Source organism: Ranitomeya variabilis, chromosome 6 (assembly GCF_051348905.1).
Source record: "Ranitomeya variabilis isolate aRanVar5 chromosome 6, aRanVar5.hap1, whole genome shotgun sequence".
Lineage (NCBI taxonomy): Eukaryota > Metazoa > Chordata > Amphibia > Anura > Dendrobatidae > Ranitomeya > Ranitomeya variabilis.
This window is the reverse complement of record NC_135237.1, coordinates 551,023,533-551,311,890: the sequence shown is the minus strand read 5'-3', so window position 1 is coordinate 551,311,890 and position 288,358 is coordinate 551,023,533.

The following is a 288,358-nucleotide window of genomic DNA, read 5'->3' as shown; positions in this document are numbered from 1 at the left end:
CATAGCAAAACCCATACAATCAACAGGCAGCCCTGGGTGACTAGCCTGAACAAAGAACTGAGATGGGCTTCCAGGGTCACCGAGCGGAGATGGAAGAGATCTCGTTCTGCTGAACACTTCACAAGCAGTCCCTCGCCAGCTTCAAGTCCATGCTCACTGCCGCAAAACAAACCTACTTCTCATCTCTCATATTCTCCCTAACTCACAACCCTAAACAGCTCTTCAACACTTTTAATTCTCTACTCCGTCCCCCAGCACATCCTCCCTCTCCTCTCATTTCTGCTGAAGACTTTGCCTCTTTCTTTAAGCAGAAGATCGATAACATCAGACAAAGCTTTGGCCCACAGCCCCCAATGCTCCTCCTCTTGACTTCTCAGCCCTGTTCCAAAGCCAGCTTCCCCACCATGAATGATGATCAGCTCTCCATCCTTCTGTCTAGATCACATCTTACCACTTGCACGCTTGACCCGCTCCCGTCCCACCTCATCCCTAACCTCGCAAAAGTCTTCATCCCAACCCTAACACAACTCTATTGCCCAATATCCCATCTCCCCTATGCCTCAAAACTACTGGAACAGCATGTCCATCTTGAACTGTCCTCCCACCTCTCCTCCTGCTCCCTCTTTGACCGGTTACAATCTGGGTTACAACGAATTTCTGGAATATGTATCTTCAATAAAACTTCTTTTGATTAAGCATAAATATTTTGAGTGCCAGGACATTTTTTCCTATTTACAATCTGGTTTCCAATCACATCACTCAACTGAAACTGCCCTAACTAAAGTCACCAATGATCTACTAACTGAGAGAGCAAGCAACACTACTCTGTCCTCCTCCTCCTGGACTTGTCTTCTGCCTTCGACACTGTGGACCACTCCCTCCTGTTACAGATTCTCTCATCTCTTGGCTTCACAGACTTGGCCCTATCCTGGATCTCATCATATCTAACAGACCGGACATTCAGTGTCTCCCTCTCCCACACCACCTCCTCATCTCACCCTCTGTCTGTCGGTGTTCCCCAAGGTGTAGTTCTAGGACCCCTACTCTTCTCCATCTACACCTTTGGCCTGGGACAGCTCATAGAATCACACAGTCTACAATATCATCTCTATGCTGATGACACACAGATCTACCTATCTGGACCTGACCTCTTTACCATTCTGACCAAAATCCCACAATGTCTGTCTTCCATTTCATCTTTTCTGCTCGCTTTCTAAAACTGAACATGGATAAAACAGAATTCATCATCTTTACCACACCTCACTCTACCCCTCCACCTGACCTATCCATCAATGTCAATGGCTGCTCACTTTCCCTGGTCCCGCACGCTCGCTGCCTCAGGGTGATCCTTGACTTTACCCTCTCTTTCAAGCCACATATCCAAGCCCTTGCCTCCTCTTGCTGATTCCAACTCAAAAACATTTCCCGGATCCGTGCATTCCTTAACCATGAAACCACAAAACCCCTAGTACATGCCCTTAGCATCTCCCGCCTAGACTACTGCAACCTCCTACTCTCTGGCCTCCCCTCTAGCACTCTGGCACCACTCCAATCCATCCTAAACTCTGCTGCCCGACTAATCCACCTGTCTCCCCATTATTCCCCAGCGTCTCCTCTCTGCCAGGCCCTTCATTGGCTTCCTATTGCCCAGAGGCTACAGTTCAAAACACTAACAATGACATACAAAGCCATTCACAACCTGACTCCTACATACATCTGTGACATGGTCTCCTGGTACCTACCTACACGCAAACTTCGAGCGTCTCATAATCTCCTTCTCTACTCCTCTCTTCCTCCCACAACCGCATCCAAGACTTCTCCCGTGCTTCCCCTATTCTCTGGAACTCTCTACCCCAACACATCAGGCTCTCGCCTACCACAGAAACCTTCAAAAGGAACCTGAAGACTCACCTCTTCCGACAAACCTACAACCTGCAGTGATCCTCAGTCTACTGAACCTCCACATGACCAGCTCTACCCTCTCCTAGTGTATCCTCACCCATCCCCTGTAGACTGTGAGCCCTCGCAGGCAGGGTCCTCTCTCGTCCTGGACTTCTGTGTGCCTGTTTTACTCATGTTTATTGTACTTGTCTAAATTTGCCCCGTTCACATGTAAAGCGCTATGGAATAAATGACGCTATAAAAATGTACAATAATAATAATAAATAGCCCAGGATGAGGGACATTACTATATGAATGTAGGAGGGAGGGGCAACACGTGTTAGTCTTTATAAGAATTAGAACCCCAAAAGGACCCATACGTCTGAACAGCGTGTAGGTGGGGTCCCAGTTCCAAATTTTGCACTGAGACCCATCACAATCTAGTTGCTCCAATGGCTGCATTGTCAGATAGTGTACTGTAACTCAAGAGCAGCAATCATATTCTGATCCATTGATGGTATGTGGGAGGTCTTTTGAGACTACCACTTGTTGGAAGGATAAGATCCCCAAATCCAGGGGTGAAAAACTTGTTGCATCATTCCCAAGAAGACTCATGGCTGTACTAGCTCACAAGGGGCTTCTACTCAATACTGAGCAAAGGGTCCGAATACTTATGAGTCATAAGTTATGACCATGTGATATTTCAGTTTTTTTTAAATAAATTAGCAAAAAATTCTACATTTCTGTTTTTTTCAGTCAAGATGGGGTGCAGAGTGTACATTAATGAGAAAAAAAATGTTTTTTTTTTAATTTACCAAATGGCTGCAATGAAACAAAGAGTGAAAAATTTTAAATGGGTCTGAATACTTTCCGTACCCACTGTGTATATATACAGTATATATATATAGCTCTGTACATAGTATACAGTAAACGTCGGCCCCTAGTCGCTGGCTTTCCCTTCCTGGTGCAGAAAATTACGTGGGAGCCCACGTCATTTAAAATTTTTTTTTTTTTAATCAAATTAAGCAGATATCGCATTTAAGGCCGGGGTCACACTTGCGAGAAACTCAGATGAGTCTCGCACCTCAATACCCGGTACTGCTGCCAGCAGTCAGACCAGAGCGTTCAGCTGCATAGAAATACTTACATGCAGCCGCACACTCCGGTCCCGAGTGCTGGCGGCAGTGCCGGGTATTGAGGTGCGAGACTCGTCCGATTTTCTCGCATGTGTGATCCTGGCCTAACTCTTTATGTACCATTTTATTATGTTTATTATTAAACATCGGGCTTGGTATTATCTATAGATATATCTATCTATTATCTATTGATCTACCTATTATCTTATCTATCTATCTATAGCTATATCTATCTATCTATTATCTATCTATATACAGTATTTATCTATTATTATCTATCTATAATCTATCTATCTATTATCTATCTATAGATGTATCTATCTATCTGTGTGTGTAAACATTGTTCTTCAATGGAGTATGTAAAAGAAGAGATTGGACAAGAAATGACATCACAATTCTTTTTTGTGTATATCTTTATTTAGCTTACAAAAACACACACAAATCTGCATGAAAAAACGCATGAAAAACACAAAAAAACGCATCAAAACGCATCAGAAAATGCAGGTGATCTGACAGTGACCTCAGATGCAGATTTGGTGCATATTTTACCTGCGTCAAATCCTGAGCAAATAATGAGCCTTTCCTGACCGGGAAAACATACCCTTAGTCTGTTTCTGCAGGCTCCACAATCATGGGGAAGACTGCTGACCTGACAGATGTCCAGAAGGCAGTCATTGACACACTCCACAAGAAGGGTAAGCCACAAAAGGATGTTGCTAAAGAAGCCGGCTGTTAACAGAGTGCTGTATCCAAGCATATTAAAGGAAAGTTAAGTGGAAAGAAAAAGTGTGGTGGAAAAAGGTGCACAAGCAACCGGGATAACCGCAGCCTTGAAAGGATTGTTAAAAAAAGACCATTTGGGAGAGATTCACAAGGAGTGGACTGCTGCTGGATACATTGCCTCAAGAGCCACCACACACAGACGTATCCAGGACATGGGCTACAAGTGTCGCATTCCTTGTGTCAAGCCACTCATGACCAATAGACAACGCCAGAAGCGTCTTACCTGGGCCAAGGAGAAAAAGAACTGGACTGTTGTCAGTGATCCAAGGTGTTGTGTTCAGATGAAAGTAAATTTTGCAATTCATTTGGAAATCAAGGTCCCAGAGTCTGGAGGAAGAGTGGAGAGGCCACAATCCAAGCTGCTGGAGGTCTAGTGTGAAGTCTCCACAATCAGTGATGGTTTGGGGAGCCATGTCATCTGCAAGTGTAGGTCCACTGTGTTTTATCAAGACCATAGTCAGCACAGCCGTCTACCAGGAGACTTTAGAGTACTTCATGCTTCCCTCTGCCGGCAAGCTTTTTAGAGATGGAAATTTCACTCTCCAGCAGGACTTGGCCCCTGTCCACACAGCACACACACAGTTTGGTGGTGTGGGATTCCGGGGCCGTAAAGGACGATGATGGGAGGAGTGTAGTATTACAATGAGGAGAGGAGGCAGGGATTTATTCCAGGCACCATAATCCCCGAAGCCTGGAAGAAATCATTGGCGTACAAACAGAATATGACATTTCTCAGCAACAAGACCATTAATATGAGGCATACAGGTAGGACCAGTGTAACATTTCTATTACCTGTATGCCCATATTAGCAGGTCAGATACATCTCAGGATTGTGACAAATTCCCTTTAACTTTTCAAGATTATTTAATCTTCAACTTTCTTAATTGTTCGCATTAACAGTAATTTTGACCAGCGGTGTTTAAACTTTTACATGCCAATGTAGTTGCAGCCATCATCACGGAGATCTTTTTCTAAAACAATTAATTTTTGGAAATGGAAAGCATCACATTAATGCACAGCTAAATCTCCACTTCACATCTTTCTCTTTGGAGTGCCAAGAAAATGAGGATCCCCCAAAATTAAAAATGCCAAAGATGGCTGGAGGCCACAGAGAGCATCATCAAAAAATGCAAATTGTAGATCTCCAACGTAACCAATGACTTCCAACTTGTAGTTGTGCAAAAACTAGAAAGTCATGTTAGAAGCCACATGAAGGAGAATAAAACTTTCTTTAAAAAAAACTTGTTGTAATACATGTATTTTTTAGACAGTAAAATCCACACAAAACCAAACCCCATTTGAAAAGACAGGCTGGCAAAATTAACGAAGCATCAAACAGCTGAACTAAAATGTGTAAAAACCAAATATGCCTCGGAAAATACAGTACATGGAATTCTGACTTGGATTTTTAAACCACATTGAACTTTTCCACCTCTTTTCCTTTTGTCCACATGGATTTTTTTTTTTTTTCGATCAGATGCTCTCCAATATCTTCCTCGAAAAATGTTTAGAAAACACTTGGTAACATCTTCCTATTCATTTCTACAGAAAATACACTTTTTTGTTCATAGAAGGAGCTTTTTTTTTTTCCGAGTATTTGTGTTTTCCAGAAAAGGTTTTCAAAAACTCCTGGTGGGGAAAAAATAACTCCATGTTACTTCTTTAAAATGGATCCTCATGGAATCTATTCCAAACCAGGTCCTGTTCAATCAAAAGGTTACAATAAAATGTTTCTGGAAGAAGTAAAAAATCTCTTCCAAACTTTTTGAGGGAAAGAAAAACTTCAAAAACTATCCTGAAAGTTTCTGCTTGGAAAATGTATTGTTTTTGAACCCTTCTTGAGCTCCTTGTTCTGCCTTCATGGAGGTCCCAGGGTTAGGGATAGGAGGTCTCCTCTGACTTATGGATATCTGGCAGGCAGATTTATAGTGGCCATCCATTGGTATGGGCGACACATAATGCTACAGATTGCAAATGCATGAGCCGATGCAAATGTTTTATTTATCCACTATTTTTCCTATTTCTACACTTTGCGATATATTCTCAGATTTTTCTTTTTTCCTCTTCCACTCAATAATACTTTTTTAAATTGAAGCGCTAGAAGTTTCCTCATGTGTAAATATGAGCCGTGTCAGCTGAGTTTTGTTCCCTGCATTTTGACGGAGGGGAGAATGATAACTCTATGACAGGTCTGACAGCCGGAGAGCTCCGATAATGAATACAAATCATCACTCAGTAATACAACACCTATGTGCCAAGAGTCAGGAAAATCCTACATCTTACAGGCTACACTTTCCTTATATTAACCCCTTACTGACATAGAACGTATTAGTATGCCGATGTCAGTATCCCCCCTTTGATGTAGGCTCCGGCGGTGAGCCCACATCTTTCCAGGGACATGTCAGCTTTTTGAACAGCTGACATGTGCCCGCAAAAGCTGCGGGTGGAATCGCAATCCACCCGCGGCTATTAACTAGGTAAATGCCAATGTCAAACTCTGACAGCAGCGCTTCCGGCCATCGGTCCAGAAATACGCGCACCGGTGACCCCGTCACGTGATCGGGGGTCATTGGTTCATCGGCATGACAACCAGAGGTCTCCTCGAGACCTCTATAGTTGTCAGTACCAGATTACTGTGAGCTCCACCCAGTGGTCGGAGCTCATAGCAACTCAGCAGTTCTACTACATAGAGGCGATCTGACCATCGCCCCTATGTAGCAGAGGCAATCAAGTTGTGCCAGTTTCGAGCCTCCTATGGAGACTATTGAAGCATGCCAAAAGTAAAAAAAAGTGTTTAAAAATATAAAAAAAAATAATAAAAAATAAAAGTTCAAATCACCCCCCTTTTTGCCCCATTCAAAATAAAACAATAAAAAAATCTCAAACCTACACGTTTGGTATCGCCGTATTCAGAATCGCCCGATCTATCAATAAAAAAATGGATTAACCTGATTGCTAAATGGTGTAGCAATAAAAAAAAGTCAAAATGCCAGAATTAAGTTTTTTTGGTCGCAGCCACATTGCATTAAAATGCAATAACGGGCGATCAAAAGAAGATACTACGGGTATCGGAAAATTGCGCAATTTTTTTTTTATTTAATCAAAGTATGGAATTTTTTTTCACCACTTAGATAAAAAAGAACCTAGACATGTTTGGCGTCTATGAACTCGAAATAACCTGGGGAATTATAGTCGCAGGTCGGTTTTAGCATTTAGTGAACCTAGCAAAAAATCCAAACAAAAAACAAGCGTGGGATTGCACTTTTTTTTGCAATTTCACTTCACTTGGAATTTTTTTCCTGTTTTCTAGCACATGGTAAAACCAATGGTGTCGTTCAACAGTACAACTCTTCCTGTAAAAAATAAGTCCTCGCATGGCCATATTGATGGAAAAATAAAAAAGTTATGGCTCTGGGAAGGAGGGGAGCGAATAACGAAAACGCAAAACCGAAAAAAGCTCCGGTCATAAAGGGGTTAAAGGGAAACAGCATAGAAAACACAGTACTCCAGGATACTTAGCCCAATGATTTATGTCCGTAAAATTTAGAAACACCCAATAATAGTTATTAAGGTTGAAGGAAGACTGTAAGTCCATCTAGTTCAACCCATAGCCTAACCTAACATGCCCTAACATGTTGATCCAGAGGAAGGCAAAAAAACCCCATGTGGCAAAGAGTAACTCCACCATGGGGAAAAAAATTCCTTCCCGACTCCACATACGGCAATCAGACTAGTTCCCTGGATCAACGCCTTATCAAGGAATCTAATATATATACCCTGTAATATTATACTTTTCCAGAAAGGTATCCAGTCCCCTCTTAAATTTAATTAATGAATCACTCATTACAACATCATACGGCAGAGAGTTCCATAGTCTCACTGCTCTTACAGTAAAGAATCCGCGTCTGTTATTATGCTTAAACCTTCTTTCCTCCAGACGTAGAGGATGCCCCCTTGTCCCTGTCTCAGGTCTATGATTAAAAAGATCATCAGAAAGGTCTTTGTACTGTCCCCTCATGTATTTATACATTAACATAAGATCACCCCTTAGTCTTCGTTTTTCCAAACTAAATAGCCCCAAGTATAATAACCTATCTTGGTATTGCAGACCCCCCAGTCCTCTAATAACCTTGGTCGCTCTTCTCTGCACCCGCTCTAGTTCAGCTATGTCTTTCTTATACACCGGAGACCAGAACTGTGCACAGTATTCTAAGTGTGGTCGAACTAGTGACTTGTATAGAGGTAAAATTATGTTCTCCTCATGAGCATCTATGCCTCTTTTAATTCATCCCATTATTTTATTTGCCTTTGTAGCAGCTGCCTGACACTGGCCACTGAATATGAGTTTGTCATCCACCCATACACCCAGGTCTTTTTCATTGACGGTTTTGCCCAGAGTTTTAGAATTAAGCACATAGTTATACATCTTATTACTTCTACCCAAGTGCATGACCTTACATTTATCCCCATTAAAGCTCATTTGCCATTTATCAGCCCAAGCTTCTAGTTTACATAAATCATCCTGTAATATAAAATTGTCCTCCCCTGTATTGATTACCCTGCAGAGTTTAGTGTCATCTGCAAATATTGAAATTCTACTCTGAATGCCCCCTACAAGGTCATTAATAAATATGTTAAAAAGAAGAGGGCCCAATACTGACCCCTGTGGTACCCCACTGCTAACCGTGACCCAGTCCGAGTGTGCTCCATTAATAACCACCCTTTGTTTCCTATCCGTGAGCCAGCTCTCAACCCACTTACACATATTTTCCCCTATCCCCATTATTCTCATTTTATGTAACAACCTTTTGTGTGGCACCGTATCAAAAGCTTTGGAAAAGTCCATATATACTATGTCCACTGGGTTCCCTTGGTCCAGTCCTGAACTTACCTCTTCATAGAAGCTGATCAAATTAGTCTGACATGAACGGTCCCTAGTAAACCCGTGCTGATACTGGGTCATGAGGTTATTCCTCTTCAGATACTCCAGCATAGCATCCCTTAGAATGCCCTCCATTCCATAATCAGTTGCTATTTCCCGTAGAAGGGGTTTGTGGCTACATTGGCTGACTGACCTTATATCACTGACTGGGACTACCAGAGCAAGAGTTGCTGTATGGTTCTGTGATCTGAATATTAGATGGTGTTCCCAACTGAGGATCCTCCACCCCAATCAATCATAGATAGAAACAGATGTGTGGTTTTCTAACTTTGGTTTTTGGTGCCCTTGAAGAAGCCACAAACAGGCGAAACCCAAGTCAGTGTTCTACTTGTGCTCAACTTTCCAACATTTGCACCTCTTAGATTCTGGACAGCTCTTTGAAATGGTTATTGCAAAAATAACAAGGTATCCCTTAACGAGATGATAGAGGATAACATGCTGATCGCTGGTGGTCTAACCACTGGGACTTGCCATAATCAACAAGTTATTTCCTATTGCATAGATAGGTGACAATTTGTAATTTTGGGAATAATCCTTTAGAAAGGTTGTCCAAAAATACTTTAAAGAGTAGCCATCATTTTATTAAGCATTTGGATTTTGTAAATCAATGGAACACATGAAAACAAGTAAGTTTGTGACATATGTTATTAGAGAATTCTGTTTCTTTGTCCACTAGGACTGTTCTTTCCTTCTCGAAATTCTCAATTAACAGGTACAAACTGTATTCATTGAAGACAGATTTATACATTAATGAGATAGAAGATGACAGTTGGTGCTTATATAGTTCTATGTAGAAGGGAAGAGGAGGGAGGAGCTCTGTCTCTAACTCCTCCTCCCTTCTACATAGAATCTTATCAAGAGTATCGGTCACCTCCTATCTCAATAATGTAACAATCTGTTTTTACTTGGGAATGGAGAATTTTGAAAGGGAAGATCAGTCCTGAAGGAGAAAGGAACAAATTTCTCTGATAAGATATACAGTCATGGCCAAAAGTGTTGGCACCCTTGAAATTGTTCCAGAAAATGAAGTATTTCTCCCATAAAATTATTGTAATTACACATGTTTTGTTGGACTGGTAACCTTGAGATTGTTGATATTTTTCAATAATTTTGGTTCTTAAGTCCTCAGACCGTTCTCTTCTCCTCTTTCTGTTCTCCATGCTTAGTGAGGCACGCACAGATACACAATGCAAAGATTGAGTCAACTTTTCCCCTTTTTATCTGTTTTCAGTTGTGATTTTCATATCGCACACACCAGTTACTTGCCACAGGTGAGTTTGATCGAGCATCACATGCTTAAAATACAGTTATCCACAATTTTGGAAAGGTGTCTATAATTTTGACATTTTGTGTGAAATTATGTCCAATTTGTTTTTTTTTCTCTGTTTTTTTTGTGTTGCTCCAACACATGTAAAGGAAATAAGAATGTGTATAATAAAACATGCATAATTCCAATGATTTTCTGGGAGAAATACTTAATTTTCAGGAACAATTTCATGGGTGTAAACATTTTTGACCATGACTGTTTTACAAAGTTTCTTATTTGCATGTGTACTATTGATTTCTAAAATAAAAACTAAAATGACGGTTACTCTTTAAAACAGAGTCAAATGGCATAAAAAAATAAATAAAAATGATGATAACTTCACAGGTTGCCGGCTACTACTGCTCCCATTCTGATTGTGCCCAGGTCCCCTCTGATCTTTACTTCCTGGTCCTTCTCGATACACAGGAAATCACTGCTCAGCCAATGACGGGCCTCAGTAATGATCTTCTTCAGCCAGTGATTGGCTGAGAGGTCATTTCCTGTGTATCGCGAGAACCAAGGAAGTGGAGATCATCTGGGATTGGTGATTCATAGGAATGGCGGGAAGGGGATTAGTGTGTTTCACTTCTTTTATAAAAAGAATTCAGTGATAAATTCTGAAAAATCTGTATTCAGTGAACACAAACCTTCCCAATACTGAGATAGGAGATGACGGTTGGTGCTTGTGATATTCTATGGAGATGGGAGGAGCTAGTGGTAGGCACAAACATGTGACCAGACGGGTTTTTTTAACCCCTTCATGACAGTGCTATTTTACGTTTTTGAATTTTTGATTTTTTCCTCCTCCTCTTCCAAGAGCAAGAACTTTGTTACTTTTCTGTCGACATAGCCATATGTGGGCTTGTTATTTGCAGGACGAGTTGTACTTTTTATTAACACCATTGATTTTACCATATAGTGTACTGGGAAGTGGGAAATAGAGTCCTAGTGTGGCAAAATTGTGAAAAAGTGAAATTTCACAAATTGTTTTGGGTTTTTTTTATTTACCATTTTCACTATACAGCAAAAATGACCTGCCATTATGATTCTCCAGGTCAGTACGAGTATGCAGATACAAAACTTGTATCATTTTTGTTTATTAAAGTGGTGAAAAAAAATCAGAAATGTCCTTGTCTCACCATTTTTTGAGACCCCTAATAATTTCAATTTTTGGTTGATGTGGCTATGGACAAAGATTATATTTTTGTGAAAATAGTTTTTATTGTGGGGATTTTTAACATGCACCAAGGGCAAAAGGGAAGACATAATAAACATATATAATGAGAAGTATAAATTAACATTAATAACATTGTAAATTGTCACCCTAGCTATCTAAGGGGGAAGGGGAAAACAAGGAAAAAAGTCAACATTAAAGAGGGAGGAAAAAAATGAGAGAAAGAAAAATGGGAAAGGGGAAAGGAAAGAACAGGGAAAAGTAGGGATTAATAAAAATAAACTGGAGAAGAGGGAGGTGGAAAAATAAATTTGCGCCTTGAGCTGACATTGGTTTTAAACCAGTTTGAGAAGATTTTTTGATCTCCTCTTGTTGAATTTTATTGCATTTTTGCAGTGGCTGAAAACTGTAATTCTGGTGTTTTGATTTTTTGTTTCTCATTATACCGTTTACAGATCGGGTAAATTTTATGTTTTGATAGATTGGACTTTTACAAACATAATGATATCACATATGTGTATTTTTAATTTATTTTTAATAAAAAATCATCTGCTCATTTGATCTCTTGTGCTATGTACAGCAATACCAAAGTATTCCTGTATATAGCAAAAAACACGGTCTCCTATGAACCTCTGCCAGAAACACATTCACAGGAGAAGCATATTGACAGGCATGGGGATCTTCAGTAGATCCCTGGCCATCATGGCCACTCATCGGCGCCCCTTTATTGAGCATGAAATGATCTGCCCCTCTGTTGGCGTACTGGAAATGCTGCTGTCAGAGATTCATAGGTTAACAGCCATGGGTGGAACTCTGTAGCAAATGATGCCTGATTATCAGTCATCATCTGCAGTGAAAGATGTAGGTTCAGGTTCTAAGCCTGCATCAAAGTTAAGGAGTTGGTATATGATGTAACTATACGTCATATGTTTTCTAAGGCCCAGATTAAACAGATTTCCCAAAGTTGACCACTAGATATGAGCGACTCTGATAAAATTAGAATTTGCTAGATTCGTTCGAATTCTGACTTGAAATTCTATTTGGGAAAGAAAATAGTTGTGAGTTGAATCTGACCGTAAGGGGTAAAAAAAATCCTCTAACCTCTCAAATTTATCTCCCATCTCTTCTGGTCCTCAGATCGGTCTTCTGTCTTCTACCTTCTTCACACTCTGGGCCTCCAGTGCTGCCGTCCTTCACTATGTCTCATGCCATCATGTGGGGAACGTTGCAACATCTTTGATGTCAATGACACGCGTTGCGTCTCATGTGACTGCGTGTATGGCTCCCAATGGGAACTGGTGGAGAGCGGCAGCGCTTCGGAGCCAGAGATAGAAGAAGACCGAAGAGAATGCAGAGAAGCTGATCTGAGGAGTTTTATGGGGAAGGCTGGTGAAAAAAAAGGATAACACTATTTTAATTTTTATTTACCCTTTTTTGTGCCTCAGAATCCAGCAAAACGGCAACAGTCAAATCCAATCTTTTCTGCGTGGAAATTTGTAAGGAATTTGATTAGTCACAAGTTGAATCGCTCATCTCTGTAGACAACTCCTTCAACTCTACAACGCATCACAACTGAGGGGCAAATGGCCAAAGCCAATTTTTGGATGGGAAAATTTATTCGGTTTGTCTGGAAACGGAGGTGACCATTTTAGCATCGCATTACTGGCGGCCACTCTCCTCGTCTGCTTTCACACCACATTAGAGAATAATTTCAGCTGTGATTGAATTTGTGATTTTCCCATCGGGTGCAACATGATTTAATATAAACCCAGGCATATGACAATGATGTGAAGGCATTTATCCATAATGGAGAGAATCGCAGGAGAAAAAAAAAATGACTTGTCTCTAAGGACAGCGGATAAATGAGAAAATCAGGGATCGATTCAGCGGATACTCAAGAGCCGGCAAAGCTCAATTGGACACTCGGCTAATGAGGTTTTCATTGTACTAGATAGAGAAGGTTTCATGTTCTCACAATAATTGTCTCTTTTTTTGCTATATTTCACATGGTGTCACACTCTTCTCTTCGATGAGCTGCAATGTCGGACTCTGCTGTTGGGCAAGAGAGGTCCATAGGAAAGTGACCCTCCCAATCTTTAACCCCACCTTATTTGGAGATTGAGGAACTCTGTAATCCTTGATTTATTATGCAAAATGGATTACAACTCAAAGTCTAGCTCAGATAGATGTGAGCAGCAGAAGTGATCAACCGGCTCCCACCTTCTACTACACCCTTCCTGGGCCACTAATAGTCGTATAGGGAGAGATAAAGGAGATCGTTAAACATTCCCCATCAATTAGACATTTATAACATACCCTAGGTGACATTACAAACAGCAATATTTAGTTTATTTATATAGCGCCATTAATTCCGTAGCATTTACAGACATCATCACTGTCCCCATTGAGACTGACAATCTAAATTCCCTATTAGTACCGTATATCTTTTCGGAGGAAACCCAAACAAACATGGGGAGGACATGCAAATGTTTTGCGAATGGTGGGATTTGAACCTAGGACCCCAGTGCTGCAAGGCTACAGTGCCAGCCACTGAGCCATCGTGCTGCCCAATAGTCCAAATGCCCCTTAATGTGGGTCCAATCTTTTTTTTTTCGGGAACCTCTGGATGGGATAAATGTACAGAGATTAGGCAGTGCCATAAGGAGCAAGATAGTGATGAGGATAATGGTGGTGCTCACCTAGAAGGGTTGCAAGTCTAATGTGCCGTAGCTGCAAACCCGTAGCTGGAGTGGAGTATCGTCCAAATAACAGTTTGGCAAAGTGGAGATTAACAAGATGTGCAGGCTGTGCTCATGGAAAGGATGAGATCAGGAGAGTATAAGCAAAGTTTTTTATTCACACCAATGCATTTTAAGTTTGGCGATATTGTCTTTTTTTAACCTTAAGAAAGATTGCGGCGCCGAAATGCATTGGTATGAATAAAAAAAGCTGGCGTATACTCCCAGAGCTCATCGTTTAGTGCACATATTGTGATAATCTACACTTTGCCAATCCTTTTTTTCAACTCATCTTCAACTCAACCAAAACATCACAGTACTCTTAAATCGTCATGTATTGAACGTTTTCCTTCAATGTTCATCCGTTTGTGCTTTAACCTCTTCTTCTTTCCAATTTACTAACAGACTGTTATCATTACCTGTCTAAATCCCCCCATAGACATTATAATGGTCACCCCAACTCCGCCATACAGAGAAACATTCGGCTGAGCGTTCCCGTGTTCTTTATGAAAGAGCCGCTATCCACTCCTCTGAAAACAACTTACCTCTTAGAGAACTAAAGGATCTGCTGTTGGAAATCCAATAGACTGGATCCTTTTCTCCCTCAACATCATCTGTCTGGGAGAGTCGGTGGGCTCTATATACACTTTAGAATGTCGGGTGGTTTGGATGCCTTTAGTCTAATGTACATAGGGGACTTCAAAGAATCAATGGAGCTATAACTTGGTCACTGGTCAATGTTTCTACCACTTCTCAGATAACATTGATCTTACCACTCTTCCCACCTCCTCACTTGTGCCATATCGCATACAAGACTGCTTACCTGAAACAGTGCTGTAATCACAGGACTTTATTAATTAACAAGCCAAACCCACAGCCACACAGACAGCTATTATTCCATATATTATACATTATTTTCATTATATTTTTTTAGCAGGGAGGAAGTAAAGGGCTGCAGAAATTAAAACATCATCTTACTCTTCTTGACACTGAAATAAGTGGAATATGTTGCCTGTAAGAGAATGAATCCAATAAACAACATAACAAATACAGATTTTGATTATTGATTTTAGAAACCAAAAAATCTTGTGTCATATCCTGGCAATTAACATCGGGACAAATGGTCTCACTTGAAGATGTAGTTTTGCTACAACTGAAGTGACACGGGTTGAAACTGATGTCCTAGAGGTCTGCGAGTGTCAGGACATGCTGAGAATTGATGAGGAGCCACGGTTTGGTAGATGATTGCAGATGTTAGGGCCTGGTGGGAGTAGTAATATACAAAGGTAGGAGTTCCAGCTCCTTAAAATTCTTTATTATACGAAAGTTAAAACATTCTATTCGGCAAAATCCTCAATAAATGTGGATGTGCACATCGGGCACTGACGGTCTAGAGATGCGTTTCAATCTTAGAGCAGATCTTTGTCACAGCTCTCGCGTCACTAGACCGTCAGTGCCCGATGTGCACATCCACATTAATTGTGGATTTTGCCAAATACTATGTTTTAACTTTTGTATAATAAAGAATTCGTTTTAAGGAGCTGGAACGCCTACCTTTGTATTTTGCTGATCCACATCAAGTCTAGACGGAGATCCGAGCACCTGTGGCTGTCGGTGAGCTGGTAGGGCATATAGCCCAATCTTTTGTTCTTTATGGGAGTAGTAATGTCAGTGTTCGGGAGTCACAGATTGGAAACCAAGCGTCGAAGAGAATCACTGGACTGAAGACGTCTGAGTGCATCTATCGTCCCCTTTGCTCCTATTACAGTGATGAAATGATGAATATTCGAGTCACTTCCACTTAGCTTCTGTACTCCAGCTTGACACTATATGATATAATCAATGGTGAGAGTTCATGCTGGGCAGTTGCTAATTTTTATACATCACAAGGTAATTGCCTGAGCAGTAGAAAAAAAAAGCAACAAGCTGTCAGCCGCCAAACGTAATGACTTCATGTAGAACATGACGGCCAAAGTCATGGATGTCAATGGAATCATTAACATTCCTGCTGCCTCGTGTGGCCACGTAACCATCAAATAAAGCCTAGAAAAAATGACTAAGAAACTAACGACGCAGCAGGAAATCAACATTTACATTTTATACATTAAAACTTGTTTGCTTGCCTTTCACAGGCTCAACAGTTTGTAACTCCTTAAAGGTTCTCCTCCAAATGGCGTTGACTGCCTCCGGACCCTCGTTTCAAAAACTCGTCCAAGTAACAGAACTTTTGGAAGGTCCCCGTACAGCTTCCCTGTAATACGAGAACACATGATAGTTTATTAATTGATGTTTTCCAAGAGGCTGAAAAAACCCCACATAAAACAACATAAATTTTGTGTTGTCGACACTTTCTACCATCATTTGTTGAGGCAACGACTCCCTGAAGTCCAACATTTTTTTACAGCAGAAAGATTGTAATTTAATTAATTACCTTGCAAGAAGGGAAAGTTTCCCACTCCACTTGTAAAATACCGGATATGGGATGTCGTCGGAGTGGATTCTTTTACATCAAATGTATTTTTAATATTCTATGTGACATTAAATCTGGTGAATTATTTTGGTGCTTTATTAGGCATAAACCAAGATGCACTGAAAGAAAAAACAATAAAAATTGGGACCTGCAGAAGTGTGGTTAGAAGCGAAACATCTAAAAAAAGATATTTTCATGAATGATGAATGACATTTTTTTCTAGTTTTTGAATGCATTAAGATATACTGCCTCTGTCTTCATGTTTGTGATGAGAATGTGTTCTCTAGTAGATGGCTCATTGAAGCTCGGAATTTACCAAAGTTCTTCAGATTCAATTAGGTCCAAATGAATTCAGTTCTGAATCAAATTTATCTCCATAGTTTTGAGGGAATAAAGGGATTAAGAAATTAAAAACAAAACTTTAAACTCACCTATTCTTATGCACCACACCTGCTGCCACAACTTATCAGTCTTCCGTTCTTCCATCACTTGGAATGGAGCAAAGGAAGAGCAGAAGAACGGGGGCATGAGCAGAGGCAGGGGACCAGCAAAATATCAGGTGAGTAAAAGTATGTATAAAGTTTTTTTTAATAAATTATTTTGACCTCTTTCATGCCCCCAATAGAATCCAGCAAAATTACAGTTGACCATGCACTCCGTTTCTTGCTGTGAGCATAAGTAATGAGTCAGCAAAGAGAGCACACTGTCAGTGCACATTGTCAGGTCACACGACTTTGTACAGGAAAAGCAAAGACCAGTCACTTATGTAGGCAGCATTGATCTCTGTATTCCTGCATGATTCTGAGTGACCTTACAACTTGCACTGACAATGTGCTCATTACTTCTTTTCAAGGCTGACAAGGGAGCGCACTGTCACTGTGCATATTGCTCAATAGCAAAATCTATTGAGAATCTAAATCAAAGGAGAACTTTCACAATTGCAAATTGATTGCAGACAGCTGAGGTGACAGTATTAGAGAGTTAGTGACAGAATCTACTGACAAGATCCTACTGAGAATATGTCAGAGTTAACAAAATAAACATGCTCAGTAGAGTAGGGACTAGCTCATCCCCTGAAATGGAGGTCACTGATGATGACGCTTCATTTCAGGTAGGGGGCAGAGGGTGCGCCAGTAACCGCAGCCTATACCCCCTGATTATGCTTTGCTTGACCAACTAATCCTGCACTGGGATTCTCAAACAAAGCACCATCAGAGGAAGTAGTAATAAAAAAAACAAGAAGAGCAAAGCAGTTAGCGAGGGAACGATGGGGAATTTTTATTGCATTAAATAGATGAAGTAGGCATTTAGGATTAAAATGAGTTTTACTTTCGGATAAAATTAGTCCATTCAGGCAGTAAGTGGCCCGAATTTAGCCAAATGATGCACGACATATACGGTAATGATTCTGGCTCAACAAAGTGTTTTTGTCATCTCTAGGCCTTGACACTTTCCATTACTATTTTGCACAAAAAAGAGGTAAATCCTGGTAAGAAATCTGGCACATTGCATCACTCCTCCTCAGCACACTGTTTATTCCAGATGCTTTTAAAACCTCTAAGAAGGTGCAAAGGTGTCAGCACGACTATGTTCTTCTGTTGAGTGCCCCATCATTTTATGTGTCTTGGCAGCAGCTTCCTGGCACTGGGTGCTAAAGTTAAATTTACTGTCCATGAATACTCTCCAGTCTTTTTCAGTGAATAAAACAGGAATAAAAGACCACCATGCAAACGGCATCAATCTGAACCACACGGGTCTCGTTCCTACCGTGATATGAATTGCGGATCATTCTGTTTGCAAACCACATATTGTCCCTGACAGTGAATTTCCGAGAGCTGTAGAGAAACCAAGTTTTTTTTCATTCTGAAGAACAGTTAAAGTAATTGTGTTTCAAAAACTGTTATAACAGTCCGAAAAAGCCCGGAAGGATTAGACTATGTTCACATGTTGCATTTGTTTTTTGCTGCATTTTCATGCAAATTAAAAGCTGCTTTTTACAGCACTAAAAAAGCTATGAGATTTCAGAAATCTCCTGCACTTAATTGTTTTTTTTTTCTTATCTGAAACTGTTGCATTTTTTAAATCTGCAGCGTCAATTCTTTCCGCGTTTATTCAGGGCTTTTTTTTACCATAGAAAGCAATAAAAAAGGGGCAAAAATGCAAATTTATGTTTTTGATGCCTTTTGGATGAATTAAACTAATTTTGATGAGTGAGTGTGCTTTGATAAGTGTGATTGAAGCGTGACTTCGACATGGTCGAATATTATTTTTGAGTCCCTGCGGCTCCATGTCTCACCTCTGTTCGACAACAGCAACACATGCAGGGATTGCCTAACAAACAGGCTGTCGAACAGCCATGACACATGCAGCCGCCGGGACTCAAGCATAATATTCGAGCACGCCAAAGACACTCAGATGGCACAAGAGCATGCTCATCAGCAAAACCAGGAATCAGCTTCTTTACTACCAAGAGAACAGGTTTTGCCTGCGGAAAAAGACCCTGCAAAAACAGAACGTGTGAACATAGCCTTAGTAGTAAAATAAAGTTGCCATTCAGTGCCCTAATTATACACGGTGGCCCAAAAGTAGTTATAAAGTGGAATCAATGAAGTTGATCACAACAGAACACATGGGTAAACATGCTCACTAATGAGTCGCCCGCCTGGGCAGTGGGGTACTCGACACCGGGTCCGGCTGCACTTAAAGGGGATATCATGGTGGCTGCGCCCCGGTCCGTGGCCCTGGGTGCTCAAGCTGATGGGGAAAGGTCTTTAAAGGGTTTGTAAAGTTTATGTACGTTCGTCATGCCACCTGTGGTTTTCAGTCAGTAGGGACCAACGCTGCTTAAAGGGGTCCTCTGGGGTGATGTTGCAGCAAGATGATGACGCTCCCCACAGTTGAAGCAGGGTCCCCAGGGCACCCAAGGTGTATGGGCAAGGATGATGTATGACGGCAAATAAGTGGAGGACACAGAGTTGTAAAGTCTTTACCTGGTTTACTAGCAGTAGCAGTCCACAATCCAGGGTACCAGGAACGGGTGGTGATACGGTCCGGCCGGCTGGAGGCAATAGGGGATCCCTCTCCGAGGTGAGGTCTGTAAACCTTTCCTACTTGCGCTAGCTGTTGAGGTCCCTGCTGCTTGTAGCTTGCTGGCAAAGTCATCTCTCTCCTGTCCTGAGACAGATGTCTGCATGGTGGGCAGTGTGAGCCATTTTATAGGGTCTCTATCATGACCCAGGCTCTCAGGTTACTGCTTTACCTCAGACTTGGTTTGGCAATTAACGTACAGTCCTATGCCTTCCGGTTCTGCCGTGCATCCTGGAGAACAACACAACCTCGGGCTCCCGGTGCCCGGTTTCTGCGCTCCCGGTGCCCGGTTTCTGCGCTCCGGCTCTGAGGGTGTCCGGTCGCCGTTCCCTTCTGAGCCCCTTTCCTTCTCCACTCTGCTTCTTTCCTCAGTAGCTCCACCACTTTCAACCCCTCGGGTTCTTCCTCTCTCCTGGAGCTGCAGCTCAATCCTGGCTGCCAGTTCCACTGTCTCCTCTCTCATCACTGTCTGCTCCAGACTCATCTAACTCCTCCTCCTGACCAGAACACTTAAAGCTGGGGAAGCTCCCCTGAATCCGGGTCCTGAGCTCCCCCTTCTGGCCTGGATTCGGAATGTGTTGAATGTGGGTGTGTTACCTCGTAAAGAGAATCCTCCTTGCCTCCAAGCATGATATTACCCTCCCCAAAGGGAAGGCAACATCACTGAAACAACCGGTTAGGCCTCTTTCACACTTCCGTTTTTACAATCTGCACAGGATCCGTCAAAATGTTGAAAAGACGGATCCTGTGCAGATTGTAAAAAACGGGTGCACTGGGTTTTCCGCTGCGAAAACATATACACAACACAACCCATGTAAAAATAATAAAAACAATTAAAAATCATGTTATTTTTACCTTCCAGCATCCCTCGCAGCCTTCCCGATGCTCGTGACGCTTGCAATGCTCCCGTTCCCAGTAATGCCTTGCGAAATGACCCGATGATATGGCGGTCTCGCGAGACTGCTACCTCATCTGGGGTCATTGCCGCGATGCATTACTGAGAACGGGAGCATCGCGAGCGTCACGAGCATCGGGAAGGCTGTGAGGGTGAGAATATTGCGATTTTTTTATTTTTTAAATTATTTTTAACATTATATCTTTTTACTATTGATGCTGCATAGGCAGCATCAATAGTAAAAAGAGAGAGAGAGTGAGAGAGAGAGAATTTCCCTGACTGGAAATTCTTCCACGCATGCTCAGTTTCAAAAGACGGAACCCGTCGCTGGATTCTTGCTTTTGACAGTCAGCAACAGATCCTGTATCCATAAGCTTCCATTATAGCCAACGACAGGCAGCGCAGGATCCGTTGATGAGCAATTTCTCCGACGTGCACACAAAACGTTCCTCTGTGCGTTGTCCTTGCCCAATGGACAGCGATTTTCCGACAGATCCAGTGCACGACGGATGAAACAGAAGGCCATCCGTCACAATCCGTCGCTAATACAAGTCTATGAGAAAAAAACGGATTCAGCTGAAAAATTTGCTGGATCCGTTTTTTTTCACAAAACGACACATTGTGATGGAAAAAGAAAGACGGAAGTGTGAAAGAGGCCTAACCTGGGGTGCTACACTAACACGCAACAAAAAAAATGTATTATCATTTTATTAAATTGTTTGCTGATTATGATACATTTACATTTGTTTAACGCTGTTTCATCTCGTAAAATTACTTTTTAATTCAAATATGAAAGTAGTAGAACTCTATGCCAAAATGAAAATGAAGTCCTAAGCATAAAGAGTTGATTGAAAATTTTTTGATGTCCTCTTCTTTCTTCTTTTTATTTTCGGAATTTACCGGTTGCTGTCTATATTTGTTATTGCCTAAAGGAAAATTAATTTCTATACAATTTAAGATGTTTCAGAAAACTCTCGTCATCTGTGTCAATTGGATGAGTTTCCATAATGGAACCGTGGAACTGGGAGCTGCATTTTATATAGGGGTGAGCCGATACCAAAATATTCTGGTCTATATGGAAATAAGTGTATAATACAGAAGATTGCGTAAATCTTCCGTAAAATAAGGATGATGGGAATCCCTGGAGACTTCCATAACCCTAAGACCTCTGTTCTATTCTAGCTTCACGCTAATTTTAGAACTTTTTCTATCTTTTCAGCCGAGTGCTACATATATTAATATTAAGAAAATGGCCATTTTTCATCCCAAGGCAAAATTCAATTTGACAAGTGAACTTGCACTTTGGATCCGTTTCCAGACCCGAGGCCGCTGATCAATCGATATCTCAGAAATGAGTTGCTTATTGTGCAGCACATGAGGAATTCCCCATAGCAATAAAACGTGGCTCTTTTCATTGTTCTATTGATTAATGCCACTTTACAATCTTGTATGTGATTCCAAGAGGTGACATTGAAAACCCAAAATGGAAAAAATATATATGAAGTGCTTCTTGGCATACTAGAGTAAGATCTGTGGCAACATGGAGATATGATATTCAGAATTAAATCGGTGAGAAAGAATATGAGAAGATCATGTTATCAGAGCTGTAACGGAACCGAAGAAGGTACGACATGTCGTTAGCGATCTGCAGAGGGAATCCGACGGTTTCCAGGACAGGTCCTTTCTACCTTCAAATAGATAAGGCAGCACACTGCGGCGCTAAAACATGCAAACATGAAAATTGAACTACATTACTGCACTAGAAATATGAAAAAATGATGAGAGCGTTTAGCGCATAAATTGGCCAATTCATGTGTACCTGGTAGCCACATTAAGGCATCTCTTGTATACCAGGTCCTAAACTTTCCTTTCCTCGCTGAGAATAAACGTCTTCATCTGAATGGGAACCTGTGAATCCTCTTCTTAGACTAAATTTCTCTCTCTCCGTGGAGGGGTAATGGACCTGCTGCGATTAAAACATCTGTGGCTAAGAGGCGGAGTGCTCAGTCAGAAGGCCAATGAATACAAATTTCAAAAAACTGACCGTCACATCCAAACATAGACTAAGTGTGAACAGATGCTGAACCTAGAGTCACCAACTCATATACAGTCAAATAAATAAGGCAGCAAACTGCGAAGCTAAAACATGCAAACATGAAGCATGAAAATGTGCAGCAATGCAGTTCAATTTTCATGTTTCATGTTTGCATGTATCAGCGCGGCAGTGTGCTGCCTTATTTATTTGACTGTATACGAGATGGTGACTCTAGGTTCAGCATCTGTTCACACTTAGGCTATGTTTGGATGTGACGGTCAGTTTTTTGAAATTTGTATTCAGGTCCTTTCTACCTGACATTAATATGGCTTCAGTAATAATAGGAGGAACTCCTAATCCCTTCCCATAGTGACCAATTTACTCTTTTTTCTCACTTTCATTTTTTCCTTTCTAGGGCCATAACTTTTGTGGTCGAGCTACCTGGAAACTTTATTTTGTTGGTTATTACCATTGTGATTTTGTGCCTTTATTGGTACCTTTATGGGGCACATACAACTTTTTTTTTTTTTCAGTACATATATTTATTGAAATTTTAAACAGGAAAAACAGTAAAAAGAATCATTACAATGTCCAGAGCTATACATTACGTCTCTGAGAACACAGCACAAGTGTAGTTGAACAAGAACTCTGGCACGTAAAGGGTACATGGTTCTCATCTTGAGAATCACCTCGGGACATAGACCTTATATACAAAATACAGAACCTGTAAGAAAAGCAATTGTAGAAATAGGAGAAAGGAAAGAAAGAGAAAAAGAGAAAAAAAAGAAAAAAAAAAGGGGGGGAATGGGGGAAAAGGGGAGAAAGGAGGGAGGGGGAGGGAGGGGGGTTAAGGGAGACCCAGCAATGTACACGCCCACGTATTGAGAATTATGAGTATGTGCGCAGCCAAGTCAGGAACCCTGTGCTCTCCTTGAAGGATTGCCAGAGGAACCAGGTGCACCCCCGGACATATGCAGCATCACCATCACCCGCCACCAGCGACTCCAGACGATGTAATCTATCCATTTCAGCTATCCATTCCTCCGTGGAGGGGACCTCAGTAGACCTCCAATGCCGGGGAATAACTGCCCTGGCAGCTATTAGGCAAAATCTCAGGATCCCCTTTTTAACGGAAGCTATCGAACTGGGTATCAGGGACAGTAGGGCCATTTGGGCGGAGGGCTCGTGACAGACCCCAGTCATCAAGTGAAAGGCATAGAAAACTGAGTTCCAGAAGGGTTGCAGGGGACCACAGGACCACCAAACATGAAGCATAGAGCCCGTGGCGGAGCCACATCTCCAGCAGGCGTCCGAGATCTCCGGGTTAATCCTGTGGAGAAAGGTGGGACACCTATACCAGCATGTCAGTAATTTATAATTCCTCTCCTGCGCCTGACTGGACATCGTCATCTTATGTGCAAGAGTGAAAATTTTCAGACTATCCGCCTCAGAAAAGGTGATCCCCAGGTCCCTATCCCAATCCTCCATAAATCCAAGCATAGTAGGGGGAAGTGAATTCAAGACCAGGCCATAGAGTACCGAAACCACGCGGGAGGGACCCTCGGTAGGGAGCATCAGGGACTCAAATGGCGTCAGCGCCCCCATCAGCACACTGGAAAGAAAGCTCTGCAATTGCAGAAACTCTAGCCAGGACAGCGTCGTAAGCCAGTACAAAGAAGAGGGCGATAAAAGTTTCTCCAGAAGCACCCACTGTTTATGAGCATCACTGATCCTCCAGTCAACAATCCTAGAGAGCAAGACTGCCTGGTAATAACATTTAAAATCAGGAAGGCCTACCCCCCCTTTAGTCTTGGGTCTCACTAACACTGAGAATCGAGTCCGCGGCTTCTTAGTTCCCCAAATAAAGCTATTGATGGCCGACTGCAGGCGCCTGAAAAAGCAATCCGGAACCTGCACTGGAGCAGTCTGAAAGAGATAGAGGAATCGGGGTAAAATATCCATTTTGACCACTCCCACCCGTCCGAACCAAGACAGCTGAGGTCTGCCATACCGTTTAAGGTCCAAGATAGTTTTCTGCAAGAGCGGGACGTAGTTCAGAGCATATGTTGCGCTAATGTCAGCAGGTATTAAGACTCCTAAATATTTTAAGGCGTCGGTCTTCCACTTAAAAGAGAAGGACGCCTGAAGCTGAGAGACTAGATTATCAGGCAGGGAGATATTGAGCGCCTCCGTCTTGGAGTAGTTGACTTTAAAGTTTGAAACCTCCCCGAACCTACAGAACTCTCGGAGAAGTACAGGAAAAGCCACGGTCAGATTGGTAATGTACAGCAATAAATCATCCGCATACAGGGATATCTTAAACTCATGTTGGCCAATCCGCAGACCCTCAATATCAGGTGTCTTCCGTAATGCCACTGCCAGATGCTCTATCGCAAGGATATAAAGTAAGGGGGAAAGGGGGCAACCCTGACGGGTCCCGTTTCTTATGTCAATGGGCGGGGAAAGGGTGCCGTTCACTCTATGATACAGAGCAAAAATCCTCTCCAACATGTTAGGTCCCGCTCCCAGTTGTTTCAGGGAGGCACGTAGAAAGGTCCAGCCTAGGCGATCAAATGCCTTCTCAGTGTCAATAGATAATAAGCATGCTGGTACCTTTCCTATGCGCATGTACGAGGTCAGAAGCAACGTCTTCACCGTGTTATCCTTGGCCTCCCTGTGCGGCACAAAGCCCACCTGATCACTATGGATGGACCCAGGGAGAATAGGGTTCAGTCTACCAGCTAACACTTTCGCGAACACCTTCACATCCACATTAATGAGGGATATGGGCCTATAGCTTGCACATAATAGGGGATCTTTTCCCGGTTTAGGAATCACGGTGATTGTGGCCATCAGCATTTGGGGGGCAAAGGGGCAGCTGGCCAAGATGGAGTTAAACAGTTTGGTCATGAAGGGGACCAGGGAATTCGCATATAACTTATAGAAAGCGGAGGAGAATCCATCAGGACCAGGGCTTTTACCATTAGCCAAAGATTTTATCGTGTCTAAAACCTCCTGTTCCGAGAGAGGACTCTCCAGGGCCTCAGACTCCTCCACCAACATAGGCGGGAGCTCAGTTTCCCGGATGTAGTCATCCACCCGTGCTTGAAACTCGGAAGGGGACATATCAGACAACGGGCCGCTTAAATTGTAAAGAGAGTCATAATATGCTCTGAATGAGTCCACAATCTCCTCAAGAAAATGGACCAGTTCACCCATAGCAGACCTCATGGTATGGATATAAGTGGTGGGAGCACGGGGGTGCAAAAACCTCGCTAGAGCTCTCCCAGGTTTATCAGAGTACTTGTACAGAAATTTATGAAAGCGGTCACTCTGTCGTGCTAACATCGTGTCCAACAAGGCACTCAACTCACAGCGTGCCAGGAGGAGATCAGCCAGCACCAAAGCATCTCTAGTCCATCTATGATCCAACTCCAGAGTTTGGATACGAGTCAACAAACCCACCATGTTAGTCTCCCTCTCTCTCTTCAGTCGGGCCCCCTGTTGTATAAATACTCCCCGTATAACTCCTTTCAAAGCCTCCCATTGGTATGGGATGGCCGTGGGGTCATGCTTGTGAAAATCTAGAAAGTCCGAGATTGCTGTTCGCACGGCCGCCTGACACGTTAGATCTCCGAGGAGACCAGGGTTTAAGGACCAGGTCCATTCTCTCGGAGAAAGGCTCGGCAGCCGGAGGGAGAGCAAAACCGGGGCATGGTCTGACCACAACATCGTGTCAATGTCAGACTTTGGGTCAAGAGTAGTGTTGAGCATTCCGATACCGCAAGTATCGGGTATCGGCCGATATTTGCTGTATCAGAATTCCGATACCGAGATCCGATACTTTTGTGGTATCGGGTATCGGTATCGAAACAACATTAATGTGTAAAATAAAGAATTAAAATAAAAAATATTGCTATACTCACCTCTCCGACGCAGCCTGCACCTTACCGAGGGAACCGGCAGCGTTGTTTGCTTAAAATTCGCGCTTTAACTTCCTTACGCGAAGTCCCGGCTTGTGATTGGTCGCGCGCCGCCCATGTGGCCGGGACGCAACCAATCACAGCAAGCCGTGACGTAATTTCAGGTCCTTCAGGATTTTAAAATTATGTTCCGGCGTTGTGATTGGTTGCGTCGCAGTCACATGGGCGACGCGACCAATCACAACCCGTGACGTCACGGGAGGCAGGAGACGCGCGCATTTTAAAATGCGCGCGTGTCCAGCCTCCCGTGATGTCACGGCTTGTGATTGGTCGCATCGCCCATGTGACCGCGACGCAACCAATCACAACGCCGGAACGTAATTTTAAAATCCTGAAGGACCTGAAATTACGTCACGGCTTGCTGTGATTGGTTGCGTCCCGGCCACATGGGCGGCGCGCGACCAATCACAAGCCGGGACTTCGCGTAAGGAAGTTAAAGCGCGAATTTTAAGCAAACAACGCTGCCGGTTCCCTCGGTAAGGTGCAGGCTGCGTCGGAGAGGTGAGTATAGCAATATTTTTTATTTTAATTCTTTATTTTACACATTAATATGGTTCCCAGGGCCTGAAGGAGAGTTTCCTCTCCTTCAGACCCTGGGAACCATCAGGAATACCGTCCGATACATGAGTCCCATTGACTTGTATTGGTATCGGGTATCGGTATCGGATTGGATCCGATACTTTGCCGGTATCGGCCGATACTTTCCGATACCGATACTTTCAAGTATCGGACGGTATCGCTCAACACTAGTCAAGAGACAGGAGCCCGTGGCTGATCAAAAAATAATCCAATCTACTATAGGAATTATGTACTGTGGAGAAGTAGGTATAATCTCGGGTAGTGGGGTGCAGTAACCTCCATACATCCACCAACCTTGAGTCCGTCAGGGCCCGCCGTAGTCTCTCCAGCTGAGAGAGGGACACCGCCGACCTGCCCGAAGAGGAATCCACAGCAGGGTCCAACACCATATTGAAGTCCCCTCCCATAATCACATAGCCTTCCGCAAAGGCCGAGAGTTTCCGTAGGTACTTTCTGCACACTCGGACCTGGTCTTGATTGGGGAGATAAATGTTAGCTATGGTGAACAAATCATGGGCAATTTTAAGCTTAAAAAACACATATCGACCATTAGAATCCGCTTTAGAGGCAACTACCTGAGCCTGTAAAGACTTGTGCAATGCAATGCTGACTCCTTTAGACTTGGAGTCAGAGTTACTGCCATGGAACCACTGGGTGTAGTATTTATGGTTAAGTGTTATGATCCTAGTGGCAAGGATCGCAAGTAGGACTAGCTAAGTAACTAAACCGACTACAAACTCTGGGGAAGTGGTAACTGAATTGACCGCAACCTGATCCTATCCGCAAACAACTATAGGCAGCCGTGGAACGTGACCTGAAAATCCTAGACGTCTCTTCACGGCCTGAGAAACTGACTATTCCTAGAGGGAACGAAAGTCCTCACTTGCCTCAGTGAAATGACCCCAAAGATATAGAATAGCCCCCCACAAATATTAACGGTGAGTTAAGGGGAAAGCACAAACGCAGAGATGAAACTAGATTTAGCAAATGAGGCCCGCTAACACTAGAAAGCAGAAAATAGAAAGGGAACTGTGCGGTCAATTAAAAACCCTATTCAAAATATCCACGCAGAGATTGCTCGAGCCCCCGTACCAACTAACGGTGCGGGGGAAGCAACTCTGTACCCCAGAGCAAACCAGCAGAAGAAATCACATATTAGCAAGCTGGACTAAACTCATCATACACAGAAATCATATTGCAGACTGATGAGCAAAAAATAGTTAAACAGAACTTAGCTTCTACTGAAGAGACTGAAACCGAAGATAATCAGGAGTTATCAGAATAGCACTGAGTACATTGACAGCCGGCAACAAGTGGAAGTGAAACAGAGCTAAATAGGAAACTCCCAAGTGCATAACGAGGCAGCTGATCAGCCACAGACCCGCAGGATAACAAACAAAGCCACCAGGGGGAGCCCAAAACAAAAGTCACACAATACCACCTGTGACCACAAGAGGGAGCCTGAAAACAGAGTTCACAACTAGGGTTGAGCGAAACGGGTCGGCAATTTTCAGAAGTCGCCGACTTTTGGCAAAGACGGGTTTCATGAAACCCGACCCGACCCCTGTGTGGGGTCGACCATGAAGTCGGCGATCTTCTGAATCTGGAATCGGAATTCCGATACCGATTCCCGATATGTTTAAGATATCGGGAATTGGTATCGGAATTCAGATTTAAGTGTAAAATAAAGAATTAAAATAAAAAATATCGCTATACTTACACTCTGACGGGCCCTGGTACTAACCGGGAACCTTCCTTCCTTAGAATCAGCCTTCAAGGACCTAGCGGTGACGTCGCGGTGACGTCGCGGCTTGTGATTGGTGCGCGGCCGCCCATGTGACCGCTCGCGCGACCAATCACAAGACGCAACGTCACCATGACGTCACCGGAGGTCCTGGAAGGGCTGATTCTTAGGAAGGAAGGCTGCCGGAACGAAGCCGAGGGTGAGTATATTCCTATTAGGTATATACTCACTCTCGGACACGCCCTGCTTCTTTCCGGCAGCCTTCCTTCCTAAGAATCAGCCCTTCCAGGACCTCCGGTGACGTCACGGTGACGTCGCGGCTTGTGATTGGTCGCGCGAGCGGTCACATGGGCGGCCGCGCACCAATCACAAGCCGCGACGTCACCGCGACGTCACCGCGAGGTCCTGGAAGGCTGATTCTAAGGAAGGAAGGTTCCCGGTTAGTACCAGGGCCCGTCAGAGGGTAAGTATAGCGATATTTTTTATTTTAATTCTTTATTTTACACTTAAATATGGATCCCAGGGCCTGAAGGAGAGTTTCTGCTCCTTCAGACCCTGGGAACCATTGGAAACCCAATGCACTGCATTGGGTTTCGAGTTTCGGCCGACCCCGACCCCGACTTTTTTATAGGATCGGCCGATTTCACTCGACCCGACTTTTGAAAAAATCGGGTTTCGTGAAACCCGACCCGATCCTATAAAAGTAAAGGTCGCTCAACCCTATTCACAACAGTACCCCCCCCTTGAGGAGGGGTCACCGAATCCTCATCAAAACCCCCAGGGCGATCAGGGTGAGCCACATGGAAGGCACGAACCAAATCGGCCGCATGAACATCAGAGGCGACAACCCAGGAATTATCCTCCTGACCATAGCCCTTCCATTTAACCAAATACTGAAGCCTCCATCTAGAAATATGAGAATCCAAGATCTTCTCCACCACGTATTCCAATTCTCCCTCAACCAGCACAGGGGCAGGAGGCTCAACTGGAGGACCCACAGGCACCACATACCTCCGCAACAACGACCAATGAAACACATTATGAATAGCAAACGATGCTGGGAGGTCCAAACGAAATGACACAGGGTTAAGGACTTCCAAAATCTTATAAGGACCGATAAACCGAGGCTTGAACTTAGGAGAGGAGACCTTCATAGGAACAAAGCGAGAAGACAACCACACCAAGTCCCCAACGCGAAGTCAGGAACCCACACAGCGACGGCGGTTGGCAAAGCGCTGAGCCTTCTCTTGTGACAGCTTCAAATTGTCCACAACATGATTCCAAATCTGATGCAACCTATCCACCACAACATCCACTCCAGGACAGTCAGAAGGCTCCACCTGACCCGAGGAAAAACGAGGATGAAACCCCGAATTACAAAAAAAAGGAGAAACCAAAGTAGCAGAACTAGCCCGATTATTAAGGGCAAACTTGGCCAATGGCAAAAAAGTCACCCAGTCGTCCTGATCGGCAGAAACAAAACATCTCAAATAGGTTTCCAAGGTCTGATTAGTTCGTTCGGTTTGGCCATTCGTCTGAGGATGGAAGGCCGACGAAAAAGACAAATCAATGCCCATCTTAGCGCAAAAGGTCCGCCAAAATCTAGACACAAACTGGCATCCTCTGTCGGAAACAATATTTTCAGGGATCCCATGCAAATGAACCACATTTTGAAAAAACAGCGGAACCAACTCGGAGGAGGAAGGCAACTTAGGCAAGGGCACCAAATGGACCATCTTAGAAAAACGATCACACACCACCCAGATGACAGACATTCTCTGAGAGACAGGGAGATCCGAAATAAATCCATGGAAATGTGCGTCCAAGGCCTCTTCGGGACAGGCAAAGGTAACAGCAAACCACTGGCACGAGAACAGCAAGGCTTAGCCCGAGCACAAATTCCACAAGACTGCACAAAGGAACGCACATCCCGCGACAAGGAAGGCCACCAAAAGGACCTGGCCACCAAATCTCTGGTACCAAATATTCCAGGATGGCCCGCCAACACCGAAGAATGAACCTCGGAAATAACTCTGCTGGTCCATCTATCCGGGACAAACAGTCTCTCCGGTGGACAACGGTCAGGTCTATCCGCCTGAAACTCCTGCAGCACTCGTCGCAAATCTGGGGAGATGGCAGACAAAATCACCCCTTCTCTGAGAATACCAGCCGGCTCTGAATCTCCAGGAGAGTCAGGCACAAAACTCCTAGAAAGAGCATCAGTCTTTACAGTCTTCGAACCAGGCAGGTACGAGACCACGAAATCAAAACGAGAGAAAAACAACGACCAACGAGCCTGTCTAGGATTCAGCCGCTTGGCCGACTCGAGATAAATCAGATTCTTGTGATCAGTCAAGACCACCACACGATGCTTAGCTCCCTCGAGCCAATGTCGCCACTCCTCAAATGCCCACTTCATAGCCAACAACTCCCGATTACCGACATCATAATTCCGCTCGGCAGGCGAAAACTTTCTTGAAAAGAAAGCACATGGCTTCATCACAGAGCCATCGGCGCTTCTCTGCGACAAAACAGCCCCCGCTCCAATCTCGGAAGCATCAACCTCGACCTGGAAAGGAAGAGAGACATCTGGCTGACATAAGACCGGAGCCGAAGAAAACCGGCGCTTCAGCTCCCGAAAGGCCTCCTGTTATGGTTCTCAATGGCAAGAGAACATAGCCCAGCAAACATAAGAACTAGCTCTTGGAAGGATGGAAACTAAACTGACCATGAACTAAACCTGCCGCACAACTAACAGTAGCCGGGTAGCGTAGCCTGCGTTTATCCCTAGACGCCCAGCGCCGGCCGGAGGACTAACTAATCCTGGCAGAGGAAAATATAGTCCTGGCTCACCTCTAGAGAAATTTCCCCGAAAGGCAGACAGAGGCCCCCACAAATATTGGCGGTGATTTTAGATGAAATGACAAACGTAGTATGAAAATAGGTTTAGCAAAATTGAGGTCCGCTTACTAGATAGCAGGAAGACAGAAAGGGCACTTTCATGGTCAGCTGAAAACCCTATCAAAACACCATCCTGAAATTACTTTAAGACTCTAGTATTAACTCATAACATCAGAGTGGCAATTTCAGATCACAAGAGCTTTCCAGACACAGAAACGAAACTACAGCTGTGAACTGGAACAAAATGCAAAAACAAACAAGGACTAAAGTCCAACTTAGCTGGGAGTTGTCTAGCAGCAGGAACATGCACAGAAAGGCTTCTGATTACACTGTTGACCGGCATGGAAGTGACAGAGGAGCAAGGCTAAATAGCGACTCCCACATCCTGATGGAAACAGGTGAACAGAGAGGATGATGCACACCAGTTCAATTCCACCAGTGGCCACCGGGGGAGCCCAAAATCCAATTTCACAACAGTACCCCCCCCCTCAAGGAGGGGGCACCGAACCCTCACCAGAACCACCAGGGCGATCAGGATGAGCCCTATGAAAGGCACGGACCAAATCGGAGGCATGAACATCAGAGGCAGTCACCCAAGAATTATCCTCCTGACCGTATCCCTTCCATTTGACCAGATACTGGAGTTTCCGTCTGGAAACACGGGAGTCCAAGATTTTTTCCACAACGTACTCCAACTCGCCCTCAACCAACACCGGAGCAGGAGGCTCAACGGAAGGCACAACCGGTACCTCATACCTGCGCAATAATGACCGATGAAAAACATTATGAATAGAAAAAGATGCAGGGAGGTCCAAACGGAAGGACACAGGGTTAAGAATCTCCAATATCTTGTACGGGCCGATGAACCGAGGCTTAAACTTGGGAGAAGAAACCCTCATAGGGACAAAACGAGAAGACAACCACACCAAGTCCCCAACACAAAGCCGAGGACCAACCCGACGCCGGCGGTTGGCAAAAAGCTGAGTCTTCTCCTGGGACAACTTCAAATTGTCCACTACCTGCCCCCAAATCTGATGCAACCTCTCCACCACAGCATCCACTCCAGGACAATCCGAAGATTCCACCTGACCAGAAGAAAATCGAGGATGAAACCCCGAATTACAGAAAAAGGGAGACACCAAGGTGGCAGAGCTGGCCCGATTATTGAGGGCAAACTCCGCTAAAGGCAAAAAAGCAACCCAATCATCCTGATCTGCAGACACAAAACACCTCAAATATGTCTCCAAGGTCTGATTCGTCCGCTCGGTCTGGCCATTAGTCTGAGGATGGAAAGCAGACAAGAAAGACAAATCTATGCCCATCCTAGCACAGAATGCTCGCCAAAATCTAGACACGAATTGGGTACCTCTGTCAGAAACGATATTCTCCGGAATACCATGCAAACGGACCACATTTTGAAAAAACAGAGGAACCAACTCGGAAGAAGAAGGCAACTTAGGCAGGGGAACCAAATGGACCATCTTAGAGAAACGATCACACACCACCCAGATGACAGACATCTTCTGAGAAACAGGAAGATCCGAAATAAAATCCATCGAGATGTGCGTCCAGGGCCTCTTCGGGATAGGCAAGGGCAACAACAATCCACTAGCCCGAGAACAACAAGGCTTGGCCCGAGCACAAACGTCACAAGACTGCACGAAGCCTCGCACATCTCGAGACAGGGAAGGCCACCAGAAGGACCTTGCCACCAAATCCCTGGTACCAAAGATTCCAGGATGACCTGCCAACGCAGAAGAATGAACCTCAGAAATGACTTTACTGGTCCAATCATCAGGAACAAACAGTCTACCAGGTGGGCAACGATCAGGTCTATCCGCCTGAAACTCCTGCAAGGCCCGCCGCAGGTCTGGAGAAACGGCAGACAATATCACTCCATCCTTAAGGATACCTGTAGGTTCGGAATTACCAGGGGAGTCAGGCTCAAAACTCCTAGAAAGGGCATCCGCCTTAACATTCTTAGAACCCGGCAGGTAGGACACCACAAAATTAAACCGAGAGAAAAACAACGACCAGCGCGCCTGTCTAGGATTCAGGCGTCTGGCGGACTCAAGATAAATTAGATTTTTGTGGTCAGTCAATACCACCACCTGATGTCTAGCCCCCTCAAGCCAATGACGCCACTCCTCAAAAGCCCACTTCATGGCCAAAAGCTCCCGATTCCCAACATCATAATTCCGCTCGGCGGGCGAAAATTTACGCGAGAAAAAAGCACAAGGTCTCATCACGGAGCAATCGGAACTTCTCTGCGACAAAACCGCCCCAGCTCCGATTTCAGAAGCGTCGACCTCAACCTGAAAAGGAAGAGCAACATCAGGCTGACGCAACACAGGGGCGGAAGAAAAGCGGCGCTTAAGCTCCCGAAAGGCCTCCACAGCATCAGGGGACCAATCAGCAACATCAGCACCCTTCTTAGTCAAATCAGTCAATGGTTTAACAACATCAGAAAAACCAGCAATAAATCGACGATAAAAGTTAGCAAAGCCCAAAAATTTCTGAAGACTCTTAAGAGAAGAGGGTTGCGTCCAATCACAAATAGCCTGAACCTTGACAGGATCCATCTCGATGGAAGAGGGGGAAAAAATATATCCCAAAAAGGAAATCTTTTGAACCCCAAAAACGCACTTAGAACCCTTCACACACAAGGAATTAGACCGCAAAACCTGAAAAACCCTCCTGACCTGCTGGACATGAGAGTCCCAGTCATCCGAAAAAATCAAAATATCATCCAGATACACAATCATAAATTTATCCAAATAATCACGGAAAATGTCATGCATAAAGGACTGAAAGACTGAAGGGGCATTTGAAAGACCAAAAGGCATCACCAAATACTCAAAGTGGCCCTCGGGCGTATTAAATGCGGTTTTCCACTCATCCCCCTGCTTAATTCGCACCAAATTATACGCCCCACGGAGATCTATCTTAGAGAACCACTTGGCCCCCTTTATGCGAGCAAACAAATCAGTCAGCAGTGGCAACGGATATTGATATTTAACAGTGATTTTATTCAAAAGCCGATAATCAATGCACGGCCTCAAAGAGCCATCTTTCTTAGCCTCAAAGAAAAAACCGGCTCCTAAGGGAGATGACGAAGGATGAATATGTCCCTTTTCCAAGGACTCCTTTATATATTCTCGCATAGCAGCATGTTCAGGCACAGACAGATTAAATAAACGACCCTTAGGGTATTTACTACCTGGAATCAAATCTATGGCACAATCGCACTCCCGGTGCGGAGGTAATGAACCAAGCTTAGGTTCTTCAAAAACGTCACGATATTCAGTCAAGAATTCAGGAATCTCAGAGGGAATAGATGATGAAATGGAAACCACAGGTACGTCCCCATGCGTCCCCTTACATCCCCAGCTTAACACAGACATAGCTTTCCAGTCAAGGACTGGGTTATGAGATTGCAGCCATGGCAATCCAAGCACCAACACATCATGTAGGTTATACAGCACAAGAAAGCGAATAATCTCCTGGTGGTCCGGATTAATCCGCATAGTTACTTGTGTCCAGTATTGTGGTTTATTGCTAGCCAATGGGGTGGAGTCAATCCCCTTCAGGGGTATAGGAGTTTCAAGAGGCTCCAAATCATACCCACAGCGTTTGGCAAAGGACCAATCCATAAGACTCAAAGCGGCGCCAGAGTCGACATAGGCATCCGCGGTAATAGATGATAAAGAACAAATCAGGGTCACAGATAGAATAAACTTAGACTGTAAAGTGCCAATTGAAACAGACTTATCAAGCTTCTTAGTACGCTTAGAGCATGCTGATATAACATGAGTTGAATCACCGCAATAGAAGCACAACCCATTTTTTCGTCTAAAATTCTGCCGTTCACTTCTGGACAGAATTCTATCACATTGCATATTCTCTGGCGTCTTCTCAGTAGACACCGCCAAATGGTGCACAGGTTTGCGCTCCCGCAGACGCCTATCGATCTGGATAGCCATTGTCATGGACTCATTCAGACCCGCAGGCACAGGGAACCCCACCATAACATCCTTAATGGCATCAGAGAGACCCTCTCTGAAATTCGCCGCCAGGGCGCACTCATTCCACTGAGTAAGCACAGCCCATTTACGGAATTTCTGGCAGTATATTTCAGCTTCGTCTTGCCCCTGAGATAGGGACATCAAGGCCTTTTCCGCCTGAAGTTCTAACTGAGGTTCCTCATAAAGCAACCCCAAGGCCAGAAAAAACGCATCCACATTGAGCAACGCAGGATCCCCTGGAGCCAATGCAAAAGCCCAATCCTGAGGGTCGCCCCGGAGCAAGGAAATCACAATCCTGACCTGCTGAGCAGGATCTCCAGCAGAGCGAGATTTCAGGGACAAAAACAACTTGCAATTATTTTTGAAATTTTGAAAGCAAGATCTATTCCCCGAGAAAAATTCAGGCAAAGGAATTCTAGGTTCAGATATAGGAACATGAACAACAAAATCTTGTAAATTTTGAACTTTCGTGGTGAGATTATTCAAACCTGCAGCTAAACTCTGAATATCCATTTTAAACAGGTGAACACAGAGCCATTCCAGGATTAGAAGGAGAGAGAGAGAGAAAGGCTGCAATATAGGCAGACTTGCAAGAGATTCAATTACAAGCACACTCAGAACTGGAAAAAAAAAAAAAAAAAAAAATCTTCAGCAGACTTCTCTTTTCTCTCCTTTCTCTGTCAATTAATTTAACCCTTTTTGGCCGGTCAAACTGTTATGGTTCTCAATGGCAAGAGAACATAGCCCAGCAAACATAAGAACTAGCTCTTGGAAGGATGGAAACTAATCTGACCATGAACTAAACCTGCCGCACAACTAACAGTAGCCGGGTAGCGTAGCCTGCGTTTATCCCTAGACGCCCAGCGCCGGCCGGAGGACTAACTAATCCTGGCAGAGGAAAATATAGTCCTGGCTCACCTCTAGAGAAATTTCCCCGAAAGGCAGACAGAGGCCCCCACAAATATTGGCGGTGATTTTAGATGAAATGACAAACGTAGTATGAAAATAGGTTTAGCAAAATTGAGGTCCGCTTACTAGATAGCAGGAAGACAGAAAGGGCACTTTCATGGTCAGCTGAAAACCCTATCAAAACACCATCCTGAAATTACTTTAAGACTCTAGTATTAACTCATAACATCAGAGTGGCAATTTCAGATCACAAGAGCTTTCCAGACACAGAAACGAAACTACAGCTGTGAACTGGAACAAAATGCAAAAACAAACAAGGACTAAAGTCCAACTTAGCTGGGAGTTGTCTAGCAGCAGGAACATGCACAGAAAGGCTTCTGATTACAATGTTGACCGGCATGGAAGTGACAGAGGAGCAAGGCTAAATAGCGACTCCCACATCCTGATGGAAACAGGTGAACAGAGAGGATGATGCACACCAGTTCAATTCCACCAGTGGCCACCGGGGGAGCCCAAAATCCAATTTCACAACAGCCTCCACAGCCGCAGGAGACCAGTTAGTAACATCAGAACCTTTCTTGGTCAAATCCGTCAAAGGCTTAACAACACCAGAAAAATTAGCGATGAAGCGACGGTAAAAATTAGCAAAACCCAAGAACTTCTGAAGACTCTTAACAGACGTAGGCTGCGTCCAGTCATGAATAGCCTGAACCTTGACTGGGTCCATCTCAATAGTAGAAGGAGAAAAAATGAAACCCAAAAAAGAAACCTTCTGGACTCCAAAAAGACATTTTGAGTCCTTCACAAATAAAGCATTGGCACGCAGGACCTGAAACACCATCCTGACCTGCTTAACATGGGACTCCCAATCATCAGAAAAAAACAGAATATCATCCAGATACACAATCATAAATTTATCCAGATATTCGCGGAAGATGTCGTGCATAAAAGACTGAAAGACAGAAGGAGCGTTAGAAAGTCCAAAAGGCATCACCAAGTACTCAAAATGGCCTTCGGGCGTATTAAATGCAGTTTTCCATTCATCACCCTGCTTAATACGCACAAGGTTATACGCACCACGAAGATCTATCTTGGTGAACCAACTAGACCCCTTAATGCGAGCAAACAGATCAGATAACAATGGCAAAGGATACTGAAATTTGACCGTGATTTTATTTAGAAGGCGATAATCAATACAAGGTCTCAGAGAACCATCCTTCTTAGCCACAAAAAAGAACCCCGCACCAAGAGGGGAGGAGGAGGGGCGAATAAGTCCTTTCTCCAAGGACTCCTTTATATAACTCCGCATGGCAGCATGCTCCGGCACTGACAAATTGAAAAGTCGTCCCTTAGGAAACTTACTACCAGGAATAAAATTTATAGCACAATCACAATCCCTATGAGGAGGTAGAGAACTGAGTTTGGGCTCATCAAATACATCCTGGTAGTCTGACAAAAACGCAGGGACTTCAGAAGGAGTGGATGAAGCAATTGACACCACAGGAGCGTCGCCATGAATTCCCTGACAACCCCAACTTGACACAGACATTGCTTTCCAATCCAGGACTGGATTATGAGTCTGCAACCATGGCAGACCCAACACGACAACATCATGCAAATTATGCAGCACAAGAAAGCGAATCACCTCCTGATGCACAGGAGTCATGCACATGGTCACTTGAGTCCAATATTGAGGCTTATTCTCAGCCAATGGTGTAGCATCAATTCCCCTTAATGGAATAGGGAATTTTAAAGGCTCCAAAACAAAACCACAGCGCCTGGCAAATGACAAGTCCATCAGACTCAGGGCAGCACCTGAATCTACAAAAGCCATAACCGGGTAAGATGACAAGGAACAAATCAGGGTAACAGACAAAATGAACTTAGGCTGTAAAGTACCAATGGTGACTAGTGTTGAGCAATACCGTCCGATACTTGAAAGCATCGGTATCGGAAAGTATCGGCCGATACCGGCAAAGCATCGGATCTAATCCGATACCGATACCCAATACCAATACAAGTCAATGGGACTCAAGTATCAGACGGTATCCCTGATGGTTCCCAGGGTCTGAAGGAGAGGAAACTCTCCTTCAGGCCCTGGGATCCATATCAATGTGTAAAAGAAAGAATTAAAATAAAAAATAGGGATATACTCACCCTCCGACGCAGCCTGGACTTTACCGCCATAACCGGGAGCCGTTGTACCTAAGAATGCGCGCTTGAAGGGCCTTAGATGAGGTCACTGCGCTCTGATTGGTCCGTAGCGGTCGCGTGACCGCTACGCGACCAATCACAAAGCAGTGACGTCACCTAAGGTCTTTCAAGCGCTTGAAATACCTTAGAAGACGTCCGCAGCTTCTGATTGGTCGCGTAGCGGTCGTGTGACCGCTACGCAACCAATCACAATGCAGTGACGTCTTCTAAGGTATTTCAAGCGCTTGAAAGACCTTAGGTGACGTCACTGCTTTGTGATTGGTCGCGTAGCGGTCACGCGACCGCTACGGACCAATCAGAGTGCAGTGACCTCATCTAAGGCCCTGCAAGCGCGCATTCTTAGGTACAACGGCTCCCGGTTACGGCGGTAAAGTCCAGGAGCCGCCGGAGAGGTGAGTATATCCCTATTTTTTATTTTAATTCTTTATTTTACACATTGATATTAATCCCGATACCGATTCCCGATACCACAAAAGTATCGGATCTCGGTATCGGAATTCCGATACCCACAAGTATCGGCCGATACCCGATACTTGCGGTATCGGAATGCTCAACACTAATGGTGACAGATTTATCAACCTTTTTTTTGCGCGTAGAGCATGCTGAGATAACATAAGCTGAGTCACCACAGTAAAAGCACAACCCATTTTGCCATCTATAATTTTGCCGTTCACTTCTGGTCAGAATTCTATCACATTGCATAGACTCAGGTGTCTGTTCAGAAGACACCGCCAAATAGTGCGCAGGTTTGCGCTCCCGCAAACGCCGATCAATCTGAATGGCCAGAGTCATAGACTCATTCAGACCTGCAGGCGTAGGGAACCCCACCATGACATTCTTAATGGCCTCAGAAAGACCTTTTCTGAAATTTGCAGCCAGGGCATACTCATTCCACTGAGTAAGCACTGACCATTTCTAAAATTTCTGGCAGTACACCTCTGCTTCATCTTGCCCCTGAGAGAGGGCCAACAATGCTTTTTCAGCCTGGTTCTCAAGATTAGGTTCCTCATAGAGCAATCCAAGGGCCAGAAAAAACGCATCAACACTGAGCAATGCCGGATCCCCTGGCGCCAATGCGAAGGCCCAATCTTGAGGGTCACCACGCAAGAAAGAAATTATAATTTTAACTTGCTGAATGGAATCACCAGAGGAACGAGGTTTCAAAGAAAGAAACAATTTACAATTGTTCTTAAAATTCAGGAACCTAGATCTATCTCCAGAAAACAACTCCGGAATAGGTATTCTAGGCTCTGACATAGGACTGTGAACAACAAAATCCTGAATACTTTGTACCCTTGCAGCAAGATGATCTACACTGGAGGCCAAACTCTGAATATCCATATCAGCAGCTGAGTTCAGAGCCACACCAAGATTAAGAGGAGGAGAGAAGCTAGACACACAGCAGCTAGACACACGGCAAAAAAAAAAAAAAAAATCTCAAGGCTTCTTTTCTCCTGCTTCTGCCATGCAATTAACACTTTACAGGCCGGCTGTACTGTTCTGATCCTAGTGGCAAGGATCGCAAGTAGGACTAGCTAAGTAACTAAACCGACTACAAACTCTGGGGAAGTGGTAACTGAATTGACCGCAACCTGATCCTATCCGCAAACAACTATAGGCAGCCGTGGAACGTGACCTGAAAATCCTAGACATCTCTTCACGGCCTGAGAAACTGACTATTCCTAGAGGGAATGAAAGTCCTCACTTGCCTCAGTGAAATGACCCCAAAGATATAGAATAGCCCCCCACAAATATTAACGGTGAGTTAAGGGGAAAGCACAAACGCAGAGATGAAACTAGATTTAGCAAATGAGGCCCGCTAACACTAGAAAGCAGAAAATAGAAAGGGAACTGTGCGGTCAATTAAAAACCCTATTCAAAATATCCACGCAGAGATTGCTCGAGCCCCCGCACCAACTACCGGTGCGGGGGAAGCAACTCTGTACCCCAGAGCAAACCAGCAGAAGAAATCACATATTAGCAAGCTGGACTAAACTCATCATACACAGAAATCATATTGCAGACTGATGAGCAAAAAATAATTAAACAGAACTTAGCTTCTACTGAAGAGACTGAAACCGAAGATAATCAGGAGTAATCAGAATAGCACTGAGTACATTGACAGCCGGCAACAAGTGGAAGTGAAACAGAGCTAAATAGGAAACTCCCAAGTGCATAACGAGGCAGCTGATCAGCCACAGACCTGCAGGATAACAAACAAAGCCACCAGGGGGAGCCCAAAACAAAAGTCACACAATACCACCTGTGACCACAAGAGGGAGCCTGAAAACAGAGTTCACAACAGTTAAGCTTAGGGATTCTGTCTGATCGGAAATGTGTCTCCTGCAACAGAAGTATGTCAACCCGTTTCTTATGCATACCGTATAAAACCTTCGATCGCTTTTCAGGGACATTAAACCCCCTGACATTAAGCGAGCAGAGTTGTAGTTATGCCATAGGAACTATCGGGCCTGCGGGTGGTACAATCGGGTCGGAAAGGAGTAGAAGGGGTGGAAAGTGGGGAAAAATAGGAACAGAGAAAGTAAAGCACCAAGGAAAGATAGTAGTTCAGCCGGAAGACAGGGTTCCGACCAAAAAGAAAGAGAAAAACCAAGAAGCCACTAGGCCTCAAGGGTACAGAACAATATCAGAGAAAACTCTGAGAAGTAGTGTCAGAGACACACCCTAGTGGAGAGGTGATTGAGCAGAGAGCAACCAACCGAGCCCCTGCAGCAAAAAAGAAAATAAAAAATCCAACTGTACCCAAAAGGCCCATGACCCTGGTAACATAAACATTGTTAACGAACATAACAGCAGATCGTGGGCCAAGTACATTTGTCAAATTGAGCAGAGTCATAACAAGCCCCCGAAGGGGTATCATCAAAAATCATATTTCAGGAGAAAGAGCAGCGTTAGCCAACATGGAATAACATTAGCACAGAGTCCCTTTAATATTTTTGGAAGTTGGAGTGGGGTGTTTTTAGATTTTACTATCTTAGGAGGATATCTGTTTGTACAGGTAACTATTATTGTGCAGAATTATTAGGCAACTTAATAAAAACCAAATATATTCCCATCTCACTTGTTTATTTTCACCAGGTAAACCAATATAACTGCACAAAATTTAGAAATAAACATTTGTGACATGCAAAAACAAAACCCCAAAAAATTAGTGACCAACATAGCCACCTTTCTTTATGATGACACTCAGCAGCCTTCTATCCATAGATTCTGTCAGTTGCTTAATCTGTTTATGATCAACATTGCGTGCAGCAGCCACCACAGCCTCCCAGACATTGCTCTGAGAGGTGGACTGTTTTCCCTCCCTGTAGATCTCACATTTTATGAGGGACTACAGGTTCTCTATGGGGTTCAGATCAGGTGAACAAGGGGGCCATGTCATTATTTTTTCTTCTTTGAGACCTTTACTGGCCAGCCACGCTGTGGAGTAGTTGGAGGCATGTGATGGAGCATTGTCCTGCATGAAAATCATGTTTTTCTTGAACGATACCGACTTCTTCCTGTACCACTGCTTGAAGAAGTCTTCCAGAAACTGGCAGTAGGTCTGGGAGTTGAGCTTCACTCCATCCTCAACCCAAAAAGGTCTCACAAGTTCATCTTTGATGATACCAGCCCACACCAGTACCCCACCTCCACCTTGCTGGCGTCTGAGTCAGAGTGGAGCTCTCTGCCCTTTACTGATCCAGCCTCTGGCCCATCCTTCTGGCCCATCAAAGAGTCACTCTCATTTCATCAGTCCATAAAACCTTTGAAAAGTCAGTCTTAAGATATTTCTTGGCCCAGTCTTGATGATTTATCTTATCTTTCTTGTTCAAAGGTGGTCGCTTTTCAGCCTTCCTTACCTTGGCCATGTCTCTGAGTATCGCACAGTTGGGCATTTATTTTGCATCTGTTTTGCCCAACACGCTTCTTGCGACCCTGTTGGCTATTTGCCATGAAACGCTTGATTGTTCGGTGATCACGCTTCAAAAGTTTGGCAGTTTCAAGACTGCTACATCCGTCTGCAAGACATCCCACAATTTTGGACTTTTCAGAGCCTGTCAAATCTCTCTTCTGACCCATTTTGCCAATGGAAAGGAAGTTGCCTAATACCGTATATACTTGAGTATAAGCCGAGATTTTCAGCCCATTTTTTGGGGCTGAATGTCCCCCTCTCGACTTATACTCGAGTCATACCCAGGGGTTGGCAGGGGAGTGGGAGTGGGGGATGTCTAATTATACTCATCTGCTCCTGGCGTGGTCCCTGCAGGTCCCTGGTTCTCCCGACACCTCAGCTTCTTCCTGTACTGAGCGGTCACATGATACCGCTCATTACAGTAATGAATATGCGGCTCCACCTCCCATAGGAGTGGAGCCGCATATTCATTACTGTAATGAGCGGTACCATGGGACCGCTCAATACAGGAAGAAGCTGCAGCGCCGGGGAACCAGGGACTGCACTGCGCCATGAGCAGGTGAGTATAATGGGGTGGGGGAGCGCTGCGTGATATTCACCTCTCCTCGTTCCAGCCGCCGCTCCATCTTCAGCATCTTCTGCAATGACGCTCAGGTCAGAGGGCACGGTGACGTGGTTCGTTCATGCCCTCTGCCTGAAAGTCAGTGCAGAAGACGCTGAAGACGGAGCAGCAGCTGGAAAGAGGAAAAGTGAATATTTAAAGTGGGGCCTGAGCGACGGAGAGGTGAGTATGTGATTTTTTTTTTATCGCAGCAACAGCAAATGGGACAAGTGTCTGTATGGAGCATCTTATGGGGCCATAATCAAGGTTTGTGCAGGATTATATGGGGCAAATATCCTTATGGAACATCTTATGGGGTCATAATTAACATTTGTGCAGCACTATATGGAGCAAATATCTTTATGGAGCATCTTATGGGGCCATAATTAATGTTTGTGCAGCATTATATGGGACAAATATCTTTATGGAGCATCTTATGGGGCCATAATTAACCTTTATGCAGGATTATATGGGGCATATTTTAATATGGAGCATCTTATGGGGCCCATCATGAACCTTATGGAGCATTATATGGGGCTCCTGATTCAATATAGATATTCAAAAACACTTAACCTACTGATGTTCCAATTAATTTTACTTTTATTGGTATCTATTTTTACTTTTGAAATTTACCTGCAACTGTTGCATTTCCCACCCTAGGCTTATACTCGAGTCATTAGGTTTTCCCAGTTTTTTGTGGCAAAATTAGGGGGTCGGCTTATACTCGGGTTGGCTTATACTCGAGTATATACGGTAATTAAGCACACCTTATATAGGGTTTTGATGTCATTAGACAACACCCCTCCTCATTACAGAGATGCACATCACCTGATTTACTTAATTGGTAGTTGGCTCTCAAGCCTGAACAGCTTGGAGTAGGACAACATATATAAAAAGTATCAGGGGATCAAAATACAACTTGTATAATAATTCTGCACACAGTGTATCGTAAACTTGTCCATCTTATATGCAGCTTTCAAGTACATACATGACAGATACTGAAGCTTGGCAACAGAAACTAAGGGGTTAACAGCAGTGATTGATTGCAGCCATAGTCGGAGGCACCAGCTGTGTACAGCCTGGGATCGAAATTTCCCACTTACTCTCTACAGCAAACACTAGGATGTCAGATACACAGCTTTAACATCTTTTCTGGGTGAAGGAATAAAATGCGGGTGTGCCATTGTCACTTGCATCGTCATTACCCGCTGCAGCATCTAAACCTTTCAATGAAGTGCCATCTGTCTTCCAGAGTTGCTGTAGAATAATGAAGCTGATGACCCTTAAACGACATCTGGCAGGGTGCATTCGCCGAAGAAAATTGCTTTCACTGGCCTGTATGAGCATAAACCAAATTGTACATGCGCTGATTCTATGTTGTGAGGTGCAGGTAAGAGATTTTGAGTCCTGACTGGATGATTTAAGGGACACTATCCTCTTCAATGGAAGGAACATGGGCAAATACAATAGATAGTCTTCCCTTTTTGGACACGCCAGGAGGACTTTTTGTGGGTTGATTAGTATACAGAAGTCTGAGGAGGGGTGACTGCCACTGTATTTTATGCTTGACTAAACCAACCATACCCCCAGAATTGGCAAATAACTATTTATTTATCGGCTTTCGGCTCGATGTCGAGCCATGGCGACTTAGTATTATAGAATCATCATAGAATGTTAGAGTTGGAAAGGATCTCAAGGGTCATCGTGCCCAACCCCCTGCTCAATGCAGGATTCACTAAACCATCTCAGATAGATGTCTGTCCAGCCTCCATTTGAAGACTTCCATTGAGGGGGAACTCACCTTCTCTCGTGGCAGCCTGTTCCACTCATTGATCACCCTCACTGTCAAAAAGTTTTTTCTAATATCTAATCTGTATATTCTCCTTTTCAGTTTCATCCCATTGCTTCTTGTGTTTCCATGTGCAAATGAGAATAATGATGATCCCTCTTCACTGTGACAGCCCTTCAGATATTTGTAGACAGTTATTAAGACTCATCTTAGCCTTCTTTTTTGCAAGATAAACATTCCCAGATCCTTTAATCTTTCCTTGTAGGACATGCTATGCAGTCCGCTCACCATCCTCATAGCTCTTCTCTGAACTTGCACCAGTTTTTCCATGTCTTTTTTAAAATATGATGCCCTGAACTGGTCACAGTATTCCAGATGAGACCTGACCAAGGAGGAGCTAGACTCTTTGGTTCTCTTAACAATCCTAGAACTATGTTTGGCTTTTTTGCTGCTGCATCACACTGTTGACTCATGTGCAGTCTGTGATCTATTAGTATATCCAAGTCTTTTTCACAAGTGCTGTTGCTTAGTTCTATTACTCCCATTCTGTAGATGTACGTTTTGTTTTTCTTGCCCAGATGTAGAATTTTGCATTTCTACCTGTTAAATACCATTCTATTAGTTCCTGCCCATTGTTCAAGTTTATCTAGATCCTTCTGAATCTTTTCTCTGCCTTCTCTAGTGTTAGCTATCCCTCCTAGCTTTGTATCACCTGCAAATTTGATTATCTTTAGTTCCCTTACATAGATCATTTATAAAAATATTGAACAACACTGGAGCCAGGACAGATCCTTGTTACACCCCAGTTGAAACACTCTTCCAATTGGATGTGCAAGCATTTATTACCACTCTTTGAGCATGATCACTGAGCCAGTTACGAATCCATCTAACCATACAATCCCATACTTGGTAATTTCTTCAATAAGGATAGTATGAGATACTTTATCAAATATTTTGCTGAAGTCAAGACATACTATATCTGCTGCATTTCCCTGATCCACCCAGTCAGTGATTCAATTATAGAAGCAAATTAGATTAGTCTGGCTCTTGTTAATTACTGTATTCATATCCAGGTACTTACATACATGCTGTTTATTAATTTGTTGAGAGGTCTTTCCTGGTATAGAAGTAAGGTTCACTGGCTCCATGTTCTTTCCTTTTTTGAAGATAAGGACAACAATTGCCCTTCTCCAAACTTCTGGGATTTTTCCTTTTCTACAGGAATTTTCAAAGATGCTGGCTGGGTGGTTCTATAATTTCCTCTGCTATTTCTTTCAGTTCACTAGGATGTAATACACTTGGACCAGGAAATTTATATGAATTTAAATTAGCTAAGTGTAGTGTTCCCTCACCACCTCTTTGCTTATACATAGTGTGGATTTTTTATTCCTTCTATCACACCGTGAAGAACAGTTGATATTACAATTGCTTCCTTAGGGAACACATGCAAAATAGGAATTTAAAAGTTCATCCTTCTCAACCTCATTTTTGATCACTTCACCCTTTTCATCTTGTAAAAATCCTATGGCATCTTTGATTTTTTTTCTTTTGCTATAACCTCCAAATCTTTTTCTATTCCTTTTAGTCTCCATTGCAAGCCTCACTTCATGACAGGCTTTAGCTCTTCTAAGCATTGCCATGTATTTCCAGTTCTGAGTTCATCCATCTGGATGACAGCGGCATTTAACCGGCGCTTCCGGCCATCGGGCCGGAAATGAGCGCATCGCCGACCCCGTCACATGACCGGGGGTCAGCGATGCGTCGGCATAGCAACTAGAGGTCTCCTTGAGACCCACCCTGTGGTCGGCGCTCATAGCAAGCCTGTAATTCAGCTACATAGGATCAATCTGATGATCGCTGCTATGTAGCAGAGCTGATCGCTATGCCAGCTTCTAGCCTCCCATAGAGGCTATTGAAGCATGGCAAAAGTAAAAAAAAGTTTAAAAAAACATGACAAAAATAAAAACATATCAAAGTTTAAATCACCCCTCTTTCGCCCCATTCAAAATAAATCAATAGGAAAAAAATCAAACCTACACATATTTGGTATCGCGGCGTTCAGAATCACCTGATCTATCAAAAAAAAAAAAAAAAGCATTAACCTGATCGCTAAACAGCGTAGCGAGAAAAAAATTCAAAACACCAGAATTACGTTTTTTTGGTCGCCGCAACATTGCATTAAAATGCAATAACGGGCGATCAAAAGAACGTATCTGCACCAAAATGCTATCATTAAAAACGTCAGCTCGGCACGCAAAAAAATAAGCCCTCACCTGACCCCAGATCACGACAAATGGAGACGCTATGGGTAATGGAAAATTGCGCCTTTTTTAAAAAAAATTTAGCAAAGTTTGGAATTTTTTTTTACCACTTAGATAAAACGTAACCTAGACATGTTTGGTGTCTATGAACTCATAATGACCTGGAGAATCAAAATAGAATTTAGTGAACCTAGCAAAAAAGCCAAACAAAAAACAAGTGTGGGATTGCACTTTTTTTTGCAATTTCACCACATTTGAAATTTTTTCCCGTTTTCTAGTACATGACATGCTACAACCAATGATGAAGTTCAAAAGTGCATCTTGTCCCACAAAAAACAAGCCCTTGCATGGCCATATTGACAGAAAAATAAAAAAGTTATGGCTCTGGGAAGGAGGGGAGCGAAAAACGAGAACCCAAAAACGGAAAAGGGCAAGGTCTTGAAGGGGTTAAGGGCTTTATACTTGCTGTGTGTTTAATACAACTATAGGATTAGTAATGGATAAGTGTCTTATAGGCGCCTCTCCATTACTAAGCCGTAGGCTTGATATTACCGGACAATACAAAGGTGACATCCACCCCACGAATATGAACCCCACTTGCCACCGCTACAGGGCAAGTATGAAGAGTTGGGTAAACCACCAGAATTGACGCATCTAATAGATGCGCCTTTTATTGGCGGCTGCAGGCTGCTATTTTTCGGTTTGAGTGGGCAATATCCATGGTTCTTTACTAGCCTGAGAATACCAGCCCCCAGCTGTCTGCTTTAGCTTGGCTGGTTGTCAAGAATGGGGGGTAAGAGACGTCATTCGCCATTAAAATTATTTATTTAAATAATTAAAAAATACAGGGTTTTGACCCCTCTATTCTTGATAATCAGCCTTGCTGAAGCCGACAGCTAAGTGTTGCAGCTCCCAGCTGTCAGTTTTACCTGGCTGGTTATCAAAAATACAGAGGAACCCCATGTCATTTTTTCAAAATATTTATTTACAGCGCAGGTGACAGCTGATGAATACTCCCATCAGCTCTTGCTGTTAACAGTTGGATACAACTCTCAACATTGTCACCTGCTAAAGCTAATTACAGCGCAAGCAGGGGACAGTGATGTGTGCTGTCTCCTTCAACAACCGGCGCCAGGGAACAGCTCGAACAGTACCGATTCCCAGGTGCTGGTACGTGTCACACTGATGATACAGGGATGTCATCCTTGTGTAATCAGTGTGCACGTTTGCGAGATGTTTTGTGACCCATGCTGCTACTGGAAACACTGACATTTGAAAGAGCTCTTAGTGAACCCGGTCATTTACCGAACTTTGGCTGAATTTCGCTGATTTTTAGGAAAAAAGTTTGGGAATCCGAACACAGTATGTGCGCTAAGTTGGATCATGGCCTTAAGCTAAGCTCCCACTGAGTATTTGGCACACTTTTGTTGCTGCATCTTCATGGTTATAAAAGACAAAGTATTACAGTTCCAGCAAAGTATATGGAATGATAAAACTCATGCGCACTGTGCATTTTTTTAACATTGCAGATGTTGACCTGTGGTGCGGTTTTTAGGTCCACAGCATGTCAATTTCTTTTTCGGCTAATATGCATTTTATTTGCGGATTTTCTCCACTGACTTGAATGTCACGTATAAAATCGAATGATTGAGAAACGTGCATTTTTTGTGAGTTTCCACAGCGACAAAAGGAGTAAAAACACATGAAAATCCCCACATAACTTTATCAATAAAATAGTATCATCATCATCTGTAACATCAAAAATTTACCAGATTCTCATCACGGGAACAGAGCCGCAGGGTAGATTTCCATATGGTGGTCTGCTTGGCCATTAGCTGGTTACCCTCCCACCACCTTGCGGGACCCTACTCTGAAGATTAACCAGAGTCCATTCTCCACCCTGCAATTGATAATTGTCCCTATGTGAGTCCCGTATGAATCGTCAAATTTCATTTCTGCTTTTACACTTTCTTATGAGAAGGTAATACAATTTGTATTCCTATCTGCATCTTAAATATGATAATGGGAATGTAACCACCTACCCTGAAACGGCTGATAAGCAGCATTTTATGTGTTTGGCGGGAGATAATTGCTTCCTTTATAAGTTTTTCTTTTCTTTCTTTTTTTTTAGCTTTTGTCAATTTTTTTCTGTGTATGAAATATACATTTTCTCAGAGGAACCATATCAAACAATCTACAACAATGTAACTATTATAAGTACTATTGTGTAGGCTCCCAGAGGTGTAACAATGAGAAAACGGTAACAAGACCCCCATCTGCAAGTTACTTTTGTTTAACCCCATCCATTCTCATGACTTATTAGTATTTAACTGCTTACAATGATAGCAGCATCCCGCTGTAGCCCAATATCGCCGAAGTCAATACTGACGGAGTGTCATGGCACCCAAAAGGCCTAATAATTCCATGCAGCCTGCAATGTGTATTTGTCTATTCAGAAATAGTTGAATTAAAAGGGTTATCCACTTGTTCAATATTTTTCATCAATATCTGATGTGGAGATCTGACATCCAGCAGCCCCACTATTCAGCTTTTATTAGCTTCAGCAGCAGTGTATGGAGACTGAATAGCACAGGTACATACACTGTTAAGTGGCAGCTCTGGGTTTCTGCAGCTCAGCTCCTCTTTACTTCAATAAGAGATGAGCTGCAGTTACAGGGAATGGCCACTAAATACTGTATTTTTCGTACTATAAGACGCACCAGACCATAAGACGCACCTAGGTTTTAAAGGAGAAAATAAAAAAATTGAAGCAAAAAATTTAGTCAATTCTATACTTAATTTCCCCCATCCTGGTATGCATGGCTCCCTTATCCCTATCCTGGTATGCATGGCCTCCATCTCTGTCCTGGTATACAAGGACCCAACCTTATCCTGGTATGATTGACCCCCATCTTCATCCTGGTAATCATCCCCTCATCTTTATCCTGGTATGATTGGCCCCAATCCCTATCCTGTATGCAGGGATCCCATCTCCATCCTTGTATGCATGTCCCCATCCTTATCCTAGTATACATTGCCCCCTGATCAGTATCCTGGTATGTATGGCCCCACCCTTATCCTGGAATGCCTGGCCCCATCCTTATCCTGGTATGCTCACTGTTCTCCTCGTGGAGAGCAGTATCTATTGCTCTTTATTTGCACAGTGTCAGCTGTAGCTTCTGGGTTCCTGCAGCTAACGGGCTTTCACATGTGCCGCTACTAAAGGGAAAGAACATTCATTGCGTTCCATGCCTATGGGAGTGGAATGTAGTGAAGAAGCCGGCTGCTGAGGCTAACACTGTACTCGCTATTAAAGAGAAATGAATATTCACTCCATTCCACACCCATGGGCAGGGTGCCGCTCCACCACCTCCCCACCACAGCCAGATTAAGGACATCCACATTTGTAATAGTGAAGGAGGGGTATCTTCCCCTTGCATCCATAGCACATAAGTGTCCACAGCACATGCAGGATACTGCAATATTCTCACAATTTTGCAGTGGGAGGGTCCGCTGCATGCAGTGGATGTTTAGTTAATTAGTTCTTAGCCTACTTTGAAAACTTGTCAGTGCAATAGCCTTAAGCTCAGGACCTATTGCATGGAAAACCGAAACAGTAACAGCCACAAGCTGCACTAGCATATATGAGAAAAGTTTCTCAACTTAAACAGTTCAATAGTATTTTTATTCTGTAACTAAAAACTGCAAACAGTGCAGTAGTTCATAAGGGTGAACAGTGTGACAGTTATAGTTCATAAGGGCCAATTGTGTAGAGGCAATATTTTATAGTGGAGGACAGCGTGAAGACAATGTACCATGAGAGGGACAATGTGGGGGTCATATTTTGTCCAGGGAGCACAGTGAGGGTCATTTATTCAGGGGCACAGGATAGTGCAGATGTTTTTAGTTAGGGATACTATAACAACACTACTATTTTTTAAGGGTACAGAGTTGGGGTGTGCTGCAGAATATTGGAGAAAATGGAAGTCTGCAGAAGTGATGGAAGTGATGGAGAAGAAAAGAAAGAGAATGACTCCAATCAGAAAACATGTCACCTATAAGGTACCTGGATGTAATTATTTGTGATACTGACTATGTCTTATCAGTACTCTGGATCTTGTATGGTCAGCAGTCTGATGATGGCTGGTACCTCCAACTCCTAGTATTTCCATTGTTAAGTACATACTGGAAAATGAAGCTTTATACTATGGAAATGTATATGGGACTTACATTACAATTGATTACTGTACTAAGCTTGGTGATGTATTCATGTACTGATAGTCTTTAATGTGATATTCTCATCATCTCATGTATTGATGTTCTTTCTGGTGATGTATTCATGTACTGGTGCTGTATTCATGTACTGATGTGGGTACTGGTGCGGTAGTCATGTACTGATGGTGATTCTTTTGGATTATTTATGTACTGATGATGGTTTTGGTGCTGTAATCATGTATTGGTGTTGGTTTTGGTTTTGTAGTCATGTCCTGATTGTGATTACTCTTCTGTAGTCATGTACGCTTGGCGGTTCTGGCGCTGTATTCATGAACCGATGCTGTTCTGATGATGTATTTGCATACTGATGATGTTTATGGTACAGTATCTATGTATTTGATGGTATTTCTGAAGTAAAATTGTTGGTAGTTTCAAAGCGAATTTAATTTGCTTTAAATTAATCACTCATCAATATGCCATAAATTTCCCAGATGATGCAACATTCCTGAATGGGTGGACCCCTTATATGTAACTAACTAAGGCTTGGAACCCCTCTTTTTAGGGTCCAAAAGGAGCTACTTGACCCCTAACTATGGAAGATTTAATAGGATGCACATTTGTGTATATTAAGTGTGTTGTATGAGTGATGATGCATGTGATTAATGGTCTATAGTTTAAGAAAGTTTCCAAGTTACATATTACTGCTTTCTAACAAGGAATGTGAATTGGATTGATATTAAGACACTGTGGACAAAGGTTCATCCCTTCCCGGGAGATTTAAGCATTATCCAAGACGCCTTTTCTTCGAAGCACAAATCCACTTTCATCAAGCCTTTGTGATACATCTTGAGTCATTTTCAGTTGGTTATCAGGACAACGTGGTCTCTAGAGGGCGAAGACCTATAAGAAAGACTCTAATGTCGTAAATACCAACCAGAGACGAATCGATAGATTTCTCAAACAAATACGTGACTTCAGAGACAAATTACCAGGAATCTTGAGAAAAGCGCTAAAAGTTGACAAAGATTCAATGTCTAGGGAGACACAGGCGTGATTCTTACTCCTGAGATTTCTATCAGCAAACATTAATCTAGCATCCATCAGCCGGCAGCTTCTTATTACTTGAGATGTGAGACCTTATAAAAGCATTAGCTGCAGTCATGTATTAAATAAGGAGCAGGTTTATAGTGATTTACAAATAGGAAAAACTTTTCTGCTAGACAGTTTATATCTCTTTGGATTGGTACCAGACATGAAACTGGGAGGGGTATCCAAGCTGTCTGGACAGACTACCCTTGGTCAGCACTCAGCACTCATTTATGACCACTCACATAGGCTAAGAAAAACATATGGGGCAGTACAATTGGAAATGCCATTATTTTGTCAACATACAGCATGCATATTGTCGGCAGCACTTCCCATGTGTACACGGGGTAATGTACTGACTTCAACGTGGATTTAATGGTCTGCATCAACGATCCAATCAGCTGTTTTAATCTTTCATGATTTTATTGCGAGCATATCTACAAAGGCTTACAAACGTTCATTTGCCAATTCATGGCTGGAGAAAAGGTTTTTCCCAAAGTTAAAGTACTTGATGGAAGAGATGATCGTAACTTTGAAAATTCGAAATCACCACGAAATGCAAAACTACAATGCCTCTAATTGTTCTACAAAAATGAGTGTAACACTCGGAGGTCTTCTAGGATTGTAACCAACCGCTTTCAAATGCAAACACAGCCTTAATAATGTAAAAAGTGACTTCCCCATATAAACGAATGGTAGTAACTAACAGCCCATTTAATAACACGGAGCACTGACAAACTTTTCACGTTTTTAAAAATGAAAATTAAAAAACAGTCTAAAAATTATTTCTCTTAGTAATTTGTGATTAGACAGACCATTCTATGCAGAACACTGCCTCAATCTGACAGTGTCACTGTCAGAGGTAACAACATTCTAACTAACTTTGTAAGGTTGATAGCCGCAGCTAAATGTCTGGATATTGAGGAATTTTATTTTGAAATTAAAAAAAAAACCACTTACTCCCCCTTTAACAAACAACATTGCCAAACAAATGTAAAAACGTAGTACTGTCCATAGTCTTTGGCTGACACTAATTTTTTTTGTGTAAAACAATATGGTGATGTCTGGCTGCTGCTTACTAGAGTATTAAGACAGAAGAAAAAAATGTGTAATTGTAATTACAGCTACATCATATAACTGATCAATCACACAGAGTATGGCACTGCTGCTGGCACCTCCCTTGTCTCTCTCTTCTCCTATTAATTGAATCTCTGTATTATTCGCAGACAACTGCTGTGATGACACAGCATCAATCTGGTCACTGGTGCCGGTTTGAATTATTCTTAATTATTCCAGCCGTACAGTTACTTTGTTCAGTAGGTCAAGGGACATGTTTCATGTGAGACTGTCCATTGACCTTTGATAATTTGTGGAAAGCCTGCTGTTACGTATTGCATCAGCTCCCTGTAGTGTACTAGTCTGCACAACTTGGAGGAAAAATATGCAGTCTACTTGAACAATCGAACAATGATGAATTGCTTCCTCCCACATTCCCCCAGTCCTGTTGGACAATGCCCAGAAATGAGGGGTGTGGGATATAAAAGAGATCTGCCCCTGTCACCCATGATTCTACAGGACGTCAGCCCATGAACCATGCTTTCAGCTGTTGGAATACAGATCTGCCCATTACTGAGCCCACGGAGTTGTTTGGAGAACCCAGGTTGGGATAATCAGGTCCCCTGGACACATACCTTGCTGCGCTTGGTCAGCTCCCTAAGCTTATTGCCTCCTCTTGTTTGTGGGTGCCCGCCAAAATCAGGGTGCTACTGGTTGGGCAGTTAGCTCTGGATGCCCTAAAGTCACAGAGGTTCTAATCTTCAGCCAGTGGTTGATACTTTGTCATTTTCAACATCTTGTGTCCTTGCTGGGAATGTCTTACCAGAGTATGGTACCCTTACCTTGTGTTGTCTGAGTAGTGTTCTGCCCATGGGGAAGGAGTACAGGTGTTCAGTGGGATGAAGCCTGCTGTTACTGATAAAATCTTCTGAAATGTGAAAAAGTTGTTAGGCACTTTTTAGGCGATTTGGGCTAAGCAAATTGCAGTTTGTTTGAACTTGCCAGGACCTGTGAATTTCATAAAATGTGACTTGAATTTGATTCACGTAGAATCGATTCACTCATCTGTAGTAGTCTGGGTAAATGGTTGTTGATAATTTCACGTTTGGATTTTGTAAAAATAACAAAATAGATTATACTCACTGTCCTGAATCCAGCAAAAGCTGCTCCATAGTCTGCCCCGTATCTAGAAGCGATGACTATACCATTCAACATAGCTCAGGCTTGTGTCCGTGGTCAGGTAACTTGAACAATGTGTCACTGGATGCTTTAAGGTCTGTTCTACATTCATTTAGGGGTCTGGAATGAAGTCTTAATTAATGTTGGGATCTTGATGAATATTATATTACAGAAGCCATTTGGAAACAATATACAGTAACGACTTCCTACAATTGGTTGGTTTGGAGTATGGACCGCCAAGGTGTTGGGGTCAAATTGTGATTCCTTAAATCCAAATAACTGCTATACCAAGGAAAATATTTACCTTTCAAGCTAATAAATGCAAATGTCCAATCTGGCTAATTCAGTATACAAACAATAAAAAAGTCATTAAACTGGATATTTTAATAATTTATGACAACCTGTAAATTAGCTGCTTGGTCACAATTAGTATCGGAACACTGTGGCCGTCATGTTTCACTACATCCATTGTCTGGAGAGACAGTAAACATGACATATTTATCTGGTGAGAAGGTCACCATTCATGAAGATGGATGTGTTTCCCATTAGTGGAATGATTGCAGTTTAATCTTCATTCTAACAGATGGACAAATGCGGCCAAGACAAAATGAAATTAGTGAAAATATCAAACTAATTGACACTAGAGAAGGGGAAGGAGGATCGGCTCATGTCATTACCATGACTTTCAGAATGGCCTGTCGATTAAAAGAAGGACATCATTTAATGTTTTCATTAGGTGAATGTTAATTTAAGAATAGTATATGGTTTCATTGCAATTCTCCATGACATAACTTGTCCTTTTCCAATGGCTGTAGTTAAAGCTAAGTACACAACAGGAGGTAGATGCTGCTCTGTTGTGTGAAGCCCTTGATAAACTCTAGCTAAGATGAACATAAATCCTTAGCTACAAAGTTCCAATGAACAGAAATTTATAATAATATAATAATAATTGTATTTATATAGCGCCAACATATTCCGCAGCGCTTTACATTATAGATGGGAATTGTACAGACAATAGACATTACAGCATAACAATAAACACAGATCAAAACAGATACCAAGAGGAATGAGGGCCCTGCTCGCAAGCTTACAAACTATGAGGAAAAGGGGAGACACGAGAGGTGGATGGTAACAATTGCTTTCGTTGTTCGGACCAGCCATAGTGTAAGGCTCGGGTGTTCATGTAAAGCTGCATGAACCAGTTACCTGCCTAAGTATGTAGCAGTACAGACACAGAGGCTATTAACTGCATAAAGTGTATGAGAACATGATGAGAGGAAAACCTGATTATGGTTTACGTTTTTTGAATGGGCCACACAGGGATAGTTAGGTTAATGCACTGAGGTGGTAGGCCAATCTGAACAAATGAGTTTTTAGGGCACGCTTAAAACTGTGGGGATTGGGGATTAATTGTATTAACCTAGGTAGTGCATTCCAAAGAATCGGAGCAGCACGTGTAAAGTCTTGGAGATGGGAGTGGGAGGTTCTGATTATTGAGGATGCTAACCTGAGGTCATTAGTGGAGCAGAGGGCACGGGTAGGGTGGTAGACTGAGACCAGGGAGGAGATGTACGGTGGTGCTGAGCCATGGAGTGCTTTGTGAATGAGGGTAGTAGTTTTGTACTGGATTCTGGAGTAGACGGGTAACCAGTGTAATGACTGGCACAAGGTAGAGGCATCGGTATAGTGATTGGTGAGGAATATGATCCTGGCAGCAGCATTCAGAACAGATTGGAGAGGGGAGAGTTTGGTAAGAGGGAGGCCGATTAGTAGAGAGTTACTATAGTCCAGACGAGAATGAATAAGAGAAACAGTAAGAGTTTTTGCAGAGTCGAAAGTAAGAAAAGGGCAAATTCTAGAAATGTTTTTGAGATGCAGATAAGAAGAGCGAGCCAGTGATCGGATGTGGGGGGTGAATGAAAGCTCAGAATCAAGGATGACCCCAAGGCAGCGGGCATGTTGCTTTGGAGTAATGGTGGAACCGCACACGGAGATGGCAATGTCAGGCAAAGGTAGGTTAGTAGAGGGAGAGAACACGAGGAGTTCAGTTTTTGACAGGTTCAGTTTCAGATAGAGGGAGGACATGATGTTAGAGACAGCGGTAAGACAATCACTGGTGTTTTCCAAAAAGGCAGGCGTGATATCAGAAGTGTATAATTGGGTGTCATTAGCATAGAGATGGTACTGGAAACCAAATCTACTGATTGTTTGTCCAATAGGGGCAGTCTACAAAGAGAAGAGGAGGGGGCCTAGGACTGATCCTTGAGGAACCCCAACAGTAAGGGGAAGGTGAGAGGAGGAGGAACTAGCAAAACATACAGTGAAGGATCGGTCAGAGAGATAGGAGGAGAACCAGGAGAGAACGGTGTCCTTGAGGCCGATGGAGCGGAGCATAGTGAGGAGGAGCTGATGATCCACAGTGTCGAATGCTGCGGAGAGATCCAAGAGAATTAGCATGGAGTAGTGACCATTAGATTTAGCTGTTAGTAAATCATCAGAGACTTTAGTGAGGGCAGTTTCATTTCATTTCATTTGTTGTGGCTTTCCTTCTTCAAGTAGATACACAACTTGAAGGCCGCCCACTCTATGGCATATACCGTCTTCAGGATTTCTTTGGTCCACTTGTCTCAGTGGTCACCAGACTTTCACCAATTTTATGTCTCATTGGGTACATACCACAGGCTCAGGGCAGCTCTCTTGAACCTTTTAGTGAACCTCTAGCAAATACTTTTTAACTAGTCTCTAGCAAACACTTTTTTGCTATGAATTCACAGCTTGCTCACTTACTGCAATAAAGGGGTTGTCCGATCCAAATCAATAAGTCTGGAGTCATTCTCTGTGACTGCAGACTTATGAATGCCCCAACCTCCAGAGCACACACTGTGCGCTACAGAGATTCGCTGGTTTCTGAACCATGCCAGAGGTTATATATGAGCATACTCCCGGCCACAGCCCATCTAGTGATGCCACTGTACAAAGGGCCTGGCTGACTAGAGGGCACGTCCTCACTACATACAAGTGTATGGAAGCAAGTCCGCACTCACTCGTCGGGAGTATGCATAACTCATACACACCCTCCGGTCTCGACACAGAAACCGGTGAATCCCTGCAGCGCACAATGCGCTGGGGGGATTCATAAGTCTGCAGTCACACAAAGTGACTGCAGACTTATCGATTTGGACTGGACAACCCCTTTAAGGTTTACAACCTGATAAAGAGGACATAAAAGTTCATTGAATGTGCTGATTTTCACGGGAATGGCCAACTCTTTCTTGACAGAAGATTGATTCAGGCTGTTGAGTTTCCTTTTATGTGTTACATAGTTAAAAGGAACCTGTCAGAAACGTTTAGACCTCCAAACCACTTACATGACTTTGTAGCTCCTTAAAAGATAAGCAAGTTGATCCCTTCATGACCCCAAAGTAATGCTCCAGCAGCAAGAAATCGAGTTTTGAAGTTCCGTGTATATGTGTCTGGAAATGCATTGGGCCATAACGATGTACTTCCTTCACCTCAGTCTCACGTTCTGCCGTGTATGGAAGCCAATGACATGGCGGTAGCTGTAGTAGAATTTAGCAGATAGCTTGAATTCAGCCAGGAAATGTGATTTGCTGCTTGCATTGAATTTGTTTGACTCTAATTTCATGTGCCTTATTATGTTTTCTGCGAATCATACTAAATGTAGAGTGCAAAAAAAATCTTGATTGTCACCTGTTCTGACCTGCAAGTCACCTGTCCAGACACTTATATACAGAACTTAAAAGCACGATCTTGAGCTGCGGGAGCATCGCTTTGGAGTCATAAAAGGATCAAGTTACTTATTTGTAAGGGTCTACATAGACATATAAATGTTACATGCCTGTCTCCTCAGCACGGTCCGCTGAACTATGTTGTGCTCCATGTTGGGGTTTGCAAGTGGCCTGGCACACTCCCATGTGAGCATCTGCCTGGTCCTATATAGGGCTCATCAAACACACAACTGTGCTTTGTTATTAAGACTTTTAATGTTCCTGTGTTCTTTTTGCCTGTGGCCTCCAGTATCTCTGCTACCTTCAGCCTGGTCTCCTGTGTGCTTGCGGCATCCAGTACCTCTGCTACCTGCTTCCTGCTCTCCTGGCTGCCTGCGGCATCCAGTGCCTCTGCTACTTGTTTTCTTGTCTCCTGTCTGCCTTTGGTCTCCAGTACCTTTGCTACCTGCTTCTTGGTCGCCTGTCTGCTTGCGGTCTCCAGTATCTCTGCTACCTTCTGCCTCGTCTCCTGTGTTCTGTGGCATCCAGTACCTCTGCTACTTGCTTCCTGCTCTCCTGTTTGCCTGCAGACTCTAGTGCCTCTGCTACCTGTTTCCTGGTCTCCTGTCTGCCTGCGGTCTACAGTATCTCTGCTACCTGCTTCCTGGTCTCTTGTCTGATTGTAGTATATAGTACCTCTGCTACCTGGTCTCTTATCTGCCTTATCTTGGTCTTGCCTGTGACCTCCAGTGCTTCCACTACACATTTCCTGTGTGCCTCATCTGCCTCCTGCACCGACACCTGTTCCCAGGATGCACCTCACCAGGTGAGCCAAAACAATTGAAAGTTTGGAGATGTAAAAGTTTCTGACAGGTTCCCTTTAAGCTGCTGCCAGATGTGTCTGGTATTAGCTCTCTCAGAAAACAAAGAAATGATCACTGAGCCTCCACATATTTTATGCCACAACCACGCCTATCAATAAAAAGCCAACCCTCGACCCAACCACTATGTCCACTTATCACCCAATATCGCTGCTCCCATTTCCTTCCGAACTCCTGGAGCAGCACGTCCACGCTGAACTTTCCTCCCACCTCTCATCTAACTTGCTCTTTGACAATCTACAATCTACAGCCTGCACTGACCCCGCTGCCTCCTCACCACTACCGGAGCTGCCACCTCAGCAACACCAGAGCTGCTGCAACCCCCAACCTACTGTCTCCTTCCCCATAATCCTGTAGAATGTGAGCCCGCAAGGGCAGGGTCCTCGCCCCGCTGTATCAGTCTGTCATTGTTAGTTTGCTTACTGTAAGTGATATCTGTAATTTGTATGTAACCCCTTCTCATGTACAGCATCATGGAATCAATGGTGCTATATAGATAAATAACAATAATTAAATTGTATCCACACATAGTTCTTAGTCAAAAAAAGACCTTGTAAATGCCTAGCCCTCTAAAGTGCGGTTTTTGGGGTGGGATACCACCACTAGTCAAAAACTGGAGGGCACAACAAAACTTCAATCTGCTAGAAAGAAGAGCCACTACTCAATGCAAATTCATGATGCCACATTAAAATTTAACTAAATTTATTCAGGAATAGTTTGAGGAACATGGCAAAGAGTTCAAGATGATGATGACCTGTCCCCAAATTCCTCAGATATCCATAAGATAGATCATTTGTGGCAAATGCTGGAAAAACAAGTCCTATCCATGGAGGTTGCACCTCATGTCTTACAGGTTCTGCTGCCGGAAACCACAGGACAACTTCAGAGGTCTTGTGGAGTCCATTCAAGCCTAGATAACTTAGAATTGATTTGGCAGCACAAGGAGAATCAACACGATATTCGGCAGGTGGTTTTAATTCTATGGCATCCAAAACCAAAGACCAGGGGTGTTAATATGAAGTCAGAGGAGACAAGAGTGGCAAACCAGGAGAGTTCTCCCTGAGGTCTTCAGCATGATCTTACTATCACCAATGATAGTCATTTGAGATTACACGGCTGTGTGCTGTTGTTTGCAATGAATAAAACATGCAACGTCAATGATTATGTATGGTCCAAATAGTTTTGATAATAAAATGAATGTACAATGCCATGACACTGAAGTAATGATCCGAGTTTTATTCCCATCACAAGAATTTAATGATTACTGCAAAATACATATATTTGTCAGATCCAAACTTTTCTTGCCTTAATCATATGTCTGTAGTGAGAATATTTAATCATCTCTGTTTCTTCTAATCTGGTTGCTAGCGTTATCCATCATCATAACTGTTCAGACGGAGCAAAAATAAAAATAAGAATTTATGAATTCAGGTCAACACCAATTTAAAGACATGGAAGTCGGTGGCATCCTAAACCATTGATGTATAACTACGATGCCCATATAGACGTCAGCATGCAAATCCTTAATAGACCCCAGCGTGCTAGAATGTGCCACTCCATTACATTGTCATCCGCTAATAATGCTCCCTGTCTGACATTTCCTGAAATAATGAAGCATTTCTCCCTGTTCAAGTCACTAATTATAATGGAAGATTTTCATTTTTTTTCCTACTGTGCAGAAGTTTAAGGACAAGAAATGGAAAATGTGATAGTGAGTTTATTTATTAATATGGATGGAATGATGTCATCAAAATTGGAAATTTTCATACATAGTGCTGCTATTTTGCCAGTGAGCACAGCTGTGATGTATTATAAAGAATTCGGTGTTTGCCTATCCATAAAAAGTCACCTTTGGATTACCATAAGGTCGCAATCTACCAGTGTTCTTTTCAAAGGGGAAGCACTGAAATCACGATCAGGGCATATTGCACAAATATTGAGCCAATAGGTGGTCAGCCTTCTTCAGGGGGCACATGCAAAGAAAGCAGGGTACGGAGCATCAGTTACAGCCGAAGTGGAGGCCAACGAAGAAGAAAGCCAACAGATGAAGGTCAACTCATTCAAGGGTTTGTGTTAGGACAAACAGTTCTAGGGTATCAGTAGGACATTCCATCAGTGTCAGTAGGTGGTGATCCAACCATTGTGATCTCTAAAATAAAGTGACTGATACACTAGGAATATGACATGCCACTGTGTTTCCTCGGAAAGTTCTTTAAAGGGGTTTTTAAAATAAAGAAAGTTTGTGACGCCACCTGTGGTATTCGGTCAAAGGTGACCAACGCTGCTTAAAGGGGTCCTCTGGGGTGATGTTATGGCAGCCAGATGGTATAATTTCCCACAGATGAAGTAGGTCCCCAGGGCTCCCGGTGAATAGATGGAAGATGGTGAGTGGTGCAGTAAAGAACGAAGGACACAGTTGTGCAGTCTTTTTAACTGGTTTACTGATGGTAGCAGGCAGCCACAGTCCAGGGCACCAGATCTTAGGTACAGGCAGGGTCTGGCCGGCATGGAAGCGAGTTCAGAGTCCAGCTTTATCAGATGGAATTAATAGCCTTTCTCTTAGCGCGGTGGTATTGCAGCGCCCCAGAGTCCTGGTCGTTGCAGTACTGACGCTCCGCCACAAGGGGGAGTGATGGTACGTCTGATGGCACTAAAGGAGTTCACCTGACCAGGTATCACAGTCACACACTACACTTCACACTCCGGCCACCAGGGGGAGCAAAAGGTTCTATGTATTAGGCCACTCCTCACACTCTGGTAAAACTGGGGGTTGGATAGGAAGTTAGAGAGAAGCTGACTGGGTTTTGCCCAGGTAACATCTAGTGAGAGAAGAGCGTTGCATGGGAAGATTCAGGGGTCCATGTCAGGGGTGGGATCCAAGCAGAGGCCTAGCACGAGACAGATCGTTACAGAGCCGCGCCTGCACCTCATTGCGGCGGCATCCTAAGAAAGGACAAGAAGTGAAGTATATTGTGGAGAAGTGAGAAACGAGATCACAGCACAAAGGAGATAGAACTATTAGGAGTCGTGCCCCGAGATCAGCAACATCCTACTGAGGCGCGTAGCCGGCGGCCGGAACGCCGAGGAAGTAATAGACTCTACGCATCACTTTGAACTACGGCAGGGCAGTTAACTCTAGGTTGGCTGTCTCACCTTTACACCTAATGAACACAACGGAGGCAATTGTGGGAGAGGGGCGTCTCTAGGGTCCCGATAAAATAACTCCAGGCCTACCCCGTCATACGGGTGCGTCCTATCCAAACCATCTGGGGGACGGAGAGAAAGAACAGAAACATACACGACAGTTGTGAGGACTATCCCGTGGTGCTCAGCAGGGAGGTACTACAACACACAGGCGCTAGTAGGTAGGCTACTGATTTCCACCTGCAAAGGGAACTCTGGATGTGCCTTCGGACCGGCCGGTCTCAGCCAGCCCTGTTAGCAGTGCTCTGGATTGCGGATGCCGAAGCCTTCAGTAAAGAGGTAAAGAGACTGCAACCCTGTGTCCTCGTCATTTACTGCGACCTACACCATTACCATCTACTCGTTCAGGGAAACCCTGGGGACATACTTCACCTGTGGGAAGTTACACCATCTAGCTGCCATCCCATCACCCCCAGTGGACCCCTAGCAGCGTTGGTCACCCTGACTGAATACCACAGGTGGCGTCACGAACACTTGACAAACTCTGACCTACCCCTTTATTTGGGTGCCCCTTAGCAGGGCCACGGACTGGGTCGGGCCACCGTGACACCCCTAGAACCGAGACCGAGGGACCCGGTACCGAGTACCCCGCTGCCCTGCGTTTGGGGGCCGCTCCAGTATTATAGTCCCTTACTGCCTATGGCTTCTTAGCAAGGTCCTCTCAGTTCTCTGTCCTTTATTGAAGTGGGACACAAATCCGTATGACAGGTGACCTGAGCCTTTTTACAGGGTCTCTATCATGACCCGGGCTCTATTTGTCACTGTGTCTCCTGGGCATTAGGGTGGACAGGTTACATGTAGTCTAGCTGTCCTACAGGTTTCTGCTGTGCCTCCTAGACTATGACACAACCTCGGTCTTCCGGTTACCGGTATCTGCGCTCTATCACGGATGTAGCCCAGTCGCTGCTATTCTCCCTTGTTGTCACTCTCCTGTGCTTCGCTCTCCAGCACGTTGGCTAAAGGCTGCTCTTCCTTCTGTATCTCACTATCCAGGGGCTACAGCACTTTAGGCTGTATGGCCCCTCACCCGTCCTTCTGCCTCAGACTGCATCAGTCTGCTGTCAGGCACCAACTGACAAACTCTTCCTAACTGCCTAGCAACTGCCCAGCAACTAACTCCTTCTCCCGACCAACGAGAGAACAGCTCCCCTGAAGTCGGGTGTAGAGCTCCCCCTTATGGCCTGAAGTCAGAATGGTGTTGTATGTGCTAATTACCTGTTAAAAGGAAACCTCCATCGCTTCTAAGCGTGACATCACTCTCCCCGTGAGGAAAGCCATGCCACTGTGACAGCCAGGACCCTGGGGCCTCACAGTTATGTCTCATTGTTTGGTCACCTGACAGTTGAAGACTGTGATTGGCTGCAGTGGTCTGGTGATTGGCACAAGATGTTATCAGATACGCCTCCACACCAGTCACCTGAAAGCTGTTACCAATCACATGCCTCCCTCAGTGGTTAGATGAGCAAAGAACGAGATTTCATTGCTTCCTATATAACAGAAGGAGAATCCACTAGTGTATTTATGAAGGAAAGCAGCCATGGTGAAGGACACGGTACCCAATTCCAACCCAATACAGTGCTATCGTATTATGAACTCCTACTAAACGGATTTATGCATACACTTACTAGTGTGAATAATGAAGACCCCCAGTGACCCCACTAGAGATAAATAATGTCTGGTTGTATGAGTTCTAGCTCTCTAGGGGCCACCGGTTCATTCATTGAAATACATTTTCTATATTGCACGTAAATGATGAATCTCCTGGCACCTTAGAAAGCCGCCATGAGAATAATATTAATGAAGCAGCATGCGGACGAGTCCTGAGTAGGATTAGAGCCTGAAGTAACTGCAGTAATAATCTTAGAATTTCAAGAACCACATTCTTCATTGTTAGCGGAGTATATACTTTTCTGAGAGGGACGTAGAGAAAAGAGTGGAAGACAAGTGAGAGACACATTTATTATTATCTGTATGTATGATATCAGTAGAGGTGTAATTCATCAGGCAGCAGCAACACATGAAAGTGTAGAACTACAGAGAATCCTAAGATCAATCCGTATTCCCCAAATGTTCCCCAAATAGGGCAATAACCATAGAAGGTTATAAGAAACAGTGGCATGTAGTACCAGAGGATGCCTAAAGGATCCTTTACCACATAATACAAAATGCGGTACTCATATGCCTCTACTCACCAAAGTTAAGAGAGTATCCAAAAAAATACACTTCACATTGTTTTCTTCAGAGCACCCACTAAACTAATATTTCCTGCTTTCTGCAGAACAATTTTATGCTTTGCTGTATAGACTTGGACAGAGTCTGCGGAATTATCTCGTTAATTATCTAAGGGTGTGTATGTTAAAAACAGCTTTATTGTATCAGCGCAATTGATCTGTACTACACTACTTTATTATTGTACTAGCTGAAGTGCCCGACGTTGCCCAGGCATAGTAACTAACTGTGGTTAGTTATAACAACTAACATTTTTCACCTCACATCTCTCATTTTTCCCCCTCACACCTCTCATTTTTACCTCACACCTGTAATTTTTTAACCACTACACTATTTTCCCCTCACTCCTCTCATTTTCACCTCACACCTCTCATTTTCCACTCAGCTCCACTATTTTTCCTTCACACCACTATTTTCCCCTCACTCCTCTCATTTTCACCTCACTCCTCTCATTTTCACCTCACACCTCTCATTTTCACCTCACACCTCTCACTTTCCACTCAACTCCACTATTTTCCCTTCACACCACTATTTTCCCCTCACTCCTCTCATTTTCACCTCACACCTCTCATTTTCACCTCACACCTCTCATTTTCCACTCACTCCACTATTTTCCCTTCACTCCACTATTTTTCCCTCACTCCTCTCATTTTCACCTCACTCCTCTAATTTTCACCTCTCTCCTCTCTTACCCTCACACTTGCACAGCAACTTCCTGTTATGAGCACAGCAGTGTAATTCATGAGGCTCCTCCCTTTCCCTTGACGTTATGTCTGACAGGAGCAACTCCATTCTAGACACAACGGAGCCAGATGTGGCCTGTGCCTGCCGCGCACTGATAAACTGCAGGCGGCAGCTATGATTGCAGCTTACAGTGGCTCGGACATCACAGCTGGTGAGTTTTGCAGGGTGGCTTTCGAGGTGAATGTGTCTCCGCCCGTGTGCGCTAACAACATGGGCTGTGTAGACGGGGCTTTGCGTGTGGAGTGTGGCTATGCAGAGTTGGCGGGGCTATGTGGAGAGGGCGTGGCTTGATACATACACCCACACATACACTCGGGCTATGTAAAGTGGGCGTGGCTTGATACATACACACACATACATACACTCAGCTTTATATATATATAGATTATTCCTTTCTAGAAAATCACCATAGGGCAATAATCACAGGGCGTTAAAAGCAACAGTTGCACCCAGTACCAGAAGTTGCCTTTGCCACATAATATAACAGTACAACAGATGCCTCCATTCATCAATTTATCCAAAAATTGCATTTCACATTTTTTTTTACAGAACACACCTATTTCCTGTTTCCAGCAGAACATTTTAAGCTTTGTTGTACAGACTGAGACAGAGTCTGCAGAATAATCTCTTTATTATCAGAGGGTGGGTACATCAAAAACAGCTTTATTGTACCAGTGCGATGGATCTGTACTACAAAGCTTTATTATTAATTTCTTGAAAATCACCAGCAGGGAAATAATCATAGAAGTAGTAAGCTAGAAGTAACAGTAGGACCCAGAATCAGAGGTTGCATAAAAGATCATGTGTCACATAATACAACAGTACCCCATATGCCTCCACCCATCAAAGTATCTGAAAATTACATTTCGCATTGTTTTCTACGAAACAATCACTAGACTGATATTTCCTGTTTTCGGCAGCACATTTTTAAACTTTGCTGTATAGACTGGGATAGAGTCTGCAGAGTCATCTCATTATTATCAGAGGGAGGGTACTTTAATAACAGCACTGAATGTCAGCCTGCTGCACCAAAAGTAACAAAAGACTGTCTTATTTTAAGGGAAATAAGAATTCTTAAAATATCACTTTACTTCTTTATAAAGCACTGTAAGGCCTCAATTAGAGTAAACTGTCTGGTTTTGGACCCCAGTCAGGGAATGAATACTCTAGAATATTGGAGATATTTAATAAATTGTTATGAAGAAAGATGTGAAACCAAGGCCATGTTCTCATGCAGCGTTAATGCTGTATTTTTCCAGATTAGTTTTTTTTTTTTGTATGCAGAAAATCCCCTTCATTTAACAGTTCAAACACAGTGGACATGATTTCATTTAAAAAAAATTGTACCCATTGGGCTTTTAAAGATGTTCTTGAACTGTGCATTTTTCATTGTGTTTTTTTTTCCTATAAATTTCTAGATTCCAATGTAAAAAACGGAGTTGCATTTTAAGTTCAGAATCCCAGAGATTTTGCACAAAAAATGCACTAAAATAAACTTTTCGGATCTGCACCAAAAAACACATCAAATAGAAAATGGACATCCAAAAATGTAAAAAAAATGCGATAATCAGAGCTGGATGATCTTGTGTATTTTGATGAGGACACCTCCATAAAAAAACAGCTCTGAAAAAAGCTGCGGTTTTGCAAGTGGGAACAGAAACTCAAAGTATTAAACTAATACAGAAAAAAAGGCTAAAGGTCATATAGAAATTAGAATGTTATCATAATATTTGTTCTGATGAAGGGCAAAACCCCTGAAACAGTGCTGTCCATAGAAGGGTCTCTGGTTTGGCTGCTAAGAGCTGCTTTTGCATATCTTATTTTTCTCTTGAGCTACTGTCACAAACTGTACTGTAACCTTAGGGAGACTATTTATAACTAGATTTGACAATGGCTGAAAGTTTGGCCGAATTTAAAGGAATTTTCCACATTTTAGAAATGTTTCTGAACATAAGCTAATTGGAAAGTGCTGTAATCTGTAGGGAAAAATTAGAGGACGGGCGGTCAAAAACGACGAGTTCCTCAATGGGAAATCGTCTATTTTGGGAGATTTTTAGGAGGAGTTTTTTGTTCCCTGAAGTGCTTTTGAAGAGTTTATGAATAATTTGGCAACTTTTTTTTAATCTAAAGTCTTTTTATTTTTTGCAGCCTTTTGTTTGGACACTGTCTAGTTTGGAGCGTGTTCCTTAAAGAGCTGATAAGTACTTTCTTTTTTGTTCCACCAGGCATTTTTCAAGACCTTAAGTAGAAAAAAAAATGCTTAAAACATTGAACATATGAACATCAATGTGGTTTTACAATAGTAATACTGGAAAATTACAAATACCCTTAAAGAGACTGTAGAGAATTAGAAAAACATGGCTGCTGCCTAATGGAAACAGCGCCACCCCCTGGTAATGGTTAGTGTCTGGAATTGCAACTCAGCCCCCTTGAAGTGAATGGAGCTTAGTTGTACTACCAACCTATAGTCAGGGGTGATGCTTTAAGTATTGGGGCTTATTCACATGGCAGAGTCGTAGAAATGTCTGCAACATTGAAAGTGTTTTCTTATCAGCTTCGGTTATTTCTAGCGCCTTCATATTAATAATAGAGGAAATGTCGCAGGTGCTGATGATGATGCTACGGCTGGTTCGGAGAGATTATCGTTACTGGGTGTGAAATGCATATATTAAAATACAATTCAGGGAGAAATTGGCAATTAATTCACTGCAGAAAAAAAAGAAAATGTAATACATTTTTGCAAATGTATTCAATAATACTAATGCAGCGAGAAAATAACCGTCATATTCAGCATCTGTACGGAGAGATGAAGCAATGTTTATGTTAACCGGAGCCACATGGTTATCGGCTTGAAGTCAGGAATCGCTGCTGTTTTACTATTAAAATGCCATCGTTGCATTTAAAAATATGAAACATTATTTAAAAAGTCTAAACAAAAATCAATTCACACCCCTTTTCCTTGTTGTAAATAAGAAAATTAGGAACTAAAAAAACAAAAAAAGAAATATATTTGCTATTGCCGCATCCGTAAGTAATCGATTTATCAAAATACAAAATTAATTACCTTGTGCAATAAACGCTGTAAAGATGAAAAAAAAGTCAAAGATGAAAAAAAGTCAAAAGATCAGAATTATGTTTTCTTTTCTTTGCTACCCCACTTCCGTAAAGAATACATTAAAAAAAAGATTAAAGCTTTATGTACCCTAAGGCCTCTTTCACACATCCCTGTCTCCAGTATGTGGGGGACAGTTTTCACACGTATCGGAGACACTGACACACATAGACCCATTCAAAATAAATGGGTCTGTGCAGATGTCAGCATGTTTCCACAGACCGTGTGTCCATGTGCCCCACACGTAGACATGTCTGTTTTTTACCGCCAGCACGGATGTGCACACGGGGAACACACATTGATGTAATCCGTGTGACATGCATCGGCACCGGAGAAGAAGTAAGCGCTGTTCCCCGGCGGCAGGTGCTGAAGACGGTTCTCATCATTTTCCCCTGCTCTACCGGTGATCGGCGCGAGCAGAGGAGAATGATGAGAGTTATATTAAAGTCAGAATGATGACTGCAGGTGGGGGCTTTTGGGACTATTACTCCCATCAACCTACACTTGATGCTTCTAAGAACAGTGACAGCAGGAGCCAAGGATGGGTTTATTCCTCACCAGCCATCTGCACTATAACAAATAATACTCACAGGGGTGGTTCATGGAAGGCGGTCTCCTCCCCAACTCCAGGTGATGACTCGTACGTCCGGAAAATGATAAGACGAGCCATGCAAAAAATGCTTTTCTGATTGTTTTCGAGAGGGTGGCTGAATGGGAGAAACTTCAGCCAGAGCAGTGGGCGGCGGTGCTGGTGCCATGTTTGTCAGGCAAACCTCAAAAGGTGCATTATGACTTAGCACTCCAGGATGCCAAAGAATATGCCAAATTAAAGCCTGAAATTTTGGCACGCCTGGGAATACCTATGTCCATTAGAGCTCTGCGAGTCCACCGCTGGGCATATGCTGGTGACAAACCCCCTCGCTCGCAGATGTTTAACTTGTTGCACCTAGTCCAAAAGTGGTTGCAGCCAGAGAATTCCACTCCTGTTCAAATGGTGACCATGTGGTGATGGACAGGTTCATCCACTCTCATCCCAGGTAAATTCAAACCTGGATTGCCCAGGGCGACCCTCGGAATGCGGATGACCTGGTTAGCCTGGTGGAAAGATACCAGGTTTTTGAGAAATCCCTTGGGAAACCAGACATTGCCACTTCCACGTACTGAGATATCCAAAGGGGGGTGTCTAGATCCATAAAAGAGGGGCATCCAAATCCCACTGACACCTGGAAATGTAGCTGCCCGGTGTCATTTGTCCACTGAACCAATGAATTGCAGCCTAGAAAGGTGTTGCTCCTATTACGCTTATCTGGCCTACAGTGTGGACTGTCAACCCGGCGAGGGGCCGCAGGCGTGTACTGTGTCCATCAATGGGGTACTTGTTCTAGGACTTTTGGACTGTGGAAGTCTAGTGACACTAATCAGTGCTACACTACACCACTAGTTGATCCCTAATAAGTTTGTGGCATCTGCTGCCTACACGAAGACGCCAAGTAGTAACCTGTGGCCAAAGTGACCATGGAAACAAACTGTGGTACTATATACCATGAAGTTGGGATAGTAAAAGACTTGATACATCCTGTCATATGTGGGCAGTAATTTTCATTGTTTTGGAACTTGTGGCAAAAGGAGGCTGCACAGAGTGTCCCGGACAAAAGCCAGGTCCCTCTGGAAGACACTCCATCAAAAACAAAGATGGAGCAGCTTCCCCTATGTGTCCTCGCTGGAGAGGGGGACAAGTAGGTGACAGAGGAGCTCACCTTCCCTGGGTTAGAAGTACCCGAAGAGAACTTTGGGTCTGCTCAACTTAGAGATCTTATCTTAAAGGGGGCATTTGATAATGCCAGAAAGGCCATGTTTACTTTACTGAACCCTGCTTTGGTTTATGCTGTTCCATAATAAACCAGCAGGTGAGTTACCTAAGAAGAGTTCCTGTGTCTACTTCTGAAAGCAGCTGAGTGAGTCAACCCCTCACAGTGTGCTGTGTATATGAGACATGGTATCAGTTAGTCTTCATCCACAAGCTCCACTAGCTCAGAGTTAATTGCAAATTTAGGGATAGAATCTGCAGAGTAGGAAGCTGGTAACAATGCAAGATACAAATCATACAGTGGGTAGGGAAAGTATTCACACACCTTTACATTTTTCACTCTTTGCTTCATTGTAGCCATTTGGTAAATTCTTTTTTTTATTATTTTTTTCACATTAATGTACACTCTTCACCCCATCTTGACTGAAAAAACAGCAATGTAGAAATGTTTGTAAATTTATTAAAAAAGAAAAAATGAAATATCACATGGTCATAAGTAGGGTTGAGCGAAACGGGTCGATCATTTTCAAAAGTCGCCGACTTTTGGCTAAGTCGGCGTCTCATGAAACCCGATCCGACCCCTGTGCTTGTCGGCCATGCGGTACGCGACTTTCGCGCCATTTCTCAGCCAATGAAGGTGAACGCAGAGTGTGGGCAGCGTGATGACATAGATCCTGGTCCCCACCATCTTAGAGAAGGGCATTGCAGTGATTGGCTTGCTGTCTGCGGCGTCACAGGGGCTATAAAGGGGCGTTCCCGCCGACCGCCATCTTACTGCTGCTGATCTGAGCTTAGGGAGAGGTTGCTGCCGCTTCGTCAGAAGCAGGGATAGCGTTAGGCAGGGTCCACTAACCACCAAACCGCTTGTGCTGCAGCGATTTCCACTGTCCAACACCACCTTCGGTGTGCAGGAACAGTGGAAGCTATTTTTTTTTTTTTTTTTCCTCAGCGCTGTAGCTCATTGGGCTGCCCTAGAAGGCTCCGTGATAGCTGTATTGCTGTGTGTACGCCACTGTGCAAACCAACTGCTTTTTTCAAAGCACATATCCTCTTGTTCCTTTCTGCACAGCTATCTTTTTTGTTTGTCCACACTTTTTATTTAATTTGTGCATCAGTCCACTCCTATTGCTGCCTGCCATACCTGGCTTACATTACTGCAGGGAGATAGTAATTGTAGGACAGTCCCTGTTTTTTTTTTTTTTTTGTGGGAGATTAAGATTGGCATTTCTGCTACAGTGCCATCCCTGTGTGTGCCATCTCTCACTGAGTGGGCCATAGAAAGCCTATTTATTTTTTCCGTGATTTGTGTTCTAAATTCTACCTCAACACAAAAACACTACATCAATCAGTGGTAGAAAAATATTGGCCTCAGTCAGGGCTTGTGTGCCACTGCTGTGTGTGCTATCTCTCATTCAGTGGGCTATAGAAAGCCTATTTATTTATTTTTTTTTTTCTTATTATTTGGTTTCTAAAGTCTCCCTGAAAAAAAAAAAAAAAAAAAAAACAGTGGGAGAGTAATATTGCCCTTTCAGCTTGTGTGCCAGTCTTGACTCCTGGGTGTGCCACCTCTCTCTCATTCAGTGGGCCATAGAAAGCCTATTTATTTTTTTGGTTTTTTTAATATTATTTGGTTTCTAAAGTCTCCCTGAAAATAAAAAAAAAAAACTTAAAAAAACAGTGGGAGAGTAATATTGCCCTTTCAGCTTGTGTGCCAGTCTTGACTCCTGGGTGTGCCACCACTCTCATTCAGTGGGCCATAGAAAGCATTTTTTTTTTTTCCTTGATTTGTGTTCTAAAATCTACCTCAACACAAAAACACTACATCAATCAGTGGTAGAAAAATATTGGCCTCAGTCAGGGCTTGTGTGCCACTGCTGTGTGTGCTATCTCTCATTCAGTGGGCTATAGAAAGCCTATTTATTTATTTATTTTTTTTCTTATTATTTGGTTTCTAAAGTCTCCCTGAAAAAAAAAAAAAACAAAAAAAACAGTGGGAGAGTAATATTGCCCTTTCAGCTTGTGCGCCAGTCTTGACTCCTGGGTGTGCCACCTCTCTCTCATTCAGTGGGCCATAGAAAGCCTATTTATTTTTTTGGTTTTTTTAATATTATTTGGTTTCTAAAGTCTCCCTGAAAAAAAAAAAAAAATAAATTAGGTGGGAGATTAATATTGACATTAGTGCTTGAGTGACAGTCCTGCGTGTGTGTCATCTCTGTGATTTTGTGCCACAGAAAACAGAGTGTGTAACATTGTGCCTGATTTTCCTTGTGGTCTCACCAACCTGTTAAGGGATATTGAAATCATACTGAAGTTATAGCTCACCGTGTAAGTTGTTTGACAGCAACAAATAAAGTTACTTTGGTTAAGATTTTAAAACAATGAGGAAGTCTGGTGCAAGAGGTCGTCGTGGGCGTTCATTGTCAGCTGGTAATGATGGTAGTGGTAGTGGAGCATCAGGTGGTCGTGGGGATAAAAATATTCCACCTAAGTCTGGAGCTGTGGAGCCAGTTTCGTCGTCAGGCTACACAAGGCCTCGAACGCTCTCTTTTCTGGGAGTAGGAAAACCGCTTTTAAAGGCGGAGCAGCAACAGCAAGTTTTGGCTTACATTGCAGACTCAGCCTCTAGCTCTTTTGCCTCCTCTTCCGAAACTGGTAAATGTAAAAGCAGCGCGTCGCTTGTGGATGTTCACGGTCAGGGACAAGTCGCTTCCTTGTCCTCCTCAGCAAAAACTACAACAAGAGAGAAGGATGCAGCAGGCGACACAACGGGTCACTCCATGGAGCTCTTTACACATACCGTCCCTGGCTTAGAAAGTGAAACATTTAACAGGCCATGCCCATTACAAGTATATTCTGACATGGAGTGCACTGATGCACAGCCAGAGTACTATGCTGCTCCTTTGACTCAGACCACCACATTGCCCTCTCAGGGTACAGATCCACAATCAGACCCTGATGAGACTATGTTGCCCCGCCACGAACGCTATACCACCGACCGACACAGTGACACAGACGAAGTTGCACACGAGCTCGAAGAGGAGGTAATAGATGACCCAGTTATTGACCCCGATTGGCAGCCATTGGGGGAACAGGGTGCAGGCGGCAGTAGTTCAGAAGCGGAGGTGGAGGAGGGGCCGCAGCAGGCATCAACATCGCAACAGGTTCCATCTGCCGGGCCCGTATCTGGCCCAAAACGCGTGTCAAAGCCAAAACCTGTTGGAGGACAGCGTGGCCATCCGGTTAAAGCTCAGTCTGCAATCCCTGAAAAGGGATCCGAGTCTAGGAAGAGTGCAGTCTGGCATTTTTTTAAACAACATCCAACTGATCAGCGCAAAGTCATCTGTCAAAAATGTTCAACTAGCTTAAGCAGAGGTCAGAATCTGAAAAGTCTAAATACTAGTTGCATGCATAGACACTTAACCACCATGCATTTTCAAGCCTGGACTAACTACCAAACGTCCCTTAAGGTTGTAGCACCCTCGGCCAATGAAGCTAGTCAGCAACGCAACATCCCTTCCGTCACTGTAAGGCCACCATTTTCCGCACCACCGGCAGTATCTGTGCAGGTTTCTTTGCCAGCCAAAAGCAGTCAGGGTCAGGGAACCACCAGTTTTGTAGGAGGAAATATTGCATCTAGGGCACCGGCGGAAACAATACCGTCTCCAACCGTCTCTCAGTCTGCCATGTACACCGGCACACCCGAAAGTTCCACGATCTCCAGCTCTCCAGTCCAGCTCACCCTACATGAGACTCTGGTTAGAAAAAGGAAGTACTTATCCTCGCATCCGCGTACACAGGGTTTTAACGCCCACATAGCTAGACTAATCTCGTTAGAGATGATGCCCTACCGGTTAGTTGAAAGCGAAGCTTTCAAAGCCCTGATGGAGTACGCTGAACCACGATACGAGCTACCCAGTCGACACTTTTTTTCCAGAAAAGCCATCCCAGCCCTGCACCAGCATGTTAAACAGCGCATCGTCCATGCACTCAGGCAATCTGTGAGTACAAAGGTGCACCTGACTACAGATGCATGGACCAGTAGGCATGGCCAGGGACGTTATGTGTCCATCACGGCACACTGGGTGAATGTGGTGGATGCAGGGTCCACAGGCGACATCAATTTAGGGACAGTTGTGCCTAGCCCACGGTCTAGGAAACAGTTGGCTGTAGGCGTTCGCACCCCCTCCTCCTCCTCCTCCTCGTCCTCCTGCAGAAGCTACAGCTCTTCCACAGAACGCAGTCTGCCAACCACTCCATCGGCAGATGACACTGTTGCACACCAGTTGTCCCATTATGGGCCAGCTACTGCCAAGCGTCAGCAGGCTGTATTGGCTATGAAGTGTTTGGGCGACAACAGACACACCGCGGAAGTTCTGTCCGAGTTCTTGCAACAAGAAACGCAGTCGTGGCTGGGCACAGTAGATCTTGAGGCAGGCAAGGTAGTGAGTGATAACGGAAGGAATTTCATGGCTGCCATCTCCCTTTCCCAACTGAAACACATTCCTTGCCTGGCTCACACCTTAAACCTGGTGGTGCAGTGCTTATTGAAAACTTATCCTGGGTTCTCCGACCTGCTCCTCAAAGTGCGTGCACTTTGCTCACATATCCGACGTTCGCCTGTACACGCCAGCCGTATGCAGACCTATCAGCGGTCTTTGAACCTTCCCCAGCATCGCCTCATCATAGACGTTGCAACAAGGTGGAACTCAACACTGCACATGCTTCAGAGACTGTGCGAACAGAGGCGTGCTGTTATTTATTTGTGGGAGGATACACGGGCAGGCAGTAGGATGGCAGACATGGAGTTGTCAGGTGTGCAGTGGTCTAAGATACAAGACATGTGTCAAGTCCTTCAGTGTTTTGAGGAATGCACACGGCTGGTTAGTGCAGACAATGCCGTAATAAGCATGAGCATCCCCCTAATGCGTCTGCTGATGCAAAGTTTGACGCACATAAAGGAGCAGGCGTCTGCACCAGAGGAAGAGGAAAGCCTTGATGACAGTCAGCCATTGTCTGGTCAGGGCAGTGTACAGGACGAGGTAGCGGGCGAAGAGGAGGTGGAGGACGAGGAGGATGATGGGGATGAGTATATTTTTAATGCCGAACCTTTCCCGGGGGCACAGGAAATTGGTTGCGTGTCACGGCCGGGTTCTGGTTTTTTGAGGGACACAAGTGACGTAGATTTGCCTGCAACTGCCCCTCAACCAATCACAACCGGAGATTTGACAACTGGAACTTTGGCCCACATGGCGGATTATGCCTTACGTATCCTAAAAAGGGACACACGCATTACGAAAATGATGAACGATGACGATTACTGGTTGGCCTGCCTCCTTGATCCACGCTATAAAGGCAAATTGCAAAATATTATGCCACATGAGAACTTGGAACTAATATTAGCAACCAAACAATCAACTCTTGTTGACCGTTTGCTTCAGGCATTCCCAGCACACAGCGCACGTGATCGTTCTCACACGAGCTCCAGGGGGCAGCAGACTAGGAGTGTTAGGGGTGCACACATCAGAAGTGGCGTTGGACAGAGGGGTTTTCTGACCAGGTTGTGGAGTGATTTTGCTATGACCGCAGACAGGACAGGTACTGCTGCATCAATTGAAAGTGACAGGAGACAACATTTGTCCAGTATGGTTACTAACTATTTTTCATCCCTTATCGATGTTCTCCCTCAACCGTCATTCCCATTTGATTACTGGGCCTCCAAATTAGACACCTGGCCAGAATTGGCAGAATATGCATTGCAGGAGCTTGCTTGCCCAGCAGCAAGTGTCCTATCAGAAAGAGTATTCAGTGCTGCAGGTTCAATATTAACCGAAAAAAGGACTCGTCTGGCTACCCAAAATGTTGACGATCTAACATTCATTAAAATGAACCACAACTGGATTTCGAAATCTTTTGCCCCACCTTGCCCGGCCGACACCTAGCTTTCCTATGAAAAGCTCTTGCCTGTGAATTACTTTTCTAATGTCTAATTTGCTGCAGCTGATTGTACAGCATACGACATGTTTACACCTCCCTAAATGGCAAAACTCCCCACACGGGGCCGTGGTATCGCGACTTGGCGCAAGCACCCGTGAGACTGCTGTTTGTCTGAAGAGGTGGGTGTGCTCGCTTTTGGTTGACGGCATTGCTACTGGGTCCCTCATAGTACAATGTAGTGTCTCTGGCGGTGGTGGTGCGCACCCAACGTCAGACACACCGTTGTAACATGAGGGGCCCTGGGGCGGTCCCGCCGGCCTCAAGAGAGTTCCCCCCTACCCCAGCTCAAAATGTGCTCTACCACGTGCAAAATTATGTCGCACAGCTCCACCAATCTTTAGTCTATTCGCTGACATCATTCAATGTCTGGCACTGACAATACAAATTTGTAGACATCTATGATGCAACTTAAAGTAGTCTGTGTCTGTGTCCTATATTGGCACCATTAAATAGTTACTGCCAAATTACTATGTCAGAAACTCAGTAGATGAGCCCACCCCTGTACCTAAGTATGCCACCTTTTTTTTTGTTTTGGTTGTTTTGCGAGACATTAACATCTATTTATATTTGGGGAGTACTGGGACAGACACTCCTTGCACTACTCCTCCACTCACCACCAAGCTGCCCGTGTATCCATGTAACCGCTGTAAAGCTGCCATGAGCCTATTGTTTGTTATTTTAGGCCTTTGATAGCCTGTCTGCGGTCCCTACTTTAAATACTCCTCCACTCACCACCAAGCTGCCTGCCCGTGTATCCATGTAACCGCTGTAAAGCTGCCATGAGCCTATTGTTTGTTATTTTAGGCCTTTGATAGCCTGTCTGCGGTCCCTACTTTAAATACTCCTCCACTCACCACCAAGCTGCCTGTGTATCCATGTAACCGCTGTAAAGCTGCCATGAGCCTATTGTTTGTTATTTTAGGCCTTTGATAGCCTGTCTGCGGTCCCTACTTTAAATACTCCTCCACTCACCACCAAGCTGCCTGCCCGTGTATCCATGTAACCGCTGTAAAGCTGCCATGAGCCTATTGTTTGTTATTTTAGGCCTTTGATAGCCTGTCTGCGGTCCCTACTTTAAATACTCCTCCACTCACCACCAAGCTGCCTGTGTATCCATGTAACCGCTGTAAAGCTGCCATGAGCCTATTGTTTGTTATTTTAGGCCTTTGATAGCCTGTCTGCGGTCCCTACTTTAAATACTCCTCCACTCACCACCAAGCTGCCTGCCCGTGTATCCATGTAACCGCTGTAAAGCTGCCATGAGCCTATTGTTTGTTATTTTAGGCCTTTGATAGCCTGTCTGCGGTCCCTACTTTAAATACTCCTCCATTCACCACCAAGCTGCCTGTGTATCCATGTAACCGCTGTAAAGCTGCCATGAGCCTATTGTTTGTTATTTTAGGCCTTTGATAGCCTGTCTGCGGTCCCTACTTTAAATACTCCTCCACTCACCACCAAGCTGCCTGTGTATCCATGTAACCGCTGTAAAACTGCCATGAGCCTATTGTTTGTTATTTTAGGCCTTTGATAGCCTGTCTGCGGTCCCTACTTTAAATACTCCTCCACTCATCACCAAGCTGCCTGTGTATCCATGTAACCGCTGTAAAGCTGCCATGAGCCTATTGTTTGTTATTTTAGGCCTTTGATAGCCTGTCTGCGGTCCCTACTTTAAATACTCCTCCACTCACCACCAAGCTGCCTGTGTATCCATGTAACCGCTGTAAAGCTGCCATGAGCCTATTGTTTGTTATTTTAGGCCTTTGATAGCCTGTCTGCGGTCCCTACTTTAAATACTCCTCCACTCACCACCAAGCTGCCTGCCCGTGTATCCATGTAACCGCTGTAAAACTGCCATGAGCCTATTGTTTGTTATTTTAGGCCTTTGATAGCCTGTCTGCGGTCCCTACTTTAAATACTCCTCCACTCACCACCAAGCTGCCTGTGTATCCATGTAACCGCTGTAAAACTGCCATAAGCCTATTGTTTGTTATTTTAGGCCTTTGATAGCCTGTCTGCGGTCCCTACTTTAAATACTCCTCCACTCACCACCAAGCTGCCTGCCCGTGTATCCATGTAACCGCTGTAAAACTGCCATGAGCCTATTGTTTGTTATTTTAGGCCTTTGATAGCCTGTCTGCGGTCCCTACTTTAAATACTCCTCCACTCATCACCAAGCTGCCTGTGTATCCATGTAACCGCTGTAAAGCTGCCATGAGCCTATTGTTTGTTATTTTAGGCCTTTGATAGCCTGTCTGCGGTCCCTACTTTAAATACTCCTCCACTCACCACCAAGCTGCCTGCCCGTGTATCCATGTAACCGCTGTAAAGCTGCCATGAGCCTATTGTTTGTTATTTTAGGCCTTTGATAGCCTGTCTGCGGTCCCTACTTTAAATACTCCTCCACTCACCACCAAGCTGCCTGTGTATCCATGTAACCGCTGTAAAGCTGCCATGAGCCTATTGTTTGTTATTTTAGGCCTTTGATAGCCTGTCTGCGGTCCCTACTTTAAATACTCCTCCACTCACCACCAAGCTGCCTGCCCGTGTATCCATGTAACCGCTGTAAAACTGCCATAAGCCTATTGTTTGTTATTTTAGGCCTTTGATAGCCTGTCTGCGGTCCCTACTTTAAATACTCCTCCACTCACCACCAAGCTGCCCGTGTATCCATGTAACCGCTGTAAAACTGCCATGAGCCTATTGTTTGTTATTTTAGGCCTTCGAAGCCTGTCTGCGGTCCCTCCTTCCACTAGGCCTCCACTGACCAGACCACTGCTGCCCGTGTACCCCTGGAACCAATTTTAAAGTGCCTACAGCCAGCCCATTTTATTGTGTTAGGCCTTCGAAGCCTGTCTGCGGTCCCTCCTTCCACTAGGCCTCCACTGACCAGACCACTGCTGCCCGTGTACCCCTGGAACCAATTTTAAAGTGCCTACAGCCAGCCCATTTTATTGTGTTAGGCCTTCGAAGCCTGTCTGCGGTCCCTCCTTCCACTAGGCCTCCACTCACCTGACCACTGCTGCCCGTGTACCCCTGGAACCAATAATAAAGTGCCTACAGCCAGCCCATTTTATTATGTTAGGCCTTTGAAGCCTGTCTGCGGTCCCTCCTTCCACTAGGCCTCCACTGACCAGACCACTGCTGCCCGTGTACCCCTGGAACCAATAATAAAGTGCCTACCGCCAGCCCATTTTATTATGTTAGGCCTTCGAAGCCTGTCTAAGGTCCCTCCTTCCACTAGGCCTCCACTCACCTGACCACTGCTGCCCGTGTACCCCTGGAACCAATAATAAAGTGCCTAGAGCCTATTTTTTTATTTAATTTAATATTAATAAAGCCAGGATGAACTACGATATACCACGCTATGAGCTACCCAGTTGACAATTCTTTTGCGAGAAAAGCCATCCCACCCCTCCACCTGCATGTTAAAGACCGCATTGTCCTTGCATTCTGTCAATTTGTCAGTCCAAAGGTATACCTGACAACAGACACATGGACCTGTAGGCCTGGCCACGGAAGGTTACGTGTCCTTTGTGGCTAAATGGGTTAATGTATTGGATGCATGGTCCACACAGGGGACAGCCTGCAAAGTCTGTCTGCAGTCCCTAGTTCAAGTTGTCCTCAACTGAATAAAGCTGAGCTTCTACCTTCTGGCTCTGATTAACTGCTGTTTTTAAAAAAATTGGCTGTTCTGTCCTTCTAAAGGTGTCTGCCCCTGCCTGGTGTTGTCCTCAACTGAATAAAGCTGAGCTTCAACCTTCTGTTCCAAATTACCATTTTTAAAAATGCAATTGGCTGTTCCGGCCTACTAAAGGTGTCTGTCTGCCCCTGCCTGGTGTTGTCCTCAACTGAATAAAGCTGAGCCTCAACCTTCTGTTCCAAATTACCATTTTTAAAAATGCCATTGGCTGTTCCGGCCTACTAAAGGTGTCTGTCTGCCCCTGCCTGGTGTTGTCCTCAACTGAATAAAGCTGAGCTTCTACCTTCTGCCTCTTACTAACTGCTGTTTTTTTAAAAAATTGGCTGTTCCGGCCTACTAAAGGTGTCTGTCTGCCCCTGCCTGGTGTTGTCCTCAACTGAATAAAGCTGAGCTTCAACCTTCTGTTCCAAATTACCATTTTTAAAAATGCAATTGGCTGTTCCGGCCTACTAAAGGTGTCTGTCTGCCCCTGCCTGGTGTTGTCCTCAACTGAATAAAGCTGAGCCTCAACCTTCTGTTCCAAATTACCATTTTTAAAAATGCCATTGGCTGTTCCGGCCTACTAAAGGTGAATGTCTGCCCCTGCCTGGTGTTGTCCTCAACTGAATAAAGCTGAGCTTCAACCTTCAGTTCCAAATTACCATTTTTAAAAATGCCATTGGCTGTTCCGGCCTACTAAAGGTGTCTGTCTGCCCCTGCCTGGTGTTGTCCTCAACTGAATAAAGCTGAGCTTCAACCTTCTGTTCCAAATTACCATTTTTAAAAATGCAATTGGCTGTTCCGGCCTACTAAAGGTGTCTGTCTGCCCCTGCCTGGTGTTGTCCTCAACTGAATAAAGCTGAGCCTCAACCTTCTGTTCCAAATTACCATTTTTAAAAATGCAATTGGCTGTTCCGGCCTACTAAAGGTGAATGTCTGCCCCTGCCTGGTGTTGTCCTCAACTGAATAAAGCTGAGCTTCAACCTTCAGTTCCAAATTACCATTTTTAAAAATGCCATTGGCTGTTCCGGCCTACTAAAGGTGTCTGTCTGCCCCTGCCTGGTGTTGTCCTCAACTGAATAAAGCTGAGCTTCTACCTTCTGCCTCTTACTAACTGCTGTTTTTTTAAAAAATTGGCTGTTCCTGCCTACTAAAGGTGTCTGTCTGCCCCTGCCTGGTGTTGTCCTCAACTGAATAAAGCTGAGCTTCAACCTTCTGTTCCAAATTACCATTTTTAAAAATGCAATTGGCTGTTCCGGCCTACTAAAGGTGTCTGTCTGCCCCTGCCTGGTGTTGTCCTCAACTGAATAAAGCTGAGCTTCAACCTTCTGTTCCAAATTACCATTTTTAAAAATGCAATTGGCTGTTCCGGCCTACTAAAGGTGTCTGTCTGCCCCTGCCTGGTGTTGTCCTCAACTGAATAAAGCTGAGCCTCAACCTTCTGTTCCAAATTACCATTTTTAAAAATGCAATTGGCTGTTCCGGCCTACTAAAGGTGAATGTCTGCCCCTGCCTGGTGTTGTCCTCAACTGAATAAAGCTGAGCTTCAACCTTCAGTTCCAAATTACCATTTTTAAAAATGCCATTGGCTGTTCCGGCCTACTAAAGGTGTCTGTCTGCCCCTGCCTGGTGTTGTCCTCAACTGAATAAAGCTGAGCTTCTACCTGCTGCCTCTTACTAACTGCTGTTTTTTTAAAAAATTGGCTGTTCCGGCCTACTAAAGGTGTCTGTCTGCCCCTGCCTGGTGTTGTCCTCAACTGAATAAAGCTGAGCCTCAACCTTCTGTTCCAAATTACCATTTTTAAAAATGCAATTGGCTGTTCCGGCCTACTAAAGGTGTCTGTCTGCCCCTGCCTGGTGTTGTCCTCAACTGAATAAAGCTGAGCTTCTACCTTCAGTTCCAAATTACCATTTTTAAAAATGCAATTGGCTGCTCCGGCCTACTAAAGGTGTCTGTCTGCCCCTGCCTGGTGTTGTCCTCAACTGAACAAAGCTGAGCTTCCACATTCTGGCTTTCGCCCTATACTATCAGATATTAAACTGCATTTGGCCTACTAGTGTGGTTATGCCCTTGAAACAGTGTCTGCTGCTCTTGGGTTTGCTACTCCACTGAACAAAGCAATGCCGCCTGTTTAGTCCTGTTACCAATTTTGAACTGCATTTAGCCTACTTTATTCTTTGGCCCTATATCTGTTTCCTCCTCATCCTGCCCATTGCCCAGCCACTGCTAGATGAGTCTGCTGGTACATTGACCTAGACCACTACATTCCCCTTATACTCTACACAGCCAGAATCTGACCCTGCTGAAAGTAAGGTTCCCCTTCCCGCATGTTATACCACCTTACACAGGGACAGAGAGGAAGGTGCAGATGAAAGTGCAGGTTCCTTCATCAGGTGGGGGGGCATACTCGTTGGCGACGTCACTGGCACAGGGCCCCTCAGAGTACGCAAAAGTGTCGCTGCTGGTGGGAGGCGCCCCCGCCATGCAAACACACATCGCTGTACTTTGAGGGGCCCTGTGCCAGTGCCAATGCGAACGAGTGGGCCCCCCCTGCTTGCTCAGGATCACAGCACTTGCAACGTTGAAATACTTACCTTTCCCTGCAACACCGCCGTGACGTAGTCCGCATTTCCTGGGCCCACGAAAAACTTGAGCCGGCCCTACTCCCCCCACAACTTTTGCCAAATGACCCCCAATTCCCTATGCCCAACTATTATTATAAAGTTAATTAAGATTGACAAGCTTCAGAAACAAGAATGGATGTTTTTGGCATTAAAATGGGCACTGTAGGTGTTTTCCTGGCCTCCACTCACTGCCGACTATGCTTCCCCATTGACTTGCATTGGGTTTCGTGTTTCGGTCGATCCCCGACTTTTAGCGATAATCGGCCGACTGCACTCGACTCGACTCTGGACAAAATCGGGTTTCACAAAACCCGACTCGATCTTAAAAAAATGAAAGTCGCTCAACTCTAGTCATAAGTATTTAGATCCTTTGCTCTGACACTCATATTTAAGTCACATGCTGTCCATTTCCTTGTGATCCTCCTTGAGATGGTTCTATTCCTTCATTGGAGTCCAGCTGTGTTTAAGTAAACTGATAGGACTTGGTTTGGAAAGGCGCACACCTGTCTATATAAGACCTCACAGCTCACAGTGCATGTCAGACCAAATGAGAATCATGAGGTCAAAGAAACTGGCCAAGGAGCTCAGAGACAGAATTGTTGCAAGGCACAGATCTGGCCAAGGTTACAACAGAATTTCTGCAGTACTGAAGGTTAATAAGATCACAGTGGCCTCCATAATCCTTAAATGGAAGAAGTTTGAGACTACCAGAAGTCTTCCTAGACCTGGCCGTCCAGCCAAACTGAGCAATCGTGGCAGAAGAGCCTTGGTGAGAGGTAAAGAAGAACCCCAAGATCACTGCGGCTGAGCTCCAGAGATGCAGTAGAGAGATGGGAGAAAGTTCCACAAAGTCAACTATCACTGCAGCTACCCATCAGTCAGGCCTTTATGGCAGAGTTGTCCTACAGAAGCCTCTCCTCAGTGCAAGACATATGAAAGCCCGCATAGAGTTTGCTAAAAAACACATGAAGGACTCCCAGACTATGAGAAATAAGATTCTCTGGTCTGATGAGAAGAAGATAGACCTTTTTGGTGATAATTCTAAGCGGTATGTGTGGAGAAAACCAGGCACTGCTCATCACCTGCACAATACAATCCCAACAGTGAAACATGGTGGTGGCAGCATCATGCTATGGGGGTGTTTTTTAGCTGCAGGGACAGGATGACCTAAACCCAATGGAGCATCTCTCTGGAGAGACCTGAAAATGGCGTCCACCAACATTCACCATCCAACCTGACGGAACAGGAGAGGATCTGCAAGGAAGAATGGCAGAGGATCCCCAAATCCAGGGGGGAAAAACTTGTTGCATCATTCCCAAGAAGACTCATGGCTGTACTAGCTCAAAAGGTGCTTCTACTCAATACTGAGCAAAGGGGCTGAATACTTATGATCATGTGATATTTCAGTTTTTCATTTTTAATACATTTGCAAAAATTTCTACATTTCTGTTTTTTACAGTCTAGATGAGGTGCAGAGTGTACATTAATGAGAAAAAAAGAACTTTTTTGAATTTACTAAATGGCTGCAACAAAACAAAGCGTGAAAAATTTAAAGGGGTCTGAATACTTTCCGTGCCCACTGTGTAATGGCCAGTAATATTGTTGATCCTCATCTAGTCCATTGTGAGAAAGTGCATGAAAATGTTTTTTAAATGTTTTGTTGCTCTACACACAAATAGCATTGTTTGAAAAGTTTTCTTAACTTTAACTCTTATTTTTTATTTTGCTCTTTATATCTTTTAATGCGAACATCAAGAAAATACTTTTAATTTGAAATGAATTCATTTGAAATAAAAAAAAGAATTAAAGGATTTTTTTTTCTTTAGGAATTTTCCATTTGCTGGAAATGTGTAATTAGGTCTCTGACTATTAATATATTTTTATTCCTGCAGTGATTGTCTTTGTTCAAAGCTCGTCTTGCATAAAGTCTTCTTGAATACAACTTGAAAAGTTTGACTGAAATCCCTTTGACGGCAGCGCTTCATAAAACTATTCCGCGAAATAATGAGTCGAGAGTAATTTATGGTGATGACAGAAAAGGATGACAGATAACGTACAGCGCTTAGAGGAAAGTACCCAGGATCCTAAGACGGGCGTCTGTGTTTTATGCCGGTCGACTCCGGTTTATGTAGGATTTGATACAGTTCCATAGTCACATAAATCATCATGCACAGTAGATAGAAGGGTGCAAAAATTATTTAAGCCCAGTCTCTGTCGCTCATAAACCAGCAATAATCTGCTATGTTTTGTTCTAGAAACATTCCTTTTGTCTTCTTGGTTGGAGTAGACCCGACTTTGTGTAATGAAGTGGTCTCGGAAGTTCTTTCTGCTTTACAGTTGACTGCCTCCCACACTACATAGAGTTGAGCATCCACTCAAAATAGGAATCAGAACCTCTTAAAGAAAAAATGTCATGATATTTTCATAAAAAAGTAGTGGTTTATTGAATTGTCCACAGAAAAACCATATGGCAGCAAAACATAAAAAATAGTTGAAATAGTTACGAACAGATTGTCCATTTGTTCCTATCAGCACTTGTTCCTCTTCGTTTCTTTCATGGAGTATAATCATGGCTACCAGTTGTTCATTCCTTGTGTGACTTGTCTGATGTCCATGGAGAATGATGGTGAAGGCAGGAGGTGACAGCCCCACGTGACCGCCCCCCATGTGACCAGCCCCTCCCTCCTAAGAGACGTTTATTTATATATGTCCCACAGACCACGTGTCCTCTCTATATGGTGTTAACTTATACTCTGAGCTATATATTCATAAATAGCTTTTGTAATGTTAGGGAGAGGCAATGTGTTCAGTACAGAATTGAGAATAAGAATAATTCAATTAATAATTAATATTTAACACACAGTAACCGAGAAGACTAGAGAAGTTCAAAGGCTCAAGGTGGGGACAAGGTTCCTCGGTGTGATACCGGGTGATTTGGTGCGGAGAGTTTAATGTAGTGGACTTACCTAGTGTCTTTTCTGAATTGCAGGACACAGGTTTCATTAGAATGCTACAAAATTGTATTTAGAAGTAGGTCATTAGGACAATTTTAGGTTTTATTAAGGTAGTCCTCCTGGTCTTTTTCTAAAGTGTCTTCTTGTCTTGAAATTCAACACAAGATCGTTCTTGCGATACAAGTATAGAGATTCCAAAATCTTCCTATCAGCAAATCTTGTTAATTGTGACATCACTTTCAGCCTTAGAAAAAGATCCTCAAACTCCACCACTACCATCGTCAGTAATATATTCAGAACATAAAAACAGTACGATTATCTGTGCAATGTGTATCTCCTTATTGCCCAGCGATAATGCACACAGTCATGTCACAGTACAGGAATAATACTTTTCGATCCCCCAAACTAGGACATTTGTTACCTTTTTCAAAGTCATAGACCTTTGTGCTGTCATTTCACTTTTAGCATAATTTTCAAAAATATATAGGTGAATCTTTATTAAATATTTGAAATGAAATTGATTCTTATTTATGGGATAGCGTACGTGTGACTGAGCCGAGTCTGTAAATACAAAAAAATGGTATTTCTAAGTAACGACATAAAATTAGTGCGGTTGGGTAATAATGTTTTTTCTTCTTTGATTTCATTTCTTGCATCTCACATTGAAAATTGATTAATTGGATGAAGCATTGAAAAGCGTTTCATTCCAGATTGTGGCCGTGATGGAGGCGCTGCCTCTTGTGTGCGCTAGTCATACAAGACGACAAATAGCGGAGATTAATAAACCATCTCAAACAGTTCTACTTATTGTCATCTTTATTACAAAGATGGGAGAAAACTAAAAGAAAAAAACATTGATTTAGAAATGCTATTTGACCCCCCCTTCCCTGGGGTCTGATGAGCGCCAATCAATAAGAACAATAGGATCGAGATTTAGATTTACCAAGATAAATTGTAATTATCATATGACTTGACAAATGTGCAGCTACGCCGCCCCGAAACAACGTGTCAACCCGGAACATTGTTTTGTTGTTTTTGTCATTGTTCCTTTTTTTTTTTAAGCGTTAGTAATTTATTTACTGTTACCAACAAAAAAATGGCGGCTCCCTCTATTATTAACCTCTTAATCACCGGTAATATGTCTTTTTACAGAAGAAGTCCTGCACCGGTGTACAGTAATACTCTGGGGACGGTTGGCCGCTGTCTAATGGCCTCGTACGGTGACCGGAAACTTTCTAAATAATTCCTAAATGGGTGTTCAACCAGAGGTGGGTGCCCAGCTACATGGTCATAAGAGTTTATCTCCCGCTGTAGCGCCTGAGATCGGAGGTCTCCAATCTTTACATAAGCCTCGTACATCTGGACAGTGTTGGCCTGAAGCCGCTGTATGATGACTGCCCAGCTCCAATCTGATGGCCAGGGATAAGCACAGAGCACAATGATGGAGAAATGGAGATCACTGTAGAGAAAAGTATACATACATGTCGGAGTCGTTTAGTTACAGTTTATCCTTCTGCTCCATTATCTCCAGTGTTTAATATCCAAACCATTGACCCCGATGGCATCCGGCCCCTCGCCCCCCTGTCATGATCTCAATGGCAAGAGAACATAGCATAAGCATATATAGGAACTAGCTCTTGGAAGATGGGAACTGAGCTGACCATGAACTAAACCTAACGCACAACTAGCAGTGGCCGGGTAGCATGCCTACGTTGATTCTAGATGCCCAGCCCAGCCGGAGGACTAAATAAAGCTAGCAGAGGAAAATATTAGTCCTAGCTCACCTCTAGAGAAATACCCCGAAAGGAGACAGAGGCCCCCCACATGTATTGGCGGTGAGTTGAGATGAAATAACAAACGTAGTATGAAAATAGGTTTAGCAAATTTGAGGTCCACTTACTACATAGCAGAAGACAGAAAGGACACTTTCATGGTCAGCTGAAAACCCTATCAAAAAACACCATCCAGAAATTACTTTAAAACTCTGGCATTAACTCATAACACCAGAGTGGCAATTCCCGTTCACAAGAGCTTTCCAGACACAGTAACGAAACTACAGCTGTGAACTGGAACAAAATGCAAAAACAAACATGGACAAGAGTCCAACTTATCTAGTAGTTGTCTAGGAGCAGGAACTAGCACAGAGAGGCTTCTGATAACATTGTTGACCGGCAAGCAACTAACAGAGCAGCAAGGTTATATAGCGACTCCCACATCTTGATGGGAACAGGTGAACAGAGAAGATGAAGACACCAGTTCAATTCCACCAGTAGCCACCGGGGGAGCCCAGAATCCAAATTCACAACAGTACCCCCCCCTCAAGGAGGGGGCACCGAACCCTCACCAGAACCACCAGGGCGATCAAGATGGGCCCTATGAAAGGCACGAACCAGATCGGAGGCATGAACATCAGATGCATTCACCCAAGAATTATCCTCCTGGCCGTATCCCTTCCACTTGACCAGATACTGGAGTCTCCGTCTGGAAACACGAGAGTCCAAGATTTTCTCCACAACGTACTCCAACTCACCCTCAACCAACACCGGAGCAGGAGGCTCAACGGAAGGCACAACCGGTACCTCATACCTGCGCAATAATGACCGATGAAAAACGTTATGAATAGAAAAGGATGCAGGGAGGTCCAAACGGAAGGAAACAGGGTTAAGAATCTCCAATATCTTATACGGGCCGATAAACCGAGGCTTAAACTTAGGAGAAGAGACCCTCATAGGGACAAAACGAGAAGACAACCACACCAAATCCCCAACAGAAAGCCGAGGACCAACACGACGGTGGCGGTTGGCAAAAAGCTGAGTCTTCTCCTGGGACAACCTCAAATTGTCCACCACCTGCCCCCAGATCTGATGCAATCTCTCCACCACAGCATCCACTCCAGGACAATCCGAAGATTCCACCTGACCAGAGGAAAATCGAGGATGAAACCCCGAATTACAGAAAAACGGGGACACCAAAGTGGCAGAGCTGGCCCGATTATTGAGAGCGAACTCCGCCAATGGCAAAAAAGCAACCCAATCATCCTGGTCAGCAGACACAAAACACCTCAGATATGTCTCCAGGGTCTGATTAATCCGCTCGGTCTGGCCATTCGTCTGAGGATGGAAAGCGGACGAAAAAGATAAATCTATGCCCATCCCAGCACAGAATGCCCGCCAAAATCTAGACACGAATTGGGTCCCTCTGTCAGAAACGATATTCTCAGGAATACCATGCAAACGAACAACATTTTGAAAAAACAGAGGAACCAACTCGGAAGAAGAAGGTAACTTGGGCAGAGGAACCAAATGGACCATCTTAGAAAAACGGTCACACACCACCCAGATGACAGACATCTTCTGAGAAACAGGCAGATCTGAAATAAAATCCATCGAGATGTGCGTCCAAGGCCTCTTAGGAATAGGCAAGGGCAACAATAATCCACTAGCCCGAGAACAACAAGGCTTGGCCCGAGCACAAACGTCACAAGACTGCACAAAGCCTCGCACATCTCGTGACAGGGAAGGCCACCAGAAGGACCTTGCCACCAAATCCCTGGTACCAAAAATGCCAGGATGACCTGCCAACGCAGAAGAATGAACCTCAGAGATGACTCTACTGGTCCAATCATCAGGAACAAACAGTTTATCAGGTGGGCAACGATCAGGTCTCTCCGCCTGAAACTCCTGCAAGGCCCGCCGCAGGTCTGGAGAAACGGCTGACAATACCACTCCATCCTTAAGGATACCTGTGGGCTCAGAGTTACCAGGCGAGTCAGGCTCAAAACTCCTAGAAAGGGCATCCGCCTTAACATTCTTAGAACCCGGTAGGTATGACACCACAAAATTAAACCGAGAGAAAAATAATGACCAGCGCGCCTGTCTAGGATTCAGGCGCCTGGCGGTCTCAAGATCAATCAAATTTTTGTGGTCAGTCAATACCACCACCTGATGTCTGGCCCCCTCAAGCCAATGGCGCCACTCCTCAAAAGCCCACTTCATGGCCAAAAGCTCCCGATTCCCAACATCATAATTCCGCTCAGCGGGCGAAAATTTACGGGAAAAGAAGGCACAAGGCCTCATCACGGAGCAGTCAGAACTTTTCTGCGACAACACTGCCCCAGCTCCGATCTCAGAAGCGTCGACCTCAACCTGAAAAGGTAGAGCAACATCAGGCTGACGCAACACAGGGGCAGAGGAAAAACGGCGCTTAAGCTCCCGAAAGGCCTCCACAGCATCAGGGGACCAATCAGCAACATCAGCACCCTTCTTAGTCAAATCGGTCAATGGCTTAGCAATATCCGAAAAACCAGCAATAAATCGACGATAAAAGTTAGCAAAGCCCAAAAATTTCTGAAGACTCTTAAGAGAAGAGGGCTGCGTCCAATCACAAATAGCTTGAACCTTGACAGGATCCATTTCAATGGAAGAGGGGGAAAAAATATATCCCAAAAAGGAAATCCTCTGTACCCCAAAAACACACTTAGAACCCTTCACACACAAAGAATTAGACCGCAAAACCTGAAAAACCCTCCTGACTTGCTGGACATGAGAGTCCCAGTCATCCGAAAAAATCAGAATATCATCCAGATACACAATCATAAATTTATCCAAATAATCGCGAAAAATATCATGCATAAAGGACTGGAAAACTGACGGAGCATTAGAAAGACCAAAAGGCATCACTAAATACTCAAAGTGGCCCTCGGGCGTATTAAATGCGGTTTTCCACTCATCCCCCTGCCTGATTCGCACCAAATTATACGCCCCACGAAGGTCAATCTTAGAGAACCACTTGGCCCCCTTTATGCGAGCAAACAAATCAGTCAGCAACGGCAATGGGTATTGATATTTAACAGTGATTTTATTCAAAAGCCGATAATCAATACATGGTCTCAAAGAGCCGTCTTTTTTTGACACAAAGAAAAAACCGGCTCCTAAGGGAGATGACGATGGACGAATATGTCCCTTTTCCAAGGACTCCTTTATATATTCTCGCATAGCAGCATGTTCAGGCACAGACAGATTAAATAAACGACCCTTTGGGTATTTACTACCCGGGATTAAATCTATGGCACAATCGCACTCTCGGTGCGGAGGTAACGAACCAAGCTTGGATTCTTCAAAGACGTCACGATAGTCAGACAGGAACTCAGGAATTTCAGAGGGAATGGATGATGAAATGGAAACCACAGGTACATCCCCATGAGCCCCCTTACATCCCCAGCTCAACACAGACATAGCTCTCCAGTCGAGGACTGGGTTGTGAGATTGCAGCCAAGGCAATCCTAGCACCAAATCATCATGTAGATTATGCAGCACCAGAAAGCGAATAATCTCCTGGTGATCCGGATTAATACGCATAGTTACTTGTGTCCAGTATTGTGGTTTATTATTAGCCAATGGGGTGGAGTCAATCCCCTTCAGAGGAATAGGAGTCTCCAAAGGCTCTAAATCATACCCACAGCGTTTGGCAAAGGACCAATCCATAAGACTCAAAGCGGCGCCAGAGTCGACATAGGCGTCCGTGGTAATAGATGACAAAGAACAAATCAGGGTCACAGATAGAATAAATTTAGACGGTAAGGTGCAAATGGAAACAGATTTACCAAGCTTTTTAGTGCGCTTAGAGCATGCTGATATAACATGAGTAGAATCACCACAATAGAAACACAACCCATTTTTCCGTCTAAAATTCTGCCGCTCGCTTCGGGACAGAATTCTATCACACTGCATACTCTCTGGCGACTTCTCAGTGGACACCGCCAGATGGTGCACTGGTTTGCGCTCCCGCAAACGCCTATCGATCTGAATAGCCATTGTCATGGACTCATTCAGACCCGCAGGCACAGGGAACCCCACCATAACATCCTTAATGGCATCAGAGAGACCCTCTCTGAAAGTCGCCGCCAGGGCGCACTCATTCCACTGAGTAAGCACAGACCATTTACGGAATCTTTGGCAGTAAATTTCCGCTTCATCTTGCCCCTGAGATAGGGACATCAAAGTTTTTTCTGCCTGAAGCTCCAAATGAGGTTCGTCATAAAGCAACCCCAAGGCCAGAAAAAACGCATCCACATTGAGCAACGCAGGATCTCCTGGTGTCAATGAAAAAGCCCAGTCTTGAGGGTCGCCCCGGAGCAAGGAAATCACAATCCTGACCTGCTGTGCAGGGTCTCCGGCAGAGCGAGATTTCAGAGACAAAAATAATTTGCAATTATTTCGAAAATTCTGAAACCCGGATCTATTCCCCGAGAAAAATTCCGGCAAAGGAATTCTCGGCTCAGATACAGGTGCATGACAAACAAAATCTTGCAAATTTTGTACCTTCGTGGCGAGATTATTCAAACCTGCAGTTACACTCTGAAGATCCATTACAAACAGGTGGACACAGAGCCATTCAAGGGTTAAGAGGAGGTAAGAAGCAGCTAGACAGCAATTAAGGGCTAGGCAGCAAAACTCTGAGGGGAAAAAAAAAAAAAATTTCCCTTCAACACTTCTTTTTCTCCTGCTTCAGCCCAAACAATTAACACTTTGTCGGCCGGTCAAACTGTCATGATCTCAATGGCAAGAGAACATAGCATAAGCATATATAGGAACTAGCTCTTGGAAGATGGGAACTGAGCTGACCATGAACTAAACCTAACGCACAACTAGCAGTGGCCGGGTAGCATGCCTACGTTGATTCTAGATGCCCAGCCCAGCCGGAGGACTAAATAATGCTAGCAGAGGAAAATATTAGTCCTAGCTCACCTCTAGAGAAATACCCCGAAAGGAGACAGAGGCCCCCCACATGTATTGGCGGTGAGTTGAGATGAAATAACAAACGTAGTATGAAAATAGGTTTAGCAAATTTGAGGTCCACTTACTACATAGCAGAAGACAGAAAGGACACTTTCATGGTCAGCTGAAAACCCTATCAAAAAACACCATCCAGAAATTACTTTAAAACTCTGGCATTAACTCATAACACCAGAGTGGCAATTCCCGTTCACAAGAGCTTTCCAGACACAGTAACGAAACTACAGCTGTGAACTGGAACAAAATGCAAAAACAAACATGGACAAGAGTCCAACTTATCTAGTAGTTGTCTAGGAGCAGGAACTAGCACAGAGAGGCTTCTGATAACATTGTTGACCGGCAAGCAACTAACAGAGCAGCAAGGTTATATAGCGACTCCCACATCTTGATGGGAACAGGTGAACAGAGAAGATGAAGACACCAGTTCAATTCCACCAGTAGCCACCGGGGGAGCCCAGAATCCAAATTCACAACACCCCCCATTATATAACATCTAACCCCTCACCCCGATGTATAACATGACGATTCGCCTCCATTATATAACATCTAACTCCTCGCCCCATTATATAACATCTAACCCCTCGCCCCCCATTATAAACTGTATGATCTAACCCCTCACCCCCCATTATATATGATCTAACCCCTCGTCCCCCTCGCCCCGTCATATAACATCTAACCCCTCGCCTCCATTATATAACATCTAACCCCTCGCCCCCTCGCCTCCATTATATAACATCTAACCCCTCACCCCCATTATATAACAGCTAACCCCTCGCCCCCATTATATAACATCTAACCCCTCGCCCCCATTATATAACAGCTAACCCCTCGCCTCCATTATATAACATCTAACCCCTCGCCCCCTCGCCTCCATTATATAACATCTAACCCCTCACCCCCATTATATAACAGCTAACCCCTCGCCCCCATTATATAACATTTAACCCCTCGCCCCCATTATATAACATCTAACCCCTCGCCCCCATTATATAACATCTAACCCCTCGCCCCCATTATATAACATCTAACCCCTCGCCTCCATTATATAACATCTAACCCCTCGCCCCCATTATATAGCATCTAACCCCTCGCCCCCATTATATAACATCTAACCCCTCTCCTCCATTATATAACATCTAACCCCTCACCCCGATGTATAACATGACGATTCGCCTCCATTATATAACATCTAACTCCTCGCCCCATTATATAACATCTAACCCCTCACCCCCATTATATACTGTATGATCTAACCCCTCACCCCCATTATATATGATCTAACCCCTCGTCCCCCTCGCCCCGTCATATAACATCTAACCCCTCGCCTCCATTATATAACATCTAACCCCTCGCCCCCCCTCGCCTCCATTATATAACATCTAACCCCTCGCCTCCATTATATAACATCTAACCCCTCACCCCCATTATATAACATCTAACCCCTCGCCCCATTATATAACATCTAACCCCTCACCCTGATGTATAACATATGACGATTCGCCTCCATTATATAACATCTAACCCCTCGCCTCCATTATTTAACATCTACCCCCTCGCCCCATTATATAACATCTAACCCCTCGCCCCCCATTATATATGATCTAACCCCTCACCCCCCATTATATATGATCTAACCCCTCGTCCCCCTCACCCCGTCATATAACATCTAACCCCTCGCCCCCATTATATAACATCTAACCCCTCGCCCCCATTATATAACATCTAACCCCTCACCCCGATGTATAACATCTAACACTTCGCCTCCATTATTTAACATCTACCCCCTCGCCCCATTATATAACATCTACCCCCTCGCCTCCATTATTTAACATTTAACCCCTCGCCCCATTATATAACATCTACCCCCTCGCCCCATTATATAACATCTAACCCCTCGCCGCATTATATAACATCTAGCCCTTTGCCCCCATTATATAACATCTAACCCCTCACCCACATTATATAACATCTAACCCCTCGCCTCCATTATATAACATCTAACCCCTCGCCCCCTCGCCTCCATTATATAACATCTAACCCCTCACCCCCATTATATAACAGCTAACCCCTCGCCCCCATTATATAACATCTAACCCCTCGCCCCCATTATATAACAGCTAACCCCTCGCCTCCATTATATAACATCTAACCCCTCGCCCCCTCGCCTCCATTATATAACATCTAACCCCTCACCCCCATTATATAACAGCTAACCCCTCGCCCCCATTATATAACATTTAACCCCTCGCCCCCATTATATAACATCTAACCCCTCGCCCCCATTATATAACATCTAACCCCTCGCCCCCATTATATAACATCTAACCCCTCGCCTCCATTATATAACATCTAACCCCTCGCCCCCATTATATAGCATCTAACCCCTCGCCCCCATTATATAACATCTAACCCCTCGCCCCCATTATATAACATCTAACCCCTCGCCTCCATTATATAACATCTAACCCCTCGCCCCCATTATATAGCATCTAACCCCTCGCCCCCATTATATAACATCTAACCCCTCGCCCCCATTATATAACATCTAACCCCTCGCCCCCATTATATAACATCTAACCCCTCGCCCCCATTATATAACATCTAACCCCTCGCCTCCATTATATAACATCTAACCCCTCACCCCGATGTATAACATGACGATTCGCCTCCATTATATAACATCTAACTCCTCGCCCCATTATATAACATCTAACCCCTCACCCCCATTATATACTGTATGATCTAACCCCTCACCCCCATTATATATGATCTAACCCCTCGTCCCCCTCGCCCCGTCATATAACATCTAACCCCTCGCCTCCATTATATAACATCTAACCCCTCGCCCCCCCTCGCCTCCATTATATAACATCTAACCCCTCGCCTCCATTATATAACATCTAACCCCTCACCCCCATTATATAACATCTAACCCCTCGCCCCATTATATAACATCTAACCCCTCACCCTGATGTATAACATATGACGATTCGCCTCCATTATATAACATCTAACCCCTCGCCTCCATTATTTAACATCTACCCCCTCGCCCCATTATATAACATCTAACCCCTCGCCCCCCATTATATATGATCTAACCCCTCACCCCCCATTATATATGATCTAACCCCTCGTCCCCCTCACCCCGTCATATAACATCTAACCCCTCGCCCCCATTATATAACATCTAACCCCTCGCCCCCATTATATAACATCTAACCCCTCACCCCGATGTATAACATCTAACACTTCGCCTCCATTATTTAACATCTACCCCCTCGCCCCATTATATAACATCTACCCCCTCGCCTCCATTATTTAACATTTAACCCCTCGCCCCATTATATAACATCTACCCCCTCGCCCCATTATATAACATCTAACCCCTCGCCGCATTATATAACATCTAGCCCTTTGCCCCCATTATATAACATCTAACCCCTCACCCACATTATATAACATCTAACCCCTCGCCCCCTCTCCCCATTATATAACATCTAACCCCTCGACCCATTATATAACATCTAACCCCTCGCCCTCCTCGCCCCATTATATAACATCTACCCCCTCGCCCCCATTATATAACATCAAACCCCTCGCCCCATTATATAACATCTAACCCCTCGCCCCATTATATAACATCTAAGCCCCCGACCCCATTATTTAACATCTAACCCCTCGCCCCTTAATATAACATCTAACCCCTTACCCCCAGTATATAACATCTAACCCCTCACCCTCCTTGCCCCTTAATATAATATCTAACCCCTCGCACCCCCATTACAGAGCGGCGGGCGAGTGCTGAGGGGCAGAGGGCAGAAAAGACACCATAACTGCAGAGTCCAAAACTCTTGTGGTATGACATCAGCTTCATGGCCGAGCAGCTGCATGCAGCCGTACATCACCAAGCACAATGCCGAGCGTCGGATGGAGTGGTGTAAAGCCGCCATCACTGGACTCTGGAGGAGACGTGTTCTGTGCAGTGACGGATCACACTTCTCTATCTGAAGACTGATGGATTAATCTGGGTTTGGTGATTCCAGGAGGACGTTACCCCCTGACTGCATTGTGCCTGCTGTAGAGATGGTGGAGGAGGATAATGCTATGGACGTGTTATCAGAGGTCAGCCTTGGCCCCTTAGTTCCAGTGACAGAAATCTTAATATTTCAGCACAACACATTTTGGACAATTGTACCTTCCGGCTTTGTGAGCACGGTTTGTGGAAGACCCTTCTCTGTTCCCCATGACTGTGTCCAGTGCACAAAGTCCATAAAAACATGGGAGGGAAGAACCTGGCCGGCTGCACAGAGTTGGGACCTCAGCCCCATCCGACACCTTTGGGATGAACTAGAACAGAGCTTGTGAGCCCAGTATCGGGGTCTGACCTCACAAATGCTCTTCTGGATAAAGGGGCAACATTTCCCACAGACGCCTCCAACATTTTGTAGAAATCCTTTCCAAAAGAGAATAAGCTGTTACATCTGCAGAGAGGTGACTTTATTTTAAAGGGGTTGTCCAGGTTAGGCCCGACGGTCTGCAGATACTCTATGTGACTGCAGACTTGTGAATCCTCACATCGAGCACACTGCGTGCTATCAGGATTGTCCAGCTCATCGCCGGGAGCAAGTGGCCACATTCCAACTAGACGTGTGAGACAGGCTGTGCAAGTCTAGTTTTAATGTGACTGGGAGTATTCATATCACAAACTTGCTGTCACATGACTGCGTGGTCTTGCCGCCGGGCATGCTTTGAGGATTCACAAGTCTGCAGTCACTCAGAGTGACTGCAGACTTTCACGACAAACCTGGAGGGGGCACATGTCTATATATATAAACATATGTCTATATAGTATATTTTTTCCTTGGAATCATTACTTCTTGGGGGGAACGTCTCTATATTACAGTATCATACCGTACATATGACGGCACACAGAATACTGATTGCTCTATTGCTCTGCATGTGTACGGCATATATATCGGCCTTAGATTTCTGCACATGAGCTATTGTGATGACCCCATATACTTCTATGGGGCCTCTCATTTCATAGGGACCACACAGAAATGCCATATTCTCTTCTAGAAACCTTACTTCTGGGGTAGAATATCTCCATAGTACAGTGCTAAACATTGGCACCATATGGCGGCACACAGGATGTCTATGACTCTATAGTAAGGAATCCTAAGGTCTCAGTACAGGCTCCGTACATGAAGTCACTGCCTTGTACAATATTACAAATCATATTGTTAAAGAGTATAATAATTACATAATACGGTGCAGAACATTGGCACCATATGGTGGCACACAGAATGTGAATGGCTCAGTAGTAAGGAATTCTAGAGATTTCACATAAAACCTAAGGATAACTTTTACTATTGTGCTACAGTACCGTTATAGGACACTCATTTGGGATTCGAATATCTCCATAGTACAGTAGTGAACAGTAGACCATGTGGCGGCACAACTTGGCATGCCTACAGGTTTGTAGAAAGGATCCCTAGGGTCTCCATACCAGCTCAGTACATGAAGTCACTGCCTTGTACAACTGTAGGGGACGGGGATCTGGCGAGCCGTACAGACGGGTGGAACCATTGTTGCCGGGAGTCGGGGTTCCGGGGGACAGATTTAAAGGGCGGATGAGAAGCCAGGCGGAGGTGACAGGAGACAGAGTGACGCAGGGAGAGGGGTGGATTAAGGAAAAAGCGCGCGAAAGCAGGGGCAGAGAAGCGCGGGAAAACTCTGAGGAGGGGGAACTGCAGCGCAGTTGTCGTGTGTGTGCAGGCCGCAGTGAGACTTACTGGAAACAGGGGGAGAACGTGCAGCCGACGCTGCGGACAATTACCAGAGCCCCCAGAAAGCGGCGCAACCGTCGTCAGCGACCCCCAAAGCAGAGGGGTAGCGCTGATCATCTCCGGGACAGTATTACCGCGCTCCCCGGGAGTATCTTGCCGGAAACTGCTCCGGTCCCTCCTGGGTTTGTCTCAGCTGTCACTGATACGGATTACTCCGCTAATTCTCCTCGAAAAGACTCCTCTTTGGACTTGGAAACTGTTACCCCGGACCAACGTCCGCCTGCAGGGGGTGACGCAGACATTCTGGACTCGCATTTGCACCTGGGCCCGTCGACGGAGGACACCTCCTTCCCCCGCCATCAGGACTACGTCGCTGACGGAGCTTCACCATCAGGACTGCATCACTGAAACGGCGCTGATAAGTGAACTTTGTTGACTTTGACTTGTTAGGGGGTCGCTAGTGAGGCGCTGTCGCGTTCCGCGGGTATAGTTCAAGGCGCCCAAATAGTAGATAGGATTTACTGTGAAATTGTGAACTTGTATTTTAGTTCCCTGCGTGGAAAACTGTTGTCATCTTTGTTGGGTTGGAAGTTAAAGGAAAGTTAAAAACGTTACTTGCTTTCTGGCTCCTTTTTGTCCCTGCATCCTTCTTTACCTGCGGTCCCTTCATTTGACGTAGTCGGCAGGATGCAGTATCCAAAGAGGGAGCCAGGAGTTACGGAGGATGGGGCTGGGCCGAGAGCGTCTCTCTCATTGGGGGCCATGTTAAATAATCTGCCCAAGTTTAATGGGAGCAACATGTTGTTGTGGAGCTGGACTGAAAGGATGCGGGGGCTGCTGAGAATGCATCCTATGACCCCGGCCCTGGAAGCAGAGGTGGCCATTATGGCCTTAGACGGAGAGGCCCGGGATTCAGTGATGTTGAGACCCCCCACAGAGCGGAATACTTTTACCCGGGTGTTAAATGTGTTAGAGGGGACGCATGGGGATCCCACCGACGTGGGAGAGCTGCGGGCCCGGTTGTTTAGACGGCGTCAAAAAGAGGGCGAGACTGTCACTCAGTACATGAATGCTCTGCAAGAGCTAAACATTGCAATCGTGCGGAAAGATGGTATGGGGATGGGACATGGTGACGTGACCCTGCGCGACCAGCTGGTGACGGGACTGAGAGATGAGTTGACCAAGCAGGCTCTACGTGAACGAGTGCGGGTCGACCCGCGCCTGACTTTCTCCGACATAGGCAATGAGGCCCGCACCCGGGAGCAAGAGAGGGGGGTGACGGTCCCGACAGGAGAGACTCGGGTTATCCAGACCGCCGCCGCAGGAGAGGGTGAGCCGTCGTGGGTTCAAGAGATGCGGCAGGAGCTAAAACAAATCAGAGACGAACTGGCTGAAGTTAAAAAGAATGCGCGAAGCCCAAGGGAGTTACCCCGGGGGCAAGGGTCTGGGAGTCCAGCTCGTGGCGCTCGTCCAGGATATTATCCGGTCCCCGGTGTTTGCTATGGTTGCGGGGAGGCCGGACATTTCGCACGGGAGTGCCCCCGGAGGGGGAGGGCCTCGTCTCGTCGGGCGTTAAACTAGAGGGCTCCGAGCTAGGGGGACGACGCTCGGAGTCAGAGTCCCCGCGGATGGGTGGTGAAAGTCCCAGAAATTTGGTTGCCAGCTGCCCCCTGGTCTGGGCAGAGTTTGAAGGGCGGGCTGTACGTTGTCTGGTGGACACCGGGTCCCAAGTCACGACTATGCCCGAGGCTTATTTTAGAAAACACTTTCCTTTGACAGTTAGACCCCAATGGGGTCCCGTAATTCGGTTACAGGCCGCCAATCAGCTGCCCATCCCAGTGGAAGGGGTCACCTGGATGCAAATATCTTTATGTGGGAAGGACCTGGGCCGCCGGGGGGTTGTGTTAACACGGGGAGATCCCAGCCCACAACATACCGTGACCTTGGGGATGAACGTATTGAAAGATTTTGGCAGTTTTCTGTTAGGGGAGACTATGCAAGAGACACTCAATCAGTGGGGGACCAGTACACCTCAGGGCTCCGTGTCAGACAGTTAGTGAGGGAAGTCCGGGTACAAGAGACCTGTCAGGAGGGAGACATACTAGGGAGAGTAATTACTTCCCCGACAGCAAAGGTGACGTTCCCCCAGGACAGACTGTTATATCCCTGCCCATACGAGCTCGCATCCCTCTAGAAGGAGTACAAGTACAGATTGAGCCCACCTTTACATCCCCTTTGCCCACAGGACTGCTGGTGGCCCGATCTCTGGCTACTGTTAAAAATGGGGCCATACCAGTGCGATGTGTGAATGTGGACGAACACGATGTCGTGCTACGGGTCCGAAGTGAGATGGCCAAAGTGTTACGACCTTTAGAAGTGATGCCTCCTCCAGATACTTTGCAGTTAAAGGTGGAGTCCCCTGATCCCTGGATGGTCAGTGTCTGGTCTACGCAGGATCCTGAGCCGATAGCGTTTCGAAAGGGTCAAACTATTCTGGAGCACATGCGGACAGAATTATCGGGCCTAGATCCATCACAGATCTCACAAGTGCAGCGACTCCTTGGACATTATGCTAAAGTGTTCGCACAACATGAAGATGATTTTGGCTGTACCACGGCCATCGAACATGGAATTCCGACTGGGGATACAGTGCCCATCAGGGAGCGGTACAGACAGATTCCCCCGCAGATGTACCAGGAAGTAAAGACATTGTTAGGCCAGATGCTACAAAAAGGAGTGATCCGCGAGAGTCAGAGCCCGTGGGCTGCCCCAATCGTGCTGGTGCGGAAAAAGGACGGCACGCTCCGGTTCTGTGTGGACTACCGTAAGCTAAATGCATGCACCGTCCGAGACTCTTATCCACTTCCCCGTATTGAGGAGTCTCTCTCCGTGCTGGGTCGGGCCAAGTATTTTTCCACCTTAGACCTAGCCAGCGGATACTGGCAGGTCCCGATGTCAGAAGCAGATCGTCCTAAGACAGCGTTTATCTTGCCCATGGGACTATTCGAGTTCAATCGGATGCCGTTTGGGCTGGCCAACGCTCCAGGCACCTTCCAACGATTAATGGAGCGGTGTCTGGGGGATTTGAACTTCGAGGCCACTCTCATTTATCTGGATGACATCATCATCTATGCCCCAACATTCGAGGAACATCTGTGCCGACTGGAGCAGGTACTAGACCGGTTACTGAAATACGGGCTTAAGGTGAAGCCCCAGAAGTGTCACTTGTTCCGGGAACAGATCGAGTACCTGGGGCATGTGGTGTCCGCCGAAGGAGTCCGGCCATCACAGGAGAAGATTGCCGCAATCCAGGAGTGGCCCACACCGGAGACCGCCAAGGATGTACGGGCGTTCTTGGGCCTCGCTGGGTACTACCGGCGCTTCGTGAAGGACTTTGCTCGCCGCTCTCACAATCTACAAGTCCTGCTGAAAGGAAGCTCCCCCAAGGAGCGGGGAAAGAAGATACAATGGCAGGAGCCACAAGAAGCAGCGTTCCGGGACTTGAAAACAGCTCTCATGGAGCCGCCGGTGTTGGCTTATGCGGACTTTTCGCAACCGTTCATCCTACACACCGATGGCAGCTCTCAGGGATTGGGGGCTGTGTTGTCTCAGATTCAGGATGGGCGGGAGAGAGTGATCGCCTATGCGAGTCGGTCTCTTCATGACTCTGAGTTGAACCCGGACAATTACAGTTCTTTCAAGGTGGAGCTGCTGGCCGTGGTGTGGGCTATGACGGAGCGGTTCGCTGAGTACCTGGCCGGTTCTGAGGTGCTGATACGCACTGATAACAACCCATTGGCACACCTGGAAAATGCGAAATTGGGTGCCCTGGAGCAGCGCTGGGTAGCCCGGATGGCCAAGTACAGATACCGTATCCTCTACAAGCGAGGAGCGGAGAATGTTCATGCTGACGCATTATCTCGTCTGCGGAAGAACACCCCAAGAACTAACAGAGATGAGGAGCTGGAGGGAGAAGAAATCCCCTACGCCATCGGGGGCGCTACTCGGACGGCTGTGAGCCGGGAGCAGACCGAGCACGGAACGGCTACAGGACTGTTGGTTCAGAGTCGGGACGAATGGATACGGCTGCAACAGGAAGACCAGGAACTAGCTCCATTGCGACAGTGGGTTACGAATGGTTTATTGCCCGTGAGAACTCCTGGACAAACCCTCCCGTCAGACCTGAACCTTCTTCTGCGGCAATGGGAGCGCCTAACTCTTCAGGAAGGGCTCTTATGCCACTTAACCATGGCTCAGGCAGATTCCGGGCCGACGTGGCAGATGGTCTTGCCAGGGCCCGTGGTGGCCGTAGTTGCTAAAGAAGCTCATGAGTCCGGGGCACACTTCGGAGTGAAGAGGACGTTTAAGTGGCTGCAAACTCGGTTCTATCATCCTCGGCTGCTTGCGGAAGTACAAACTGCCTGTAGGCAATGTCGACAATGTGAGTTAACCAAGTCACCAGAAGAAAGGGCGCCTGTGCAGAGCGTCACGACGTCCGCCCCTTTTGAAGTATTAATGATAGACTACATTACCATTGGAGCAGCGCATCAAGGCTACGAACACTGCCTCGTTATGGTAGATCATTTTTCAAAATTCGCGGTAGTCACCCCTACCCATGATCAGACAGCTGAGTCGGCGGCGAGCGCTATCTGTAAGAACTTTATTCAAGTTTACGGCTGTCCAAGGCGGATACATTCGGATCAAGGCGCCTGTTTCTTGGGCAAAGTCATGGATGAGCTGCATCGCCTCTACGGCATTGATAAGTCACGCACCACACCATATCACCCCCAGGGAAATGGGGCCTGTGAGCGGTTTAACCGGACTCTGCTTCAAATGTTGCGTGCGCTAGAACAAGAGCAAAAGACCCGCTGGCCGGAGTATGTGTCTGACCTAGTGTGGATCTACAACAATAGAGTTCATCAAGTCACAGGACGCACCCCGTATGAAGTGGTCTTTGGGCGCCCAGGGAAAGGCGTGACAGATCTGGAACTGTCTTCGGAGGAAGAAGGCCCCCGAGCAGGGATGGCTTCGTGGGTGCGTGATCATCGACATCGGCTGCAGACCTTACACCGGATGGTGCACACTCGAATTCGGGAAGTGGAGCATCGGAGCACCCCTACAGCAAAACCCCCAGAGTTCCGGCCAGGTGATCGAGTACTAGTTCGAGAGCAAAGACCACAAAACAAGTTAGACCACCGTTGGGAAAAAACACCCTATCGGGTACTCCGCCGTTTAGACCCGCATGGACCTGTATATGAAGTGCGGTCTGAAGTCCCCGGGAGTACAGGTACTCGCATACTCCATCGCAACATGCTCCGTTTGTGTCGCTCTGTTGACTCGGACACCCCGGAATCCGCAATCAGGGAAGAGCCATCTACGACTGAGTCCCCCAACAACCATTGGTGGGATGGAGAGGATGATGAAGAAGAAGAACGGCGTCAAAATACCCCCCCTATCTCGACTACTACACTACCCCTGATCAGTCGTCCCTCCGTTGACTGCATTCCCCCGACACCCCCTACACAAGGACCCGAGCTACAACGTTCTGAACGTTCTACTGCAGGTAGACCCCCAACTCGCTACAGTCCTGACTTACACGCTAGACAGACCCAAGTGTGGAACAATCCGTCAGGTGGGCGACCTGTCAGTTCAAAGGCCTCGCCCAGGGACTGGCGAGCATACAGGGTGGGGGAATGTAGGGGATGGGGATCTGGCGAGCCGTACAGACGGGTGGAACCATTGTTGCCGGGAGTCGGGGTTCCGGGGGACGGATTTAAAGGGCGGATGAGAAGCCAGGCGGAGGTTACAGGAGACAGAGTGACGCAGGGAGAGGGATGGATTAAGGAAAAAGCGCGCGAAAGCAGGGGCAGAGAAGCGCGGGAAAACTCTGAGGAGGGGGAACTGCAGCGCAGTTGTCGTGTGTGTGCAGGCCGCAGTGAGACTTACTGGAAACAGGGGGAGAACGTGCAGCCGACGCTGCGGACAATTACCAGAGCCCCCAGAAAGCGGCGCAACCGTCGTCAGCGACCCCCAAAGCAGAGGGGTAGCGCTGATCATCTCCGGGACAGTATTACCGCGCTCCCCGGGAGTATCTTGCCGGAAACTGCTCCGGTCCCTCCTGGGTTTGTCTCAGCTGTCACTGATACGGATTACTCCGCTAATTCTCCTCGAAAAGACTCCTCTTTGGACTTGGAAACTGTTACCCCGGACCAACGTCCGCCTGCAGGGGGTGACGCAGCACCGCAACAGACATTCTGGACTCGCATTTGCACCTGGGCCCATCGACGGAGGACACCTCCTTCCCCCGCCATCAGGACTACGTCGCTGACGGAGCTTCACCATCAGGACTGCATCGCTGAAACGGCGCTGATAAGTGAACTTTGTTGACTTTGACTTGTTAGGGGGTCGCTAGTGAGGCGCTGTCGCGTTCTGCGGGTATAGTTCAAGGCGCCCAAATAGTAGATAGGATTTACTGTGAAATTGTGAACTTGTATTTTAGTTCCCTGCGTGGAAAACTGTTGTCATCTTTGTTGGGTTGGAAGTTAAAGGAAAGTTAAAAACGTTACTTGCTTTCTGGCTCCTTTTTGTCCCTGCATCCTTCTTTACCTGCGGTCCCTTCACAACATTATGAATCATACCGGCCATAGGATAGAATATTTTCATAGTATAGTGCTGAAAATTAGCACCATATGACGGCACACAAGATGTCTATAGTGTTAAAGACAGGAATCCTGGCATCTCCAAATAGTCGGTGTATATGAAATCACTGTTTTGTGCAACATAATAAATCACACATGCCATAGGATAAAATATTTCCACAGATGGGGCTGTACATTGGCACCATATGGCGGCACACAAGATGTCTATAACTGTATTGAAAGGAATCCTGGCATCTCCATACAGGCTCTGTACAGTAAATCAGTGTCTTGTGCAACACCGTAAATCAAACTGGCTATCGGGCAGAATGTTTTCATGGTATGGAAATGAGCTTTGGCACCATATGGCGGCACACAAGGTGATTATGGATATGAAGAATGGGACACTAGTGTCTCCACACAGACATCGTGCATGAAGTCACTGCCTTGTACAACATTAAAAGTCATATCAGCCATAGAGTAGAATATTTCCATAGGGTGGGGCTAAACATTTACACTATATAGCGACACATGAGATTTTTAGAGTTGTGCAGAAAGGAACCCAAGGGCCTCCGTATAGTCTTTATATGGGAAGTCGCCGACTTGTTCAACATTATAAATCATATAAGCCATTGAGTAGAATGTTTTCATAGTACGGTGCTGAGCATTGGCACCATATGGCGGCACACAAAATGTCTATGTATATGAAGAAATGAACCCTTGGGTCTCCAAATAGACTTTGTATGTAAAGTCACTGCCTTATACAACTTTATAAATCATACTGGCCATAGTGTAGAATATTTCCATATTACGGTGTTAATTATTGTCACCATATGACGGCACACAAGATGCCTATGTATTTAAAGAACTCTTGGGTATCCATATAGACCTTGTATGTAAAGTGACTGCCTTGCACAACTTTATAAATCATTCCGGCCATAGTGCAGCATATTTCCATATTACGGTGCTAAACATTGTCACCATATGACGTCACACAAGATGGCTATGTAATAAAGGAACTCTTGGGTCTCCATATAGACCTTGTATGCATAGTCACTGCCTTGTACAACATTATAAATCATACCGGCCATAGTGTAGAATATTTCCATATTACGGTGCTAAACAATGTCACCATATGACATCACACAAGATGCCTATCGGTTAAAGGAACCCTTGGGTCACCATAAAGACCTTGTATGTGAAGTCCCTGCCTTGTACAGCATTATAAATCATACCGGCCATAGTATAGAATATTTCCACATTACGGTGCTAATTATTGTCACCATATGACGTCACACAAGACGCCTATATATTAAAGGAACCCTCGGGTCTCCATATAGACCTTGTATGTGAAGTCACTGTCTTGTACAGCATTATAAATCATACCGGCCATAGTGTAGAATATTTCCATATTACGGTGCTAATTATTGTCACCATATGACGTCACACAAGACGCCTATATATTAAAGGAACCCTCGGGTCACCATAAAGACCTTGTATGTGAAGTCACTGCCTTGTACAACATTATAAATCATACTGGCCATAGTGTAGAATATTTCCATATTACGGTGCTAATTATTGTCACCATATGACGTCACACAAGACGCCTATAGCTGTGCAGAAAGTAACCCTCGGGTCACCACACAGGCTCCGTATGTGAAGTTACTGCCTTGCGCAATGTTACAAATCGGTAAATTAATTAACAAGTTGCTCCTGCCAGGAACAACATGTGGACTAAATGCTTCAATCCTAAAGAGGCCAAAATGGGCCCGAGGGAAGTCTGGCACTAAATGTGTACCGCCTTCTGTACCTTTTTATCAGAATAATCAAGAAAGCTGTCAGTCCTGAAGATGTCACGAGTGCTAAAGTGCCGCTCTCTGCCAGAACAACAGTGAACGGGATCCTTTCTGAGAGATTTGGCAGATCTCCCGACAGAAAAACTTGGCTGAAGACGTTAAATCACTCGTTAACCATCTTGTCTCTCCTGAGTCCCACCTGGCACATTTTACCCCTCCACAATTCACAGTAATGTCAACGTAAGAAAAGGTTGTCAAGCAGATTCCACCAGTGACGTCTCATTATTTCTGCTCGTATGCCTCGTTTTAATAAGAGGAACTAAAAATAATGTCGTAAATTATGGATGTTGCAGGATCTAATCTGCAGCGTTTACAGCTGAAATAGACTCTTCGAGGCACGCGTCATTATATATGGCGCACATCGCGCTCACACAGGGGAATTGCATCTAATTGTTCATTAGTGAGGCCGCAATTAAAGGCGATCTCCATTTAAGCTTAATTCAAATCTTTGTGGTAAATTATGGCGGTATTATTTAGTAAGCTCCAGTACTGTGCTGTATAAAACCACAATATGGCATCCATAGTCTGTTTATGTGGCCCATCCAAAATTATTGTAGCCGAAATTAATAATTTTGGGGACTAGCTAGAGCAGTCACACATAGGCCCTGGTGGTGGTTCTGGCATACAAGATGACCACTATGTGGGTGCACTGGTTTATTGGGGACCTAAAAACTGCAAGATAGGCATCTGATGCCTTCTAAAGGAGAACTGGCTAAAAATCCATTTTTTTCATTATAACTATATGATTGGTTTTTTTAACCTTGTTGACCAAACAATAAAATAATACTACCATGCAATACATAAAAAATGCCACCATGCTGTGTAAAAAAAATTTGTACAGTGACTGAAAATATTGGCATAAAGGAATGAATAATACCACTATATGGTGACTGAATAATACTGCAATATGGTACTGGCATGAAATGAATGAATAATAACGCTATAGGGTGACTGAATAATACTGCAATATGGTACTGGCATGAAATGAATGAATACTACCGCTATATGGTGACTGAATAATACTGCAATATGGTACTGGCATGAAATGAATGAATAATACCGCTTTAGGGTGACTGAATAATACTGCAATATGGTACTGGCATGAAATGAATGAATACTACCACTATATGGTGACTGAATAATACTGTAATATGGTACTGGCATGAAATGAATGAATACTACCGAGAAGATAAGAGAAGATAGTATTCTGCTACAGATGGATCTGGATAAGTTGGAAACTTGTGCTGAAAGGTGGCAGATGAGGTTTAACAATGATAAATGTAAGGTTATACACATGGGAAGAAGGAATCAATATCACCATTACACACTGAACGGGAAACCACTGGGTAAATCTGACAGGGAGAAGGACTTGGGGATCCTAGTTAATGATAAACTTACCTGGAGCAGCCAGTGCCAGGCAGCAGTTGCCAAGGCAAACAGGATCATGAGGTGCATTAAAAGAGGTCTGGATACACATCATGAGAGCATTATACTGCCTCTGTACAAATCCCTAGTTAGACCGCACATGGAGTACTGTGTCCAGTTTTGGGCACCGGTGCTCAGGAAGGATATAATGGAACTAGAGCGAGTACAAAGGAGGGCAACAAAATTAATAAAGGGGATGGGAGAACTACAATACCCAGATAGATTAGCGAAATTAGGATTATTTAGTCTAGAAAAAAGACGACTGAGGGGCGATCTAATAACCATGTATAAGTATATAAGGGGACAATACAAATATCTCGCTGAGGATCTGTTTATACCAAGGAAGGTGACGGGCACAAGGGGGCATTCTTTGCGTCTGGAGGAGAGAAGGTTTTTCCACCAACATAGAAGAGGATTCTTTACTGTTCGGGCAGTGAGAATCTGGAATTGCTTGCCTGAGGAGTTGGTGATGGCGAACTCAGTCGAGGGGTTCAAGAGAGGCCTGGATGTCTTCCTGGAGCAGAACAATATTGTATCAAACAATTATTAGGTTCTGTAGAAGGACGTAGATCTGGGGATTTATTATGATGGAATATAGGCTGGATGGACAAATGTCTTTTTTCGGCCTTACTAACTATGTTACTGTGTTACCGCTATATGGTGACTGAATAATAGTGCAATATGGTACTGGCATGAAATGAATGAATACTACTGCTATATGATGACTGAATAATACTGCAATATGGTACTGGCATGAAATGAATGAATACTACCGCTATATGGTGACTGAATAATACTGTAATATGGTACTGGCATGAAATGAATGAATACTACCGCTATATGGTGACTGAATAATACTGTAATATGGTACTGGCATAAAATGAATGAATAATACCGCTATATGGTGACTAAATAATATTGCCATATGGTGACAGAGTAAACTTGATTACACACTGAGTTCAGATAAACACTTTCTAATATGTATTTTTTTATTATTTTTATCCAAACCAGAGTCCAGAACAAGAAGGTCTCATAAGAGAAATAATCAGTTAAATGTGATATGATTAAACCGATATACAATACCACTAACCAAAAACCATGAAGACCAAACGGATCTCCAAACAAGTCAGGGACAAAGTTGTTGAGAAGAACAAGTCAGGGTTGGGTTGTAAAAAAATCTCCCAATCTCTGATGATCCCCCGGAGCACCATCAAATCCATTATCATCAAATGGAAAGAACATGGTGTCACAGCAAACCTGCCAAGAGAGGGACACCCACCAAAACTCTCAACCCGGGAAGGAGGGAAATAATCAGAGAGGCAGCACAGAGACCAAAGGTAACCCTGAAGAAGCTGCAGAGTTCCCAAGCAGAGACTGGAATATCTGTCCATACGACCACAATAAGCCGTACACTCCATAGAGGTGGCCTTTATGGAAGAGTGGTCAGAAGAAAGCCTTTACTTACACACTAAATTGTACGGCTCGTTTTGAGTTCACCAAAAGAGATGTGCGAGTCTCCCCAAATGTATGGAGGAAGGTGCTGAGGTCAGATGAGACCAAAATTGAACTTATAGGCCACCAAGGTAAACTCTGTATCTGGCACCAAACCAACACAGCTCATCACCCCAAGAACACCATCCTCACAGTAAAAAATGGTGGTGGCAGTATCATGCTGTGGGGATGTTTTTCAGCAGCAGGGACAGGGAAAATGGTCTGAGTCGAGGGAAAGATGGATGGTGAAAAATACAGAGATATTCCAGAGCAAAACCTGTTTCAGTCTGTCAGTGATTTGAGACTGGGACGGAGGTTCACCTTCCAACAAGACAATGACCCAAAGCGTACTGCTAATGCATCACTCAAGTGGTTTAAGGGGAAACATGGAAATGTTTTGGGATGGCCTAGTCAAATCCCAGACCTTAATTTAACTGAATCTGTGATCAGACTTGAAGATTGCTGTTCACCAGAGGAATCCATCTAACTTGATGGAGCTGGAGCAGTTTTGCCTTGAGGAATGGGCACAAATCCCGGTGGCAAGATGTGGAAAGCTCATAGACACTCATCCAAAGTGACTTGCAGCTGTAATTGCTGCAAAAGGAGGCTCTACAAAGTACTGACTTTAGGGGGGAATAGTGATGCACACTGAAGGTTTCTGTTATTTGTCCTATTTGTTGTTTGCTTCTCAATAAAAAGACAAATGTTCACAGTTGTAGGCATGTTCTTTACATGAATCAATGCAAACTCTCCAAAAAAAGCCCGTGTAAATACAGGTTGTGAGATAGCAAAACACAAAAAATTGCCAAGTGAGGGAATACTTTTGCAAGCCACTGTATATTAAGGGGATTGTTTGTGACTATCTTGATGACCTTTTCTCAGGGTAGGTCATCAGTGTCGGATCGGTGAAGGTCCAATTACCGGCACCCCAATGACTCAGCTGTTTGCAGCTCCCAGTGCAGCCGAATATATCTGAAGTACAGAGCTGAAACAGCATAGCTCCATACTCTGCATAGTGGACGTTCTTGGGTACTGCAGCTCAGGTCATATTCAAATCAATAGCAGCTGAGCTGCAGTACCCGAGAACGGCATCTCAAAGGAGCTGTGAGGTTTCGGCTCACTACACCGTGTACATGAGGCTGTCGCGGTAACAACTGGCTGCATAGGAATGCGCTATAGTGGTGGTGGTAAGAGACACAAACCAAAAGTCACTGCACTCTCTACCGTCCCCCCAACTGGGTGCCAATATAATCATCAAATCTCATCTAATATGGAGGCACATTAGCTGCTAACGTTTCCTCTTGCTCCTTCTCTAAAACCCGCAATGAAAAAGATGGATGTCTCCAAAATGGCATCCGGGTATGGACTGACGTTTTTCACTTACCTATATACTTTCCTTACCGAGTTTGATCAAAGACTTGCGTGAAGATTGGACATAACTCTGAAATTTTGAGCAGATCACTCGGCCTACAAAAATCCACAGACCAATGTCTGTCAATGTGAACAATCCCAAAGAGTATAATAGGTGTACTTGCTGTCCGTAAAAATTATAGATAGCACTGGTACAAGAAAAACTGATCTCTGCATGAAACCTTATGCCGCTACTATGACAGCTATACTATTCTGACTTCGATTCCCATTGCAGGCGGTCCTCCTGGTGGTCCTCTCCTGAACATTTTGACACCAAGTTCGCACCCATAGTCACTTTTGTATCACTTGGACATGGTCCCCTTCCTCTGTTTCTGTCAATGACTCCAGGTGCCTCCTGGCACCTTCCAGTCATTGTCCTACAAACAATTAACATGGTAACTCCTACTTGCCAACAATTATTTTACATAGGACTGTCCCCTGGACTGAATCTTAAAATGGGCAAAACTTGCACAATTTAGCATTGAAAAATATATTTCTAATGCCTACATCCCCTGGTTTACTGCCTGTTCCTCATTCCTACTCACTAAAGTTCCCTGCTAGGGACACTGGCTTTAGCATTTTACTGCATATGTGCTGCCCGGCCCTACTGTACATCCGGACATGCCAAGCATCCACATTGCTCTTCTTCTGGGTGTACATCATTGCTTCGCGGTACATGCACCATAGAATACTGAAGCCTGGGCCCATAGTGCGCAGAAATGATGAAAGGCGCTAAGGATGGAAATAACTTTAGGAGACAGATGGAGATACTGTACTTAGGAGGTGCTCAGGATGGAAATAACTTCAGGAGGCAGATAGAGACACTTATGAGTTTCCAAGGATGGAAATACCTTCAGGAGGCAGAAGAAGACGCTTAGTAGGTGCTAAAGTTGGAAATAACTTTAGGAAGCAGAAGGAGACACTTAGGAGGTGCTAAGGATAGAAATAACTTCAGGAAGCAGAAGGAGACACTTAGGAGGTGCTAAGGATGGAAATAACTGGAGGAAGCAGAAGACGCTTAACAGATGCTAAGGATGGAAATAAGATCAGGAGGCAGAAGGAGACACTTAGCAGGTGCTAAGGATGGAAATAACTCCAGGAAGCAGAAAGAGACACTTAGGAGGTACTAAGGATGGGAATAACTTCAGGATGCAGAAGAAGACGCCTAGCAGATGCTAAGGATGGAATAACTCCAGGAGGCAGAAGATGCTTAGCAGGTGCTAAGCATGGAAATAACTTCAGGAGGCAGAAGGAGATGCTCAAGAGGTGCTAAGGATGGATATACAGTACCTTGCGAAAGTATTCAGCTCCCTGCAATTTTTCAACCTTTTCCCACATATCATGCTTCAAACATAAAGATACCAAATGTAAATTTTTGGTGAAGAATCAACAACAAGTGGAACACAATTGTGAAGTTGAATGAAATTTATTGGTTATTTTAAATTTTTGTGGAAAATCAAAAACTGAAAAGTTGGGCGTGCAATATTATTCGGCCCCTTTAACTTGATACTTTGTTGCGCCATCTTTTGCTGCGATTACAGCTGCAGTCACTTGGGGTATGTCTCTATGTTTTCTTACATCAAGAGACTGAAATTCTTGCCCATTCTTCCTTGGCAAACAGCTCGCGCTCAGTGAGGTTTGATGGAGATCGTTTGTGAACAGCAGTTTTCAGCTCTTTCCACAGATTCTCGATTGGATTGAGGTCTGGACTCTGACTTGGCCATTCTAACACCTGGATACATTTATTTGTGAACCATTCCATTGTAGATTTTGCTTTATGTTTGGGATCATTGTCTTGTTGGAAGACAAATCTCCGTCCTAGTCTCAGGTCTTTTGCAGACTCCAACAGGTTTTCTTCAAGAATGGTCCTGTATTTGGCTCCATCCATCTGTCCATCAATTTTAACCATCTTCCCTGTCCCTGCTGAAGAAAAGCAGGCCCAAACCATGATGTTGCCACCACCATGTTTGACAGTGGGGATGGTGTATTCAGGGTGATGAGCTGTGTTGCCTTTACGCCAAACATATTGTTTGGCATTGTTGCCAAAAAGTTTGATTTTGGTTTCATCTGACCAGAGCACCTTCTTCCACATGTTTGGTGTGTCTCCCAGATGGTTTGTTGCAAACTTTAAATTACACTTTTTATGGATATCTTTGAGAAATGGCTTTCTTCTTGCCACTCTTCCATAAAGGCCAGATTTGTGCAGTGTATGACTGATTGTTATCCTATGGACAGACTGTCCCACCTCAGCTGTAGATCTCTGCAGTTCATCCAGAGTGATCATGAGCCTTTTGGCTGCATCTCCGATCAGTCTTCTCCTTGTTTGAGTTGAAAGTTTAGAGGGGCGGCCGGGTCTTGGTAGATTTGCAGTGGTATGACACTCCTTCCATTTCAATATGATCGCTTGCACAGTGCTCCTTGGGATGTTTAAAGTTTTGGAAATCATTTTGTTTCCAAATCCGGCTTTAAACTTTTCCACAACAGTATCATGGACCTGCCTGTTGTGTTCCTTGGTCTTCATGATGATCTCTGTGCTTCAAACAGAAACCTGAGACTATCACGGAGCAGGTGCATTTATACAGATACTTGATTATGTGGCACCCCAGGAGTTCGAGTACCACAGTAGTGCTGTCTTCCTATCGGGGAGGGTAGTGCTATGTCTAGAGACAAGTGAGATTCCCTTTGCTAGGTTATCACACACATGTAAGGAGGTGAAGCACAAGAAGAGTCTGGGGGCGGTTACCTTCTCGGCTCTGTGCCTGGAACCATTGAGCTGTGCTGCAGGTTCCCCAGGGGTATACAACCTATAATAAATTGCAGGAGTCAAACCTCAAAGTACAAATTTTACAAAAAAACCTTTATTAAGATACAAAACAGCAATGAGAGAACAATGATGATGATATATACCAATAGTAAAGCACCATAGACCAGAGGCACGCTTGTTACACGTATCCCCATTGCCACATTATATATATATTCACCATGGACTAACACCATTTGTTAGTCCATGGTGAATATATATAATGTGGCAATGGGTATACGTGTAACAAGCGTGCCTCTGGTCTATGGTGCTTTACTATTGGTATATATCATCATCATTGTTGTCTCATTGCTGTTTTGTATCTTAATAAAGTTTTTTTTGTAAAATTTGTACTTTGAGGTTTGACTCGTGCAATTTATTATAGGTTGTATATATTTGTTTGTACGGGACCGTTTTTGGTATAATCATCTCCTTTTGGGCACAGGGGTTACTTTACCCTGTGTTTTGTTTGTCTAATTGGTAATTAGGTTCCCCAGGGGGCAGACTTAGAGACTGGGACAGGAAGGAAGCCGGGCAGAGAGCGGGAAAGGCACGCACGCTAGGGACAGAGCAGCGTGAGCAGCGTGAGCAGCGGTCAGAGCAGGGTGCAGCTGCGCTCCGGGAGAGAGAGAGAGCTCCCGGTCTGAGGACAAATACAGGGAGATTGCCCAGGAAGACTGCATCTTGTGAGTACATGAAAGCGGACTCTGCTGTGACTGGAGAGGGGCACTTTGAGACCCGTGTAGAAACATTGGCACGTGCAGAGACTGCAACCCCCTGGTACCTGCGGTATCAGTACAGAGACTGTAATTCCTGATGAGAGACTTAATAATAGACTGACCATCATTATCCCGGGATAGGCTGTGCTGTAAAAGCTAAAGACTCAGAGCCTGTGCATACCACATTAACACCCGAAACCTCAGGCAGCGGGCTCCGAGAGACTACTCAGCCCACGGACTACAGAGGGACGACAAATGCCGCTGTTTCTCGGCGCCTACGTTGGAGAAGACGACCCTTCAAGCAAGTCCTCATCAGACTGATAGGTGTTCTTTTCTCAAGAAATCTTGCTTACTTCTGTTACATTGTTTGACTCCCATATTTTTGCACTGTTTTATTGCTAGTTATTTTCCATTGCTTCCTCCCTGTGAGGAGAACCGTATTCCTGTTATTAAACCCCTCAACTGTTGGTCTGTCTGTTCCGTGGTGACATACTCAGTACCTGCATACTATTACACACACAACACCTTCCAATCCCAATCCAGGCCAGGAGGGGGAGCTCAAAACCCTGTTTTAGGGCAGCTTCCCTGGATAAAGATCCTGGTTTTGGTGACGGAGTTAGTTCAGTTAGTGCAGACGGTCTGTGTAGCGGGACAGACAGGGACGGAGCACAGTGGAGATACAGGACTCTAGGAGGGGACTAGAAAGGCCTCCAGGGAATCAGAGCGCAGTAGCTGGGAACCGGGAGCCCGAGGCTTTTGTGGACTATAAGACACAGAGCAGAATCGGAGGGTATTGAATTATATGGACCTTGCCCATATTTACCTGTGGCACAGCAGCACCTTGGAGCCTGGAGTCACCGTGAAAGGACCCCAGTAGGCATGGCTCAAGCTGCCTGTCATACAGGTATCTGTACCTGGACAGGAGAACGAATAAGGACTTTGCTTAGGACACTTAGTGGCAGCAGGGACCTCAGAGACAGTAAGCACATAGTGGAACGCTCCTACCTGACCTGCCAAGGGGATTCCACTTGTCTCTGGACTACATGGACTTCTAATTCACCTGTTGCCGGTGCCCTGGACTGTGGCCTGTCACTGACAAGTAAACCAGGTAAAGTCTTACAATCTGTCTCCTCCATTTATTCACTGGCCTTACCACATACGCCACACACCATAGGACCCCTGGGGACCCCGCTTCACCTGTGGGAAGTGTAACATCTGGGCTGCCGCAACATCCCCCAGGGGACCCCTCTAATGCAGCGTCGGTCCCCTTATTGACCGAACTCCACAGGTGGCGTCACTACAAACTTTGAACATTTAACCCCCTTTAACGTTGACGCCCAGGGCCACGAACCGGGTCGCAGCCACCGTGACATCCCCCTTAGCGACCAGACCTGGTACCGAGTACCCCACTGCCCTGTGGGCGCTTAACTTCACACAGGTAATTATATTTATCATCATTAGGCATTTAGGACAACATTGGATCATTCAGAGATCCACAATGAACTTCTGGAGGGAGTTTGCTGCACTGAAAGTAAAGGGGCCGAATAATATTGCACGCCCCACTTTTCTGTTTTTCAATTTCCACAAAAATTTAAAATAACCATTAAATTTCGTTCAACTTCACAATTGTGTTCCACTTGTTGATTCTTCACCAAAAATTTACATTTGGTATCTTTATGTTTGAAGCACGATATGTGGGAAAAGGTTGAAAAGTTCCAGGGAGCCGAATACTTTCGCAAGGCATTGTAACTTCAGGAGGCATAGTTTTGTAAAGTGCTCTGGGCGTGACAAAGCACTTAACATCGCATTTGCATATTGTGAAAATTGTGGCTTTCTCCAGATTCCAGCTGCAGATATCGGATATAAAGGTGCATTTATTTTTGCTTGGGGAATAGATCTTGCTGACAGATTCCCTTTAAAGAGATTCTCTAAGTAGAAGTTACTTTTATAAAAATATGACTAATTCATATGTACCAAAGCAAAGCCATTATCAGTGCATTGTCATATTAGAATTGCTACATAATGACAAAGGGTTCGGTTGGAAAAAAAAACCCATAATAATAATTTCCGTTGTTTTCATCCTATTTTCAGAGCTATTGACCGGTGGTGTATGACTCTAGATCTATTACCGTCACGCGCCTTCTTTCATCTTATGAGACGCTTTTCAACAATAGCAATCAAACATCCATATTAAACCTCTCGCCGTCCTCTGATCACGGAAAGTACTGAAATAACACAATGAGGAATCTAAATATAAGATACAAGCATCTATTTTCTGGCAGAGGCGCTTTGCTAATCTTCGGGTTATTTTCCCAGAGCTGTCATCTACCATTCTGATGGCGTTTGGCGGCTCCGATAATTATCATTATAATCGTACCAGTCTTATAAATTCTACAGATCCCGACAGGACGCCCCTGACAAAGACTCATTTTGGTATTTTAGTTTCTTTTTTTTCTTCTTCTGTTTTCCTAAAAGAAATTCTACTATTTTGAAAATGCATGAGCACAAACTCTAGGAAATAGTTTGCACTCGCAGTTCCTCTTTGGCGCCATTTCCTTTCTGTATGTTTTTTTAATAATTTATCTAGCAGATTTGGATTTTGCAGGATTTCAAGGTCAGATGTCTTCAACTAGTATTAAAGGGATTGATACTAGATCTAAGGATAATGGCTGCTCTGGGGTAAACATGTAAACCTCTCTAGCTAGTGTTTTCCTCACGCCATCCACGGACACTGCTATTTTTACACTACTCCATAGCACTGGGTACAATAAACCAATACGAAAACTTTAAGACTATGTTCACGCGTTGCATTTTTGCTGCTTTTTTTTCTGCAGCAAAACCTGCCCTCTTGACCGTAAGGAAAAAGCAGGTTTTGCTCAGATTTGCTGCATTTTTGTTTAAGAAAATTAGTTTTATTCACCAAAAACGCATTGGTTGCGTTTTTTGCTGCATTTTTGCACTTCCTCGTTGCTTTGTGTAGAAAAAAAAAAAAATCTGCAAAAACGCCAAAAGAAGTGACATGTTAAAGTTTTCCAAACCGCCGCAGTTTTCCAATTTGGTAAGGAAGAAAAAAGCAATTGTGTCCATGAGATTTCTTAAAATCTCATCGTTTTTGCTGAAAAAACATAAAAAGCGCAGCAAACAAAAACAACTGCAAAAATGCAACATGTGAACATAGCCTAACAATATTTCCACACTCCATTTATTTTCAGTTGTCAGACATGTCCATTTTCTTAAGCTCCTTCTCAGTTTTTTTATGTTTTTTATTTCTCTGTGTTTTTTTTTTTAATGTTTTCCATGGTATTTTATTTAAACATTCACTAAACATTTCTTTTAGCTTTTTTTGGGGAAGCAGTTTTTTCACATCCATTAGGGTACGTGAACATTGCGTTTTATAAGGAGTTCCAAAGACACGAGTATGTCAAGCAGAAAACTCACCTGTTTTGAAAGAGGTTTTTTTTTCCCTGAACAATTTTTGCTGCTTCATGATTAGACAATGTCTAGTTTGGGGTCTTTAGAAAAGTGTTGGCGATCGTTTTTGTGAAGCAATTTTCTCAGCAGTTTTGCCGTTGAGTCTTTTTACTGACTTTTTCAAGTTTTTGAGGTGATATGACTTTTCGAAAAAGTAAAAAAAAAGGATAAAAAGTAATTCTAAAAACATTTGTATTAAAGTCTAAGAAAGTGCATATTACTGCTTCGTAACTGCTCTTGATTTAATCTGCTCCAACTAAGCACTGTCCAATCAAAGGGAGGCAAAACACACATCAGAAAAAACTCTCTAAACTTTTGTAGGAAACAAAAAACTCTTCCAAAGTCCCCCTAAAAGATTCAGCATTTCCTGAAGTACTAGGAAGCATGTCAATTCTGCTCTGGAACTACTCCTAAGACCCCATATGCGTTAGACTACCCTCAATATTGATGGGTGTGCTGACGTTCTAACGTGTATTGTGGTGCCGGCCCACTGATGGTCTGGGGAGATGTCGATCGTGCATTTCTGATTTTGGACTGATGATCCCGCTATTCTCCCAGACATGAGCTGCCGGCTGGAAACAAGCGATCAGCAGAACAAGCATGTGCATGGGAGAGTCAGATGAGATGGCTGTCAGCCATATGATCGGCCATTGGAAAGTGACCGAGGGCTGGAGCTGTGGGCAAGCTGCTGCTCCATAACGCCCTGGCACTTTACAGGAAAATCGTATCACAGTCCCAATATGCTACAAGTACCAGATGTGGGGTGCACCACACTCTCTTGTAGTCCACAGGCTTCTGCTTTCTTCAGGCCTCCATCTTCTACCGCACAAAACTCAGGGGACATGCAGTTCGTTTCAACAAGCAAAAGTTTACTGGACAGTTCAAGTTTATCACATTGTAACATGCAGTGCTAGGCACAATAATATTGTTCTATTTTGTATGTTTTATTATCACTCAGTAAAAGTGGTGTAATACTCTGAGAACATTGCTCCCAGCAGCGACCTCGGAGTCAGAGATGCATCCAGGCGTCTTCCTCATGCTGTTCCCATTCCATTTCAGCACTCTTTCCATCCATTTCAGTGGTTTTCCTGCCCCCAGCCTTCCTGCTAGGGTCTTCTGTAAAAATGCTTGAGCTTCCCTGTCACAGGTTTACTGTGACAGAGAAAAGTCAGAAGACCGCAGCGTCTGATTTTTCCTACTCTTGCACTGTTTAGAAGCACTTCATATTAAATGGTACAGGTTTCTTTTAGCAGTGCAGGGGTTAATCTGCTCAGTTGAGAGCTCCTGGAAGCTTTCTTGAATTAAGGCTCTCAGCTGTTCAGTGTTGGCCACTCCCATCTCCTATATATACTGGGCCATGGCTAGCACTCATTGTCAGATTAGCTTCATGGTGTATGGTTTAGGAGATGGTGGGTTGCTGTTGTTGTTACTTGAAAAGGCATTGGGTGGATTCATCTGAGACTGTTGCTTGGTTTTGGTTGTGTGCTAATCCCCCTCCTTCTCCTACTTTGATTTTACCCCATCCTCCACTCCCCAGTGTTTACCTTTGCTGTTTGTGTGAGTATATTTGTATTGGAATTTTCCTTTATCCCTGTTTGTATTACCTTGTTTGTCTGGTTGGGTGGAAGAAGGGTACAGTCTGAGGGCGAATTCAAGAGCTAAGACAAGGTACGTGGCCACGGCGTCTTCACCATCAGAAGTAATCCGGGTAACAGTGTGAGTTAAGGTGTCCCTAGAGTGAGGGGCAAGGAAGAAACCCCTGGTCCCGGGACATCCGACAACCGAGTCATGACATTCCCATTGAATTCAATTTGAGCGCTGACCACTCGAGCATTTTAGTGCTCTATCATCATTAATAGACATATGTGCATTACGGCAGTAACAGGCACATGTTCATGGACAGCGCAGTAATGATCAGTAAGGGCCAGTCATTTGGTTGCTCATCTGGGTTGATGCCTCCCAGTCACACATTAATTACTGACCCTCAGCATTAAATAATCTTGCCAGTGATGCATGCACATATCATCCAGCCTGTCTGGGGTATCATGAAGAGACAGAAGGATCTGCACAAGTGACATCCACAGAAGATCTGGGGTCAGTTCTCCAAGATGTTTGGAACAACCTCCTGCAGGGTCCAAAAAATGAGAAAGACACAAAGGATATTACAACACTGCTCACTGGATTCTCGAGTAATAGAACGGAAATGCAATACCAGAGACAACCTGTGTTTTCTAGAGAGGCACTGTTACTGAAAAAAACGTCAGATCTTATTCTTCTAATACTGGACAATCCCTTTAATTTTATCATTTATTGGGAGTTTTGCAGGCTCGTATGGGTGATTGGTGCCTTCTATCCATGCCTCTTCATATGGTGTACTATATAGAGCCCAAATAACGCAATCATTCAGCGCCCAATCACACTGCCCAATCAGTAAAGGGCCCCTGTGCAAGAAGAACAGATGGGCCATTTGCCGTATAATAGAACAGCATGATGCACAATTCCTACTGCTTGTAGGTACAAGATGGCCCCCACTTACCTCCTGAGACCCTTTGCAGCTGCCTGGGTTGCACTAATGGTATGATCGCCACTGAAACGGGAGAGAAGCTGCTTTGTAATATCTTCACGTCAAGTGTGGGAGTGAGGCGCAAACTCCACTTGTCCATGACAGCAAGACCAGTGGCAAACCCTTCAGTAGTGACCTAGATGCTTGGCACAAGCCTGGACCTCTTGATACAGAACTATCACAACCACCTCCAGTGGTAACTGTAATGGCACCAACTCCGAGTTCCTTCATTTCCCAGGATCACTGCTTACAGTCATCTGTTTCCACGCTTGAGTCACCATTGTTTACCACTGATACTATTTCATTGCTTTCCACACGTGACCTCTTCACAGGTGACATATACGATGGAAAACGTAGGAGTACAATACTTACACATGATGGATGATGGATGTGATTTATTGTTTCTATAGATACCAAGGACAGACACCAGTGTGAGACAGATGCTGCAAGTTATTGTAAAATGAGCAAAAATACTAAGAAAGGAGCTGAAGACAAAGAAACTACAAACCACAGAGAAATCACTCTGTTCAACTGCTGACCTGTCTACATGGCATCCGGCATACTGAATCTGGTTATTGTGTCTGCCTAAGAAAAGGACAGCTACTCAGTGTATATGCAGAATAGTAGTATGCTTGTACATAGGGGCAGTATTATAGTAGTTATATTCTTGTACATAGGAGCAGTATTATGGTAGTTATATTCTTGTACATAGGAGCAGTATTATAGTAGTTATATTCTTGTACACAGGGCAGTATTATAGTAGTTATATTCTTGTACATAGGGGCAGTATTATAGTAGTTATATTCTTGTACATAGGGGCAGTATTATAGTAGTTATATTCTTGTACATAGGAGCAGTATTATAGTAGTTATATTCTTGTACACAGGAGCAGTATTATAGTAGTTATATTCTTGTACATAGGAGCAGTATTATTGTAGTTATATTCTTGTACATAGGAGCAGTATTATAGTAGTTATATTCTTGTATATAGGGCCAGTATTATAGTAGTTATATTCTTGTACACAGGGCAGTATTATAGTAGTTATATTCTTGTACATAGGGGCAGTATTATAGTAGTTATGTTCTTGTACATAGGAGCAGTATTATAGTAATTATGTTCTTGTACATAGGGGCAGTATTATAGTAGTTATATTCTTGTACACAGGGCAGTATTATAGTAGTTATATTCTTGTATATAGGGCCAGTATTATAGTAGTTATATTCTTGTACATAGGAGCAGTATTATAGTAGTTATATTCTTGTACATAGGAGCAGTATTATAGTAGTTATGTTCTTGTACATAGGAGCAGTATTATAGTAATTATGTTCTTGTACATAGGGGCAGTATTATAGTAGTTATATTCTTGTACATAGGAGCAGTATTATTGTAGTTATATTCTTGTACATAGGAGCAGTATTATAGTAGTTATATTCTTGTATATAGGAGCAGTATTATAGTAGTTATATTCTTGTACACAGGGCAGTATTATAGTAGTTATATTCTTGTACATAGGGGCAGTATTATAGTAGTTATGTTCTTGTACATAGGAGCAGTATTATAGTAATTATGTTCTTGTACATAGGGGCAGTATTATAGTAGTTATATTCTTGTACACAGGGCAGTATTATAGTAGTTATATTCTTGTATATAGGGCCAGTATTATAGTAGTTATATTCTTGTACATAGGAGCAGTATTATAGTAGTTATATTCTTGTACACAGGGCAGTATTATAGTAGTTATATTCTTGTACATAGGAGCAGTATTATAGTAGTTATGTTCTTGTACATAGGAGCAGTATTATAGTAATTATGTTCTTGTACATAGGGGCAGTATTATAGTAGTTATATTCTTGTACATAGGAGCAGTATTATTGTAGTTATATTCTTGTACATAGGAGCAGTATTATTGTAGTTATATTCTTGTACATAGGAGCAGTATTATAGTAGTTATATTCTTGTATATAGGAGCAGTATTATAGTAGTTATATTCTTGTACATAGGAGCAGTATTATAGTAGTTATATTCTTGTACATAGGAGCAGTATTATAGTAGTTATATTCTTGTATATAGGGCCAGTATTATAGTAGTTATATTCTTGTACATAGGAGCAGTATTATAGTAGTTATATTCTTGTACACAGGGCAGTATTATAGTAGTTATATTCTTGTACATAGGGGCAGTATTATAGTAGTTATATTCTTGTACATGGGAGCAGTATTATAGTAGTTATATTCTTGTACATAGGAGCAGTATTATAGTAGTTATGTTCTTGTACATAGGAGCAGTATTATAGTAGTTATGTTCTTGTACATAGGAGCAGTACTATAGTAGCTATATTCTTGCATATAGGTAACCGTATGAACTTGATGAAGATAAGCCATTTTTTTTCTCCAAAAGGTCGGCTTTCTCGTTAGTCTTTGTCGTTGCCTACACTAATTATTATTTGTAATTGTTACTTTGCTGTCTCTCAGCGTAATCTACATGTGGCAAGACCTGCAGTAATTGTTAGCTTTGTTATAATTTCTTTGTGTTCAGCATTATTGATTTTTGCAATGAACCTTTGTGATCTAATGAACAAACAAACTGAATAATCAATTTGCATTGGGTCAAATTTTCATTTCAGTCTGAAATATTATGATAATTGCTATAGTTCAAGAGAGAGAGATTCAACAATGTTACTGCTATAGAAACATGCAAAATGATGGGAGATATAGCTTCTTACATATAAGAGAGAACAATGGACATCCTTTCCTTCCTTTTTGCTTCTCTAAGTGATCCTAATCTTTGTGTCCTATTGACCGGGACACATGACCAGTGGATCATACACGTAACATTGAAACACTGAGAAGAAAATAATTGTTGAATGATGCAAATAACGGGGTGTAGACATGTTATTTATACATAATCCAGTTCCTGGGGATCTAGGCAGGAGACCTCTTTTCCATCCATCTGGTCAGACCACTTTGCTTCCAGGCCTGGTCATGGTCGCACCATCTGCAAATTTAGATGTTCATGAAACACAGACCGGTCCCCAGTTTTGAACCTCACGGCCTTATAGACATATATGAACCTGATAAGTTCAGGTAGGGAGTTCCGCAGTCAGTCTGTACATCGCGATCTGTACACGCACCATGTTTAATAGATGTTTGGATTTGCTCTTCAGTAGAAATGAGCCGATCGATTTGCGGGACTTTGGTCCAGTGTCCAGGTAAGTGGTATCTGATGGGTGGATGGGAGGCCCACAAATCTCTTAGCCTCCAGTATCCCTGACATGGCTTTTGATTTGTAAGGGCTGGCGCTCTGTTGACTTCGGAAGTTAAGACATTTGCAGGCTACACATCTAGCTGTCAACTGCCACTAACCTGGACACTTGACCAGGATCCTGAAGATGGATCTGCTCAGCTGTACTCTTAAAGGAGTTGTCCACTATTAGGACCACCTCTCCTTTGTCAAAATGTTTGGCACAAATAAAATAATAAAGCCTATACTCAGCTCCTGTGCTAGCGCCGTTCCCGCAATGTCAACACTTGTGGTCCTGGGTCTCCCGTGTGATTGTTGTGACACGTGACACTGGCGCCCAACCAGTGCTGCCATCACTATCTCCGCCTTCGGACAAATCAAACATGAACAGGAAATCCGGTCTGCAGCTGATCTCGTACTTCCTCTTCATGGTTATTTCGACAGGAGGCACGCACACCCCCCTGACTAAGACAGAACCGAAACGTGAGTTGGGGAGGGCACACACACCACCCCTTTGGACCCTCACCAGGAGCCGCACACTCTGCATGACCCTTAAATGTAAATACCACCAAATATCAAAATAGCCTGTACGGGGTAGGATATTGGATTCCCCATTGTTCTTGTGATCTTGATATGTGTTTATGCTGAGTGTGAGCAATTAGCACCGATGATAATGCCCAAGATGGCTATAGGTGGTGCACTTAATAATTAACCCTACATTTTGGTGATATTGTGTAATCCTTTCTGGTTGGGTATCCATTGGGGTGGTGTGTGCCACATTGTCTTAGCAGATTTTGCACAATTATGATGTCATTTTATGTAATTCCTCCATTTTTCACCTGTGTTAATTGCCTATTTTAATAATAAAGTTTGTATTTTTTATTTGGACTAGTACATCATTGTTTCCAATGGTAACTACTGAAATGTATGTTCAGTAAATGCACTCAATACTTGGTCGGGGCTCCTTTTGCATCAATTGCTGCATCAATGCGGCGTGGCATGGAGGCGATCAGCCTGTGGCACTGCTGAGGGGTTATGGAAGCCCAGGTTGCTGTGATAGCAGCCTTCAGCTCGTCTGCATTGTTGGGTCTGGTGTGTCTCATCTTCTACTTGACATTACTCCATAGATTCTCTATGGGGTTAAGGTCAGACGAGTTTGCTGGCCAATTAAGCACAGTGTTGTTTTTAAGCAAGGTATTGGTAGTTTTGACAGTGTGGACAGGTGCCAAGTCCTGCTGGAGAATTACATTTCCTTCTCCAAAAAACTACCCTATGGGATAATGTCAATAGGAAGATGAGAGACACCAGACCCAACAATGCAGACGAGCTGAAGGCTTCTATCAAAGCAACCTGGGCTTCCATAACCCCTCAGCAGTGCCACAGGCTGATCACCTCCATGCCACGCCGCATTGATGCAGTAATTGATGCAAAAGGAGCCCCGACCAAGTATTGAGTGCATTTACTGAACATACATTTCAGTAGGCCAACATTTCAGATGTTAAAATCATTTTTTCAAGCTGGTGTTATAAAGTATTCTAATTTACTGAGATAATGACTTTTGGGTTTTCATTGGCTATAAGCCATAATCATCAACATCTTCAGAAATAAACACGTGAAATAGATCACTCTGTCTGTAACTGTAATGACTCTTTATAATATATGAGATTCACTTTTTGTACTGAAGAACTGGAAATAAATTAACTTTTTGATGACATTCTAATATATATATATATATATATTTATAGTGAGGCAGTGACCCCTGTTACAGCTAGGGGCGCTGTTTGTGTTACCATATTGTGTACTGGAAAATGAGAAAAAAATTCCAAATGCGGTGAAATTTAAAAAAAGTGCAATTGCACAATTGTTTTTTTTTTTTTTTTTTACCATGTTCGCTAAATGCTAAAACTGACCTGCCATTATGATTCTCCAGGTCATTATGAGTTCATAGACACCAAACATGTCTAGGTTTTTTTTTAATCTAAGTGGTGAAAATTTTTTACAAACGTTGTTAAAGAAGAAAGTTGCACCGTATTCCGATACTCGTAGTGTCTCCATTTTTCGTGATCTGGGGTCGGGTGAGGGCTTATTTTCTGCGCGTTGAGCAGACGTTTTTAATGATAGCATTTTGGTGCAGATTCGATCTTTTGATCGCACATTTTTGCATTTTAATTCAATGTCGGGGAGACCAAAATAACGTAATTCTGGCATCTTGACTTTTTTCTCGCTACGCCGTTTAGCGATCAGGTTAATGCTTTTTTTATTGATAGAGCGGGCGATTCTGAAAACGTCGATACCACATATGTGTATGCTTGTTTTTTTATTGTTTTATTTTGAATGAGGCAAAAGGGGGTGATTTGAACTTTTATATTTTTTTATTTTTTATATTTCTAAAAACTTTTTTTTTTACTTTTGGCATGCTTCAATAGTCTCCATGGGAGACTAGAAGCTGCCACAACCCGATCGGCTCTGCTACAGACAGGCGATGATCAGATCTCCTGTATGTAGCAGAATACCTCACTTGCTATGAGCGCCAACCAGCGGGTCACCATCACCAGGTATCACGTTGCGTGTCACCACCGCCAGGTATCACAGTGCGCGTCACCACCGCCAAGTATCACAGTGCGCATCACCGCCGCCAGGTATCACAGTGCGCACCGAGTTCTGTCATTTGCTGTTTGGTTACAGCCTATGTAGGTTCATTCTGTGAATGTTCCTATATAGGCTGGTGACAACGTAGGACATCGCTTTAACCCTTGGATTACCGTCGGACCTGGGGTGAGTATATTGGCTTAATTAAAATGATTAAAGAATGCGTTTGTTTTATTTCAAATAAAGTGTTTTATTCAAAGTGTGTTTATTTATTCTCTTTACTTACAGGTTTAATAATGAGGGTGTTGGACTGACACTCACCTCTTCATTACTAAACCTAGGGCTTGGTGTGAGCGACAGCTGCTGACCCCAACCCGTAATCCCATTACCCTGGTGCAACCACACCAGAGCATCAGGAAGAGCCTGGGCTAAGTGTTAGAATTGGCGCTTCAAATATGAAGGGCCATTTTGTGGGGCAGCTGAGGGCTGGTATTTTGAGCCTGAGACGGGGCAAATAAGCATGAAAAAGAAGGTGTTGAACAAGGAAATTACACCACAAAACTCTTTTTTTTCCTTTTTCCAAATATATTTAGTTCCAAAAAGTATTACGCATAAAAAACGCATACAAAATTATTATTATTATTTATTATTATAGCGCCATTTATTCCATGGCGCTTTACATGACATTTACATTACAAAATGTTGCATTTTTGCGGCAAACCAGACATTTCTGCAAGCAAATACTCAACGTGCGTGCGCACAGTATTGTCACATCATGTGCCACTTTTTTATGCACTGTGTGATATGCATACACAATTTGACAGTATTATTTGCACTCTAAATGCATTGTATGACACTTTTATAAAGTTCTAGTTGCACATTTCATGCCACTAAGATTTATCAACATTTTATATATGCATTATATGACAGTATTATTTCCACTCTGTGTGCCTCTTTTAGTCATGCACTGCATGATACTTTAATGCATGCGCTGTATGAGTTTTGTTTGCTCAGTACGTGTCTCTTTTATTTATGAACTCTGACAGTGTTATTTTCATACCATGTGTCACTTTCATGTTTGCACGCTGTGCGCCACTAATATTTATAAATCCTATGACACTTTTTTTGTATGCAATATATGGCAATATTGCATTCACAGTGAGAGCCGTTATTATTTATGCACTCTATGACACTTTTTTAAACCATTACATTTATATTATTTTTATTTGCACATTGTATACAGCTAATAATTGTGAATTACATGACCCTTTTATGTATGCAGTGCACTTGTTAACAGCATTATTTTCAAAAAATTTGTCATTATTATTTATCTCCTCTATGACTAGTGTTGAGCGATACCTTCCGATATTTGAAAGTATCGGTATCGGATTGGATCGGCCGATATCCAAAAAATATCGGATATCGCCGATACCGATACCCGATACCAATACAAGTCAATGGGACACAAATATCGGAACGTAATAGGGAGCGATCCTGGATGGTTCCCAGGGTCTGAAGGAGAGGAAACTCTCCTTCAGGCCCTGGGATCCATATTCATGTAAAAAATAAAGAATAAAAATAAAAAATATGGATATACTCACCCCTCCGACGAACCCTGGCTGTCACCGCTGCAAGCGTCTGCCTCCGTTCCTAAGAATGTAGAGAGTGAAGGACCTTCGATGACGTCGCGGTCACATGAGCGGTCACATGAGCGGTCACGCGACCAATCACAAGACCGCGACGTCATCGCAGGTCCTACACTCACTGCATTCTTAGGAACGGAGGCAGACGCTTGCAGCGGTGACAGCCAGGGTTCGTGGGAGGGGTGAGTATATCCATATTTTTTATTTTTATTCTTTATTTTTTACATGAATATGGATCCCAGGGCCTGCCGGTTGCACCGCTGCGAGCCAGGGGCCGTCGGTGGGTGAGTATATCCATATTTTTTATTTGTATTCTTTATTTTTTACATGAATATGGATCCCGATTCCGATTTCCGATATCGCAAAAATATCGGAACTCGGTATCGGAATTCCGATACAGCGAATATCAGCCGATACCCGATATTTGCAGTATCGGAATGCTCAACACTATCTATGACACCTTTTTGTTTGCACTATATGACAGTGTCACGTCCCACAACTTGGGAACCATACAGTATTGTATTGTCATTGTATTGTTTCTGTTAGACTGCCATGGAATCATGGAATCAGGTTTGCCCTCTCACCATAACCCGGCTCTGATGTAAGTAACCCTTCCCTTCTTCCCCAGACAGTGTATGTCATCCATCTTGCTAGTATCATCTACTCACAGCTCTGGTTTAGAATTGTCTTTTTACCTACTGTCATTGTGCATAACTACAAGAATTCAGCTTGAAAATAAACCTTCTTCTGGAATCTTCATACTTGCAGTCGAGTCATGCTGTCTGATAAAATCACTTTGTGTGAGTACTGGTACATACAGACAGCCATAGAAATGATGGCCCATGAGCCCCATACTCACAGCCTAGTTTAATAGTTAGAATAGACTGTATTATTTGCAGATTCTATGCCACTATTATTTATGTACTCTAGAACTCCATCATTTGTTTGCGTTTTGATTGAATTTGCAGCCAATACATTTGACAATCACTAAAGCAGGGCTAACGTATGCAGCTATCACGTGTGCACTGTTTGTTTTTTTCTCATAGACACTGTTTGGCACTTTTTATTTGTGCCTATTAGTCTAACCCACAAGGGTGAATTTGCATAATGCAGTTCAATGAGTCAACGATAGTAGCAGAGGTTAAAAAAAATTGATTATGAGAAAAAAAATCACTGTGTAGTTATCATAGGGGATTTATTATTGTGCCCTCTATGGCAGGATGTGATCACAATGTGGTCAGAAAAGTAGATCATCCAATTATTATGCAGTGATTATCCTCATGCAGTCCTGGGTTAGGCTCAACCATATCATTTAAGGTAAGTTGAAACCTAAGAAAACTAGTCAAAATGGTTCTAGAAGCTAAACAATAGGCACAAGGTGAAGACCAACTTTGTAACAAAAGCCAATAGCAAAAGTAAAATACTAAAAGAGAAACAGAGATGGAAAACTAAGATTGTTTCCGAGAGATCAAAAAGAAATTTCCTCCTTGAGTGTCTGCTGAAAGGGATCAACAGGCAACTCGCAAGAAACTGATGAAACAAAGGTCAAACAGAGGTGGCGGAAATACACAGAAGACGTCTACAGTACAGACATCAATAAACGAGAGCCCGAGGGGACTTCTCTGCTGTCTGAGATGGGGGGAAAGTCTAACTAAGGAGGAAACACAATCCAAGCAAATCTACAGCTCATAAGAAACATAATATAGAAGAGGCAGGAGGGAAAAGTAACAACAGAAACAGATAGATAGATAGATAGATAGATAGATAGATAGACAGACAGACAGACAGACAGATAGATAGATAGATAGATAGATAGATAGATAGATAGACCGACCAACAGGCAGACAGAGGAATAGCTGCTCAGATTTCCAACTAACAGGACAAAGCTGTTAAAGGCTCAACTGGTGAGACAAATTCTACAAGCATTAGGTCAGGGTCACAGACTAAAGGCACTGGCACAACAGGCAGGACATGCTGGATGGCATGATCAGCAACAGCCAGAAAAGCAGGGCATGCAGGACAGCAGTAGCAGTAAACATTAGAAGGCACAAAGCCAGGAATGTAGATACTGTATACACAGGAACTGTAGATCTATAGTCCGTCCAGGACTTGCAGCAAACAAATGGTTAATGACCAAGGTATATGCTATCAGCAGACAGATGGTCAATGGCAGACACGTGAGCAATCAGAGATTAATGGTTAACTGCAGGCAGAAGTAATGAACAGACAAATTACACACCGTTGCAGCAGTATTATAGTGCCAGAATAGCAGAAAACAGTTTTATACAGTATGTCTACAGCAGATACATGGTTAATTGAAGGTCTGAACCAGAAAGTAAATACAGATACAGTACCTTGAAAAAGTATCCATTCCCCATGAACTTTTCTACATTTTTTTCATGTTACACTTAATATATTTTATTGAGATTTTATGTCATGTACCAACACAAAGTAGCTAATATTTATGAAATGTAAAGGAAATGATACACGGTTTTATAATTATTTTACAAATATAGATCTTTGTGACATGCATTCATACTCAGTCTCTGAGTCAATACTTTGTAGGACCACCTTTCTCTGCAATTACTGCTGTGAGTCTTTTGGGGTCTGTCTCTACCAGCTTTGCACATCTAGAGGTGACATTTTCGCTCCTTCTTCTTTGCACACTCGCTCTTGCTCAGTGGGATTGGATGGAGACATCTGTGAACAGCAATTGTCTTGCCACAGATTCTCAATGGGATTTACTCTGAAGAGCAAAAGGGTGAGAAAGTTTTGAACTTTTGTCTTTCAGGCTCCATATCTCACCATCCACTACTCCTTCGATCGTGAGACTACCATCATTTTATAGACCATTACCTTTGCCATCTCCTACATAAATATGACTTGCAACTGTTTAGCATATGATTAGTTATGCAGATTCCTGTCATGTTACTGCATTGCTACTGTTTTGCTCCTAAAAATCCAAGTTTTAATTTTTATTATTTTGTTAGTATTTTGTAAATCCACTTTTGGCTTTCGACACTGCCTGGATCCTTTGGGCTGTTCTCAATCAGATTCAAGCTTGTCTCAACCGTAATCTGATCCCAGGTCTCTTCTATACTTTCTCAAAGTTGGTACATATTAGGCTGCTTTCACACATCAGTTTTTTGCCATCAGTCACAATCCATCAAATTTAGAAAAAAAACGGTTCCGTCGCAGATTATGAAAAACTGAAGCGACAGATCCGTTTTTTTGCCGTATCCGACTAGCTGATCCAGCTAATTGGATCCTAAAAAAAAATCGAAGCATGCTCAGTTACAAAAAAAAACAGATTCCGTCACCGGATTCTGTCATTTGATTGATCCGGCGCCATAGGCTTCCATTCTAGCAAGCGACGGATCCGTCACTGTCCGTTTTTTCGACACACAAAAAACTTTACTATGTCCGTTTTCTCCGGCCACCGGATAAACAATTTTCAACGGATGAAACATGAGGCCATCCATCGCAATCCATTGCTAATACAAGTCTATGAGAAAAAAACGGATCTGGCGGCAACTTTTGCCGGATCCGTTTTTTTCAAAATTTGCCGGATTGTTACTGACGGCAAAAAAACTGATGTGTGAAAGCTGCCTTAGGCTACTTTCACACTAGCGTCGTGCACTGCACGTCGCAATGCGTCGTTGTGGATAAAAAAAACGCATCCTGCAAAGTTGTCTGCAGGATGCGTTTTTTCTCTATAGACTTTTATTAGCGACGCATTGTGACGCAGTGCCAAACGTCGCAACCGTCGTGCGATGGTTGCATCGTGTTTTGGCGCACCGCCGCCACAAAAAAAGTTACATGTAACATTTTTTTGTGCATCAGGACCGCCATTTTCGACCACGCATGCGCGGCCGAAACTCCACCCCCTTCTCCCCGGACCTTACAATGAAGCAGCGGAAGCATCTTAAGACTGCTTCCGCTGCCAACGTCGGGCATTTTCTTCACAGTATGCGTCGGTACGTCGGGCCAACGCAGCGCGACGGCCCCGTACCGACGCTAGTGTGAAAGTAGCCTTAGTTGACTCACTTGGGTTTGTGTCCAGTTTTTTATTCAACTTTACCCACAAGTGTGGCACCACTCCAATCCATCCTACACTCTGCTGCCCGACTAATCCACCTGTCTCCCCGTTATTCCCTGGCCTCTCCTCTCTGCCAAGCCCTCCACTGGCTTCCTATTGCCCAGAGACTCCAGTACAAAAGCCTAACCATGACATACAAAACCATCCACAACCTGTCTCCTCCTTACATCTGTGACATGGCCTCCCGGTACTTACCTACACGCAACCTCCGATCCTCTCAAGATCTCCTTCTCTACTCCCCTCTTATCTCTTCTTCCCACAACCACATCCAAGACTTCTCCCGTGCTTCCCCCATACTCTGGAACTCTCTACCCCAACACATCAGACTCTCACCTACCACGGAAGGGGACTTATTTATATCCCGCTTCCCAGTTCCGGTTTGGAACTTACAGCTCTCTGGTGCCCCCCTTACCCTCAGGTCAGACAGGGAACTGCACCTAGGATAATTAGTCGCCAGAAAGGCTGCCTTGCTCTGTACTGGCTAATGGGCACACTGCAGCGAGGGTGATATAACTACTCCAACTCAGGCGGGAACAATAATTATCAACGCCGTCCCTCACTGCCAGTTTTCCCAAAGGCTCAGGAAAATTCCGCTGCCACCAGCCCCTATTTCTTAATTAATAATGGGTCAGGAGCCAACCCAATTAGTAGCGTAATTTACCTCAGAGGATGTGATAGCACGTTATAGAGCAAGGAGAAACTAAGCTAGTAATTTTATATATTTTACACCAAAAGTAGGCAGTGTTTACAAAAGTATAAAAAGATATTATAAAAGGAGGCAAGTATCGTATCTACAGACAATTACAAAATAAAAGGAATTAAAAGAAGAAAAGAAACTTACAGTTCTCTCATATCATGGCTGACCATGCGGCTGGGGGGAGTGGTGATATCAAAATGCATCACAGAGCGTCTCTTAGCTAGCTTCCTAGACAAAGTCTAGTGCACAATGAGGTCTCCCTGTCTTATACCTGTGCCCAAAACCAAGGCACTCTCACTGTGCTGACCTCACTAGGAGGCTGAGTACTCCTATTTCTGAAAGATATGAAAAACCATCTTTAACCCCTTAGTGACAGAGCCAATTTGGTACTTGATGACTGAGCCAATTTTTACAATTCTGACCACTGTCACTTTATGAGGTTATAACTCGGGAACGCTTTAACGGATCCCGCTGATTCTGAGACTGTTTTTTCATGACATATTGTCCTTCATGTTAGTGGTAACATTTCTTCGATATTACTTGCGATTATGAAAAAAAAAACGGAAATATGGCAAAAAATGTTAAAATTTAGCAATTTTCAAAAAAATTTTTATGCCCTTAAATAACAGAGATATGTCACGAAAAATAGTTAATAAATAACATTTCCCACATGTCTACTTTACATCAGCACAATTTTGGAACCAAAATTTTTTTTTGTTAGGGAGTTAAAAGGGTTAAAAGTTCACCAGCAATTTCTCATTTTTACAACACCATTTTTTTTTTTAGGGACCTCATCACATTTGAAGTCATTTTGAGGGGTCTATATGATAGAAAATTAGAAAGTGTGACACCATTCTAAAAACTGCACCCCTCAAGGTGCTCAAAACCACATTCAAGAAGTTAATTAACCCTTTACGTGCTTCACAGGAACTAAAACAATGTGGAAGGAAAAAATGAACATTTAACTTTTTTTTGCAAACATTTTACTTCAGAACCATTTTTTTTTATTTTCACAAGTGTAAAAACAGAAATTTAACCATAAATTTTGTTGTACAATTTCTCCTGAATACGCCGATACCCCATATGTGGAAGTAAACCACTGTTTGGGCGCACCGCAGAGCTTGGAAGTGAAGGAGCGCCGTTTGACTTTTTCAATGCAGAATTGGCTGGAATTGAGATCGGACGCCATGTCACGTTTAGAGAGCCCCTGATGTGCCTAAACAGTGGAAACCCCACACAAGTGACAACATTTTGGAAACTAGACCCCTTAAGGAACTTATTTAGATGTGTGGTGAGCACTTTGAACTCCCAAGTGCTTCACAGAAGTTTATAACATAGAGCCGTGAAAATAAAAAATCGCATTTGTTTACACAAAAATGATCTTTTCACCCACAAATTCTTATTTTCACAAGGGTAACAGGAGAAATTAGACCACAAAAGTTGTTGTACAATTGGTCCTGAGTACGTCGATACCCCATATGTGGGGCTAAACCTCTGTTTGGGCGCACCGCAGAGCTTGGAAGATAAGGAGTGTCGTTTTACTTTTTCAATGTAGAATTGGCTGGAATTCAGATCGGACGTCATGTCGCGTTTGGAGAGCCGCTGATGTGCCTAAACAGTGGAAACCCCCCACAAATGACACCATTTTGGAAACTAGACCCATTAAGGAACTTATCTAGATGTGTGGTGAGCACTTTGAACCCCCAAGTGCTTCACAGAAGTTTATAACGTAGAGCCGTGAAAATAAAAAATTGCATTTTTTCTACAAAATTATATTTTTGCCCCCAAATTTTTATTTTCACAAGGGTAACAGGAGAAATTAGACCAAAATAGTTGTTGTCCAATTTCTCCTGAGTACGTCGATACCCCATATGTGGGGGTAAACCACTGTTTGTGCGCACCACAGAGCTTGGAAGAGAAGTTTTACTTTTCAATGTAGAATTGAGATTGGACGCCATGTCGCGTTTGGAAAGCCCCTGATGTGCCTAAACAGTAGAAACCCCCCACAAGTGACCCCATTTTGGAAACTAGAACCCCCAAGGAACTTATCTAGATATGTGGTGAGAACTGTGAATGCCCAAGTGCTTCACAGAAGTTTATAATGCAGAGTCGTGAAAATAAAAAATATTTTTTTTTCCACAAAAAAGATTTTTTAGTCCCCAATTTTTTATTTTCACAAGTGTAACAAGAGAAATTGGACCCCAAAAGTTGTTGTCCAATTTGTCCTGAGTATGCTGGTACCCCATATGTGGGGGTAAACCACTGTTTGGGCGCACGGCAGAGCTCGGAAGGGACGGAGCGCCATTTTGGAATGCAGACTTTGATAGAATGGTCTGCGGGCGTTATGTTGCGATGGCAGAGCCCCTGATGTACCTAAACAGTAGACACCCCCCACAAGTGACCCCATTTTGGAAACTAGACCCCCAAGGAACTTATCTAGATGTGTGGTGAGAACTTTGAATGCCCAAGAGCTTCACAGAAGTTTATAATGCAGAGTCGTGAAAATAAAAAATATTTTTTTTTTCCACAAAAAAGATTTTTTAGCCCCCAAGTTTTTATTTTCACAAGGGTAACAGGAGAAATTGGACCGCAAAAGTTGTTGTAAACCACTGTTTGGGCACACGGCAGAGCTCAGAAGGGAGGGAGCACCATTTGACTTTTTGAGCGCAAAATTGGCTGTCATTTTTGGAGACCCCCTGATGTACCTAAACAGTGGAAACCCCCCAATTCTAACTCCAACCCTAACCCCAACACACCCCTAACCCTAATCCCAACCCGATCCATAATCCTAATCACAACCCTAACGATAATCACAACCCTAACCCCAAAACAACCCTAACCATAACCCTAATCAAAACCCTAAATCCAACACACCCCTAATCCTAATCTCAACCCTAACCTCAAACCTAACCCTAATCCCAATACACCCCTAACCCTAATCCCAACCCTAACCTTAACCCTAATCCCAAACCTAACCCTAATCCCAAACGTAACCCTAATGCCAACCCTAACCCTAATACCAACCCTAATCCAAACCCTAATCCCAACTCTAACCCTAACTTTAGCCTCAACCCTAGCCCTAACTTTAGCCCCAACCCTAGCCCTAACTTTAGCCCCAACCCTAGCCCTAACCCTAACTTTAGCCCAAACCCTAGCCCTAACCCTAACTTTAGCCCCAACCCTAGCCCTATCCCTAATTTTAGCCCCAACCCTAGCCCTAACCCTAACTTTAGCCCTAACCCTAACCCTAAATTTAGCCCCAACCCTATCCCTAAATGTAACCCTAACCCTAGCCCTAACTTTAGCCCCAACCCTAACCCTAGCCCTAAGGCTACTTTCACACTTGCATCGTGGCATCCGTTGAAATCCGTCATTTTGGACAAAAAACGGATCCTGCAAATGTGCCCGCAGGATGCCTTTTTTGCCCATAGACTTGTATTGCTGACGGATGGCCACACATCGCGTCCATCGTGCACTGGATCCGTTGTGTTTTGGCGGACCATCGTCACAAAAAAAAGTTCAATGTAACCTTTTTTTTGTACGTCGCGTCCGCCATTTCTGCACATGCGTGGCCGTAACTCTGCCCCCTCCTCCCCAGGACATAGACTGGGCAGTGAATGCATTGAAAAACTGCATCCGCTGCCCACATTGTGCACAATTTTCACAACGTGCGTCGGTACGTCGGGCCGACGCATTGCAACGGCCCCGTACTGACACAAGTGTGAAAGAAGCCTAACCCTAGCCCTAACCCTAGCAATAACCCTAACCCTAACCCTAAATTTAGCCCCAACCCTAACCCTAAATTAGCCTCAAGCCTAACCCTAACCTTAACCCTAACCCTAACCCTAATTTTAGCCCCAACTCCTCTCTCCTGCCGGCCGGCAGATGGCAGCAGAGAGCGGGCGCACTGCGCATGCGCCCGCCATTTTCTTTCCATAGGAAGAAGCCTGCGGGCTGGAGGGGACGCAGGAGGACCCAGGGACACCGGTATATATAGCAGGGTCCCCGAATCCCCCTATTTCTCTGTCCTCTGATGTGCGATCACATCAGAGGACAGAGAATTAACGATCGCTTTTTCCTTTTTTTTTTTTTTTTTTTTTCGACCGCCGGTAAACAGTTAATTACCGGCGATCGCAAAACAGGGGTCGGTAAGAACTGACCTCGATCATGTTCTTTGGGGTCTCGGCTACCCTCAGCAGCCAAGACCCCAAAGATCCTCCGGGTACCGGCCGGCGGGCGCACTGCGCATGCGCCCGCCATTTTTTTGCCGGAAGAAGATGGCGGCGCCCATCGGGAGCCACGAGGAGCACCAGGGGAGACAGGTGAGTATCGGGGGGCTATCGGGGACCCCATTTCTCTGTCCTCTGATGTGCGATCACATCGGAGGACAGCGAAATTAAAAGGGAGATCGCGTTTTTGGTTTTACCGGCGATCGCAACTCGGGGGTCGGTAAAAAACCCCTGAATCATGTTCTCTGGGGTCTCGGCTACCTCCAGCAACCGAGACCCCAGAGAGAATCCGACTCTGGGGGGCGCTATTCACTTTTTCCACAGCGCCGTTAATTAACGGCGCTGTGGTTTAAGTACCCTTAGCGGCCGCCGTTAAAAGGCGTATCGGCGGTCGTTAAGGGGTTAAACATATCTCGGCGTATGAACCTCATAGAAGGACCACACCATTATCGTTATGCTCAGGGTGACATGGGGGTTCATTTAAGTATAAACATGAAGTGGATACATGACCTGCTTACAGAGAAATCCGTTCCTTAAATTTCGTTGGGTTTTGATCCTACAGATTTCAGTGGGGTATAGATCTATACAGTACAAACCAAAAGTTTGGATACACCTTCTCATTTAAATGGCACATTCACACTGAAGGCATCAAAACTATGAATTAACACATGAGGAATTATATACTTAACAAAAAAGAGTGAAACAACTGAAATTATGTCTTATATTCTAGGTTCTTCAAAGTAGCCACCTTTTGCCAGAACTAATAGACCTTGTGATGGACCGACTTGTCGACTCCGGTATTTTGCCTGGATGTCCACCTCTTGGCTTTTGAAAGGATGGATGGACTTAGTTTTGTATTCTTCCAACTGTCATGGCGCTCACATGATGCAGTTTGACAATTTTCTTGGTTGAGAGACCAATTCATGAGCTGGATGATACTGTTTCTCTTTTCTTGGGAAATCTTCTTCATGGCTGCTCCTCAATTCAAACCAATGACCTTACGCTTCAGAATCCATCTAATAACACACTGAGCTCTCAGGGAATGTGTAAACTCATTGTATTTTGAAGTATTCATGAAGAAATATTATATTTCCTCCACCAGTAGCAAAACAGAAACAATGCAGTGACATAGCAAGAATCTGCATAACTAATCATATGCTAAATAGTTGCAAGTCATGTTCCAAGCAGTAGTGGATGATGAATAATGGAGCCTAAAAGTCAAAAGTTCACATCATTGTTACCTTTTTGCTCATCAGTGTAGGTCTGGACTGTGACTGGGCCATTCACACTTCCATGAATGATTTGATCCAAACCCTCCTCTGTAGCTCTGGCAATATATTTTGTGTCGTTATCCTGCTCGAAGGTTAACTTATGCTCCAGTATGAAGTCTTTTGCAGCCTCTAGCAGGTTTTCCTCCAGGATTGCCTCTTATTTAGCTCCATCTATCTTCCCATCAACTCTGACCAGCTTTACTGTCCTTGATTAAAAAAGCATGATTCTGCCACCACCATGTGTGACGGTGGGGATGGTGTTTTCAGTGTGATGCGCAGTGTTAGTCTTCCGCCACACATAGCATTTGTATTTAGCTCCCAAAATTTACTTTTTGTCTCATACGATTAGAGCTCCTTTTTCCAAATGCTTGCTGTGTCCACCACATGACATGTAGAAGAAGGTACTCTGGTCATATGAGACCAAAGTAGAACTTTTTGAGCTAAATGCAATATGCTAGATAGGAACATAGCTAGCTAATTTGGAATATGTAAGCCCTGCTCTTGGGAACATCCCAAATGTCTACTTTTGTCATGTAGTTTTCAGAACTGTCACGGTAAGATTATGAGATGGACAGAGGACAAGCTGAGAATTAAGTTTTGGTGTCAGTAAACAACAGTCATCTGAAAAATATTGGCACATATTGTTTTGGCAAAGATATAAGTTGGGAAGTTAGGAGGATGGTGAGACTCCCCAGGTAGTGATGCCCAGAGAACTATTGCCCCATCTGACCCACCTACAGTTCGTCTGTGATCAGCACTGTACAGAGACATTGAAGTCCAGTGAAATCCCATGTGGCCCCCATTGATCATTATTTAGGGCACATCCAATCAATATGCCTTTATTGTAGTGAGAATTCATTAGAGGTGTAACTTGAGGCTCCATGGCCCCAAAGCAAAATCTGTAATAAGCTCCTTCATGCCATGAGCTATTTGTCATTCTGATATATTTGGGCAACCTCAGACAGTAGGGCACAGGAACATCTACTATTTCTGTAGCCCCTATAGCTTTGTCTCTGGAAATCCTTAACTTCAAGAATGTAATACAACATGGTGCGATGAATCAATGTGATCCTGGGAAGACACAATGTTTTCATTTCAGAGATAACAGACTTTTTATCAACAACCTGCAGAATTCTGAGTGCTGCTCTGGAGGTGACTAGACGGTAAGACAATGTAAAGTTAATGATATCTCTATACAGGGAAAAGCAATAAGTGTAAATACTATAATCAGTGCGGTGTCTTCACATGGCGTCCGGCTTCTTAATGTAACATTGACATAACCCGAGACGCTGAGAAATTTTGTGCAACTGGTAAGGATCCTGTATAATTATCCACCGCTTCCATTAAGCACAGTAAATAGAGAAATCTAATTAAGTTATATTAAGGTCATTTTTTCAGAGTTAGTATTTTTATTCCCTGAGCTTTTAATGATATTTCAGATTTTCTTCCGGCTTTTGCAGGAATATAATTACACGCACTGGATCTTCGGCAGCTTCTTCCATATCTTCGCAGAACACCTGCCTCATTAGCGCAGTATTCTGTGCACAAGCTGTAATTAGACTGTAGCATTACTGGACTTCATACATAGGTCGTATATGCCCGCTCACATCCTGCTTGTAAACTAAGCTCCGTCTATGGGTTTATAAGCCACGGCGCCTCTCAATTACCATATTCTTATTAACCAAATCGCTTCCTAATTTTACCATCACTTTTCTTTGCTGCTGGTTTATCTTTTACGCAGTGGAACTTCCAAAATATTAAATAGTAAAATGATTATTGTCTGCAGCCACCAGAGACTCTCCCAGCACAGATACATGATAAGATTCTATGCAGCCATTCAAGAATTAATACAGCTCAAAGGGATTGCAATGCTTACCGGCCCGGGTCTCTGAACTAGTGCGCTCTCAGGATGCAGGAGACCCATGTAATAAAGATGGCGGCAATACAGGTGCAAAATATTGATGAGGCAACCACTCACAGCCTATCAACTCATGGAGGGGGTGATTGCTTAGTGTTAGATTGCACAAAAGAGGTTTGTATAGGGCCCTGGTTACACACAGGTAATGCACAGTGTCTGGTTTACAGCCTATTAGTGACGCCCATACTATTAGATCAGGTGGGCTGCCCAGCACTATCTAAATGCATCCCATGAGAGCAGACACCCTAGTTTACAAGGCCACAATTGCTAGGCCTAGCTGCACCCTGAAAATGAAGTGTAAAAAACATATATATAAACAATATATGAGGCATGTTATTGACCAATACAGCCCCAGTGTCTCCTATGTGATGTACATGCTGCTGCCCCAGCGTCTCCTATGTGATGTACATGTTCTCGCCCCAATGTGATGTACAATATATCATCCTGCAAAGTGTATCCTATGTGATGTATATGCTCCAGCCCGTGTCTTTTATATGATGTATATGTCCCAATCCCAGTGTATCCTATGAGAGATATATGCTCTAGCCTCAGTGTATCATATGTGATGTATACAGCAGTCTTGATGTCTCCTATGTGCTGTATGCAGCTTTGTTCGTTGTCCCCTATGTGATATGTTTACAGCAGTCTGGGTAGCTCCTATGTCATGAATACTGCAGATCTCCCACTGCTTGAGTTCTATACATGTAATGGGAGTGGTGGTGAATTTCCCACTGTGAGGAGACCTGCAGTGTAATATACATCTGTGTTCAGAACAAATTACTGTTGTAAGTTCTTTATAAACCTTATATCAAAGTGTCAACTCAGCTCCATACCTCCAGACCGATGCAAACCTGAACAAGCAGTGGCGAATCGCAATATCATCCATATCACATAATATCACACACCTCACTAGAGAGAAGCACCTCCAGCCATCACATTAGGGGTGAGTTAAATGTTTGACCAAGTACAATAGGCTAGTTTTTATGTTGAAAATTTTGTGCTGCCTCTGAATGATGTTATAAATATCCAAATGATACTGTTATCATATTGTGGCAACACACTAAAATCTACAACTGACCCTGCAGGTTCCTGTCCTGCACAGTCTAGAGATCCTGACCCCGCATCATCTAGTGGTTCCCACATGAGCTGAGATAGCCCTAATCACAGATTAAACAATGTAAACTTGGACTTGCGCTGCCTGAAAGGCTGTTGAATGCTTCCCATTTCTCTTAAAGAACTGGAGGGCAGAACAGAGTGTAAATTACCTACAAAAGGGAAAGAGTGCTGAAATAGAAAAAGATCCCAGAGTGTATAAAACAAACCAAGAACTACAAAATAAAAGATTAAGTACGTACTGTCAGAAAATATATGGCCTACTTCCTAAATGAAGCAGAAGATAGGTGCAGGGTAAGAAGATAAACAGCAAATAAATAAACCCCTATCTGGTCTTTCCTTGACTGGCTTAAAGTACAGCAGTATGACTGGACATCCAAATTAGATTATCACCAGAAGGAAATCCCAGAAAGGGGAAAGTTCTAAAGCCGCACCTGAAAGGTGATATAGCAGACAAATGAGAAAAGGAAAGCACCTGTTACCCTAAAAAGACTGCAGCAAGGATAGCAGATACTAAACACCCAGAGAAAAGGTGTATCTGCTCTGGCCCGGCAAAAAAGCTGACGACAAAGTACAGACTTAAGGGTCGGAACCCAGATGCAAGACAGTAACTTAGCAGAAAAATTGTTCCCCACCTCTATCATAGACCAACAGGTATGCTGATATTCAACCTTTTACTGCTCTAGACAATTAGGAATGCCAACAGTAACCCAGCACAGGCTCAAGTGTACAAACTCAGATGCATGACAGTACCCCCCCTTCTACGAGGGGTCACTGGATCCACTGAGATCCCCAACCGCTGAAGCTGCTAAACGAACTCCCTCACTAGGAGATCCACATGCAAATCTTGTGCATCAACCCAGAGATTATCCTCTGGACCGAAACACTTCCATTTATCGAGATATTGTAGTCGACGTCTGACATGTCTGTAACCCAAAACTTGTTCCACCTCATACTGCTTGTCCTCCCCAAGTCAAGCTTAAAGCAAAACTGTCAGCAAGATTTTGCTAAGTAAACTACAGACACTGTCAGGTTGGCGCTGTTCCCGCAAACTTTTTCAGAAGAGAGGACTGGAAGGAATTATTAAACCTTCAAGTAACCGAGAGTTGAAGCTTGACCATCGCAGGATTAATGATCTTTATACCTTATACAGACCAACAAATTTAGGAACAAATTTCCTTAATGGTACTTTAAGATGAAGATTTTTTGATTATAGGCAAACAAAATCTCCCATCTTAAAGACAGGAGCCATCCTAAGTCTGCGGTTCACCGTTTTCTTAGTCCTGTCACAAGTTATCAAAAGACCTTTTCCAACTTCTCTCCAGACCTTATTCATACAAGAAGAATATCTTTCTTCCTCTCAGACTGCAGACTGCAAACCAGAAAAAAAAAATCCAAAAACTGGATGAAAACTCTGACAAAAAAAAAGGCAAGGTACAGGTAGTAGGTGTGGTTATTGAGAACAAACTCAACCAGAAAACAAAAATCCCCCTAGTCCTCTTGATTACATGAAACAAAACATCTTAAATTTTGTTCAAATTATTGGTTAATTCTCTCTCTCTGACCATTAGTCTCAAGATGATAACATAAGGAGAACGAAAGCTTAATTCCCAATCTGGAGCAAAAGCTCCACCAAAATCTAGCCATAAACTGAATCCCTGTATTGGAAATACTTTTTTTTTCAGAACACCATGTAACTTAACAAGGTGAGAAATAAACAATGTAACTAATCTCTTAGCCGCAGGCAATTTTAGTAGAGGAACCAAATGAACCATCTTACTAAAACGGTCCAACACCACCCATATTACAGTATTACGACCAGAATGAGGCAAATCTGTGACAAATTTCTTGGATAAGTGATTGCAAGATTGAGACAGAGCCTTGTTAGGCAAAAGAAATCCTACTAGGACCTGATGAGAGGCTTTAGACCTGGCGCAAACTCTGCACTTACGGACATACTCATCAACATGCTTTTGAGCTCTCTGTCACCAACAGACCCTTGAAACACCTCTCCAGGTGGTAGAGGAACCAGGATGTCTGGCCAACACAGAGTCATGCACTTCTTTAAGATCAGTGCCCTCTGGTGCAACCTGAGCTTCCACAATGCGCTGTCTGAGGTCAAACTCAAGAGCCAAAACCATCATTCACTTAGAATTTTGACTGCTTCTTCATCTCTCAACTCTGCAACAAAACTACGTGATAAAGCATCAGCCTTAACATTCTTAGTACCAGGAAGATATGTCACAGATGGATCAAACCGAGAGAAAAAGAGGGCCTTGCAATTCTCTCCTTTAGTCTCGTGACCGCAACGCGACCAATCACAAGCCGCAACGTCATCTAAGGTCTTTCAAGCGCTTGAAAGACCTTAGATGACGACACGGCTTGTGATTGGTCGCGTTGCGGTCACGTGACCGCTCCGCAACCAATCACAGGCCGCGACGTCATCTAAGGACTTTCAAGCGCTCATTCTTATGAACGGAGGCTGGCGGTTACAACCAGGGCGCGTCAGAGGGTGAGTATATCAATATTTTTTATTTTTATTCTTTATTTTACACATTAATATCGATCCCGATACCGATTCCCGATACCACAAAAGTATCGGATCTCGGTATCGGAATTCCGATACAGCAAATATCGGCCGATACCCGATACTTGCGGTATCAGAATGCTCAACACTAGTCAGTACCCTTCTTGGTCATATCACTAAGAGGTTTGACCATGACTTAAAAGTTCTTGGCGAACTTACGATAAACCTTAGCAAAACCTAAGATCCTTTGAAAAGCAATAAGAATAGTAGATTGTACCCAATCAAGAATGGCCTGTACCTTAACAGGATCCATCTGAAAACCTTTAGCAGAAACCATGTGACCCAAAAAGTGAATCTGATGCACAATAAATTGACCCTTCTCTATTTTGGCAAAAACATGATTGTCATGAAGAACCTGAAACACCTGTCGAACATGCTCCCGATACCCCTCACGAGAACCTGAGTACATCAAGATATCATCCAAGTATATCACCACAAATCTACTCATCAAAGAAGAAAATAATATTATTTAAGACGTTCTGAAACACTGCTGGAGCATTGGTCAAACCAAATTGCATCACTAAATTTTCAAAATGACCCTCGGGTGTATTGAAGGCAGTCTTCCACTCATCATCTTGGTGAACACATATTAGGTTATATGCCCCTCTCAGATCAAGTTTAAAAAACACTTGGCTCCTGCTGGTCGATTAAGCAGATCAGGAATAAGAGTTAATGGGTATGGATTGCCTCAGTAATCTGATTAATCTCTCTAAAACCCAAACAAGGACGCAAACTTCCATCTTATGTCTTCACAAAGAAAAAACCCCAAGCGACTTGGGAAGTGAAAGGCCTTATGTGACCCATGGAGACACTTTTGAATATACTCTTTCAAGGCATCTCCCAGAAAGAGAGAGGTTAAGCAAATGAGATTTAGGCAATTTAGCCCCTGGGATAATTTTGATCAGAGCAATCATATGACCTATGATGTTGAAGATCTTCACATTCAGTCTCAGAAGAAACATCCTCAAAATCCTGAATAAAATCTGGAAGAAGAGATTTCATAAATGCCAGGGATTTAGACAGACAACTAGAAAAACTAAAATTCCTCCCATGATTTAACCTCACAAAATTCCCAATTGATGGTAGGATTGTGTTTCACCAACCAGGGCATACCAAATAGAACTTTAGCTGGTAAGGAAGGAAGCACTCTCACGCACACATTTTCAAGCTTAGAAGTGACATAACTTTGGGCAAGGGGAGAATAATCAATTGCGGATACTTGAATAAGATGACCAAGAGTTGAACTGTGTACCCACACTCGATAGGATAGCTTTGTCGGTGTTAACTACAGGCAACCTGGGCAAGTTCTCAAAAAATATGACACAGTGATCCAAACATGGGATCCAAACATGTATTGGAAATCTCTCTCAGGCAAAAATTACAGGTCCAACAAATTCTTATCCTCTCTTGCTGACAACTTTACCTTCCAAAAGATAGAGGAGAAAACAAGAGGATTTTCTACCTTGGATCATCTTTATGAAAGGGAGGAAATGGTTGAGGAGGTAATGGTGGCTGGGAGGATGGAGAAGGAAGATCTTTGTAGACTCAGACTTCAAGGTTGGATTTCATAAAGGCAGATTTTAAGGGACTCAGAAAGAGAATAGGAGGGATCCAATGGCTGGATGAAAAGAAATGTTTATCGAATGGAAAGAGGGAGGCATATCTAAAGAAGAACAGAATGCTGTCTGCAGGATCTTATTAGCTAAAGGAGATAATGAATGCCTTCAAGAGATGTCAAAAGCAATAAAAAAGGATTTGGGGGGTATGTCAAAATGTCAAAAGTAAAAGAAAATACAAATATGCTGTAGAATTATTAGAGGATGAAAAGGGTGACGTGGTCAAAAATGATGATAAAAAAATAGAACTAAATTCCTATTTTGCACCTGTTTTCTCTCAGAAAGTAAATGTAGCATCAACTGATCTTCACTGTACTATTGAAGGAATAGAAGAATCAACACTATCTATAAACAGAGAGATGGTGGGGGAATACTTAGCTAACATAAAAGATCCAGATGAATAACATCCTACCGTACTGAAGGAGACAGCAGAGGAAATGATTACTCTCCATAATCTTTGAAAATTATTGGAGAAAAGGAGAAGTCCCAAAACACTAGAGAAGAGCAAATGTTGTTCCTATCTTCTGTGAGTCTGACTTCTAAACAAAGAAAGATCTTTGAAGAAATAATTAAACAACATGTATGGAAGCGCCTGGATGAGAATGCAGTGATTAACCAGAGTCAGCATGGGTTTGTAACTAATAAGTCATGTCAGACTAACTTAATTTCCTTCTATGACAGAATCGCTGACTGGGTGGATCAGGGAAATGCTGTAGATATAATATATCTTGACTTCAGGAAAGCATTTGACAAAGTATCTCACACCATCCTTATTGGAAAAATGACCAAGTATGGAATTGACAAGGCAACTGTTAGGTAGGGTTATAACTGGCACAGTGATCAGACCCAAAGAGTGGTCATAAATGGCTGCACATCCAGTTGGAAGAGTGTCTCAAGTGGGGTACCATAAGGCTCTGTCCTGGGACCTGGATTGTTAAACATTAGTGATGAGCGAATATACTCGTTACTCGAGATTTCTTGAGCATGCTCGGGGGTCCTCCGAGTATTTTTTAGTGCTCGGAGATTTAGTTTTTCTTGCCGCAGCTGAATAATTTGCATCTGTTAGCCAGCATAAGTACATATGGGGATTCCCTAGCAACCAGGCTCATCAATATTAAACATCTTTATCAATTACTTAGATGACGGAATTGAGGGTAAACTGATTAAATTTGCTGATGACACAAAGCTAGGAGGGATAGCTAATACTAGAGAAGACAGAGAAAGGATTCAGAAGGATCTAGATAAGCTTGAAGAATGGGCAGCAACTAATAGAATGGTATTTAACAAATATAAATGCAAGATTGTACATCTGGGCAAGAAAAACGAAAATTACATCTATAGAATGGTAGGAATAGAACTAAGCAACAGCAAGAGTGAAAAAGACTTGTGTATAATAATAGATCACAGACTGCACAGGAGTCAACACTGTGATGCAGCAGCAAAAAAGGCAAACAGTTCTAGGATGCATAACCTGAAGCATAGAGTCTAGATCACGTGAAGTGATTATCCCCATCTACTCCTCCTTGGTCAGGCCTCTTCTGGAATACTGTGTCCAGTTCTGGGCACCACATTTTAAAAAAGACATTAACTAACTGGAGCAAGTCCAAAGAAGAGCGACCAGAATGGTGACCGTTTTGACAGGGTGATCAATGAGTGGAACAGGCGGCCACGAGAGGTGGTGAGTTCTCCTTCAATGGAAATCTTCAAACAGAGGCTGGACAGACATCTCTGTCTGAGATGGTTTAGTGAATCCTGCATTGAGCAGGGGGTTGGACCAGATGACCCAGGAGGTCCCTTCCAACTCTAACATTTTATGATTCTATACTTTTATGATAGCAATATCACTGTCAATGAGAACTAAGGTGGAACTTAAGTCAACAAATTCAGTTGTAATTAACTATAACTCCAGATTTGGTAACCAAAGACACTTGTAAAAACAACCAGCAGTATGCATGAAAGATAACCTCAAACCTTTAGAACTAGTGTCCTTACATATTAATGATTTTGTATTCTTTCTCTTTGCCTTTAAGAAATTCATTATTGTACCTGAAACACTGAATCTTTACATGACCCATTCGACTGCATTATGGACAGAAACGAGCAGGTTCTTCAAGTTCAATTCCCTTTGTGGACTCTCTGCAGGCCCCAATTTGCATCAGTTTTCAGGCCTCAATAGGATGAGAGGGAAAAGTTACAAAAATACTCTCAAGTGTTCTTATCTGGATGTCTGTCCAACTGCACTGCCAGTGACATGATCTCTTCCAGGGACTACGGGCAGTGACTATAAACCATCATATCTCATATCATTCTAGAAAGACCCGGGCAGATTTGACTATGGAGATTTGGATAATTCCAGGAGGTCTCCGCTGCCCAGCGTCTGAACAGAGCGCAGTACTCCTCCGCTTTATGATTTCCCTGAACCAACTTGCGGATCATTGATTCAGCAACAGCAACTTTATCAGGGTTGTCATAAATGAGGGCCAGAGCAGAGAAAAAAGCATCAACTGAGGAAAACACTGAAGAATCCTCAGGCAGTGTAAACGTCCAAGCCTGAGGATCTCCATGGAGCAACAATACCCACATGCTGACTCTCTCCTCTGGATGAGGCAGGATGGAGATGAAAATTCAACTTAAATGAAGAAAAAACATGAAAAACTTACTTCGGTCACTATCAATTATATAGACTAGTTTCAAAGACTTGGAGGGAACACTGTTTGCGAAAACATCTATAATTGTCATCATCGTTATACAGTACATTATGAAAGTGATTTACAGTAAAACATCTTTTAGCCCAAAAATAAATAACAAAAGAACACAGACAACAAAATGTAATTACACGGGAAGCGCCTGTAATAATCACGGGCATGTTTCTGTGAGCAGCTGAACTGTTTTTTTGCTCTCATCTGCAGTTTCTGATGTCTTTCTTCCCAAGTTGTGAACACTGCCGATGCAGCATCGCTGACTTTGGCGCTTCGATGCTGCATTTCCTATTAACTCTCAAAGCAACTCAGGTCTTATTAGCAAGAGATGAGTTTTTAACTTGTAGCTTGATCAGAGCTTGTTAGTACTAGAGATGAATTTTTCACTTGCAGGTTTACACAAGCAGAGCTTGTTAGCAATAGCAACAGCATTCTATGGACTGAGATAAGAAGTATTTGTTAGTTGTTGCAAAGCAGACAGAAGTAACTTTCCAACAATTAGCCACCTAGTTGGATCAGGGTCTAGTGGAGGATGAGGCTAACTCCTGCAAAAATATTCCATAGAAAGGTGCGGTGCTTCCTGAATACTCCAGAAAACCATGGCTGACTGAGCTGGCCTTAAAAGGACCTGGATGATGACATCAGAGATACTTTCAACAGTGTTACCTGAGTTACCTGGCGTGGACTAGCACAGGGGATCTGGCCATAGATGAAGGGTGCAAGACCCAGTGCTGAAGCTGGGACGGGTGAGTATCAATGACCATAATTGTGTCAAATGACAAAGTCAGTAAAGAGATCACTATCTTCTTAATTCATAATATTACCTATTTGTAACTTCTCATGCAGAGGCACAGTGCACTGTGCAGTTTTACAGCTCCTGCCAGTCACATCTACCAGACAACAGAGGCTCAAAAGGGCTACACCAAACAAACTTGGCGTAAGCCACTCCATCTGGAAAATTCCAGAATAATCCGGAACTTCACCCTTTAACCCCTGTACAAGGGTCTCTCCTTACAAGGAGGTCCACTGGATTACTTCTTTAGAAGGGCTGCTGGCCGAAGCGGCAAACCAGAGGCAAGAAGTGTCACCACATGAGGTCAATGCCAAGAGCTCACATCATATCCAAAATTGGAAAACAAGCAGATGGTCAGAATTCATGCTGAGCAAAGACTAGAGCTATAAACCAGGTAAAAAGACTCATTGACTGGCAGTGGAAGTCAGAGACCCAGGGGTTTCAATAGCACGCAGCCTCACCCAAAGCTCTCAAAAAACAATAAACAAAACCAAAAATAACCTCATAGCTCTCGGATCTAGAGGCACCAAAAATCCTAGGAATAAAATCAGGCCGCCATGCATCACCTGCAACTAAGGCACAGCGCTAACTAGCTGATGAGGTAGTAACAGAAGGGACAGGAATCAGCACATATGTTGGACATATGATTAAATTAATATTCCGACTCGGGAGGTGGGAGAGTCGAAGAACACCAAGAGGATTGTAAGAATTGACACAAATTTCCTAGAAGGTCAGATTGTACCCAAGATGCTACAATTTACCTGAACCTTCTTCGCTGTGATGCTACATCCTAATGCATTGTTACCACTGCTATCATTTGCTTTTGTCCCACTTCCTCAGCCCTTGTCCAGTTCTCTAAGCGGCTTCATCCAGCGTCTTCTCTGTTTATTTCTCCATGGGATGTCCTCTCCCTACATCTCCACTCTGCGCTGGGGCTTCCTGCACTGAGTAGACCTCTGACATCACAATATATAGGCTTCACATAACAACCTGGTCTGCAAGCTCCACCTCTGTCTCTGCTGACGCTCTCTGCTCGCCTTATTTCAGTATTAGAGACAGCAGTAGGGAGTGGGTTATGCACAGATCAGAGTGTCGAGAGGAGATAATGCATCTACGTTCTTAAGGAGGGCAGAGAAAACAGACTCCAGATAGGGAGGAAAGCACATGAAGAGGAAATCACTTCAGGAATGAAGCTGAGCTAATACATTAGAGTTAGTCATAACAGCAGCATCCTGCACTCCCCTGGAACTGTTTGGATGAGATACAGTGGGGAAAAAAAGTATTTAGTCAGTCAGCAATAGTGCAAGTTCCACCACTTAAAAAGATGAGAGGCGTCTGTAATTTACATCATAGGTGGACCTCAACTATGTCTGTTTTTTTAACATTTAATTTGCATATTATGGTGGAAAATAAGTATTTGGTCAGAAACAAAATGTCATCTCAATATTTTGTAAAATATCCTCTGGTGGCAATGACAGAGGTCAAACGTTTTCTGTAAGTCTTCACAAGGTTGCCACACACTGTTGTTGGTATCTTGGCCCATTCCTCCATGCAGATCTCCTCTAGAGCAGTGATGTTTTTGGCTTTTCGCTTGGCAACACGGACTTTCAACTCCCTCCAAAGGTTTTCTATAGGGTTGAGATCTGGAGACTGGCTAGGCCACTCCAGGACCTTGAAATGCTTCTTACGAAGCCACTCCTTCGTTGCCCTGGCGGTGTGCTTTGGATCATTGTCATGTTGAAAGACCCAGCCACGTTTCATCTTCAATGCCCTTGCTGATGGAAGGAGGTTTGCACTCAAAATCTCACGATACATGGCCCCATTCATTCTTTCATGTACCCGGATCAGTCGTCCTGGCCCCTTTGCAGAGAAACAGCCCCAAAGCATGATGTTTCCACCACCATGCTTTACAGTAGGTATGGTGTTTGATGGATGCAACTCAGTATTCTTTTTCCTCCAAACACGACTATTGCTGACTGACTAAATACTTTTTTTCCCCACTGTATCTCCTTTAGGCCACCCCAAACTTCAAGGAAACAAAATATATCACCCCCTGAATCATACTTGCCAACTGGAACATCTGAATGGCTTCAGGGAAAAAAGTGAGACCTCCTGGATGCCAAAAGAGTCAGCAGTTCTCCCGGACCACCAAGACCTCCCAATCATCTGGAAGTACTGTTGAATTTCTGATTTTGGGTTTTCTTTTTTTTAATCATTTACTTTCCCCTAGATCTTTTCTAAGCTGTGCAATCTGTACGAAATTAGAAGATGAATGTTTTTTTTCATTGCCTTTGAGCAGTTTTGAGCCTTTGATTTTCCTTTCGATGGCAAGTAAATGAAACGAAACTGCAGGACATCGTTATGTTCAGGTGGATGAACTGCATAAATCCTTTAATTGTCATCGTGGTATTAGTTTTCTGGAAATATGCTTCAGTGATCCTAAATTATGTGTTTGCATAATGCTCATATTTCATCTTTTCTACACCCTGCGATAAGAAAGACTGTGAGTGACGAGGTCTGCGGTGTTACAGCTCACAGACATCGATTAAGTTATCACTCACACCTAGAGGGAGAGTTGAAGAACACCAACCGGATTGTGATAATTATCTCAAATTCCTTAGCGGGTCAGATTGTACCCAAGATGATAGATTTCATCAAAATCTTGTTCCATGGGATGACACCTCCTACTACAGTGTATCCCACCTAGGTGTTGTTTGTTGGGTTGTACCAACCATATATCCAATTTTGAATGGTGCTTACTCAGTTCCTTCCAAACACTATGCCGCAACGTTTCGTGAAATTCCCTCCTGACCATCAATGGATTTTCAGTAGCAGTACAGATCCTAAGGTTGTGGTGGAGAGTTTCTGCTTCATAATGCTCACATTCACGTCAGCATAGGTCTCTCACTATGTCTCTCAGCCCCTACAGATGTAGACATGACCTCCTAAAAAGTGGCATCCATAAAGTCTGATTTCCCGATGCTCGTCACTGAGACAGGGTATGATACCTGGCTACCAGGGTGGGACACAAGATATCAAACCACAGAAATCGAATAGTGATGCAAGAACACTTTTTGAAGGCACATATATACATTGTTATACCAAGAGGGGAAAATATGTTGCTTCCCGTCCTTACAAATGTCCAATACTGTATATTGGTTCTCCTACCAAATAAACCATTGATCAAAATTTCAGAAGAGTTAGAAATGTAAGTACATTTGCGCCTTAAAAATAAATAAGTCTACAGTCAATATAAGACTTCTTTTCACCATGGTATTGTGGGCTCCATTTCATGGTGGATCCACTACCCGAGAGACCTATTGGGAACGAACCGATAATTCTTCTCCTTTTCTTAGTCAACATTTTTTTTGTAGAACTTGGCGAGTACCAATATGGCTGCCATTAGAAGTCTCATTGGAATTGTCACTTCACTTTTCGAAAATGCCAATGTGCTATTGCTGTATAAACTGAGTTATATATAAGTCCGTAAAGGGCCATAAGTTATTTGCTACAGATTGGTTCACATCATATTTTGCTAAAAATTGGATTTACCCAAATCTGATTTTTTTTGTGATGTGCTTGTCACCGTTTTGCTGATTTTTAGAGGACTGGAAAAGCGGAGAAAAAAATAAAAAAATGAATACTTACCTCATACCTGTCCTGCTCCTTCAGTTCCCAGATAGTCCTCTGTGCAGCTTCATCTAGCTTCTTCTCTATTTCTCCATGGGACACAACATCCATTTCTTATATCTTCACCCCACGCTGGGAGTTTTGGTATTGAACTATCAGCATTCCACTTCTGCTTCTGCCAACGATCTCTGTTCTCCTTCTTTTAGTATTATAGGTAACATCAGGGAGTGGGTTCTACACAGAACAGAGTGTGGAGAGAGGATAAAGCATCTATGTACTCAAGGAGGGCAGAGAAAACAAACTCTAGACAGGTAGAAAAGCACGAAAAGAGGAAATTATTTCAGGAGCGAAGCTGAGCTAAGAGATTAGAGCTGTAGGGAGGAGATCCAAGTTGATGGTCTCTCCTGCGTATCTGGGCCGGAACCATAGGGGCTGTCACCAGTGTTGTAGGGGGAAGAGATTACTGACCGGAGCAGCACAGGGCACCTAACTGATGGGGGGCGGGGTGGACTTAAATAGCAGTTTGAGCGGGAAGACAGCACACTTGACCGGGACCGAGCTTGTGAGTAGTGAGACGGTTAACTCTCTCTCCACAGACCCATGCCCGCTAGCTGTGCCTATACCCCCAGCTAGCCAGACTGCCGAAATTTCCTACCTTTCTTACTGGGTAGTGACCAGGATAGAGTACATACCTTGGCTCCACTCACCACCGCGGAGGCACCGCTAAGTCCCATCCTTGTGGTGCCTGCTGAGCACCGGCCCGTGCCTGTGTCCGCTGGACTGTGTGCTCCTACTGCGGGCTTGCTCACTGAACTCTCTGCTTCCTCTTCTGTACCGCCGACCATCACCTCTGCCTCACTGTCTGCCCGGATCAGGAGATCACGTGCTGAAGAACTCAGAGGATTCCAAGTCGCAAGGAGAAAGAGCATCGCTCATCTGCCGGACTGGATAGGATACATCTCAAGCTGCCTGAGGCGCCGCCAAGGGATCTTCCAGCCGCCTTCCTCCAGCGCATAGAGACTGATAGGTTAACCTGTTACATTCTATTGCATTTGGCTTTCCCCCTATCCTCCAATCACATTCCGTACCCCTCTGCTTTTACCGTTACTGTTCTTATACATAAGGAACCTGTTAACCCTTGTTCTGCCTCCTGTGTGTCGCTGCATCCTACGCTCCTGCTAGCATCCTACAGAGTGACAGCAGCATCCTGCCTTATTTTGAAACAGTCTCCTTTAGGCCACCCCGAGTTCCAAGAAAACAAAATATATTTACCCCTAAATCACAGTTGCCAACTTTCCTGGAAAATCTGTATGGCTTCTGGAAAAAAAGGGAGAGCTCCTGGATGCCAGAAGAGTCAGCAAATCTCTTGGAGCCACCAAGACCTCCCAAGCAATTGTAAATGATGTTGAACTTGCGATTTTTGGGTTTCGTGTTTTAATCATTTGCTTGTCTCTAGCACTTTTCTTAGCCGTGCAACTGTACAAAATTAGAAGATGAATTTTTTTGCCTTTGCCTTTGAGCAATTTTGAGCCTTTGATGACAAATAAATGAAACAAAACTACAGGACAATGGTACATTCAGATGAATGAGTTGCAGACATCCTTTATTTGTCATTGTGGTATTAGCTTTTTGGTAAATTTGTTTCAGTGATGGTATGTTTGTGTAGTGTTCATTTTTCATCTTTTCTACCTCTTTTTTTCTTTATAAGAAATACTATTCCAGCATGACATAACTGAACAAAGCCAATGTACAGTATATGACTTTGTGTAAAGAGCTGTTACTTTAACTGGATGAAAAGTTGCCATAAAATGTTTCCTCCTTCAGTGACGCCATGTTAACTGTCTGTGTGTTACTCAGCAATAATGGAGATTTATCCTGTGAGGTAAGTCGTAAGATGGTTCACTCTTCAGATTCACAACAAAATGGCTGCCGCATTTACCACATCAGCTTTTATATTGGTATTGGTAGTCACTAGTGATGAGTGAATGTTCTCGGATAAGGTGTTATCTGAGCATGCTGAGTGTCTTCAGCGTGCTCAAATAATATGTTCGAGTCCTGCACCCGAATGTCTTGCGGATGTTCGATAGTCTCAACACATGCAGAGATTGTCAAAGAAATAGGTAATCCCTGCCTGTGTTGTAGCTGTCGAAGAGTCACGAGACATACATATATTTTTCGAGCACGCCAAAGACACTCGGTTAGCACACGAGCATGCTCGGAAAACACCTTATCCGAGAACGTTCGCTCATCACTAGTGACTACAATTACCAGTATAAAAGCTGATGTGGTGAATGCAGCAGCCATTTTGTTGTGAATCTAGATAGTGAGAGGACATCACAGCTCACAGTTTAGCCTTAGAGATAAGGAGGGAGGGCCATGAAAAAGCTTTACAGACAGTGAGTGACAGCAGCAGAGTAAAGAATATAGAGTAAAGAATATTAGTCTGTGAGGAAAAGAGAATAATAAAGATTTAATTAATAGGAAGAGAGATTGGAAAGCAGATCATGTCATTTAGGTGGCTTAAGTGATCAGTTATGCATTGGTTTTTCAGATTTCAAGAAGCAGGCTAACGAAAGTGCTGAAAAAATAATAATTATGTGACAGCCTTACAAACCGTCTTTGTCTAAAATATTACTACTGATTTTTTGCGCACCAGTTTTTTTTAGTCTAATTTGTTTAGCTTACATTTGTTGGTTGCTTCTTTTTGAGAAGGTATGAATTGTGTTTTCAAAAAGCAAAAGTTAAAGCAGTGGCGGTGGAGGTGGCGGGGACCCTCATCTGCCCCCTCTCCTTTGTCTCATGTGGTGCCCGGATGGTCTATCTGTATGTTCCTATATTGCCCTGTAATGTATTATGTCTGTTATTGTATTGATGTGTTATCAATGCTGTGTGTAATGTTCCTTTGTTTCTATATTGTGTAATCTGTATGTTAGAGTCAGGGATAGCAAGGGTTAATTCAGTGAGCTGGACTTGCAGCCTCAAAGGGACAGGAAGTTCCTGTCTCCTGAGCAGAATCCGGGCAAGTTTGCCCATGGCAGGATGTGCTCCCCTGCTAGGAGCAGAATACACCCCTGGAGGGGAGAAGGTGCTGCCAAAGGGCTGAACGACTGAACAGGAGCTGGAACGGGCACTAGGACTGTGCGAGTGCCCACTAAAGGACCGTTTGCTCTCCGAAACCTGACGAGAGCTGTTGAGACCGAATGTCTGGATAGGGACGGCACAGGAACCATTATCGCCTCTTTTTTACATTTTTTCATCGTTATTAAAGTCCTGCCACAGGTGGAACCTAAGTGTGTTGCGTGGTGCATCCAGAGGCCACCATTCCTGTGTGGAGAACAACCGTGTGTTGGAGGTAATTTACTGTGCTGCAGGGCTGGGACTTTATCTGTCTTTTTCATGGACTGTTGCTCGAATGGACTCGGTCATGGCAACCATCCCGTGCCACCTTGTTGCATTTGGCATAGTCGGCAGGATCGAACCCAGCAGCCCTGAAACCTTAAGACTGTCAAAGAAGGATCCAGGGTCTACGACCGGAGTGGGAACAGCTGAGATGGCATTCCCGGCACTTTTCCCAATTGGAACCGGACGAGGGGCTGACAGTGACTTTGAGTTGCTGATGGAGAAGACTCCCGAGACTCGTGAATTGTTGACCGCCGTGAAAGAGTTTAAGATGGCGGCTGACAGTGACTTTAAGATGGCGCCAAACACTGACAAGGAGATAGAGGTCAGTGCCACCTTTCATGGGCGTCATGGTAGCAAGTTGGTTCCAAAAATAATTCCTGTAGAATGTAGGCCCGCAAGGGCAGGGTCCTCTTCCCTCTGTACCAGTCTGTCATTATTAGTTTTGTTTACTGTAAGTGATATTTGTATTTTGGTGTAACCCCTTCTCATGTACAGCACCATGGAATCAACAGTGGTATATAAATAAATAAATAATAATAAAAAAGGAAGGCCACACCTCCCTGTGAAGAATGCCCATCCTAAATGGGTGCGGGTGAAGAAGAAGCTGCCGCCTCCCCAACAGAGTATGAGGAAACAGGTAGAGCAGCCAGAAGTGACTCTGCCCATGAATGGGTGGAGCCCAGAAGAGCAAGATGGCGTGCCCAGAAGAGGGACATAATTACCCAGCAAGTTACCTACTGAGAGCAGAGACACTGCGGATGCTGGGGAGCCGGCGCCAGAAGGAATGATAGAGAAGCCAGACGTCGTGGAGAGACGGACCTTTGGGTCCGTGATCCTGAGTTTGTGTGGCCGCAGAGGAGGATTGTCGCAGCCACAGTGAGTGCAACGCTTACCCTCACCGCAGTCCCCACACCTGTTTTGCCCTGAGGACTGGATGCTGTGGTGACCACAGTGGTCTTCGTCATTGAGGAGATGCAGGTGCAGGAGGTGCAGTGTGCCTGGTGAACGCTTGCAATGTCTGCAGCTCCTGCATTGAGACAGAGGGACCCTTAAAGGAAACAGTGACCACAGGCGGTTCACAGGAGTGGGAGGCTCCTAGTTTGCTGAGTCGGCCGTTGCCAGAAGAAAAGAAGTAGAAGGAACAGTGGTGAGTGGTCCTCCAGTGGATCTTTGGGCCATACTTTTATTGTTATCAGAGGCCAGATTGCTTCCCACTATACTAACCAGCGGCCATGCGTTGATTGACATGGCCCCTTTAAAAAAATGTGTGTTGTGTCGGTTGCACCTAAGGGAATTGTGAAGAGACTGTTTTGCATCTCTTAAGGGCAAGGAACCTAGTATGGGATCAGGAGTGAGGTGCCAGTGGTTGCCAATCTGGTCACGGTTGACTTTTTGTTTTCCCTGTTCTCCAAGTTCATTTGCACACATGTGCACACCCCCTGCGGGCAAGGATATCTGCTTTATAGGTCCCCGGAGCAAAGGGGACCTGAGTCAAATGGACCCACTTTAAGAGAGACTGAGACTCTATTGTTAATAGTAACTAGAGATTGCTATAATGTTATTAATGTTTGATACTTGCTGTTTTACCTCTACAAGAGCTGTCATGGTCGGGGACAACCATGTTTTAGGAGGGAGGGGTGTAAGGAGGTGGCGGGGACCCTCATCTGCCCCTCTCCCTTGTGTCATGTGGTGCCCGGATGGTCTATCTGTATGTTCGTATATTGTCCTATAATGTATTATGTCTGTTATTGTATTGCTATGTTATCAATGCTATGTGTAATGTTACTTTGTTTCTATATTGTGTAAACTGTATGTTAGAGTCAGGGATAGCAGGGGTTAATTTGGTGGGCTGGACTTGCAGCCTCAAAGGGACAGGAAGTTCCTGTCTCCTGAGCAGAACCCGGGCAAGTTTGCCCGTGGCAGGTTGTGCTCCCCTGCTGGGAGCAGAATACATCCCTGGAGGGGAGAAAGTGCTGCCAAAGGACTGCCGGGCAGCTGGAACGGGGCACTGGGACTGTGCGAGTGCCCTCTAAAGGACTGTTTGCTCCCCGAAACTGGATGGTAGCTGTTGAGACTGAATGTCTCGATAGGGACAGCGCAGGAACCATTATCTCCTCTTTTTTTAATTTTTTCATCGTTATTAAAGTTCTGCCACTGTTAGAACCTAAGTGTGTTGCGTGGTCATCCAGAGGCTGCTGTTCCTGTGTGGAGAACAATCATGTGCTGGAGGTACTTGACTGTGCTGCAGGGCTGGGACTTTACCTGTCTTTTTCATGTGCAAGGGGCCGGAGTGCTTATGGACTGTTGCTCTAATGCACTAGGTCATGACTACCACCCCGTGCCACCTTGTTGCACAATACCTGGCACTTCCGCTGTTCATTTGTTCCCAGTATCGGCGATGGGTGGAAGTGCTTACTTGCAGAGCTGCACAGCTCTGTCAACTATATAATGGCTGTGGCCAGGTACTGCACATACAACACCTACTTGAATCAATAGCAGTCTGTCAAAGATAACCAAAGGAGGAATCAGACAGATCTCCTGGCTGGTACCAATTTGTCAGGGATAACAGCCGGGAGATCACGCAGATTCCACCGCTGTTTCCAATATATTAGGGAACAATGCTTTGCTGCCTCCAATCGTCAGGACAATTACGCAATGGAAGAGGCTAGAGCTGTTTTGACTACTAGGCCTGTTAGTGGGGAACTCACAATGAGCATCTAGTCTAAACACATCCAATTCCAATGCATAGAATCAACATATATACCCCTGTATGGTCTCTGACAAACTCCACAGTAACAAAAGGAACTAGGTGCCACCACCAATTGTTTATTCAGGCTAATTGGACACCCTTTAACAGGTGACATATGGCTTCAGGGGTGCGGTTTATAGAGCAAGAGAATCAGAGCTATTACATTTTATGTATTTAATCCAAAAAAGTAGGCAGTGTTTACAAAAATATACAAAGATGTTACAAAATTTTTAAAACAATACAGTAAAAACAATTACGTAAAATGGATAAACAGAAGAAATGTACTCAACCTGATGTCGCAGGGTTGGCTCTGGCTTTTATGAATGGGAACTCTTCATTTTTGGAAATGGACAGAAGTACAGTCAACTGTATCTCCCAAGACTGACAAAAGATTATAGTTTGGCATTTGCTTTTATTAAGACAAGTTATGCCCACCTCCCCATCGGTGACTCAAAGCAGGGCTAGTCATGGGATGTGGTCAGGCCCTTTTTTGAAAATTATGGGATCCTCAACTTGTACGATATCTTTGACCTTGGAGGTCCCAGGCGGAAGATATTACTGTCTTGTTTCCTATCGCAATTTGATATTTCAGTAGAGAGGAAACATGACATGGATAGCATCATCCATCTGTTGTTATTCATTTGAAAATGTTACTTCCACCGCTCAGTGACTTAAGACAATGCATTACGTTCGCCACTTCATCCCGACTCAGAAAATATGTCTTTCATATCTGTTGTGTCTAAACTGTTCATAAAAACCTCAATATTCATATTGGAGATTGGAATGGAACAAAGAGCCAGGCTTGACTCCATTCAGTCCACAGCTTCACTGTTAATATGAGAACTCTATAGATTTTACAATTATATCTTTAACACATACAGACATGCAGTACCCAACTGTAATGTTTCAAATAAAAATATACCTGGTTACAGCCAGACTCTGGTTCATGCTGTCCAGAGTTTGGGCAACATGAGTTATGAGTTATACAGCTTATGACCACGGGTGACAAAAACAATACAGTGGATGAGTTTCTCTTTAGCATCAAGCAACAAATGTCACACTGGATGGCTCACTGTCACCTACAACATGACATTGTAAAAAGCGACAATGCCTGGAACTTTGGAACTGCATTATGTTTGGGAAGAGTAGCACGAGCTCCCATACTATACAGTATTTACAAAATGTTCAAAATGTTTTAAAGAAATTCATCTACTGGAAGAAAAGAGATGCTCCTAGCGAGGAGAGTGTCAGACTCAGGACATTTAAACCAGGCTTTGCAGAATTTTTCGAGCGTCTGTATGCGCAGTGTAAAGCTGTGACTGATTTCTACCATGCCGCAGACAACCTGGAGATTGGTCTTCTTTGAAATCCGCAATTTGCAGCTAATGAAGGATGTGTGTCGCCTAATGAGGTCCTTCGAAAAGGCTATTAAATTTGTCAGCAGGGACAACTATGGCAGCAACATTGTCATCCCTATCATATTTATACTGGAAAAAACTCACAAACATTTGACACAGGATGAACAGAAAGTTCTAGACGGGGCTGTGGGAGACCCTCAGGGATGATGTCACATGCAGGTGTCACTGAACTCCCCAGTCATGCTTCATTGTAGGGATCACCAATTGACCGCTATACCTCAATATAAGCAAAATGTTCTTTTCAGCAGATGCTTAATTCTTTCTTCTACAGACATATGTCTGATCCATTGGCTTGAAAAGTTCCAGTTTTGCTTCATCGCTCCACAGAACAGAATCCCAAAACTTCTGTGACTTGTTTATACAGTTTTGAAAATACTGTAGACGACATCTTGTGCTTTTGGCTCAGTAGAGGTTACGATGTCTTGGTCTCCGGACAGGGAGACCTACAGTGTTTAGATTCCACCTTATTGGGCAAACTCAGCTCTGTTGCCACTTAATTTTGCAGCTGGTCCAAGTCGATAAGTCTGCAGTCACTCTGTGCGACTGCTGACTCACGAATCCCCCCAGTGCACACGCTGTGCGCTAAGGGTATCTGCTGGTTTCTGTACTGGGACTAGAGGGCATGTATGTGTTACACATACTCTCGGAAAGAGCCTGTCTAGTGGTCACAGCCTCGCTCCATACACTTGAATGGAGTGAGACCGCATTGTCTAGTCTATAGTCAATCACGCACAATGACCGGCCGCATCACTAGTCGGGGAGCGGCCTTGCTCAATATAAGAGTATAAAGCGAGGTCGCGCCCTCTGCTCGGTCTCAGGGGAGGGAGGGACTTTATCAACACAAATGTTAATAAGTAAGGGTGCTTACCAAAATGTTGTACTTACAAAATTTAGCCCTTTTAAAGCTTGTCACACTCTATTCATGTCATGGCAGCACTTCTTGATTGTTCCTATAGATGCAGGGGTTTAACATCACTGCAATGAGAAACATTGTGGAGTACTAAGTGCAACTGACTCCAGAAGATGCTTCATTCCCAAAAGTGGAGTTCTGCTTTATTTCATTTTGATTTCCAAATGATATCACGATTTTGCACACAACTAAGGGTATCGAGTTGCACAAATGGTAGTCCAGGCTGGAGTAGCATGGAGCCTTTGTGTCCTTGGTCAATAGGTTGAGCTGATGTGAAATGTGACGTCCTCTCACTATCCAGATTCATTACAATATTGCTGCTGCGTTCCCTGCCTCTGCTTTTATACAGGCCAAGAGAGTCTTTCCTGATAATATCTCTATACCATGTAAAATAATAGCCACAAGGCATTATGTGGAGGCCCATGTAGCCACACAACAAATCATGTCAGTCTTTTCTGTCTGATGCAATCATCTTATGCAATTTAGGTGATTTGCACAAATCGATAGCAAATTGTTCAAAGGCGCCGGGTTCAGCGAGTATATAAAAATTTCACACAAATTTGATCTGCATAGAATAGTCTCGCTCATCTCTATTTCCGAATATAGAAAGCAGCAGAGTTTTACAGTGTCAAATAAGCTAAGACGAGTCACATTACTTTCCGAGATAGCTTCTCGTGTTTAAGGAAACCATGGCAATATCCTTTCGAAGAAAAAAAATAGTGAAGAGGAGGCATTTTATTTTCATGCTTGAAGGAATAATGGAAAATTCTATTATGTTTTCAAGTGCGGTATAATCACTTTATATGAATGAGGATCGGAGCATGTCGGAAGCTGCGCTCTTGTAAACTGTATATTTTTCAAAAAGCCAGAAATATGGAAATCCAAGATGACTGATGAATGTGAGATACATGCATCAGAAAATCAAAAATTCTCAATAGCTAGGGCAGTAGATAAATGATTCTCCAGTGCCTGTCCGGGCGTGAATTGGAATCTCTCGATTTTTTCCCCCTGGGTTGTCTCATCAGAGACATTGGTGGAATATCAGTAAACTGGTCATACACATAAGACAAATTAGTGACAGTGGTCACACAGCAGCTGGGCATTAATGCCAAGTTAGGGAGATGCCAGAGTCCATTTGTAGGAGAACGGAGAATAGGGAATAAAATGCTGCAATGTCATGCGGCTTCCAGGCCAGAACAAAGCCCTGCAGAACTTTTCTGAAGCAGAGAAGTTTCAGGAGGGACGGAATTAGGTAGTGCTCCGGGTCAGATGATGGTGACGAAGTCAGCCTTGGATACAAAAGGCAAGAATGCCAAAAGAAGAGAAGATTTGGTGCCAAGGGAAGTGGCAGTTGCTCCTGGTGCAAATCCAGAAGCCTTGACAGTTGGCCGCAGCCTTGTGACCAGCAAAGCCCAGTCTCAGATGACAAAGGTCAAGCACAGTAGACTAGAGTTATGCCAGTCAAGGTTCAGACTTCACCAGTCAAGGACCGAAGACTCGAACAACTCCGATCAAGGCTCCTGACCCAAATGATGCCAGTCAACAGCCAAGGACCAGCCCCTATCGATATCGATACGGACCAAGGAGTCATTCATTAGTGGTCAAGTCCCGTAAAGGCATTGACACATCCAGCCAGAGACCAAAGCCTGGGCTGGTGATCGGAGACGACGTGTGTGACGACGTTTTCAGCAGAGACTTGCAGTAACGGCCGTGGGCAGAAGGAGGTCTGCAGGCCAGATGGGGTCTGGCTAACACTAGAGCGGCCCAAGAGAGAGCTGATAGACTTTGTCAGGAAAACGTGTAGTTAGTTGAAACAGAGCAGCAGCCCTTTTCAGAGGCCCGATAATCTCAGAGGTGTTCTAGTGACTGTTCCCGCCAATACAGTGCTGTTCACCTCCACGTCAGAAAGTAGTTGGCCATAAATCTTGAACTGCCCCTGAAATCATATTTCATGTTGTGCAATAACTAATGTACAGTGGGTATGGAAAGTATTCAGACCCCTTTAAATTTTTCACTCTTTGTTTCATTGCAGCCATTTGTTAAATTCAAAAAAGTTCGTTTTTTTCTCATTAATGTACACTCTGCACCCCATCTTGACTGAAAAACAAATGTAGTAATTTTTGCAAATTTATTAAAAAAGAAAAACTGAAATATCACATGGCCATAAGTCTTCAGACCCTTTGCTCAGTATTGAGTAGAAGCCCCTTTTGAGCTTGTACAGTCATGAGTCTTCTCGGGAATGATGCAACAAGTTTTTCACACCTGAATTTGGGGATCCTCTGCCATTCTTCCTTGCAGATCCTATCCAGTTCCGTCAGGTTGGATGGTGAACGTTGGTGGACGCCATTTTCAGGTCTCTCCAGAGATGCTCAATTGGATTTAGGTCAGGGCTCTGGCTGGGCCAGTCAAGAATTGTCACAGAGTTGTTCTGAAGCCACTCCTTTGTTTTTTAAGCTGTGTGCTTAGGGTCATTGTCTTGTTGGAAGGTGAACCTTGGGCCAAGTCTGAGCTCCAGAGCACTCTGGAAGAGGTTTTTATCCAGGATATCTCTGTACTTGGCCGCATTCATGTTTCCTTCAATGGCAAAAAGTCGTCCTGTCCCTGCAGCTGAAAAACACCCCCATAGCATGGTGCTGCCACCACCATGTTTCACTGTTGGGATTGTATTGAGCAGTTCCTGGTTTTCTCCACACATACCGCTTAGAATTATCAAAAAAGGTCTAGCTTCGTCTCATCAGACCAGAGGATTTTATTTCTCATAGTCTGGGAGTCCTTCATGTGTTTTTTAGCAAATTCTATGAGGGCTTTCATATGTCTTGCACTGAGGAGAGGCTTCTGTCATGCCACTCTGCCTTAAAGGCCCAACTGGAGGAGGACTGCAGTGATGGTTGACTTTGTGGAACTTTCTCCCATCTCCCTACTGCATCTCTGGAGCTCAGCCACAGTGATCTTGGTGTTATCCTTTACCTCTCTCACCAAGGCTCTTCTCTCATGATTGCTCAGTTTGGCTGGACGGCCAGGTCTAGGAAGACTTCTGGTGATCCCAAACTTCTTACATTTAAGGATTATGGAGGCCACTGTGCTCTTAGGAACCTTGAGTACTGCAGAAATTCTGTTGTAACCTTGGCCACATCTGTGCCGTGCCACAATTTTGTCTCTGAGCTCCCTAGCCAGTTCCTTTGACCTCATGATCCTCATTTGGTCTGACATGCACTGTGGGCTGTGAGGTCTTACATAGACAGGTGTGCGCCTTTCCAAATCACGTCCTATCAGTTGAATTAAACACAGCTGGACTCCAATGAAGGAGTAGAACCATCTCAAGGAGGATCACAAGGAAATGGACAGCATGGGACTTAAATATGAGTGTCTGAGCAAAGGGTCTGAATACTTATGACCATGTGATATTTCAGTTTTCCTTTTCTTATAAATATGCAAAAATCTCTCCATTTCTGTTTTTTTCAGTCAAGATGGGGTGCAGAGTGTACATTAATGAGAAAAAAAATGAACTTTTTTGAATTTACCAAATGGCTGCAATGAAACAAAGAGTGAACAATATATATATATATATATATATATATATATATATATATATATATATATATATATATATATGTCAGTGAGACACATACCTCTCTGTGTTCATCATCTCATTAAATACATTTACATTGGAGTAGCTTAATTTTCCTGAAATTGCCTGCACCCCCGACAACCAATGTGCAAACATTTTGCACGAGCCAACTAGTATATCTTATTAGTGAAATCTGCTTTTTTCTCCCTCCTGGACTGATCGTTCACTCCCAATTCAGGGGTATATCTAAAAAATGTTTATTTAGTGAAGATCGATGTTCCTATTACTGAGATAGGAGATGACAGTTGGTGCCTTTAAGATTCTATAACGAGGGGAGGAGGAGCAGGAGGCAGGGACAGATGTCCTCCTGAAATGATAGTTACTCTTCTCCATAGAACTTTATGAGCACCAACTGTCGCCTCCTATCTCAGTAGTGGGAAAATCTGTATTCACTGAAGACCCAGTTTACCCATGAATTGAAAATTCTGAGAATTGAAGATCAGTCCAGGAGGAGAAAGAAGCAGATTTTTTTGACAAGATGTATTACAAAGTTACTTTTTTTCAGGTGTAATATTGATTTATGAAAATAAATATATAAATAAATTGACGGTTATGCTTTAAATTTGGGAAATGCTACCTGTGACCATAGGCTGCACTGCTGTCAGTAGGAGGATGTTCTTTGACTTTAACTTGTCTTACAACAGTAACTTGATGCTTGGATGCCGCTGATAAGAACTATACATATTCTTCCAACTTAAAAAACAAACAAAACAAATACCTACTGTACATATATCATTATCCCCCATAACAGTAGTATCAACCTTTGTGCCACCATATATTAATTATTCCTGTGTGTGTCACCATATATCCCTGCATTTCAGATGTTTACAGGGGATCGGACCCTACTGACCCACTAGCATCAATAATAGAAACAAACAACAACGTCTCCTTCTCCTCCTCCTTCTCCTCCTCATTCTCCTTCTCCTTTTTCTCCTTCTCCTCCTCCTTCTCCTCCTCCTTTTTCTCCTCCTTCTCCTCCTCCTTCTCCTCCTCCTCTTTCTCCTTCTCCTCCTTCTCCTTCTTCTCCTCCTCCTTCTCCTACTCCTTCTTCTCCTTCTTCTTCTCCTCTTTCTCCTTCTCTTCCTTCGCCTCCTACTCCTTCTCCTCCTCTTCCTCCTTCTTCTCCTTCTCCTCCTTCTCCTCTTTCTCACCTTCTCATCCTACTCCTTCTCCTCCTTCTCCTTCTCCTCTTTCTCCTTCTCCTCCTTCGCCTCCTACTCCTTCTCCTCCTACTCCTTCTTCTCCTTCTCCTTCTTCTCCTTCTCCTCTTTCTCCTTCTCCTCCTTCTCCCCCCACTTCTTCTCCTCCTTCTCCTTCTTCTCCTTCTTCTTCCTTTCCTTATTTGTCCATAAATAGTTCTTGTTTTTTCTCAGAATGAATTGTGGCTTTTGAGCAACGCTATTTATTTTACCATAAATATGGGATGATAAACAGGAAAAAAACAACAGAGTGGGATGACATGGTGAAAACCCCAACAATTCTTTACAGGAATCCTTGATTGGTAAAGAATTACCTGGGATCATGATTCTGATTCAGAATGATTACAGTAAAACCAAACTTGTATTGTTTTTTGTTATTATTTTAGTGGTTAAAAATTTCAGTAAAGAAAATGTTGTTTGTGTCACCATTTTCTGAGACCCGTAACTTTTTTTATTTTTAGGGTGTTGTGTGAGGACTTGTTTTTTTGTGTGGCGAAATGTCATTTTTGTTAGTCTAATTCTGAATAACATCAAATGTTTTGATCGCTTTTCATATCACTGTTTGTAGGGAAGAGCTGACACCCCAAAACAGCATCTACATCATTAAACAGCAGTGATCAGAGCTACCTCTGATCGCTGCTGTTAGAGGTCGGTGCAAGCTGTATAACACAGATGACGCCTGCCCATGATGTGGTTTATCTTATCTCCAAACACATGCACCCTGGGGCTGACATACCAGTATGTAAAGGGAATAATTTTCAGGCAAGGGTATCCAGCTGGATCTTCACTTTTTGGATCTACTGCTGCATAATGCCTAGAGGGTGGATCAGTCTTGGCCGTTGGAAAAAGTCGGAAAAAGTCCATCTGTCATAATTTGTAGACGGCATTGGATTGGGGAGTTGAGTAATAATACTAATTATATATGCACAGACCTAATCCATTGCCTCATTTTTAACAAATTTCCACAAATGATATCAATGAAAAGCTTTTTCTGCAGAGACAGGTACGCAGCTCTCATGCCGAGTTTGATCAATGACTCACTTAGTTTAACCATGTTTCTAGAACTCGACTCTCATTTATCAGCCACGATTGTCATTTATCATCCATGGGAAGGATCATCTGTAACCTTGTAATCTGATGATGTCTCAGCCTTGGAAACAGGAGGACACCGATCCGAATTATTCATGATTTCATCTTCATGTAGCGTAGAGATAAGCCAGTGTTCACAGACATAGAGGGATCAAAGTCGTCCCATTCAGATGCCCCATGTGCCAAGACTCTATCAAGCCCTAACATCAAACCTCAATGTTGACCTGACATTGGATCTTCCAAGCTTCAGATCATCAAGGCTTCCTAACTTGTTGTCCAAGATTTATAAGTGGCATTAATCTGGTCAATTTGTGACCGGTGGCACAAGACAGCATGATACTTCAGTCTGAAGACTAAATCTTAGGAATGAGTAATATGGGAGCACAATGGGGGGATATATTGAAAACCTACAGGTAGTGGTGATAGATCTTATAAACTATGGTATCTTTAGGGCAGATTATCAATATCAGATCGATGGCGTCTGACACCAAAACTCCCTTCATTATTCATCTATCCTCTGAAGTACATTGTTAGAAGAACCTATAATCGATTCTAGAATAACGATGTTGCTGGTGGATGAGTCATTAACAGTCATTCCCTTACTCAACGTCTCAAGATCTGTAGATTTTACTGGTGGGAAATGTTGGAAAAACCTAGGTACATACCCATGAGATTCTCCATAAATTCCAGATAATGTGGCAGGTGAAGTGGGAGGTAGGAGGTCGCCTCTCTAGAGAGGGGGAGAAAGAATCCAGGATCTTGGGAGACTACAAAATACAATAGAGCACATGTGTGAGTAACAATTCCTTATTTATTAGTTAAAATGGGAAATCACAGACTACAGTGATATATTCAGTGAAAGATGAAATCTGCACGTTCGAACAATAAAGTTCTTAATCGCCTCTCTTTAATTTGATTTTTTGGGAGAACACAACAGAACTTTTTTACAGAATTTTACCCCCCCACCTGAAAACTTCATTAGGACTCTATTTTCTCAAATTACAAATTAAGTAAGTTGTTAATTACTGGCAAAACCCTTGACAGGCAGTAACGTACATAAGAACCACCTGGTGGCCACAGGCAGTAACTTACAGAACAACCACTGGGTGGCCACAGGCAGTAACTTACAGAACAACCACTGGGTGGCCACAGGCAGTAACGTACATAAGAACCACCTGGTGGCCACAGGCAGTAACTTACAGAACAACCACTGGGTGGCCAAAGGCAGTAACTTACAGAACAACCACTGGGTGGCCACAGGCAGTAACTTACATAACAACCACTGGGTGGCGACAGGCAGTAACTTACATAACAACCACTGGGTGGCGACAGGCAGTAACTTACATAACAACCACTGGGTGGCGACAGGCAGTAACTTACATAACAACCACTGTGTGGTGAGAGGCAGTAACTTACAGAACAACCACTGGGTGGCCACAGGCAGTAACTTACATAACAACCACTGGGTGGCGACAGGCAGTAACTTACATAACAACCACTGGGTGGCGACTGGCATTAACTTACATAACAACCACTGGGTGGCCACAGGCAGTAACTTACAGAACAACCACTGGGTGGCCACAGGCAGTAACTTACAGAACAACCACTGGGTGGCCACAGGCATTAACTTACATAACAACCACTGGGCGGCGACAGGCAGTAACGTACATAAGAACCACCTGGTGGCCACAGGCAGTAACTTACAGAACAACCACTGGGTGGCCAAAGGCAGTAACTTACAGAACAACCACTGGGTGGCCACATGCAGTAACTTACATAACAACCACTGGGTGGCCACAGGCAGTAACTTACATAACAACCACTGGGTGGCCACAGGCAGTAACTTACATAACAACCACTGGGTGGCCACAGGCAGTAACTTACATAACAACCACTGGGTGGCCACAGGCAGTAACTTACAGAACAACCACTGGGTGGCCACAGGCAGTAACTTACATAACAACCACTGGGTGGCGACAGGCAGTAACTTACATAACAACCACTGGGTGGCGACAGGCAGTAACTTACAGAACAACCACTGGGTGGCCAAAGGCAGTAACTTACATAACAACCACTGGGTGGCGACAGGCAGTAACTTACATAACAACCACTGTGTGGTGAGAGGCAGTAACTTACAGAACAACCACTGGGTGGCCACAGGCAGTAACTTACATAACAACCACTGGGTGGCGACAGGCAGTAACTTACATAACAACCACTGGGTGGCGACTGGCATTAACTTACATAACAACCACTGGGTGGCCACAGGCAGTAACTTACAGAACAACCACTGGGTGGCCACAGGCAGTAACTTACAGAACAACCACTGGGTGGCCACAGGCATTAACTTACATAACAACCACTGGGCGGCGACAGGCAGTAACGTACATAAGAACCACCTGGTGGCCACAGGCAGTAACTTACAGAACAACCACTGGGTGGCCAAAGGCAGTAACTTACAGAACAACCACTGGGTGGCCACATGCAGTAACTTACATAACAACCACTGGGTGGCCACAGGCAGTAACTTACATAACAACCACTGGGTGGCCACAGGCAGTAACTTACATAACAACCACTGGGTGGCCACAGGCAGTAACTTACATAACAACCACTGGGTGGCCACAGGCAGTAACTTACAGAACAACCACTGGGTGGCCACAGGCAGTAACTTACATAACAACCACTGGGTGGCGACAGGCAGTAACTTACATAACAACCACTGGGTGGCGACAGGCAGTAACTTACAGAACAACCACTGGGTGGCCAAAGGCAGTAACTTACATAACAACCACTGTGTGGTGACAGGCAGTAACTTACATAACAACCACTGGGTGGCCACAGGCAGTAACTTACATAACAACCACTGGGTGGCGACAGGCAGTAACTTACATAACAACCACTGGGTGGTGACAGGCAGTAACTTACATAACAACCACTGTGTGGTGACAGGCAGTAACTTACATAACAACCACTGGGTGGCCACAGGCAGTAACTTACATAACAACCACTGGGTGGCGACTGGCATTAACTTACATAACAACCACTGGGCGGCGACAGGCAGTAACTTACAGAACAACCACTGGGTGGCCACAGGCAGTAACTTACATAACAACCACTGTGTGGCGACAGGCATTAACTTACATAACAACCACTGGGTGGCCACAGGCATTAACTTACATAACAACCACTGGGTGGCGACTGGCAGTAACTTACATAACAACCACTGTGTGGTGACTGGCAGTAACTTACATAACAACCACAGGGTGGCAACAGGCATTAACTTACATAACAACCACTGGGTGGTGACAGGCAGTAACTTACATAACAACCACAGGGTGGCAACAGGCAGTAACTTACAGAACAACCACTGGGTGGCGACTGGCAGTAACGTACATAACAACCACTGTGTGGTGACAGGCAGTAACTTCCATAACAACCACTGGGTGGCCACAGGCAGTAACTTACATAACAACCACTGGGTGGTGACAGGCATTAACTTACATAACAACCACTGGGTGGCGACTGGCAGTAACTTACATAACAACCACTGTGTGGTGACAGGCAGTAACTTCCATAACAACCACTGGGTGGCCACAGGCAGTAACTTACATAACAACCACTGGGTGGAGACAAGCAGTAACTTACATAACAACCACTCAGTGGTGACAGGCAGTAACGTACATAAGAACCACTGGGTGGCGACAGGCAGTAACTTACAGAACAACCACTGGGTGGCCAAAGGCAGTAACTTACATAACAACCACTGTGTGGTGACAGGCATTAACTTACATAACAACCACTGGGTGGTGAGAGGCAGTAACTTACATAACAACCACTGGGTGGCGACAGGCATTAACTTACAGAACAACCACTGGGTGGTGACTAGCAGGAACTTACATAACAACCACTGGGTGGCCACAGGCAGTAACTTACATAACAACCACTGGGTGGTGACAGGCAGTAACTTACATAACAACCACTGGGTGGCGACAGGCAGTAACTTACATAACAACCACTGGGTGGTGACAGGCAGTAACTTACATAACAACCACTGGGTGGTGAGAGGCAGTAACTTACATAACAACCACTGGGTGGAGACAAGCAGTAACTTACATAACAACCACTCAGTGGTGACAGGCAGTAACGTACATAAGAACCACTGGGTGGCGACAGGCAGTAACTTACAGAACAACCACTGGGTGGCCAAAGGCAGTAACTTACATAACAACCACTGTGTGGTGACAGGCATTAACTTACATAACAACCACTGGGTGGCGACTAGCAGGAACTTACATAACAACCACTGGGTGGCGACAGGCAGTAACTTACATAACAACCACTGGGTGGTGACAGGCAGTAACTTACATAACGTGTCCATCCATCACTCCTATGCACCCCGCACGCGGCAGCGCCGGATCCCACTACTATGTCCGTTACCGGACTGTTTAATGGATGGCCTCACCTTGCCCATAATAAATCATAGGACTTCTCAGATGAGCACACATACTTTGTAGTTCCCTGTCTGACGAAGGTCAATGTAGAGACCGAAACGTTACACAGCTAATTTTTGGAACGTATTTCTTCAATAAAGTTATTTTTGTCTAATTATACTAATTTGAGTGCCGGGACTTATGTTTCTTATACTGTAACTTACATAACAACCACTGGGTGGTGAGAGGCAGTAACTTACATAACAACCACTGGGTGGAGACAAGCAGTAACTTACATAACAACCACTCAGTGGTGACAGGCAGTAACGTACATAAGAACCACTGGGTGGTGACAGGCAGTAACTTACATAACAACCACTGGGTGGCGACAGGCTGTAACTTACATAACAACCACTGGGTGGCCACAGGCAGTAACTTACATACCAACCACTGGGTGGCGGCAGGCAGTAACGTACATAAGAACAACTGGGTGGCGACAGGCAGTAACTTACATAACAACCACTGGGTGGCGACAGGCAGTAACTTACCGTATATACTCGAGTATAAGCCGACCCGAGTATAAGCCGACCCCCCTAATTTTGCCACAAAAAATTGGGAAAACCTATTGACTCGAGTATAAGCCTAGGGTGGAAAATGCAGCAGGTACCGGTGAATTTCAAAATTAAAAATAGATACTCCATACCGTTCATTATGGCCCCATAGATGCTCCACATAAAGCTGTGCCATATATACAATGCTCTGCACCATTGCCCAATAGATACTCCACATAAAGCTGTGCCATATATACAATGCTCTGCACCGTTGCCCCATAGCTGTGCCGTATATATAATGCTCTGCACCATTGCCCCATAGCTGTGCCATATATATAATGCTCTGCACCGTTGCCCCATAGCTGTGCCGTATATATAATGCTCTGCACCATTGCCCCATAGCTGTGCCATATATATAATGCTCTGCACCGTTGCCCCATAGCTGTGCCATATAGTGCTCTGCACCGTTGCCCCATAGCTGTGCCATATAGTGCTCTGCACCGTTGCCCCATAGCTGTGCCATATAGTGCTCTGCACCATCCATTATTGCCCCATAGCTGCTGCTGCAATAAAATAATAAAATACATACTCACCTGTCTTGCTTGCAGCTCCTCGGCGTCCCGTCCCGGCGTCTCTCCGCACTGACTGATCAGGCAGAGGGCGGCGCGCACACTATATGCGTCATCGCGCCCTCTGACCTGCACAGTCAGAACAAGAGGACGCGAAGACAGAGCCGCGCCCGGCGTGTGTAACGAGGGAAGGTAAATATGACATACTTACCTGCTCCCGGCGTCCCGCTCCTTCCCCCGGACAGCTGGTCTTCGGTGCCGCAGCCTCTTCCTCTGTCAGCGGTCACCGGCACCGCTGATTAGAGAAATGAATAGGCGGCTCCGCCCCTATGGGAGGTGGAGCAGCCTATTCATTTCTCTAATGAGCGGTCCCACGTGACCGCTCAGGGGAAGAGGCTGCTGCACCGAAGACCGTGGGACGGGCAGGGGGAGCGACAGGAACGCCGGAACTAGGTGAGTATATGACAGTGCTCACCCGCCGACCCCACCACCGATCATGACTCGAGTATAAGCCGAGAGGGGCACTTTCAGCCCAAAAATTTGGGCTGAAAATCTCGGCTTATACTCGAGTATATACGGTATATAGCAACCACTGGGTGGTGACAGGCAGTGACCTACATAACAACCACTGGGTGGTTACAGGCAGTAGTTATATAGCAACTACTGGGTGGTAACAGGCAGTGACTTACATAACAACCACTGGATGGCGACAGTGTTGTGAATTTACCTTTTTGGCTCCCTCTAGTGGTTACTAGTGATTTGACTCTGGGAATGTCTGCCATCCCTTGTATGCTCACCTGGGTCGTTAGGTCAGGGGTGTAGCTATATAAGCTCCCTGGACCTTCAGTTCAATGCCTGGCAACGTTGTAATCAGAGCAAATCTGTTGTGCTCTTGTCTACTGATCCTGGTTCCTGCTAGATTAAGCTAAGTCTGCTTTCTTGCTTTTTGCTATTTGTTTTTGTTTGCATTTTTGTCCAGCTTGTACATAATCTGTATCCTAACCTTGCTGGAAGCTCTAGGGAGGCTGGAGTTCTCCCCCCGGGCCGTTAGACGGTTCGGGGGTTCTTGAATTTCCAGTGTGGATTTTTGATAGGGTTTTTGTTGACCATATAAGTTATCTTACTACATTCTGCTATTAGTAAGTGGGCCTCTCTTTGCTAAACCTAGTTCATCTCTGTGTTTGTCATTTCCTCTTACCTCACCGTTATTATTTGTGGGGGGCTTGTATCCAACTTTTGGGGTCTATTCTCTGGAGGCAAGAGAGGTCTTTGTTTTCCTCTTCTAGGGGTAGTTAGTCCTCCGGCTGGCGCGAGACATCTAGCGACCAACGTAGGCATGTTCCCCGGCTACTTCTAGTGTTGGCGTTAGGAGTAGATATATGGTCAACCCAGTTACCACTGCCCTATGAGCTGGATTTTTGTACTTCGCAGACTTACTTGTTCCTCTGAGACCCTCGCCATTGGGGTCATAACAGTTTGCCAGGCCTGTATTAAATGTTAAATGCATTGCAGAAGCGGGATTATAAGAAAGAAAATTCTGAGGTTTTTTTTCTCTCTTTCTCATTTTTTTTTCTTTTCCCCTTTACCTCTGAGTGGCTTGTGTTTGCTGCAGACATGAATGTCCAGACCTTGATTACAGGTGTGGACCAGCTTACTGCTCGTGTGCAGGGCATACAAGATTATGTTATCAGAAATCCTATGTCAGAACCTAAGATACCGATTCCTGAACTGTTTTCCGGAGACCGATTTAAATTTAGAAATTTCAGGAATAATTGTAAATTGTTTTTGTCCCTGAGACCCTGTTCATCTGGAGACTCCGCTCAGCAAGTGAAAATTGTTATTTCTTTTTTACGGGGCGACCCTCAGGATTGGGCCTTCTCGCTGGCGCCAGGAGATCCGGCATTGGCTGATATTGATGCGTTTTTTCTGGCGCTCGGTTTGCTTTATGAGGAACCCAATCTTGAGATTCAGGCAGAAAAAGCCTTGCTGGCTATGTCTCAGGGCCAGGACGAGGCTGAAGTGTATTGCCAAAAATTTCGGAAATGGTCCGTGCTGACCCAGTGGAACGAGTGTGCATTGGCTGCAAATTTCAGAAATGGCCTTTCTGAAGCCATTAAGAATGTGATGGTGGGTTTTCCCATTCCCACAGGTCTGAATGATTCCATGGCCCTGGCAATTCAAATCGACCGGCGGTTGCAGGAGCGCAAAACCGCAAATTCCCTCATGGTGTTGTCTGAACAGGCACCTGATTTAATGCAATGTGATAGAATCCTGACTAGAAATGAGCGGAAAATTCATAGACGCCAGAATGGCTTGTGTTACTACTGTGGTGATTCTACACATGTTATCTCAGCATGCTCTAAACGTCTTACTAGGGTTGTTAGTCCTGTCGCCATTGGTAATTTGCAACCTAAATTTATTCTATCTGTAACTTTGATTTGCTCACTGTCATCGTATCCTGTCATGGCGTTTGTAGACTCAGGTGCTGCCCTGAGTCTGATGGATCTGTCATTTGCCAAGCGCTGCGGTTTTGTTCTGGAGCCATTAGAAAATCCTATCCCTCTTAGGGCTATTGATGCTACGCCTTTGGCAAAAAATAAACCGCAGTTTTGGACACAGGTTACCATGTGCATGACTCCCGAACATCGGGAGGTGATACGTTTTCTTGTTCTGCATAAGATGCATGATTTGGTTGTTTTGGGTTTGCCATGGTTACAGACCCATAATCCAGTCTTGGACTGGAAGGCAATGTTGGTGTCAAGTTGGGGCTGCCATGGAATTCATGGAGATTCCCTGCCCTTGTCTATTGCTTCTTCTACGCCTTCGGAAGTTCCGGCGTATTTGTCTGATTATCAGGATGTCTTCAGCGAGTCTAAGTCCAGTGCACTGCCTCCTCATAGGGAATGTGACTGTGCAATAGATTTGATTCCTGGCAGTAAGTTTCCTAAGGGGAGACTGTTTAATTTGTCGGTACCTGAACATACCGCGATGCGTTCATATATCAAGGAGTCTCTTGAGAAGGGGCATATCCGTCCTTCTTCTTCCCCTCTTGGTGCGGGATTCTTTTTTGTGGCCAAAAAGGACGGATCTTTGAGGCCTTGTATTGACTATCGGCTTTTAAACAAGATCACTGTCAAATTTCAGTATCCTTTGCCGCTGTTGTCAGACTTGTTTGCCCGGATTAAAGGTGCCAAGTGGTTCACCAAGATAGACCTTCGTGGTGCGTACAACCTTGTGCGCATTAAGCAAGGCGATGAATGGAAAACCGCATTCAATACGCCCGAAGGTCATTTTGAGTACTTGGTGATGCCATTTGGGCTCTCTAATGCACCTTCAGTTTTTCAGTCCTTCATGCATGACATTTTCCGGAAGTATCTGGATAAATTTTTGATTGTTTATCTGGATGATATTCTGGTTTTTTCTGATGATTGGGACTCGCATGTGGAGCAGGTCAGGATGGTTTTTAAGATTTTGCGTGAAAATTCTTTGTTTGTTAAAGGCTCAAAGTGTCTCTTTGGTGTACAGAGGGTTCCCTTTTTGGGGTTCATTTTTTCCCCTTCTGCTGTGGAGATGGACCCAGTCAAGGTCCGAGCTATTCATGATTGGACTCAACCCTCGTCAGTTAAGAGTCTTCAGAAGTTCTTGGGTTTTGCTAACTTCTACCGTCGTTTTATCGCAAATTTTTCTAGCGTTGTTAAACCATTGACGGATATGACCAAGAAAGGCTCTAATGTAGCTAACTGGGCTCCTGCTGCCGTGGAGGCTTTCCAGGAGTTGAAACGCCGGTTTACTTCGGCGCCTGTTTTGTGCCAACCTGACACCTCACTTCCCTTTCAGGTGGAGGTGGATGCTTCGGAGATTGGGGCAGGGGCCGTTTTGTCGCAGAGAGGCCCTGGTTGCTCTACTATGAGACCTTGTGCCTTTTTCTCCAGGAAGTTTTCGCCGGCAGAGCGAAATTATGATGTGGGCAATCGGGAGTTGTTGGCCATGAAGTGGGCATTTGAGGAGTGGCGTCATTGGCTCGAGGGTGCTAAGCATCGTGTGGTGGTCTTGACTGATCACAAAAATCTGATGTATCTCGAGTCTGCTAAACGCCTGAATCCTAGACAGGCCCGCTGGTCATTGTTTTTCTCCGGTTTTGACTTTGTGGTCTCGTATTTACCAGGTTCTAAGAATGTGAAGGCCGATGCTCTGTCTAGGAGCTTTGTGCCTGATGCTCCTGGAGTCGCTGAACCTGTGGGTATTCTTAAGGAAGGAGTTATCTTGTCAGCTATTTCTCCTGATCTGCGGCGTGAGTTGCAGAGATTTCAGGCTGGTAGGCCTGACTCTTGTCCATCTGACAGATTGTTTGTGCCTGCTAAATGGACCAGCAGAGTCATTTCCGAGGTTCATTCCTCAGTGTTGGCAGGGCACCCGGGAATTTTTGGCACCAGAGATCTGGTGGCCAGGTCCTTTTGGTGGCCTTCCTTGTCAAGGGATGTGCGGTCATTTGTGCAGTCCTGTGGGACTTGTGCTCGAGCTAAGCCTTGCTGTTCTCGTGCCAGCGGGTTGCTCTTGCCCTTGCCTGTCCCGAAGAGACCTTGGACACACATCTCTATGGATTTCATTTCTGATCTTCCGGTGTCTCAGGGCATGTCTGTCATCTGGGTGATATGTGATCGTTTCTCCAAGATGGTCCATTTGGTTCCTTTGCCTAAGCTGCCCTCCTCTTCTGATCTGGTTCCTGTGTTCTTTCAGAACGTGGTTCGTTTGCACGGCATTCCTGAGAATATTGTGTCGGACAGAGGATCCCAGTTTGTTTCCAGATTCTGGCGATCCTTTTGTGGTAGGATGGGCATTGATTTGTCATTTTCGTCCACTTTTCATCCCCAGACTAACGGACAAACGGAGCGAACTAATCAGACTCTGGAGGCTTATTTGAGGTGTTTTGTCTCTTCTGATCAGGATGATTGGGTGACCTTCTTGCTGTTGGCTGAATTTGCCCTTAATAATCGGGCTAGTTCCGCCACCTTGGTTTCGCCATTTTTCTGCAACTCTGGTTTCCATCCTCGTTTTTCCTCGGGACATGTGGAGCCTTCTGACTGTCCTGGGGTGGATTCTGTGGTGGATAGGTTGCAGCGGATCTGGAGTCATGTGGTGGACAACTTGAGGTTGTCACAGGAGAAGGCTCAGCGTTTTGCCAACCGCCGCCGCGGTGTGGGTCCCCGACTTCGCATTGGGGATTTGGTATGGCTGTCTTCTCGATTTGTTCCTATGAAGGTCTCCTCTCCCAAATTTAAGCCTCGCTTTATTGGTCCTTACAAGATATTGGAAATCCTTAATCCTGTATCCTTTCGCCAGGATCTTCCGGTGTCGTTTGCCATTCACAACGTATTTCATAGGTCCTTGTTGCGGCGGTACGTTGTGCCTGTGGTCCCTTCTGCGGAGCCTCCTGCTCCGGTGTTGGTTGAGGGCGAGTTGGAGTACGTGGTGGAGAAGATCTTAGATTCTCGTCTCTCCAGGCGGAGGCTTCAGTACCTGGTCAAGTGGAAGGGCTATGGTCAGGAGGATAATTCCTGGGTGGTCGCCTCTGATGTGCATGCGGCCGATTTGGTTCGTGCCTTTCACACCGCTCATCCTGATCGCCCTGGTGGTCTTGGTGAGGGTTCGGTGACCCCTCACTAAGGGGGGGGTACTGTTGTGAATTTACCTTTTTGGCTCCCTCTAGTGGTTACTAGTGATTTGACTCTGGGAATGTCTGCCATCCCTTGTATGCTCACCTGGGTCGTTAGGTCAGGGGTGTAGCTATATAAGCTCCCTGGACCTTCAGTTCAATGCCTGGCAACGTTGTAATCAGAGCAAATCTGTTGTGCTCTTGTCTACTGATCCTGGTTCCTGCTAGATTAAGCTAAGTCTGCTTTCTTGCTTTTTGCTATTTGTTTTTGTTTGCATTTTTGTCCAGCTTGTACATAATCTGTATCCTAACCTTGCTGGAAGCTCTAGGGAGGCTGGAGTTCTCCCCCCGGGCCGTTAGACGGTTCGGGGGTTCTTGAATTTCCAGTGTGGATTTTTGATAGGGTTTTTGTTAACCATATAAGTTATCTTACTACATTCTGCTATTAGTAAGTGGGCCTCTCTTTGCTAAACCTAGTTCATCTCTGTGTTTGTCATTTCCTCTTACCTCACCGTTATTATTTGTGGGGGGCTTGTATCCAACTTTTGGGGTCTATTCTCTGGAGGCAAGAGAGGTCTTTGTTTTCCTCTTCTAGGGGTAGTTAGTCCTCCGGCTGGCGCGAGACATCTAGCGACCAACGTAGGCATGTTCCCCGGCTACTTCTAGTGTTGGCGTTAGGAGTAGATATATGGTCAACCCAGTTACCACTGCCCTATGAGCTGGATTTTTGTACTTCGCAGACTTACTTGTTCCTCTGAGACCCTCGCCATTGGGGTCATAACAGACAGACAGTAACTTATATAGCAAGCACTGGGTGGTGACAGGCAGTAACTTACATAACAACCACTGGGTGGCGACAAGCAGTAACTTACATAACAACCACTCGGTGGTGACAGGCAGTAACGTACATAAGAACCACTGGGTGGCGACAGGCAGTAACTTACATACCAACCACTGGGTGGCGACAGGCAGTAACTTACATATCAACCACTGGGTTGCGACAGGCTGTAACTTACATAACAACCACTGGGTGGCCTGTTGTGAACTATATTTCTTGGCTCCCTCTTGTGGTCACTAGCGGTATTACACTTGGATCATCTTTCTCCAGGTTGGTACCCACCTGGTTCGTTAGGCCTTGGGTGTTCCTATTTAGACTTCCTGGAAACTCAGTCTAGTGCCTGGAATCTATGTAATCAGTCTATGTCTGTTTTCTCCTGTCTCCTGGTCTCCTGATTTTTGCAAGATAAGCTAAGTTCTGCTTTCTTATTTTTGTTTATTTGCTTTGTTCTCATTTTAGTCCAGCTTGTTCAAAATGTGATTCCTGATTTTGCTGGAAGCTCAAGGGGGCTGATATTCTCCCCCCACACCGTTAGTCGGTGCGGGGGTTCTTGGATATTCAGTGTGGATATTTTTGTAGGGTTTTTGCTGACCGCATAAGTCCTCTTCCTATTTTCTGCTATTAATTAGTGGGCCTCTCTTTGCTGAATCTAGTTCATCCTTACGTTTGTCTTTTCTTCTTACCTCACCGTTATTATTTGTTGGGGGCTTGTATTATAACTTTGGGGTACTTTTCTCTTGAGGCAAGTGAGGTCTTATTTTCTCTGAAAGGGTTAGTTAGTTCTCCGGCTGGTGCGAGACGTCTAGAATCAACGTAGGTACGTTCCCCGGCTGCTTCTAGTTGTTGTGCTAGGATTAGATATACGGTCAGCCAAGTTACCACCTCCCTATGAGCTGGTTTTTGTGTTTGCAGACTTAGCTGAAACTCCTGAGATCCTCTACCACTAGGATCATAACAGTATTCCAGGCCATAAGTGAATATTTATGCATTGCAGAAGCGGGATTAAAAGAAAAGAAGTTCTGAGTTTTTTTTTTTTTTCTTCTTCCCCTTTTTCTCTAAGTGGCTTGAAGCTCTGCTGCAGACATGAATGTTCAGACTCTGATTACTAGTGGGGATCAGCTTGCTGCACGAGTGCAGGGCATTCAGGATTTTGTTACTAGTAGTCCTATGTCAGAGCCTAAGATACCTATTCCTGAGCTGTTCTCTGGAGATCGATTTAAATTTGGGAATTTTAGGAATAATTGTAAATTGTTTCTATCTTTGAGACCTCGTTCGTCTGGAGACTCAGCTCAGCAAGTTAAAATTGTTATCTCCTTCTTGCGTGGCGACCCTCAGGATTGGGCTTTCTCATTGGCGCCAGGAGATCCGGCATTGGCAAATATTGATGCGTTTTTTCTGGCGCTCGGATTGCTTTATGAGGAGCCCAATCTTGAAATTCAGGCAGAAAAAGCGTTGCTGACTATCTCTCAGGGCCAGGATGAAGCTGAAGTGTATTGCCAAAAATTTCGGAAATGGTCCCTGCTTACTCAATGGAATGAGTGTGCTCTGGCCGCAAATTTCAGAAATGGCCTTTCTGAAGCCATTAAGAATGTGATGGTGGGTTTTCCCATTCCTACAAGTCTGAATGATTCTATGGCTCTGGCCATTCAGATTGATCGGCGTTTGCGGGAGCGCAAATCTGCTAATCCTCTGGCGGTGTTGTCTGAACGGACACCTGACTCAATGCAATGTGATAGAATTCAGACTAGAACCGAACAGAGAAATCATAGACGTCAGAATGGGTTGTGTTTTTACTGTGGTGATTCTACACATGTTATCTCAGCATGCTCTAAACGCCTAACAAAGGTTGTTAGTCGTGTCGCCATTGGTAATTTGCAGCCTAAGTTTATTTTGTCTGTGACTTTAATTTGCTCATTGTCTTCCTATCCTGTTATGGCATTTGTGGATTCAGGTGCTGCCCTGAGTCTTATGGACTTGTCGTTTGTCAAGCGCTGTGGTTTTGTCCTGGAGCCTTTAGAAAATCCTATTCCTCTTAGAGGAATTGATGCTACGCCATTGGCGGAGAATAAACCGCAGTATTGGACACAAGTGACCATGTGCATGACTCCTGAACATCGGGAGGTGATTCGTTTTCTTGTTCTGCATAAAATGCATGATTAGGTCGTTTTAGGTCTGCCATGGTTACAGACCCATAATCCTGTTTTGGATTGGAAGGCTATGTCTGTGTCAAGTTGGGGTTGTCAGGGAATTCATTGCGATTCCCTGTCGGTGTCTATTGCTTCTTCTGCTCCTTCTGAGGTTCCTGAGTATTTGTTGGACTATCAGGATGTATTCAGTGAGTCCAGATCCAGTGCCCTTCCTCCTCATAGGGACTGTGACTGCGCTATAGATTTGATTCCTGGTAGTAAATTTCCTAAGGGACGATTATTTAATCTATCTGTACCTGAGCATGCCACGATGCGTTCTTATATAAAGGAGTCTTTGGAGAAGGGACATATTCGTCCATCCTCTTCCCCTCTTGGTGCGGGATTCTTTTTTGTGGCCAAGAAAGACGGGTCTTTGAGACCTTGTATAGACTATCGGCTTCTGAATAAAATCACGGTCAAATTTCAGTATCCTTTGCCACTATTGTCGGACTTGTTTGCTCGGATTAAGGGTGCCAGTTGGTTCACCAAGATAGATCTTCGTGGTGCGTACAACCTTGTGCGCATTAAGCAGGGAGATGAATGGAAAACTGCGTTTAATACGCCCGAAGGTCATTTTGAGTACTTGGTGATGCCTTTTGGGCTCTCTAATGCTCCTTCAGTGTTTCAGTCCTTTATGCATGACATCTTTCGGAAGTATCTAGATAAATTTATGATTGTTTATCTGGATGATATTCTGTTTTTTTCTGATGATTGGGATTCTCATGTAAAGCAGGTCAGGATGGTGTTTCAGGTTGGCGTGATAATGCTTTGTCTGTGAAGGGCTCAAAGTGTCTCTTTGGAGTGCAGAAGGTTTCCTTTTTGGGTTTTATTTTCTCCCCTTCTACTGTGGAGATGGACCCAGTCAATGTCCGAGCTATTCATGATTGGACTCAACCCACGTCTGTTAAGAGTCTTCAGAAGTTCTTGGGTTTTGCTAATTTCTACCGTCATTTTATTGCTAATTTTTCTAGCGTTGTTAAACCTTTGACGGATATGACCAAGAAAGGTTCTGATGTTGCTAATTGGGCTCCTGCAGCCGTGGAGGCCTTTCGGAAGCTGAAGCGCCGGTTTACTTCGGCGCCTGTTTTGTACCAGCCTGATGTCTCACTTCCCTTTCAGGTTGAAGTGGATGCTTCTGAGATCGGTGCAGGGGCTGTTTTGTCGCAGAAAGGCTCTGGTTGCTCTGTGATGAGACCATGTGCTTTTTTTTCTAGGAAATTTTCGCCTGCTGAGCGGAACTATGATGTCGGTAATCGGGAGTTGTTGGCTATGAAGTGGGCATTTGAGGAGTGGCGTGATTGGCTCGAGGGAGCTAAGCATCGTGTGGTGGTCTTGACTGATCACAAAAATCTGATGTATCTCGAGTCTGCTAAGCGCCTGAACCCTAGACAGGCTCGTTGGTCGTTGTTTTTCTCCCGTTTTGACTTTGTGGTCTCGTACCTGCCTGGTTCGAAGAATGTGAAGGCTGATCCTCTTTCTAGGAGCTTTGTGCCTGACTCTCCTGGAGTCTCAGAGCCAGCTGGTATTCTTAAAGAGGGAGTAATCTTGTCGGCCATTTCTTCTGATTTGCGACGTGTGTTGCCGAGATTTCAGGCTGGTAGACCTGACCCTTGCCCACCTGATAGACTGTTTGTTCCTGATAAATGGACCAGCAGAGTTATTTCCGAGGTTCATTCCTCGGTGTTGGCAGGGCATCCTGGGATTTTTGGTACCAGAGATTTGGTGGCTAGGTCCTTTTGGTGGCCTTCCTTGTCGCGGGATGTGCGTTCTTTTGTGCAGTCCAGTGGGATTTGTGCTCGGGCTAAGCCTTGCTGTTCTCATGCCAGCGGGTTGCTTTTGCCCTTGCCCGTCCCGAAGAGGCCTTGGACACACATTTCCATGGATTTCATTTCAGATCTTCCGCTGTCTCAAGGAATGTCTGTCATCTGGGTGGTGTGATCGTTTTTCCAAGATGGTCCATTTGGTGCCCTTGCCTAAGTTGCCTTCCTCTACCGATCTGGTTCCTTTGTTCCTTCAGAATGTGGTTCGTTTGCACGGCATTCCTGAGAATATCGTGTCTGACAGAGGATCCCAGTTTGTGTCCAGATTCTGGCGATCTTTCTGTGCTAAGAAGGGCATTGATTTGTCGTTTTCATCTGCCTTTCATCCTCAGACTAATGGCCAAACGGAGCGAACTAATCAGACGCTGGAGGCTTATTTGAGATGTTTTGTTTCTGCGGATCAGGATGATTGGGTGACCTTCTTGCCATTGGCTGAGTTTGCCCTCAATAATCGGGCTAGTTCCGCTACTTTGGTTTCGCCATTTTTCTGCAACTCTGGTTTTCATCCTCGTTTTTCCTCGGGTCATGTTGAACCTTCTGACTGTCCTGGGGTGGATTCCGTGGTGGATAGGTTGCAGCGGATTTGGAATCATGTGGTGGACAACTTGAAGTTGTCACAGGAGAAGGCTCAGCGTTTTGCCAACCGCCGCCGCGGTGTGGGTCCCCGACTTCGCGTTGGGGATTTGATTTGGTTGTCTTCTCGGTATGTCCCTCTGAAGGTTTCCTCTCCTAAGTTTAAGCCTCGCTTTATTGGTCCTTATAAAATTTTGGAAGTCCTTAACCCGGTGTCTTTTCGTTTGGATCTTCCGGTGTCGTTTGCCATTCACAATGTGTTCCATAGGTCTTTGTTACGGCGGTACGTTGTGCCTGTGGTTCCTGCTGTTGAGCCTCCTGCTCCGGTGTTGGTTGAGGGCGAGTTGGAGTACGTGGTGGAGAAGATCTTGGATTCTCGTCTCTCTAGACGGAGGCTTCAGTATCTGGTCAAGTGGAAGGGCTATGGTTAGGAGGATAATTCCTGGGTGGTCGCCTCTGATGTTCATGCGGCCGATTTGGTTTGTGCCTTTCACGCTGCTCATCCTGATCGCCCTGGTGGTCTTGGTGAGGGTTCGGTGACCCCTCCTTAAAGGGGGGGTACTGTTGTGAACTATATTTCTTGGCTCCCTCTGGTGGTCACTAGCGGTATGGCACTTGGATTGTTTTTCCCCAGGTTAGTACTCACCTGGTTCGTTGGGTGTTCCTATTTAGACTTCCTGGAAACTCAATCTAGTGCCTGGAATCTATGTAATCAGTCTATGTCTGTTTTCTACTGTCTCCTGGTCTCCTGATTTTTGCAAGATAAGCTAAGTTCTGCTTTCTTATTTTTGTTTATTTGCTTTGTTCTCATTTTAGTCCAGCTTGTTCAAAATGTGATTCCTGATTTTGCTGGAAGCTCAAGGGGGCTGATATTCTCCCCCCACACCGTTAGTCGGTGCGGGGGTTCTTGGATATTCAGCGTGGATATTTTTGTAGGGTTTTTGCTGACCGCATAAGTCCTCTTCCTATTTTCTGCTATTAATTAGTGGGCCTCTCTTTGCTGAATCTAGTTCATTCTTACGTTTGTCTTTTCTTCTTACCTCACCGTTATTATTTGTTGGGGGCTTGTATTATAACTTTGGGGTACTTTTCTCTTGAGGCAAGTGAAGTCTTATTTTCTCTGAAAGGGTTAGTTAGTTCTCTGGCTGGTGCGAGATGTCTAGAATCAACGTAGGTACGTTCCCCGGCTGCTTCTAGTTGTTGTGCTAGGATCAGGTATGCGGTCAGCCAAGTTACCACCTCCCTATGAGCTGGTTTTTGTGTTTGCAGACTTAGCTGAAACTCCTGAGATCCTCTACCACTAGGATCATAACAGTGGCCACAGGCAGTAACTTACATACCAACCACTGGGTGGCGGCAGGCAGGAACGTACATAAGAACAACTGGGTGGCGACAGGCAGTAACTTACATAACAACCACTGGGTGGCGACAGGCAGTAACTTATATAGCAACCACTGGGTGGTGACAGGCAGTGACCTACATAACAACCACTGGGTGGTGACAGACAGTAACATATAGCAAGCACTGGGTGGTGACAGGCAGTAACATACATAATAACCACTGGGTGGTGACAGTCAGGAGCATACATAACAACCACTGGGTGGTGACAGGCAGTAACATACATAGCAACCACTGGGTGGCCACAGGCAGTAACTTACATAGCAACCACTGGGTGGTGATAGGCAATAACTTACATAGCAACCACTGGGTGGCGACAGGCAGTAACTTACATAACAACCACTGGGTGGTGACAGGCAGTAGCTTACATAGCAACCACAGGGTGGCGATAGGCAATAACTTACATAGCAACCACTGGGTGGTGATAGACAGTAACTTACATAACAACCACTGGGTGGCGATATGCAATAACTTACATGGCCACCACTGGGTGGCGACAGGCAGTAACTTACATAACAACCACTGGGTGGCGACAGGCAGTAACTTACATAACAACCACTGGATGGCGACAGGCAGTAACTTACATAACAACCACTGGGTGGCGACAGGCAGTAACTTACATAACAACCACTGGGTGGCAACATATGAACACATGAATCATAAACAACTCCCAACAGAGTACTGAGATAACCTGTTTTTTTTTCTGAAATTGGTCATGTTGCACCATTTATCTGAGAAATCGTAAGGAACGAAATATCCGCATTTACATTTTTCTTTTTATATTTAACGGCATAAAAATAAGTGCCCCCATCTACTTTAACTAAAGCTTTAAACAGATTTATTTATTTAGATTTGCAAAAAAAAAAAAAATATATATATATAAAATCTACGTTCAGAAGTGAGCAGAACGGCTAACTCTGCTACAGCCCTTCCAAATGAATAAACTTCAAGTTGATTAGGATGCAGTAAAACTCTCGCCCCGTGGGTTTTATTATTCATATTGAAATTCTGATTTAATGCAACAAGCCGGCATTGAGAGGCGAGCCGTTTATCACTCGCACAGAGCACGAAGGGTGCGGCGGAAACATTTCCAATTTATACAGTGGAATTAGTATGTTAACGCAGCCGGGTGACACGGCACGGGGCAGATTTGCAAGGACACACATTTTGTTTATGGCCATCGGTCGGAATAAATGTGCTCATAAAATTCCCCACTCCATTTTGGAATTTTTTTAGCGGTGTGATTGAGCAATATTTCCAGAGCTGTTTTCATACATCTCATTGTGTGGTGGCCCTATTAGCTGCAAAAACTGAAAATGGCAATGAACTATATAAGAGAACAAGGTGACCTGCGCATTGCCAGAATTCCTATTGTGGATAATGGCTTCCATTAAGGCATTTTTCTGTAGTTTCGAGTCAATTATTGCTGTAAAACGCGTCTAACCTATTCACAGCATGTGCAGTAAGTGCGGGGATGATAACTCCTTAAAGGGGTAATGCTCTAACCAAATGCTAAGGAATATTGGAAATATTGGTCCGGGTCCAACGTCTCTGCCGGCAGTCTGCCCTAATAATAGTATAGATATAGAGGTCTCTTTGTGCTTTGTTTTGTACGATGGAGATCCCATCCACCAGTTGTGCGGAGGAAGATATCATTTCCATGCTGGAGAATAGGGGTTGACTCAATTCATGTTGAATATGGGGCAGAACCTGTTCATAAAAATGGTTGTAGGATGATTTCTCCATTTTAATATAATAAAGGATGTGGTGGCCCTGCTTGGTGTTACTCTCCTGTCCAGGCTTTGCTCACTTCTCGTATGGCCAGCTCCTTCTCTGCTAGTTCACCCTGGTTTTCTATGGTAACCCAGCAAGCACCTCTGATGTCATCATACAAGGACTTTTAAGGCCGCCTCAGGCAGCTGTGATCTTCCAGAGTATTGCTGGGTTTTTTTGCACTGTCCTACCATGTGTTTTCCTGGAGCTAAGCCACACTTCTCACTTGGTTCAGCTCAAGGCAGGTATCTGATTATTGGTTTTGCTGCTATAGACTGCTTTCCTGCAACCAGCTATTATAACCTAGCTCGGCCCTTCTACTTGTGGTGTTTTCAACAACTTCAGCTTATTAAGGTACGTGATAACAAACTAATTTTTGCTACTCGTTGAGAACTTCACATTTTCAATCTTGAGTCAACAAGTGCCTGATAACAAACTCAAGTCTGCTTTTCTGGGGCGACAGCATCTTCAATTCTGCTGTGTCCAGTCACCAACAATAACAAATTCTTCTCACCAATTCAAGAGCTTCTGTAAGGGTGCGACTGGGACTGTCATACACATTCCCATCCTAAATACAACGAGTGTAAAATGTGTATTGTGACATCTGGTTTCATTGGATTTCTGTGGAGGGATGTAAAATGTAAAATAACGTAGAATATTATAGGCACTAATTTATTCGGTTAATGTAATATAACGTACAATGTGAGAAATATGTAGCGAATTGGGAAGGTACAGAATTAGATTTAGGTTTAGTATCGGGCTTAGAGAGTAGGCCAGGTAGGGAGATAGGCAGGTGTGGGCATGTTAGTGTTTAGGATATAGAAATATGTTAGGATACAGTTAAAATGTTTAGGACCGGCCCAGAATGGGCAGGGATTTATCAAATAGAAAATTAAAGCATTTCCTGATTTTAGTTAGAGAGAGAAAAAAGGAAAGATCAAGGGCAGTGGGCTAGAGGCGCGAGAAGTAAGTATTGTTCTGGTGGTATGGGATTGTTTAAAACTCTCTGCGAACATTCCTGCAATGTCCTGAGCCTAGGGCTCGAGTCAATGGCTATGGAGAACTCTGACCATCCTTCCATACACCGAAGGCTGAACGTGGAACTGTGTGAAGGCAAATCTCAAGAGTGCTCCGGAGCCTGAAGAAAAAAATCCCTGAGGCTGAAGGAGCTAGTAAGCCTAGGGATAGTTCAGGCCGAACAGATGGAGAACATGAAAATGTCCTGTGCTATGGATCTAAGCAGAGAAGAAGGTTGTGCCCAATGCTGCATGTCTTCATCTATTGAACTTGGACTGTTAAGTAAAGTTGAACTGGTTAAACTGAACCGGGTGTCCCCTAATTGATGTGAGGTTGTTCCTGGATTCGGAACCATGGAGACAGCTGAGGCCTGTGGTCAAAATGGGAGTGTTCTACACCACACACACAGCACATATGGACTGGGGCACGTTTTATTTGTAAGGATGCCAGGGTGATCGGAGGCAGCCCTCGACAATGATTACCACCCTGTACCCCTTACACATCTGCATCGACCACTGACCTGTGTCAAGTCCCTGAAAACCATGTAATCTCAGCTATACTTCTTCATCTTTTAGTCGGACTGTCACGATCCAATTTTGAATTTGTGGCAGATCTGGTTTGCCTCAGTTTAAGACCTTTTTTCCTTTCTGGTCATCTGGGGTTAATATAGTTTTTCCCCCTCTGGTGGCCGCTGGTGTTATTGCATTGCTGCTGGGTCAGCTGATGTTTGTGGTGACCACTCCCTCCATCCTTTAAGAGGTCACCTTGTTCATCAGCTGACTGTCGGTGTTAGTTCATTCTTCAGCGACCAAGCCAGGAGTAGGAGCTTGCTGGGAACTGTTGTTCTACAGCTGTGTCCGTTGTATCTGGTGTTTCTTCCTGCTGAACTGTGCCTTGCAGCATTAAAGGGAACCTGTCACCCCGGTTTTTCACTCGGAGATAAAAATACCGCTACATAGGGCATGAGCTGTGCTTTACAAAAGTGTTTTTTTTCTACCCTGATTCCCCACCTAAGCTGCCGAAATTACTTACCAAAGTCGCCGTTTTCGCTTGTCAATCATGCTGGTCTGGTCATAGGGGCGCAATCCACTACGCCACCAACGGAAACCTAAGCAAGATCTGGGGGAAGAAACAGCTTTGTCACCACGCCCCTATGACCAGACCAGCATGGTTGACATTTATCTCCGAATGAAAAACCGGGGTGACAGGTTCCCTTTAAGCTAAGTGTGGTTTTCCTTTACCTTGTCTGTTTACCCTGTTAATTGTTATTTATTCTCTGGTGCAGTCCACCTCCCTTGGGGGGAGAGGGGGTCACTGATAGGGCCTGCACAGGAGACAGGGATACGCTGGCGGCTCAGGCCTCCTAACCATCATAGGTACCCCTGAGATAAGGGAAAGCCAGAGCCCCTTATAGTGGTGGGGACAGGTGCGGGTCCCAGTACGCCGTCCTGCCCCTTTATCGGCGTAAACGGCGTGACATAGACATTTTGCTTTGCTTCATCTGCTTATATCTAGATGTACTGGTCATCATTACTGTTCAATGTACCATCTAGCAAGTTCACCTCCGCTATATCATCGCATTTGGTCCGTTCTGCTCACACTGACCTATGGCTCAAAGAATCCACCTTAAGAGGTGAGCACTTAACAGGTAGGTGGTGTCCCACTCAGGGATGGTGGAAGGATGCAGGCACACACAGAAGTCAGGTGAAGCATTATACTCGTAAGGAGGCAACTAGCTTGGTGGTTACACAGTCATAAAAGGAGGCAATAAGCTTGGTGGTTATACAGTCATAAAAGGAGGCAATAAGCTTGGTGGTTACACAGTCATAAAAGGAGGCAATGAGCTTGGTGGTTGCACAGTCATAAAAGGAGGCAATAAGCTTGGTGGTTACACAGTCATAAAAGGAGGCAATAAGCTTGGTGGTTACACAGTCATAAAAGGAGGCAATGAGCTTGGTGGTTACAGAGTTATAAAAGGAAGCAATAAGCTTGGTGGTTACACAGTGATAAAAGGAGGAAATGAGATTGGTGGTTACACAATCATAAAAGGAGGCAATAAGCTTGGTGGTTACACAGTCATAAAAGGAGGCAATGAGCTTGGTGGTTACACAGTCATAAAAGGAGGCAATGAGCTTGGTAGTTACACAGTCATAAAAGGAGGCAATGAGCTTGGTGGTTACACAGTCATAAAAGGAGGCAATGAGCTTGGTGGTTACACAGTCATAAAAGGAGGCAACTAGCTTGGTGGTTACACAGTCATAAAAGGAGGCAACTAGCTTGGTGGTTACACAGTCATAAAAGGAGGCAACTAGCTTGGTGGTTACACAGTCGTAAAAGGAGGCAATAAGCTTGGTGGTTACACAGTCATAAAAGGAGGCAATGAGCTTGGTGGTTACACAGTCATAAAAGGAGGCAATGAGCTTGGTGGTTACACAGTCATAAAAGGAGGCAATGAGCTTGGTGGTTACACAGTCATAAAAGGAGGCAAAAAGCTTGGTGGTTACAGAGTCATAAAAGGAGGCAACTAGCTTGGTGTTTACACAGTCATAAAAGGAGGCAATAAGGTTGGTGGTTACACAGTCATAAAAGGAGGCAATGAGCTTGGTGGTTACACAGTCATAAAAGGAGGCAATGAGCTTGGTGGTTACACAATCATAAAAGGAGGCAATAAGCTTGGTGGTTACACAGTCATAAAAGGAGGCAACTAGCTTGGTGGTTACAAAGTCATAAAAGGAGGCAATAAGCTTGGTGGTTACACAGTCATAAAAGGAGGCAATGAGCTTGGTGGTTACACAGTCATAAAAGGAGGCAATGAGCTTGGTGGTTACACAGTCATAAAAGGAGGCAATGAGCTTGGTGGTTACACAGTCATAAAAGGAGGCAATAAGCTTGGTGGTTACACAGTCATAAAAGGAGGCAACTAGCTTGGTGGTTACAAAGTCATAAAAGGAGGCAATGAGCTTGGTGGTTACACAGTCATAAAAGGAGGCAATGAGCTTGGTGGTTACACAGTCATAAAAGGAGGCAACGAGCTTGGTGGTTACACAGTCATAAAAGGAGGCAACTAGCTTGGTGGTTACACAGTCATAAAAGGAGGCAACTAGCTTGGTGGTTACACAGTCATAAAAGGAGGCAACTAGCTTGGTGGTTACACAGTCGTAAAAGGAGGCAATAAGCTTGGTGGTTACACAGTCATAAAAGGAGGCAATGAGCTTGGTGGTTACACAGTCATAAAAGGAGGCAATGAGCTTGGTGGTTACACAGTCATAAAAGGAGGCAATGAGCTTGGTGGTTACACAGTCATAAAAGGAGGCAAAAAGCTTGGTGTTTACAGAGTCATAAAAGGAGGCAACTAGCTTGGTGGTTACACAGTCATAAAAGGAGGCAATAAGGTTGGTGGTTACACAGTCATAAAAGGAGGCAATGAGCTTGGTGGTTACACAGTCATAAAAGGAGGCAATGAGCTTGGTGGTTACACAGTCATAAAAGGAGGCAATGAGCTTGGTGGTTACACAATCATAAAAGGAGGTAATAAGCTTGGTGGTTACACAGTCATAAATGGAGGCAATAAGCTTGGTGGTTACACAGTCATAAAAGGAGGCTTTGAGCTTGGTGGTTACACAGTCATAAAAGGAGGCAAAAAGCTTGGTGGTTACAGAGTCATAAAAGGAGGCAACTAGCTTGGTGGTTACACAGTCATAAAAGGAGGCAATAAGGTTGGTGGTTACACAGTCATAAAAGGAGGCAATGAGCTTGGTGGTTACACAGTCATAAAAGGAGGCAATGAGCTTGGTGGTTACACAATCATAAAAGGAGGTAATAAGCTTGGTGGTTACACAGTCATAAATGGAGGCAATAAGCTTGGTGGTTACACAGTCATAAAAGGAGGCTTTGAGCTTGGTGGTTACACAGTCATAAAAGGAGGCAATGAGCTTGGTGGTTACACAGTCATAAAAGGAGGCAATGAGCTTGGTGGTTACACAGTCATAAAAGGAGGCAATAAGCTTGGTGGTTACACAGTCATAAAAGGAGGCAATAAGCTTGGTGGTTACACAGTCATAAAAGGAGGCAATGAGCTTGGTGGTTACACAGTCATAAAAGGAGGCAATAAGCTTGGTGGTTACACAGTCATAAAAGGAGGCAACTAGCTTGGTGGTTACAAAGTCATAAAAGGAGGCAATGAGCTTGGTGGTTGCACAGTCATAAAAGGAGGCAATGAGCTTGGTGGTTACACAGTCATAAAAGGAGGCAACTAGCTTGGTGGTTACAAAGTCATAAAAGGAGGCAATAAGCTTGGTGGTTACACAGTCATAAAAGGAGGCAATGAGCTTGAGGGTTTCAAATTAGCCAATTGCATTTCTATTCGGCAGCGCTTCTGTCAAGACAAACCCTTCTTTATCTCACTTATACATAAAGTGCTGATCACAGCCACCTCTCTTTAGCAGTAAAGCTTTTCTGTGGCCATTACCCAAGCCAAAGGATGATGAACCTACACAGACAGCTATCTAATGGTGCTGGCACCTCTCCGGCACAACCTCCTACTGTCCTGTGGCACCTTACATATGGTCAGATTGTGTGTATGGAGAAAGCTCAGGAACTTCTAAAAAATAAAATAATAAATACATAAAAATAAATTTAAAAATGAACATATTAGTTATTATTGTGTCTGTAAAAATTAGAACTATTAAGATTGAAAATTATTTTAACCCTATTGTAGGGGTTTCACTCACTCAGGTGCGATGGCTGACACTTCAGGAGGCACGTTCCTTTAAAAAGTTCATTATTATTATTATTATTACATCATAAACCATGTGGCAAAATAACAGCAAACAAATAGCCTTTAGTTCAGGAAAAGGAAAAACAAAGTGTCCAGTCCACCAGGCTCAGACCTGGAACTTTAACACACTCAGGAGCCTAGCAGCTCCACACATATCCACTGTGTTAAGTATTAGGCTTTCTTTTATAGGTCTAACCACACCCAGAACCCATCACATGATCAGGCATGTGGTTGTGACATCACCACAGGTCCTGACAGACATATAGGTAGCTATGGCTACATCACAGCGGCAAGCCATCTATGCGACACATATCTCCCGTCGATTAGACACCCTTTAGCCACGCTACATACCTCCCCCCTCTGCCTAAAGCCGTGGGGCTTGGCAATTTCCCTGACTAGACAAGGGATTCTTGACAGGGCATCAGCATTACCGTGCAGCTTTCCGGCCCTATGTTCCACATGGAAACAGAAGTCCTGCAGGGCTAAGAACCAACGGGTGATCCTAGCATTTCTGCCCTTCGTTTCCCTCATCCACCTAAGTGGGGCATGGTCGGATATCAATCTAAATTTACGCCCCAGCAGATAGTACCGTAATGTGTCCACAGCCCATTTTATGGCCAAGCACTCCTTCTCAACGACTGAGTAGTTCTTTTCAGACGAGGAAAACTTCCTACTCAGATAGAGGACAGGATGCTCCTCCCCATGTAGCTCCTGGGAAAGGACTGCTCCCACCCCGACATCTGAGGCATCTGTCTGAAGAATAAATTCTTTTTTGAAGTTTGGGGCCATCAGAACGGGTTGCTTACACAAAGCCTCTTTCATTCCTTGGAAGGCTGACTCTGTTTCTTCGGACCACTTAACCATTACTGATTTTGTCCCTTTTAGCAGGTCAGTCAGAGGCGCAGCCATCGTGGCGAAGTTTGGGATTAACCTCCTGTAATATCCCATGATACCCAGGAAGGCTTTAACTTGCTTCTTGGAAACTGGTATTGGCCATGTTTGAATTGCCTCCACTTTACTGATTTGGGGTTTTATTTCTCTACGACCCACTATGTATCCAAGATACTTAGCTTCTTCTTTACCCAAGGCACACTTCTTCGGGTTTATTGTAAAACCGGCCTCTCTTATAGCATCAAACACTGCTTGGACCTTTTCCAGATGACTCTCCCAATCCGGGCTAAAGATGACGATATCATCCAGGTACGCAGCAGCGTATGCCTTATGGGGTGCAAGGATTCTATCCATAGCCCTCTGGAAGGTCGCCGGAGCTCCCTGTAGGCCAAACGGCATCCGAACATACTGGAAACATCCATCTGGTGTAGAAAACGCCGTCTTCTCCTTGGCTTCCTGTGCCATGGGGATCTGCCAAAACCCCTTTGTCAAATCCAAGGTGGTTATGTACCTGGCAGGTCCAAGCCTTTCGATAAGCTCATCAACGCGGGGCATGGGATAAGCGTCAAACTTGGAGACCTCATTCAACTTCCGATAGTCATTGCAAAACCTCCACTCTCCATCAGGTTTTGGGACCAGGACAATTGGGCTCAACCAACCACTCTTGGATTCCTCAATGACTCTAAGCTTCAACATACGCTCCACTTGCTTGGAGATAACTTCTCGTCGAGCCTCAGGAATACGATAGGGCTTCACGTTCACCCGCACATGTGGCTCTGTTAGGACCTCGTGCGCTATGACCTTCGTGTGTCCTGGCAACTCTGAAAACAGGTCCCTGTTTTTCTGGAGTAACTCCCGACACTGTTGTTTCTGGGTCTTCGATAGCGTCTCCACTATAGTAACCGCTCCAACCTCACCTTCTGGGTTGCTTAACAACGATGGAGTTACTGTCGGCTCTCTATCTTGCCACGGCTTGATGAGGTTGACATGGTATACTTGGAATGGTTTCCGTCTTCCTGGTTGGTGAATTTTATAATTTACTTCACCAAGTTTCTCGACAACCTCATATGGCCCTTACCATTTGGCCAAGAACTTGCTTTCCACCGTCGGAACTAACACAAGAACTCGGTCTCCCGGATTGAACTGCCTCACTCTTGCAGACCGGTTGTAGATTCTGGCCTGAGCTTCTTGTGCCTGGAGGAGGTGTTCTTTCACGATAGGCATCACCTTTGCAATCCTCTGCTGCATCAGGGCCACATGCTCAATGACGCTTCTGTGGGGTGTGGCTTCAGCTTCCCAGGTTTCCTTGGCTACATCCAGGAGTCCTCGCGGATGTCGGCCATATAGAAGCTCAAACGGTGAGAACCCTGTGGAGGCCTGTGGAACTTCACGAATGGAAAACATCAGATAGGGTAAGAGACAATCCCAGTCTCTACCGTCTTTCTCTATAGCCTTTCTCAGCATGCTCTTCAGTGTCTTGTTAAATCTCTCAACAAGACCATCTGACTGGGGATGGTACACCGAGGTCCTCAACTCCCTCATCACCTTGCTCATGAAAGGTGTCCCCTGGTCAGTCAGGATCTCTTTTGGCAGACCTGTCCGGGAAAAGACATGGACCAACTCGCGGGCTATACTCTTTGAGGAAGAATTTCTCAAGGGAATTGCCTCAGGATAGCGTGTGGCATAGTCCAGGATGACTAATATATACTGATGGCCCCGGGCTGATTTAACTAAGGGACCAACCAAGTCCATGGCAATTCTCTCGAACGGTACCTCAATAATGGGCAGTGGCACAAGGGGGTTCCGGAAATGAGGAGTGGGAGCAGTTAGCTGACATGTAGGGCAGGACCTGCAATAGTTCACTATTTCTCGGTGACACCCAGGCCAATAGAATCTCTGAACAACCCGTTCCTGCATTTTTTCCACCCCTAGGAGTCCACCCAAGATGTGTGAATGGGCCATGTCCAACACCTTCCGTGTATATGGACCCGGTACTACCAACTGCTCTACCAACTCCTCCCTTATTTTCATGACCCGGTACAACAACTCCCCACTCATCAGAAAATGGGGAAACCTTGTGTCTGCCCCCGGCTTCTGTACCACCCCGTCAATAACTGTGACATTATTAAAGGCTTCCCTCAGAGTGGGGTCCCTATGTTGGGCAGTCCCAAAATTTTCACCGGTTACCTCCAACTCCATAGTGTCAGATGCAGGGGACACTTCCTCCTCATCCCCAACCAGCAGACAAAAAGGAAACCTGTCTGTCTCTGGGTGTGGTGACACCCTTCCAGGGTTCACTGGTTCCCTACTCTTGCTAGGGAGCTCAGAACCTTTTCCCCACAAATCCCAAAACAAACAGAAATCCCAGCCAATAATTATAGGGTGCAACAAGTCCTGCACGATGCCGACTATGGGGGACTCAGTGCCACATGCCGTTTCAATGTCCACCCTAGCCACAGGGTAGTCCTTTGCATCACCATGGATGCACCGCACTCCGACCTTCTTTCCCGGGAGTAGGTGGAGAGGAAAAGTGGCCCTCACCAGGGTCACTAGGCTCCCCGAGTCTAACAGTGCCGTTACTGCTCAACCGTTCACCTTTACGGGACACGCTTGAGGTCCCTCGTTGGGCGGAGAGTTCACACTGCAGGCTGGATACGCATAGTATGAACAACGGCGTCCCATGCTGCAGTCCATCTGCTCAGTGGTCTGGGAACAACGGGCAGCTATATGTCCTGGCCCGTGGCACCTCCAACAAATAATATCACCCGTAGGGGCCTTGGGCACAACCTCCCCCGCCCTTTGTGACCTTGGACGCACCACCCCTTTTTGGGACTCCGCTCTCTTCTGGGACCCCCAGTACGGCATGGGTTGTCTCCCAGAGGAGCCTTCCAACCCTTGGTATCTCTCGACCAGTCCGATCAGTTCGTCGGCATTCTGGGGGTCACCCTGGGCCACCCAAGTCTGTATGGACCTCGGGAGGGAATGCACAAACCAATCCATCATCACTCGTTCTACCATCTGTGCAGGCGTAGAGGACTCTGGCTGCAGCCATTTCTGGACCAGGTGCAACAGGTCAAACATTTGGGAGCGAGGCGGTTTGTCCTGGTGATAAGCCCAGGAGTGAACTCGCTGTGCCCTAACAGTCAGTGTCACCCCCAAACATGTGAGAACCTCGGCTTTCAATTTGTCATACTCCTTGGCATCCTGCAAGGTCAAATCATAGTATGCCTTCTGAGGTTCCCCCGTCAGGTAAGGTGCCAACACCTCTGCCCACTGCTCTGGCAGAAGTTTTTCCCTCTCAGCGACCCTCTCAAACACCATCAGGAAGGCCTCAATATCATCCCCGGGAGTCATTTTCTGTAATGCGCGTCTTACCGTCTTCCGGACGTGGGTGTCATCAGCCAAACCTGGGGTTGGGGCGCTCATCTTGCCCTGGATGGCAGTTGCCAGAAGCTGCATCTGCTGCCGTTGCTCCTGCTGGCTCTGCCGTTGCTCCTGCTGGCTCTGTTGTATCTGCTGCATCAACAGCCTGTTGGTCTCTTGCTGCTGTGACTGCAACAGCCTGTTGGTCTCTTGCTGTACCTGCTGCCGTTGCTCCTGCTGTGACTGCAACTGGACCAAGTGTTTCAGCAGTTCCTCCATTTTCCCCGGCTGGCTTACAACAGACTTGACCCAGGACATTCAATAACAGACTTTTCGTCTCCGCTGGGAACGCTGCCCGCACGTCTACCACCAATTGTAGGGGTTTCACTCACTCAGGTGCGATGGCTGTCACTTCAGGAGGCATGTTCCTTTAAAAAGTTCATAGGTTTATTACATCATAAACCATGTGGCAAAATAACAGCAAACAAATAGCCCTTAGTTCAGGAAAAGGAAAAACAGAGTGTCCAGTCCACCAGGCTCAGACCTGGAACTTTAACACACTCAGGAGCCTAGCAGCTCCACACATATCCACTGTGTTAAGTATTAGGCTTTCTTTTATAGGTCTAACCACACCCAGAACCCATCACATGATCAGGCATGTGGTTGTGACATCACCACAGGTCCTGACAGACATATAGGTAGCTATGGCTACATCACAGCGGCAAGCCATCTATGCGACACATATCTCCCGTCGATTAGACACCCTTTAGCCACGCTACACTATATAAAATGCCAAAAAGAAAAAAGAATCAAAATGCAAGAGAGGTTTTTTTTTAATGACTGCAGTCCCAGCAAGAAGTGCAATAAAAAGAGATCAAAATGTTGTATGTACTGTACGTAAAAAATAAAATAAATAAAAATATGAGTTTAATGTGCAAAAAATACGCCTAACCAAGTTCTATTGATGAAAAATAAAATGTTAACCCATTATCTATCAATGTCCTTTTTTTGAGACGCCTAATCTTTAGCTTCTAGCAACTAAGATTTTATAATTTTTATAATTAGGTCCAATTTTTTGTGTTTGCAAAATGAATATTTTCAAAATAGGAAATCATGTCATTGTCATTTTTAATTAAATATTGGGACGCCCTTTTCTGAAAAATTCGTGCTTGAAAAAATTTTGCAAATTATGTTTCTGATTCATTAGGACCCAAATCAAAAAAAATCTGTCATTAAAAAAAAAAAATGAAAATTGCTAATTTGGCAAGTAATGGGTTAAGAGTCATACGACACAATTTTTTTAAAGCCACTAAAGTATGAAAAACCTTTTAGAAGTTTGGTATCACCCTAATTATACTGACTGGAAGAATAATAACACCAGGTAGTTTTTATCGCATAATGAATTCTATAAAGACAAATCCCGGAAAAAGCAATTTTGTCATTGCAATCTTTTTCCCATTTGACCACACTTTTTTTTTTTCCTTATTTTTTGGTCCATTATATGGTAAAGTGACAGGTGTCAAAATGACAACTCGTCCTGCTAAAAACAGAACCCTGCATAGCCTTGTTGACGGAAAATTTTAAAAAGTTATGGCCTTTGAAAGAAGGGGAGGAAAAAAACAAACAAAAGCTCATGAGCTCAAAATGTCCTGGTATTGAAAGAGTTAAGGATGTGGTCTATGTATTCTAAACAATTCGTGAATCGTCCACATTTATTCTGGATTCTCTGATTGGACAGTGAATCATTGTGTGAAGAGCGGAAGGGATTTATTCTAATTATAAAATATCATCCGAGCCTTTACAGAGCTGAGGCGGCTAATAAAATCTCTTCTCAAATACATTTAAAAAGCTAATCTTCCCTTAAATGTGATAATTGGATAAATAGGAAAAACTGCAAACAATTCTCCTAGAAGCAATTTCCTTTAATCAACCGCCATTTCAACAAATCTAAAAGAGCAAAAAACGGTTTCTCTATTGCTAGCCGTCAAGTCCTCACGTAATAGTTTGGAGGTCATTGTACTCAGGACATGTAAACCAGAGTGGCGTTACAGGAGCGCTTCAGGTTGCTGCGGCATCCCGACCCACACAACAGCATAGAGCCATGGTCATAGTGGTAGGAGAATGGAGCACTTCACTCTGAATCCATGTGAAAAGTGAGTAATAGTATATTATTACTATCCTGCCTTATCTAGACTTCCAGCAGCAGAAAAGAGCTTTCATTACAATGTCTAATGTCTAGTCATAATGAGATGTCTCTGTTCATTCTGTCCCAGTCTACACAGCAAAACCAGAAAGTGAATAGTAGGAAAAAAAAAAAGTATCAGCCTACCTTCTCCAGACAAACCCTTCAAAGGGAACCTATTGGGTTAATTTTTGGAGCTTTTAGTAAGATCTGATGCTCTGCTGAGCAAATTCAAGAGGCTGGAAACAGCGTGTAAAAGGGCTCTGTTGGAGTGTGTTAATGGAAAATTCAGCATCCATATTGGGATCCAGCATTTAAAGCCCTCAACAAACTAGCACTAAAAGAATCCTGTACAGTATCGGCAGACTACACTAATTGACAGAGAAATGTCAATAGTCTCTACAGTCCATAGGAAGGGATTGAAATACATGGCTGCACACGGAGTCACAGAAGTTTATAGCTTCATATAGTATAAATGTTATGATTTGCCAGGGTTATTAGTTGTTAGAGGTGGTATCAGTGCAGCACGGTGGTAAGCAGGAGCAGTGCTAGTAGATGAGGCTCTGTGCAGCAGAGCTGGTATCCACAATGAAGCAGAGTTGGAGTCAACTGATGTAGTAGAGTAGACTCAGTAATAGAACAGAGCTGATTAAGCCATGAGGAACTGAAGTAGTAGTTCTGACTCGCACAGGAGGTTTCAATGTGGTAGACCTGAAAAAAGGAAGGAAGTAAATCCCCAGCGTGAAACTTGGAAAAAAGTTCAATTTATTTAGAAAAATCCATTAAAATCCTTGTTTCATAGTGGTACATGAAACGTCCAACGCGTTTCGACCTGTTAAGGTCTTAGTCATGGTATGGTGTATGGTCAGAGCAACAAAACATATATAGAAAAAAATAAACACACAACAGGTGCAGCAGTTAGAATAAGGCAAAAAACAGGTGCACTAATTAAAAGTCCCAACATTGGAACACATGCAATTGACATACAATGACTTCACAAAAAAAACGCAGTGATAGCATTATGGCACAATATACAGGAATCCAGATCAAATTAACAATGGAGATATATATTACCACTGAAGTTCATACAGAGGATAATATTTAAAAAAACATTATTTTAATCGTATCGTAAAATCAAATCTTGCCGTTAGTTCAGACCCAACGGGGTTCAACTCAGCAATTTAACAATCCAGAAGGTTCAAGACCTTGAGTCTGAAATCCCCACCTCAACTCGGTTTAAAGACCATTTCAATGCCCATAACACTAAGAGTATTCGTTTTTTCCAGCATGAAATTGTCTGCAATGATAAGATACCGCAGAAATGTTATGAGCATTAGTGTTAGACTTATCCGACAAATGTTTGTGTATTCTTCTTTTAAAAGGTCCTATTGTACATCCAACATATTGGAGTCTGCAGGCTGTGCACTCAATCAAATAAATAAGACCTTCTGTGTTACAACTCCTATATGTATTAATAGTATATGAAGGTGCTGAACGCGCTCATTTTAAGCAAAGCAGGCTGACGGTTACTACCAGGGCGCATCAGAGGGTGAGTATATCCCTATTTTTTATTTTAATTCTTTATTTTTTACATGGATATGGATCCCAGGGCCTGAAGGAGAGTTTCCTCTCCTTCAGACCCTGGGAACCATACACTGGGAACTTCCGATTCCGATTCCCGATACCACAAAAGTATCGGATCTCGGTATCGGAATTCCGATACCGCAAGTATCGGCCGATACCCGATACTTGCGGTATCGGAATGCTCAACACTAGTTACAATGGAACTGAATTTACTATTTTTATTAACCAAATTTTGCACGGATGATGGCTGCATTTGAAAAAGCCCTGATAAGAAAGCCATGATATCCCATCCAAATCATTTTTATTTTAAAAAAAGGCTAGGTGAAAGAATATCTCCCAACGAATGAGCTTTTCTGGCTACAAATAGCATGTGCGTATTTTCCAAAATATTCGCCAGTTTAGTATCACCATATAAGGTTGGGAGATATTTTTTTCAGGATAACCTCTGGAACGTAATCTATACAATGTGGTAGAGCTGGCACAGGGATGCAGGAGAGTTGATTCAATGAAGTTGCAGAGCTGAGTTTGCAGCAGTGTTTAATATGACAGAGCTAGCACAGCATTATAACAGACTTGACTAAATGGTGTAGCAGAGCTTTGTTTGCACTAGAGTTCAATATGTCAGAACTGGCACAGTGATAAGTCAGGGTTGACTCCGTGATGTAGTGCATCAGATTTCAAAACAGCAGAGCTGGCAAAGCCATATGGAAGAGGTGACTGTGTGATGAAGTAGAGCAGAGATTGCAACAGAGTTTAATCGTGTATGAAAGTTGAAATTCCTCTTTAGTAGACTACCTGAATTCCCAGGGAATATCCCGCAGCCTGTGCAGGGTGAAATTACCTTGAAGAGTGTGATGACACCACATTTATTCTTAATTAATACAGATGTATTATTCAGCAGGTCAAGAGACATAAGCCATTGTTCATATGAGCCTGCACGTTGACTCTTGTTGTCTATTGACTTGTTGTTAATTTGTTGAAGGCCTGCTGATTATTTATTGCATCAACCCCTACAATTTATTCTTCTAAATAACCATGGAAGACAAACAGGCAGGCTAATTGAACAATCGATGTTTGTTAAATGTTCAATGCCTGTTGATTACCTATTGTATCAGCCCCAACACCTGATTATTCTACAAAACCTTGAAGGAAAATTGAACACTCGAACAATGATGGATTATCTCAAACCTTCCCCCAATCATGTAGAAAAATGTCTGAATAAGAGCTATAAAAGGGGGCTTGTAACACCCCAGGTAACTGGATGTTACAGTAGTATTGCCTTCCTCACGGGGAAGGTGATGCTAAGCTTGGAAGTGAGGAAGGATCCCTTTAGCAGGTATTTAGCACATACAACACCGTTCTGACTCCAGGCCAGAAGGGGGAGCTCTGATCCAGTTTGCGGATGGCTTCCCTATATATATATTCTGGCTGGAGGAGGAAGTTAGTCAGATTGTGAGAGGAGAGTGAGGAGATTGTGAGAGTGAGTGACTAGAGAGTGATTAGTGATTCTTCAGCTCCTGGGAAGGAAAGAGGAAAGCAGAGCAGTCTGTAGGAGACTAAAAGGGAAGAGAATCAAAGGAGAGTAAAGAGCTAGAGGGAAGCTGCGACTGAGCTTCCTTTATGCTGAAGCGCAGATACCGGTAGCTGGAAGACCGAGGTTGTGGAGGTAACTTCATGCCCCACAGCAGAAACCGGTGGACGGAAGGATTTCAAGTCACCTGTCCACCATTAACAATCAAAGGCACTGTAACATACAGAGCCCGGAGTCGTGATAGAGACCCTGTAAAAAGGCTTGCATTACCTGCCATGCGGGTAGTGTCCTACCTAAAGGGGACAGAGAGAAAGTGAGGACCTTGTGTAAGGCCTAAGGCAGCAAGGGACTACAACACAGCACATAGGGGAAGGCTTCCAATTCCACCTGGCTAGGGGGATCCTTGATTCTCTTCCAAGCTGGCTTGACCACCACCAGCACCTGTACCGGTACCCTGAACTGTGGCGGCCTTGCACCGGTAAAGAGGTAAAGAGACTGCAACTTGTGTCCTCTGATTCTTTCTACACCACCTATCACCTGTCCCTACTACACTGGGAGCCCTGGGGACCCAGCTTCACCTGTGGGAAGCCATACCATCCCTGCTGCCATAACATCACCCCAGTGGACCCCTTTAAGCAGTGTCGGTCATCCCTGACCGAATACCACAGGTGACGTCACGAACATTTCTTACTTTAATAACCCCTTTAAAGACCTTCCCTTTTACTTGGATGCCCAGGGCCATGGACCGGGTCGCTGCCACCGTGACTTCCCCTTTAATGATTATCAGACCCGGTCCCAAGTACCCCTAGGGCCTGGCGGGTGCTCCAGGTTCTGTGTCTGCTTACAGAGAGACTCTACAAGACAAGGGACCATGTCTCCAACTGGAGGAATACAGATCTGCTCCATTGCTCATCACTGAATCCACAGAGACGTTTGTAGAACCCAGATTGGGACAGTCAGGTCACCTGGCCACATACCTCAATGATCTCTGTCAGATTCCTAAGCTGGACGCTACCTCCTCTCTGTGGGTGCCCAACGAAAATAGGGTGCTGCTGGCTTGGGTAGTTGGCCCTGGTAGCCTTGAAATTGCAGATGTTCTAATTCCTGGAAAGCCAGCGGAAGAGTGAGACTTCATTTGCACCATCTTGTGTACTTGCTGGGTCTGTACTAGATGTTATTGACTGTTGTTGATCCAATATATTATTGCCACACTGTTTTATGCTCACCCTGTGTTGTCTGAGTAGTATTATGCCTACAGGAAAGGAAAGCGTGCGCTCAGTGGGATGAACCCTGGTCCATATGGTCTTTCTATACACAGCCGAGCCAGCAGATGAGAGCACCAACTGACCCTCGCGTCTCAGCAGAGCGTCTTGACATGGCAAACAAGAGCACAAATGAGCAGAGGAATCTGGCCATAGAGAAATGAGGATTGAGAGCTCAGTGCTGGATCTAGTAGAGCTGAATAACAGTATAGTATTATTATCCTGCCTTATTTAGGCCTTCAGAAGTATAATAATAATAAAGCTTTCCCTAACCAATCTACTTTCTAATGAAAATGAGATGTCTGTGCTTATCTGTCTTATTCTACACAGCAAAGCTGACAAGTGAGCTGCGGAAAGCAAGACGTTTCAGCCAATTGTATCATCCCAAGAGGTGTCAAAACTGCAATATATAAGATTGTTTCTACTAGGCAGATAGTAACAAAAAATACTGAGAGATATTAAAACTTTACACAAATAATGTGCACTCTTCTAGTGATACAATTTATATAAGATGTGCTCGTAATTCAACCCAAACAGCAACCTTTGCAAAATTATGTGTTAGAAATGAATTATCTTCCAGAAGAGGCTGTAAACCCTCATTATAATCAGCTAGAAGAGCGATATAATAGTGTGCCACCATGAAGTGCAGCGCCAGGTGACAGGAAAGTTCAGAGACGTGTGGGGACAATGTCAGATTAAGAGGCTTTGTCGTCTCCGGGAGAAGCTGAACCCAACAAATGACTTTACAGAAAAGATGAGAAAGATAATAAAGTGGAAGAAATAAGGCTGTGAAATTGAGGAGCACGCAGAAGCACGGGAAGTGAGGCCGATACTCAATCACAGTTCCATTAGGTGAAGTCCAACAATGCAGTAGAGCAGAGCCGAGCAGCGTCCATAATGTGCAACACTACTATTGTCCATGTCTAGCTCAGTGGTTAGCACTGTTGCTTTGTAACGCTGGGTTCCTAGGTTTCAGATGTAACAGAGAACAACATTTGCAAGGAGTTTGTAAGTTCTCCCACACTCCAAAGACATAGTGTTAGGAGATTTAGATTGTGAGCCCCAATGGGGAAATATGATGGCTTTACATCACCAAGCACAATGCTGAGCGTCAGAAGGAGTGGTGTAAAGCCCCACCGCAGGACTCTGAAGGGAACATGTTTTTTGCAGTGATGGATCACACTTCTCTATCTGCCATTTGATAGAGGAGTCTGGGTTTGGTGGCTTCAGGAGAACCTTACCCCCTGACTGAATTGTGCCCATTGTACAGTTGGTGAAGGAGGATAATGCGATGGGCTTGTTCTCAGGGGTCATCCTTGGCCTCTTAGTTCCACTGAAGATGTACTGTATATTCTTCCTTTAGCACAAGACATTATGGACAATTGTAGCTTCCATCTTTATGGGAACACTTTGTGGAAGGCCCTATTCTGTTCCCCATGACTGTGCCCAGTGCACAAGCTCACTACAAACACGGAGGGGGAGATGGTAGAAGAACGTAAAGGCCATACAGAGCCCCGATTTCAGCCTCATCTAATACCTATAATGGAGATTGTGAGCCTGGCCTCTCCCCAACATCAGGGTCTGACCTCACATTTGCTCTTCTAGATTTTGTAGAAATCTGACACAAGTGTAATAGTAAAATGGGACCAAAATCCATAAAACCACCTTTTAAGAAGGGACGTGTCACCATTATATTGAACATTGAAGCTTGGCTGAAGAACCTCCATGAAGTCTGGGCTCAGTGTAAACAAGAGAATGAGAAGTGGCAAATCTCTCACGTCCGGAGGAAACTCGTTTGGTCTTCAAAGAAATTATAGCAGACTGTGTGTAGCCGGATTCCAGTTATGAACATTATGTTTTCATGAACGGCATAGGTCCTACAGTTATGAGAGACATATTTTTGGCGTTAAAGTGAAATTGCGAAAGTAACACATTTACTTACATCAGTGGACGGTTGCAGCATAAGCTCAAAATAAATATCGGTCAGATGGATAATGATATATGTGCCATACTTGCTATCTATGAAAAGCTAAAATCGTGATAGGTAATATGTCATTAATGCCTCCTGGATATCTAGGTGGGCAGATATCCTGAAAATCAGGGATCCCATAATTTTTGTGGACTTTGCGCATCTCATTGACCATCACCAATCTGAGGTCATCCAGGGGAGGTATGTGGGTGTGACTTTTATCTGATAAATATAGATTTTGAATTGCAATCATTGTTAGTCCTGAAAGACAGTTTACTGTGGTTGTCTTCCATTTTCCTAAATGGAATGCTTCCTTCCACTAAGATCTGCATAATTTGTGTGACACAATATTTTGGGGTTATTGTGTAGATTGGCAGTGAACAAATGGGAGTATATACACTTCTCAAAAAAATAAAGGGAACACTTAAACAACAGAATATAACTCCAAGTAAATCAAACTTCTGTGAAATCAAACTGTCCACTTAGGAAGCAGCACTGATTGACAATCAATTTCACATGCTGTTGTGCAAATGGAATAGACAACAGATGAAAATTATTGGCAATTATCAAGACACCCTCAATAAAGGAGTGGTTCTGCAGGTGGGGACCACAGACCTCTCAGTACCAATGCTTTCTGGCTGATGTTTTGGTCACTTTTGAATGTTGGTTGTGCTTTCACACTCGTGGTAGCATGAGACGGACTCTACAACCCACACAAGTGGCTCAGGTAGTACAGCTCATCCAGGATGTCACATCAATGCAAGCTGTGGCAAGAAGGTTTGCTGTGTCTGTCAGCATAGTGTCCAGAGGCTGGAGACGCTACCAAGAGACAGGCCAATACACCAGGAGACGTGGAGGGGGCCGTAGGAGGGCAACAACCCAGCAGCATGACTGCTACCTCCACCTTTGTGCAAGGAGGAACAGGAGGAGTACTGCCAGAGCCCTGCAAAATGACCTCCAGTAGGCCACAAATGTGCATATGTCTGCACAAATGTTTAGAAACCGGCTCCATGAGGATGGTCTGAGTTCCCGACATCCACAGATGGGGGTTGTGCTCACAGCCCAACACCGTGCAGGACACTTGGCATTTGCCACAGAACACCAGGATTGGCAAATTTGCCACTGGCGCCCTGTGCTCTTCACAGATGAAAGCAGGTTCACACTGAGCAAATGTGACAGATGTGACAGAGTCTGGAGATGCTGTGGAGAGCGATCTGCTGCCTGCAACATCCTTCAGCATGGCCAGTTTGGTAGTGGGTCAGTAAAGATGTGGGGTGGCATTTCTTTGGAGGGCCGCACAGCCCTCCATGTGCTTGCCAGAGGTAGTCTGACTGCCATTAGGTACCAAGTTGAGATCCTCTGACCCCTTGTGAGACCATATGCTGGTGCAGTTGGCCCTGGGTTCCTACTAATGCAGGACAATGCCAGATCTTATGTGGCTGGAGTGTGTCAGCAGTTCCTGCAAGATGAAGGCATTGAGGCTATGGACTGGCCCGCCCGTTCCCCAAACCTGAATCCGATTGAGCACATCTGAGACATCATGTCTCGCTCCATCCACCAATGTCACATTGCACCACAGACTGTCCAGGAGTTGGGGGATGCTTTAGTCCAGGTCTGGGAGAAGATCCCTCAGAAGACCATCCACCGCCTCATCAGGAGCATGCCCAGGCATTACACAGTAGGGAGGTCATACAGGCACGTGGAGGCCACACACAATACTGAGCATCTTTTCCTTGTCATGAGGCATTTCCATTGAAGTTGGATCAGCCTGTAGTTTGATTTTCCACTTTGATTTTGAGTATCATTCCAAATCCAGACCTTCATGGGATATTCATTTTGATTTACCTTGATAATTGTTATGTTTTATTGTTCTGAACACATTCCACTATGAAATGAATAAAAATTTGCAACTTTTTTTTTTGCAATATTTCATTCAGAGATATCTAGGATGTGGTATTTTAGTGTTCCCTTTATATTTTTGAGCAGTGTATATTTCATGCGTTGGAATCAGAATTTGATATACTATACGTTCATTGTGAGCTTCCCAATATCCAGCCTACTACTGAACCTCGTCCATCAATAGACACTCAAGTGTGCAATCGTTCTGACTATTGGAGGCAAGACAACTCATGGCAGTGGTGGGATATGGGCGTGATCCCGCCGCTGGTTCCCCTGACAAAATCATTCCCAGAAGAACAGGAGTTGTTATACCTGCAGAAGGACCGACTTACGATTAATGTCTATGAATGTAGGATGGGAGGTCAAGCTTCTGTAGCGGGGACGTTAAGAGTGCACATTATTTTGCCCATATAATGTATATCTAATAATTAGTGTCGGTTGCAGTAATTCTCGTGATGCTGGTATCTCAATATGTGGCAGAGAAAGCTTTGATCCTCGTTCAGCACCAGGAGGGGAGAGAATGACCCTTGTTCTTCTCAGTGATTTATAGAAATCCTGCACGACCTCTTGCCCCCGGTGTATATCATCCGGCCCTTCCTGATTTTTTTGTTCGAAGTGGAGAAACACAGAAGAGTGTCACAATTCCTTTGCTCAGTGTGTCTGAGACTCAGTGATGGACAGTTCTATCATCCTATCCTGTACTGGGGCGTGCTGAGCTGTCAATACTTTGATTGACCTATCTGAGACTGGAAGGTGCTTAGATTTCCACAATTTCTCCCTCTTCTTAGTACTTGCCCTGTGATTTAGGTGAGCTGGTTGGCCCACATCACTGCCAGTGAAAAGCTTGTTCTTAGCTTGTGTGTGTTTGACTGATCCCTGTGCTGTAAGTTCTGATCTTCTGCTGCTGACCTTTGGACCGTGTTATAACTACCCATTTGTTATTGCCCCTTTGATTCTGATCTGCTGCTGACCTTTAGACCCCATTCTGACTACCCATTTGTTATTGCCCCTTTGATTCTGATATTCTGCTGCTGACCTTTGAACCCCATTCTGACTACCCATTTGTTATTGCCCCTTTGCATCTGATATTCTGCTGCTGACCTCTGGACCATGTTCTGACTACCCATTTGTTATTGTCCCTTTGCATCTGATATTCTGCTGCTGACCTTTGGACTGTGTTCTGACTACCCATTTGTTATTGCCCCTTTGCTTATCCGCTATTCCTCTGGTATTCTGACCCTGAAATGGGAGCTGACTTACGACTTCGCATTTTCCTTTAGTTTACTATGTGCTCTTTTGGTATTGACCCCAGAACACCTGACTTCGCTGACTCACGGCCTGTCCGTGAGTTGTGACTAACATCACATTTTGACTGGCCACAAAATTACTTTTTTTTCCTTCATCAATGGATCCCATTCGTGCACTTTATGATGAGGTGGCAAATCTGACCCAGATGGTTCAGGATCAGGCAAAGGAACACCAAAAACTAGAATCTTCACAGTCTCAGCAGCAGGGTCAATTTTCTAGAACTGTGGATGTTTCCCAATGCTCTCCACCATTGACTATAGCAATTACTCGTATATGGGGATGGTCGAACCCGAACTGTAAAGTTCAGGACCATACCGAACACATAGTGTTTGGTCACACGGTCCCAAACAGGGGTTTCCATGGGAAACCCGTGTTACAGTTCGGGTCCAGTTTGGGCTGTAAAAAAAGCAGAAAATTAATAATAAACATTCTAATTATACTTTCCTGTCCAGTGACGCGTCCTCCCTTCCCACTGTCTCCCGGCCGCATTTGCCTCCGGGGCCCCTCATTACCTTCTGCCGGTATTCACTGCACTCGGCAGTCTTCAGCTTTTTCCAGCAGTGTTCGTGTGGTGACGTCACCGCACGAACACTGCGCACATTCAACAGTCATCTAATCCTACTTAGGTGCAAGAAGGAGAAATTCAGGAAATCGTTTGTGCCTACTGCTATGGGGATATATAACAATTTCCTACTGGTGAAAGACGACAATGACCTATGGATGGTGCATTAATGGAAATGACAAGAGATTTAAGTACCTACATTCACCCAAATTTGTTTGTAACGTAATGTGGTTAGTCATGTGCAAGATCTGTGTCTAGTAATTACTTTATGTAATGCTATTTGTAATGTTGTAATGTTTGAGATGCTGTTTGTAACGCTGCTGTAATACCATAATTTCCCTCGGGATCAATAAAGTGTATTGTATCGTATCATAGTTAATGAGTGGCCCCAGAAGCAGATGCGGCCAGGACACAGCGGGACGTGAGGACGCGTCGCTGGACAGGTAAGTATAATATAATGTTTATTATTAATTTTCTGCTTTTTTTTACAGCTCTCCCTCCCCATTCCATATATGTAAAGTCCGAGTTCGGTGTTCAGATGCAAGTTCGTGTCATCTCTGGCCCTGAACTCGAACTTTACAAAAAACTCGGGTGAATCCGCCGATCCCGAACATCGGGGGGTTCGCCCATCACTACTCCTGTACCTTCTGACTTGCAGTTGGTCTTCCCTGAACCTGTAGTGGCACTTCATGACAATTTTTCCTGACCAAGTCTGTTCACTTGCCAGAGAGGGAACCAATGGAGGTTGGAGCAGCCCGCTCTCTGGTCATTGAGAGAAGGTGTCAGCGTGATCTTGGACTTTGCCTTTATTGTGATCATGCTGGACATTTTCTCAAAGACTACTCAACATGCCCTCAAGCCAACAATCCGTCAGGAAATGTCTAAGTCTGGGTGATATTCGAGGAGGTCACCCAGACTTCCAGGTACCCTTTTTCTCATCAGAAAAAGTATTGCTAAACATGGAACCTTGTTTTCAGGAGCTGTGGCTAACTGCTCTTGCTTTCACTGACTGTGCATCTGCCACCAATTTACTTGATTCTGGACTGGTTATTAAATTAGTATTATGGACAGTTAGATTGAATTGACCCATTCAAATTGTCGCCACTGACAGGACACCGTTACTTCAGAACTACTTTGTCCAGTTGGTAATGGTGGAATCCACACTTAGAGTCCATCTCTTGCTATGTGTTTGATAATTTACCTGCAGGGTTGGTGTTGGTATTTCTATGAATGCATATCCATAATCCTGTTATTGATTGTAGTCAGAAGGATATTGTTAAATGAACTTCCTACTGTCTTAAGAAATGTCTTAGCTCTGTACAAATTTGCTCCACTAGTCTGGAGGGTGTGCCAACTTACCTGAAAGACTTCGGAGATGTATTATCGGAGAAAGAGGCTGAGATACTACCTCCCCATCATCCTTATGATTGTGCTATAAATCTTTTTCCTAATGCCGAATTGCCTAAAGCTCGGCTGTATAATTTGTCAGGACCTGAACAGACCGTTATGAAAGAATATGTAAACGAAAGTTTACAGAAGGGTCATATCTGTCCTTCCTCCTCGCCTGTAGCTGCGGGGTTCTTTTCTGTGAAAAGGAAAGATGGTGGCCTCTGTCCTTGCCTCAATTTCTGTGAACTAAACAAAATTACGGTTAAGAATACTTACCCACGTCCACGCATCCCCGACCTATTTAATCAGCTTACTGGGGCTAAATGGTTTTCTAAGCTTGACCTTAGAGGGGCATATAATCTGATATTTGTCCGGGAGGGTGATGAGTGGAAAACGGTGTTTTTAACAACTGAGGGTTTATTTGAAAATCTTGTCATGCCTTTTGGGTTAACCAATGCACCTGCTGTCTTTCAGAACTTTAGAAATGACATTTTTTACGAAATTATTGGAAGGTTTATTGTGGTATAGCTGGATGACATTCTAATTTTTGCGCCTGATCTGAATTCTCACTACGAGCACGTTCGATTTGTTTTACAGAAACTCAGGGAACATTCTTTGTTTGCTAAATTGGAGAAATGTACTTTTTCTGTTTGGGAAATATCGTTCCTGGGGTTAATTGTTTCAGGTTTTTAAAATGGACCCTGGGAAGGTGCAGGCAATAATTGATTGGGTTCAATCTCGTGATCTGAAAGCATTGCATCGATTTTTAGGGTTTGCCAATTACTACAGAAAGTTTATTAAGGGTTTTTCTCAGATCGTGAAACCCTTTTACTGATCTCACACGGAATGGGGCGATTCTTAGGGTTAGGTCATTGTATGCTGTTGGCTCCTTTGACAAATTAAAGGAGTGCTTCATGTCCACTCCAGTTTTGATTCAACCTGATCACCAGAAAACATTCAACGTAGAAGTGAATGCCTCAGTGGGGCTGGGGTAGGGGCTGTTTGACTCAAGGTTCCAAAACTTCGACCAACTTGCATCCATGTGCATTTTTCTCCAGGAAATTTTCATCTGCTGAAAGAAAATATGCTGTGAGGAATCGCAAACTCTTTGATGACAAGTTAGCTTTTGAAGAATGGAAGCATTTTTTGGAGGGAGCTACTCATCCTGTTACTGTGGTGGTGACAGATCATAAAAATGTAGCCTATATTGAATCTGCTAAACTTTTAACCCCTAGACAGGCCAGATGGTCCTTATTTATCTCTAGATTCAATTTTTCCATCACATTCAGACCGGGGTCTAAGAATGTTAGGGCTGACACTTTGTCAAGCAACTTTTATTTTATTTCTCCTCCAGAACCTCCATCATCCATTCTTTCTTTACGAATTGTGGTATCCTCAGAATTGGAAGCTGAAATTTATGAGGTCTGGTCGTTGGCCCCATCCGCTACTCCTGAACTTAAATTATTTGTGCCTGTGTATCTTAGATTGCTTCTATTGCAGGAATTTCATGACTCCTTTTTAAGTGGTCACCTGGGAGTCACTGCTACACAGAAACCTGTTGCTAGACTCTTTTGGTGACCATCCATGCTTAACGATATTAAGGAATTTGTATCTGCTTGTCAGGATCGCGCACGCGCTAAAGTCTGTCATAATGGGCCAGCCGGGGAATTGGCTCCATTGCCTATTCCAGAAAGATCATGGACTCATTTGTCCATGGACTTCATTACGGATTTGCCTTTATCTGGTGGGAAAAACAGTTATTTGAGTGGTGGTTGACAGATTCAGTAAACAAGCTCACTTTGATCCGTTATCTGGGTTACCTAATGCTGAAACACTTTCCAGGTTATTTATCAATCATGTGGTGAGATTGCATGGCATTCCTTTAAACATTGTATCTGATATGGGGTGCAATTTGTCTCCAAATTCTAGAGGGCATATTGTGGGAAGTTGGGGATTGATTTGTCGTTTTCCTCTGCTTATCACCCTGAAACAAACTGTCAGACAGAGAGGACAAATCAATCACTAGAATAAACTTTAAGATCTTTTGTGGTTGTTCAGCAGGAGGACTGGTCCTCATTTTTGCCTCTTGCTGAGTTCGCCTTAAACAGTTGGGTCAATCAGTCCACTGGGACTTCTCCTTTATTTTATAATTATGGTTTTCATCCTCATTTTGACAAATTCTCTAAGAGTTCTGGATGCCCTGGAGTGGAGGTGACTAGAGTTGAGCGACTTTTACTTTTTTCTGATCGAGTCGGGTTTCGCAGTCTGGTCAGGTGAAATCGGACGATTATTGCGAAAAGTCGGGGGCCGACTGAAACACGAAACCCAATGCAAGTCAATGAGGAATCAAAGTCGGCAGTGAGTGGAGGACAGGAAAACACCTACAGTGCCCATTTTAATGCCAAAAACATCAATTCTTATTACTTAAGCTTGTCAATCTTAATTTACTTTATAATAATAGTTAGGCATTGAAAACTGGGGGTCATTTGGCTAAAGTTATGGGGGGGTAGGGCTGGCTCAAGATTTTCGTGGGCCCAGGAAACGCGGAATACGTCACGGCGGTGGAGCAGGGAGAGGTAAGTATTTCAACCTTGCAAGTGCTGTGATCCTGAGCAAGCAGGGGGGCCCACTCGTTGGCACTGGCACAGGGCCCCTTAAAGTACGGCGGTGTGTTTGACGGCGGGTGGCGCCTCCCACTGGCAGAGTCACTTTTGCATACTATCAGGGGCCCTGTGCCAGTGACGTTGCCAATGAGTATGCCCCCCCACCTGATGAAGAAACCAGCACTTTCATCTGCACCTTCCTCTTTGTCCCCGTGTAAGGTGGTATAGTATGCGGGAAGGGGAACCTGACTTTCAGCAGGGTCAGATTCTGGCTGTGTAGAGTGCAAGGGGAATGTAGTGGTCTGGGGGATGGGGATCGCGTCGGCCATTTTCCTGAAGCCGAGATGCGAACTCGGCTTCAGGAAAATGGCCGCCGCGATCTCCATCTGCACACGTGCGGCATCCCGCAGCCATTTTCCTGAAGCCCCGGGCAGCAGAGCGCTCCATCTGCTCAGGAAGATGGCCGCCGCCAGCGAAAAAGCGGAGAGTAGCGCAGATCGCGCTCTTTTTCTTCACCTGCGCAGTGCATTCTGCTGTTGGGCATGCGCAAACCACTACGCCACCAACGGAAAGATAAGCAAGTTCTGGGGGAGAAGAAGCGATTTCACCATGCCCATTTGACCAGACCAGCTTGATTGACAGGCGAAAAAGGCGACTTTGGTAAGGTATTTTGGCAGCATAGGTGGGGAATCAGGGTACACAAAATACACTATTGTCCAGCACAGCTCAGGCCCTATTTAATGGTATTTTTATCTCATACTGAAAAAACGGGTTGACAGGTTCCCTTTAACCCCTTAGTGACCTCGGACGGGATAGTACGTTCGAGGTCAGCTCCCCTGCTTTGATGCAGGGCTCCGCGGTGAGCCCGCATCAAAGCCGGGACATGTCAGCTGTTTTGAACAGCTGATATGTGCCCGCAATAGCGGCAGGTGAAATCGCGATTCACCCGCCGCTATTAACTAGTTAAATGCCGCTGTCAAACGCAGACAGCGGCATTTAACTACCGCATCTGGCCGGGCGGCCAGATATGAGCGCATCGCCGACCCCGTCACATGATCGGAGGTCGGCGATGCTTCTCCATTGTAACCATAGAGGTCCTTGAGACCTCTATGGTCACTGATCCCCGGCAGCTGTGAGCGCCACCCTGTGGTCGGCGTTCACAGCACACCTGATTTTCTGCTACATAGCAGATCGCTGCTATGTAGCAGAGGCGATCGTGCTGTGCCTGCTTCTAGCCTCCCATGGAGACTATTGAAGCATGGCAAAAGTTAAAAAAAAAGTAAAAAAAAATGTGAAAAAAATAAAAAAAATATAAAAGTTTAAATCACCCCCCTTTCGCCCCAATCAAAATAAATCAATAAAAAAAAAATCAAACCTACACATATTTGGTATCGCCACGTTCAGAATCGCCCGATCTATCAATAAAAAAAAGCATTAACCTGATCACTAAACGGCGTAACGAGAAAAAAAATCGAAACGCCAGAATTACGTTTTTTTGGTCGCCGCGACATTGCATTAAAATGCAATAACGGGCGATCAAAAGAACATATCTGCACCGAATTGGAATCATTAAAAATGCAAGCTCGGCACGCAAAAAAATAAGCCCTCAACCGACCCCAGATCATGAAAAATGGAGACGCTACAAGTATCGGAAAATGGCGCCATTTTTTTTTTTTTTTTTTTTAGCAAAGTTTGGAATTTTTTTTCACCACTTAGGTAAAAAATAACCTAGTAATGTTAGGTGTCTATGAACACGTAGTGACCTGGAGAATCATAGTGGCAGGTTAGTTTTAGCATTTAGTGAACTTAACAAAAAAGCCAAGCAAAAAACAAGTGTGGGGTTGCACTTTTTTTGCAATTTCGCCGCACTTGGAATTTTTTTCCAATTTTCTAGTACACGACATGGTAAAACCAATGATGTTGTTCAAAAGTACAACTCGTCCCGCAAAAAATAAGCCCCCACATGGCCAAATTGACGGAAAAATAAAAAAGTTATGGCTCTGGGAAGGAGGGGAGTGAAAAACGAACACGGAAAAATGAAAAATCCCAAGGTCATGAAGGGGTTAAGCTTCCAAAGTCCCCAATGTTTACTACAGATCCATGTTAAAGTCGTTCTGTCACAATTCCTCTGCTCAGAGTGTCTGGGACTCAGTGATGGACAGCTCTATCATCCTATCCTGTGCTGGAGTGAGCTGAGCTGTTAGTGCTTTGATTAACAGCTTGGTTGCCCTATCTGACTGGGAGGTGCAGAGATTTCCACAGGTGCTCCCTGTTCTTGGTAATTACCCTGCTATTTAGGTGAGCTGTCTGGCCCAGATCACTGCCAGTCAAAAGCTTGTCCTAAACTTATGCTCTCTGGTGTGTGTCCGCCTGATACCGGTGCTGTAAGTTCTGATCTTCTGCTGCTGACCTTTGGACAGTGTTCAGACTACCTGTTCGTTATTTCCCCTATGCTACTGATCTTCTGCTGCTGACCTTCGGACCATGTTCAGACTACCCGTTTGTTATTGCTCCTTTGCTTATCTGCTAATTCTCTGGTATTCTGACCCTGGAATGTGACCTGACTTACAACTTCGTATTTTCCCTTGGTTTACTACGTGTTCGTTTGGTATTGACCCCGGAACGTCTGACTTTGCTGACTCTTGGCCTGTCTGTGGGTTGTGACTAGCGTCACAAAGAGTAATAATAATAACCATTCTCATAAGTTGTCACCTCATTAATTTCACAAATGAGATGTGATGAGCGTGTATGAGCGATACACAGCCAGAATCTCCTACAGCAGTGATGTCTCCCTGGACCGCGGTCAGTACCTGCGACGTCCTTACCATCATATGTAGTAGCAATGTATGTCATACATGGGGGACTACAACTCTCAATATCCAGTGACAATCACAGCTGACATCAGTGCAACGTAAAGAAGCGTCATCATTACTGTCTGATCAATATAGTGAATTATTATAGGACCCCAGCGATGATTTGGAGGCAAACACAGCACTCATGTCCTCCTGCAGGAGCCGCAGTCACAGATCACTATCACTATACTCTTCACAGTAAAAAAGAGGTTCTTCAGCAGCTGATATGGGCATAATACAGTTCTATTGCTCAGAACCTTACAATACACAACTCAGCTGCTACAGAACCTCATAATACACAACTCAGCTGCTGAAGAACCTCATAATACACACCTCAGCTGTTGCAGAATCCCATAATACACCTCAGCTGCTGCAGAACATCATACTACACCTCAGCTGCTACAAAACCTCATAATACACCCCTCAGCTGCTGCAGAACCTCATACTACACCTCAGTTGCTGCAGAACCTCATAATACACCTCAGCTGCTGCAGAACCTCGTAACACATCTCAGCTTCTACAGAACCTCATAATACACAACTCAGCTGCTGAAGAACCTCATAGTACACACCTCAGCTGTTGCAGAATCCCATAATACACCTCAGCTGCTGCAGAACCTCGTAACACATCTCAGCTTCTACAGAACCTCATAATACACAACTCAGCTGCTGAAGAACCTCATAGTACACACCTCAGCTGTTGCAGAATCCCATAATACACCTCAGCTGCTGCAGAACATCATACTACACCTCAGCTGCTACAAAACCTCATAATACACACCTCAGCTGCTGCAGAACCTCATACTACACCTCAGTTGCTGCAGAACCTCATAATACACCTCAGCTGCTGCAGAACCTCATATCACATCTCAGCTTCTACAGAACCTCATAGTACACACCTCAGCTGCTGCAGAACCTCATAATACACAGTTTAAGTAAATAGGTCGTGTTCACCAAAAATATTTATTTCCAGATGAATTGGAAAACTTCACGAGATACTTTCTGACTCCACAGGAGACCAAACATTTTGGCTCCACCAGGCACATCCTGTCAGTAGGTGAAAATTAATTGGTCGCAGATGAAAGCGATGACCCACATAGATCCACTGGGGATAGTCAGATACATGCATAATTATTAAAAAGCACTCGTGCTGCTCGCGGCAGGATCTTTCCTTAAAAATATAAATAAAAAAATATAGATATAAAAACATGCCCAAAATGTTTTACAAAAATGTGTAATAATGCAGCTTAGGTAACAATTAAAGTGATGTGCTCAGAACAAAGGCAGAAAAGTAGAATAATTGGAGCAGAGCGCTGTCACTTCTCCGCACTCGCTGCCGGCGGAGAATTAATAATACTTTTTCATTAGCATTTTTCTCTTTGAAAACAAGATCACTGAGTAATGCCGTACAATGTGCTGTAATATCAATGTAACCGCAATTCTCTGCCTTCAGACATGACGGCCCGTGAAAAGGTTACAGCTACACAAAGGATGGAAATCAGAATGTGCGTGTAAAGTGGATGTATCGTTTTGTTTTAATTCTACTTAATTTTACTTTTTCTTTAGAAATTCTACATTTAAAGAGAATGGATCATCTTGTTTTAATTTTAGTTTTTCATATTTGTTTTTCTTCTACTTTTAGGCCAGAATCACACTAGCGTATAATAAGGACGAGTGCTATGCGAGAAAAAATCGCATAGCACTCGGACCACTGTTAATCTATGGGGCAGCTCCCATCACCATTTTTTTTTCTCGGCCGTATTATACGTGCCAGTGAAATCGCAGCACGCTGCAATTGGCACCGTGTATCTCCAATGTAAGTCTATGGGTGTGAGAAAAAAATCGGACACCACATGGACCATCAGTGTGACTTGCGAGAAATACGCACCAGTGTCCTTTGAAAAGTCAGCAATTCTTGTGCGGTGTAAGGTAATATCACACTGACAGGTTAGAATAGAATAGATAGAATGGAAATAAACACATAAAATAGGTGTGTATATATATATATATATATATATATATATAATTTATTTATATACACTGCTCGAAAAAAAAAAAAGGGAACGCTAAAATACCACATCCTAGATATCTCTGAATGAAATATTCCAGTTGCACGTTTTTATTCATTGCATAGTGGAATGTGTTCTGAACAATAAAATATAACAATTATCAATGTAAATAATAATTAATATCCCAAGGAGGTCTGGATATGGAATGATACTCAAAATCAAAGTGGAAAATCAAATTGCAGGCTGATCCAACTTCAGTGGAAATGCCTCATGACAAGGAAAAGATGCTCAGTATTGTGTGTGGCCTCCACGTGCCTGTATGACTTCCCTACTGTACAATGCCTGGGCATGCTCCTGATGAGGGGGAAGATGGTCTCCTGAGGGATCTCCTCCCAGACCTGGACTAAAGCATCTGCCAACTCTTGGACAGTCTGTGGTGCAACGTGACGTTGGTGGATGGTTCGAGAGATGATGTCCCAGATGTGCTTAATCGGATTCAGGTCTTGCAGGAACTGCTGACACACTCTAGCCACATGAGGTCTGGCATTGTCCTGCATTAGGAGAAACCCAGGGCCGACCGCACCAGCATATGGTCTCACAATGGGTCTGAGGATCTCATCTTGGTACCTAATGGCAGTCAGGCTACCTCTGGCGAGCACATGGAGGGCTGTGCGACCCTCCAAAGAAATGCCACCCCACACCATTACTGGCCCACTGCCAAACTGGTCATGCTGAAGGATGTTGCAGGCAGCAGATCGCTCTCCACGGCATCTCCAGACTGTCACGTCTGTCACATGTGCTCAGTGTGAACCTGCTTTCATCTGTGAAGAGCACAGGGTGCCAGTGGCAAATTTGCCAATCCTGGTGTTCTGTGGCAAATGCCAAGTGTCCTGCACGGCGCTGGGCTGTGAGCACAACCCCCCATCTGTGGACGTCAGACACTCAGACCATTCTCATGGAGTCAGTTTCTGACCGTTTGTGCAGACACATGCACATTTGTGGCCTACTGGAGGTCATTTTACAGGGTTCTGGCAGTGCTCCTCCTATTCCTTCTTGCACAAAGGTGGATGTAGCGGTCATGCTGCTGGGTTGTTGCCCTCCTATGGCCCCCTCCACGTCTCCTGGTGTACTAGCCTGTCTCCTGGTAGCGTCTCCAGCCTCTGGACACTATGCTGACAGACACAGCAAACCTTCTTGCCACAGCTCGCATTGATGTGCCATCCTGGATGAGCTGCACTACCTGAGCCACTTATGTGGGTTGTAGAGTCCGTCTCATGCTACCATGAGTGTGAAAGCACAACCAACATACAAAAGTGACCAAAACAGCAGTCAGAAAGCATTGATACTGAGATGTGGTCTGTGGTCCCCACTTGCAGAACCACTCCTTTATTGATGGTGTCTTGATAATTTCCAATAATTTCCATCTGTTGTCTATTCCATTTGCCACAGCAGCCTGTGAAAGTGATTGTCAATCAGTGTTGCTTCCTAAGTGGACAGTTTGATTTCACAGAAGTTTGACTTACTTGGAGTTATATTCTGCTGTTTAAGTGTTCCCTTTACTTTTTTTGAGCAGTGTGTGTGTGTGTATATATATATACACTCACCGGCCACTTTATTAGGTACACCATGCTAGTAACGGGTTGGACCCCCTTTTGCCTTCAGAACTGCCTCAATTCTTCGTGGCATAGATTCAACAAGGTGCTGGAAGCATTCCTCAGAGATTTTGGTCCATATTGACATGATGGCATCACACAGTTGCCGCAGATTTGTCGGCTGCACATCCCAAAGATGCTCCATACAAGGCAGGATGGATCCATGCTTTCATGTTGTTTACGCCAAATTCTGACCCTACCATCCAAATGTCGCAGCAGAAATCGAGACTCATCAGACCAAGCAACGTTTTTCCAATCTTCTGCTGTCCAATTTCGATGAGCTTGTACAAATTGTAGCCTCAGTTTCCTGTTCTTAGCTGAAAGGAGTGGTACCCGGTGTGGTCTTCTGCTGCTGTAGCCCATCTGCCTCAAAGTTCGACACACTGTGCGTTCAGAGATGCTCTTAGGCCTACCTTGGTTGTAACGGGTGGCGATTTGAGTCACTGTTGCCTTTCTATCAGCTCGAACCAGTCTGCCCATTCTCCTCTGACCTCTGGCATCAACAAGGCATTTCCGCCCACAGAACTGCCGCTCACTGGATTTTTTTTCTTTTTCGGACCATTCTCTGTAAACCCTAGAGATGGTTGTGCGTGAAAATCCCAGTAGATCAGCAGTTTCTGAAATACTCAGACCAGCCCTTCTGGCACCAACAACCATGCCACGTTCAAAGGCACTCAAATCACCTTTCTTCCCCATACTGATGCTCGGTTTGAACTGCAGGAGATTGTCTTGACCATGTCTACATGCCTAAATGCACTGAGTTGCCGCCATGTGATTGGCTGATTAGAAATTAAGTGTTAACAAGAAGTTGGACAGGTGTACCTAATAAAGTGGCCGGTGAGTGTATATATATATGTCAGTGACACATACATTTTATGTATATCTTTATATTGCATATAGATATATATAGAAGATTAGCTGTTAATTTGTCGGCTTTTGTAAAATCAATGTAGGAGGCGACAGGATATGAGACATGGGTTACATACAGTAAATCCATGTAGAATAGTTAGATACATAGATGTCACGACCAATACAATTAGTACAGTGTGTGTGCAAATTAGGGGACATGTATGTATTTCATAAAAGATTATTTTCGGGGAAAAAAATGGCGTGGGCTCCTGCACAATTTTCTGCGCCAGAGAGGGAAAGCCAGCGACTGGTGGCTGATGTTTATAGCCTAGGAAGGGGTTAAAACCCATGGAGCTTCCCAGGCTATGAATATCAGCCCGCAGCTGTATACTTAGCCTTTACTGGCAATTAAAATAAGGGGGCCCTCAAAAAATGATGTGGGGCCCCTATAATTAATAGCCAGCAAGGCTATGCAGACAGCTGCGGGCTGATATTCATAGCCTAGGAAAGGACCATGGAATTGCCCCCCTATCTACAAACACCAGCTCACAGCCACCCTAGAAATGACACATCTGTAAGATGCACCAATTCTGGCACTTAGCCTCTCTCTTCCCACTGCCCTGTAGTGGTGGCATATGGGGTAATAGTTGTGGGGTTGATGTCACCTTTGTATTGTAAGGTGACATCAAGCCGGCTTAGTAATGGAGAGGTGTCAATAAGACACCTATCCTTTACTAATCCTATAGTGGTTAATGGGTTAAAAAAAGACACAGCCAGAAGAAGTCTTTTCATGACATAAAACACTAAACACTTTGCCACCTTTATTATTCAGCTAATCCATGCGACGCCCTTGATCTCCTGTAATAAAGAAAAAATAACAAACCAACAATATACCCATACCTGTCCGGTATTCAGTCCCATGCCATAATCCATACGGCGGCAGCTTCTCATTCATTCATCAGTGGTTTCCAACCGGGGCGGTCGCACTAGCACTGCTTCCGGTTGTAAATTGTATATCCCCTAGATATGTATTACATATACGCTGCGCTGACTTTGGTTTTGTTAAAACACAGTGGACCTACACCAGCAGATGACATGGCTCCCCAAACCATCACTGATTGTGGAAACTTCACACTAGACCTCCAGCAGCTTGGATTGTGGCCTCTCCACTCTTCCTCCAGACTCTGAGACTTTGATTTCCAAATGAAATGCAAAATTTGCTTTCATCTGAAAACAACACCTTGGACCACTGAGCAACAGTCCAGTTCTTTTTCTCCTTGGCCTAGGTAAGACGCTTCTGGCATTGTCTATTGGTCATGAGTGGCTTTGTCAGGACTCTGAACATTTTTTATTACCTTTTTGTGCATTACTGCCCTTTTCCAAGATGACGTCTTTGGTCTCATGTGCACTGTGTATTCCTGCTATAAAACTCCACCCCAGCCTTCAGTCTGTGCTAGAGTATTCTGCCTTGCATCCAGTTCCTGACCTCTGGTGACTCCCTGGCTATATACCTGCTCCTGTGAACCTGTGGGGTTATCCTGCTACTCTGCTCTGAGTTCCTGCTGCATACAAAAGTTCCAGTAATCCTCCTTCATCTGCTGCTCGTGTTTGCTTCCATCTGCATTTGCTGGACATGTAAGCTGTTTCTGGTCTGCAAGAACCTGAGACTATTAACCAGGCCTCCCTGGTTGAGCTAAGATATTATTTGAACTGCCTTATAAGCATATCTATCTGAGCTTTGGACTAAGACAAGGATTTATTCGTGTCAAGTATCCTCAAGAATAACTGTGCTTCATAGACTTTCTGCGTGATTGCATTTTCCTCTGAAGTTTCCTATAGACTGCTGAGCTGCATTTGATATTTGCACCAAGTGTTGTGGACTTGAGTTTCTCTCTGCACCTGTTTGAATCATAATGAGTGAGTGATAATATAGACTTTACCACTTATAAAACTGTGTCCTGTAGTTGTCTTGTTCCATGCAAAGAGTCTCCTGAGTTATCCCCTATAATTATTACAGGCTTGACACAAGGAATGCAACACTTGTAACCCATGTCATGGATACGTCTGTGTGTGGTGGCTCTTGAAGTAATGACTCCAGCAGCAGTCCACTCCTTGTGAATCTCCCTCAAATTTTTGGCCTTTTCTTAACAATCCTTTCAAGGCTGCAGTTATCCCGGTTGCTTGTGCAACTTTTTCTACCACACTTTTTCCTTCCAGTCAACTTTCCATTAATATGCTTGGATACAGCACTCTGTGAACAGCCAGCTTCTTTAAAATGACCTTTTGTGGCTTACCCTCCTTGTGGAGTGTGTCAATGACTTCCTTCTGGACATCTGTCAAGTCAGCAGTCTTCCCCATGATTGTGAAGCCTGCTGAAACAGGCTAAGGGACCTTTTTGAATGCTTATGAAGCCTTTGCAGGTGTTTTTCTTGTTAATTATTCTAATTTACTGAGATAAAGACTTTTGGATCTTTATTGGCTGTAAGCCGTAATCAGCAACATTAACAGAAATAAACACTTGAAATAGATCACTCTGTGTGTAATGACTCTATATAATATATGAGTTTCACTTTTTGTATTGGAGAACTGAAAGAAATTAACTTTTTGATATTCTAATTTTGTGAGAAGCACCTTTATATACAGTGGCTTGTGAAATTATTCACCCCTTTGAATTTTTTTGTGTTTTGCTACCTCCCAACCTGGAATTTCAATGTTTCTTTTTTAGGGTTTGCATCAGTTCATGTAAAGAACATGCCTACTACTGTGAACATCTGGTTTTCTTTTAATTGTGAAGCAAACAACAAATAGGACATAATAACTAAAAGCTTGACTGCACATAACTATTCTCCTCCACAAATGACAGTACTTTGTAGAGCCTCCTTTTGTAGCAATTTCAGCTGCAAGTTGCTTTGGATAAGTCTCAGCTTTCCACATCTTGCCACTGGGATTTTTGCCCATTCCTTAAGGCAAAAATGCTCCAGTTTCTTCAAGTTAGATGGTTTCCTCTATTGAACACATATTCTCAATTTGGTTAAGGTCTGGGCATTGTCTAGGCCACTCCAAAACATTCACACCTTTCCCCTTAAACCATTTGAGTGTTACTTTGGCAGTATGCTTTGGGTCATTGTCTTGTTGGAAGGTGAGGTTTTTCTCAAGACGATACCTTTATTTCGCACCATCCATCTTCTCCTCAATTCTGACCATTTTCCTTGTCCCTGCAGCTGAAAAACATCCCCACAGCATTATGCTGCCACCATGTTTCACTGTGGGTGGGATTGTGTTCTTGAAATGATGTGCTGTGTTGCTTTGGCGTCATACAAAGCATTGACCTTGGTGGCCAAAAAGTTCACATTTGTTGTGATGTCATGTTCTTTCCATTTGATGAAAACAGATTTGATGGTGCTCCAGGGAACCATCAGAGGTTGAGATATTTTTTTTAACACAACTCTGACTTGAACTTCTCAACAATATTGCCCCTGACTTGCTTGGAGAACTCCTTGGTCTTAATGGTGTTTTTTGGTTAGTGGTGCCTCTTGTTAATGGTGTTGCAGCCTCTGTGGCCTTTCCGAAAAGGTAAAGTATATACTGACAGACATATGACATGTAGATTGAACACAAAGGGATTTCCTTCTATGTGACTTATGAAGGTGATTGCTTACACAGGAATTTTTTAGGGGCTTCCTAACAAAATACGTGAATACATAAGCACATGCCATTTTTTTGATATGTGATCCCATTTTTATCTTTACATTAATAATGGGTAAAAGAGGGTCTGCAAATGTTTATTTCAATTAAAGGTCTTTACTCTGTGTGTCTGTTTTTTTAAATTAAACTTACAGGGTTAGTAATGGAGGCGCTTTCGGACAAATCAAAAGCTGCTAGCAATGTATGTGATTGGGTGATGGGAACCGTTATTGTGTCAGGACGTGCTGCAGAAGTAGAGTTTTTACAAAAGTGGGCGGTGGGACTGTGGAAGTGGAGCTGGAGTGGAGTCTTAAGAGGGTAGATTATGTATCCTGAGAAGGTGAGGTGGTAAGAAAAGGTAAAACCTCCATTATAAAGCTGGAGACAGTTAACACAGGATCACACACGTAACAATAGGTGACGAGGACAGTTTCCTCCTCCTCTCACCTCCCTGCGCAGTGATCTCAGCACATGGCACTGAGCATGCTCACTATGCTCCCCTATATAAATTAGTAGAACAGCTGAACATGTTGTAGGCAATATTTTTGATTAGTAAAAACATAAGGTGATACTTCTCTTTCAATTGTTTGCTTTATCTATGGAGCAGAAAGTTTGTTGTCTATGACCCAGATCCAAAGTTCCAAGTCAGAGCATTTCAGGCATTTTAATAGATTATGTTCAACCTTGAATAACGTGGAGATAAATGAGATGACATTTGCCTTTCACAAAATATCACCATGTTCCACCGACCGATTTATCATGAAGTTCACGGTCAACTACTTTATAATAGTCATTTTGCTTTCGGAAAGTATAAATATGAAAGTTGAGATCTGTTTTTTTTTTATTATGGTCTCACAACAATGAGGATCAGGAGGATTTATTAAAGCCGACGTGTAATCCAAAGCGAACGTCACTGTTTCCCATAGTTGATTCTATAACAGAATCTTCTAATCATCTAAAGAAATTATCTGGAATTTTTTTTGCTTTTAAATTCTTTTAACAACAATTCCGTGATTCTGATACTTTGAACACCAATGTTAGACTGGGGTTGCTTGAGCCCACCAGAGGGGTTTATTCTAAAGCACCACCCTCCAACTACACAGAACTTGTACTTTAATTATTTTTTCCAATGCAAAACTTTAAATGTCCTGCAACCCCGAAACCATCAGCTCAATGTGTTGTGTAGTTTGTAAGGGAATTTGAGCCGCGGTAAGAAAAATCACAACTCTAACCATGACAACATCATTCCACCCAGGGCATAACGGTCGCGGTAACAAAGGTCACGACGGCGAACAGGGCAGAGCGGGTGAGTGGCCCATCGATGCCAGAGAAAACTTCAACTGGATGTGCATCCTCAGACGCACATTCAGCTGAAGTGTATTGCAGCCCAGGGATCCGTGCTCTGCAATACACGCTGTCGGCCAATCAGAGGCCAGCAAATGTCTGATGTCAGCGCCAGACAGTGAACAGAGGCCAGCAAATGACTTGGGGAGCACGGCAGTGATGTCATGCTCTCCCATTTCTTGCATGCTGAAGTCAGCTGCCAGCTTCAGGAGAGGTTGCTACATGGCGGGGGAGCAGAGGGAAGGTGAGTATAATGGTTTATTTTTTTTCTATGCATTAAAGAACAGCGGCAAAATGGGGGGACATATATTAAGATAGAGGATATATATATATATATACATATATATATATATATCAGGAAGTGGCCCAGGATGGGGGACATATATATCAGAATGGGGCCCAGGATAATGGACATGTATACCAGGGTGCAAAACATATATAACAGGATGGAGATCATATATATATATATATATATATATATATATATATATATATATATATATATATATATATATATATATATATATATATATATATATATATATAAGCTGAAGAGCCTGGCGTTGCCTGTGCATAGTAAATATCTGTGGTTAGTTATAGCACCTCACTTCTCTTATTTTCCCATCACGCCTCTCATTTTCCCCCTCACTCCTCTCATTTTCCCCTAACACTTGTCATTTCGACCTCACATCTGTCATTTTCTGATCACTCCACTATTTTCCCTCACTCATCTCATTTTGCACTCACACCTTTTCCTTTTCACCTCACACCTCTCATTTTCCCCTCAGTATATACATGTTTGTCATCTCCCTTATATATAGTATACAGCTGTATGTCATCTCCTGTACATAGTATATACCTTTATGTCATCTCCCCTGTAAATAGTATATACCTGCTGTATGTCATCTCCTCCTGTATATAGTATATACCTGTATGTCATCTCTTCTGTATATACTATATACCTGTATGTCATCTCCTCCTGTATATAGTATATACATGTATGTCATCTCCTGTATATAGTATATACCTGTATGTCATCTCCCCTGTATATAATATGTACCTGCTGTATGTCATCTCCTCCTCTATATACCTATGTGTCATCTCCTCTTTTGTATAGTATATACCTGTATGTCATCTCCTCCTGTATATAGTATATACATGTGTCATCTCCTCCTGTATATAGTATATACCTGTAAGTCATCTCCTCCTGTATATAATATATACCTGTGTGTCATCTGCTCCTGTATATATTATATACCTGTGTGTCATCTGCTCCTGTAAATAGTATATATCTGTGTGTCATCTCCTCCTGTATATAGTATATACGCGTGTCATCTCCCCTGTATATAGTATATACCTGTGTCATCTCCCCTGTATATAGTATATACCTGTGTGTAATCTCCCCTGTATATAGTATATACCTGTGTGTCATCTCCCCTGTGTATAGTATATGCCAGTGTGTCATTTCCTCCTGTATATAGTATATACCTGTATGTCATCTCCCCTGTATATAGTATATATGCGTGTGTCATCTCCTCCTGTATATAGTATATACCTGTATGTCATCTCCCCTGTATATAGTATATATCTGTGTGTCATCTCCTCCTGTACATAGTATATACCTGTATGTCATCTCCCCTGTATATAGTATATATCTGTGTGTCATCTCCTCCTGTACATAGTATATACCTGTATGTCATCTCCTCCTGTATATACTATATACCTGTAGGTAACCTGCTCCTGTATATAGTATATACCTGTGTGTCATCTCCTCCTGTATATAGTATATACCTGTCTGTCATCTCCTCCTGTATGTAGTATGTACCTGTGTGTCATCTCCTCCTGTATATAGTATATACCTGTGTGTCATCTCCTCCTCTATATAGTATATACCTGTGTGTCATCTCTCCTGTATATAGTATATATCTGTGTCATCTCCCCTGTATATAGTATATATGTGTGTGTCATCTCCCCTGTATATAGTATATACCTGTGTGTCATCTCCTCCTGTATATAGTATATATCTGTGTGTCATCTCCTCCTGTATTAGACCTCGTTCACACATTATTTGCTCTGTATTTTTACCTCAGTATTTGTGAGCTAAATTGGCAGCCTGATAAATCCCCAGCCAACAGGAAGCCCTCCCCCTGGCAGTATATATTAGCTCACAGATACACATAATAGACAGGTCATATGACTGACAGCTGCCGTATTTCCTATATGGTACATTTGTTGCTCTTGTAGTTTGTCTGCTTGTTAATCAGATTTTTATTTTTGAAGGATAATGCCAGACTTGTGTGTGTTTTAGTGCGAGTTTCATGTGTCAAGTTGTGTGTGTTGAGTTGCGTGTGGTGACATGCATGTAGCGACTTTTGTGAGATAAGTTTTGTGTGGTGACATACGTGTAGCAACTTTTTGTGTGTCGAATTGCATGTGACAGGTTAGTGTAGCAAGTTGTGTGCAGCAAGTTTTGCGCATGGAGAGTTTTGCGCTTGGCGAGTTTTATGTGTGGTGTTGCAACTTTTGTGCATGTGGCAATTTTTCCGCGTCTGCAAGTTACGTGTGTGGCGAGTTTTCCATGAGGTGAGTTTTGCACGTGTGGCGAGTTTTGCATGAGCCTAGTTTTGCACGTGTGGCGAGTTTTCCATGAGGTGAGTTTTGCACGTGTGGCGAGTTTTGCATGTGGCGAGTTTTGCGTGTGGCGAGTTTTGAGCGGCGACTTTTGTGTTTCGACTTTTATGTGGCGAGGTTGGTGTATGTGTGGTGAAATGTGTGCTGAGGGTGGTATATGTGTTCAAGCACGTGGTAGTGTGTGGCGCATTTTGTGTGTGTTCATATCCCCGTGTGTGGTGATTATCCCATGTCGGGGCCCCACCTTAGCAACTGTACGGTATATACTCTTTGGCGCCATCGCTCTCACTCTTTAAGTCCCCCCTTCTTCACATCTGGCAGCTGTTAATTTGCCTCCAACACTTTTCCTTTCACTTTTTCCCCATTATGTAGATAGGGGCAAAATTGTTTGGTGAATTGGAACGCGCGGGGTTAAAATTTTGCCTTACAACATAGCCTATGACGCTCTCGGGGTCCGGACGTGTGACTGTGCAAAATTTTGTGGCTGTAGCTGCGACGGTGCAGATGCCAATCCCGGACATACACACACACACACACACCTTCAGCGTTGTATATATATATATATATATATATATATATATATATATATATATATATATATATATATATATATATATATATATATATATATATATATATATATATATATATACTGAAAATTGCAGTACAAGAAAGGATATAATCAAAACAACAACCACATATAGTAAAACATCATACACCATGCAATGAAAAGTTGTTAGTCTCAGTGGCATGAACCGCATCGGGTGAGTCACCGGCCGGGACTCCTTGCTTTGAGGTGTGCTACAACGAACTTTTGAGACTTCTTTCCACTAACTCGTGCAAATATCCTCCCTATACCAGTGGAAATGTGGATGTAAGGTATTTACCACAAGGATACCTATTTGTGTTACAAGTTTAACACCGTGCTTCATTATTTGCAAGCATCAATGTGAAGCCACTGACACATGACTATTACACTCCGGGCTGCATAGAACTGACACAAGATTAAATGCTTCTTTATTTTGTTGTCTTGTGGCTCAGGCAACACGAAGATCAAAACTGTGGACGACTATTGAACTGTGTCTGCCAGCTGTGTCTAATAACTATTAAAGAATTGTCTCTAGAAAGGGTTTAACTAAAATCAACAAAAATTATTATATGGACAATTCCTATCACCATTGGTTGTAGTAAATAACAAACTGTGCTGTCAACCGTGGAATGCACTTCATCAACTGCGGCAGTTGGATAACAAATTTTTATTGCATGGTGTATGATGTTTAACTTATATGTGCTTGTTGTTTTGATTATATTCTTTTTTTACTGCAATTTTCTATGAGTGACAAACAATTCTATTTATCAAGCAGGCATTTGCACAATTGATGGGGATTAGCATGGGACTAATTCCCGCACATGTTCACACTAGATAGCGCAGAAACGTTTTTTAATTTTAATTTTGCTTGGTGGTGGTGGGGCTCCGCCGACAATTTAAGAAAGCCAAGAGCCCCCACACTTCCATTGCTGTAATGCGGTGGTCTCCAGGAAAATGGCCGCCGGAGACGGCACATATGCAGAATGAGATCTCGGTGCCGAGATCTCATTCTGCGAATGCGCTGCCTCCGGCGGACATTTTACTGGAGACAACTGCATTGCAGCAATGGAAGTGTGGGGGCTCTGGGCTTTCTCAAAATGTCGACGGAGCCCCCGCAACACTGAGCATCTCCGAAATTGCCACACACCATCCTGGGGTGGATGTGTGGGGTCTTTCACTAAATGTCAATAGAGCCTCCGCACCACAGAACCTGACGTATGAGCCTGGGATAAGTCAGATCATCACCAGACCACCGAACACCTCCTGTGACCCTGCTCCAACAGAGCTCCCGATCACACCCTACCTCCCAGTAAGCTGAATTCGGACTGTAAGACAGACCCTCATTTCACGCATTAATTTTTTTTCAAAATTTTTCGCCTGAAATTTGGGGGGCGTCTTATGGTCCGGCGCGTCTTATAGTCTGAAAAATATGGTAAATTAATTCAGACAATCAAATTTATTTAGAAAAAGTATTTCATTTTTTGTAACTATTCTGACAATGACAGGTCCCCTAAATATATTCAAACCTTACATTCTTTAAGGGAACCTGTTACCAGGTGAAAAGTGACCTATTTTGCTCCTATTTTATTCCTGCTACTCCTCTTTTTTTTTTTTTTGTTTTGTTTTGTTTTTTAAATCGGCCACAGGGTTCCAGAGATATGGGCCTTTTTATTTCATGCTAACTGTTATGATGTTTACTAAGGGGGAGTGGCCAACAGGTTAAGTATGCAGAGCAGCCTAGAGACGTCCCCAGAGGATCCTATAAGACACACCCATTTAGTAAAAACTACAAAAATTTGCACTAATTATAAAGGCCCATATCTCTGGTACCGTATGTCAGAATTAAGAAAAAAACAAACAACAGAATACTCAGGGAAATGGTAAGAATAAAAGAGGAAAAACCTTGACCAAAGACAACACTCCAGAAATAATTCAGATAACTGACTAGACATCAAAATAAAATAAGACTCTAAACCAGACACAAAATTAATCTTGCCTAAATAAACTACGAACCAAGCTCCAGGATTATTTCAGAGCACAAGCCAGACCCCAATAATAATATTAAATTCATAACAGACCCAAAAATAAAATGAAACCCCAGATCAGACCCTAAAGTAAATCCAAACCAAAGACTATATTCCCAAATAAATTCAGAACCGAGACCCCAAAATGAATCAAGATCCCAAATTAAAATTAGACTCAGATCAGACCCCCAAATTAGACCAGACCAAAAATCAAATCCTAAAATAAATTCAGGCTCCCGACCAAATCCAATATTAATCTGTACCTTACACATGGCTCCAAATCAAGACTTTGATCAGACCACTCAGTCGTACCCCAACATTTATTTAGAAAAATTACTTTTTTTTTATGTATTTTGCCAACGACAGATTCTCTAAATATATACAAAATTAAATTGTTATTGCCTTAAATAAATTTAGACCCCAGAATTAATTTTGACCCCAAGCCAGACCCTAAAATAAATCCTCAATCCAGACCCCAGACTAGATCCCCAAATTAATCCAGAGCTGACTCCCTAAATAAATTTGGATCCTTTACACTTAAATCCTTTATACCGCAGATAAAACCCAAAACGAATCCAGACCCCAGACGACCAGATCCTTAACTAAACTCCGACCTCAGACAATAAACTAATGTCAGACACCGGATCTGAGAAGCAGGGTTTATTTAGGATATTTATTTCGTTTTATTGCATCCGTTCTGCCGCCGTCAGCCCCTCTGCGTGAAGTGGAGGGCAACCAGGGCATTCAGGACGGCACAAAACTATACCGCGACTTCAACCGAGAATTAAGTAGAAAATGTGTATTACCGTCTCTCCATGTAATTGTGACTGACGACCGCAATACTGGTGACCAAGCGTCTTTGTAATTGGAGGGTCACAAAGGTTTTCTTACCCTTCCCCGGCTATGGAAGAATAAATGTGACAAGTCACGCTTCGCTTTAAGCACTGGGGTAAAGGAGGATTTCTTTTCACATCTTATATTACGGCATTTTATCATTGACTGTCCTAAAGAAGTGTTATAGCACAGAGAGTAATCTGACTCACAAAATATACTGGAGCCTGGGGATAGTAATTTTATACAGCCTCCCATCAGGCCTTGCTTTATGAAGATGTCCTAACAGGTTATTTTTATGGGGGTGGGTCAATTATTAGTAGCTTTATATGGACAAATCTAGAAACCTAAATAAAAATAACATACAAAGTGTAGTGGTTACATAATAGTGCCACACAGTGCCCAAATATAACTATACTGTTCTCAAGTAATACTGCCAAAAAGTGCTCAAATACGACTATACTGTACTCAGTTAATACTGCCATACAATGTCCAAATAATGCTGCCCTACAGTACTCAAATAATATGGCCTAGAGTCCCCAAACATTACTGCCATACAGTGCTCAGATAATACTGCCATACAGTGTCCAAATAATACCGCTATAGAGTGCTCAAACGATACTGCCAACAGTGCTCAAATGAAACAACCATAAAGTGTTAAAATACATTTATATAGTGCTTAAATAATACTGCCACACAGTGTTCAAATACGACTACACTGTGCTCAAATAGTACTGCCATACAATGCTGAAATAAATACTGCCATACAGTGCTCAAATACTTCTATGTAGTGTTCAAATAATACAACCATAAAGTTCTAAAATATATTTATATAGTGCTTAAATACTGCCACGAAGTGCTCAAATATGGCTATACTGAGCTCAAATAGTACTGCTATACAATGCTCAACTACATACTGCCATATAATGTTCAAATATGACTATACTGTGCTTAGATAATGCTGCCATACAATGTCCAAATAATACTGCCATACAGTACTACAATAATACTGCCATGAAGTTCTCAAATACCACTAGTGTTCAAATAATACGACCTTAAAGTGCTCAAATATCACCATACAGTGTTTAAATATTATTACCGTACTCTACTCAAAATTCACTGTGCAGTGCTCAAATTATTCTTGTGTAATGCTTTACATTACAAATGCCTTTGTAATTTGTCTGCAGAATGTTGCCATACAATGCGCAATACTTTCATTCAGTGCTAAAATAATGCCACTATACAGTACTCAATTAGTAATGCCATACATTGCTTAAATAAAACAATGCAGTGGTCTGATACCCTCCCCATGTATAAAGTGACCTCAGCACAGTGATATACGGGAATGTGTGATTACTACTGCTATACAAATTTTAGCACCATTTATCGCACTCCTTCCAGTAGGATCTGCACTACATGGGATTGTAGGTTGCTGTGCAAAGGTAAAGTCGCCCCTACCTCATGCAGTTGCTTGAGTGAATCCCAGACGGTGAGGGAACACTTGGCTAATTTTAATGAATTTAAATCTGCTGGTCCAGATGAATTATATCCTTGGGCACTGAAACAGCTAGCAGAGGAAATTGAAGAACCATTAGCAAGAAACTTTGAAAAATCCTGGTAAACAGGAGAAGTCCCAAAAGATTGGAGAAGGGCAAATGTTGTCCCTATCTTCAAAAAAGCAAAGAAGATGAAACCAGGAAATTGCAGGTCAGTGAGCCTTACTTCTATACCACGAAAGATCTTTGAATAAATTATTACACAGCATTTATGTACGTACTTGTCTAATACAGTAATTAACAAGAGCCAGCATGGGTTTGTAGCAAACAAGTCATGCCAGACTAATCTAATTTCCTTCTATGATGGAATCACTGACTGGGTGGACCAGGGAAATGCGTTAGATATATTATTATTATTTATTTTTATAGCACCATTGATTCCATGGTGCTGTACATGAGAAGGGGTTACATACAAAGTTATAGATATCGTTTATAGTTAACAAATTATACAAAGTTATAGATATTGTTTACAGTAAACAAATTTACAGTGACAGACTGGTACAGAGGGGAGAGGACCCTGTCCTTGCGGACTTACATTCTACAGGATAATGGAGAAGAGACTGAAGGTCAGGGTGCAGCAGCTCCGGTGGTGGTGAGGCGGCAGCCCGGGTGGTGGTGTATCTTGACTTCAGCAAAGCATTTGATAAAGTATTTCATACTATCCTTATTGAAAAAATGACCAAGTATGGTCAACTACGGTTAGGTGGATTTATAACTGGCTCTGTGATCGTACTCAAAGCGTGGTGATATATGGTTGCACATTCAATTGGAAGAGTGTTTCAAGTGGGGCACCACAATTCTCTGTCCTGGCCCCAGTGTTGTTCAACATTTTTAGAAATTATCTAGACAAGGGAACTGAAGGTAAGCTAATCAAATTTGCAGATTATGCAAAGCTAGGAGGGATAGCTAAAGGCCCCGTCACACATAGCGAGATCGCTAGCGAGATCGCTGCTGAGTCACAAGTTTTGTGACGCAACAGCGACCTCAGTAGCGATCTCGCTATGTGTGACACGTACCAGCGACCCGGCCCCTGCTGTGAGATCGCTGGTCGTGTCGGAATGGCCTGGGCCGTTTTTTGGTCGTTGAGGTCCTGCTGACATCGCTGAATCGGTGTGTGTGACACCGATCCAGCGATGTCTTCACTGGTAACCAGGGTAAACATCGGGTTACTAAGCGCAGGGCCGCGCTTAGTAACCCGATGTTTACCCTGGTTACCAGCGTAAATGTAAAAAAAAACAAACAGTACATACTCACCATCTGATGTCCGTCAGGTCCCTTGCCGTCTGCTTCCCACACTGACTGAGTGCCGCAAAGTGAAAGTACAGCACAGCGGTGACGTCACCGCTGCGCTCTGCTCTCACTGTACGGCCGGATCTCAGTCAGAGCAGGAAGCAGACGGCAAGGGACCTGACGGACATCAGATGGTGAGTATGTACTGTTTGTTTTTTTTGGTAACCAGGGTAAACATCGGGTTACTAAGCGCGGCCCTGCGCTTAGTAACCCGATGTTTACCCTGGTTACCCGGGTGCTGCAGGGGGACTTCGGCATCGTTGAAGACAGTTTCAACGATGCTGAAGTCATTCCCCTGATCGTTGGTCGCTGGAGAGAGCTGTCTGTGTGACAGCTCCCCAGCGACCACACAGCGACTTACCAACGATCACGGCCAGGTCGTATCGCTGGTCGTGATCGTTGGTAAATCGCTATGTGTGATGGGGCCTTAACACTAGGAAAGAGAGAAAGGATTCAGAAGGATCTAGATAAGCTTGAACAATGGGCAGCAACTAATAGAATGGTATTTAACAGGGAGAAATGCAAGATTCTACATCTATGCAAGAAAACCGAAAAGTACATCTATAGAATTAGAGGAATAGAACCAAGCAACAGCTTGTGTGAAAAAGACTTGGGTATACTAATAGATCACAGACTGCACATGAGTCAACAATGTGATGCAGCAGCTAAAAGGCAAACTGTTCTAGGATGCATAGAGTCTAGATCACGTGAAGTAATTATCTCCCTCTACTCCTCCTTGGTGAGGCCCCATCTGGAATACTGTGTGCAGTTATGGGCATCACATTTTAAAAAAGACATTGAAAAACTGCAGCAAGTTCAGAGAAGAGCTACCAGGATGGTGAGCGAACTGCAAAGTAAGTCCTACTATGAACGGTTAAAAAATATTGAAATGTTTAGCTTGTAGAAAAGAAGGCTAAGGGAAGATAATAGCTGTCTACAAATATCTGAAGGGTTGTCACACTGTAGAGGGATCATAATTATTGTCACTTGCACATGGAAACACCAGAAGCAATGGAATGAAACTGAAAGGGAGAATATACAGATTAGATATTAGAAATAACTTTTTGACAGTGAGGGTGATCAATGAGTGGAACATGCTGCCACGAGAGATGATGAGTTCTTCAAAGGAAGTCTCCAAACAGAAGCTGGACAGACTGTTGTGAACTCTGTTTTCAGGCTCCCTCTTGTGGTCTCTGGTGGTATGGTGTGACTTTTGCTTTGGGCTCCCCCTGGTGGCTTTGTTTGTTATCCTGCTGGTCTCTGGCTATCAGCTGGTTCGTTATCCTCTGGGAGGTTCCTATATAGCTCTGTTTTACTTCCACTTGTTGCCGGCTGTCGATGTAATCAGTGCTACTCAGATTCCTTCTGATTACCTTGCTCCCAGTCCATCCAGGACAAGCTAAGTTTTCCTTGCTCATTTTTTGATCAGCAGTGTTTATCATGTTTTCTTGTCCAGCTTGCTAAATGTGATTCCCTCGCTTGCTGGATGCTCTAGTGGACTGAGTTTCTCCCCACACACCATTAGTTGGTGCGTGGGTTCTTGAAATCTCAGGATGGATATTTTGTAAGGGTTTTTTTATTGATCGCATAGACCCCTGCTCTATTTTCTGCTTTCTAGTACTAGTGGGCCTCTTTTGCTGAATCTGATTTCATCCCTACGTATGTGCCTTCTTCTTACTTCACCGTTAATATTTGTTGGGGGCTTCTATATCTTTGGGGATTATTTCTCTGGAGGCAAGCGAGGTCTTTCTTTCTCTTTAAGGGTAGCTAGTTCCTCAGGCTGGCTCGGGACGTCTAGGAATTTTTTAGGCACGTTCACCGGCTCTAGTTGTGTTGGATAGGTTCAGATTTGCGATCAGTCCAGTTACCATCTCCCTAGAGCTTGTCCTTAGTTTATTCACTTGCTGGTCTATTCGTGATCCTCAGCCACTAAGGATCATAACAGTACAGCCGGCCTGAAAGTGTTAATTGCATGGCAGAAGCAGGAGAAAAGAATACCTATTCCGGAGTTGTTTTCTGGAGATAGATCTAGGTTCCTGAATTTTAGGAACAATTGTAAGTTGTTTCTTTCTTTGAAACCTCGTTCCTCTGGTGATGCCGTTCAGCAAGTTAAGATTATCATTTCCTTTTTGCGCAGTGACCCTCAAGATTGGGCCTTCGCATTGGCGCCAGGGGATCCTGCATTGCTTAGTGTAGATGCGTTTTTTCTAGCCCTTGGATTGCTCTATGAGGAACCTAATCTTGAAAACCAGGCTGAAAAAACGTTATTGGCCCTCTCGCAGGGGCAAGATGAAGCAGAGGTGTACTGCCAGAAATTTCGGAAATGGTCGGTGCTTACTCAGTGGAATGAGTGTGCCCTGGCTGCAAATTTCAGAGAAGGTCTTTCTGAAGCCATTAAGAATGTCATGGTGGGGTTCCCTACGCCTGCAGGTCTGAATGAGTCAATGACTCTGGCCATTCAGATTGATCGGCGTTTGCGGGAGCGCAAACCTGTGCACCATTTGGCAGTGTCTTCTGAACAGACACCCTGAATCTATGCAATGTGACAGAATTCTGACCAGAAGTGAACGGCAAAATTATAGACAGCAAAATGGGTTGTGCTTTTACTGTGGTGACTCAGCTCATGTTATCTCAGCATGCTCTAAGCGCAAAAAAAAGGTTGATAAATCTGTCACCATTGGTACCTTACAGCCTAAGTTCATTTTGTCTGTTACCCTGATTTGTTCCCTGTCATCTTACCCGGTTAATGCTTTTGTAGATTCAGGTGCCGCCCTGAGTCTGATGGATTGGTCATTTGCCAGGCGCTGTGGTTTTGATTTGGAGCCTTTAAAATTCCCTATTCCACTAAGGGGAATTGATTCTACACCATTGGCTACGAATAGACCTCAGTACTGGACACAAGTGACCATGTGCATGACTCCTGTTCATCAGGAGGTGATTCGCTTTCTTGTACTGCATAATTTGCATGATGTCGTCGTGTTGGGTCTACCATGGTTGCAGACCCATAATCCAGTCCTGGATTGGAAAGCTATGTCGGTGTCAAGTTGGGGTTGTCAGGGAATTCATGGTGACGCTCCTGTGGTGTCAATTGCTTCGTCCACTCCTTCTGAAGTCCCTACGTTTTTGTCAGACTACCAGGATGTATTTGAGGAGCCCAAACTCAATTCTCTACCTCCTCATAGGGACTGTGATTGTGCTATAAATTTGATTCCTGGTAGTAAGTTTCCTAAGGGACGACTTTTCAATTTATCTGTGCCGGAGCATGCTGCCATGCGGAGTTATATAAAGGAGTCTTTAGAGAAGGGACATATTCGCCCGTCCTCATCCCCTCTTGGTGCAGGATTCTTTTTTGTGGCTAAAAAGGATGGTTCCCTGAGACCCTGTATTGATTATCGCCTTTTGAATAAAATCACGGTCAAATTTCAGTATCCTTTGCCATTGTTAACTGATTTGTTTGCTCGCATAAGGGGGTCTAGTTGGTTCACCAAGATATATCTTCGTGGTGCGTATAACCTTGTGCGTATAAAACAGGGTGATGAATGGAAAACTGCATTTAATACGCCTGAAGGCCATTTTGAGTACTTGGTGATGCCTTTTGGACTTTCTAATGCTCCTTCAGTCTTTCAGTCCTTTATGCATGACATCTTCCGTGAATATCTGGATAAGTTTATGATTGTGTATCTGGATGATATTCTGTTTTTTTCGGATGATTGGGAGTCTCATGTTAAGCAGGTCAGGATGGTCTTTCAGGTCCTGCGTGACAATGCTTTATTTGTGAAGGGCTCAAAATGTCTTTTTGGAGTCCAGAAGATTTCTTTTTTGGGTTTCATTTTTTCTCCTTCTACTATTGAGATGGACCCAGTCAAGGTTCAGGCTATTCATGACTGGACGCAGCCTACATCGGTTAAGAGTCTTCAGAAGTTCTTGGGTTTTGCTAATTTTTACCGTCGCTTCATAGCTAATTTTTCTGGCGTTGTTAAGCCTTTGACGGATTTGACCAAGAAGGGTTCTGATGTGACTAATTGGTCTTCTGCGGCTGTGGAGGCCTTTCGGGAGCTGAAGCGTCGGTTTTCTTCGGCTCCGGTCTTATGTCAGCCAGATGTCTCACTTCCCTTCCAGGTGGAGGTTGATGCTTCCGAGATTGGAGCGGGGGCTGTTTTGTCGCAGAGAAGCCCCGATGGCTCTGTATTGAAGCCATGTGCTTTCTTTTCAAGAAAGTTTTCGCCTGCCAAGCGGAATTATGATGTCGGTAATCGGGAGCTGTTGGCTATGAAGTGGGCATTTGAGGAGTGGCGACATTGGCTCGAGGGAGCTAAACATCGTGTGGTGGTCTTGACTGATCACTAGAATTTGATTTATCTCGAGTCGGCCAAGCGGCTGAATCCCAGACAGGCTCGTTGGTCGTTGTTTTTCTCTCGTTTTGATTTCATGGTCTCGTACCTGCCGGGTTCGAAGAATGTGAAGGCTGATGCTCTTTCTAGGAGTTTTGTGCCTGACTCTCCTGGAGATTCAGAGCCGGCTGGTATCCTTAGAGAAGGGGTGATTTTGTCTGCCATCTCCCCAGATTTGCGACGTGTGCTGCAAAAGTTTCAGGCGGATAGACCTGACCGCTGTCCACCGGAGAGACTGTTTGTCCCGGATAGATGGACCAACAGAGTCATCTCCGAGGTTCATTCTTCGGTGTTGGCGGGCCATCCTGGAATATTTGGTACCAGAGACTTGGTGGCCAGGTCTTTTTGGTGGCCTTCCTTGTCGCGGGATGTGCGTTCCTTTGTGCAGTCTTGTGGAATTTGTGCTCGGGCTAAGCCTTGCTGTTCTCGTGCCAGTGGTTTGCTGTTACCTTTGCCTGTCCCGAAGAGGCCTTGGACGCACATTTCCATGGATTTTATTTCAGATCTCCCTGTCTCTCAGAGAATGTCTGTCATCTGGGTGGTGTGTGATCGTTTTTCTAAGATGGTCCATTTGGTGCCCTTGCCTAAGTTGCCTTCCTCCTCCGAGTTGGTTCCACTGTTTTTTCAAAATGTGGTTCGTTTGCACGAGATTCCTGAGAACATTGTTTCTGACAGAGGATCCCAGTTTGTGTCTAGATTTTGGCGGACCTTTTGTGCTAAGTTGGGCATTGAATTGTCTTTTTCGTCGGCCTTCCATCCTCAGACGAATGGCCAAACCGAGCAAACTAATCAGACCTTGGAGACTTATTTAAGATGTTTTGTTTCTGCTGACCAGGACGACTGGGTTACTTTTTTGCCGTTGGCCGAGTTTGCCCTTAATAATCGGGCTAGTTCTGCTACTTTGGTTTCTCCTTTTTTTTGTAATTCGGGGTTTCATCCTCGTTTTTCCTCGGGTCAGGTGGAGCCTTCTGACTGTCCTGGAGTGGATGTTGTGTTGGATAGGTTGCATCAGATTTGGAATCATGTGGTGGACAATTTGAAGTTGTCACAAGATAAGGCTCAGCTCTTTGCCAACCGCCGTCGCTGTGTGGGTCCCCGACTTCGCGTTGGGGACTTGGTGTGGTTGTCTTCTCGCTTCGTTCCTATGAAGGTCTCCTCTCCTAAGTTCAAGCCTCGGTTTATCGGTCCTTATAAGATTCTGGAAGTCCTTGGCCCTGTGTCATTCCGTCTGGACCTCCCGGCATCATTTGCTATTCATAATGTGTTCCATCGCTCGTTGTTGTGGAGGTATGTGGTGCCTGTGGTTCCTCCGGTTGAGCCTCATGCCCCGGTGCTGGTTGAGGGAGAATTGGAATACGTGGTGGAGAAGATCTTGGATTCTCGTGTTTCTAGACGGAGGCTCCAGTATTTGGTCAAGTGGAAGGGCTATGGTCAGGAGGATAATTCTTGGGTTGTCGCCTCTGATGTTCATGCGGCCGATTTGGTTCGTGCCTTCCATGTGGCTCATCCTGATCGCCCTGGGGGTTTTCATGAGGGTTCGGTGACCCCTCCTTAAGGGGGGGTACTGTTGTGAACTCTGTTTTCAGGCTCCCTCTTGTGGTCTCTGGTGGTATGGTGTGACTTTTGCTTTGGGCTCCCCCTGGTGGCTTTGTTTGTTATCCTGCTGGTCTCTGGCTATCAGCTGGTTCGTTATCCTCTGGGAGGTTCCTATATAGCTCTGTTTTACTTCCACTTGTTGCCGGCTGTCGATTTAATCAGTGCTACTCAGATTCCTTCTGACTACCTTGCTCCCAGTCCATCCAGGACAAGCTAAGTTTTCCTTGCTCATTTTTTGATCAGCAGTGTTTATCATGTTTTCTTGTCCAGCTTGCTAAAATGTGATTCCCTCGCTTGCTGGATGCTCTAGTGGACTGAGTTTCTCCCCACACACCATTAGTTGGTGCGTGGGTTCTTGACATCTCAGGATGGATATTTTGTAAGGGTTTTTTTATTGATCGCATAGACCCCTGCTCTATTTTCTGCTTTCTAGTACTAGTGGGCCTCTTTTGCTGAATCTGATTTCATCCCTACGTATGTGCCTTCTTCTTACTTCACCGTTAATATTTGTTTCCAGTGCCCTGGAGATTTACAAACTCTTCCAGGACTCCCCTTTTATACAGTAGCGTCAATGAACATCCAGGCGAAGTTGGCGATGATGCATAATGATCATCCATGGTGAGTATCACCAAATTTGGATCACTGCATTAACCTAGCTGTGGACTCGAAGCAGCTGTCAAATCTGCAAGGTACTGGAGCGCCCCCACGTTAAGGGCAATGGGGTACTCGGTACCGGGTACCTCTCGGTTCTGGGGAAGTCACGGTGGCCCGACCCGGTCCATGGCCCTTTGAGGGGCGCCCAATTAAAGGTGTAGTTTGTCTGGTGTTCGTGACGCAACCTGTGGTACTCGGTCAGGGTGACCGACGCTGCTTAGGGGCCGCTGGGGTGATGGAATGGCAGCTAGATGGTATACCTTCCCACAGGTGAAGTATGTCCCCAGGGCTTCCCGGATGTATAGGTGGTGATGGTGGATGATGTAACGCGCAGTGAATAACGAGGACACAAAGGTTGCAGTCTCTTTACCTTTTACTGAAGACTTCAGCGTCCACAGTCCAGAGTACCGTTCACAGGGCAGGCAGAATCTGGCCGGTCCAAAGGCACATCCAGAGTTCCCTTATCCAGGTGGAAATCAGTAGCCTTCCTACTAGCGCCTGTGTGTTGTTTCGTGGATGTTTCTGATCTCTCTCTCTGTCCCCCAGATGGTATGGATAGGACAACCCGTATGACGGGGTAGGCCTGGAGCTTATTTATAGGGACCCTAGTGACGCCCCTCTCCCACAATTTGCCTCCGTGTCTTCTTAGGTAAGGTCAGGCAACCAACTTGGAATTGACTGTCCTGCCGGTCTCTGAAGTAATACGTAGAGTCAATTACTCCCTCGGTGTTCCGGCCACGTGCCTCAGAAGGAGGCTGCCGATCTTGGAGCAGAACTGCTCCCGGTATTATCTCCTTGTGTCCTCCGTAATGTTCTATCTCGTGCTTGGCCTCTGTCTGGATCCCACCCCTGACAGGGACCCTCTGTCTGCAGCTCAGATGTTCCTCCTTCTCCCCCTGTCTGCCTGACAGGTCCTTTCTGGGTCAAACACAGGTAGCTTCTGACTGACTTCCTATCCAACCCACCAGTTTTACCCGTGTGTGAGGAGTGCCCTAATAGATAGAAGCCAGGCTCCCCCTGGTGGACTAGAGTGCGAAGTGTAGTGTGTGACTTGTGATACCTGGTCAGGTGAACTCCTTTAGTACCATCAGATGTAATATCACTCCCCCTGGTGGAAGAGCGACATTACTGCAACGACAAGGACTCTGGGGCGCTGCACTACAAGGATGGAAGAGAAATAATATCTGATTAAAGATTTGAGCATGCCAAAACCTTCTTCCCTCCTAGAACTGACTTTAAAGGATGTTTGAAAGGCTTCCTTATATTGTAAATCTTCTGCTTATCCCACTCCGTAAAACATCGCATTCCTAGGGTTCATCCAAGTGGCTCCATGTAACCTTTCAGCTGTACCGAATTAGTCTACAGGCTTTTATGAAATGCCTCGGATTTCGAAATGCCTCATTGTTGAGCATCATACCTGAAGTGGTACCACTTCTAAGAGAGAAAATCTCCAAAGTTGGAGGCTTTACAGCAGCACATGAAGGCTGTGCAGCTCTTTAACAGGCTCATGGTGCGTGCATGGATAGAATGTGAGAATTTAGTCCTGATTTGGATAATGAACGATGGTCGATAAGATGCACCCAAATTTAAAAATTGGGCCATTTCGACTTCAAAGTCTACATCCCCTCAGTCCATGCCAAGCACAGGACATAATTGGTCATTATGGGAATAATCTGTCCTAATATTCTCTGATTATATTTAATCACGGATCTGCCAGCCCTTGAGAGGTGACTGGAGAATTATTCTTATTAGATAAAAGAAGTTCACTTCTTCAAAGCTTTCGGAAAGAAAGTCAGTAACATGAAGCGAATGTTATCCTGTAATTCTCATGAAATGAATATCTAATTTCTTCTAATTAAGCTTCAGATCTGCCACATTTTAATAACCAATGATGGTTCCCTAAACATGGAATAATTAATCGGCACGTGCACGGTTCTCCTTCATTCCCAAGGAGATCATCATGTGCAGTAATCGAGCCTTGAGATACAAAGAACGTTTCTGCTGATCTGATCATTATACTGCATTTTTATTTTATATTTTTTTTTAATTATAATTATATTTTCAGAAACAATTACACAAATTTTTATCTCTGACTGTGAAGGTGCTCAGGTAAGGCCGGTTTTTACACTGTGCACTTGGCCTCCACTTAGCTCAAGGCTATTGATGAGGGGATGTGGAAAAAATGGAAAAAAATTGTACTCATCTGACTATTGTTCATCTTTTACAGTCTGGTCACCCGTCAATGATGCAGTCTTCACTGGGCCATCTTCAGGGTCTTCCAATTTCTCCGACATCTCTTACATCTTAATCTTAATAGCTGTCTACAAATATCTCAAGGGCTGTAGGATCATCTTTATTCTCATTTGCACAAGGAAAGACTAGAAGCAATGGGATGAAACTGAATGGGAGCAGACACAGATTAGATATTAGAAAAAACTTTTTAACGGTGAGGGTGATCAATGAGTGGAACAGGCTGCCACGAGAGGTGGTGAGTTCTCCTTCCATGGAAGTCTTCAAACAGAGGCTGGACAGACATCTGTCTGGGATGATTTAGTGAATCCTGCTTTGAGCAGGCGGTTGGACCAGATGACCCAGGAGGTCCCTTCCAACGCTACCATTCTATAATTCTATAAGCTGTGGTTCTTTGTAAGGTGTGGTGCTGCCCAATGGACAGAAGCAGGATTACTGGATTACTCCAGCTAGCTGGATTACTCCAGTAAGTGGATTACTCCAGCTAGACAACAGACATACTCATGCTGCCAGACTGGACAGAGCCTGTGCGCCCAAAGCTTCTGGCCCTGATGTCTCTCCTCCATCACTGCAGACTGAATATGGCATCAATCTATTGACAGAAGAAGGTTTTGCAAAAGAAAATCTCCAAGGAACTGAGACACCTGTGTAGTAATTTGACTCCTGTTTCGCTCGTTTGACTTTTGTTTCTGACAACCATTTGACTGCCTCAGCTATACCGCACACACCTGGCTCTGCTCTAACCCAATTATTGATCCTTTGACTCGTCAGTTTCCTTTCCAAATGACCACTATTGAACTGCATATGTCTTCTTGATTACTATTGCAGCGCCCCAGAGTCCTGGTCGTTGCAGTACTGATGCTCCGCCGCTAAGGGGGGCTATGGTACGTCTGATGGCACTGAAGGAGTTCACCTGACCAGGTATCACAGACACCAATACACTTAACAGTCTGGCCTCCAGGGGGAGCGAAGGGTGCTATGTATTAGGCCACTCCTCACATCTGGTAAAACTGGGGGTTAGATAGGAAGTTAGTCAGAAGCTGACTGGGTTGGAACCAGGCAACATCCTGTGGCAGAGGGTGTTGCAGGGGAAGATTCAGGGGGGTCCCTGTCAGGGGTGGGATCCTGACAGAGGCCTAGCGAACAGAAAGAACGTTACGGGACCGCGCCTGCACTTCATTGCGGCGGTACCCCAAGAAAGGACAAGAAGCGAGGTTTATTGTGCTGAGTGAGAAACGAGATCAACGCAACAAGGAGAAACACCAGTAGGAGTCGTGCTGTAAGTCGAGGCAACATCCTACTGAGGCGCGTAGCCGGTGGCCGGAAACGCAGAGGAAGTATTGAGCTCCAGGCCTTACTTCAAACCTACGGCAGGACAGTCAGTTCTAGGCGGGCTGTCTCACCCAAAATCACCTAAGCAGACACAGGGGGCAACATTTGGAGAGGGGCGACTCTAGGGTCCCGGAAGACCTCCGAGCCTACCCGTCATACGGGTGCGTCCTAGCCATATCATCTGGGGGACGAAGAAGAACATCATAATCGAGTTGTGAGGGAACTTCAGAAACAGTTGTGAGGACTATCCCGTAAGCACAGCAGGGAAGGACTACAACACACAAGCGCTAGAAGGTAGGCACAGATTTCCACCTGCAAAAAGAACTCTGGAGGTGCCATCGGACCGGCCGGACTCAGGTAGCCCGGTTAACTGTATTCCGGACTGAGGATCCTGAAGCCTTCAGTAAAGAGGTAAAGAGACTGCAACCTGGTGTCCTCGTTATTCACCGCGACCTACACCACACCACAACATCATCTCATTCTCATCTTTCACTGGACGCCCCTCAGCAGGGTCACGGACCGGGCCTAACCACCGTGACAACCCCAGGACTGAGACACAGAGGCCCGGTACCGGGTGCCCCTCGGCCCTGCGGCAGTGGGGGCGCTCCACTATTTCCTCACCCGTTCCTTCCTGACTATGGGTATGTTGCACCTCAATCGGCCTGATAACAGCTTAACATTCCAATTTTTGGTCTTTATTGATAAAATTTTGTTCTAAAGTAAGGATATCTTCATCTAGGGTAGCTTGCCCTAATTCATACCTTTTGATGCCAAATTTGTGGTCTGCATGTGCAGAGAACACGTTTGTGCAAATTAGGTGCTTAGTGAATTAACTTCCTCTCAAATGGTGTAACTTGAAACCTATGGGTCCCTATGTAAATTTCCAACTGGGCCCCCAACTATTAGAGGTCTTTAATAGAATTGGCCAGAGGGACATTTTGAGCCACTAAGGCTGCAGGCTTCAGGCTCCTATGACTGCAACCTCTTTCCCCAAGATAGTTTTTCCTGCTCCTCTTCATCCTTGATCAACAAAGAAGTTGGCGCTCTCTGGACTGAAATCCCACATCCTCACAGTTTCAGCACATGCACAGGACAGACTTTCTTCTGGACTTGTCCATATGCCGATCCTGAACAGCTGAGACGAAACTGAGTTGTCAATCCAGGCGACATCTAGACCAAGAATTGGGCAACCAAAAATATGATCACCCTCAGGGAAAGCTGCCCTACATGGAGATTTAGGCCATGTGCACACGTTCAGGATTGTTAGCGTTTTTTTCGCGTTTTTTCGCTATAAAAACGTGATAAAAACGCGAAAAAAAACGCTTACATAAGCCTCCTATTATTTACAGGGTATTCCGCATTTTTGGTGCAAATGTTGCGATTTTTTCCGCGAAAAAAATCGCATAGCGGAAAAAAAAGCAACATGTTCATTAAAAATGCGGAATTGCAGGGATTCCGCACACCTAGGGGTCCATTGATCTGCTTACTTCCCGCACGGGGCTGTGCACACCATGCGGGAAGTAAGCAGATTATATGCGGTTGGTACCCAGGGTGGAGGAGAGGAGACTCTCCTCCACGCACTGGGCACCATATAAGTGGTCAAAAAATAAGAAATAAAATAATAAACAGTCCTATACTCACCCTCGATGTCTTGCCACCTCCTCGCACGCTGCCGTTCGGTTTCTGTACCTGGTGTGCGCTGAAGGACCTCGCCGAATGACGTCACTGTCCTGTGATTGGTCGTGAGCGGTCATGTGACCGCTCACGTGACCGTGACGTCACGGGAGGTCCTGTGCGCACAGACCAGCTATACGGAACGGACGCCGGTGAGATGTCTGGGTGAGTATAAGCATTTTTTTATTTTTTTTATTATTTTTAAACATTCTATCTTTTACTATAGATGCTGCATAGGCAGCATCTATAGTAAAAAGTTGGTCACACTTGTCAAACGCTATGTTTGACAAGTGTGACCAACCTGTCAGTCAGTTTTCCAAGCGATGCTACAGATCGCAGGGAAAACTTTAGCATTCTGCAAGCTAATTACGCTTGCAGAATGCTAAAAAAACGCGAAAAAAACGGAAAAAAAACGCAAAAAAAAAAATGCGGATTTCTTGCAGAAAATTTCCGGTTTTCTTCAGGAATTTTCTGCAAGAAATCCGCAACGTGTGCACATACCCTTAATTTCCTAAATTTGCTCAAATAACATGGCTTTAAAGTTTCCACAGAATCAACCTCTAGACCGGTCACAGTAGAAACATATAGGTTATGGGGTCAGCTGAGCACATCATCCCGAATCTTTGGAAAGTGTTGTCATGCTCGTGTTTCTTTTTCTTGGTGCCACAAAAATAAGATCATGACTAGTGATGAGCGAGTGTACTCGTTGCTCGGGTTTTCCTGAGCACGCTCGGGTGATCTCCGAGTATTTGTTAGTGTTCAGAGATTTAGTTTTCATCTCTGCAGCAGAATGATTTACAGCTACTAGCCTGCTTGATTACATGTGGGGATTCCCTACCAACCAGGCAACCCCCACATGTACTCAGGCTGGGAGGTAGCTGTAAATCATGCAGCTGAGGTGATGAAAACTTAATCTCCGAAAACTAACTAATACTCGGAGACCACCCGAGCGTTCTCGAGCAACGACTACACTCGCTCATCACTAATCATGACAAAAGGTGTAATTTTAATCAAAAAAAGATAAATTATTTGCATTTTTTTAAAGTTGATTTTCATTCTTGTATTGTAGTTTACATGTGAACAAAAAAAAGAACAAACATTAGAAAATAAAATTCAAAATAGAAGAAGAATTTGGTGCAAAATAAAAAAAAACTGTTGGGAAAAACTTGATATAAAATAGGCGAATATGTGATAAAGAATCAGGTCCAAAAAGTCTTAAAAGCAGATGAAGCCGTATAGATGGTGACAGAACAAAGCCTTGTAATCTTACCAGGAACATAACACAGATGAAGAAATACAAGTCCTGATGAATTAAATGCAACAAAGTCCAACTACATTTCCTCCCATGTTTCCAAGCCGATATTTTGCCTGGAGGGTTTTAGGATGTAATAAAGCTCAGAAATGTTTCTAGTCTGGCAGATTTTTTTTTTTTTTTTTACATTTCTTCTGTTTTTCTTTCAATCTAGCTACAAGAGAAAGAAGATTTCACATATATAAAAAAATACTAAAAGATTACAAGGAAACATTCACGGTCATCAGATGTCATGCGGTGCAGCCCCGAGCGCCAATGTCATATGCTTTCAGTAACGCCAACATCATGGGAGTTACATTACACCGATTAATAACTAGAAGGCAAAACGTAGTATTCCTGCACACTGCCACAACTTCTTTTCTTTTGCTTTGAAAGAGATGCAAATTTGCTTGTGAATTTTTAGGTGTAAAGACGTATCAGAGCTTTAAGGGTTCTTCCTGTCTTCATAAATGGGTATTGTGTGTGAAATACAAGCACTATTGTGATTTACTGCTTATTATAATTATGTTTAGAAATTAATGGGTTTTCTTTTTCTTTTGTTTACAGCTGGTTGCCTTGGTGACTGACCACCGGTTCTAGACTGTCGAACACGAGCAATGTTTACAAGCTCTTTTTTATTGCTTTGAAGCTAACCAGGAACGCTGGAACATGCTGTTACCTCCTAATACTGGCAGCACTTATAAGCTAATCAGCAGTGGAGGTCGGTCTCCTAAGAAACGAGCTTTAAAGACAATAAAAGTGTTAATATCTCAATAACGGCTGTAAATTTTAATGAGCAGTAAATTGAAAAAGTGCTTGAGTTTTCAAGCTGTATTCAACAATACTCATCTATAAGAATAGGAAAAACGCTTTAACCCCTTCATGACCTTGGGATTTTCCTGTGTCGACATAAACTAAATCTCCGAGCATTCCGAAATTCTCGGAGACCACCCGAGCATGCTCGGAGAAACCCGAGTAACGAGCATACTCACTCATCACTACATTCCATTGATTACCAAAACTTTTCTCCCCATTAGACTCGAGCTCCATTCATTCCTTATGGAGCTGAGTGCAATATTCACCACCACTGGTTTCCCTTTTTTCCTGGGTAGAGTTGCCAGCAAGAGTATATCAGTTAGATCTCAGCAAGAGGAAAAAGTGTCCTCCCGAGGGCCACAGTACATGATAAGCCAGTCATATCGGTATAGCCACTGCAATGAAATGCAGAGATCAAGACAATAATGTGCGAGATTTACTCTACGGGAAAACAATCATCTAAAATGCAAACAAAGACTTAGAAGTCAGGGTTAAAGCAGTAAAAGGTCACTAAAGATGAAGAATGAATCCACCGGGTGTTACGGAAAGTGCTGATCTCCACCGAGCAATAATAAAACAGATGGACTATTAACTAAGAGTGTTAATTAGATCTTGTGTAGGAATTTGGACACAGCACAGCGCGGTATTTGTGCACAGTTTGTCTATTTTTTCTTTATTGTATTGTTGGCCAAGTAGTGTGAAAATGAAGAGGAACAAGGGACGGGTGAATCCTCTTCAGGCAATGAAATGTCCGAGGCTTGGAATGTATCCCGCAATTACTCTGATGGATATGCTCATTTATTGTATTTTGATCAATGTCTAATTAATTACTAGTAGTTGGAAATATAATGCTGCAGTTGCACTTCAACAAACATCTAGTTACGCAATTAAAGGGGTCATTCCCTTTGGACAATCCCTTTAAAGATAAGGGGTTCATTGGTAATCATCAGTTACTGACTTGGGTAAATGACGCAGCAAAGCAGAAACCAGAGCTCTCGGTATAGAAAGTCAGGAGTCCAGTATAAGTGAGGATAGAGCTAGAGGAGAGATGCAATGCTGGTCACTGGAGCCAGGAGGAATGAGTTACAGGTAATCCTCACTACGCTAATGGAAATACTTTCTTACGAAGGTGGGTTAGTCTATTTTACCTGGGACAAACAACACTAGCTTCAGCTCAATTAAGATCTTCTTCCTTTTTCCACTATGGCACTCACTAAGGTGATGCTTCTAACTAGTGGGAGCTTACTCACCCTCACTTACTATCTAGCTAGATTGCATGTCCACCTCAACAGGGTCAACAGTATTAGTAAACAACAAAGAATATAGGAGCCCAGGACATAACAGTGGGGTCCATAGAATGTTAGTTCTTTTTGTAAAAGAATGGTTGACTCTTATTTAATCAAGTAAATAAGGCAGCACACTGCAGCGCTGAAACATGCAAACATGAAACATGAAAACTGAACTGCATTACTGCACTAGAAATATGAAAAATGAGAACGTTTAGCGCATAAAAATGGCCAATTATATGTGTACCTGGTAGCCACTTTAGGGCATCTCTCGTATACCAGGTCCTACGCTTTCCTTTCCTCGCTGAGAATAAACATCTCCATCTGAATGGGTACCTGTGAAACCTCTTCTTAGACTAACATTCTCTCTCTCTGTGGAGGGGTAATGGACCTGTTGCGATTAAAACACCTGTGGCTAAGAGGCGGAGTGCTCGGTCAGAAGGCTAAAGAATACATTTCAAAAAACTGACCGTCACATCCAAACATAGACTAAGCGTGAACAGGTGCTGAACCTAGAGTCACCAACTCATATACAGTCAAGTAAATAAGGCAGCACACTGCAGCGCTGAAACATGAAACATGAAAACTGAACTGCATTACTGCACTAGAAATATGAAAAATGAGAGCATTTAGCGCATAAAAATGGCCAATTTTATGTGTACCTGGTAGCCACTTTAGGGCATCTCTCGTATACCAGGTCCTACGCTTTCCTTTCCTCTCTGAGAATAAACGTCTCCATCTGAATGGGTACCTGTGAAACCTCTTCTTAGACTAACATTCTCTCTCTCTGTGGAGGGGTAATTCTTTAGCCTTCTGACCGAGCACTATGCCTCTTAGCCACAGGTGTTTTAATCGCAACAGGTCCATTACCCCTCCACAGAGAGAGAATGTTAGTCTAAGAAGAGGTTTTCACAGGTACCCATTCAGATGGAGACGTTTATTCTCAGCGAGGAAAGGAAAGCGTAGGACCTGGTATATGAGAGATGCCTTAAAGTGGCTACCAGGTACACATAAAATTGGCCATTTTTATGCGCTAAACGCTCTCATTTTTCATATTTCTAGTGCAGTAATGCAGTTCAGTTTTCATGTTTCATGTTTGCATGTTTCAGCGCTGCAGTGTGCTACCTTATTTACTTGACTGTATATGAGTTGGTGACTCTAGGTTCAGCACCTGTTCACACTTAGTCTATGTTTGGATGTGACGGTCAGTTTTTTAAATGACTTATTTAAGTCTCTTAGTTTGTAGATTTATGTTACATATTATCTAATATGACAAAATGCAAAATGTATTTCTAAAACTTTGATGTGGATATAAGGAACCTGCAAACTATTGCACTACCATGGATGAAAGCGGTGGCAAAGCAGTAGGCATGGGTGTAACTATAGTCTTAGCAGTTAAAGCTATTACTATAGGATCTAGGAGCTATGGGGGAGCAACAAATATGCAAGAATAACAAATGGAGAGTATAAACGTTGAACTAGACTACTGTTCTGCCTGTATCTAAACGCTAAGACCACTGTACCCGCCGCTTGGTGGCACCATACTGTACTGCGGACCCCACTCAGGAATGCAGGCATGGTTCAGTTTTACTATAGACTTTGCGACCAGCTTGCTTTGATGCCAGTTATAAGTTGATATTCCACTGATCTTCACCTTAGTTTAGCCTACTTTTGGCATTTCTCTGTTTATTTCCTGACTTTGGCTTGTATGGTGGCAACACAACTATATCTCGATATTGTCCTTAACTTTGACTTCCAAGATTTTGCTCAGAATCACAACCGTTCTTCCAGCTCACTCCAACAGCCAGCAGCTACTCCATGGATGCAACCCAGAGGGCCCTGAATCCACTTACAAAGTGTCTTTACAACTACAGAAATCATCAGTTGTCTTTTATCATGGAGATATATATATCTTTACATGTGTAAGACATTATCATTTTTAACATTTTTATCTTTAACTAGCTGTACTACCCGGCTTCGCCCGGATTAATAACTGCTGTTAGCAAAATAGAATGTGTTAACAAAAATTTATTCTGCACACAAAAACCACAAAACAAATAGATAGAAATGTAATTATTAAAAGGCAAAAACTAAGCTAATAGAAGCAATACACAACATATATTTCAACACCAGATATATTCCACACAGATTTAACTAAATTGCCCAAGTAATGTGAAGTAATCTTCTACTACTTATTCGAGAGCCTTTTGATAAACGACATTCTTAGTTTTTCCTTCAGGTGCAAAGGCGAACAGATTTTTGGCTGTTCCAACTCTTGAACAGGCCACATAAAGTTGACCAAGAGAAAAGCATGGAGATTGTAAATCGATTCCAGCTACTTTCAAGGACTGTCCCTGAGCCTTGTTGATGGACATAGCAAATGCCAGTCGAACAGGAAACTGGAGGCATTTAAAATCAAAAGGCAAATCAGATGGAAAGAGAGGAATTGTTGGAATGAAAACATCTTCTCCTGTGGCACATCCTGTCAAAATGGTTGCCTCAATTACATGTGCTAACAGGTTCTTAATCAAGAGTCTTGTTCAATTACACAGCTTTGGTGAATCCAAATTTCTCAATAGCAGAATAGGTGCTCCAGGTTTTAGAAAGAGGTTGTGAGGAGGAAGTCCTTGTGGCTCCAAGAAATTGAGGAACTCGGTTAGATATGGCTCTTGAGGAAGCAGCTGCTGTTCTCATGTGTGTCAGCCTTGTTTCTCGGTCTTCACATTTTTCATTGGCCTGTAATGCAGCTTTTCTTTTCGCATCAGCTGACATTCGTGCCATGGAATTCCTTTTCTTATGAGGCATTATTGTGGTAAAAATAGTCTGTAACTGGCAGTTTCTATATCCTCTCACATAGAGGTAATGTGACTGACATCAGCCTTTCCACCAACACACCCTAACTGACATGCTATTACCTCACACAAGCTTTGTTATACTGAGAATGTCCTTTGTTGCCTATATTAATCAATCAGAGCTCAGATTAATTAACTGCAGCAAAATAGAAGCTGAGCTGTGATTGGTTGCTATTAGCAGCCTGATAAATCCCCAGCCAACAGGAAGCCCTCCCCCCTGGCAATATATATTAGCTCACACATACACATAATACACATAATAGACAGGTCATGTGACTGACAGCAGCCGTATTTCCTATATGGTACATTTGTTGCTCTTGTAGTTTGTCTGCTTATTAATCAGGTTTTTATTTTTGAAGGATAATACCAGACTTGTGTGTGTTTTAGGGCGAGTTTCATGTGTCAAGTTGTGTGTGTTGAGTTGCGTGTGGCGACATGCATGTAGCGACTTTTGTGAGATGAGTTTTGTGTGGCGACATGCGTGTAGCAACTTTTTGTGTGTCGAGTTGCATGTGACAGGTTAGTGTAGCAAGTTGTGTGCAGCAAGTTTTGCGCATGACGAGCTTTGCGCGTGGCGAGTTTTATGTGTGGTGCGTTTTGAGTATGTGCAAGTTTTGTGTGAGGCAACTTCTGCATGTGTTGCAACTTTTGTGCATGTGGCAATTTTTCCGCATGTGCAAGTTTTTGCCTGTGGCGAGTTTTCCATGAGGTGAGTTTTGGACATGTGGCGAGTTTTGCGTGAGCCTAGTTTTGCGTGAGCCTAGTTTTGCATGTGGCGAGTTTTGCGTGAGCCTAGTTTTGCGTGAGCCTAGTTTTGCGTGAGCCTAGTTTTGCATTTGGCGAGTTTTGCGGGAGCCTAGTTTTGCGTGAGCCTAGTTTTGCGTGAGCCTAGTTTTGCATGTGGCGAATTTTGCGCATGGCGAGTTTTGAGCGGTGACTTTTGTGTTTCGACTTTTATGTGGCAAGGTTGGTGTATGTGTGGTGAAATGTGCGCTGAGGGTGGTATATGTGTTCAAGCACGTGGTAGTGTGTGGCGCATTTTGTGTGTGTGTTCATATCCCTGTGTGTGGTGAGTATCCCATGTCAGGGCCCCACCTTAGCAACTGTACGGTATATACTCTTTGGCGCCATCGCTCTCACTCTTTAAGTCCCCCTTGTTCACATCTGGCAGCTGTCAATTTGCCTCCAACACTTTTCCTTTCACTTTTCCCCCATTATGTAGATAGGGGCAAAATTGTTTTGTGAATTGGAAAGCGCGGGGTTAAAATTTCACCTCACAACATAGCCTATGACGCTCTCGGGGTCCAGACGTGTGACTGCGCAAAATATTGTGGCTCTAGCTGCGAAGATACATTGGTACATTGACCACTGGAAAATATGAGCTTCTTCTTTGGGGAGAATCTTGTCCTTGTCTCTAAACATAAAACTTCTACACTTATCTACAATGAACTGTGTATATATATATATATATATATATATATATATATATATAATAGAGACTGCTGCTTACATATCCGTTTCTGTTGTCTAGGTGGTCCAGGACCCTTCCTGGCTTTTTTACGATGCCCCATACATTCTAGTTATGTCCCTATTGGTGAGCTCAAGTACTGCGTCAAGAATGGGCATATTCTAAAAACATGAAGAAATGTGAATACATTTGCAAATAAACTAATAGCTGCCAGAATACGGAAGAATTTGTAACATTTTTTTTAGTCCTTGCACCAGAATCAGGATTGAATACAGACAGACATCCTCAAGCATGTCGATTCTCCATTTCATGAGACAAGAGAGAAATGTAATTTACATTTAAAGATGACACAAGTGTTCGGTGGATGAAACAGATTCAGTTCGACGGCTGAAAGTGAAATATTTTCATGAACTGAAGAAGAAGAGAAGGCTCCCATCCCCTTCAATTTGCCGCTGTGAGATTCTTCTGTGGTGTCACATTTTGCCTTTCAGTTTATTGCTTTTTATTAAAATCTCTGAGAAATGGAATATATCGGATTGATGTAGATACGGAAAAGTGAAGATAAAATAGCAATTATGGCCATTGCCGTCGTAGTGCCGGCTCCCCATAACAATCACTATCAGATCTAATAAATCACAGCAGTGAGCGGCCCGGTAGGGAGCACCGAGCATCCAAAATAACAAGAATCAGGGGTGACGGGGAGCGGAGCGCTAATGATAATAATCCTTATATGGCATAAATATTAGAGATCGCCATCAGCGCCTTATAAAGAAGAAATATATCCAGTTCTCCGCTTTCCACATATAGATTTATTCTAATTTCCTTCTCTGGCATCTCCTGTATATAATAGTATATTGTACAGCTGGTATAACATGATTTTGCTATTTTTCCCACCTACAAAGAATGGAGAGGTCTGTAATTTTTATCTTCACCTGTGAGAGACAGAATCTAAAAATAAAATCCAGAAAAATCACATTGTATGATTTTTACATAACTAAATTGCATTTTATTGCATGAAATAAGTATTTGATCACCGACCAACCAGCAAGAATTCTGTCTCTCACAGACCTGTTAGTTTTTCTTTATGAAGCCTCCTACTCTGCACTCATTACCTGTATAAAAGACATCGATCCACACACTCAATCACACTCCAACCTCTCCACCATGGCCAAGACCAAAGAGCTGCCTAAGGATACCAGGGAGAAAACTGTAGACCTGCACAAGGCTGGGATGGGCTGCAGGACAATAGGCAAGAAGCTTTGTGAGAAAGCAACAACTGTTGGCACAATTATTAGAAAATGAAAGAAGCACAAGATGACTGTCAATCTTCCTCAGTCAGGGGCTCCATGCAAGATCTCGCCTCGTGGTGTAAGGATGATTCTGATAAAGGTCAGGAATCAGCCCTGAACTGCATAGGAAGACCTGGTCAATGACCTGAAGATAGCTGGGACCACAGTCTCAAACATTACCGTTAGTAACCGTCATGGATTAAAATCCTGCAGGACACGCAAGGTCTCCCTGGTCACGTCTGCACATGTACAGGTATGTTTGAAGTTCTCCAATAACCATCTGGATGATCGAAAGGAGGCATGGGAGAAGGTCATATGGTCAGATGAGACCAAAATAAATATTTTTGGTACCAACTCCACTGGGCCATGTTTGCAGGAATAAGGATGGTGTGGCGCTATCGGGCTCGGGCTTGGGACGGGACTGTGCACGGCTGGTCCTCACGCTGCTGGAGTTCATCCTCGGGAGGAATTATTTCCTCTTCGGGGATGATTACTACCTGCAGCGTAGGGGTACCGCCATGGGGTCCAATGTGGCCCCCACTTATGCCAACATCTATATGGCGGTACTCGAGGACCGGCACGTGTACAGTTCCAAATTTTGGTGCCATGTCCGGGCCTGGTGGCGCTACATCGACGACACTTTTGTTGTATGGGATGGCAATGAGAATGAGTTGCTGGAATTCCAGGAAGAGCTTAATGGCATTTTCCCTGAATTGGATTTCACTCTAACATATTCAACAGAGCGTGTTCAATTTTTGGACACGATGGTATATAAGGAAGGGTCTGTTTTGAGGACGGATTTATTAATCAAAGAGACTGATAGGAATAGTTTGCTGTGTTTTGACAGCTATCACCCAAGAAGAATGGTTGGATCCTTGCCATGGAGTCAGATGGTTAGGGTAAGAAGGATAGTGTCAGACGAGGCTTTACTTGATCCCAGACTTGACGATATGTGTAGGAAGTTTATGGATAGGGGTTACCCTAGTAAAGATTTGATGGTTTATAAAATCAAAGTCAAAGAAGGGACACAACAGGAATTTAGAAACAAGAGAACTAGGAATACCGATAAACGTATACCCTTTGTTTCCACATACAATACTGCCAGTAACCAAATCAATGGGATTTTGAGGAGGCACTGGCATATATTGAGGAAGGGGTTTCCTAATGTAGCTGAATTCTCACAAGCTCCTATTTTTTCATACAAACGTGGGCGTAATCTTAAGGACAGGTTGGTACACTCCGATGTAGGCCCTGGCAAGGTCTCTGTACAGAAAACTCTGGGCCCTCTGAGGCAGGGAAATTTTCCCTGTCTCGGTTGTGCCTGTTGTGGTAACATGATTAAAGGGGAGGTTTTTTATCACCCTCATACAGGGAAAGAGATTTTCATCAGAGGCAGATATACGTGTCTTTCTAGCTTTGTCATATATATGATAGTATGCCCTTGTGGGCTTGTCTACGTTGGTGAGACGACAAAGGAGGTTAAGACACGGATTGGGAAACATAAAAGTACGATTAGAAATAAGATGTTGGAACTGCCTGTCCCCAAACACTTTTGTGATAATAAACATACCGTGAGTCAATTGAGATTTAGGGTAATCGATGGGGTGCCACCACTCAGAAGAGGTGGAGACCGTACTATGCTGTTGAAGCAAAAAGGATTGAGATGGATCTCCAGGTTAGGTTCTTTGCAACCTGGTGGTCTTAATATTGAATATAATCTCCAAATTTGCGCATAGTGACTAGCTTTGGGATTGTTTATATGGTATAATCTAAGTATAGGAATGTTTTTATTGGTTTTATATTTATTGTTTTCTTTTTTTTTTTTTTAGGTTTATATACATATGTGGCCATATTATAAGAAGATCTAAAGTATGTTGGTCTTTGTGGGTGGATTGTTATTCTCCAGGCACTATATAGTATGTATATTATCTGCCCCTTTTTTGTTCCTACTATAGAATCTTGATTCAACATGTGATTGATTATCCACATGGACCCACCAGCCCCTTTGTGTTGTATGATTCGTTGCTATGAGTATCCACACGAATTAAGCTCTATACCAGGTTTGCCGGGTGGCGCTCTCCCTTTGATGAGGCGTCATTTTACAATGTGACGTTTATTGTATGTCATCTTAAACTTGTGCGCCTATGCGATATTATCTATGAGTGGCTGTGTACACTGATATACTTGCGTGGGATGAATGGGAGTTTGATACTCTGCTGAGCGAATTAATGACCCGGGGCAGTTTGACATAAGTCTGTGGCGCATGCACGGTGGTGCGGCGGTGGGCGTGCACTGTCTCCCTCACCATGTTGCGTCATTGATGATGGCAATGTGGTGGGTGGAGCTCTGTGGGCCTGCGCGCCGGCCCACGGGCATGGAGCGCCGTCCCCCTGACCTATAAACAGGTCTATGGGTGGGGTCTATTTGAGGTACTATACATATAATAGCTTTTTTGCAGCTCAGCTCTTTCATTGGTGCGTGGGTTGGTTTTGTAAATATCGTTGGATGTGCAGCGTGACATATGTCCTGTGTGCATGCGCAGTGGTGCTGTGGTGGGCGTACGCTGCCTCCCTCACTGTGTTACGTCAACGGTGATGACGTTATAGTGGGTGGAGCCTAGCGGGCCCGCACGCCGGCTTGCCTACATGAGGTACTGATCACCTGATTTGGAGGCTGATGTGTCGATCGAGCTGATTGGAGCAGTTATACATGTGGCCGATCTGTGCAGCTCATCTATTGGTATGGAGATGTTTGTAAACATCACTGGCACATTTGTAGTGATTGGTGGATGTAAGACATGATGCATTTTGGGTGTTGTGCGTGATTGGTATAGCACAAGTAAGATTCGTATTGGTGGAGTCTATCCATGTGATTGAATGGGCTATTAAACTAGATCTGATAGGTACGATGGTAATATACTGGTTGCAATCTACCCTGTGATTGGTGCCTGGTCACTATGGATACATGGATTGGTCTGTAGGTGGGCTATTTTGGGAAATTTTATACACTATAGTGCCCTTTGTGAAATTATTTTTACGCTACTTCCCTGAGAACTGTTATGTATATAAGCTGTATTACATGTAGATGTATTGTTTTGCTGTTTTAAAAGATGTTTATAATGTAGGTGGTTACTTTGTGGGGATTGGTTGATGTAATCCACTCCCTATAAAAGTCCGCCATTACCAATGTATTTTATGCTTGATAAAAACCCATGTGGGTTGAAACGTTGCATGTTGGCAAATAAAGGAATCCGTTTTTGAACACTTTCACCTGGATTGGATGCTGTCCTTCATTGTTTACTAAGGATGAGTACAGCCCTAAGAACACCTTCCCAACCGTGAAGCATGGTGGTGGAGACATCATACTTGGATTATTGCACCATATCAAAGGGAGGATGGATTGGGTCAGGTATTGCAAGATTTTGGCCCACAACCTCCATCCTTCAGTAAGAGCATTTAAGATGGGTCACAGCTGGGTCTTCCAGCATGACAATGACCCCAAACACACAGCCAGGGAAATTAAGGAGCGGCTCCTTAAGAAGCATTTCAAGGTCCTGAAATGGCCTAGCCAGTCTTCAGACCTGAACCCAATAGCAAATCTTTGGAGAGAGTTGAAACTCAATGTTCTCCAGTGACAGCTCCAAAACCTGAAAGATCTGGAGAAGATCGTATGGAGGAGGGGGACAAAATCCCTGCTGCAGTGTGTGCAAACCTGGTCAAGAACTACAGGAAACGTCTGACCTCTGTAATGGCAAACAAAGGTTTCTGTACTAAATATTAAGTTCTGTTTTTCTATTGTATAAAATACTTATTTCATGCCATAAAATGCTAATTAATTATGATAAAAATTACAGACCTCTCCATTCCTTGTAGGTGGGAAAACTTGCAAAGTTGGCAGCATATCTGTTAGGGTTGGCGGATTGCACTAAATAAAAATAAATAATAAAGTGCAATCGCAACCTGAGGTCCACCGTGCAGAGAGGTATAACTCCTGCTAGTGTGAATAATGGCGGAACGAAGCAGTGAGCGTTAACCGTAATCAGACTGCATTAACTCCGCACAGTATGAACAGAACGCAAAGTAGCAAGCTCAGTTACTTCACTGAGAGGCACTGCACTCAATATGCTGAGTACTATACCTTGTTAAACGTCACAGGGATGATAGCACGTGGGTTGCACTCGCTCTGCAACTAAACTGTGCCAATCGCACTAAGTGCCTAGAGTGGTTATGGAACGCTCCCAGCACTTTAACCTCCAGAACACTGCGATCAAACAGTGACGCGGGGTCCCGATCGCTGCCATGGAGACCCGATGTTGTCATGACGACATCCGGGTCTCCAGACCCGAGAGACTTCCTGTCATGCACAGTGATGACCAGGAAGTCTCTCAGGTCAGTGTATTAGAAACCGCAGCGCTGACAGCTTATATGGAATGCAGATCTGTATGCCATAGAAGCGATCAGCCTGCACAAAATGAGTGTCCCATAGTGGGACAAAGTGTAAAAGTAAGAATTAAATGTAAAAAATGTTTTTTAAATAATTGTAAAAATATTTAAAAAAATAATAATAAAAAAAATCAATATTTATTCCATCAATAAATATTTGAATTAAAAAAATCTAAACAATAAAAGTGCACATATTTAGTATTGCCACGTCCATAACGACCCGACCTATAAAACTGTTCCACTGTTTAACCCCTTTAGTGAACGCCATTAAAAAAAAAACAAGGCAAAAAAAACAATGCTTTATCATCATAGCGCCGAAAAAAAAGTGAAATAACACACAATCAAAAAGACGGATATAAATAAGCATGGTACCGCTGAAAACATCATCTTGTCCTGTAAAAAACAAGCCACCATACAGATCTATCACCAAAAAAATAAAAAGTTATAGCTCTCAGAATAAAGCCATGCAAAAATAATTATTTTTTTATATAAAATAGTTTTTATTGTATAAAAGCACCAAAACATAGAAAAAATGATATAATTGAGGTATCGCTGTCATCGTACTGACCCAAAGAATAAAACTGCTTTATCAATTTTACCACACGCGGAACAGTATGAACGCCCCTCCCCAAAGAAATTCAGGAATTGCTGTTTTTTGTTCATTCTCACTCACAAAAATCGGAATAAAAAGTGATCAAAAAATGTCATGTGCCCGAAAAAAGTACCAATAAAAACGTCAACTCGTCCTGCAAAAAAACAAGACCTCACATGACTCCGTGGGCCAAAATATGGAAAAATTATAGCTCTCAAAATGTGGTGATGCAAAAACTATTTTTTGCAATAAAAGGTGTCTTTTATAGTGTGACAGCTGCCAATCATAAAAATCCGCTATAAAAACCCGCTATAAATAGTAAACCAATCCCCCATTTATCACCCCCTTAGTTAGGAAAAAATAATTAAATCATTAAAATGTATTTATTTCCACTTTCCCATTAGGGTTAGGGCTAAAGTTACGATTATGGTTGCTGTTGGGATTAGGGTTAGGGTTGGGATTAAGGTTAGGGGTGTGTTGGGGTTAGGGTTGAAGTTAGAATTGGGGGGTTTCCACTGTCTAGACACATCAGGGGCTCTCCAAACGCGACATGGCGTCTGATCTCAATTCCAGCCATTTCTGCGTTGAAAAAGTCAAACGGTGCTCCTTCACTTCCGAGCTCTGCCATGCGCCCAAACAGGACAAATTGCACAACAACTTTTGGGGTCCAATTTCTCTGTTATCCTTGGGAAAATAAAAAATTGGAGGCAAAAAGATCATTTTTGTGAAAAAAATATAATTTTTTATTTTTACAGCTCTACATTATAAACTTCTGTGAAGCACTTGGGGGTTCAAAGTGTTCACCATACATCTAGATAAGTTCCTTAGGCGGTCTACTTTCCAAAATGGTGTCACTTGTGGGGGTTGCCACTGTTTAGGCCAGGGGTGGGGAATGTTTTTTCTGCCAAGGGCAATTTGGATATTTATGCCATCCTTCGGGGACCATGCAAACTCCGCCCACAAAGTACAAACTGACTCTGGCAGTGGATTCAGAACGTAATCTTTCATTGCATGCCCTTCAGTGTTCAGTAGTGAACACTGCATGTGTGTGCTAACAGAGCAAGAAGAAATTAATGGGCTGGTTGTAATCAAAATACAGCTCCCTGCCCAAGAATACAGTCCCTGAAAATTTGCTTGGGGGCCTGATATAAAGGTCATTGACGGCCGTAAATGGCCCTGGGGCCTGAGGTTCCCCACCCCAGGTTTAGGCACATCAGGGGCTCTCCAAACATGGCATCTGATCTCAATTCCAGCCAATTTTGCATTGAAAAGTCAAACGGCGCTCCTTCGCTTCCGAGCTCTGCCATGCGCTCAAACAGTGGTTTACCCCCACATATGGGGTATCAGCGTACTCAGGACAAATTGTACAACAACTTGTGGGGTCCAATTTCTCCTGTTAACCTTGGTAAAATAAAACAAATTGGATCTGAAGTAAATTTTTTTGTGAAAAAAGTTAAATGTTCATTTTTTTTTTAAAACATTCCAAAAATTCCTGTGAAACATCTGAAGGATTAATAAACTTCTTGAATGTGGTTTTGAGCACATTGAGGGGTGCAGTTTTTAGAATGGCGTCACTTTTGGGTATTTTCTATCATATAGACCCCTCAAAGTGACTTTAAATGTGAGGTGGTCCCTAAAAAAAATGGTGTTGTAAAAATGAGAAATCGTTGGTCAACTTTTAACCCTTATAACTTCCTAACAAAAGAAAATTTGGGTTCCAAAATTGTGCTGATGTAAAGTAGACATGTGGGAAATGTTACTTATTAAGTTTTTTCTGTGACATATCTCTGTGATTTAAGGGCATGAAAATTCAAAGTTGAAAAATTGCGAAATTTTCAAAATTTCACCAAATTTTCATTTTTTTCACAAATAAACGCAAGTTATATCAAATAAATGTTAACACTATCATGAAGTACAATATGTCACGAGAAAATAATGTCAGAATCACCAGGATCTATTGAAGTGTTCCAGAGTTATTACCTCCTAAAGGGACAGTGGGCAGAATTGTAAAAATTGGCCCGGTCATTAACATGCAAACCACCCTTGGGGGTAAAGGGGTTAAACCCTAGGCTCCACCCCAAACACTCACGCCCACTTGGCCGTGACAATCGCCCGTGGGCCAATCCGAAGATGCCACATCACGGACATGCTCAGTAAGGTGACTCTGGAGCGCAGGGCTGCACCAGAATATCACTGGTTCCCATAGACTTGGCTAGAGGGCCAGGCAGTAACCAAGTAAATATCATGAGCCTGAGCAAAATTCTGGGACCTACGTCTGTGCTGAGCAGCACCCACCTTGGCCGGACCTGAATGGGAGAAAACAGCATCAGACAATGCTTGGGATCTATCCTGCAATTCTTGGGATCTATCCTGCGCAGCGGGAGAATCTTGATGCCTAATAGTATCAAATACTTATTTTCCCCACTGTATTAGCAAGATGGTGGTAAACCATTTTCAATTCTCTTACAAGCACATGGGGGTGGTTCTGGGCAGGGAATATTGTAGTGGATCCATGCGCTGTATAAACAATTATTAAGTTATAGAGACATGTGTTCCATTGGTTCCATATATTTAGATGTGCATATATTGCACTAAAATTTGCAATTTCTCCAGTAGCTTTCTTGGACACAAAAAATATCAAAAACGGAATACAAACATTTTACATGTTTTTTGATGTTGATATTGCGACAATTTTTTGTTTTTAATCTTTAATAAAATTAAATCTTTTTACGAAAGATTCTAATGTTGGACATCTCTCTTTTTCCACCGTAAGTTGTCATGCATGGGAATTTTTTTTTCTTTCCAGTTTTTGAATATTCATCAGTTGTGATATGTTTTTCAGTCATTTTTCCATCTTGTGTTCTGATATCAGTGGGGAACTTTGCACCAAATTAATTGAAATGGCACATGATGCTTGTTAAAAAGATGCTGCTTTTTTGCAAATTTTCACCTTTTTGGAGTAAAGTGCCACACGGTCTCTTCAATAAGTGTTAAAATGCTGCATCTTAGTCTTCAACTGTACAAAAAAAATGAGACTTTTTTTTTAAATTCAAGAGAGTACATGAGCATCATTGTGCAAAAACTTCTGAGACAATCTGAAAAATCACAATGATAAATTAGCCCAAATTCTCTGGGTAATGAGCACACTGAGATTGTCAAGAAAAGCCCAAAAATTACGAGAGCTGAAAAAGCTACTGAAAAATGGTAATGAATTTAACCAAAAATGTAAAAAAATGAGTAAAATCTACAGATCTGCCAAAATTCGAATTCTATTAAATTAATAAGTTACATAAATATTAAAGCATATTCAACAAATGGGCAAGGATGGGGGTAAAAATAATAAAATATCAAACTAGTCTCTGTCTATGCCGCCACAAGTTCCCATTGGTCCTGTGCTGATTTCTTAAAGCACACAGGTCGGCTCCGGTGCCAGTTTCCTCTTCTCTCCTTTACCACATGGGATGTCAAAATGTGCATTGAGGAATGTCAAGAACGAAATAAGAGCAGCACTACAATGGAGTGAGTGCCATAGGAAGTCAACAGAGGACTGGCAGGAAACTGAAGTAGGAGTATGATATTAAATTGTTTTTAACCTCTTCCTGGTACCTATAAATCCAATAAAATCGTGCATATCACATTTCCGAAAATTCAGATTGTCTAGACTCCTCAAACTTTAGGAAATTCAAAATGCATTCAATTAGTTTAGAATCAGTTGGCACATTCTTACTAAAATCGTTTTACTCCAAAAATCAAAAGGCTATACAAAAATGATGAATAGGGGCCACTTATGTTTCTATTCCTTGCCATTTTTAAGTTATTTGTTTGCTGTCAGTGAATAAGAACATATAAACATTCATAGGTAGTAAGAATCATGGCTGGACTCCGAGGCTCGATCCAGTGTCCCATGGTGGTGTGGTTGGTTTCCCTCTGTATTGGACTACAGCCTATGTTGTCTCTTTCCAATTTCTGATAATGCTTTTGTCTTTGCTGTGTTGTTTCTATGCATGTTTTTTCACTTTCTTGTTTTGGTTTGTCCCATCACATTATTTGAGGGGTTATTTATGCTCTCTTGGCACATGCAGTACTACTCCCATCAGCCTATGCCTACTGTTGATGATACCAGCAGGAGCAGCTGATGGGAGCCTGTGCTATAAATAAATTTGAGAAAAAATTATGTGGGCATCTCTTCCATTTTTGATAGCTAGCACAGGCAAAACTGACAGCTGCTGCCTGCAATCCTCAGCTGTCAGCTTTATCATGGCTGGTTATCAACAATAGAGGGGTCCAGTTCATTGAAGCTCTTGTCCCACATAAAAACAATACAATAAACTACCATGGTACTCACCTTACACCCATTTCAATGATGCTCTTGACCGCTGTAAAAAAAGAAAAATAATAAACAACCATATTCCATGTTGTTCCATGAATTCTCACGGTGCTCGAGGTGATCTTATTGAGGTGACTGCAGTTCATCATCCCATCTCACAATGAAGTGCCAGGGGGAATGCAGCCTCAGTGACCTACGGTAACCTCGCTGACGTCACCTCTTGTCACTGAGGCTGTGCTCGCAGCACTGCATTCACACATGGTTTTCAATCTGGATGGTTGCATCATGGCACCATCTGGGTTGTAAACCGCATATTGCAGACATGGATTACAGTGTGGGACATCTTCACTTTAGACAGGTGAGGGATATGGTTGTTTATTATTTTTCTTTTTCACAGAGGACAAGGGCTTCAATGGAATAGGCATAAGGTGAGTATCATGGTTGTTTATTATTTTATGTTTTTTACAGGGGACAAGGGCTTCATTGGAATGGGAGAAAGGTGAACATAACTGGTATGTCTTATAGATGCCTCTCCATGACTAACCTGCTGGCGGGCTTGATGTCAGTGGCCATGAAACAGATTACATCAACCCCACAAATATTACCCCAGTTGCCATCAATACAGGGCAAGTGGGAAGAGCTGGGCAAAGCACCAGAATTGGCGCATCTAATAGATGCCCCTTTTCTGAGAGGCTGCAAGCTTCTACTTTTAGTCTGAGGGGCCAATATCCATGGCCCCTTAACAGTCTGAGAATACCAGCCCCCAGCTGTTTGCGTTAGCTTGGCTGATTGTCAAAAATGGGAGGACCCCACGCCGTTTCCTTAAATTATTTATTTAAATAATTTTCAAAAATGCCATGGGGACCCTTCTATTCTTGATAACCAGCCATGATAAAGCTGACAGCTGACGGTTGTAGCCCACTGCTGTCAGTTTTGCCTGCACCGGTTATCAAAAATATAAGACACCCCAGGTCATTTTTTTTATTATTTATTTATAGCTCAGTCGCCGGCTAATGAAAACTCCCATCAGCAGCATCTGCTCTCGCTGTTCTCAGTGACAGCAGTCGTAGACTCATGGGAGTAGTGCTCTCTCATCAACCTACGCCTATGTCCTGTGGTAAACTTTTTACAGCCAGTCACAGCTGCTGGCATATGTTGTCATCTGACAGCATGAGAACTGCAGCTCTCTGACCAACGGTAATAATCTTACCACTGTCCAGAGATGCCGGTGTTTCTCGCACTGTCATGCAGATGACAGCGTGGGAAACACCCAATGTTTGGGGAGCCAAACCCGAACAGTAACATGGACTTCATGGAGATCACTAGGCATTCGGTATGGACCCGATATTTAATGTTCTAGATCGCCCATCTCTAGTTCCATTCTTTTTCTTCCATGTTTCTTGTATGACTGTGCGAACATGTGTCTCACCCTCTGTCTGTCATAGTGCACTATGGTCTCTTTATGTTGTTATGGGTTATGCTCTGTGTATAGTTGAAGGTGCAGTTGCCTAGTCTTTATGGGAACCTGAGGTGTGTAGGTTTAACATTTCCCCTGGTGTGTTCATCCCCGTGCGAGTGTTAGGGCCCCTTCATAACAGTAATCATGTATAAGCCTAGTCCTGCTCTCTGCTCAAAAATGAAATGTCTACACAGGGATCTACAAGCTGAACTCCAGTCAGGTATTGTAGATGTCCAGCACTTGGCATAGTACCACCAAAAACGCTATGTGACATTGAAAACATATGACCACAGCCGCCTCTTTATTAAATAACTAACATACTATATTGATTACAGATATAAAAAAATATATATTAGTAACAGTGTGAATATAAAGAACATTCTGAAAAAAAAGTCGAAAAGAGGAGGCTTTGGATCACCATCTTGGCAAGTGCCAAAAATGACGAGTTGGCTCATAATGAGCCAACTTGGGTGTGTTGTGGATGAATATCTCCAAAAAATTCGACCTCGTTCTCTGGGAACAATATCACTATAACCTAATAAAGAGGGTGTGACCACAGACGGACACCAACCACCCCTGTAAAACTCATTCTTGACCTCCTTGCAGGTAGCTAAGAGATTGATAATTAAAAAAATATAAAAATAAAGATAAAGGTGAGCTGGTTCCTGATCTGGGGGTCTACACTCAGGCATCTGCAGCACCTCTTCTTTATTAGGAAGGTACTTATGTGTCCCACCTGTTCTCCGAACCTTTCCTATCACGTCAAGACTGGATTCAATTGCAACAACTTAGCTAAACAAAATATGTACCGCCTTTGCAAAGTGACTTCTTGGGTCAATCAGTACTAGATCAGTCAACAGCAATTTGATAGTTTCCCCCTTAAGAAGATATTTATTAAGCCTTTGGAAGAGAAGGTAATGAAGATGTTACAGTGTAACGGGTTAAGTGACAGTGGAGCTTTAATTTTTTGACCCTGTTTAGTATTTTTTAGTTGCAAGCAAATAAAAAAAGGAAGCCGCAGTAAGAAAAATAAACATTTTATCAACTTTTTTTTATTTTGTAGTTGACAATCTTCAGTTCCCACAGCAAATAAAGCAGATCATCTAATCTAGCGTGATGGATAAGTCTCCGCATTATCTGGAAATTCGCAAGAAGGTAGCAATGAATTTTCTATATTCCGGGCAGAGAACATACACAACGTTCCCAGTCATGTGATTGACTTTGTGCATTTCCTTCTCTTTTTCTTTTGGTTTATTTGCAGATACTTTGCCGGAATAGTTGCCTTCTGATATAATTCGCCCTCACAGGTATGTCCTTCACGTTCCTCCGCACCTATCCTCATGACTAACAGCGATTAGTCACACTCAAGTGGCTGATATAAATTGCTGAAGGTCAGTGATAAATCCCACATGCTTAAATCTTTATGATGTCTGGACTGACATTCAAGAGTAATTTAAAAGACAAAGGGGATCGGCATCGGCAGCTCGCCACAGAACGAGTGACCATAAATCACGGCTTACTGAAGCCTACAGATGTAGCCGTTATTTTTCAGTGTCTGGAGATGTTCTTGAAGGCCTGTCATAATTAATAAAGTAAACACTGGCAGGATTTTGTTGCTGCCAAGAAGAAATGTGAAATTAAAAGGTTTTATTTCACATGGATTATTTTTTTGTGTAAATTTGCAACTTTTTATAAATAAAAAAAAGTATCAGGTCAGGTCCCAGAAATAGCCATGTGTAGAATTTAGATTGGGAGCCCAGTGTTAGGTGTCGAGTTCCCGCCTCCACACAGGGAGAATCCTGAACCATGTCCGCTGCAGTCTTTCATTCTTCTCCAGCCACAGTGGAGCCTGCTCAGCGGAGACGTCGGTCCCAGCGTCTGGCTCAAGCTGACATTGTGTGACTGGTTTCTACTGTCCTCCCAGGCTCTGTCTTTGTAGCCAGTACTGATCAGCAGCAAGCAGGCCTTTCTGGGACTAAGTGCTGCTTTTCTCATACTGAGCATGCCCATGGGACAACCTCCCATTGGAGGTCGGGGATCACATGTTCAGGTCCTGCTGCAGTTCCTATTGGACCATCTGGAAGGTCCCGGTCTGCTACTGCTATAAAAGGTTCGCATGGCCGCTCGGCCATGCGCTAGTGTAAACTTGTCAACGTGTGTGTGTAGATGAATGTCTGTCGATGGATGAAAGCTCCTTAATCATTCCCATTCCTTGTGTTGATGACTGCTCGCGAATGGTGGAAGCTACCTAGTGCCCGACAGTGCTACCTGCACACTCAGCACACGTTACAGTGTCTTTTTGCACTGCCCGTCTGTACGGCACCGTGCGCAATCTCTGCGCTTTCCTGAAAATCAGTCAGTGTAGGGTGGGAACTCCCGCTTGGACTCTGCATCTGACTCGAGGTGTCCTCAGGCGCAGGCTCAAAAGCCACCAAGGGTCAGAGCGAGTCCAATCACCAGTTTAGTGGGGGTGATTCATAGGGATCCCACTAGTGTCTTTCAGCTGCACCCTGTGAATTCTAACAGGGCACAGCATATTTATGGCGACTCTGTGAAGCAACAGAGTTCGCTTCTATTCACACTGGGTGAGGTCTAACCCACATGTGAACAAGTGTTCGTCCGCCATTACTCAGCAGTAGGGTTGAGCGACTTTCATTTTTTTAAGATCGAGTAGGGTTTTGGGAAACCCGATTTTGTCCAGAGTCGAGTCGAGTGCAGTCGGCCGATTATCGCTAAAAGTCGGGGATCGACCGAAACACGAAACCCAATGCAAGTCAATGGGGAAGCATAGTCGGCAGTGAGTGGAGGCCAGGAAAACACCTACAGTGCCCATTTTAATGCCAAAAACATCCATTCTTGTTTCTGAAGCTTGCCAATCTTAATTAACTGTATAATAATAGTTGGGCATAGGGAATTGGGGGAAAGTTGTGGGGGGAGTAGGGCTGGCTCAAGTTTTTCGTGGGCCCAGGAAATGCGGACTACGTCACGGCGGTGTTGCAGGGAAAGGTAAGTATTTAAAAGTTGCAAGTGCTGTGATCCTGAGCAAGCAGGGGGGGGCCCACTCGTTCGCATTGCCACTGGCACAGGGCCCCTCAAAGTACGGCGGTGTGTTTGCATGGCGGGGGCGCCTCCCACCAGCAGCGACACTTTTGCGTACTCTGAGGGGCCCTGTGCCAGTGACGTCGCCAACGAGTATGCCCCCCCACCTGATGAAGGAACCTGCACTTTCATCTGCACCTTCCTCTTTGTCCCTGTGTAAGGTGGTATAACATGCGGGAAGGGGAACCTTACTTTCAGCAGGGACAGATTCTGGCTGTGTAGAGTACAAGGGGAATGTAGTGGTCTAGGTCAATGTACCAGCAGACTCATTTAGCAGTGGCTGGGCAATGGGCAGGATGAGGAGGAAACAGATATAGGGCCAAAGAATAAAGTAGGCTACATGCAGTTCAAAATTGGTAACAGGACTAAACAGGCGGCATTGCTTTGTTCAGTGGAGTAGCAAACCCAAGAGCAGCAGACACTGTTTCAAGGGCCTAACCACACTAGTAGGCCAAATGCAGTTTAATATCTGATAGTATAGGGCGAAAGCCAGAATGTGGAAGCTCAGCTTTGTTCAGTTGAGGACAACACCAGGGAGGGGCAGACACCTTTAGTAGGCCGGAAAAGCCTATTGCATTTTTTAAAATGGTAATTTGGAGCAGAAGGTTGAAGCTCAGCTTTATTTAGTTGAGGGCAACACCAGGGAGGGGCAGAAGCCGTTAGTAGGCCCTAACCACCATTTTTTTTTTTAAAACCACTTAATGAGAGCCGGAAGGTTGAAGCTCAGCTTTATTTAGTTGAGGACAACACCAGGCAGGGGCACACAGACAGACACCTTTAGTAGGCCGGAAAAGCCTATTGCATTTTTCAAAATGGTAATTTGGAGCAGAAGGTTGAAGCTCAGCTTTATTTAGTTGAGGGCAACACCAGGCAGGGGCACACAGACAGACACCTTTAGTAGGCCGGAAAAGCCTATTGCATTTTTTAAAATGGTAATTTGGAGCAGAAGGTTGAAGCTCAGCTTTATTTAGTTGAGGACAACACCAGGCAGGGGCACACAGACAGACACCTTTAGTAGGCCGGAAAAGCCTATTGCATTTTTCAAAATGGTAATTTGGAGCAGAAGGTTGAAGCTCAGCTTTATTTAGTTGAGGGCAACACCAGGCAGGGGCACACAGACAGACACCTTTAGTAGGCCGGAAAAGCCTATTGCATTTTTCAAAATGGTAATTTGGAGCAGAAGGTTGAAGCTCAGCTTTATTTAGTTGAGGGCAACACCAGGGAGGGGCAGAAGCCGTTAGTAGGCCCTAACCACCATTTTTTTTTTTAAAAACCACTTAATGAGAGCCGGAAGGTTGAAGCTCAGCTTTATTTAGTTGAGGACAACACCAGGCAGGGGCACACAGACAGACACCTTTAGTAGGCCGGAAAAGCCTATTGCATTTTTCAAAATGGTAATTTGGAGCAGAAGGTTGAAGCTCAGCTTTATTTAGTTGAGGGCAACACCAGGCAGGGGCACACAGACAGACACCTTTAGTAGGCCGGAAAAGCCTATTGCATTTTTTAAAATGGTAATTTGGAGCAGAAGGTTGAAGCTCAGCTTTATTTAGTTGAGGACAACACCAGGCAGGGGCACACAGACAGACACCTTTAGTAGGCCGGAAAAGCCTATTGCATTTTTCAAAATGGTAATTTGGAGCAGAAGGTTGAAGCTCAGCTTTATTTAGTTGAGGGCAACACCAGGCAGGGGCACACAGACAGACACCTTTAGTAGGCCGGAAAAGCCTATTGCATTTTTCAAAATGGTAATTTGGAGCAGAAGGTTGAAGCTCAGCTTTATTTAGTTGAGGGCAACACCAGGGAGGGGCAGAAGCCGTTAGTAGGCCCTAACCACCATTTTTTTTTTTTTAAACCACTTAATGAGAGCCGGAAGGTTGAAGCTCAGCTTTATTTAGTTGAGGACAACACCAGGGAGGGGCAGAAGCCGTTAGTAGGCCCTAACCACCATTTTTTTTTTTAAAACCACTTAATGAGAGCCGGAAGGTGTTGTGAATTCGGTTTGTGGGCTCCCCCGGTGGTCTGTTATGGTAGTGTCTCTTATGTGCCTTCCTCCATCTCTGATTACCTGTCGCCACCCTCTAGGGGAGTTTCCTATTTAAGGCTGCTTGGCTGTTAGTCACATGCCGGCCAACAATGTGCTAGTAGCATTCTGTTGCATTCACCTGCCTCAAGTTCCAGTTCAGCTAAGTTGAATTTTGTTTCTTGTTTTGCTATTTTTGTCCAGCTATCTGCAATGTGACTCTTCAGTGCTGGAAGCTCTTGTGGACAGAAAATTACTACTCCAGTGGCATGAGTTGTCACTGGAGTTTAAAGTAATTTCTGGATGGTGTTTTTGAATAGTGATTTTTAGGTCGACCGTGAAGTAACTCTTTCCTGTCCTTCTGCTATCTAGTAAGCGGACCTCACTGTGCTAAATCTGCTGTTCATCCTACGTATGTCATTTCCTCTGAACTCACCGTCAATATCTGTGGGGGCCTACTATCATCTTTTGGGGTTCCTCACTGGAGGTAAGGCAGGCCTGTATATTCCTCTTATAGGGGTAGTTAGATCTCCGGCTGGCGCGTGGTGTCTAGGGCATCGTAGGTACATCCCCCGGCTACTGTAAGTGTTGGGTCAGGTTCAGGTCACGGTCGACCTTAGTTTCCATCACCCGAGAGCTAGTCCGTTTTGTATTTTTTTCCCATGGTCATTGGGGTAACCATAACAGTTTGGCCGGCCCATAAAAAATCTATGTGTTAAAATATGCACTAAAGTAGGAAGGAGAAGAAAAGGTTTTTTTTTCTGTGTTTGAAAGTGCACCTTAGTTTGATCATTTGTATTCCTTGCTTAAACTGCAGTCTTCAGCCTTTTTTTTTTTTTTTTTTTCTCCTCTCCTCTTAACCTCTGAATGCTTGGGTTACACCCATTTGAAACATGGATCCACAGAGTTTAGTTGCAGGTTTGAATAACCTTGCGACAAAAGTACAGAACCTACAAGATTTTGTTATACGTGCTCCAATGTCTGAACCTAAGATTCCTCTGCCTGAATACTTTACCGGAGACAGATCCCGGTTTTTGAGTTTCAGAGAAAATTGCAAATTGTTTTTGTCTCTGAGATCTCACTCTGCTGGTGATCAGACTCAACAAGTTAAAATTGTTATCTCTCTACTGCGCGGCGACCCACAAAGTTGGGCATTTGCATTATCGCCAGGAGATCCTGCGTTGTTAAATGTAGATGCGTTTTTTCAGGCTTTGGGGTTGCTTTATGAAGAGCCTAATTTGGAGATTTTGGCTGAGAAAGCCTTGATAGCTCTTTCCCAAGGGCAAGATGAAGCTGAGATATACTGCCAGAAATTCCGTAAATGGTCGGTGCTTACTAGATGGAATGAGTGCGCTTTAGCAGCTAATTTCAGAGAAGGTCTCTCTGATGCCGTGAAGGATGTCATGGTGGGGTTCCCTGTGCCTACAGGTCTGAATGATGCCATGAAATTGGCTATCCAGATTGATCGGCGTTTGCGGGAGCGCAAATCTGTGCACCATATGGCGGGGTCTTCTGAGGAAAAATCTGTGCACCATATGGCGGTATCTTCTGAGCAAAAACCTGTGCACCATATGGCGGTGTCTTCTGAGCAAAGACCTGTGCACCATTTGGCGGTGACCTCTGAAAAGGCATTAGAGCATATGCAATGCGATCGTGTTTTGTCTAGAGGCGAACGTCAAAATTACAGGCGCAAAAATGGATTGTGCTTCTACTGTGGAGATCCAGCTCATGTTATATCAGCATGCTCTAAACGTATAAATAAGGTTGATAAAAAGGTTGATAAATCTTTTTCTACAGGTACCTTGCAGTCAAAATTTCTTTTGTCCGTGACATTGATTTGTACCTTATCATCTGTTACTGTGAATGCTTATGTGGATTCTGGCGCCGCTCTGAGTCTCATGGATTGGTCCTTTGCCAAGCGTTGTGGGTTTGATTTGGAGCCGTTGGAAGTTTCTATTCCCCTGAAGGGTATTGATTCTACACCTTTGGCTAGCAATAAACCACAATATTGGACACAAGTGACTATGCGTCTTACCCCAGACCATCAGGAGATTATTCGTTTCCTTGTATTATATAACCTACATGATGTCTTAGTGCTTGGATTACCATGGTTACAGATTCATAATCCCGTCTTGGACTGGAAATCTATGTCTGTGTTGAGCTGGGGATGTCGGGGCATTCATGGGGATGCACCTTTGGTTCCTATTTCTTCATCTACTCCCTCTGAGATCCCAGCATTTCTGTCAGATTTTTATGATGTCTTTCAAGAGCCTAAAGTTGATTCTCTCCCTCCTCACAGAGAGTGTGACTGCGCTATTGAATTGATCCCCGGTAGTAAGTTTCCTAAGGGTCGCTTGTTTAATTTGTCTGTACCTGAACATACTGCTATGCGGGAGTATATCAGAGAATCCTTGGAAAAGGGTCATATTCGCCCCTCGTTGTCTCCACTAGGGGCAGGATTTTTCTTTGTAGGTAAAAAGGATGGTTCATTGAGACCTTGTATCGACTATCGACTTTTGAATAAGATTACAGTTAAATACCAGTACCCGTTACCTTTACTGACTGATCTGTTTGCTCGTATAAAGGGGGCTAAGTGGTTCACTAAGATCGATCTACGTGGTGCGTATAATTTGGTGCGGATTAAGCAGGGGGATGAGTGGAAGACCGCATTTAATACGCCTGAAGGCCATTTTGAGTATTTGGTAATGCCTTTCGGTCTCGCAAATGCCCCTTCCGTTTTTCAGTCCTTTATGCACGATATTTTCCGTGAATATCTGGATAAGTTTATGATTGTGTATTTGGATGATATTCTTGTTTTTTCGGAGGACTGGGAATCTCACGTTCAACAGGTCAGGAGAGTTTTTCAGGTTTTGCGAGCTAATTCTCTTTTTGTAAAGGGCTCAAAGTGTAGTTTTGGAGTTCAGAGAATTTCCTTTTTGGGATATATTTTTTCCCCTTCATCTATGGAGATGGACCCTGTCAAGGTCCAGGCTATTTGTGATTGGATGCAACCTACTTCTTTGAAGAGTCTGCAAAAGTTCTTGGGTTTTGCTAATTTCTATCGCCGATTTATAGCGGGTTTTTCTGCCATTGCTAAACCTTTGACTGATTTGACCAAAAAGGGTGCTGATGTTGCTAATTGGTCCTCTGCGGCTGTGGAGGCCTTTCAAGAGCTTAAGCGCCGCTTTTCTTCCGCTCCTGTGTTGCGCCAACCTGATGTGTTACTTCCGTTCCAGGTTGAGGTGGATGCTTCGGAGATCGGAGCAGGTGCAGTTTTGTCGCAGAAAGATCCTGACTGCTCAGTAATGAGACCATGTGCGTTTTTCTCCCGAAAGTTTTCGCCCGCTGAGCGAAATTATGATGTGGGAAATCGGGAACTTCTGGCCATGAAGTGGGCGTTTGAGGAGTGGCGTCATTGGCTTGAGGGTGCTAGACACCAGGTGGTGGTCCTCACTGACCACAAGAATCTAATTTATCTTGAGTCGGCCAGGCGTCTGAATCCTAGACAGGCGCGCTGGTCGTTGTTTTTCTCCCGATTTAACTTTGTGGTGTCATATCTGCCTGGGTCCAAGAATGTGAAGGCGGATGCCCTCTCTAGGAGTTTTGAGCCTGACTCGCCTGGTGATTCCGAACCTACCGGCATCCTGAAGGATGGGGTGATATTGTCAGCTGTCTCCCCAGACCTGCGGCGTTCTTTGCAGGAGTTTCAGGTGGATAGGCCTGATCGCTGTCCGCCTGGTAGACTGTTTGTCCCTGATGATTGGACCAGTAGAGTTATCTCGGAGGTTCATTCTTCCGCGTTGACAGGTCATCCTGGAATTTTTGGCACCAGGGATTTGGTGTCTAGGTCCTTCTGGTGGCCTTCTTTGTCTCGAGATGTGCGCATGTTTGTGCAGTCTTGTGATGTTTGTGCTCGGGCCAAGCCCTGCTGTTCTAGGGCCAGTGGGTTGTTGTTGCCCTTGCCTATTCCTAAGAGGCCTTGGACGCACATCTCTATGGACTTTATTTCTGACCTTCCGGTTTCTCGTAGGATGTCTGTCATCTGGGTGATTTGTGACCGTTTTTCCAAGATGGTTCATTTGGTACCTTTACCCAAATTGCCCTCCTCCTCTGAGTTGGTTCCTCTATTTTTTCAGAATGTGGTGCGTTTGCATGGTATTCCTGAGAATATAGTGTCTGACAGGGGTACTCAGTTTGTGTCTAGATTTTGGCGGACGTTCTGTGCCAGGATGGGTATCGATTTGTCTTTTTCGTCTGCATTCCATCCTCAGACTAATGGCCAGACTGAGCGTACTAATCAGACCTTGGAGACTTACTTGAGGTGTTTTGTGTCCGCTGATCAGGATGATTGGCTTGACTTTTTGCCATTGGCAGAGTTTGCCCTTAACAATCGGGCTAGTTCTGCCACTTTGGTTTCTCCATTTTTTTGTAATTCAGGGTTTCACCCTCGGTTTTCGTCCGGTCAATTGGAGTCTTCGGATTGTCCTGGAGTGGATGCTGTGGTTGATAGGATGCATCGGATTTGGGGACAGGTTGTGGACAATCTGAAGTTGTCCCAGGAGAAGACTCAACAGTTCACTAATCGTCATCGGCGTATTGGTCCTCGTCTTTGTGTTGGGGACCTGGTGTGGCTGTCTTCTCGATTTGTTCCTATGAAGGTCTCGTCTCCTAAGTTTAAGCCTCGGTTTATCGGCCCTTATAGGATTCTGGAGGTTCTTAATCCTGTGTCCTTTCGTTTGGACCTCCCAGCATCTTTTAATATCCATAATGTTTTCCATCGGTCATTATTGCGGAGGTATGAGGTACCGGTTGTTCCTTCTGCTGATCCACCTGCTCCTGTGTTGGTTGAGGGTGAATTGGAGTATGTGGTGGAAAAGATCTTGGACTCCCGTGTTTCCAGACGGAAACTTCAGTATCTGGTTAAGTGGAAAGGTTATGGCCAGGAGGATAATTCTTGGGTGACAGCATCCGATGTTCATGCTCCCGATTTGGTTCGTGCATTTCATAGTGCTCATCCAGGTCGCCCTGGTGGTTCTGGTGAGGGTTCGGTGCCCCCTCCTTCAGGGGGGGGTACTGTTGTGAATTCGGTTTGTGGGCTCCCCCGGTGGTCTGTTATGGTAGTGTCTCTTATGTGCCTTCCTCCATCTCTGATTACCTGTCGCCACCCTCTAGGGGAGTTTCCTATTTAAGGCTGCTTGGCTGTTAGTCACATGCCGGCCAACAATGTGCTAGTAGCATTCTGTTGCATTCACCTGCCTCAAGTTCCAGTTCAGCTAAGTTGAATTTTGTTTCTTGTTTTGCTATTTTTGTCCAGCTATCTGCAATGTGACTCTTCAGTGCTGGAAGCTCTTGTGGACAGAAAATTACTACTCCAGTGGCATGAGTTGTCACTGGAGTTTAAAGTAATTTCTGGATGGTGTTTTTGAATAGTGATTTTTAGGTCGACCGTGAAGTAACTCTTTCCTGTCCTTCTGCTATCTAGTAAGCGGACCTCACTGTGCTAAATCTGCTGTTCATCCTACGTATGTCATTTCCTCTGAACTCACCGTCAATATCTGTGGGGGCCTACTATCATCTTTTGGGGTTCCTCACTGGAGGTAAGGCAGGCCTGTATATTCCTCTTATAGGGGTAGTTAGATCTCCGGCTGGCGCGTGGTGTCTAGGGCATCGTAGGTACATCCCCCGGCTACTGTAAGTGTTGTGTCAGGTTCAGGTCACGGTCGACCTTAGTTTCCATCACCCGAGAGCTAGTCCGTTTTGTATTTTTTTCCCATGGTCATTGGGGTAACCATAACAGGAAGGTTGAAGCTCAGCTTTATTTAGTTGAGGACAACACCAGGGAGGGGCAGAAGCCGTTAGTAGGCCCTAACCACCATTTTTTTTTTTTAAACCACTTAATGAGAGCCGGAAGGTTGAAGCTCAGCTTTATTTAGTTGAGGACAACACCAGGCAGGGGCACACAGACAGACACCTTTAGTAGGCCGGAAAAGCCTATTGCATTTTTCAAAATGGTAATTTGGAGCAGAAGGTTGAAGCTCAGCTTTATTTAGTTGAGGGCAACACCAGGCAGGGGCACACAGACAGACACCTTTAGTAGGCCGGAAAAGCCTATTGCATTTTTCAAAATGGTAATTTGGAGCAGAAGGTTGAAGCTCAGCTTTATTTAGTTGAGGACAACACCAGGCAGGGGCACACAGACAGACACCTTTAGTAGGCCGGAAAAGCCTATTGCATTTTTCAAAATGGTAATTTGGAGCAGAAGGTTGAAGCTCAGCTTTATTTAGTTGAGGGCAACACCAGGCAGGGGCACACAGACAGACACCTTTAGTAGGCCGGAAAAGCCTATTGCATTTTTCAAAATGGTAATTTGGAGCAGAAGGTTGAAGCTCAGCTTTATTTAGTTGAGGGCAACACCAGGCAGGGGCACACAGACAGACACCTTTAGTAGGCCGGAAAAGCCTATTGCATTTTTCAAAATGGTAATTTGGAGCAGAAGGTTGAAGCTCAGCTTTATTTAGTTGAGGGCAACACCAGGGAGGGGCAGAAGCCGTTAGTAGGCCCTAACCACCATTTTTTTTTTTAAAACCACTTAATGAGAGCCGGAAGGTTGAAGCTCAGCTTTATTTAGTTGAGGACAACACCAGGGAGGGGCAGAAGCCGTTAGTAGGCCCTAACCACCATTTTTTTTTTTTAAACCACTTAATGAGAGCCGGAAGGTTGAAGCTCAGCTTTATTTAGTTGAGGACAACACCAGGCAGGGGCACACAGACAGACACCTTTAGTAGGCCGGAAAAGCCTATTGCATTTTTCAAAATGGTAATTTGGAGCAGAAGGTTGAAGCTCAGCTTTATTTAGTTGAGGGCAACACCAGGCAGGGGCACACAGACAGACACCTTTAGTAGGCCGGAAAAGCCTATTGCATTTTTTAAAATGGTAATTTGGAGCAGAAGGTTGAAGCTCAGCTTTATTTAGTTGAGGACAACACCAGGCAGGGGCACACAGACAGACACCTTTAGTAGGCCGGAAAAGCCTATTGCATTTTTCAAAATGGTAATTTGGAGCAGAAGGTTGAAGCTCAGCTTTATTTAGTTGAGGGCAACACCAGGCAGGGGCACACAGACAGACACCTTTAGTAGGCCGGAAAAGCCTATTGCATTTTTCAAAATGGTAATTTGGAGCAGAAGGTTGAAGCTCAGCTTTATTTAGTTGAGGGCAACACCAGGGAGGGGCAGAAGCCGTTAGTAGGCCCTAACCACCATTTTTTTTTTTAAAAACCACTTAATGAGAGCCGGAAGGTTGAAGCTCAGCTTTATTTAGTTGAGGACAACACCAGGGAGGGGCAGAAGCCGTTAGTAGGCCCTAACCACCATTTTTTTTTTTTAAACCACTTAATGAGAGCCGGAAGGTTGAAGCTCAGCTTTATTTAGTTGAGGACAACACCAGGGAGGGGCAGAAGCCGTTAGTAGGCCCTAACCACCATTTTTTTTATAAAACCACTTAATGAGAGCCGGAAGGTTGAAGCTCAGCTTTATTTAGTTGAGGACAACACCAGGGAGGGGCAGAAGCCGTTAGTAGGCCCTAACCACCATTTTTTTTTTTAAAACCACTTAATGAGAGCCGGAAGGTTGAAGCTCAGCTTTATTTAGTTGAGGACAACACCAGGGAGGGGCAGAAGCCGTTAGTAGGCCCTAACCACCATTTTTTTTTTTAAAACCACTTAATGAGAGCCGGAAGGTTGAAGCTCAGCTTTATTTAGTTGAGGACAACACCAGGGAGGGGCAGAAGCCGTTAGTAGGCCCTAACCACCATTTTTTTTTTTAAAACCACTTAATGAGAGCCGGAAGGTTGAAGCTCAGCTTTATTTAGTTGAGGACAACACCAGGCAGGGGCACACAGACAGACACCTTTAGTAGGCCGGAAAAGCCTATTGCATTTTTCAAAATGGTAATTTGGAGCAGAAGGTTGAAGCTCAGCTTTATTTAGTTGAGGACAACACCAGGGAGGGGCAGAAGCCGTTAGTAGGCCCTAACCACCATTTTTTTTTTTAAAACCACTTAATGAGAGCCGGAAGGTTGAAGCTCAGCTTTATTTAGTTGAGGACAACACCAGGGAGGGGCAGAAGCCGTTAGTAGGCCCTAAGCACCATTTTTTTTTTTAAAACCACTTAATGAGAGCCGGAAGGTTGAAGCTCAGCTTTATTTAGTTGAGGACAACACCAGGCAGGGGCACACAGACAGACACCTTTAGTAGGCCGGAAAAGCCTATTGCATTTTTCAAAATGGTAATTTGGAGCAGAAGGTTGAAGCTCAGCTTTATTTAGTTGAGGGCAACACCAGGCAGGGGCACACAGACAGACACCTTTAGTAGGCCGGAAAAGCCTATTGCATTTTTTAAAATGGTAATTTGGAGCAGAAGGTTGAAGCTCAGCTTTATTTAGTTGAGGACAACACCAGGCAGGGGCACACAGACAGACACCTTTAGTAGGCCGGAAAAGCCTATTGCATTTTTCAAAATGGTAATTTGGAGCAGAAGGTTGAAGCTCAGCTTTATTTAGTTGAGGGCAACACCAGGGAGGGGCAGAAGCCGTTAGTAGGCCCTAACCAAAGTTGAAGGCCAAATGCAGTTTAATTTCTGATACTATAGGCCGAAAGCCAGAAGGTGGAAGCTCCGATTTAGACAGTGGAGGACAATTTGAATTAGGGACTGCAGACAGACTTAGTAGGCTGTCCCCTGTGGACCATGCATCCACCACATTAACCCATTGCGCCGTAATGGACACGTAATCTTCCGTGGCCATGCCTACAGGTCCATGCGTCTGTTGTCAGGTGCACCTTTGTACTCACAGATTGCCAGAGTGCATGGACAATGCGGTCTTCTACATGCTGGTGGAGGGTTGGGATGGCTTTTCTCGCAAAAGAAGTGTCGACTGGTTAGCTTGTAGCGTGGTACAGCGTAGTCCATCATGGCCTTATTAATAGTAAATAAAATATATAACTAGGCTCTATGAACTTTTAAATAGGTTCCAGGGGTACACGGGCAGCATTGGTGTGGTCAGTGGAGGAGTATTGCAAGTAGGGGCTGCTGACAGGCTATCAAAGGCCTAAAATAACAAACAGTAGGCAGTCATGGCAGTTTTACATCGGTTACATGGATACACAGGCAGGCACTCCAGGCAGCATTGTGGTCAGTGGAGGAGTATTGCAAGTAGGGGCCGCAGACAGGCTATCAAAGGCCTAAAATAACAAACAATAGGCTCATTGCAGTTTTACAGCGGTTACATGGATAGACGGGCAGGCAGCTTGGTGGTGAGTGGAGGAGTATTTAAAGTAGGGACCGCAGACAGGCTATCAAAGGCCTAACATAACAAACAATAGGCTCATGGCAGTTTTACAGCGGTTACATGGATACACGGGCAGGCAGCTTGGTGGTCAGTGGAGGAGTATTTAAAGTAGGGACCGCAGACAGGCTTCAAAGGCCTAACATAAGAAAATGGGCTGGCTGTAGGCACTTAATAATTGGTTCCAGGGGTACACGGGCAGCAGTGGTCTGGTCAGTGGAGGACTAGTGGAAGGAGGGACCGCAGACAGGCTTCAAAGGCCTAAAATAACAAACAATAGGCTCATGGCAGTTTTACAGCGGTTACATGGATACACGGGCAGGCAGCTTGGTGGTGGTGAGTGGAGGAGTATTTAAAGTAGGGACCGCAGACAGGCTATCAAAGGCCTAAAATAACAAACAATAGGCTTATGGCAGTTTTACAGCGGTTACATGGATACACGGGCAGGCAGCTTGGTGGTCAGTGGAGGAGTATTTAAAGTAGGGACCGCAGACAGGCTATCAAAGGCCTAAAATAACAAACAATAGGCTTATGGCAGTTTTACAGCGGTTACATGGATACACGGGCAGGCAGCTTGGTGGTCAGTGGAGGAGTATTTAAAGTAGGGACCGCAGACAGGCTATCAAAGGCCTAACATAACAAACAATAGGCTCATGGCAGTTTTACAGCGGTTACATGGATACACGGGCAGGCAGCTTGGTGGTGGTGAGTGGAGGAGTATTTAAAGTAGGGACCGCAGACAGGCTATCAAAGGCCTAACATAACAAACAATAGGCTCATGGCAGTTTTACAGCGGTTACATGGATACACGGGCAGGCAGCTTGGTGGTCAGTGGAGGAGTATTTAAAGTAGGGACCGCAGACAGGCTTCAAAGGCCTAACATAAGAAAATGGGCTGGCTGTAGGCACTTAATAATTGGTTCCAGGGGTACACGGGCAGCAGTGGTCTGGTCAGTGGAGGACTAGTGGAAGGAGGGACCGCAGACAGGCTTCAAAGGCCTAAAATAACAAACAATAGGCTCATGGCAGTTTTACAGCGGTTACATGGATACACGGGCAGGCAGCTTGGTGGTGGTGAGTGGAGGAGTATTTAAAGTAGGGACCGCAGACAGGCTATCAAAGGCCTAACATAACAAACAATAGGCTTATGGCAGTTTTACAGCGGTTACATGGATACACGGGCAGGCAGCTTGGTGGTCAGTGGAGGAGTATTTAAAGTAGGGACCGCAGACAGGCTATCAAAGGCCTAAAAAAACAAACAATAGGCTTATGGCAGTTTTACAGCGGTTACATGGATACACGGGCAGGCAGCTTGGTGGTCAGTGGAGGAGTATTTAAAGTAGGGACCGCAGACAGGCTATCAAAGGCCTAACATAACAAACAATAGGCTCATGGCAGTTTTACAGCGGTTACATGGATACACGGGCAGGCAGCTTGGTGGTGGTGAGTGGAGGAGTATTTAAAGTAGGGACCGCAGACAGGCTATCAAAGGCCTAAAATAACAAACAATAGGCTCATGGCAGTTTTACAGCGGTTACATGGATACACGGGCAGGCAGCTTGGTGGTCAGTGGAGGAGTATTTAAAGTAGGGACCGCAGACAGGCTTCAAAGGCCTAACATAAGAAAATGGGCTGGCTGTAGGCACTTTATAATTGGTTCCAGGGGTACACGGGCAGCAGTGGTCTGGTCAGTGGAGGAGTATTTAAAGTAGGGACCGCAGACAGGCTTCAAAGGCCTAAAATAACAAACAATAGGCTCATGGCAGTTTTACAGCGGTTACATGGATACACGGGCAGGCAGCTTGGTGGTGAGTGGAGGAGTATTTAAAGTAGGGACCGCAGACAGGCTATCAAAGGCCTAACATAACAAACAATAGGCTTATGGCAGTTTTACAGCGGTTACATGGATACACGGGCAGGCAGCTTGGTGGTGAGTGGAGGAGTATTTAAAGTAGGGACCGCAGACAGGCTATCAAAGGCCTAACATAACAAACAATAGGCTTATGGCAGTTTTACAGCGGTTACATGGATACACGGGCAGGCAGCTTGGTGGTGAGTGGAGGAGTATTTAAAGTAGGGACCGCAGACAGGCTATCAAAGGCCTAACATAACAAACAATAGGCTCATGGCAGTTTTACAGCGGTTACATGGATACACGGGCAGGCAGCTTGGTGGTGGTGAGTGGAGGAGTATTTAAAGTAGGGACCGCAGACAGGCTATCAAAGGCCTAAAATAACAAACAATAGGCTTATGGCAGTTTTACAGCGGTTACATGGATACACGGGCAGGCAGCTTGGTGGTGGTGAGTGGAGGAGTATTTAAAGTAGGGACCGCAGACAGGCTATCAAAGGCCTAAAATAACAAACAATAGGCTCATGGCAGTTTTACAGCGGTTACATGGATACACAGGCAGCTTGGTGGTGAGTGGAGGAGTAGTGCAAGGAGTGTCTGTCCCAGTACTCCCAAAATATAAATAGATGTTAATGTCTCGCAAAACAACCACAACAAAAAAAAAGGTGGCATACTTAGGTACAGGGGTGGGCGCATCTACTGAGTTTCTGACATAGTAATTTGGCAGTAACTATTTAATGGTGCCAATATAGGACACAGACACAGACTACTTTAAGTTGCATCATAGATGTCTACAAATTTGTATTGTCAGTGCCAGACATTGAATGATGTCAGCGAATAGACTAAAGATTGGTGGAGCTGTGCGACATAATTTTGGACGTGGTAGAGCACATTTTGAGCTGGGGTAGGGGGGAACTCTCTTGAGGCCGGCGGGACCGCCCCAGGGCCCCTCATGTTACAACGGTGTGTCTGACGTTGGGTGCGCACCACCACCGCCAGAGACACTACATTGTACTATGAGGGACCCAGTAGCAATGCCGTCAACCAAAAGCGAGCACACCCACCTCTTCAGACAAACAGCAGTCTCACGGGTGCTTGCGCCAAGTCGCGATACCACGGCCCCGTGTGGGGAGTTTTGCCATTTAGGGAGGTGTAAACATGTCGTATGCTGTACAATCAGCTGCAGCAAATTAGACATTAGAAAAGTAATTCACAGGCAAGAGCTTTTCATAGGAAAGCTAGGTGTCTGCCGGGCAAGGTGGGGCAAAAGATTTCGAAATCCAGTTGTGGTTCATTTTAATGAATGTTAGATCGTCAACATTTTGGGTAGCCAGACGAGTCCTTTTTTCGGTTAATATTGAACCTGCAGCACTGAATACTCTTTCTGATAGGACACTTGCTGCCGGGCAAGCAAGCTCCTGCAATGCATATTCTGCCAATTCTGGCCAGGTGTCTAATTTGGAGGCCCAGTAATCAAATGGGAATGACGGTTGAGGGAGAACATCGATAAGGGATGAAAAATAGTTAGTAACCATACTGGACAAATGTTGTCTCCTGTCACTTTCAATTGATGCAGCAGTACCTGTCCTGTCTGCGGTCATAGCAAAATCACTCCACAACCTGGTCATAAAACCCCTCTGTCCAACGCCACTTCTGATGTGTGCACCCCTAACACTCCTAGTCTGCTGCCCCCTGGAGCTCGTGTGAGAACGATCACGTGCGCTGTGTGCTGGGAATGCCTGAAGCAAACGGTCAACAAGAGTTGATTGTTTGGTTGCTAATATTAGTTCCAAGTTCTCATGTGGCATAATATTTTGCAATTTGCCTTTATAGCGTGGATCAAGGAGGCAGGCCAACCAGTAATCGTCATCGTTCATCATTTTCGTAATGCGTGTGTCCCTTTTTAGGATACGTAAGGCATAATCCGCCATGTGGGCCAAAGTTCCAGTTGTCAAATCTCCGGTTGTGATTGGTTGAGGGGCAGTTGCAGGCAAATCTACGTCACTTGTGTCCCTCAAAAAACCAGAACCCGGCCGTGACACGCAACCAATTTCCTGTGCCCCCGGGAAAGGTTCGGCATTAAAAATATACTCATCCCCATCATCCTCCTCGTCCTCCACCTCCTCTTCGCCCGCTACCTCGTCCTGTACACTGCCCTGACCAGACAATGGCTGACTGTCATCAAGGCTTTCCTCTTCCTCTGGTGCAGACGCCTGCTCCTTTATGTGCGTCAAACTTTGCATCAGCAGACGCATTAGGGGGATGCTCATGCTTATTACAGCGTTGTCTGCACTAACCAGCCGTGTGCATTCCTCAAAACACTGAAGGACTTGACACATGTCTTGTATCTTAGACCACTGCACACCTGACAACTCCATGTCTGCCATCCTACTGCCTGCCCGTGTATCCTCCCACAAATAAATAACAGCACGCCTCTGTTCGCACAGTCTCTGAAGCATGTGCAGTGTTGAGTTCCACCTTGTTGCAACGTCTATGATTAGGCGATGCTGGGGAAGGTTCAAAGACCGCTGATAGATCTGCATACGGCTGGCGTGTACAGGCGAACGTCGGATATGTGAGCAAAGTGCACGCACTTTGAGGAGCAGGTCGGAGAACCCAGGATAAGTTTTCAATAAGCACTGCACCACCAGGTTTAAGGTGTGAGCCAGGCAAGGAATGTGTTTCAGTTGGGAAAGGGAGATGGCAGCCATGAAATTCCTTCCGTTATCACTCACTACCTTGCCTGCCTCAAGATCTACTGTGCCCAGCCACGACTGTGTTTCTTGTTGCAAGAACTCGGACAGAACTTCCGCGGTGTGTCTGTTGTCGCCCAAGCACTTCATAGCCAATACAGCCTGCTGACGCTTGGCAGTAGCTGGCCCATAATGGGACAACTGGTGTGCAACAGTGTCATCTGCCGATGGAGTGGTTGGCAGACTGCGTTCTGTGGAAGAGCTGTAGCTTCTGCAGGAGGACGAGGAGGAGGAGGAGGAGGGGGTGCGAACGCCTACAGCCAACTGTTTCCTAGACCGTGGGCTAGGCACAACTGTCCCTAAATTGATGTCGCCTGTGGACCCTGCATCCACCACATTCACCCAGTGTGCCGTGATGGACACATAACGTCCCTGGCCATGCCTACTGGTCCATGCATCTGTAGTCAGGTGCACCTTTGTACTCACAGATTGCCTGAGTGCATGGACGATGCGCTGTTTAACATGCTGGTGCAGGGCTGGGATGGCTTTTCTGGAAAAAAAGTGTCGACTGGGTAGCTCGTATCGTGGTTCAGCGTACTCCATCAGGGCTTTGAAAGCTTCGCTTTCAACTAACCGGTAGGGCATCATCTCTAACGAGATTAGTCTAGCTATGTGGGCGTTAAAACACTGTGTACGCGGATGCGAGGATAAGTACTTCCTTTTTCTAACCAGAGTCTCATGTAGGGTGAGCTGGACTGGAGAGCTGGAGATCGTGGAACTTTCGGGTGTGCCGGTGTACATGGCAGACTGAGAGACGGTTGGAGACGGTATTGTTTCCGCCGGTGCCCTAGATGCAATATTTCCTCCTACAAAACTGGTGATTCCCTGACCCTGACTGCTTTTGGCTGGCAAAGAAACCTGCACAGATACTGCCGGTGGTGCGGAAAATGGTGGCCTTACAGTGACGGAAGGGATGTTGCGTTGCTGACTAGCTTCATTGGCCGAGGGTGCTACAACCTTGAGGGACGTTTGGTAGTTAGTCCAGGCTTGAAAATGCATGGTGGTTAAGTGTCTATACATGCAACTAGTATTTAGACTTTTCAGATTCTGACCTCTGCTTAAGCTAGTTGAACATTTTTGACAGATGACTTTGCGCTGATCAGTTGGATGTTGTTTAAAAAAATGCCAGACTGCACTCTTCCTAGACTCGGATCCCTTTTCAGGGATTGCAGACTGAGCTTTAACCGGATGGCAACGCTGTGCTCCAACAGGTTTTGGCTTTGACACGCGTTTTGGGCCAGATACGGGCCCGGCAGATGGAACCTGTTGCGATGTTGATGCCTGCTGCGGCCCCTCCTCCACCTCCGCTTCTGAACTACTGCCGCCTGCACCCTGTTCCCCCAATGGCTGCCAATCGGGGTCAATAACTGGGTCATCTATTACCTCCTCTTCGAGCTCGTGTGCAACTTCGTCTGTGTCACTGTGTCGGTCGGTGGTATAGCGTTCGTGGCGGGGCAACATAGTCTCATCAGGGTCTGATTGTGGATCTGTACCCTGAGAGGGCAATGTGGTGGTCTGAGTCAAAGGAGCAGCATAGTACTCTGGCTGTGGCTGTGCATCAGTGCACTCCATGTCAGAATATACTTGTAATGGGCATGGCCTGTTAAATGTTTCACTTTCTAAGCCAGGGACGGTATGTGTAAAGAGCTCCATGGAGTGACCCGTTGTGTTGCCTGCTGCATCCTTCTCTCTTGTTGTAGTTTTTGCTGAGGAGGACAAGGAAGCGACTTGTCCCTGACCGTGAACATCCACAAGCGACGCGCTGCTTTTACATTTACCAGTTTCGGAAGAGGAGGCAAAAGAGCTAGAGGCTGAGTCTGCAATGTAAGCCAAAACTTGCTGTTGCTGCTCCGCCTTTAAAAGCGGTTTTCCTACTCCCAGAAAAGAGAGCGTTCGAGGCCTTGTGTAGCCTGACGACGAAACTGGCTCCACAGCTCCAGACTTAGGTGGAATATTTTTATCCCCACGACCACCTGATGCTCCACTACCACTACCATCATTACCAGCTGACAATGAACGCCCACGACGACCTCTTGCACCAGACTTCCTCATTGTTTTAAAATCTTAAAAAAGGCTTTCTATGGCCCACAATTAGAGAGAGAGAGAGGTGGCACACCCAGGAGTCAAGACTGGCACACAAGCTGAAAGGGCAATATTACTCTCCCACTGTTTTTTTATGTTTTTTTTTTTTTTCAGGGAGACTTTAGAAACCAAATAATATAAAAAAAAAAAAAAAAAAAAAATAGGCTTGCTATAGCCCACTGAATGAGAGATAGCACACACAGCAGTGGCACACAAGCCCTGACTGAGGCCAATATTTTTCTCCCACTGATTGATGTAGTGTTTTTGTGTTGAGGTAGAATTTAGAACACAAATCACGGAAAAAATAAATAGGCTTTCTATGGCCCACTGAATGAGAGAGGTGGCACACCCAGGAGTCAAGACTGGCACACAAGCTGAAAGGGCAATATTACTCTCCCACTGTTTTTTTATGTATTTTTTGTTTTTTAAGGGAGACTTTAGAAACCCAATAATATTTAAAAAAAAAAATAAATAGGCTTTCTATGGCCCACTGAATGAGAGGGAGAGAGGTGGCACACCCAGGAGTCAAGACTGGCACACAAGCTGAAAGGGCAATATTACTCTCCCACTGTTTTTTTAGGTTTTTTTTTTTTTTTCAGGGAGACTTTAGAAACCAAATAATATTAAAAAAAAAAAAAAAAAATAGGCTTGCTATAGCCCACTGAATGAGAGATAGCACACACAGCAGTGGCACACAAGCCCTGACTGAGGCCAATATTTTT